The sequence below is a fragment of the Zosterops lateralis genome (assembly GCF_965231275.1).
Source record: "Zosterops lateralis genome assembly, chromosome: 6".
NCBI classification, from domain to species: Eukaryota; Metazoa; Chordata; class Aves; order Passeriformes; family Zosteropidae; genus Zosterops; species Zosterops lateralis.
The window spans coordinates 9,620,004-9,908,361 of record NC_139761.1 but is presented as its reverse complement, the minus strand read 5'-3'; the positions used below and the strand labels follow the sequence as shown (position 1 = coordinate 9,908,361).

The following is a 288,358-nucleotide window of genomic DNA, read 5'->3' as shown; positions in this document are numbered from 1 at the left end:
CATGGGAAATTTAATGAAAAGCTTGTAAGGTTCTAAGTCTATGCAAGATCATGAAAATTTCCCCAAACTGTCCAATCCATCCCATCCTTCTCCCACCTCCATTGCTACCCTCAGTGTTGCTGTAAGGGCTGCCCAGGCACAGGGGCAATGGGAACAATGCCCATTCCCTCTGCTCCCCAGGGGGGAAAACCAGCAAAGGAACATTTACATCCTTCTCCTACTCTCCCAGCACTGAAGCAGCTCACAGAGGATTACTGGGAAAGACAGATCCCACAAACCATCAAACCACCAGCTGGAAAAAGTGCAGATAATTGCAAACATGGTTTCCTTCACATCCACAGCACTGGTAAGGGGTTTTTCACCACAAGCGGATGGGATGGGATATAAATACATTTACAGCTCAGGGAAATTTGTTTCATCACTTCTGCTGCTGCAAGCCTCTCTCCAGGCTTCTGTTTTAGGGAGATTATTTCTCCCAGGTCCTAAAAAGGGAGGTTGCCCTTGCCCAGGTAGGATTTATGTGAAGATGTGGCTGCAGAGAGAGGTCAGCTTTGGGGCAGCCTGGCATCCACCCCAAAAAGGAATCAGGGGAGAGTGGGCAGCAGGACACCAGCACTAAACAGCACAGCAGGGTTGAAGGAGGACAATCCAGCATCCACAGGGAGACACAGGATGCAGAGAGGGCTCAGCTTTCTCAGTCTGGGGCAGCTCCCAAAGCTTCTTTTCGTGCAGACAAGAACTTGGCCTCTATTTCTCCCCTAAAGCATGTTTCCACTCGTCATCACTTCTGTGTCCATGCTCCATTTGCTTGGACTAATGACATGAACTCTGTCTGAGCAGTAACCACTCACATTTACTGACCAGGGCAGGCTCAGATGGGGAGAGGATGAATCCCTGCAGATCTTGGCTTCTCACTACACACTTTGGTTCCCTTCCCCAGATAGAGTCAGGCAGCTCATCCCTCCATCTGGGCACTGCTGGGAGGATTAGTTAGCATACATGACATGGTTACCTGAGATAGCCTGGGCTGGATTCAATGGCTGAGGAGCTCCCTCTGTTTCTAATGTTTGCACAGACTTTTAAGTCAGAAGCACTAAGCACTGCACATAAATGTGTTTGCTGAGGGCCAGATGCTTACAGCAAACAGGGATTCAGCTGGGGAATGCTGCTGATGGATATGATGAGCAGCTGAGAGGAAGGGGTTGAGGCCTGTCTGTTAGCAGGAATGGCATTACATGGATAGCTTTGATTTATTTCCCCTTGCATAAGGTGCATGTGGTGGGTTTCACCCCAGGCTCCCTCTGCAGCTGTGGTTGCAGCCCCTGGGATGCTGTAGCTCAGTGCACCAGCATTTGTCCTGGTGTCTCCCCTGCAGGGACCTTCCCCAGGCTACCCAGACCTTGTCACCATCTCCATGACATTGCCTTGGGCAGTGAACCATGGGGCCCCTCTGAGGGCAGGCAGGAGAAAGGGGGAGATGATGACAAAGACAGTGGCAAGAGAAAGGAGGTGCCTGAGGGCTGTGGCAGCTTTGTACCCCAGCACCAACTCCAGTCAGGGATTGCTTCCCATAAGGCGTGGGTTAGTCAGACACTGTTGACATTTATTCCTTTTCCTGCCTGAGCTGTGTCTAAGTGCCTGCCCATATGTTGGCTCACTGGCAGTCCTGGGCACCCAGGGTGTGCTGTGCCTGTGGTCAGATGGAGAGTGGCCTCACCCCTGCAGGGAGCTGGCTCTGAGCTGCATCCTCAGGTGCTGGCTCTGCTTTCCCATCTCCCATGTCACCAGCTTTCACCACAAGCCAGCCCTGACTGTGGCATTATGCCCTACCAAGTGTCACTGGGGGACCCTACTACAGCTTCCAGACCTGGCACTAATCACATATTGGCCTCTTTGGGATGCTCAAAATGAGCAGAGCAGCTTGGCCTGTTTTCCAGAGAGCTGCTGCTCTGAGTCCCAGTCCTGCTCTCATGCTTAACTGAGAATTTGCCTTGCTCCTGTGATTGCTTCCTTTCTATCTCCCTGCTGTGCTCCCAGCATCCCTGCCTGAAGATGTAAATATCTGTAAAAAGCAATCTCTGTGCAATCATCATCTCCACCGTGTCCCACAACCCCGAATAATGCTGAGCATGGCACTGCTTTGTGGTCACTATCCAGCTGTGACTTTAAGGGGCCGAGAGGGACGCCATGCTAAAGGTCTTCCCACTCCCTTCCCAGAAAGAAAGGAAAGAGAAAAGAGAACAACTAGTCCTGATTAAAAGCCTTTTTTTTTTTTTTTTTCTTCTTTCCCAAAGCGGTCTCCGCATGCAAAGATTTGGTTCAAGGAGCATTAAAATCACTGCTGTCAGTTGAGAAAGAAGGGGCTGAAGGGAATCTGGGCCATTGGCATTGTGCGAGGGTTGCCATGGCAATCCTGCAGAAAGGCAGCTTAATAGGCTTTCTTCCCAGGAAAACTCAAAACTGCAGCTCGCAGGCTGCAAAGCGGCGCGTGCAAAAAAAAAAAAAAAAATTTTCATGAATAGCATCTCTGTGGAAAATTTTTGTTGGCTGTTTACGGCCTCCCTTCGGAAGTGGGGCGGTGGGGAAGGTGGTGGGAGATGAGCCAGCGGTGGCTGGTGACAGGAGCAGGGGACAGGGACCCGTGGGGATGCGCAGGGAGCACAAATCACTCCGCACAGCGCGGGTGTTGTGAGCGGCTCTGAAATACAGACCATGGGGATCCGCCTGGCACACCCAGAGATGCTTTAGTGAACAGGCAGGGCCAACGAGCTGCTTGCCCTGAATTCTCTGTCTCCGTTCGCTGTTATTCCCAATGCAAAGTTTTGCTGCTTCTCCGCTCTGCCCTGTAATATTTGTCATACTAAAAAATATAATGGCATCAGCTAAAATATTCATGAGTGCTAGCTGAACGCTCTGCTTTTTTCAGAGGAAGCTGCAGAGAATTCCAGTGATTCAGGGCTTACCTGAAAAGCCCTTAACTGATGTGGATTGGGGAAACATATTTTATCTTAATGGAAAGAAAGAAAGGCTGGGGATTAAAACATGAGACTGTGAGAGAGGATATCTCTGGCTCTGGCAGACCTGCATTTCATGACGTCTGGCGAGTCCCACAAATCCTTCCGTGCTTCTGTCCCTCCCTACCACCTGTAAGCTGGTAACGTTACAAGCAGTTATTTACTTTTCTGGGTACTGCAAGACTTCATTATTTTGACGTTCTTGACTGCCTGTTATATAATATATAATTTAACATAAAGAAATTACAATCAAATATGTATGCGTCCGTCTTGCTGGGGAAAATCTAAACGGCTCACCAGCCTGGCATATGGCAGGGAAGATTTTCCCTTTTCTTTGGCAGTGCTTCACGCTTTGGAGCAAAGAGAGCTGAGTATCTCTTTTGCTAAAGCCAGGAAATTCCACGTTATCACAATGTGTAGCACAGAGCTAACCCGCAAGTCTTAAAAGGTCATGAGTGAGGTTTAAGCTGCTGTACTTTTTGCTGTAGCTCTATTTTCCATTTCATCTGCAATTCCAGTGTGGATCTCTCTCAGGGCACTGATAATGAGTGCATCAGCTGAATAAAAACCTGCCCTTATTATGAAAGACAGATGTGTGGCCAGGAGGAAAAAAATTAAATCATAGTTACATTATATTTGAAAATCAGAAGAAACCATAGGAAAAATTACTTGGGATGAGTCAGGATGGGAAAACAATAGATAAGGGTCTGAATGCTTCACTCCCCACTGAGTTTGCAGCCGTCTGGCAGAATTATGCCATTTCCCCGTGTTATGTAAAGGGATTACTGCCCTCACATTAAGAGGGAGTCTGAGCTCCTAATTTTTAGATTCAAAGTCAGTCTCATGTAAAAAACAGAAATCAAAAAAGACTGAAGACTTCAGCATCTGTGACTTTTTTTGTGGGCTCACCTCAGTCACAGGGAAGTTTAGCAGCTAATTACAAAAAGGGGGGGAATGGTGTGCCTGCCTTTTACTTCTCTGTTAATGGAGACAAGTCAGATATAGGAAATCCCAAACAAGCTATAGCAGCCCTTCCTCTGTCACTAGCAGACTGCGATGCCAAAAACGTAACAACACATTAATTTGTAATGTTGGGAAAAATTATGTCTAGAGGAGCAAAGCAATGCCTCAAGGTCCCACAACCTGTGAAGATTTCTTGAACTTCTTCTTGAACTTCAACATTGAACTTCTCTCTTAACTTGATTATGTAACTTCATTAGATTATGTATTACTAAAAATTCAGAACTTGGTCTATTCGTTAACCTATGAGGTAAGGAAAAGATGGTATGAAGGCAGAGCTGCAGCTGCTTCATTGTACTCAGGTGTGCAGTGGGGAAACTCCTACAAGCTTGTTATCTCTGTTCTTCGTAGTGAATGACTACAGGACAGTGCCCTCTGTTTATCTTTTAAGCCCCTTCAGGTAGTTAATGCACAAAATGTATGGGCTGATTGATTTTTCAGGAGCCAGGCAGCACATGAATAATTTTAGCAAAGTCTTCCTTGGAGCCAAAGCTGGAGGAGAGATTATAGACCTTCAGGGACCTCGAGCAGGTCTCTAAATTGAAAGCTACAGTGAATCCAATTGAAAAAAAAAAAAAAAAAAAAAAAAAAAAAAAAAAAAAAAAGGCAATTTACATGTGATTTTAACTCATCATAAAATGAAGTTGTTTCACTGCTATTTTCGGCAAGCTTAAGCTTCAACAAGTCCTTTTCTTCTCACTTTCAGAATCACTTATTTGCATTTCTCATTTTCTCACCTTTGTTTGCCTGAAGCCCTTAATGTCAGAGGATCAAAGGATTATGTAGGTTACAGGCTGCGGGGGTGCCTGAAGCCCACACTGGGACCTTGCTTCCCTGAGCCTCCAAGGGATGCTGTGTTTGCTGCTGAGACCCCACTGCATTATCTGAATAACCGGGGCTTCCCTGCATTCACAAAACCCATTCTTACGGCAGCTACGAGCATTTAATCCACTCCGTTTTGCTCCCTGAAGATTCAACCAAAGTTTATCCAGTGCTGGCTTGTCTGAAGGCATTCAGAAATTGCCACAAAACCTCCTTTGGGGCAGCAGCTCAAGCGGCCGGGTGATTACAATGGATGAGCTCATGCTTTTCCCTGGAACAAGCGCGGCTTTGTTCAGGGCTCTGGGGATGGGAGCCATGAATGGCAGGGAATACACTGAATATCAGGGTCAGATGACGCAGGAGTAAGGAATTAAATTGTTTTCTGTGGTGAGCAGGTCAGAAAAGTTTAAAAATATGTTTTACAAATATGCTGGGCAGAAGGGGAGAATATTGTGCAAAACCCTGTTCAGCCCTGCTGTCTCCTGCGTGTGAGTAGTATTTGCCATCTGCTACAGAGCCTGATCTCTCTCCCATTGATGCCAGTTACAAAATCCTGGCTCCAAGCAGCACAACAGCGATTTTATAGTCTGCAGTGCTGTTCTGCAGTGCTAACCACGAGTCCTTTCATTTCACCCTTCAATTGCTGTCACTACAATTTTTCCTGTAGAAGTGCTAATGTGGAACCAGCACGCTACTAATAATAAACTGCTGCTGGTATTTCAAAGTCGAAAATGCTCTACTGCTGAAAAATTATCAAGGAAAAAACCAGGAAGGCATTTGAAATATTATATTTTTATCTAGATGTGTAATTCTAGGGGGGAAAAAAAAGCTCTAAATGAACTTCTTCCCAAGTGAAACCTCATGCAGAACAATACCAGAGACTCCAAACACTGTTAAATGGCTGAAATAGTTAAGAAAGGATTTATTAAAAAAAAAAAAAAAAAAAAAAAAAAAAAAAAAAAAAAAAAAAAAAAACCAAACCCTGGAGATCATTAATTCAGGTTCCTATTTTGAGATCAGCTTGATGATAGGAGATTAAGATGAAGACATGCACAAACTCAGAACAGATGCCAATATATGCTAGTTTACTACTGGAGAACAAATAGTGGAATTATTCTACTTTAGCAAATATATTAAGCTACATAATAAATATTTAGATAAAGAATCATTAGGAAAATATGTAGTTTCTGTACTTCTCTTCTTATATACTTAAGAAGATATATATATATCTTATATATATATATATATATATATATATATATATACTTATGTACTACTCTCATATATTAAAACAAAGCAGTAGCTGGATGATTAATTTTGCAGGAATAAAGAAAGGGAGTTAACCTGAAATGAATCACAGCTCATGAAGTTTATGTCATATTCTTGAATTGAAGGAATTTCCTCCATCCCAGGAACATTGTGAGTGGCATCTCTGCTTAACAGCATGCTCAGAGTGCCACCTGATGGCCAAGCCCTGCTTTGTCCTCATCCCGCTGCCTCCAAAATGTAACGGGGCCATCCCTGAGTTCATCACTGCTTCTCTGACAAGAAAAGTATTCTGTTTAATTTGCAAATGCTCCTTTGCTCTGGCAGGTGTATCCTCAGTGTTACATTCCCAGCAGTCTGATAAAGGAGACTGGTCCACTCTGGATCTGCACTTCATTTGGGGCACTCACTGGGGTCCAGTGGGCCAGGGATTGAACTGAGGTGGGGGACACCCCACAACCCAGGCAGGATGGGCCTGGGAGATCATTCACAGCTCCAGGTCACCTCTAGACAGGAAGGAGACAGCTCCAAGCTTCAGAGAACCAGAGGCCTATGGATTTCAAAAGACACCTCGAAATCCACATTTGTGGATTAAATAGAGACACCCTCAGTTAATATTTCATTCTGCCTTCTAAAATTCCCCCAGATTTGCAGTTGAGGATGAGTTCTTCTGGAATCATACACTGAGCCAGGTCACATCTACTGAGCTGCAGCCTGGATCTGATTCCTTTCTATTGACACTGGAGAGAAAACATGAGATTCTTGCCTGACCTCTGCCAAGCCAGCAAGAACAACCTCTTTCTTCCTTCAGCACTCCATATAGAAGTGAGATCTTGTCCTTGAATGCCTGGTGGAAACAGGGCCATGCTCTCACCTTCCCTTGCACTCATGTGCAGGTTTTGACAGAGGGAAGAAGAGCATTTGCTCTTCCCATTGAGGACAACAGGCATGAACTTGCTTTCTGGGGAGGGGATGTCCAGGTCCTGAACCACAGAGAGGCACAATTCCAACTGACTTCTATTAAAAAATGATCTCATTCTGTGTGATACCCAGTTTTAATGTAGAGTGACTCCACTTTACCACCTGCATGGACCAGCACCTGTCAAGTCATAATGCAGCCTGAGGTTTGACTTTCTACCAGAACAGCTGCAGAGGCTGCTGCCAGAATACAAAATAAGAATTACTGAAATATTGCTTTGTGTTCCTATGGATCTCTGGTTTAGGGAGAAACTGCAGGCAAAGCTTATACACAGTAAGCCATGGTTTTATCTTTCCCAGAAGGAAGCAAGAAAGAAGCTCATCTTTGTTTTTTAAATAACTATATTTAGTCTCTAAAACAGCGTCTCTCACTCCTCTCCTAGGGCATGATCAGATAAGATTTCAAAATAAGCATTCATTATGCTACTGTTTGCAGGAAACCCACATCAAGGACATTCTTACTTTATTTTATTCCTTGGGGGGTAAAACAGAAATGCCTCTAAAATCTCACACTACAGAAAAACAGAGGAGGCAGCATTCTTTATAACAGATGAAGATATCAATCCAAGCTGATACATAACAAAACAATATTTCACTATTACAGTAGTGGGGCACTAGAGTAGAGGAATGGAAACAGGTGGACTCTTCATCCCTGGAGAAAAATCTATTGGAAAATACCTTGTGCACCTTGATCTGAGTTCAGTCAGGCCTGTTTTGGGCAGGAGGTTGGGGGAGATGACCTCAGGGGTCCCCTGCAACTTAGATCATTCCCTATTTCTATGATGTGGACAAGGAGACACCCTCTCACTCTGACCAGCAGCCCATGAATTTAGCATTGCCTTCCTCTTCATGGGAAGGTTGCAGCCACTGAGTTTCTGATTCACCCAGCAGTCATGTCAGGCCAAGTCCTGCAGCATTATCCTTTGGGAAGCTCCTCTGGCTGAGGCTGACCAACATGCCTGTGTGTCATCCCACATTACAGTGAACTCACAGAGGTCATTACCACTGGGCAAACACAGTGTTTCAAATCCAGCTGACAAAACAAAATTTGGGGACCATATAGCACACCCTTTCCTTTTGAAAACCCCCATTAAATGTAGGCACATTTCTTACTCATCATGTTAGCTTTCTCACGAAAGCTTCCTCCAGCCCAGACATCAGAAATTATCCCCTTTTCAGCATCCAAAAAGCAAAGCTTTTTTATTAACTGCACTTGTCAGCTAATTTAGATGGGCCAAAATGCAGCTCTTGCTGGGCATGGGCACCTTTCTTCTGCTCAGATGGCTTTTGGTTTCCACTGCCTCCTAAAGTCCCTCTGAGATGGACAAAATATGAATTTCTAAGACACTCCTTCCCTCCATTCTCTTAAAGAAAGCACTCCCAAGTTTCTCTTCAGGTCAATTTTACATTTATTATCTAAGTTATATCTGCTTTGTCATTGCAGGCTGTGAACACATGGCCCTCTGAAAACAATTACTTTTTCACAGTGGATCTCTGCTGCATGTTTTGACCACTTTGGATCGGAAAATTCCTGACCTAACACCTTTTTCTGCTCAATTTTCACTTTCTAGTTGCCCGATTTTACAGCTACTCAGAGTTAACTGCTTGCACTGCAAAGCCCTTCAAGGTCTGACAACCTCAGAGACAGCCTGTGGAGGAGCACAGGGACATGCCTGAAAGGACACTCAGTGCTCCTTAGGGATGATGTTTGACCTCACAGAATTAGGTGTGATGTACAAGGAGTGAGCAAGCACTTTCACAGCATGAAACACATCCCAAAGGAGGGAAGACTGGACCTCTCCCCAGCTCTGCTGCTACTGGGGTCCCCCAGGATCAGAGTAGATCTGGGATAACCACCTGCTCCCATGACCCTATTTAAATTACTCTCACGATGCCAGATATGATTCACAGACTGTGAAAACCAGAGGGAGTGTTGCAGCACTTTGGTATGAGGAGCCTGAAGTGTCTGCCTTTAACCCCAGCAGCAGAGAATTATTCTTAACTTGTGATGTGGACAGGTATCTGCTGGGACTCAAGCTCGTGACGTGCTGCCTCATGTAGAGTTACCAATAAGGAAAATAAATAGGCTGTGTGTCATTCCCAGAGTTTAATTAAATGGGTATTGAGTAGCTCAGCTTTGCCAGTGAGCAAAAATCTTCAGGAGGTACTGGGACACATCAACCTCCAGTAATGTGTCATTGGTCACCAGCCTCCCTCACCAAGGTCACCAAAGCACTTGGCAATGCACCAGAGTTTCCTACCACCTCTGAGAAGAGCCTGACCAGCAGAGGCACCACCTGACACCTTGTTCTTCTTCAAAAATCTTGAGGTGTTAATAGGGAAAGGAAAGGAGGGGATGAGCCCATGTCCCCTGACATTTCTGTTCACATGGACACTGGCTGAGGGCTTGTGTTTGCTTCTCATCAATGCAACACTGGAAACAAACCTGCCAGCTGAAACAGTGTCCTTCATGCAGCCCAAACCCTGCAAGTACCAGCCCTGTAAGGTCTGACTTGATATCTGACTTCACTTCTTTCCATGAGCTCACACAAACAGCCACAAGCCATCTCAGAAGCCATCTCCCTCCACACCTCAAGGAGGTGACTCCCATGGAGGTGAAACAGAAATGGAGGAGATGCCTTCAGGAGCTGGTGGTGGCACAGGCAGCCTGCAGAGGCAATCCCTGGCTGCAGGAGCATTAATGCACCCACAGAACATGTTCATAAACTGTTTCAGCAAGCTCCCTGCTAATCCTCAATTTGAAACATCTGTGGAAGAGCTGATAACCTGTGCAAAGTGCACATGGGCTGAGGCATGGAAAGTTTGTGCTCCCTCTTTCAAGCATCCCAAGGGCCCCATGGAGCCTCCTGGCTACCACACCACTGAGTTCACCAGTGCCTGGGACTCAGTCCCTCCATTTGGGGCTGTTGGGACACATGTAATGCCCCATGTTGCTCAAAAGGACTCTGGAAGGAGGTGGAAATGGTGGAGGGGACAGAGGGAGGTGGATGAGGGGCCAGGGTTGCAGTGGGGTGCTGGCTTGCTTGTCTGTGAGTCTAATGGGCCTAAATACCTTGATTAGACACTGCTGAAAAGCATCTGTCATGTCTGCCACTGATTTGGCTGCTTAATTCAAGATTCCTGAACAGTTACAGGGCATTGGCTCAAAACCAGAGGAGACATTACGTTTGTTGCTTGCAGTACTAAGGAGTTCCTGCAAACTTTTTCCTTAGGGGCTTTGGAGATAGAAAGCTCTTAGGGTGGAAAACACAGTGGATAAAAAGTAAACTTAACCTCAAAGACATAAGTGTGGAGTGCCTCATGAGAAGCACAGTGCAGAAAATGCCTGCAGCACAATTCAGGAAAACACAAATTTATTGGTGCAGCTCAGGGCATGGAGGTAAACTTCTATTTTGTACAGAGCTGGTGTTTCTGAGTCCCTCTCTTGTTGCAGAGAACAGAAAAGGCCATCTACAGTGGATAACACACCCCAGGAGAGATGGGGCCTGGATGTCCCAGGTGACTGGAAGCCCCTGGAACATCCTCCATCCTCTCTGGGCTGAAGGGTCATGGAGCCACACCACATCAGCTTCCACCCATCAGTTCCTCTCCTTTTACTGTGGTTTCCTCCTCAGAAAAGAGACTGTGCCCTGTCTACGTTAATGCCTTGAGACCCTTGAGTGCAGCAGTGCAAAGGGGAACAGGAAGCTGCTTGCTGTCTGGCTGCCACTGCTGCTGTCCTCAGGAAGGCAGGCAGGGCCACCAGGCTGAGCCTTGGCTGGTTTGTTAGCAACTGAATGTGAAAAAATAAACACGTGCAGAAGACAGACACCAAATTCCTTTAATTTATTCCTCAAAAGTACATGAAAAATGTGAATGCTTTCAGATTTCAGCCATGTGGAAAAATCCAGGAAGAGCCTGTTTTTCTTCCCAGCTTTACCTGGTTGCTCATCCTCATCATTCTCCCCTGACATCTCTGCCAGATCTCCTCTTCCTCATATCCATCCCAACTACACAAACAATGCTCTGCTCTCTCTCCATTCAGCCAGTCTCCCTTACCTGGTACTCAAAGCTACAAATACTCAGCTGGCTGTATGACTACAGATGGAGCCCCAGCTTTGACAATGAAAAGAGAATTAAATCACTCAGAGAATTAAAACCCAGGGCAGAAGGACCATGACATTGCAGAGGACACTCCTGGAAACAAGTGAACCAGTGGTAATCTGCCATGCCATGGCTGCTCACTTCCAGACTGCTCTGAATATCTCACACCAGAGCTCTCAGAAGCTCCATGGCTATGCAGGGAATGTGGATTTCCCTCTTGATCCTGGAGCCACAACCACTTGGTGCCTGCAGCAGGAGCATGAGTGCAGCCCTGTCTCCTCACAGGTGGAGCTAATGTGTTAAATGACCTTCTACCATCTCATGTTGTTTGCAGACAGGCCTGTCAGGCCTGGCTGTCACTTGTCCTGCCAAGTCCCTGAGGCAGATCAGTGTTGGCAGAGAGATGGAAAATCGCTGCCTCCCTTCTTAGCTTTTATTCAGGGATGTTAAAAAAATTCTACTGGCAAAATCTGTGGAGTTAACTACAGGGGATCAATAACTGCTAGATTTTCATGTTGTTTGAGACTACTCATCACAAGAGCAACAGCTGCTTTTTGCTTCTTGAGAAAGGTCTAGAAGGAAACCATCACTCAGCTATTCAGCCAGGTGCTTCTCATCAAATGAAAAGTCATTTGCTTCACAAGGAAATGCTTCTAAATTTGGATTCACCTCATCAGGAGGGTACCAGGTACATGCAGTCTGTGCTGTGAAGAAGGTCAGAAGAAAAATCCATGCTTCAAGCATTAAATACTAGGCTAGAGAGGGTGGACACTGGTGGGGTAAAAAATTAGGGAATGCAATATCAACAAAGGTAAATGAACATTAAGCAGTGCTGTGTGCCAGTACTACTGTGACAGCAGTACACCCTCTGTGGTAAGCCCTGCACAAGCCTATTTTTATCCCTCTTCTTTGAGTCAGAAGCAGCAAACACAACACTGGCGCCGTTTCCAGACAGTAGGGCTGGTTCTTGAAAAAACATTCCTGTTAAAGCATCTGCACCTCTCATACCTACCTTCAGCATCTCCAGAGAAAGTGGGCAGTTTTCCAGCCTCCTGTGGAAGAGCAAGAGGATTTACTTTTCTCGGTGCCCTGGGCATTAGTTGCTGTGTGCAGCCAGGTTGGTGTTGCAGAGGCAAGGCTGGGGCTCTCCCAGGGCAGTGGGGATGCAGTGGAGGGCAGGGACACCTCTGTGTGTTATCTAATTTACCTCAGGTGGCCACTGTGACACAGCCTGAACTCACAGAGATGGACCAGAGACCACAGTAGGCAGAGTAGGCAGGAATGAATCAGTGCACGGATAAAGCTCTTTCTGGTGAGACATGAGAGACCTTTGGAGAAACAGTGAGAAAGTTGTTTATTGAGGAACGTGCAGGCTGGTGAAATGTGCCCACATGCCTGAAGACAAAGACCCCAAGGAAACCCTACATAGACTAGGCAGGGACAGGCTGACACATAAATACAAGCCAGCCCAGGGGAGGATGTGATTTTCAATCTAAAGGACAAAGCCAGCACAAGGACAAAAGGTTGGTTGTCACAATCTTAGGTGGGACACTGCCAGACTGTGGCTGGCAGGGAGGCCTGAGACCAGGGTGATGGGAGTATTTTGGGAGGAGGCTTGATGAGTTAAAGGAGGGGATGTGAAAGAAGTGGTGTTTGCCACAGCCAGGGTCAGCAGGCAGCAATCCCCACTGTGCCAGCCAGTGCTGTGCAGGTGTATGTGTGTTGGCTCTGCTCCTTGGAAGGGCTGCCAGCAGTGCCTGGCCAGTGCTGAGCTGAGTGCCCGGGCTGATCTCATGTGAAGGGGCTGTGCTCACCCCCAGCAGCTCTGGAGCTGTTTGCTGCTGATAGAGCCCAGGAGCTGGAAGGGTGCCCTGGGTGTGTCCCACTGCCTATCTGCCACCAAGGGCCTCCAATTGCCTTCATTTGCTTGCCCTGCTATACAAACAAGATGGACAGCAATCCTTGGAAGTGCTGCCCTTCTCCATATGATAAACCAACAGGACTGAAAGAACAAAGCCCTCAGGTCAGCACACTGTGATTCACAAGTACACACCAGTACCACACACAGCAGAAACTCAGGATCAAATTTTTGACTGAGACTTCCTGTGGCCCATTTCTGTTTTGGCCATGTGTATATTTATTTGTTGTTGTTGTTGTAGTAAGGCGAATCTCCTACTGTTTTATCATCAATATAGGGTGTTCTTGGTCAGTAAGAGCTCTCTTAGGTTGGGTCTTCAGTTCATATTGACACTGAGGTAAAAGCTCACAGTCCCAGGCAGTGTTTGTTCTGCTAAGCAGGTCATAATGCTGTTACCATCTGGCCTTTTATGCCATCTCCTGTGCATGGGTTTGCACATAAGTATTACTTCGCTGGCTGAAGAATAGAGTTTGCATTTATAAGCCAGAAACAACTGAGAGACCAAAACCAGCTAGCTAAGCACTAGTGTCAGGATATTTTCTAAAAGGAGCTCTATTAACCTAAATCTCCTTCTGCTCACTGAGTTGCTTAGTGCTTCTCCTAATATTTACATTTGTGAAGGGCCTTTAAATGACAGCATTTATGTTCATGAGTTGTATTTAAAGAATATACTCAGTCTGAAACATGCAGACACGTTCATCTTCTTCCACTTTAGTGTTTCATTTTTGGAAAATCACAATCTTTTCCTGACTGGACACATGATGAGAGCAGCTGCAGTGCCCTGTCTGAACCATTTATCAGACCCCTCTCAGCCTCACCCCTTCAGGAATTTAACACCAGTGGCTGAAGACATTTCAGCACCCTCTAAACATCTGCCAGTGCTTTCTTGGCACTGTGAGCAGACAGGTTCTCCTCTCCCTCTGCACAGGCCAGGCCACTTGAGGTGAGGAGAGGCTGAGGATTTTGCAAGACTGCATTCCAGATAACTCTGGAGAACCATGTGTTTAGGGATGAAAGTCAGACCTGGGTTCTTTAGACAAGTGAAGGAGCTGAATCTTGTTCCCTACAAATCAACATGCAATAATCTCTCTGACTTCCTGCACTGCCAAAATGCCGTGTTTGTTTTATTTGTTCTACTGGTTGTTTTGCAAAAGGGTGAAGCCAACAAAGAAGTAAAAGCCCTGCTGCTTTCAGTTAGAAAAGTGACAAGTCAGGTTGGCAATAAAAGCTCTGATGAAAGCTGAGGAACTGCTTTTCCTGTTCTGCACCCTGTGACAGTGCAGCAGCCAATAAGTACTGCAGCTTATTTTGAGAAGTGTGTCATACACTCCAGTTATAGACAGAAAACAGCAGATTAGGTTGTGCCCTGTTTCTTTCAAGACTCTCTTGAGGTTTAGGGGACCAGGCACAAGTCTAGTGCCCAAGCACAGGACCATGTCAGATAAAATGGGTAAGCAGAGAAGAAATGGAATTTCTCACACCCTGCAAGGCAGCAGCCATGCACAGCAGAGAGCAAGGATCTGGAGGGATGTACAGAAATAGAAAACTGGTGCTGTGCCTCCCCCTTCCTTCCTAAATGAAACCTATTTCCACCAAACTGCAGTGACACCTCAACCAAGGGACCATGTGGCTTCGTGCTTCAAAGCAGAGCCATTCTGGTGAGATTAAAAGGTCACAGCAAATACCAAATCAGAAGGAAAATCAAGGAGCAGCACAAGACACTTCAAGGTGTTGTCAGGGTGAGTTTTCCACCTACACGGAGGAGGAGGGATGAGATATCCTACAGCAGAGAGTGACGAGCTGCCTTGAAGAAAAGAACAATGGTCCAGGCAAACAGCAGACACTCCCAACACACCCAGCAGCTCATACAATGCCTGGAAGCATCTAAGTGCCTGTTGCAAAGAAATGAAGTGTTTTAACCCTTTGATGTGAGGGAAGGGGTTGCTTTCATCCATAGTCGGAGGCTTTTGCCTGCATGAAATCTCCACAGTTTGAGTCTCAGAAAGAGCTGGGGTTGCCTTTTTAATCCTGTGTTTCTTTACGTGGGCTGATGCCCTTTGCATCCCCAGTGGGAGGAGGGAAGGAGCTTCTTCCTACAAGATGACTTCATGTGAGGGAGAGTCTGGGATTAAGTTAAAGCTGGCAACCACGAGTGGGAATTGCAGTGCAGGTGTTTGAGCAGGAAGGTGAAAAATCTCATGGAAAGCCCTTGGAGAGACCAAAGCTGGTATTCCAATATTTGCATTCAAAAATCACATTGGAAATAGGTTCAGTGATCTGTGAACTGCTTGACCCCTGGGAAGGGTTGCTCTGCTGTCAGTTGTGGCTTATCACTGCAGTCATATCTTATCTTTGCAGTGGCTCTGTGCAGACGCACCCAGGGTTGGAGCTGTGGCAGGACACTGAAACCAGGCTGGAAACATCAGTTCACCCTGTGGCTTCAGACTGAGGCAGACACTGCAGTCATGCACAAACATCTCCCCTTCTCCCCAGGGTCACCAGTCTAATTCCTCACTGTGCTGGGTATTGAACAAATAGAAGGATATAATCACTAACCCTGGAACCAGCAACTCCAGGGCCAGATATCAACAGATTTTCCCATGCCTGTGATAATGATTGCCACCCACATCTACCTTCTTCCTTTTATATATCGCTCCCTTCCAAGCTAGAACACAGATCAGAAATACAGAGTACACAGAGAAAGCTGCTCCTTAAAACACAGCCTGGCAATCACTACTGCAAGTGATACAATGATCTGTCTGCCATAATCCAGACTATGTGGAAGAGAATGTGTCCATTGCCAAAGAGCTACACAAGCCTATAAAACCCCACAGAGAGAGTGCTCTTGATTGCATGAGCAGATGAGCATGCCAGAAAGCAGAAGGCACTCCTATTTTCAGCAGCTGAACATGTAACACTAAGGAAGGGTGTGGGAATAACAAGAAGGCTTAGCAAAATGAAAAGTTTCTAGTGAGTATGGACATCTCTTTAAGTGTCCTGTTAGAGCTGTTCTTTTTTCTTCAGAAGATGTTGGGCAACTATCTCTGGATGAGGCCTCATTTGGAGGTTTCAGATCAAACAGCTGAAATGTGCCCAGCACAGCTCTCACCCTTGCTATGGGCAGGCCAGGGGCAGGAACCAGTGCCAGGAGTCCTGCACATGATGGGTGAGATCAGACAGGTCTGGGCTCATGCAGGATCCTGTGCTGAATGTGAGTCACTTCTGTGATGCTCATGAAAGGAAGGTGTTCTTGGCTGTATTTATAGGACTGTAATAGCTGAAATATGAAAGGTGATTATGCCATGCTAATAATTGCCAATGACTCCCCAGTTGCAGTCCTGTGTCCATTTTTGGGAATAGTACTTCAAGAAATAGGCCCATGGTGAGCATATATGGGAGAGACACCTCAGCAATAGAAATGTAAACAACGTGGGGTTATTCTGTGATGGAATACTGAAGCTGTTTGGGTGCTTAGTCTATAAAAGCAACTGCTAAAAGGGGAGCTGAGGAAACAGCTATTTTCTGTGAATAATAAAGGATTAGGGTTATTTATTACTAACCATTACTTACTCTCCAGATTCATGAAGATGGAGTAAGAAGAAAAAAAAAAATCAGCACTATTTAAATCTTTAGATGAAGAGTCAAGCTGTTAGGAAAAAACTTGCTAATTATAGAAGTAAAGAGTTGGAACAGGCTGCCAGCAGAGGATGTGGATCCTCTGAGAAGGTTACACAAATATTGGTCACTCATGATCTGTTGATATTAATCCTCTCTTAATGCAAGGTTTTCATTAAATGCTCCCCTTGCATCCCTCCCAGGTTACTAATTCTTTTGTGGTCTAAGTCATTGATTCTGTGACTTAATGTCTGCCAGACTTCTGCTTCCCAGGTTCCTATGAAAAAATGTCTTCATTTGGTGGCTGTGGGCTCCTGAAAAGTGTACTCCCACACAGATAGTGAAGGCATGTTAGAGATGATCATCTAAATTTTAACACTCTGCATTCTGGGTATGGTGCAGCCTCTCCCACCCACTGGTCCCCAAAGCCAATTAGGAACAAGGAACAATAACAGCTTGAGCTCCCTGGAGGTGCTCTCAAATCAAACCCATCAATGTCAGTGAAATCTGCTGAGGCTGTGATGAAACTAGTAATGGTATACTCAGAGTAGGATTTACATTATTTGCAGGAAATTATATAAATGTGAAGACAGATACTCAGTAAGGAGTTTCAAAAGAAATAGTGAATAATTTTTAAGTATTATTACTTAGCCACATTACCATCATAGGATGGCTTCTTGTCTAAGAATTTAACAGAACCTTACAGCTACTCTGAAATGAACATTATTTCCAAAGCAGGGTAAGCTAAATAGAAATATATGACATATACTAGCACATCCTCAGAAGACTTAAGAAGGCAGATACTGAAGGACTCAAAGGTATCTCTGAGGTAATCAAGGCAACATCTCATATAGCTTCCTTCAGAAATTGTCTTTTTTCCCCATTTTCAGTCTGGCTCATTTCCATCTATTTGTATCTTTGCCCACAGCATCCATTAGCTTAAGTAATTGTTCTTTCATCTTTGACACTTAACCTATTTAGAGAGAACAACCTTATATTTTTTTTTCCTCAGTTTTCATTTTTCTAGGCTACAAAACCCAGCTCTTTTACTGCCTTCCACTAAAGCAGGCCCTTCACTCTTCTGGTCTATGTTGCATCTCTTGTGGTCATTAAGATTCCCGGAGTGGGAATGACCAAAATTGCATGTGATATCTCAAAGGGCACTTTGTGCGATGACAATAATGTTTCCCTTTCTGTAATGGAGATATTGTCTCTGGTGCATTCTAAGAACATCCTCATCTTTGTGTCCATACCACAGGGATAGCTAGAAATACTCCAGACAGCTCTCTGTGAAGTAGCATCAAAACTGAAATGGGTACTCGAAGTGACCACTCAAATTTCCACATGAAGCTCTGTACAAATTCAGTGAGTCAGGATGAATTGGCCTTGAGTTAAATATAAATATTGCATCTGCTAGTCCTCAGTCATACAGCATCATCCTATAAATCATCATCCCATACAGCATCATCCCATAGTAAGGAAGTCAGAATGCAATTGCGTCATGAACTTTGGATGTACAAGTGTGTGGCTAAATTTGTGTCATATGATCAGAAATTCCACACTTACTCAAGGTCCAGACCTTTTCCATGCTCAGGTCCTTGAGACATTCAGCTGACTTCACTCTTTGGATTTATAGGAATGCATCCTTGTGACCTGAGACCAACACCAAACTTCCTATGGTTTAACCTTATCCTGTGGTCCCCTACCTGCTCAGCAGAGTCTGTCTAAGACATTGTCACTTTTGACTGTTCTCCTTGATTATTTGGACCTGGGGCCTTGACCCCAACCCTCTGGCTGAGTTCCTGGGCTACCCTCAGACCTGTTTTAGCACCAGCCTTGTCTTGTGATCTGGACTCCTGGCAGGGCCTGGATTTTGTCTCAGGACCTGCCCTGCCCTGCTGTCATGCTGCCTCTGGAGCCCCATGCCATTCTCCATTTTGTCTCCTACCTTCCATCAGCTGAGTATATCAGCTATATTAGTATTTTTAGTCACCTTGTTGGCTGTTCTTCTACCTCCTCATGGTTTCTCATTTGTTGCTGCAACCTCTTAACATTTTCTTTTTCTGTACCAAGAATGAAGATCATAAAAGTCCTCCCAGGTGCCTTGTATTTCAAACAGCTTCTTCTCAACCACCAGGACCTGGGTCCCAGAGATCCTTAAGAGAGTAACTCATGTGGAAAACAGGTATTTTTTCAGTGTCTCCAGGTCTGACCAAGTGAGGAAAATTTATCTTTTCCAGAGAACCCTTAATGTCAGCTGTGAGATTTGCACCAGGACAGAGAAATAGCTCAGCCACCAGTGAAGTGGTGAAAACAATGCCCACAAAAGAATTAGTAACTTGGGAAGAAACTCATGCTTGGGAAGAACAAGATGGACCAGATATGATGAAATTTGCCACAAAACTGAATTAATGGTTATTAATGAAAAGACAGAGACAAATACAGCAGAAACACAATAGCTCTGTAGAAACAAAGGAGACAATAAATTGGGTTCTGCTTTGAAAACAGGGATGCTGAGAAATGTTCCAAAACACTGAGTTGAACTGAGGCTGTTCTGAGGCTTTCTGAAACAGCCACTGGCTTTACTGCATGTCAGTAATCTTTCCAGCTAGTATTCTGCAGACTCTTAGTGATCCCTGGCACTTACAGAAGCTCCCAAAAGGCAACACTGGTCAGCAAATTTAGATTAGTCACATGTATTTTTGGAGTTTATAACTTGAAGAAGGTTGAAAACCACAGTGCACAACTCATATGAATGTCCACTTGTGTATATATGCACAGTAAGATGTTTTTGAGTTTATTAGATATCTTTTTCTTTAGATTTTAATACTCTTAATAATAAAAATTTGAACATATCTATACATGAAAGCAATGTAAATCACTCTTCTACACTAGGGCCACACTTACTAAGCAGTCTCCTGTTTTAACTGATGATTTCAAAGACCTTTGCCATGGCTTGGAGTGGACTTTCCCTGAAGAACCTTTTGATCTAGTTTGGCTACTATTGCACTTGCCTAAGTAAACTCATACTTCCAGTTGGGTGAAACCACCAGCGAGAGGTTCTGATCTAAAAACCATTCACACGTAGTTCCTTCAGACAATGACACACCTACTGTTGATGCAAAACCACTCCGGCATAGCAGAAGTTGAAAATGTTTTTAATCCCCTTCTGAACTCAGAACTATCAACTGCTAGAATATGTAAATGACAAAGCAAGCTGGGCATGAAGACAATGCCATGAAGAAATACTGAAAATAGGTAATTCAGTTCTACAACTACAGTGCTAATATTAGTGGGTTTTTTTCTATTTCCTTTGAAACAATGCATCCAACAGTGTACCTGTATGGACTCCAAGTTGGAAGTTTTTGTCAGAACCAGAAAAACTGAAAAAATTGCTAAGCACTACTTATAATTTGTTTTGGATTCAGAGGATTCAGAGTTTCAAAGGAGCTCAGCCTGTTTGGGTGTACTTGCTTGGTAGCCAAGCAAATCCAGAGCTGAGAGGCAGCTCAGCTGTGGCCTATAAATATATTACAGACTACACGGTAGGGGAGAAGAAAAGCTTTTCATGAATATGCCTATGCTGGAAATTAGAAGGTTACTCAGTCCTCACAGCAATGATGCTTTGGAACAACCTTTCACTGGAGAAATGAGGCAAAGCCATTTTAAGTGGCTCCTTGATTAGCTGCAGGGATGATCCTGTGGTTGTCTGTGACAAGAAATGACAATGTTTGGGTCTGTGGATGGGCTCCTTTTCAAAACATGCCCTTACTTGTCACGGTGGGAACTTTGGATGCTGAGTGTTTTGGAAAATCTGTGTTTTACTACATGTCTGAAAGTGAGCAGAGGCCATTCATAAATATCCATTGATGATGGAGCTCTTCAGACCTCCTTTTCATGTGGTACTAACATGAAGCATCTGGAAGGTAAGAGACTTGATCACAGGCTCCAGGTTGATTTGAATAAAAGGTTACGAAGAATTTTCTTTAAAAACCTAATAAATTCAGCATAAACACACAAAAGATATCTTACTCAGACTTGCTAGTTATTATACAACCCCTTCCAATTACCAGCTCATTACAGGGTATAACCTTCATGTTCACACTGCCTTATGCAAGCCATGCTGATATTCTATGGGCTAGGAGTTGCCACGACCACACATTTCAGAGAGAATGAAGATAATTATGGTATCCCTGGAGATGGGTGGCACCCTCTTCCCCAAGGGCACTCCAAGGCTAACCCTTATCAGCTACATCGTGCCCAGGAGCAGCACTTAGGGTGACATAGGGTGGAAAACAATGTGGAACTGCAGGGTGTAGACAAGGTACAACTGCACCAAGCCAAAAGGGAGCTTTGCTTTGCTTGCTTTATTGTCATAAAACTAAATTAAGTTGGTCAAACCTGACAACTACATTAGTTTTTCATTTTGTTTTCCTCAAGCCTTTTTTGTCTCCCTGCTTCTTTGGGGTTTTGATTTGGCTTATGGACTCTTGGTGGCCATGATCATAGATTGGTGTGGGGTATGTGTTCTGGACCTTACTAAGGACGTTGCACTGCATCATGGTGTTCCCTCTCTCATGAGATGCTTTTGATTAGCTGCCTGAAATACAGGTTGCACGAGGAACTCCTGTGGCACAGAAGTTTGTCTGGCAAAACTAATTGAGGAGAAATGGCCCAATTAAGAAACTCATTGTACTTTTCCATTTCTAATGGCAAAGTCTGCAACAATTTATGTCCTGTAGGAAGAGTTTGCAGACTTAGTAAAGGTCCTCATTATTTTTTGAGCTGTCAAGCAGTGCAACTCATGCAATCATCTGTGCTTGGCTGTCCTCAGAACCAAATGCTGTGCAGAGAAAGTGTGCTGTGCAAAGCCTTCAACAAAAGCACAGCTCATTCTCAGCTTCTTCAGTTAATGACCAGTTTTTGCTGACATGTACATGCCTACCCATGTAACTGAAAGCATTGTGGACATCATTGTTTCACATAGCAAATGAGAATGATATCCAGATCAGCCCCACTGCAACTCAGCAAAAGCTTTAAACATTATTTCTCTGTTTCATCTACAACAGAAAACCTGAGAGTGTATCAGGTAGTATTCCCCTAAGAATCCACTTTCTCAATGAAAGCTCAGCAGCAGCAGAGGAACAGACATAGAGCTCACTCAAAACATCAGCTTTGAAAAACATTTGGTCATGTCTCTGCTAGCAGTTTCCTCTAGCAGGAATGTTTTCCTGGATCCTGCTATTTAAATGTCTCCTGCTGGCAGCCAGTTTAAACCCCCAGGCCTTCAACCCATGAGCTCAGTACTAATGTCCTTCCACTCCTTAAGTTCTCGGCTGAGAATTCTCCAAAGGAGAGAATACACCTAAAATAAATATAATAGTACATAAATATAATAAAATATGGTGTTTTTCCAGTTGAACCATTTCAGGAACCAAAACACACACGAAAAATATTCTTACAACAAAAATTCCCTTCTTTGACAAGTAAACAAGCAATCAAGACAAACATGTCAGCAGCTGGCTGAGCAACATCCAGAGCCATGGCCCAGACGATTTGCTGGTCTTTGAAGAATATATTTCCTTCAAATACGCTCTATTGTTAAAAGGGAAAGAAGACACAGTGAAGTGGTTACCTGTGGGAACATTCAACCTTTATAAACCCTGCTCTTATCCAGTATCTTCTGGGTAAGGCTTTTCCAGACCCTGTGTAGCACTTGGATGTGATTGTACTTTGTACAAAGATACAAAACCAAACCTTGGCAGTCTTTTCCAACCTTAATGATTTCTATGATCACTTGTGACATGATCATGGAAGTGCAGTTGAAAGCTACTGGTTTATTTTCCATACATGATTCATTTGTATTGCCTTCATCATATCCCATTAGTGAAGCAGAAAATTCCTACTTCTTTGTAGGAGTTGAGAGTTGACACCTTTCCTTCTTCCTCCTCCAGTTATTTAACTATGCAAGTTGATCTAATGACTTGCTGCTACCAAAATTCTTACCATTTGCTCCTTAGCCCATGGCTGCATCACCCACCCATTTCCTTTGCAGTAGCTCTGGCCCACATACATTTCTAAGCCAGTTTGGCTCATTAACCCCCCTCCTCCATTTTTGTTGTTTGTTTTCTCCCATTTTATTGGATTAGATCAGCTCACTGGAGCTGGATGAGCAGCAGAAACTGCACAACGCCGGCAGCTTTCTGGGCAGAAAGAGAATTCCCAATTTCCAACAGCAGCGAGCCAGTAACGTGGCTCACTGCACCTCCAAAAAACACAGAGCCAACAGAGCAATCAGGGAACCTGCCTCATGTGCACAGCCTAAAACCAGCTCCTGCTCGAGGCTCTGGAATCCACACTGCCTTTGCACGAAGAGGCTGAGGCCATCAGTTTCACCAGCTCATCTGCTCAGGCAGCATCCTCCAACAGCAAAGTGGCAGGATCTGAACACTGCCACAAGCAACACTGCAGTCATCATCCAAGTAGAACCCTGGAGGGTGCAAAGCTACTGCTGAGGAATGCAGAGAAAACCAACAGGCACCAGATTTAGCAAGTAAGAGTGGTATCCACACAAAGAACTTTATTTTAATCAATACAGCAGTGAAAAAGCAAACTTTTAAAGGAGGAGGGAAAAAAAAAAGAGAGCTTTATGTCTGCATGTTTAATAAAAATACTTGCTCTAAGACAAATGTAATTTACATTCTGATAACTCACATTCAAAAATAAATAGAGAAAGGCATCAGGGCATAACATTCAAATGAATACCCAGTAAAAGCAGTAATGTATTTGTATTAATAATCAAGAATGTAACACTGCAATATTTAATCTTGGATCTGTGAACACAAATGTCACCTCCTACATGGCAACAACTGCAGACAGACACCATTAGGAGCACAGACACTGATTTCTGTTAAATTAAAAAGGTAAGAATTGTACTTAACAAAAATCTTCTCCAAACTGGTATCACAGAAAAACCACTCTGAGTGGCAAACAACAAAAAATTAATACTGAAATAACTAAAGAAAACTATTTTTAAAAGAAATTTGGTTAACAAATAGGAATCACGATGCAGAATTACCTCTCCCCCAGAATATCCACTCAATTATTTTGCTCTAAGGTACATAACACAGCACACAGAAAAGTTACTCTATTTTAGTATAGTACTAAACTGCAGGCTTTTGCCATTTGGTCCATTTAGTTTCTGTTGATTATTTTAGCCTGCTGTATTGGAAAGAAAAGTTGTGTGTCTCTCAATCTTTGGATACAAAAAACAGAGAAATTACATTCTTCAGCATAAAAGCAAATTTTTGAGAAACCTGTGTATTTCTTTTTTGGTTAGGGTTTTTTTTTCTTTTCTTTTTTTTTTTTTTTTTTTTTTTTTGGTTAAGCACATGTATTTTATTACTTTCATTCATGCAAAAACTCTGAATTAATGTCATTCCAGATGAGGATTTAACCATAAAATTTAAATGGTCAATTTATCAGAGTACAGAACAAAGGAAAAAAAGCTTAATCTACATAATATCTTGCTACTGGACTCTACTCAGTTAGTCAAATTACACTAACCTTACACATTTGCATTCTTAGAGATGCAGGCATAATAATTCGTTCAGAAAAACTAAAAGACACATTTAAAATAGAACAGATCTGATAACTATACTTACTCATTTTTACATAAGAGGCTCAAACACTTAAAAAACTACATATATCTGCCAGAGAACACAGACACTAAATTGTTTAAACAAACTACAAGTAACCACTGCAGACTCGACAGTAATACTAAAGAAAAATTATTAATATCATTACAATATCAAATCCTTATCTTTCCTAAAAATATAAGTGCAAATCACAAGTTGCAATTCAAACATGTAGAGAGCTTGAAATGAGTAAAATAATTCAGGTGTATAACACTATTAACATCCTGTGTTAGCCACATAATGTCCCAATAGAGATTGGAATTTTAATTAGGGGATTTTTATTTTTTTTTAGTGAAGGAAGTTAAATTCAATGGGGTTGTATCTCTGAAAGAGCAGGAAGAATCCTCCAACAAACATTCTGTCATTGCCAAATTGTGCCTTAGGCACTGTACTCAATTAAGTCAATTTTGGCAAGTAGATTTGCAAAGCAATCACCTGTATAATCACAAACAAAATCTATTCACACTCCGAAGGTATGCAGCCTTCAATCAACACCTCATAGTATATTATGAACAAACATATTATTCTTGTAGCAATAGGCACAGAAGATCTGCCCAAAGTCCCCCACCTCCACACCAATGCTTTAGTTTTTGAGCAGAATACGTATTTCCCAAATTTGATACTCATTCTCAGGACTCTATAGGGCAACTGTCACCTATTGTATTATCTTAGCTTGACATATACTACAGCAGAATTAGATATATACCTGAAAAATCCAGTTTGCAAAGATTACAAAGGTACTAAGCTGCCAGTAAAGAGTTCCTATATCTACATATGACGGTGCAAGTTAGCAGTGTCATAAAGGCACTTGTCTCTCACAGACAGTACTGTCTTCTCCAATCAGTCTAAAATAGATCTTAAAAATATTTATTGTAACATCCAAAATTGTTTTTACTCCTTAAAGTGGTGCAAATCATCATCTACAGAACAATAATTCATTAGTTCATCCTGAAAGAGCTGAGTGCAAATTATCCATAATTGAATATATCTTTATATGCATCTATATTCTTTATATGTACCTATATATACTCAAATCATTTTAATGCCATGCTCTCAAAAATGCCAAAAAACATGCTATAGTAGAAATGTGATTGGCACTAGCAGCCACAAATAAAAAAGAAGGTGCATACAACAGTACAAGCAAGCTTACTTACGAAGCTACTGAAACAATTAAGTGAATGAGTTGCAAAGAAAGACATTTGCCCACAAGTCTTTCCAAGACATGCTTGAAGCCACACCTGACCATGTAGCACACACTTACATCATTAGGGACATCTTTATAGCTGGCTACCTAATTTTACAAAAATAATTCCAAAATGCACATTTCACTTCAAAGTGAACTCTGTTTCTGTTTTCGCCAAGTGTGAAAACCAGAATGCAACAGCAGAGTTTAAAAAGACACCTAAGCAGCCACTAAATAAAGTTCAGTGCAGTTTTCAAGGGTTTATGGCTGACAGTTTGAAATCCTCAAAATCCCCTTTATCTGTTTGGTATAAATGGACAGATTTTCCTCTCCAAGTCTCAGTACCTTAAAGCAATAACTTGAAAGAATTTCCACCAACAAAAGACCTGGTTTTCCAAATCAAAGGGCTCAGGTATTACAAAAATTGACATAATTGGCTTTGCCTATGTAAATGCTAATTTGCAGCTGGCATTATAGCTCCATTACCAAGAAATCTAGATGGTATGATGGATGGAATAAATCAAGTACAATCCAAAAGCCAGCAGGCTTTTTGCCCTTAGTACTTTATGTCGTAACAGCACATTAACAATACATCCAGACTGCTGTGAAGTTGCTGGATGGAGCCTCATGCCTGAATACTAATTTTCATGTCCAGTCTCCTTAAACAGTTTTGCCAGTACTGCACCATAAGGAAGTTCTGTGTCTTTGAAAAACCTGCATTCACTGAACATTGCACAAGGCTATTGAAACAAAACAAGAAAGAAAAAAAGAAAAGAAAAAAAAAAAAACAAACAAACTATTTGCTCAAGTATTAAGCTATTCCTTCAAAGAATTGCACTTCTTTGCTTATAGCAATGACCAGAATTGCTGATGGTGTACTGACAGTTGCCATGGCAAGTGGGTGACTGCGTGGGATAGCAGACATATAGCCAAGTCAACTGCTTATGCAATCTCCATGATTTCAGCAAGCACAGAACACTTTATTATGTGCTTCCAATGATCTTCATAAAGTGCCAAAGGGAAAAATGTTGTTCTGTGTCAGGCCACGGCTGTTTTAATATTCCCATTCATCTGTTTTCATGTCCAGATAGTAAAGAATATTCTGTGCAAGCTTTACTGCCTGCTTCCTGGCAGCCTTGCACCGCTGATCACCTTGTGGATCAACAGCATCCAGGGCTAGAAGTTGTTTTGTAAGAAGTTCTTCCAGTCTCATGTAATTTTTATCTGTTCTGTTCCCATCGAATGAAATCACCTCTTGCTGAATTTGAGACAAGTTTCCAAGTACAGTCCAAACTGCTTTATGAGACTGATGTTCAGCAGCAGTTTGCTCTGGATACATTTGCCTTTTTTCCAGTGCTTCCTTCAAATCAATATATGTTATAAGAGTCTGAACTTCAATTACTGCTCTTCTCCTGGCCTCTCTAATACAGGGATTTTTTCCTGGACTCACTTCATCTAGTTGGGCAATTAGTCCCTGCAGCTCTGCTTTGGATCCCAGATACAAATCAGAAGCATTCTCTGTTTTTAAAAGTAAAGAATTAACTTCCTTCATCTTCTTACGGATCTCTTCTATTTTCAGAATGGACTGATTTTGTGCCAAATCGTAAGCATGAGTAGAATTTGCTTCTTCATCCAAGTCTAGGTATTTCTGCAATTTATTGATCTCTTCTACTACTTCCTTTCTGTAATTTCTGATTTCCGTGCGACCGCAGACATCTAAAGCATCCAAATCAGCAATGAGGCCTGTGAGCACACAGGACAGATGCCTGCAGGTATCATTACTGTTCACTCCCATCAGGAGCGCAATCAGAGTTCCTCTGGCTTTGTTCACATCACACATTACAGAGTTAATTTTGGAGACAGAAGGATGTGCATCATTAGAGAGTGGCAGGGACAGCTGTTGCTTTATGCCACTCTCTATAATCTCCTGAACAGCACAGATCTTTGTCAGAGTGCGGTATCTCGCTTTGCGTAGGGAAACTTTCCCTCCAGTTTTCACCTGGGTAAGCCTCAGCACAATGTCCTGAATTCCTTCTTCGAATTCATCACTTATACAGTTTCCTCCCTTGTAAAAAGATGTGATCTCGCGTTCCACAAGTGACTGCGCCTCCTTGAACAAAGCCTCTATTTCCAGTCTGCGCGGATGGTTTGCATTTTGTTCCAGTTCCTTCAGCAGCCTCTCAGTTTCCTGGGCAGCTCGCTTTCTGGCTTGCTGAATATCCCCCTTCCCTTCGGTGTCTACAGAATCGATTTCAAAAAGCTGTTTCGTAAGGATTCTTTCCAGTTTCTTGTAATCTCTGTCAGTAGACACGCCGCTGAAGACAGCCACTTGCTGTTCAATCTCTTTGACTTCTTTCTGTATTTCATGTAACCGTTTTATGGATGGGTGTTGGTTACCCATATCCATTCCTCTTCCCTCGTCCAGCTCCAGATGAACTACGAGGAAACGAAAACAAGACTTTCTTAAGTGCTACGCAGGCACATGTTTCAACTTCTGCTTTCTGAAGCACTTCAGCCTTACAGCTATTTTCAATATCTTCACCAATACGAGTCAACCACTTACTGATATTCCACAGCCCTTTAATTTTTTACACCTTTCTCCCGGTCGGGCCGCAGGGGCGATGGTTTATTTGCCACACGCCCAGCTCTGGGCTGTTCCCCCCCTGCCTTCCTCACCTGCTCTGCGGCCGAAGCCGCCGCAGAACAAACACGGCACCCGCAGCTCGGGGGAGAACCCTGAGGGGGGCGAACAGCGGCCGAACCCGACCGCGCTCGGGCGCCACACACAACCCCGGGCCGAGCTCCTTCCCCGCACGTACCTCGCTCCCCCTCACCGCCGGCCGCCCCCTGCCCCTCCATGGCCGCCGCCTCCCGCCTCCCCCGCGGCGGGGCCCGGCGCAGCGCCGAGAGGAAACGACACCGGGGCCGCCGCCGAGGCACCTGCGGGAGGCCCGTCCCCACCGGCCCCGCAGCGAACTCGCGCGGCGCCGCCGACCCGCCTCAGTCGCTCACTCGCTCACTCACTCACCCGCCGCCCGGCGAGGACCCGCTGCCCGGCCCGGCCCGGCGCTTCGCTGCGCCACGGGCCGAGCGCCGCGAACCGCCCGAGCCCCGCCCGGCCCGGCCCGGCCGCGCAGAGGGAGGCGGAGGCCGAGGCGGGCCCGGCCCGGCCCCGACCCCGACCCGGCCCCGCCCCGCCCGCAGCGGCAGCGCCGTAAAGCGCCGGGCCATGGCGGCCGCGCGGGCGCTGCGGGCCGGGGGCTGCCGCCGCCTCCTCATCCTCTCCTCCTCTACCTCCTTCTCCACCTCCTCCGGCGGCGGCCGTGCGGCTGAGCGGACGGACAGTGCGGTAAACCCGGGCGGGGGCCGCAGATCCCGCGGGGGAGGCCTCGGTGGGCGCCCGCCCCCGCGGAGCCCCGGGCGGGGAGCGCCCCCGGTAACGCCGGTGCAGCGGGGCCGGCCCGGAGCGAACCGCGTTCCCCGCGGCCTCCGGGGTTTGATGCGTTTGTGGAGCTCCCCCGTGTTTGTTTTTGGGGAGGCGCTGAGGTCCGGGCTGTTGGTAACGCCGATCCCGGCCGGGGCAGGCACAGGCCTGTGTGGGCACATGGATGCGGGAGTAACGCCGGGCTGAGGAAAACTTAGAATCATGGAATTATAAAATACGCTGAGTTTCAAGGGACCCACAAGGATCACTGAAATCCGATTCCTGGCTTTGCACAGAGCAGCCCTAAGAATTGAGAGAGTTGTCCCGAAGCTCCTTGAGCTTGTCGCGCCTGGGGCCGTGACGCCATCCCCGGGGAGCCTCTCACCCCATCACCCTCTGGGTGAAGAGCCTTTGATATCCGGCCTCATCTTCCCTTCCTGACACAGCTTCAGCTGTTCCCTCGGGTGCTGCCATTGGTCACCAGAGGGCAGAGATCAGCGCAATAAAAAACTTGCACTCTTGCTAATTCTCTGCACGAAACGTTTTAACAGAGTATCAGTGATAGGAAAATGAAAAAAAAAAAAAAAAAAAAAAAAAAAAAAAAAAAAAATTATTTTAAAAAATACCTCATGATTTATGTCCATGGCAAAAGAGTTAGAGGTATCCTCTCTGTAGTGTATTTGTAAGTAAAAGTGAATTGTAAGTTGTTTCTGGTCACAGTAAATAAACGTGCTTTATTTCTGATCTTGCTGTGCTTGCACGCTTCAAGGTTCCAGGGAATTCCTGGCGTTTGGTAATTCACTGCAGTGCAGATAACGCTCCGTGTCTGTGTTCCAGGGCCCGAGGTTCCGTCCCCCCGCGCACTCGCGCAGTGACTGGATCGGGCCGCCGGACCCGGACTCGAACCTGCGGCCCATCATCTTCTACGCGCCCCCCGGGGAGTCGGCGCTGGAGCGGCGCCTGCGGGAGGCGCGCCAGGAGGCGCAGGCCAGCAACCAGCGCTTCTGGGCACGGCACAACCGCGCCTTCCGCCAGGTGAGCCCGGCCTCCCGCTCCTCCTCCTCCTGCTGCTGCTGCTGCTGCTCAGCGCCTGCCTGTCCACACCCCAGGGCCTGCTGTTAATGTGCTCAGTTCTGCCTGCTGTTAATAGGCACGGAGTAAATTACGCTGTTGTCATTCATTTCTTTAGATGATGCACGAAACTAAAAATCCCACCTTTTATTGCTGCCTAGTGGCATAGAGTATTTGACTTTTTCCTGCACTGAAAGTATAAAGTTGTAGCTGCCCTATGTGCAAGATCTGTCTGTGACCAGAGCAGCTGTTGAAAATTATTTCCTGGCTGGTTTTTCTCTTGTCGTAAGTGAGAGAAATTTGGTGTAATTACCAAGACTAAATGAGGTTAAATGATACGTCCCATTTCACTGGCAGCCTATCCCAGCATGGCTAAAGTGAGTTTGTCTCCTTTCCTGATTTTAGCATCTCCCAACCAATGTGGCATTTTTGGAAGAACAGTAATAGTTCAGTAATTCACCATTGTTTATGAGGTTGAACATCATATCCTCTCAAAACTTGCAAAGATCCCAGAAAAAATGAACCTTTTTTTTTAATGCCACAGAACTGTTTTTTAAGTCTGCAAAACTCACACACAAATGATTATTGTGCTTCCATCTAAATAACTTTAATTTTTTAGGCTGCATGTTTTTTTCCTATGCTCAAAATCTCAGTTATACAGTACAGCACATTTCCATAGTTTGTTTTATAAGTAGAAAGTTTGAATCCTGTCAAACAACACTGAAGTTTGGCTGTATCTTTACTCCATAAATCAGTTTTATAAGTATCAGTATGACAGTTGCATCAATTAATTGATGCATGCAGGTAGCAGGATCTAAGTGACCAGTTTAACTAATTCACTGGATTAAAAGTGTTTAGTTTCCAAGTATAACAAGTATTGCTAGTTATTTCAAAGAGTGTTGGACATTACATTGCTATGTAATTAAAAACAGTGGTTAACTTCAAGGACTGACTACATCCCATTCTAATGTGGAAAAACATGTTTTAGGAAAAAGAAGAATTTATTTATTCAAGACTGAAAGCCAAGGGTCTGGAAGTGAGAGATGAATCAGGTTAGTGGGATCTTTGTTAAAAGTTCAGGATGCATTCTGAATTCTGTTTAATGTTGAATTTTGTTAGTTTATGCTCTTTGTGTTCTGTCACAAGTAAATCTTAGGGATAGAATTTAGAAGTGTTTTCTGGAATGTGATAAAAAAAGAGATGAGGAGCTTTTCAGAGATGTGCATGTGAGGGTCAGATCATCTATTGCACTGTTCTCCCTCTGTTTACTTCCCCACAGCCAGAGGGAAAGTAATATAAGTAATAGCCCAGTAATATAATAATCATGTAGCTTAGGGAGGAAGGGAGTTTTTACTTTCACACCTCCTAACCCAGTGAGCTGGCTGAGATAAACATACAGAGCATTTGCCTCAAGTGCATGTTACGGTTGCATGGATGAATTCACAGTCTTTGGCTTCAGGTCCATGGTGTGTCCAATGATTACAATATTTTTCCTTGAGGGAGAGGAAGACATCTTCTGGGGAGATGGCAGCTGCTATCTGCCTGTCTCTGCCTGAGCACAGTTGCTGTAAAATAGTTGTCTCTCTAATTCATTGTGTGAAAATGAAAACAAAATGCCTTCATAATAAAAGTGAATTGGGCATTGTAGTATGAGGCTGAACACTTTGTTCACAGAATAATGATCTGTTTGAGTTTACTGAAGCATCTGCTCTGACGTTCTGTATGTCACAGGCCATTATTTTTCTTTTCTGTTTGTATCCTGGTGCTCAGTGTGTGTTTGAGAAGTAATTTTAATTAAGATCTATGTTGATTCAAAAACATTTCTTTTATATTGCTGTTTTGGTTTTTTGTGGGTTTTGTGGTTTTGTTTTGGTTTTTTTTCTTTCCTTTTTTTTTTCTTTTTTTCTTTTTTTTTCTTTTATACTCTAGAAGTAAAAGAGAGTGACCACAGACTTTCATTAAAAATAAATTTATATCAACTGCATGCCTTTGGTCAGCAATTCTATAATACAGCTGTGAGTGTTTGTAAAAATGAAAATATACAGGAACAGTTGGAACAAAACGTACTTTTCTATGTAATAAAGCAGTTTTGCTGATACCAAAGAAACCAGTTAACTACAGGTTAATTTGAAGGCTAGCAGCCTTCAAATGGTTTTAGAGTTATTTATCCCATAGTATGTTAATACATTATGGTATATTAGTTTTTAAAATAATGATAGATAGAACCAATCAATAATTTACATTTCTGTGATCAATCTCAAGAGCCTTAAAATGCATTTTGGAAGAGTAACAAGTTGAATATTGCAGTTCCCTCTCCCTCATCATATCCATGTTCCCTGGGGCATTGAAATTTGACTTTCATTTTAGGGACACTTTGTGCCAGAAGGTTTGTGTAGGAATTGTCTGGTAGAGTTGAGAATATTTGCTGGTTCTCAGGATTAGACATCTGTGCTGTAGCCACAGGTTTTCCTGTTCTTCCTTTCATGTTTTGGTTATGAGTGACATATTCAAAATCATTTTTTGTATTTGCTTCTTCTCAAAATAATTGCCTGCTAGACTGTTTGGAAGTCTGACATCTCAGAACATAATCTTTTTGCCTGAAGTTACTTGAAATTTATCAACAATAATAGGAAAAGAATTACATCTGAAAATACCATGTCCATTGTGAATAGTGTTCTTTTGATATTTATGGACTTGCTTTAGGGGGGAAATTAAGTTACTAAGTGCTCTTATTGGTTTAGGATTCAGCCCTGTGAGAAATTATTTTATTCAAAGGATAGATACTCCTAGATCTGTGCACATTTTCATAGGGGTTCACTGGTTCCCTAAATAGTCTAAGAGCTGATAAACTTCATCACTTTTACAAATAATAGGGGTTGAAGAACTATGCCAGCTTTGAGATGATCAGTATTTTTAATCTGCTGTGCTCTCTAGATAAGTTTTAAAAAGTTGAAAGATAAAGGCATATTAACTTGTTCAGGGTTACACAGAAAGCTTGTAGGAGCAGGGAGTTAGACCTAGCATCTGAACCCAGTGTTTTGATCCAGAGAATTGCCTTGACTTTGTTACACCAAAACCTATTTTCAGGTCACAAAGCAACACTGAATGCGGAAGAAATGGCTGACTTTTACAAGGACTTTCTAAGTAAAAATTTAAAAAAGCATTTGCAGTATAACAGGTATGTAGAAGGTATTTATGTTGGCCATTATACATTACAGTCTAAGTGAGAGGTGTAAGATCACATTTAAAATCTGAACATTTTTTCTGTATTTGGTAAAATAGCACAAACCCCTGTAATTTTGGAAATTTTTTTATGCTGGTTTTAGCATTTGACAGAAATTTGCATTATCATTTGAGTTCTGCTGCTGCTTATTGTTGTTTTAGTGGAAAGATAAGCTCAAGTCTGAGGTTTAAAGAGACAAGATCAGGCACATTTTGTTAGCTTAGGGCACGGGTCTTTTCATGCTGCTAATTGAAACTGATAAATATGCAAATAAACCACTTGAAAGTTCTGTATAACAGATTCTAGCTGACTTTTAAATAAGGACAAGTAAATGTGAATTATCTCAAAGGAAAATCTTTTAATGGGAGTAATATTTAATAATCTTTGGTCTATTATTTTGCAAGTGTCTAGTGAAAAAGTGATCAGCTTTTGAGTTTGGCGAGGCATAAATTGATCACCTGACTCGTCCTGGGTAGAATCTCAGCTACAGTTTGGTAAACCCACATCCAACTCCTCACAGCATCTCCTGCATTGTTTCAGTGTTATTGTGTGTACAACAGCTCAATAAAATGGATTAGGGATCTTAAAAGGGTGAAAAATGACTTACAAACACACATTCCACTGCAAGTAGCTGTGCACACTTGAAAAAGAGCTAGAAATGAGGGAAGAATGGGAAGGTGGAGAAAGACAGCACTTAATCCAGGAATAGTGACCACTGAATGTGAAAGCACAACTGCAGGTCCCTCCCTGTACTGGATTGGGAGATTGTTGGGCTCAAAAGTATCAAGTGTGACTGGGTTCCTAATGGCAAAATGCTAGTGAGAATTCTGCCATCACTGTAACTGATCTGTAACAAATAGTGGCTTAAGTTTCTTTGTGTCTGTCATGCAAAACCATAAAAGACCACCCTGTAAGAACAATTTAACAAATATTTAAATATGCACATCTTATCTTGCCCATGGAGGGGCAGGGGGGAACCTCACCATGATCCAAAGTAACAGCATGAAAAGATGCAAAGTAAGAAATTGTTTTTAGTGAAAGGATTGTCAATACATTGCCTATAACTGATAAGTGGGAATGCAAGTAGTTCATCTTAGAACTGGTTACCAGTTGCCATTATGGCAGTGACCTTAGGATACTGTCCCATCTTCAGGGTAAGATAATTCAGGCTTTGTGCTTAAACATGACCTTCCTTGCTGCTGACTTGTAAAATCAGATTGTGTCAGCTGCATTGTGTAGTTTCAAAGTGGAACTGCACAAAACAGCAGAGCTTTTTACAGGCACTCTGATTTTGAGGGGTCATATTTATAAAAATCTGTTTATGCATTTAGCTGTATGTTCTTTTGCAGTATTGCCAGCTGGCCTGAAAACTGGCAGCTGAAGTGTTGCAACTTCTAAAATGTAGTTAAAATTGAAGCAATGACTGTGCATAGATGCTTTGAATATTTAGTTGAGGGTACTTAAACTGGAAATACAATTTAGTTTTGAAAAAAAAAATTAAAGAAGTATATAGGAAATTAAATGTGAAAGGGGAAAAGAAACAGTTGCAATGTTAGCATGATATTTTTATTTAACATGACATTTGAAGGGGTAGCTCAGTGCTGCCTGTCAGTGTGAATTTGGCCGCTGTCCTCACTGAGAGGTTGGTATCTCATGCTTATGTTAGATCTGTGACTGCAAGGTTTGCCCCAGACATCTCAAGAGAAGACCTAAATTCCCAGTGTTCTAGTTCAAGAATTCTACTTGCTATCCTATTGCTTCTTGTGAGCATTTTACAACATGGGAGTGAGATCCTTGTTAGAAACTAGAAAAAATTTTGACATTATTTTAATTTGTAACAGGGGCAAGAACTTGAAGCAAGTTTTCAGAGGTTAAAAAGGGCTGATGCAGACCATACTGTGAATAATTTGAATTGGTTCCAGAAGCCATGCATGAGTCACAAAAATTAAGTTATTTAAAGATATAAAAACTAACTTTGACAATATTAAAGGCATTATCTTTAAAAGATATTGCAGTAGAAAGATAATGTGGGTAAAGAAAATGGGTTATACAATTAGCCTTTGAAGTGTGATTTTATTTTTTTTTTCTACCCTTGTATGAGACCAACTTTGCCTTTTTCAACACAGGCATCTTCATCCACACACAAACAAATCTTAGCTGAAGCTCAGCACTGGTAGGAAGTTAGTCCAGATAGCTTGGTGATCAGCTTTACTTCTGATACATGAGACATAGTTTTACTATTTTATCTCACCTGATTTCAAATACAGGAGCAAGCCTGTAATCCACATGTGATCTGTTCATGAATGTGGATATACACATAGAATTTTTCATAGGTTATTTAACTCTTATTAGGCAGGAAAAGCGTTACCACAAAGAACAGAAAATGCAGGTCATCACTGAAATGTCATTTGTCAATGCCAAAGGATATTTTAATATAATTGTCTATCTTTTTCCTGTTCTTGGTCTGTGTGCTGATGATTTTCTTGGCTTTGGAATCCTAGAGATTGGTATAAACGTAATTTTAGGATCACATTCCTCATGGGACAAGTAGCACTGGTGAGAGCTCTGAGGTGGCTTCGTTGGAGGAAGAAAAATGTAGAACAGTAATCACAGCTTCATGAAGAATGCAACATTATATGCTATAAACTTATGGTTTATAATAATGTTCAAAATCAGAATGGTTGATGCAATAATTACTTGAATTTGTTTGTTAAAACTATGTAAATAAAAGTCAACACTGCTTAATTTATAAGCAGTATGTAGATTTTCTTTACTCTTTATTTCAAGAATATCTAAAATATTTCTCCACCAAAATACAACCTAAAAAACTGTTCTTTGTTCATGTCAGATGGAATTGGTAATGACTGTCCTGTTTCTACTATAGAGTTATGGCTGGTAAATAATGTGAGATTCAGTGTGCTCTACCTGAACTCTGGTCTCAATGATGTCTCCACTAACTATATTAGTATAAAAGGACAAAAATGCCTCATTTTGCAGCAATTGCCTGTCTGGGGCAGTAGCTATCCATAAGTAATACAAAATGTGTGAAGGAACACGTTTGATTTGTAAGTATATATACAATCATTTTAGAATAATCCTCTCTTCAGTGTGATTATTTGCTATTTTTAATAAAGATTTAAGTATGATTTCATATAAAGTGCTAATGCAATAGGATCTTCTTAGGTTTTTGTTTAATTAAGAGAAATGGGACAAGAGCTCCTCTGATCCATGATTGTTAAATGTTTTAGTTGCTGAGCAATTTAACAAATGTGCTGCCCATCATTTAATCTTGGTGGAAGACAAAACTGGTAACTCCTGTATGGAGAACAACATTACTACAAGTATGCACTGCTTTCCTGAGGTTGTTTCTGTGGCCTCCAGGTAGGTAACATCAATTGGAAGAAGCTTGGTTCAAGTGAAGTCCTAAAATGTTATGCCATGTATTTTTAATTTAAAAGAAGTCTGACTCCTCACTGTCTTCTCTCTGTCCATATATACAGTTAAATTATTTTTTTATCCAGTACCTACTAAGAGGGTTCTGTTAGAAAGAATGTATGGTGTCAGATGAAGTGTTTTCCTAAAGCTGTGCTATAGGGAAGGTTCTGCTTTTGGAAACATGATCTCAGTAGCCATTGACCTGTTTATCATATTTAAACATGACATGATTTATTCAGAGACTTTTTCAACTGGAGCAAAAAGGGCTTTGTCCCCATCAGCTTAATAATTTCTTTGCAAAATGAAATAAATGTTACTGATACAGCAACAGATCACAGCGTTTCATACAACTGTGGTATTATATTGGGGCTGAAGTGGCAACTGAATAGTGATTTTAAGTGTTTTTAGTAAGTGAAAACAATCATTAATGATATTTGCTGAGATAATAACAAATACTTTGAAAATATTTGTGAATATTACACTGCATCAGTACTGTAAAGCGTATATATTTATTTAAAAATTATAAAATGCCATGTTTAGGAAAATAAATTTTTGAAATAGACTGCTGTGGGTGTGTAATATAATTCTTCAGAGCTTTACAGTAAATCATACATTACAGTATGTAAGCTTTGACCACAATGTGAATGCACACTTTAATAGGTAGTTCTAATATAAAACAATAATTGGATAATACAAGAAAATATCCCAGAGCCCCAGTGGACTGGTGGTTAATGGCCATATGTTCTCACAGCCTGTGTATAACATCCCTAAGGTAGTTTCAGATATGCTTTAAATGGGTAGAGGTCAATCAAAAGCATTTTCATTTTCTGAGCTGCTCACTTCCATTAACACAGACATTTTTGTGTCTGCCTGCTGAACCAGATCAGGAAATTGATTCGCTACTCAAACTAATCCAAGGAAAAAACTGTTCGATGTCAGACGAGTTAATGTGCCTCATCATGCAGATACGTGTTGTTTGGCATGGGGGAGCTGTGGGAATTCAAATGGAAGCTTTGGATTGTGCTTCTGTAAATTCACAGTTAAAACTGTTTTCTGAACATGTAATTTTAGTGTTGGTCCCCCAAAACCAATATCAGCATACAATGGATCATGCCAGGATTAAGCTGTGAGCTGCTTTGTCTTTTAAACACCCCCAGGGACAGTGACTCAACCACCTCCCTAAACAGCCTGTTCGGCTGCCTGACAACCCTTCTGGTGAAGAAATTTTTCCTAATATCTCATCTAAACTTCCCCTGGCACAACTTGCAGCCGTTTCCTCTCATCCTGTTGCTTGTGACTTGGGAGAAGAGACCGACTCTCAGCTCTCTACAACTTCCTTTGGGGTGGTTGTAGAGAGCAGTAACACTCCAGCACCTTCCTGGACTGAGAGGCCCAGAACTGGACACAGCACCTGGGGTGTGGCCTTACAGGGTTGAGGGGAATGAATGGTCACTGTCCTGGTTCTGCTCACCACACTATTCCTGACAGAGGCCAAGATGCCACTGGCCTTGCCCACCTGGGCACACTCTTGCCTCATGTTCAGACACTATTGATGAAACTTCTGCTTGTCCTTGTTGACCCTCACACCACTGGCCTTGGCCCATCAATCCAGCCTGTCCAGAGCCCTCCTGCCCTCCAGCAGATCATACTCCTGCCCAGCTTGGTGTCTTCTGCAGACTGAGGGTGTCCTCAATTCCCTCATCCTGGTCATTGATAAAGATATTAAACAGAACTGGCCCCAACTCTGCTCCCTAGGGAACGCTACTCATGACTAATGGATGCTAAATGGATGCAGCACCGTTCACCAGCCATCCAGACGGTTTTCAACAGTGAAGAGTGCACCTGTCCAAGCCATGAGCAGCCAGTTTCTCCAGCAAAATACTGTGGAAAATAATGTTAAAGCTTTACTGAAGTTAGAAGGCAACATCCACAGCCTTTCCCTCATCCTCTCCACAGGTCATCTTGTCAGAGAAGGAGATGGGGTCAGTCAAGCAGGACCTTCCATGAGATCATTCTGAGGCACTTCTGTGGTTTCTAACACATCAATATCCCTTATGTCACTGCTGCCACATGGATTTCCATCTCCTGTCTCCATTGAGACAGCAGATGAAAGGACCTCCCCAGCACACCATCCCTCAGACACTGGCATGTTGCCCCCAGGCTATCTCCAGGCCTGGTTTTATCTTTTTCCCCCTTCAAATTCATTAGGATTCTGTGTGGAGCGCTGAGCGCCTTCATCTAAAGCCTATTGAGGGAGTGAGGTATTTATCTGTTAGGTAAGTGTTGAGGTCTGATTTAAAATATCTAATAGAACCACTATGAAAAGATGTTATTAAAATAATCCATCTGAAATTTTGAATCTCATTACTAAAACCCACATGCATTTACTGAGATAATTACATTTTCTGAACAGCCAAAAGCTGTATCATTTTCACCAGTGTTGCATTACTTTTGTTGGTTTTTTTCCTTGACTCAGAGCAATTGCAATAACACCAGCTGCTTTTAGATATTATTGATCATAAAACCTTTATACATCAAAGGAAAGCCAAGGAGATGCCAAAGACTACTAAAAATAATTTTTTTATGTATACAAAAGCCTGCTACAGTAACTGAAGCTAATGAAATAGATCAAAGAGTGACTTTTCTGTGCACATTTTCTGAGTATAGGAAAAAATACAGGGGAGTGTTCTTATCATTTAAGTACTTAGCTAATCCTGTCAGAAGGAACAGTATTTCATATTCAGTAGTGTCAGCATATACCTTTTTAGTCTCTCTCATGCACTCAGTAAGTCCACAATAAAGCAATAGTATTTTGGTAATATTCGAATAGTTTTAGTTTGCATTGACTTGGGGTGGTTTTGTTTTGAAAATTGGTTTGGAGTTTTGCTATTCACTGAATTTCTCTATTGGAGCAATCATTTCGATAGAATATGAGAGGAGTAAGAGGAAGTGTCAAATGGGAATTAAGCTGCAGACTGACTAAAGGCTGGGTTAAAGTGATTGCAGCATCTTTACATATGATTAATAAAGACCTGTACTTCTTAAAAAAAGAAGAGCTGTTCTCAATTTCAGTATGATATTTAAAAGCAATGATAGCAGCTAAGGAGGAGACAGTTTCTATGTTTAACTGAACATCTATGTTTAACTGAACATTCTTAGGGATAATATTAAAATCTAGTTCAACCTCAGATCCACTATTTACAAACTAACCCTTCCTGGCCCCATTTCAAGTGGACTGCCCTGCTTGCAATTTTTAGCTTCCACTGTCACTAAGCAAGATTGGTACCCTACAGGGTAATCAGATTTAGCCAAACAAGAACTTAATTTACATCCTGTGCAGAGCCCACAGGCCAATCTTTTGCATAAAGACTGGAAGATTGAAATGTTTTCATGAAAGGATAATATATGCCTGGAACTGTAATATGCACGAATAACATTTTCATACTAAAAATTATCGCTGTAAACTGATTCACAGAATAATAAACCCATAATTGAATGTTCAAGTTCATTTCTCAAAAAAATATTAGTAAGGGAAACACACTCACTTTATTTCTTAACAGTTTATGTCTTCAGAAGAGTTTATAAGTGCATAGAATGTAATCATCTTGAAGTACATACTCATTAGTATTCATAATTATATAAATCACTTCTCTGTTCCTTGGCTTTGCATTCATTAATGGATTAAGATTTACCCAAGTATTGTGAGATCTGCTTGACTAATACTTTCAAGCAGCAGATGCTGTGGAAGTGCAAGAGTAGTACATTTGGCTAGAAATAGTAAAGGCAAAAAAATACATGATCCTTTTTCAAGTGTGATCTTACTCAGAAGTGTTATTGTGTAGTGACTTACTTACAGTCAGAATCAGTTTTAGAAGCTCTGAAGACATGGTCCATTTTATACATTGGTTTGTGTTTGTGGCTTGTGGTTCAACCCAAATACCCATTAAATTGAGTTTCTCATATTTTGCAGGGAAAGGCACAGTGATTTTGCTTGCTGGTGTACGCAGGTTCTCATCCTTAGGATGGTCCCAGGTGTGTTGTGACCAGGGCCTGAGACAGCAGGAGGCAGCAGAAATGTCTTTATTCATCTCCTGAGGTTGCCAGGAGGCAATTAGCACCAGCCTAAGCCCAGAGAAGCCCTGAAGCTACTGTGATGGACCATGTCTGGCATGAGTTTCCAGCAGCCCCCTGCCAGTCAAGGTTTTCTGGCATTCAGCAGTGCTCTGTTCACACCGCTGCCTCCAAAGAGCCCACTGATATGATTCAGCTGCAGACTTGGCTGTGATACTTCCATCAGCTGAGCCAAAACACATTAACAGGCAAAACACAAGTTTCAGAATCATAAGAAATTCAGGTCACTATTCATATCTCATTGTAAAAGAACTTCCTGTTGACATATTGTAAGAAATCCTTGCCATGGAAAAATTCTCATATGATGATCGGGGTGTAGCATACATTGGCTGTTTTTAAAGGGTTCCAGAAAAGCTACAGACTTTAATTTTCTGGAATGACTTGAATAATTAAAAGTCTAAATTCTTGGGAGAGAGCAGAGGGGGTATGTGTTGTTTTGCAAAACAGACTTTGTAGTCAAGGCTATTTAAGAAGACAAAATCCATGAATTTCAAATTTCAAAAGAGCCTGACTGCCTTGATTGCTTTCCAAGTGATTGTATTATCCTGGCGTGTCATATAGAAAATAGCTGGTATGACACAGCATAAATATTGTGCAACAAACCAAGTCTAGTCAGTTCTGACCTTAGCAGCTCTGATAAATAATTAGGAGAATACAGTTCTTTGTTCAAAATTGTATAAGAATGGAAGACAAAATGGAAACTAAATTCCAATGAATATGTAAAAAAAAAAGTCTTCTGAATTTATCAATCTTCTTTTCACATTTACCAAAATAGCATTTCACTTTTACTGTCATGTCTGGAAAACCTCCAGCTTCCTCAGGCCTCATGAAAAATTCCACCATGGATAACAGAACAAAATACTAAGCTGACATATGAGTAAATAGCCACAGGTGCCAATTTGTGCTAAGGAAGAATTCCAGCTCACTTCAAAGAAAAAGAATCAGTTCTGCCATAGGATATTATAGAGCAACTTGAATTGACAAGAGATGCTCAAAATTAATTCATTTGCTGCCTCTCCCCTGGTGCTGCTTCTGCTGCGGGGAAAAAAAAGGGAAAAAAGGAAATTCAACCTGAGGGCTTGCTGGGCATGTCTAAGTTACCGTGGTATCTCAGCCATAAATCTGAGTACCACTGGACTGAGTTTAACAGGCTGGTGCTGGGACAGTGTGGCTGAAGAGCTGCCACTGTGCAGAGCACTTTTCCATCTCAGGAAGATTTTTCTCAGGCTTTTAAATCATGAGGTTCACAGTTTCTCTAAAAGCAGCACAGCTGCTTATTACTTACTGACTTGAGTCTATAATTTATAGATATTATCAAACAGCCACTTAGCACTCAATGTTCAGTTTCATATGTAATTAGCAATGTCATTTCAGCTTTTAGTGCTACTGTATGTTTCCATGTAAATTAGAAAAACAATGTCACTTGTTTACAATATGAACTTTGGTTTTGGGCACTACCCAACAGAATTCATAACAAAAATACAAAAAGATAGAAAAGAAGTGAAATTAATGAAAAAGATGGTAACACAGCATTCCAGCTTCCTTTGGCTGGAAAATGAGTGGGATGGGAAATGACAAACGTGCAAACCATGTTTAAAGGAATTTAGAGTGCTTTCTGCATTGGTGCACAATAAACCTGGCAGCACTATTTTACAGTTATGTAGTTAATTACAAGGATGTGGGGCACGTTAAACTGCTGCCCACAACGGAACCATTTACAGGGTGGATTTCTGGTCAGTGTTATACACTGGGGAAGGAAGATAGTGTTATTCATCAGCCGAATCTGTGTGAGTCATGGCAGCTTTCAAACATATGGTGATGGTGTACTTTGTGGCCCTTCAGCATGTAATATGAAGTGTAACTCTGTGTAGGCAGTACATTTCACTTTCATGGGTAATTTATATTTATCAGTTGTTCCCAGCTTCCTCTTAGTGTTTACTGAGGCATATGTCAGTTCCTGTTTACAGCTACATTATCTTCAATAGGTAGACTTTGATAGAAAACTGTGCTATATATGTCTTTGAAACAATTTCAATACATTCAACAATTTCAATATATTTCAATTTCAGCTTTCATTAAAAATAATTATTTTAGATATTAAGGAATAATCTTATCTTAAAATACACAGATTCAAAATCTAAAGTACTACATATGGCATGTTTCAGGAATTCCCCAGAACTTTCCCAGGAAGCTGTAGTTAATTGGTGTGGCAGAGTGAACTGCTCTCTGTTATCAAAACATCTCAAACAGTCCAGGTGTTTTAGGTGATAATGGTGTCATAGAGAACCATGGCAGTATGGATTTTTTCCTTCAAAGAAATTACTACAAGCTCTACTCTGTGAATTTTCCTATGCCCAGCTGGCCACCAAAGTCAAAGGCCAAGGAGTCCTGCTTTAAATTTCTATTTATAATTGTCCTCTTGATGCCTTAAGTTTTAGCTTTCATATTTTCCAGATTCTGTACTGCATTAGTATGTAACTCTGAACTTCATATAAAGTGTTAGCAAGTTCTCTTCACAATTTAGTTAGACAAAACAATCTTTTTCCAGCCCAAGAACCAAGGACACCATTGCAGCTTCAGGCCCAAAAAGTACAAACAGCAGGTAAATGAGGAGAGCAATCTGGGAGGATGGGACTGCATAACCTGAAGCTGTAATAGGACAAGTAACCCCAATATGTAAATGAACCAAAACTTATAAAAGTGTGAAAACATCATCTGTCATCCATCTTGGGTGTAGCCTCAGCCAGGCTCTTGTAGTGCCCAAGCTGTGTCTTTTGAAGGCCTTTTTAATAAATACCTACTTTATTCATTTAACACTGTCTAGCCTCTGTTCTAGCTATCCTCTCAAGGCATCACTCTAAAGTAAAATTGTAGCCTCAGAATATCTGTAATGACCTACATACCAATGAGGTAACTGCCTTCTTAGCCAGTTGCTGCATAAATTACCTAAATTACCTAAATTGAATCCAGTCTTTTTGGCACGAGGAAAACCTTCAGAACACAATGTGATTCAGCGGTGTCTGCCAAACTTGTCAAACTAATAGCATCCCCTCACTGTTTTTTTTTATACCTATACTGGTCAATAAAAAAATATACTCAGATGTAGGAGGAATTGCTTTCTTCAAAAATAGACACCTACAACGCTACTTTCTAAGGCCTCCTTTCACATCCCCTAAATATAGGGGGTACACTAAATGTGGGTAGGCTAGGTTAGAGATGGGTCCCATGGAGGTCTTGGGCAGAACTATCACAAGAAAGGCAGGTCCTTGAGGTTGTCCAAATCATACAGGGAGCAGGGAGTAGTATAGGGGTGAGAAGGGGCAAAGTTAGTTTAAAGTGTTTCTCTCAAACTCTTCCCATCTGGGCTCAGTCTCAGTTCTAGAGCTTTTGGAGGCTGTCCACAGATTGAGTTCTTAAGAATCTTTGCTCTCAGGTAAGTGACAGAAAAGCCTGTGGAGATAAGACACACGATCCATCCTGTAGGAGTGAATTACACAATCATCTCACCAATGTTTTAAGTGCAAGCCTTGATACCCATGATGTACAGATCTTGCTTTCTTCTGCGTCACTGTGAAGATACAGAAGAAATGAAGAATGTGTCCATGGAATGTCTTTGAACTCAATACTTTTAAGTGGATTTATCTGTGAACAAGTAGGAAAATGTCTTGTTAAAACAGATTAAAAAATATAGATATCCAATAGGAAATATAGGAATTACAGCATCTGAAAGTTAAGCAAAAGCTTCAAGGTACATACTTGCTGTAGGAAGAAGGAGGCAGCAAGGCAAGAGGACTCATATACAAACCCCTGGGAATAAGATCATCTGTCCTTATCCTGCATCTGCTCTGTTTCCCAGGAGACAGGATGAGGAACAAAATATCCAGCACAGGCAGTTCTGTTTGCTATTGATTTTTAGAGTGACTCTGCCCTTCTCAGCCCCACGTCCTGTCTACCATCCATCTAGCCACAGGCACATTCAGAGAAGCCATTTTCTGTACAGACATAATTGGTCATTGGCACAGAAACGACAGAAACTATTGTCACACAGCAGAAGCATTTCCATTTCCCTTTCCCTTGGGGCAAACTCTATTACCATGAAGTCCCCAGTCCAGTGCAGCTGGGTACTGCCCCTGAAATACCCTCTTAACCAAGACAAACGCCAACAATGAAAAGTGGATGTAAAATGGCCTCTCGTAAAAAAAAAAAAAAAAAAAAAAAAAAAAAAAAAAAAAAAAGAGAAATTCCAATTTCCAATCCACCTTGGATGCCAAGTGAATTTGGTATAATTCCATATAGAGCATTAGCTAAGGCAGAGGGAAAAGCATTTAACAGAAGAAAGGGGTATAAAATTTTAGCAATTACTGTGCCATGTGCAGAAAAGTAATACATCAAGGGAAAGGGAGGGTACTGATAAATCTGACTTGGGAACAAGCACTTCAGCTAGTGACCATGGCACAAACAGTTGCAGCTCTTTAGGCTCAAGAAAGATGAAGCAAATAGGAGCAGAGAAGGGCAAATTGAATAATCAGGGAGATGTAGAATCTCTTTTAAAGAGATTAAGAGTCCAGTTTGTTTAGCCAAGCAAATTAATGGTCATGCAGGGAGAGAAGGGTCTGCAGAATCTGCTACACAGGGTTAGCGGAGGAAGAACCAGCCAACAGAGTTACACAGGGAAGAATCTTTTTTTTCTACAATAATTTAATTAAACGTATAAAAGAGAAGTGTTACCTGTGAGAACTTCCTTAGAAATGCAAACATGGAGAGAAATGGGGCCAATTACTAGCCAGGGAAAAGAGCCAGGAAAAAAATAACACAATTTGGCACAATATCTGTATGTATGTATTACCCTTGAGATTGCACAGTGGAGGAGTGATGTTCTTGGGCAGGAAGGGCAAGATGTCTGCTTGGTTTTCAATGACTTTGATAATTACATTTAGAAAAAGACCAGATTATAGGTGGTTATCTGTAATGGCTTTTAGACTTTGGAGATTTAGTTGTCTTTCTTTCATCAGTAGGTGCAAATTTCTACTTGGAAAAGGTCACATAAAGGCACCCACTGGCATTAGCATTTCCTGTTATTTGCTTACATATAAGCTTTGATAAAAGGCAGCATCTGAAAAATCACAGCTTCCTTCTTCTCTAAATGTATGGAGGAACATCAGATCTCCTATATCTGTTGTGAGGAAGCACCAGTTTTCCTGGTGCTGAGGCAAGTTTATATTCTAGTCTGTGCCTCTGCCTGATGTTGATAGAAAAAAAAATTAGTGCTTTACCTACATTTTCAAAGATTCACTTCTCAAAATAAGAAAAATCTCATACTGCTCAATGAAATTATCCCAGATTTACACTGGTGTGTGACTGAAATTACAGTCACAGCCCTCACAGGTTGGTTGTTTTGGTTTGGTTTGTTTGTTTTTAGGAAAAAGCATTTTTTCATAATGAAACTCTGGAGAATTTAATGAGAAAAGGTTATATAAAAGTCTCCTTTGCCAAGGATCCTACAATGACTACTGAAATTACCAAGGAAAGAATCTCACCTAATCTAATTGCAAGTAATCTGGCAGCCAAACGGGATGAATTAGCAGATCTCTAAAGGGATGCTGACAAATCATAGAGGTAATAAAGAGCTAGAGTTCTAAGAAAGGGAAGAGGATAATGGAAACAGTAAGAAAGCAGGCACTTAGAAATCAGTAAAGGTGATCCTTTCCCCCCCACACACTTTTACCTACGTGTTCCTGGGTTTGAAAGAAGACATATGATTTTGTGTTTGTTGTATTTGTGGAATAAAATATTTTCCTATCAATACTAGGCCTTATCCCAGTATAAAGGTAAAAAAAAAAAGGAGCTGAGTAAAAGTTGGGAAATAAGGATATAGGAGAGTGAACAGGAAGTACTGTACCACAGACTGAACGTTATTATTCCAGTAGTGGCCAGGGCTGATATTCCATCAACAGCATGTTTTTTATTTCCTCTGGAGGATCTAATACACTTCTGCAATGGTTCAGTGGCTGAGGTAGGTGAATACAGAAATAAATGTAACTTCCTGTGACTCATATGCAGTGATTAATAATCCTCATAACCTTGAATAAGCAACTGAAACCCAGGAGAGAATAAACTCACTGAGAAGTGAAAGTATGGAGGAAGGAAAGGATGAACATAAATCGAATGTTATCTTACTTTATGCATATGCACTAAAAGTCATGCAGAGTGAACACAGAGAAGAGAGTATTTCCAAACTAGAAAGGTGTTGGTAGTCAACCATCAGCTGACTATGGAACATAGAAACAAGTGAAGAAGAAAGTTGCTTCATCTTTCAATGCAATGAGAGGTATGACAGAAGGCAGAACAGAAATTGCTGGTGGAGCATAGTGAGTATGCAGTGGTGTAAACATTCCCTCGTAGAGGTGGCAACCTATTCCTTGAATGTAAGGAGTAAAAATACAAATCTAAGTATCATCACAAGCTCTTCTCCGTGAATCCTTAACCTGTTCAGAATTTTGATGTTTAGAGTAGGATCTTGGAGAATAGTGACAGTGTCTGTAAATTCATATATCAGAGTATTAGAACTTGTCAAAGGGTGGAATCCTTATCTCCTCGATCACTTACTACTTTGAAGATAACAACAGAAATTGAGATATATAAATATAGCTATGTTGCTGAAATTGTCTAGTATTTTTTCTATGTTCACATTAATATTGATATGCAAATCCTCTAGCTTTCCAGTGGTTATTTTAATGGTATTACCTGAGGTTTAGAAGTCTGTTTTTCATAACAGAACTGTTTTAAAGCTAATTGAATGTGCTGCTTAAACCTTTCATTCTGTATGTTACGTTTTTTAGCAGCAGCACAGCTCTGTAATAACTGAGAGATGAAAAAACACCTTGTTAACAAAATGCCCAGTGTAAGTATCCTGCTCTATTTTAAAAAATATAATAGAAATTAACTGTTAAGACTTGAATTAACACTGCACACTTTATTTCCTTGTTATTTCTCTGTGGAGAGAAAACAGCAGGGAAAAGCAAACTGGCTTTCATTTGTTACAGCTTCCTAGAAATCCTTGTGACTGTGAAAAAAGAGAATTCACTTGCATGTAAATAAAGCATATTGACTTGGGAAGCAGGATCACGATCAGTGTTTATTTTACTTAGAATTAATGCCTTGCCTGACAGTGGGTTCCCAATGGTAAGTTCAGGCATTTGACAATGAGTCAAGCAAAGCAAAACACAGTCCTTTTACCCCAAAGTGCCGGAACTCCCTGATAAAAAGGTAGCTCTGCATGAAGTAGTTGCACATATGAACAAAAGAGATGGGCTGAAATGTGCCTGGGACTGTGTGCTTGACACTTCTGAGTCTTGAGCACTGTTTTTTATGTGTCCTCTTTTCCATAAAAGACGTTCTTGTAGGAAATACAAACCAAAAACATACACAACTGTCAAGTGGTTGTGATGAAAAGCCCAACAGTTTGCTGAATCTGGCCTTTCAATATTTATTATTGCCAGGGTGCTTTTAAACAGCACTTTAGCAGCAGTTGAAATTATTCCAATGTAGTACTTTATTGTGGCCCATATTTCTAAAATGAAGTTGTAGATTTTATAGACTGTAAGATTAGATTGAAAAAAAATCTCTTTTGGTAGGAAGATCCTCTAAGACAGAAGGATATTTTTTTTTAGTACAATGGTGTGCTGGTGGCATTTGGCCAGCATCAACCCATCACAAGTGGTAAAATAAAATGACCCACAGTCCTTAAATGAAGTGACCCTGAATTTCTTTAGAGACTTGTCCCATTTGTGGATGTCAGTTAAGCTGACCTCAGTTTGCTGTGAGTATTTCTCACACTGCTGCACTTCTGAAACTGAAGAGCTTTGTGCTGCATCAGTTGAACTGTTTGCTTTTTGCTCTCCCACTGTGAATTACAAACCTCCTACTCTCTTCTGGGAGAAAAGGGAAATTGGTATATTGAGACTAAAGAACCCAGCATTGTAAATAATGTGTTTTGGAGTTTTGTTTTGGTACGCACAGAGATGTCTGCAGAAAATCATGGTGACCTTGGCGATAAAGGATCACAGAAGTCATCGTCCTTGGAGGTGTTTAAGCAAAGACTGGACTTGGTATTTAGTGCCCAGGTCTAGTTGACATAGTGGTGTTCACTCATAGGTTGGACTTGATGATCTCAGAGGCCTTTTCCAACCTAACTGATTCTATGATTTCGTAATATACTAGAGACAGCATGTCTCGATAATTTGATCCAAAAATCAGGGCATGCAGCATAACCAGTTCCTTAAGAGAAAATGGAAATGTGGGCAGTGAATAGTTCTTACTGCTAGATGAACCTGGATAATTCTCATGTAGATGAGACAGGAAAAACAAGATCCAAACAGATATTTCAGGTCAGACAGTAGCTTCAGGAAAAATCACGTTCACCAAGTCTCTCCTATCTTCTGCTGTGTGCCATAAACACAGAGAGGAGTAACACTGCACTTTAGTTCCATTGAGTTAATCAACCTTCCTGCAGGAAGGAGCTTATAGTGTGTGCTGTTTATGTGGGAAATTGCCAGGATGCAAATACTTGATTAGCCAGCATATTATGAATCAGGGTCATAGCTGGAGTAGTTGCTTTGTTCAGGGATGCTCACATCCCTGGTGTAAGCAGCTAATTGCAGGAAATCTTTTAAAGCAAATGTGTGATAGGAAGAAAGCAATGAATATTGTTTATTCAAAAGGCAGGAGTGGTTCCTTTGAATCAGTTCTCTTGCATAATTATGTAATTAGGGCATGTTCTATTTTTAATTAAATCTCTTGCATATTCATGAGAATACTCTGAACCTGTGAACCAATTGGCATAACTCTCTAAAATGTAGTTTGTATAAAGGAATGCCCTTCAATATTTTTCCCTGTTTGTTTTACTGTGCAAACACGTATTTCACATTGTTATAGTTGGGTTGTATTGCCTGTCAAAATTAAAATGTGGTTAATTAAACCATTAATATAAGATTGCCAGAGAAAAGTTTTAAATGGAGATGAAGAATGCAAGAAACTGCTGCTCAGAAATACTGTATCAAAATTGGATTTTGCTGGACAGCTGGATCTGTGTAAGATATCAATCAGTGAGTGGAATTCAGTAAGTATACTTTATTTCCCTCAGCTTTTCAAACCCAGCAGTGATTCTCTGTATTTGCAGTCTGCTGCTATCCATGTTCCCCTAACTTTGCTTTGTTTCTTGTGGGCTTCTGTGACTCTTCCTGTTCTTCTGCCTCTTTGACAACAGCATTAGCTTTGATTCTTCTGACTTCCTGCTTATTCTTAGGAGTCTTGCTTGACTCTTGTTCTCACATCTGCTATTCTGTAGACTTGCTCAGCATTCTATGTGAGGGCAAACATATGTAAGCTCTGCTTTCCTTGAATATTTTAAACATTACAACTTACATGAGGCTGCATATTTTGATTAACCACTATACCTCTATATTCTTCTATTAGGTTATGATTCATACCCTGTATGTACTGCAGGGATTACATAGTCATTGCAGGTCCCCTCCAACTGAGCAATGCTATGCTATTCTATTCCATGTGGAGCTCAGGTGATAATGCATCACGATGTAACTCTTTCATAAAGTTAGGTTGGCACTAATCCCTGATGGTTTGCAATGTACATTTTACTGCTTTGCTATATTTAGTGTTTCAGTGGTTTTTGTGTTTTGTTTTTTTTTTTTTGGGGGGGGGGGTTGGGTTTTATTTTGGTGATGTTTTGGTTTGGGTTTTTGTTGTTGCTGTTGTTGGGATTTTTGTTTGCTTGTTTGGTGGTGTTTTTGGTTTTTTTTTTTTTTTTTTAAGACCTCAGTTCCTTCCATCTTTCCTTTCTGGGCTTAACTTCTACCTAGTGGAACACGACATGAAGAAAATATTGTGGCTGTTCCTTCCTCTCTAGTGGGAGTGGGAATGAAGTTGGAAGTTGCAAAGAAATAGTTCTTGTGACAAGTGTCACAGAGTTCTCATGGAAGTCTTACTTTTCATGTGTAAACCTGTGCAAGAGCAGGGATCTTTCACTTACTTCCATGCAAAACAAAAAGGCATTGAAATACATTAGCTCCACACTTGGAGCTCTGTGTGGGGGCCCAACCTCCAGCCCAGAACTCATCCTTCAGCCCATTTCTCTGTGTGACTTGTTCCATGAGCTGCTGCACAGTGCAGAGACTGTCATCCACATTTCATAGTCATGGCTGGAAGAGTGCTTCAAGATTATCCAGTCCAACATCCACCCAGCACTGCTCCTGCAGCCTCACAACCCTGGACCACATTGCCCAGTGCTGCGTCCAGACGCCTCCTGAACACCTCCGGGGGGTGGTGGCTCCACCATCTCTCTGGGCAACCTATTCCAGTGCCTGGCACCCAAGCAGTGACATCGTTTTTTGGTCTAATATCCAATCTGAATCTCCCCAGTCCCACTGGAGGACATTTCCTCTTGTCCTTCTCACTGCAAGCACGGTAGGAGACCAGCTCCCACCTCACTACGCCCTCCTGACATGAAGTTGTAGAGAGAGATGAGGTTTCTCCTGAAAATTTCATCCTCTTCTTGAAACTAAACCAACTCAGGTCCCTCAGCCATTCCTCGTAAGACATGTTTTCTAGAGTTTTCACGGGGCTTGCTGCCCTTTGCCGGACACACTCCAGCACCTCAATGTCCTTTCTTAAAGGGAGTGGAAGCTTTTCCCAGCGGTGTTTAACTGAGACGAAGGCATCAGTTTCACGAGTCCTGCAGTCGCCACAACCCTGAACTTCTGTCCGCTACAGCGGGTCAAACCAGCGCCAGGAGCATCAGCATCGGTACCTCCTGGGGAGCAAAACCACCCCAAGTGTCACCGAGGGCGACCTGAGGATCTGCTCTCCACTGACACCCACTTGAGGCAGACGAGGCAAATTCCAGCAGGGGTTACCGTGCACCTGAACCCCGCCCGCCCTCAGCGCGGCCCGGCCCGGCTCCCGGCGGGGATGACGCCATGGGGGGGGCGGGGGGCGAGCAGGGCGCGCGGGCGCTTGTGGGAGAGGGGGGGGCGCCGCCATGTCAGGCGGGGCGGGCGGGGAGGAGGGAGGGAGGGGAGCGCGGGGCGGGACAGGGGCGGCGGCCGCAGCCGCAGCAGCAGCACCAGCAGCCGGGGGGGTGGTGGCGGCTGCCGGCAGCTGTCAGCGCCCGCTCCGCCGGCGCCCACCCCCGCGGCCCTGCCGGCGCCTTGCGGGGTGCGCCGCGGTGCTGATTCGGTTCTTCCCTCCCTCTCTCCGGTCCTCTCTCCCCCTCCCCAAAAAACTCCCCTTTTCCTTCCTCCCTTTCGCCCGCCCATCTCTGACATCCTCCTCCGGCCGCCTCCCCGCCCCGGGCTGCGCGGCCCCCGCCGCCCCAGCGAGCGCTGCGCACATCGCCCGAGCTGCAGCACCGAGCGGTGAGCGGGGCGGGGGGAGCCGCCGGGCCGGGCCGGGCCGGGACCCGGGGCTGTGTGCTGGGGTGCGGGGGGTGTTCAGTCCCTCTCCCTTTTCATCCGCCGCCGCGCAAACAACAAAAGGCGGCGCGGGCCGCCCGGTGCCCCCGCAGTGCCGCCGCTGACAGCCGGCCCCGTCCTTGCCCGCGCCCAGGGCGGGGCGGGTTTGTGGCCGGGCTGTGCTCGGGCGTTTTGTCAGTTGCGCTCGGCGCTGGGCTGCGGGCAGGGGGTACGTGCCTGGGGATGGGGATCGGCTGGGCTTTGTCCCCGTTTCCTCGGCCGGCTCCGCTGGGTGCTGCGGCGGGCGCCGCCCTGGGAGGGAGCGGGCAGGGCGGGCGGGAGGCTCCGGCCTGCGGCTCCGGGCGTGCGGTGCTTTGTCTGCGCCCCCCCGCCCCGGGCCGGGCCCCGCCAAGGAACTGCGGGAGGGCGAGGCCGGGACAGCTCGTCGTCGGGCTTTGTACATAGTGACCGGATTTATGCATTGTAGGTCACCTGCCGTGCTGTAGTCGAGTCCTAGACTTATTCCTTGCCCGGATTTCTGCATCTCCAAAATAAGGGAAGAATTGGTTAGAAAAGCGTTGGTTATTCTAGTAAAAAATACGTAATAGATTTAATTGATGACTAACTCTTATCTTTAGAGAAGAGGTTGATGAGAAAGATACTTTTAAAACCTTACTCAGTTTGCTTTCATCTTTCTGATATTTCTAATATAACGAGATGCCAGATTTGTAGATCTGCATAGCAGTTATATGTAATCAGAAGAAGGAAACTTATTGACACTTCATTGAATTCTGTGTTCTGGGCATGTTGAAGCACATTTTAATGGCCAAGGCGGCATCACCTCGTGTAATACTCTTGTGTGGCTTTTTGAAGGTAGCTTAGTCAATGATGGTGGTCTTACTCTTCATTTTTCTGGTCATGTTAGTGATTTCTGTTAATGGATATGATGTAAAAGTAGCATCAGCACTCAAAATACTGGTCATGAAGTCAGAATCCAGACTCGGAATACAAAACCAGTTAGGAAAAACTGAAAGTCTGTTTTTATAGTTTGCTTTGAACAGCAAAATTGTGAGCCGGTATCATTCATATAGAATGGTTTCATGTTTATACATAAAAATACAAGAAACTAAAACAGTTAAAATAATTTTTAGCTGTTCTGTGCTTGGCGCAAGGTTTAACGACAATTACTCTGCAAAGTAATTGTCTCTTTCACTTCCACTTTTGCATTTGCTCATCACTTAAATAGGAAACTGATGCACAAAAAGTGTCCACTGAATAAAGAGGAAGAGGAACTTTCAAGATTTTAGACAGCTTAGCATTTGGATTTAAAAAAATGCCCAACAAAACTGAAAGCAACACCTTTTAGAATGCACAATTGATTTAAAACTCTTTTGAGAAACAGCTTTATTTTAATTGAGTATGAATTCCAAAGCTTCAGCGAAACATGATAGACCGTGTTACAACCCAGGGTTACAGATACAATTGGAAGTTACAGATTCAGCTTTTACTGGCAGCGGAGAGAAAGCTGATCCATCTGGTGAGGCTGTGCAGAGGACTTTGTAAGTCATTTGCACAATTATTTTTGTGACCACATGGTTTAGGAGGATCTTTTCCATGAAATTAGACCAGCTATGGAGAACTCTGGCTGTTCCATTTAGGTAGGCATTTCACATAATGCAGAAGCTTGTGGGTAAAAGCAGGGAATTTGAATTGTGTGTTTCTGAAATTTGCTCATCAATGCAGTATCACTTCTGCATCATGTTGCAGTTAAAGTTTGGCAACCTTCATGTTTCTGAAGGATGGTGATGGAGCTGGACAGTTCCAGTAAACAGAAATTCTAACAGCAGTTTGAGTATAGATTCCCTTTACTTGCTACCATATATAACTAAACAAGAGAATAAAGTTACCCCCCCAAAGTTACCCCCTGTGAAATAACCTCATGAATTGTTTGTTAAGTTCCTAATATACAGTCAGTAATGCCTTATTAATGGAAAAGGATTCTTTTAAAAGGTCTGTGTTTGGCAATAGAAGAATCACATACATAATTTGTAATTAAATATGCAGGAGTCCCAAACACAGTCTGAATTTTTTTGACATAGAACAAAATACTCTGTACAGACATTTAAGGCATGTAAGAACAATTGCTGCTTCCTGTGTTTATGGAGAACTTGCCATGCTAATGTCAGACACCTCTCACTCATGTACTGCTCATACAGTACACATATCTCTCTCTGTATCTTTTTGTGTATGCAGCACACCTACATATGTCTCTTATTTAATTGGGAGTTTGGGGAAATACTGCAGCCTTATCTTTAGTTCTGAGTCTGTTTAATGCAGCTTCTGTTTCTCTTGAAATGTGGGCTCATGCACTTACTCTTTCATCTCTTCTTCTGTTTGACTTCTTTGGCAAACATGCAATTGGATTTACGCTGGGATTAATAGCATCTCTCCACCTGCATAGCTCATGATTATTTTAAAACTCAATTCAGGGTACAAATACTTGTAAAATAAAGTTTTTATAAGAGGAGTGAAAATACAGAAATCTGGGTAAATTCATAAATAAGCAAAGTGTACTTTGGTATTCAGTGTTGAAGAGCAGAGTAGCAGGTAGTGATGGGGACAAGCATGGTGGGTCTAGTTAAAGTAACATCCTTTGTAGTCAGTGTGCCTCCAGGGTGTTCAGTATGACACAACTGCTGTAAAAATGGGCCAATTCCATCATCATCTCAATAAAGTGGGTAACCGCAGGGTTTCTGTTAATTCAGCCTTCATAATATTTCATGTTTCCAAAGTATTTCTAATTGTTTTACAAGAACACAGTATTTACCTTGACCAAAGTTTAGAAAAAACATTTCTTTTCGATGTTAACTCTGATTTTCCTTCAAGCAAAAGCCTGATGAACACAATGTCTAAGATATACTTATTGTACTCAAGTGTCTGTCAGAGACACCTTGTTCACTCTAAAAAGAATCCTATTTGACTTCCAAATAGAACTGGTTGTAGTAGTTATCCTGACTCAGAGTCGGCTTCAGGTGTTTTTGAGGTAATAAAGTCTTCCCAGTATTTTATTTAGTGCAACATTTTCCTTACTGAAAGAAGGATGTAGAAGAAAATGTGGCTCCTTTGAAAAGTTACTAAATAAATGCCTGACCAGAAAAAGGTGCCCTTTTTCTGACTTGGATTTGCTGAGATATTTGTTGTCGTCATCTTCCGGGATTTAAATTGGGCACTTCATTGCGAGGATTAGAGCCAGAATTGCAGATGCTTTCAGTGATACAGGAATTACTTCCAGAGGGTTTTATGTGAGGTGTTTTGTAGTCATCAGGCATGAGATAGACACTGTACATGGGGCTTTTTTGTGCTACACAATTAACATACCCAATAATAAGAGGCCATACTGAAAGGCCATCCAGTACCCATAATATATCTGGGAATGTGAACAAAGAATGAACACTAAAGCACAGTTAACATTAGAGATGCTAGTTTCTTTAAATGTGTAGGCACTCTCTGATAGTTGATTCAATCAGCTAAGGAAACAGATGCAAGTAATAGTATCTGTGTATTGATTTAATCACAGTTTGTTTCTTTGAATCCAGCTTATCTTCCCAGGATGCTGCTATTTAACTGCAGTCAGAAACAATCTTTTTTACTCTGGAAGCTGTATTTTGGCATTGGCATGTATGTAGAATTAAAATGAAATTAGTTTGTCAAATAATTATTGTTGGTCATGTTTCTTGATCAAAATAAAGAAGCAGAGGATCATGCCATCTTATATTTCTAATATGCTTTCCCTCTGTTGTCTGCTTAAATGGATATATTTTGTACATGGTTTCTCAATATCAAGTCTTCCTTACAAGTGAAAGCAGTAAAATATCTTTTGTAGGGTAGACTTAAAAGTCAGGAGTTTCATATTTTGATTATTTTGTAAATACCCACCATAAACCAAACCCATCCTGTTTAGATTTTCTTTCTGGTATTGTGTCAGAAACATAGCTGACTTCATTAAATTTTTAAGTGCTAGAACAAAGGATGTCACCAATCTAGTGGGTAGTACTGGCTCCTTATGTACCTGTAGGGTTGAGGTGGTGGCTGATTATATTACATTTACTATGTGATGTACCCCAGCAAACTATTTGAAAAGTTAACACTGCACTTATTAATGTTCAGAAGCTCAAGAAATGTCTGACACAAACAAACTTTTTGATACTACTTAAAAAGTTATATCTACAAGTCGGTATTTTTAAACCACAATACATACATTTTTCAGGGTTACCAAATAAGTTATTATCTTCATTCTTATCTGTATTTGTATGTAGTAGTAAAGTAGTTTATATTTACAAGAAATTAAGATTACTGGCAGTGTGCTATGATTAGAACTTGCATGCTGTTCCACAGTGCAGAGGGTGGTGGTTTTCAGCTTTGTGAATGGCAGTAACTGCATTCCTGCAGCATATCTCGAGTTGGCTCCTTCCCGCTGACAGTGGCTGATTGATTTGCAAACCATGTCATACAGATTATGGAGTGGCAGGGCGGAGCAGGGTGTGTGTTGGTGTGGTTCTGCTGCTTTATTTTGGTTTTCTGAATAGAATATTGTTTTAAGATTAAGTACTTTTATGGGATGTTCCTTTATCAAGCAATGTCAGCCTGAATAATGTGGGAAAGCCTCAGCTCTTTCTCTTCTGGCTTGAGCAGCTTCCATTTCAGAGAGGCTGCTCTTACTCTGTCATCCCTCCTGTCTTTGCCATGAGTGGATTTTAGTATACCCCCATCTTTACTGTTTCATTTCTTCATGTGCTTAAACTGGATGTTCCACCCTGCTCTCCCCCAGCTCCCAATCACATTTAGTGTGTGTTTAAAGGGAGAAGGGTTGATGAAAGAAGTGGATTTATCTCTCCCTGACAGTGGCAGAGTATAGTCAGGTTAATGTAACTAGTGGGATGGTGATCTGTGAGGACAGGGGGAGGTTATAGCTTTGAACTAGGAGGGGGACTACAACCTCCTATAATGTTTTTGTTGACAGAATAGGAATATATAATTGATCTCTGAGGATGCAGATGAAATGTTTTTCCATTTCAGTGCTGATTTATGTGGTTCCATGGTCCTGCTGCTTGTTCCCTGTCTGTGTTCTATCAGCACAGCTTGCCGCATGGCAGCCTGGGGAAAGTGTATTTTGGTTGTGTTTATGGCCTGAACCTTTTGTCTGTCTCCTCACCTCTGACGGAAAAAATAATCCAGTAAAAGGCACATATTTGTATTTTGATTTATTATGGACAGGGATGTGAAAGAAATGGATGCCTGGGTGAGGAGCATCACCAGGTTATCATGTCTAGCCATAGCCTTGGTGAGTGAAAGAATGCTCATGGTCTGGTGTTTGCAGGAAGCCAGGCCAGAAGATTTAGTGGCTGTTTCTGTCTCTAAATTCCTCTGAACATAGAAGGCAATAATGTGTGGAAAACAAAAGAAAGTGCTATTGTTTATATTTACCATTTCCTCGGATGTAGTGCCCAATTCAGTATAGTAGCATTCAGAATAATGAATATTACTGCATTGAAAGAGAGTGGGGTGCAGAAGTCATGATGGTGTTTAGCAGTGTGTTATCTATCTTACTTGTTAGTCACCTAGAGCTCTTGCTAGAGGTACAAGGGAATGAATCCTCAGAAAGACATGTTAATTCTGAGCAATGATGTGTTTTGGGAAGATTAGGTGTGTGAATGTGAGGATTGTGCCTGTGGTAAGGCAGAATTGTTTTAACGGGTGAGAGAGGGTGTAATAAAACTGCTTCATAAGATTCTGGTCTGGGAGCATTCTGGAACACACAACACTGGTTCTTGGTTGGCACTCCCAGGAGCTTAAGAAATCATACAGAGATGATATGTAATGTGTTGTTATGGTAGCCAGATGGCCTAATTTTTAAATAATTTGTTATCCATTCTATACCTTTTGAAAAGACAAGAGGCACCACAAGGTAACTTCGTCTCAGTCTCTCAGTAATTAGTTGTTATTTAACTACATCACCTTTCCATTGTTTAGAAAGCAGATAAATGCAGATTAATGAATCAATTACTTTGCTTTTAAGTACTTTTTATTCAGTTAGTATCAGTTTCTCTCCCAGGAGTTTTAAGTAAAAATCATATCCTGCACACTGATTTTAGCACACACTTAAAATATTGGTGTTGGAATACATTGTTGAATTAAATTCTTTGGTTTGGAGTTTGTGCTGAATGCAGGTGGAGAGAAAAGATGCACAGCCCATTTCTGAAAGCAGCAGTTGGTGGGGTTTGAATTACAGTGACTGCTTGTACTTTATGTGGCCATTGAATCTTGTTCCACACCCATTTGTTATGATAACAAATCGCTTGAAAATATGCTTGTGCTGACTTCCATTTTTTATTTTCCCTTTTTGTCTTGCAGCCTGTAGTCTGGCTGCTCATGGAGCAAAGCTTGCAAGCTCATGATGCCGTGCTTTTAATTAATGGCATGGTTGTTTTAGGAGGCCACTGTTCTGCCATCCTCGGGAGGGGAATGCTTTCAAAACAGGTTATCCAAGCCAGATGGTTTAAAAATAATATTCAAATGAAACTTTTAGTTTCTGTGTTTGTTTTCCGGTTAGTATGTGCTCTTGTTCTGTGTCAGTCCACCAGAAGAGCGGTGTCCTGCAGCAGGATGGTGGGAACTGTCACACGAGTGGTGTGACCAGAGCAAGGATTTCAGGGGTCCCAAAGGGACAGTCTGTGCCCAGCACTAGCTAAGATAAATCAGGAATGTGAAAGATCACTGGGGAGGGGGTTGGCACTATGGTTTGGTCCTCAGGTGTGAATGCACTGGAGGTTAAGGTGCCTTTGTGAAGCCTGCTCTACTGTTCAGCCCCTCCTGACTGACCCAAGAGAGTTCAGAATAAGGTCTCCATATTATGGAGTACTTAACAAGGAAATTACTCCCAACCTTGCAACTAAGCCAGCTTTCTGCAGCTGTAGGTAAGAAACAGTGAGTGATATGCAGTTGTTTTTCTAGATGGTTGTATCATTTGCTGTGCTTTCTATGAACTTAAATATGTAAGGTATAAGAAAAAATTATTCTCATAACTGGTAGTTGCCATTGAAACCATTGATTTTGATGTAATATTGAATGGGTTAGCATTAATTTTTTTCTCAATATTAAGGATTATGCCTGAAGAGTTTAATTGTTTAAATTGTTTAATCAACTCTTTGTTGATTAAACTTTTTCTGTAGTCTTTTTGCAAGAACTGGGTTATTGGTTTACATTTCTTTATTGGAAGGATAAGCTGGAGGAAGATATTTTCCCTAAAGCTTGAGGGAAGACTGCCCAGTTTGTGCATCTTAATGTAAACTATTAAATAGCTTCAAAACTCAATATAAGGATTTGCTAAACTTAAAGGCTGCTACATGCTGAAACAATGTTAGTGAATGTTCCTTTTATGTCTGCAGAAGAAATTGCTCTTTTTTCTTTTTTCAGTCCAGAGAACCCTTTTCTTCAATGTCATCAGGCATGTAAGAGCTTTGGTAGTCAGTACTCACAGTAAATTGTCAGCAGAGTTTCCCACATAGGTCCAATGATATGAGGCGAGCTGTGGCCTTCTCTGCCCTTCCTGAATGCATTTTCTAGATGTTTATGGGTATGCTATAAAAAGTAGATTTGGTTAAGATAATAGATCTGATGTTAGTAAGTGGAAGCTGATAAGAGTTTTTAATGTATTTTGGAAGTCTGATTTGATGGGAACATTACTGTGCTTCTACCTAAGTGCTATTTAGAGATTAGATAAATAGATAACATAAATGGATGCTTACTTTGATTAGTCAATAAAGCAGTTCTTGTACAAAAAAAAACAATGCAAAGTGAAAGAAGTAGAGTCAAGCTGAAAAAATGTTTTGTCTACACTATTGACAGCTACAAATTGCAAGACAGGTAGCTTTTGATGATGCTGTATTTCCTCTTATTACTCTATATACCCTAACCCTGTTCCAGTCTCAAAGTCTCTTACACAGAAAGAACCAGCCTTATCAAGACATTTATCAAAATTCATTGAAGACCTGGTTGCACAAGGTGGCCAGTCCAGGAACAGCCAAGTGCCATTTTCACACAGAAATCAACGTAGATTCTTGGAATACTGAGGGGAAAAACTGTGGAATTTGATAGTGATGATGGATCTGTTATTCCAACTTTCTTGACAGTATTTATTTAAAAATACAGTCAAAATTTCTTTTCAATCCACTTAAAAGTAGATAATTCATGAGGCATGTCTTTGTAACTACAAAATACTAAATTACAATACAATTTCTGAACAATTAGGCTAGATGTATCTTTGATTCTTGTGACAAGACTTTTTAATTATTAAGGGTAATTATAACTACTTTTTAAGTCTTTACACCTCTGCCTTCTGATGCATTTAAGTAAGTTTATTTTGTCTTTATGTAACTGCTCTTAATACAGTCATGATCATTTTGTTAAAGTGATCCAGTGAGGTGGCTTTGTTGCTGTATGAAGAAGGCAAATCTCCTATGGCCTTAACTGATGTGTCAGTGTTTTAGGGAAGGCAGAAAGCTCTCCTTTCTCAAGATCCATTGGTGGCTGCTTGGAAGTGTTTGTTAGTGCTCACAGAAGCTAAGGAGGTTCTTGCTTTGATGGAGACCAAGAGACGCTGCTTGTGTTGACACAACAGTGGTACAGAAGGGAGACAACTCCCTTGCTCCAAGGGGTAGGAGACTTGGAGATTTGCAGTCTGTCTGCCTTCAGAGATTCCATGGACAAAACTAAAATTTAAAAAAAAATCAGCATTAGATTTGGTCCAACACTGTCAAACAGCAGAAGAGGGTTGTGTTCAGTTTTGTTAATCTGGAAAAGAGTGGGGTTTGGATCTTGCCACAGGGCTGTTTCAGATTTTGAGTAAGAAAGTTATGGACTAGCCAGCATGTAACAGATGATAGCAGCCTCAATTAACAAATAGTTTTATAAGCTGTACCTTCTTGAAAGTCTGGCTTTTAGTGTAGCTCCTCTGGACTCCTGACTGGGACTGTGGAACTGCCTTACACACACACACACGCCTGTCAGATTTCTTTTGCACTTGCTTTAGCTTTGACAAAGAGTAATCTTTCATGTGGTTGCATAGAAGGGTCTTAATATCTATCCTGTTTCATTTGAAATTTGAGATATTAGAAGGGCTTGGGAATCTATACAGAGAATGAATTTTTCTCTTACATGCTTATAATACATCCAGACCAATTGTAGTATCTAACACTTCTCAGGGAATCTACAGTGATTTTAGGATATGCTGCTAATCTGTGTTTCAGTCACAATATTTTTAGGCCTTTGCAAAGGTAAAATAAAGTTGGTGAGATATGCAAGAAAGAGGATACTTTCCCTTGATTCCTTTCACACAAATAATTGAATGTGTAGGGGGCAGTCACATCCTCTGAGGGTCTCAGCCTGCTGCAGTATGTGAACAGGAAGAGCAAGATGGGATCTGGCCTGCAGCATTATGGAATTCCAGATATGCTTGAGTCTAAAAGAGATTTTGGAATTAGATGGGCAGGTCATCTGGTTTGTCTGCAGTTAAAAGGATACAGATCTGCTGTATCATGATAATTGAAATGCTTGCTACTAGCCAGTGTTTATTCAGTGCAGTACGGTCAAGGGATTGACACCATAATCTTTTCTTTAAGAGGAGGAATAATCCGTGTAGTTAAAGAATGCTTTTATGTCACTGACTACTTCTATATTGTATACAGATTTTTAACTCAGCTATTTCAGCAGGAAGTAATAATTTTCATGAAAATAGTTTGCTTGCTACAGAAGAAAGGCTGAGGGCTGCAATAACTTGCAAGGCATTTTTCCCTGTTGTCTATGAAATGTGCAAAAGTATTTTTTTCAAAATAGCATTAAATTTGTTACCTTTAAGAATCCAGGTATGATTGTTAACAAAGTGTTCATTAGAGTTGAGGTAGCATGCTACAGAAATCTAAATCAAAGAACTCTGCAGCAGAGCAAATCTTCATAGCTTGTACTTCCTCAGCAGTGCAAATCATCTTAGCTTGTGCTTTCTCAAAGAGAATTGTCATCATCACCCTTGCTAAGGGCTTTATAGGAGCTATTTTTGCTATCATCTCTTTTTTTTTAGCAAATATGGTTTGTTAGTCTGCATTTCTCCATAACAGTTTCTTCGTCTTCCAAAGAATCTCAGGATTTCCCCTGAAAGGCATGGTTTTTAATTCTTTTAATAGCAGGCCCCAACATTAAAAGAATGCCAAGATTTATTAAGGTGGATGTACAGTGGCTGCGTTCTTCAGCTAAACAAGTACATAATCCTCTTCACTTAAACATAGTTTAATGCAGTGCATGGGCTTATTGGTAGCCCTTGGGGTTTCCTAGAGGCTGGCAGGGTGTTTTTCAGAGGTGGATGCTGCTGTGATGCAGGGGTACAACGTGAGGCCACACAGCCTCTTCCCACTGCTGCCATGTGGAGAGTAGGCTGCTCCTGGCAGTCGTAAGAGAAAAGCAGCAGCCTTGCTGGAGATGGGGAAATTTCTGCCAGTATTCAAGGGGTTTTTTTTGTGTTTTACTCCTTTTAGTCAATCTGTCCTTTGCTTATTATTTGTTTATTATTAATGTCCTGTGCATTTCTTCAGAAACCTCTGGGCTTGCCTTTAGAAATGCCAAAACTTTAAGTGTTTTTCTAGTTTACTTACCAACACAGACATTTTTTGATGTTAAGGCTGTAGGTCAAATTACAAGTGTGATTCTGAGCTCTTCTTGGGATATGTGCCCTTGACATTAAAGGACTACAAATGTCCTTTTACAGTATTTACCTAGCATACTTTCACTTTAAACCAGGTGGTAGGGCAGGCTTCTACATGCAGGGCTAGCTCTGAATTGAAGGCTGGCAGGAGCAGCACAGTAAGGTCTTTTTAAAATTCAGATGCTTACTGGCTGAAAATCAGTTAAAAAAGTGACTCCCCTTGCAGAGGGGGAGTTTCTCTCTACCTTAATATTGCTTGCCTAGGTCATATGCAACTCCATCCTCTTACCTGCTTCTGGTCAGCGATTTACAGCCCCCAGTGTGTGCTGCTAATTGGCCTCACCGGGTTATTTTTAAGGCAGCTCGAGTACCTGTGTGGTACATGCTGAAGGTGCTTCCTGAGCTCCTGCGTTTGGAAACCCAAGGCAGTGCAGAGGTGCAGCAGCGTTCTGTTTATAGAACTGGGTCAGCGAGTGTGCCTTAAGCCTGACCTCCACCAGGACACTGTTTGCAGGTGCAGTTCTAGATTTTCTATTCTACGTGGATTCAAATATAGCTGATGAGAAGAGTGATGGACTAGCACTGGCAGCAAAGCTGCAGTCCTGAATATGTCAAGAGGGAAAAGCTACTTTCCTCTGGGAGTTTAGAGATCACGTAATGGAACAAAATTCCTGAGTATAAGGGATCATTTTAAGTAAAAGGGAGGCAAATCAGACAAAAAGGGAAAGATTATAAATATTCCTTATGGGAATATGACTTGTGACAGCAGAAATAGTCTCACAGGTAAAGAGAAATTTAACATCTTAAATTTGAAAAAAAAAAAACAAACAGGTAATCATTGTTCTTTCAAACTTGGAGATTCTGACTGAAAACCATAACAGCAATATAGTCCAAACTGAGTGTTTGTTATCTGAGCGCTTTTACCAACACCTTTCTCAGCATCTGAAAGGCATCCGTGAATGATTCATCCTCGTCGTTTCTGCAGTCGCTTAGCTGCCTGCAGGAGGGGTGCGGCTAATGCAGTGTTTGACACACTACTCCGTCCTTCCCAAACTATTTCTCATCTCTTGCCTTTGTTGCTCGGTTTCTTTTTTGTGCTTGGAGCAGCCTGTAATGTTTCGAGGATTGTTTGAGAAGGCACTTTTCCACATTATGAAGATTAGCAGTTAAAGCAGCTCCGAGTATTTGAAGATGGTGCCTTCCATGATGTAACGAGACGTGTTCTTGTTCTGAGCAGGGAATTAATGGCTTGTAATTTGCAGCTCATACAAAATTGATACAAGCACATGGCAGATGTAGAATGTTGAGCCTTGCCATATAATTAAGGAGGAAGTAAGAGTGAAATTAGGGTTAAAAGCCTTGAATAGGCTGATTATTGTTAGGGAACAGTGAAGTGATAAGTCCCTATTAGAGATACAAAAAGCTCAAATAAGTGTAACTTTCCACCATAACTTTGTGGAATTTGCAGTGCATGTAGGTGACAGAGCCCCTAGGTATGGCTTGAGCCAGTCTTGTAGCAGCTTTTATTGTTGGGAAGATGATTTTTTTTAATATGCAAACACATTATTATTTCATTTTCAGTTATGTTGCCTATTAGCTGTAAATTCAGAGAAAAAGTTTAGGGAGAATTTGGCTTGACAAAGCAGTTTAGACTTGGGGGGTTTTATAATTTATTTATTTAAAATTGTATTTTGCAACAATAGTGATCAGATGCTAAAGGCATTAAGAATTTATCTTCCAAGCTTTTAGTACTTGAAACCCATTAAATAATAAAAATATCAATACAGAGAGGGGAAGTCCTTAGGGATTCATAACAAGGAAGAAAAATTAGAATGGTTTTATTTATTTGTTTTTAGGATCCATGCTAATCTTTAATCAAGGAAAAAAAATCTCGTGGGTTTTTTAGAATAAAGTTCTTCCTTGATAAATTTTCTTATGTAAGGAGGGATTCATATATTTTTTGGCACAAGAATATTTTGAAGTGATCTGCAGGAAAACGACTCTTCTTTAAAAGCAGCTGAGTAGGAAAAGCTCTTTAAAAAGCTCTTTAAAAGATCTTTAAATATGAGCTGGAGAGCTTATGTAGCTGACTGTGATATGTGTATGTCTGTGGGAGAATTTAGGCACAAATGTGTGATGTCAGCATTACTGGTGTAGTTGGTTTGCACGTTTTATGAATAACAAAATACTTAAAGTGATTAAAGATAACAGCCATTTAAGTTGTTTGTATATGATGAGATTATCCCAGTGGTTACAGGACCGAAGGGCTTGGCTTTGCTCTCTGTGCTGTCTTTGGTTTGACTCTTGCCATTCTCAGTCTGTTTCTTTGTTTTGAGCTCATGTTACAAAGTGTTGTGGAAACCTCTATAGTAGAAGATGTTGCCGGGCTTTTTATGTTGATCTGTCAAAGTTAACTAACTTCTGTGTGTTTTCACACAGTGACTTGATTTTTCTAAAAGTTGGAAAACATTAAGTGACTTTTTTATTTCAGCACAGTCAATATTATCACAAAGAAGCAGGATAATATTCAAGATCTAAACAGACACATAATTAATATAATAGGTAAATTTCTTAAGTCAGTTAATTCAGTTTGTAACTCTAGCTGCATTGCAAATTCTTCTCCCTCATCCAAAATTCTGTTTTATAAACCTTTGTACATCTTAATTCTTTGCTTTGTTTTTAGTTGTACACTGAGCTAAAAACTAGTATTTGAATCTAGAATTCCTGCCCAGGTAAAATTTGCAGTGCAGTGGATTGCAGGAAAAACTTACAGGAGCTTAAACAGCGTTTGCTTTTGCCTACACTCTTTTTTCTGTACAGGAAGAAAGAGTTAACATTTTTTGAGAAGTGACAATAGAAGAGCTGGGTAGGTTTTGTCTCCTTTCCTCTGTATACATCCTGCATACGAACTTCATTTGTTTGCTTCCTGTGTGGCATTTGCTGCCTCAGGATATTCAAATCTAATTTACAGAATGACAGAATATGCTGAGTTGGAAGAAAGTCACAGGGATCATTGAATCCAAGTCTTTGCCCTTTACAAAACCATCCCCAATTATGATTATGTATTCAAATATGGCCTTGTTTGTTGAATAGACAATGATCTTTTGTTAAATAAATTTTTTAAAAAAAATACGGAAATAGCACCACACCTTCACTTACTACCCTTAAAGGCTATCAGATATTTATTCATTAATTTCACTCCTACAAAGAGTCAGATTTGATAACAGGACAAATTATATGTTGTTATCGTCCTGTTTTCTGATTTATTCTCCCAAGCACAGTCTATAAAACTCTGAACACCAACAGACACCCCACAAAACTTATCCCAAAAGATTTATTTCTTTGCTGTCAGTGGGAGAGACTGGGGTTCTAACAGTGTTCACTAGAGGAGGCGTGAGAATTCCTCTCCCAGGCTGCAAGGACCTTCAGGTCAGTCCATGTCTTGATGCAGCTTTTGCCTTGGCTCCAGCTCCTTGTGCTGGTAGTGCAGAGGCAGTGGAAGCTTTTAGCTACATTTGGGTTGGAATGAGGCAGCTAAAAAATCTGACACACTGGTTTGAGACAGAAGGAATGTATTTGTAAAGCAGGGCTGCTGCTGGGATGGTTTTAGCATCTTTCAACCTGCTTTTCCTCTCTTCAAAACTGCTGTGCTGGCTTAGCCATCCTTAGTTGCAGCTTTAGTGTATTCAGCCATAGCTGTTAATTTATGGTGTTAATTTATCTGTGTTCATCACTTAGAATTAACTGTGTTTCTACTGAGGTGTTTAAAATGTGTAATTTTTTTAAAGACAGCATCTTTGCATGCAATACATGTATGTATGCAAAAATCACTTTTCATTTTTGCTGTAAAATGACAGAATATTGAGACATGCAGAAGGAATTGCTGCTATCCCTGTTTGCATAAGATACTCAAATAGTAATTTCATTAGATGTCACTGCTGGTTTTACCTCCTAATAATCAAATATTCAGTTCTGTGCATTCAGGATGGAAATTGTTAATTGAAGCTGTGAAAGTATGCTAAGGGTAATTAGGGCTGATTTGTGTGCTGAAGTTAGCATAATCCATAACAATTTCTTATATGACTATGAAGAAGCATTTATTAACAAATTTGGTCCACATTAAATTGCAGTTCATTTTCTACACAACTTCAGTGAGTCTGTACTTTAAAATTGTCTTTTAAAGCATTCTGGGTCGTAGTTCTCAGGTTGTAAATGGGAAATGTGCAAATATTCTCCTCATCAGATCTTCATGGGTTAATTTCTCATGCCATGCTAGATTAGTTGCTTTTATATATTCCATTGATATATTTGTGAATATGAAGTTACTATATTAAATCTGGGTAAAACCAAGTTTGTGCTTCCCCAAAATCTGTGTTTTCAGACAATAGGTTATTACAAAAAAACCTATTGTTATCTACAGCTTTTGTTTGGTAACAAATGGCTGTGCCTTTTAGATATTGTATTGCAGGAGATCATGACAGAGAGTCTTATTTGAGTACATATAAACAGAAAGAGCAGCCTTTTATTTTTAATATGCAAAAGCATAAGAGCACATACTTTGGCTGTTGTCATGGTGTGTATATATACATGTTCTTACAGCAGTTTTAGTTCAAGACTTAAGTGAGTTTAATTTTTTTTTCTTCCTCCTAAAATTGGACTTGCTTCTGTAGTACGAAGTTTTAATACAGTTTTAATTAATGTCAAATGTTAGTTTATCAGTGCTTACCCAGGTGTCTTCACAGAGATGGGATAATTTATTGCTTTTGAAAAATCTTTCCTATTTTATTCTAATTCATAGTTGCTGGTTCACTGAAATATTTAAATATCTGAGGTATAGAGGAGTAATTTCTCAAGTCTTTATTTTCATTATAGAACGTTTTTCTGGTGACATTTAAAAAGGATGAAATGGTTTGTGTGTCTTCGCTTTGCATTTTTACATTGCTAAGCTTATCACTTCAGTAACAGCATGTGTGAGAACTAGAGTATGTGAGTTTCTAACTTTTTTGGGTCTTCATTTGCATTTGGTAGAGGTGTTGACAAACATCCAGAAATTTGCTATTTTTAGTGTAATGCCTTAGATACTGATAAAATAGCACAGTGAAATGTTTCTTGCTGTAAGGGTTGTACTATACAAACTATTTTTTCCAGCATGAGGCGGGTGTTGCATCTTCATCAAAACAGCTGCATCTAGACCTGTAGGCAATTGATTGTGTTAAATGTGGAGTTAAAATAATGAATTAAAGTTATCCTAGGGGGTAGCTGTGATGTTCAAAATACATAGTGATGAGAGCTTTTGTAGTCTTTGGGAAAGGACGAAGCTGATGTTTCCTTTTACAGGAAAAATATGACTTTTCTTGTGATTGATGAACTCTTTCAGAAGGCTGCATGATACTTCTCAAATTCTTCAAGCTCTATTTTGTGGGGTTTTTTTAGAGAGCTACAGATCAGTGGCATCTGCAAATAGCTATATTTATTATAGTATGTATTTTACACACCAGCTACTTTGCTACTTTGCTTTTGCACAAAGCAGAGTCCTGGAGATGCAGCCCTGTTCTTCAGCAATTGCTACAAATTCTAATGCTACATCACAGTCTGTGTTTCTTTATGTGTTGTTTTTTGGTTTATCAGTGAGTGTTAATATTAAATCTGGAAATGGAAACTGGAAAACTTGAAACTGTTCAAACTCAGGACATGAAACATTGTAAAAGTTGTGCACAGATATGATTGCATTCTGCATGTACATTTCAGACTTTATTCACCCATAGAGTTATATGCTTATTTTATTTTTCCTTTTGTATTAACTAGCACACTCTTCCATTTCAGAATGTATGAAAACATGTCCACAATGGTGTATTTAAAGGAAGAGAAGTTGGAGAAGCTTTCTCAAGATGAAATCATTGCCAAAACTAAGCAAGTGATTAATGGACTAGAGGCACTGAAGAATGAACACAATTCAATTTTACAGAGCTTACTTGAAACACTGAAGTGTTTGAAGAAAGATGATGAAACTAATCTGGTGGAAGAAAAATCAAACATGATTCGAAAGTCACTGGAAATGCTGGAGCTTGGCCTTAGTGAAGCACAGGTAAAGTTGTGGTAAATATTAAGCATTTCAGACATTTCTCTGCTGATCTTAGTAATATGCTGGGACGTTTATATTTTTCTTGGATATTAAGGACAGAAGGTGCTGTAATTAATAGAGGTAGTTACTGTCCATTGTGCTGTGTTACAGAACTAATTATGCATTCAGTGTTAAAGCCCTGAAACTCATGTCTGGGCTCCACTTGATGTCAGTGAGACACTAACGTTTTCTGTTTAGACTTTTCCACATCAGGCGTTAGGCAGGTAATGTTCAAGCAGCTCAAGAACTGAACAGTGGCATTTGAACTCTAAATGATGGCATAGGAAGGTCTCAAACACATCTAATAAATGAATTTGCTCCAGCCTTTGAGCTTTGGTGTAGCCTTTAATTCATGTTTATATCCCTTTGAATCAGATTTTTTATAGTAGCATATGATGCTCTTAGAGCTTAAGAATCTCTAATGTTTCCTGAATGTTTTACTAAACCAAAATTGAAACTAAAAGCTTTTTAAAGTTTAAGACCTGAGTACAGATTCTGAGCAGCTTTGACTGGTGCATTAAAGTGAGGACTCTGAGCTAATTTTTATGGACTGTTAGTCAATGAAGAAACCATCTGAAGATGAGTGAAAAGTTTCATGTTTATTGGGTTGTCAGGACTATATTTACAGTACAATTTCATGATATTTTGTACTAAGTAAAAAACCTAAAATGATGTAATATGACAGTCCTCACTGTAAAATGGCAGAGTGTTTGCATGTGAGTTGAAAATGCCAATGAGTTAGTTCTACATTAATAGGCTTTCTGTTGGTTTATAACTGTGCTCAGACTTCCCTTCTGGATTGAGCTATTATTGTGTGGTGATCTGGAAGTTGTGTGCATTGGATCATGGTGAATGGAGAGTGAGAGAATGAAATGTGGGTTATCAGAGAGGGGAATGCAGAAGCCCTGGACAGACTGTCAGGCCTTAGTTATATACTGTACACACTTTGATGCCTTGTATAGGAGGAAAGTGCTGGAAGATACATGGAGTAAAATTGCAATAGTTGAGTTCCTTTAATGGTTGTAGAAGATGTGCAAGTGAAAGAGTAACTTCTGTGTAGTATTAGGACTCTGAAAAGCTAGTTCTGATTCTTGGCTCTTATCAGGAGCCTCAGATGCAGATGTCCCTGCCTTGTTTGCCTCACATGGTACTTTGTGAACTGTGGTGGTGAGGAGCCAAAAAGTCTGCATTTGCTGCCTTTGTTAGGAAGCCAATTCCACTTCAGACTGCTGCTCTCAGACCTGATAAGGTTACTCTTCCTGAATGCTTTGAGTTGTAACAATGTAGTATGTTTTAAATTATGTTTTAAATTTCAGATACGGAAATAGATGGTTTTTGTGGCATGCATGTAGGTCTGGTGATGTGTTATTTCCATGAAAATTAAACTAACTTTGCTGAAGAAGTAACCAGACTTTTCTTTCAGATAATTGTAGTGAGTAAGACTACAAAATATTATTGTTTGCCATTGTAGCTTGTTCAGTGTTTGAATATGTTGACCCTATTATCACAATTTTCCTAAATATGCTTTATCATTATATAAATGCCACTGTGGGAATTGACCAAGTAATTAAAAATATTAGAACAAATTTTAATGTGTAAATAGATAAGTGCGGAGGTCTGGAGTTTTGGACTGGTGTTAGGAAATTATACCTGGAGTTTTCCTTCCTTTTATAGGAAAAATCAGTTTCTAAAGGCTTAATGAGTATTTTGACACCTGAAATTTCAGCTAAGGAGACCATCTGTTTCACATGAAATACTTAGTTTAAAACCACTTAACTTTGTTTTTTAAAAAACCATGAAACTGAGGAAATGAAATACTAGTAACTTGGGTATGTCTACCTGATCTAAAAGATTTGTACTCTCACCAGTGGTCCATTCTTGCAAGGTGTGTATCCTGGGACTGCTGCCAGCTGTTCTACATGTGTCAGTGGGAGATTGCATAAACAGGGAAGGGAGAGTATCTTCTGCTGGTAGTGTTTGGCTTTCACTTAATAAGCACCTTTTTCATTTCACTTTGCTCAGCAAAAATACCCCAGTCCAAGTTAAGCTGCTTTTATGAGTGTTCTATTTTTTGTCTTTAATGTGACTGTGTTTGCAAGTCTGCACACTCAAGCTTATGATTAGTAATATAAAGTGCATCTCTAAATTGTGTGTTCAGTTACACGTTCAGATCTCAGTCAAATAAGTGTCCCTTTGAAGTATTACCATTGTGCTGAGGTGTTCATCTTTAGGAGCTGTAAGCATGTGTACAAATCCTTTTTTTGTCTGGAAGGTGCTAAATTAGAGCTCTGTGTTAGTTTTTAGGTTATTTTTGTGATCCTGCAAGCTTGAAAGTATTACTGCTCCATTTTATGTTAGTGGAACAAAGATTTCCAGTTCAGTAATCTAGTTCAAATTTTTCATGTATTTTGAGATTATATTTAATGTTCAGGGAATTCTGGAACAATTTTAACTTCTGATAGCATCATGGAAAACAATTATTTAGTAAAGAGTTCCTCTAGGTTGGGACCCCAGTGAGGGAAGAATATGGACCTGTTGGAGCAAGGCCAGAGGAGGTGCATGATGACAGTCAAGGGGCTGGAGCATCCCTGCTCTGGAGACTGGCTGAGAGAGCTGGAGAAGAGAAGGCTGCAGGGAGACTTTTTAGAGCCCCTTACAGGCATGGAAGGGGTTACAAGAGAGCTGGAGAGGAACTTTTCACAGATCATGTAGTGACAGGACAAGGCAGAATGGCTTCAAACTGAAAGAAAGTTGGTTTAAATTGGATTTATGGAGAAATTCTTCCGTATGAGGGTGGTGAAGTAGTGGAACAGGTGTCCTGAGCCTGGAAGTGTTCAAGGCCAGGTTGGATGGGGCTTTGAGCAAGGTGGAAGGGGTCTGGAAAGAGGATCTTAGAAAGACCCTTCCAACCCAAATCATTCTGTGATTCTAAATGGTAAAAAGGTTTAGAGGAAAAGTGAGAACCATATCTAAAAAGAAGAGAAATGGGAATGTTTACCAAATTTCACAGCTGACATAGGTTTAAATAATGAAAACGTTGTATGTTATGAACAGAACTGCATTCTAGGGGAAGCATCTCGTGTGACACATTCTGCTTTTCAGGTAATGATGGCCTTGTCAAATCACTTAAATGCAGTGGAGTCAGAGAAGCAGAAATTGCGGGCTCAGGTTCGCCGGCTATGCCAGGAGAATCAGTGGCTCCGGGATGAACTTGCCAATACTCAGCAGAAACTGCAGAAAAGTGAGCAGTCTGTGGCTCAGCTGGAGGAAGAAAAGAAACATCTAGAATTCATGAATCAATTAAAAAAATACGACGACGATATTTCACCATCAGTAAGTTCCTGCCTAGTGAAACACTAAAAGCACCTTACGTTTACATGTGTTGTAAATCTGCCTATTTTACAAGAAATAACACAGATACATTTTATTTGCCCCTAACATATATTTGTCATTAAAATGCTACCTTGTTACTAGTGTCACATAGTTTGCAGAATGATTCTGAGAGCTCATTCTTATTTTAAGAGAGTATATATTTCACTGTGTGTAGATAATAAAATATATACTCTTGTGAGGAACAAAATTGATGAATACTCATTTAGTATCACGTAAGCTTAAAAATGTGAAGAACTGGACCAAAGCAAAAAATCTCACTTCAATAAACTCAGCAGTTAAAATAAATGAGAAATCTAAGCTGCGAGACATTTTAAATACCTAGAGGACTTGTCTTATTTTGACTGCAGGAAAAATACTTAGTTTTTGTCTTGTGAAATCAGTGTATAACTTTTATATCTTGTGCTGAGAATTTACACAAAGATAAGATGTTATTGAATCACCTTTCAGGACCATCTGCCAGACACTGTGGTCATCTGCATGTATTCAAGTCTGTTGTATTATGTATTCTTTGATTCAGAGAGAAAATGGGCACAACTTTAATTTACAGAAGGAACTTACTACTTAAAAAGACTTCTGATTTATTTGCCCTTCATTTTATTATTTTATTTTGCTTCCTTAGGTTAGGTGGCACTGTAGAGAAGGATCTCATTTTGTGTGTTCAAACCTCAGTGGTGTCTTGGAAAGTGCAGTTTTTCATAACTAATTGTTTCAGCAATTTTAATGGTTGAAAATGGGTGTGATTTAGTCATGCTTAACTGTCTGCTCAGCTACTCCTTATTATACATGGTGAGAGTTATTTTGGTCAGATGCACCTGGAATTTTTCATAGTTGTTCCATGACTTGGTATTTGTAGATGAGTTTGCCAGTGAAGCCTGTTCAGAAAAGGGTCAGTGGAGGGAATATTGGGGGTTTTGATGTGCTATATTGTTGGACTGTAATCTGCAGGTGGATTAAATAGCTCCATTATTTGAAGTTGAATTAACAAATAGAGTCCAAATAAGCCAAGCATCTTTATAGTTTTACTAACCATATGTACAGTCTCTGTTTCTAGCCTTTGAAATAGTTCTATAGACTCAGTATGAGGTAAGAATCAAAATTAAAATTATCAACTTCCCATGTGAGATGCAGTCCCATCAGTTTGCTGGTTTTACAGTGCCCTTGTTCTGCCATCACTGAATTTGAATGCCAGCAGCAGTTGGCTTTTTCTCATCTGTGGAAAAAGGTGTTGAATGGAGACCCAGAAAAATAAGAGTGTGTTCTGCCTCTTGGTTTTCTCCTTACTGAGCTCATAATTTCTGAGAAATACAAGTATTTATATTGTGTAGGCTCAACATTTAGGAAACAGGACTAAGGGATAATCTGTCTCTTCATTTCACATTTGAAATGATCTTTGGATGCTTAAAATTAATTTACACGATGGGTTCTGCAGAAATTAATATGGTTCCAGATGGAGACTATTGGAAATGAACTTCCTTTCAAGTGTTCTTGTTTTGTTTGGTTTAGTTTTTTGATTTTTGAACTTTACACATTATAATTACAAAATCTTATTGTTTGAACAGAAGTTGAGTGCTCAGGAATTGAGGCCTCCTTATTCCTCTCCCTTGCCCAACTATAACTGTGTTTATGACTATAAAAGGTACCATGGACAATTCCGTACTGAGTAGAGCTTACTCTTCATGAGACCTAATGCCTCTGTGAGAATGGCAAATGTATTCTTGTGTGCTTAAATTGAGACTGAAATCTAGGAGACCTCATTTCTATTCCTGGCCCTTTTGAAGGTGTCCTGTATTGTTTTGGGACAGAGTGTGTAAATACATTAAAATGCAGGACCTTTCTAAAACTTCAGTGGGAAATGTTATTCTTGTCAATTCTGAATGTGGGGTTTTCTTTTAACATTGCTGATTAACTGGAGTGTCCTCTTATGCCTGAGATTTAATTTGTTGGGTTCGGGGTTGTTCTATAGGAGGATAAAGATACGGATTCCACCAAAGAGCCTTTGGATGATCTATTTCCCAATGATGAAGATGACCAAGGACAAGGAAGTAAGTGTATTTCAGGTTACACTGTTGGTGTGTTTCTGCAGTGCAGAATATAAAGATGCTCTTTACAAAAATGTGTCCATGCTTGGGCACCACTGGGACACAGCTGGAGTGGTGAATGCCTCAGCTAGAATAAGGAATCCAATCATTGATATACATTCTGTAAATTGGAATGTATAGAACTGGGGCTTAGGTTTTTAAAAAGAGTTTACCAGCTACTGTAAAGCTCTTCAGACTGATTTAAATTCAGAATTTGTCCTGTTTTCCTTTGGGGCCTCAGAATGGTTGGTTGCAAGTGACCGAGGCAGATTCTAATCAGATGGTGAATTCTCTTAATGACCTTTTTAATGATCTGATTTGAGATTCTTGTGGCAGCTTTCAGTATGAAATCTTCTTCATATAGTCTTTTGTCCTTTGCTAAGGTTTCTGCATTAGTTTTAATACTATTTGTGGAATAAATACTTACTGTTTGTCTTCAGGTGAGCAGAGCTGAGGCATTTGCAGTGCAACTTTGATGTAGATGTTTGGTAGTGTGATTGAAAAAAGCTCTTGGTAGATAAGCTCTGCTTAGTGGAATGTGTTTTTTTGTATGTGTGTAAACACAGAATATATGGATGTTGTGGAGTCAGTGCAGTGTGCTGGGAGCAGAATGGTTCTTACCAGACAAATGACTTGAGGGAAAATGTCTGAAGGCACCCATCTTTGCAATCAGCAGTTTCAAATTTTCTTTATGGTCATACAAGGTACACTGCATTCTTGTCAGTATAATAAAGGTGTCCATAGCCAGCACTGAAGGGAAGGCTTGTAGAGTGTACAGTAGGTCAGTGTTGATCTTGAACTCCTTCCTAACTCATCCTTGCTTCCCTAGAATTTTCTAGTAGGAAGATTGAGAGGCAAAGCTCCCTTACTTGGCTTTACAAAAGGCAAAGTTGACATGTCAGTGATTTCTCTGAGCTTCCAAAAAAAAAAAGCTGAAATGCTTCCAAGCTGAAATGCTTCAGTGCTGTGGCAGGCAGTGGCTCTGAGTAGAGGCTTGGGCTTGTGTGATTCCACTAACATAAAAATGCTCCCACTTTCTGTGAGAGTGGTTTTTGCTTAATAGAAAGGAGGGAATAAAGTCAGGCTCTTGGCTGGAGCCCTTATCTTGTGCCTTCTCTAGAATTTAATGAAAATGAATAAGAGGGGATATTCTAAATGCCAGAAAATGGTGAGGTGGAGAGAAAAGGGGTCATACATTTTGGGGAGAAGTGGAAGAGTGAGGATTTCAACAACCAAAGGTTAGGAGCTACTGGAAAATAAGTGGCAAAGCTTGAGAGTTAGCGAGTAAAACTTAAAGGTTGACATTGACTCAGGGCATTTTGTCCTGCAGCTGTTATTTCTGGCATCCAAAGTGTTTCTGTCCTTTATGTGCTAACCTTAAGTGCTCTTTGGCAAAGCAAGGGAAACAAAAGGGAAACAAAAAAAATTGTATGTTTAGAGAAGAAGAATAAAGGAAAAAGCTTTTCTGCTGGTATTCAGATTATGTATGTTAGTGTTCCTTTCATATGAAAACAGCCATATTTGTCAGTGCAAAATTATGATATAATCTTGAGAATGTTAATGGTTTGCTGAGATGAAATAGTTTCCTGCTTTCTTCATTACTTTATTACATTTGGCCCTTTGAGCTACTAGAAATGTAAAAATAATAGTAACACAATACTGGACAGGATATGAAGAATCAGTCATATTTCTACTGTCACTGTTCAAGGCAGCCCGACTGCTGTGAAGTCTGTTCTGATGCTAATTCTGTGTATTGAAAAAATAAAATTCAGTGAGTCTCACTTTGTGCCACAGAGCACTCCTGTGAGATGATTTATTTACAGTCATCTTTTATACAAGTTGAAATTTTATGGCTTTCTTTCAGTTCAACAGCAGCATAGCAGTGCAGCAGCTGCTGCCCAGCAAGGTGGCTATGAAATTCCAGCAAGATTACGGACCCTACATAATCTTGTTATCCAGTATGCTTCCCAAGGTAGATACGAGGTTGCTGTGCCTCTCTGTAAACAAGCTCTTGAAGATCTGGAGAAGACTTCAGGTCATGACCATCCTGACGTTGCCACTATGTTGAACATACTTGCTTTGGTGTACAGGTTTGTATACTGACATAGATAAATACCAGTGAAATAAATACTTAGTATTTGGCTACAATCTTTTAACTAGAAGATTCAGACTAGAATTTTTTCCCTGTTCTATTTTTCTTTTAAAATTATTATTAAAACCCTCAAGAGGTTCCTAAAATGTTTGTATGTCTCCGTATACTTAAAAATCAAAGAAGACGCTGGATTTTGCCTATACCTTTGCTTTGGGAATGAAGTTGGTTTTGATTTCTTTTTTGTCTACTGAGGGGGCATGTCTTAAATATCCACTTCGAGGTAATCTAGAGGTAGAAATTGGACATCAGTGTAGAAATAGTACATGCTCAGTACAGTCCTCAACTAGGAAACTATTTACAGTTACAGGCTCCAGGGTTCTACTTCCTAATTTATGAATATATTCTCAATTATTCTTCTTTTGTAGTAGCATTATTAGGTCAATAGTGAACTCAGCTTAATTTTTATGATTCTTCATTCCTGAATCTCCAGTGTTAATTACATCTCTTTACAATTCAGAGACCAGAACAAATACAAAGATGCAGCAAATCTCCTGAATGATGCCTTGGCCATCCGTGAAAAGACTTTGGGCAAAGATCATCCAGCGGTTTGTATACATGAGATTATCCTAGTTTTAGTTTGGTTTTCACTGAACTTTTTTTCAACTAATTCTAATATCAAACTCAACAGAGAAGGTTTTAGGGCTTGGCTTGTCTTTAAACAGTACAGGTAGGAGGCCACATTATATTCAGTGCTATTTCACCATAAATAATTCGCCCATACTTGATTTTGGATTGCCTGGATTTTCTATGAGAAATCAGTTTGTGAAGAAAAATTTTAATTTGTTTACTCAAATAACTTTATTATACTTGGATTGAAGGGGCACTTCTGATATGATTTCCTGCTACCTGTAAATGAAATAAATCAAGCTTTTGCAAAATTCATATGATACTTTTGTGGCCTCTGGGATGCAGGGCAGCTCAAAGTATAGATGTATAGAGAGGTGCCTTTGTAAGAGAAGAACATGTGAAGATGTGCAGTAAATGACATATCCACAAAGGAAGCAAAATTATTTCATGATTTAGGTTTTTCTTTCCTCTCTTGAAATTTGCATTTAATAATAATTATTTCTTCACTTGTAAATTTCAAGAGGTCTATCCTGTGCATGGAAAATTTGATAACACCAATGCCTTGCAGATGTGCTTATTTGTCAAGCATTTGTATCAGCAGATTTTAGTGTATTTAATGTTTCTCTGCTGTTGACAGGTGGCGGCAACTCTTAACAATCTTGCAGTACTTTATGGTAAACGGGGAAAGTACAAAGAAGCAGAACCATTGTGTAAGCGAGCTCTGGAGATCAGAGAAAAGGTATGAGTGACAAATACAGAGCCTCTGAAGTGACTTTGTGGCGGAGAAAGCAAAGTTAAACGCTTACTTTTTTATGCTTCAGTTGAGTAGATCTTCCAGATAAAGCCCAGAGTTAACAATGCCTAGCAGTTAGGAGTGTCTGAAATTCAGAACAGTAGGAAATTCCAGTAGTGCCACGGAATTGCTGGAGCACTCTGGGTGTGTGCTAAATTCTGTATTTTCTGAGAAACCTTATTTACCTTTTCCCTTCCCATTTCATAGCTAAATAGTCTTTGATTTGACAAGAGCATTGGAATTAAAAAATGAAACTTAGCTAAAATTTTTAAGTTGGTTATTCTTTATGTGGTATTTATTTTAGTCCATGAGACTGCATCTTCAGGTTTATATAATACTCTCCACATAATATTGTTTTACTGCTTACTTTGTTTCTCTTATGGATTGTTCTGCATCATTCTCAGTTTGCGATAGAACTGAGTAATTTTCATATCTTTGAAATGCAGCTTTTGCTTTTGTCATCCTTACGTTGAGTTGAGGAGGAATAAAACTAACAGGATGTTTCAAAATGATTCCTAAACTCTGATGTGATGATTAGAAAACATTTTAATACAGTGTATTTCATTCCCAGGTCCTAGGGAAAGATCACCCTGATGTTGCCAAGCAATTAAACAACTTGGCTTTGCTATGCCAGAACCAGGGTAAATACGAGGAGGTTGAATATTACTATCAGAGGGCACTTGAAATCTACCAAACTAAGCTGGGACCAGACGATCCAAATGTTGCAAAAACAAAGAACAATCTGGTAAGCCTTTCCCGAAGTAGACCTGAGACAAAATTTCTTATTAATTGAAATGCAATTTTATCCACAATGTATTGTATTTCTTATTTATAAAGGTAAATAAAGCAGTGTGCTGATACCTTTTGGGGGTTATTTTGTTTTTAGGCATCCTGCTATCTAAAACAAGGCAAGTTCAAGCAAGCAGAAACTTTATACAAAGAGATCCTTACTCGCGCCCATGAACGGGAGTTTGGCTCTGTAGATGGTAAGAAACTGAGTCCCTAGATTTGAATTTATGTTTTATTTTTGTAGTTGTGAAATAAAGTTTGCAATAAATCAATAGTGTCCTGATTAAAATTGTTTTCTGCTTTAGGTGGACTTAAAAGGTGAGCTGATAGATATGTTGGAAGTACATTCACCATAAGAGAGTTTTTAGATACAGCAGCAAACAATTCATAAACATGAGGTAGACTTAGTGGGTTCATGTTTTATGGATTTTTTTTTTCTTGCATAATTTATCTTACACCCCACTAAACCCAATTCTGATGTTTTTATAGAGGCAGAAAAATGTACATCACTTCCCAGTCACAGGAAAAAAATCAATGCAGGATTTTTAGTAGCATAAATAAAGACATTGTTAATGCAAGCCCATTAACACATTTAAAGAATGGGGAAAATACTTTTAAATTGGGAATTACACTGTACATTGAAGTCATGAGCATTTTATAGACTAAAAATCCTAGTAAAGAATTTTCATTGCATTCCATGACAGTAGCATATTCACCACTTAGTAGATGTCAAAGTATTTGCTAGGATAAAAGAAATAAATTCATGTTTTCTAGCACAGAACTAGATGCATGACAAATGGGTGGCAGTATATACTGACTTCAAAGCTTCTCAGAAGTAACTGTTCCTAAGTTAAGATAAGAAAAGGAGACAGAATTGTAAAAATGTAAAAGAAATGCATGTTTTATTTATCTGCTGCTTGTAGTATGGACAGTAAGGTTTTTTTTCAGCAATAGTAGAATTCTGTGGTTCACTGCTTCATTTCTGAGTGGTGAAAATCAAACAATCAATACCTTGTAGTTTTTTTCTTCTATCAAATACTTTCTTGTTTCACCAGATGAAAATAAGCCTATCTGGATGCATGCAGAAGAGAGGGAAGAATGCAAAGTAAGACCATTGCCATAAAACTTTTTTGGAGCTTATACTTGTTTAAGTTGCAAATCAGATTTTTTTTTTCAACTATACCTTTGTTCTAGGGAAAGCAAAAAGATGGCACATCTTTTGGAGAATATGGTGGCTGGTACAAAGCTTGCAAAGTCGACAGGTGAGTAATTTCTTTACAGGACAAACAACTCATTAATACTCAGTGTCTCAGATTAAGGCATTTTTAAAAATGAAATCAAAGCAACTCCTTGCTTAGGACTATATAAAAAAAGTATTAAAAATTCCAGGCCCAAGACTGGTTGTCAGGAATACAGCAACAGTTCTCAAGTCCTGAGGCTGCTTTTATTCGAGGCTGGTTAGATCCAGTAAGTGATGTAAAATTGCACCACTTGTGTTCTTGGCAGTCCTTCAGGTGGCAGCACAGGTCATCTTTCCTTCTATACCACTGCTTGGCATGGCTGCCCTCCCTGCCCCTGCACGGCCTCTGGAGAGGGCCAGGAATGAGACTGCAAATAACTGCACCTTGAGTTACCCAGCTGGCACAAGGAAACAAAGCTAAACTGCCACAACTAAGCATTATTTGAGTTTCTCAATCTTCAAGGATATAGTTGGGTGAATGACCATGTATACTTTGAAGTGAAATAAGAGAAGCAAGGATTTCAACTTGGATTATATTGGTGAATTTTTTTTTGTTTGTTTGCTCTAATTTTGTTCCTTTAATGCAACCTTTTTAACATGTAAGGGTTGCAGTGTATGAAAAAACCTGCAACTAGTACTGATAGTCAGTGAGGGTTTTTTGTTTACTGAGTATTTGAGTGCTCATGTTTAACAAGCATCAGAGCCTTTGTACTGTTGAAATCTCTCTTTTTCTTCCATCCTGAGTTCTGTGTGCAGTACATTTGGTTGGTTTGTTTTTCATGTACTTGTTCATTCTAATGCATGAGAAAATCTTTTCTCTGTTGTTACTGGAGCAAAACTTCACTCAAAAATAGTGTGACTGAGCTAATTTTGTGCCATTTGAACAAAAATGTCTTGTTGGAGTGAGACTTGTTAATGAAACGGACAAATTTTTTTGTTGTTGTTTGTGGTTTGAATGCATAAAAGCTGCAAATAGGTGTTAGGTAAAAGCTGATTAAACAAACTGTTAATTACTTTTGTGACTAACACATACTACAGTAATGGTCTTTCTATGCATGAATAAGCATATTTTTTGGAAGCTGCACAATTATTCAGTTGGATACACTCATCTAGAGCTGAATTTTCACCTTGAGGTGCAGCTGAGGAGCACAGGGTCAGCATGCCAGTTTCAGGGATGTTGGCTAGTCACAGGGTGAGACATTGATACGCTTTGAAAGGGGTCAGCAGGTTATTGTGTATAGGTGAAGTACAGCCTAGTGTATTCCAAGTGTGAATAACTTAGTACAAAAATACGATAAACACTGTATAAATTTAAGCTTTTATTAGTGAATTGAGAAGAGTTTACTGTGTGAATATGTATTTTACATAGAGTTATTTTTCTTTTCTTTCAATAGTCCAACAGTAACAACTACTTTAAAGAACCTTGGGGCACTTTACAGACGACAGGGCAAATTTGAAGCTGCTGAAACATTAGAAGAGGCAGCAATGAGATCTCGTAAACAGGCAAGTATGAAAGTTCACCTTAATGATGTTTCTGCATTGTTGTCATGCAGAGTTTCAACTTCATGTATGCAGAATATAGAAACTTTCGGTGCCTGATCACCCTCTACTTTCTGACTGAACTGTTGATAACCTGATACATCTTCACACTTGCAGTTTGGTTAATTGTTAGGGCAGTGGCACCATGTACTGGGGACACAATTCAAACTGGGGATGAAATTATGTGGAAAATGAAAGAGCAGAAAACATTGTGTTGGCCAGCAGTCCTCAGTTGGCTGCTCATCCTGGGAAACAGACTGTAGCTGGGGCGAAATGAGGAGATTCTGCTGGAAATCTCCTTTGCCAGTTGTGCTGTTCTATTTTTAATAAGGAGCTGTCAGACTTAAAAATGTTCAGTTTCTGCATACAACTGACTAACTAACAGAAACCTTTTTGTTACTTTTGTAAACCAGTGTGACAGATATTACAGTTTCAGTGGAGTCTTTCTTTTCATGTGCTCTCTTTGTGCTCTCAGATTACTGTTCAAGTAAACCTTTCTCCCTTCTCTTAGAAGGCAGAACAGAATTTGGGTTTGTTGGGGGTTTATTTGCTTCGTTTTTTCTTTCCCTTTTGAATGGTTTACTACTATGTCTTTTATATAAGTGTCTAAGACTGGACAAGAAAACATGGGTTGCCAGTTGGTGTCAAAATGGAAAGCAAAGTAAGAAAATACAAGTAAATAAACAACATGAAAGCTCAATTTTAATTTCATTTTTTATATGAGAATAAATAAGACTTATATTTTTCTAGAATCTTGCTGCTGATTCTGTTTTTAAGGATGCTTCCGAATTTCACTGTACATCATGTACCACCTATACCATTAATCCATATTAAAGGCAGTATACACACCCCTAGATTTAGATGTGTAGGAGTCAATACTGTGTTACAGCAGCATTTAACACTAACTTTTTATTCTGGGTCGTTCAAGTAATGCTCTTCACTTGGGGAAACTAGAATCCAGCTGCTCTGGATCAATTCACTTTGACCCATGAACACTTCTTGTTCCCATGTAACTTGTTCCCAGTTACATGGGAGCAAGAACCTCCATGCCATTAAAACAACTTCCATTCTTATTCATGCACTTATAAGAACTTTGGCATCCTTTTCACTTTCTGCATTGTGGTTGACTTTATGGATTTGCCACACACATCCCTGCTGCATTTGCTGCTAGTGCTGTACTGTAGAAGATGCAGAATATTTTGTAAAGTATAAGGCATTCATCTGGGATCTCTTCCTATCAGCAAATACTGGTTATGATGTGGAGTAGATTTATTATAAAGAAGAGGAAATTGAAAATAAGTATGATGTGAGTTTTGGTTTTTTCTAGTTCCTGTGTTAAAAGATTTTGTCTTTAGTGGAGGGTTTTCATAGAAGGTACTTTAGAACTTTTAAGATATTTAAAGGATTATTTGATAGTTGATAGGCATGCTTTAAAACAAAGTAAACATACTGACCATATATTTAGTATGTTCATTACAAGTTTGTATTCCATGTCATTTCTTTCTGAAGAAAAATTTTATTAATGCCAAGTGTTCTACGTCAGTATTTTTAAATAACACAACCTGTTTCTGACATATTAGATATTTAGACATATCTCCAAAGGCAGGTGAAAACTGCACCATGTGATGGGTGGAAAACTTGAGAATTACATTGATGGTTCATGATCTATAAATTGCTTAAATATTTAGCTGGTTGCCAGATTGCTTTGGGTAAGTGACACAAACACCACGAGGCTTAGATAAGTTGTAAGAAAGGAAGAAAAGAAAGGCAAGTCAGTGAATTCTCAAACTCCAAACTATCCTCTTCATGCTGTCTTGATCCTTGCTATTTAGAAAGGGCAACTCAGCTCCTCTCTGAAAGCAGAACTGGACTGATGGAATCATGGTTTGGTTTTAACTTCTTGCTTGGCGCAGTTGTCGTGTGTGAGTTGCAGATTAACAGAGCTTGTAACAAGATAAAGCCTATTCCCATTCTATCAAATTCTCAGGGTCTTGACAATGTTCACAAACAGAGAGTGGCCGAGGTGCTGAATGACCCTGAGAGCATGGAGAAGCGGCGGAGCAGAGAGAGCCTCAACGTGGATGTGGTAAAGTACGAGAGTGGCCCTGATGGCGGCGAGGAAGTGAGTATGAGCGTAGAGTGGAACGGGGTAAGTACAGTACACAGTTGGAGAGAATAGCCTAGGAAACCCTCACCTAACAACCAGGCCTGTCCACTCACCAGCCTGCTGTGCGTTCAGGAGTTGATCTGCCTTGTAGTTTGTAATTTTGCAGAATCAATTAAGAAATGAAAAATAACATTTTGTCCATTGTAATGCTAAAAATGTTGTAATATTTTAAAATTTTAAGACATCTTACTGTTGCTGTCATGAATGGTGACGTTTCTGCAAGAATCCCAAGCAGTTGTATTGAAGGCTAAGTTGTGTAATGCTGATTGAGTGTCCTGGTTGTGGTCTGGTGTACAATTGCTTGTCAGTGGTTTGTTTTTACTGGTAGAAATATTCTGGCAATTAACTCACTTTTGCTTTTTTCCTTTTGGTGCTATATTTGCTTCTAATTTAAATGTTTATTTAAAAATGCTCCATCAGTTGGAATCACAAAGGACATTTGCTATGAAAATAGACTGAGTGTTAGCAGTTTCAGAGTAAATTAAAATGACCAGTCTAACACTAAAATAATTCTAATCTCCTCCTTACCCAGCTTGCTGGAGAAAGGAACACAGCTTTTCAAGCTGCTATACAATCCATTTTAAGAGGCAGTGCCATCACATAACAATGTGATGGTGACTTCATGACTTTCCCATATTAAAATTTGTCTGGAGCCAGGGCTTTTTCCTATTTGTTTCCCATATATTGGCTTCACTGTGTTACACTGATTGTCATAAAGTAAAAACATTTATATTTTATATATATGTATATATAAAATACGTGGTTACATGTGCATTTTTCTAACCATTGTTTTCCTTTAATGTGAAGGACAATGCAAGCTTTTGGTTATTACCTGGCTTATGTAGTTTGCTTCTGTCACCAGCTTTCCCATGCTTTATCCCATTGCTGGCAATGGGATACATATTGCACTCTAAACTAACTCCTAGCTGCAGTTCTGCTGAAAATACTCTCTTAGATTATAAAAGTGGTGTTGCTTTTGCTCTGTGGGAGGGGAAGTAGCCTACTTTGCAATACTGAGTGTTCTGAAGCTTCGTTTCTCTTACAATAGCAATCTTTTTCTCCCCATCTTTTTGTAAGCCACATGAGACAAAGCTTAGTGTTCCAAACAAACCTTGAGAAAACATGCAGTGCTTTAATCTTCAAGCAGAATGTACTTTCCATCTTTGCTTTTGTCTCTTTATTACTGTTTTCTTGGCATTGGTGTTCTCAGTGCCAAGACAGTCAATCAGCATCTATTGTGAATTAATACTGCATTATTAATAAAGCCAAAGTCAGGTTGAATAACTCTCTTTTTAATTCTCATTTTGCCCATTCAGCATTAGAACTGTGTACTGTACTCCTCCCTTAATTTTCACTATAACTTTGCATGAGTGTATGTTCTAAATGGATTAAACTTTTTTCTGTATTGACATCAATGCATGCAGGGTTTGAATGGAAAGGGCCTTCTGGGGAAAAGCAATAGACAGTATTTCTAGGTCAATATTTGAATAAAACTCAGTGATAAAATTTGCTGGTCTGAAAAATTAAATTTTGACATCTCAGGGTAAGCAAACTTCATTTTTAGTGTGCTCAAGTGGCATTGCTTCATTCTCATCTTTGTTATTTCTTTTTTCCCCCTCTTAAGAGAAGGTATTTTGTATTACATGTTCTACACGAAGTGGGCAACTCTCTCTTCCTCCCCCCTGCAAGTGTTTCTATCTCAGTGATGTTCTTCCCTCTTCTTTATATTGTGTAGTTTTTTTTACCCTTGTGTGTTCCCTCCAGACAAAATAACTCTGATTCATAAGTGTAGTAGAATCTTTCATTTGTGTCTGCAGAGCCTGAAGAGAGGCCTGTCTTTTTCATTTAAATTCTTCTGAAGTGGTCAAGCTGACTCTGTCAGAGAGAATAGGTGGAGTATGCAAATGGACAAACTAAACAAAAAAATTATGACAGAAGATGCAATTAAGGGCCTTCCATATATAATGTAATCCATATTAAGCATTGTAGGCTTTGATGTAATGTCTTACACTCTTACAAAAGAACAGAAACATCTATTGAAGTAAATCTTCCACTGACTATTAAAACAGACACATTTAAGTGAGTTGTTATAGCGCATCTTCACGTCACTTGTAAAGTTCATGAGTTAAAGTGAACAGAAGATACTTTAAAATGCAAGGAAATACTTGGTCTTAAAAATGTAGGGTGGGAAGGCCAAGATTTGGATCCCTTACTATACTTTTATATAAAAAATAACAGTGAGTACCTTGTAAATGGCATTTTTGTAAACTGATCTCACAGCCTGCTGCAGGACAGATGAAAATCTTTGTGCTACATATTATAACCTTTTTAGTGTGAGGAATTGTCTTGTCATACTCTAAGCCATATGCTTCAGAGAGACAGGCTTTTGGGCATGTAAGTCCACTTCCAGGTGTGAAGGGAAAACTATGGATTTCACTACCATAAATGAGAGTTACTCTTGTTTAAGTAAATGCCAGAGGGACCTTGCAGCAGTAGTACAGGAGATGGTGATGGTGGGGAGGTGTAAGCAGCAGTAATAAGGTGATTCTCATTCTGAATGACATAAAAATTGGCAATTAAACTTTGCCATAAAAACAGCTTGTGACTTTGTTTTTTGTTTACTCTGGTCTCAGGAATGGGGTATTTTTCATCCTGAGCTCATGTTTTGTTAATCAAGTTGTTAGTGTTTAACTTAGGAGTTTGATATTTTTGTTTTAGATTTGAAGTACCCAAAAGCTTGTCTGCTTATTCCTAATGTTCTAGGTTAGGTTTACTGTATAGAGTTATACTCTATACCTACCAAATTTGTCTTGCCTTTGGATCATTTTCACTACTCCAGTATTGCTGATTGCAGACCACAGGAATAATTAGCCTTTTCACTGATCTAATACTTCTAGCTGGAATTTAAATTTCAGTTTATTCAATCCTGCAAAGTTGAAGTCTGTCTTTAAGTGTGAACAACATATGCAATTTAGTTTGAAACATAAATACTCCGTTAGATTTAGAGCTTCTAATCACTTGGTAGCAAGGCATTTTGCCATTTCCAAGGATAATTTTAATTCCTGTCCATTCCAGTTGTTATAGGTAAAGGCTCTCAAGACAGATATCATGAACCTATCCATAATGGTCTCTGTACTTGCACAAAGAATGAAAAGTGTGCAAGTTGAACCACAGTTCATTTTAAAGGTGCATTGTTTCAGCTGCATTACTATATTAGGGACAGTAGAGAAAATTCCACTTGGATTATATATATAGACACAGATGTGTTCTAAAAATACTTGTGAAAGTGAATTGACTCAGACCAGTTGGATTCTGGTTCATTAAGGGAATGAAGAGAATTTTGTCTGGAGGTTAGATTAAGACCTCTTTCTTCTTGGACTTTTGTTTCAAGGAAAATTCCTGACAGAAGTTAAAGCTGAAATGAATGCACTTGGCTATAGCCTTCCTTTTTTTTTTTTTTTTTTTTTTTTCTCTTTTATTTTGGTCCTCTTTTTTTGTGTTAACGTAAGCTGAAAAAAAATTCTTTTTTTTTTTAATGAAATGTAATAGCCAAACTATTTCTTGTTAAAGGTGTTTTGTATTTTATACAAATTCTAACTTGAATGCTCAGCATCAGTCATGCTCATTTGTCAGTCCCATCTCAGTGATGTAGGTGAAACTGCATAAAGATGTTGGTTCTGGTAATTGCAAGGGCCTGCACTTTTGTACCTAAGGGCTGTCCAAATAGTTACTCTGGAAAAAAAAAAGTTTTGAACATGACCTAGAAATACTGTAAACTAACTGTTCAAAATTGAAAACTGTTGAATTTTTCCCAACAGTTTCATTCAGTTTTTCTCTCTCCATTTCTGACAGGCCTAGATGCCTTTTGTGATTCTTATACTGTCTCCTGCATGACGGGCGTGCACCATCTTCAAGCTTTAACTTCTCTCTTCAGTACTGACTGCTGTGTTTTAGCAAACCCCTTAAGATTCTTGTCAGAGCTACACTTCCCTGTAAACTGGCCATTCCTTCAGTGCTGGTGTCGTTTTTGGTTTTCTATTTCTGTACCTGTGTAGCTTTGCCAGATATGTATCTAGTCATACCAAATGTTATTACAACCATTTGCTGTGTAATACATTAGTAAAAAAACCAAACAAGTAACAATGACCTTTATAAGTAGCTGTTCACTATGGAATAAAGGTAGTTAAAAGTATCACACAAGGTATTATTGAAATGGCATGATGGTGATCTTTACAGGAGAAAAACCAAACCCGTAAAAGTAAAGCATGTTCTCCAAGTGCTTTAAAATGTATTTAGAGACCTATTATATGGTTAACATCAATATGGAACTCTGGATGTCTTCACTTAAGATTATTCTAAAGTAGCATTGCTGTTTAGTCTTTGTGTGAGATTTTGGCAATTATGCTTTTCTCTACTAATCTTGGTGTTCAGTGATTTGTGTATTTGTCTTTCTAACTTCTAATAAACTCACTCCAACTCAGGTGTCTGTCTTTGCTTAGTAGTGCTTTTTTCTTTCTCAACTCTTCTTTCATAATCACGTAGGTTTTCTGTGGAGTAGGAAGTGGTCACTTCTAATCTTACTAAACTGTTGGGGTTCTGTAAAACATATAAAAATAGAATCGTGGTCACTCTTGCGAGTTTCTTTGGGTCAGCACAGCAGTGTAAAACATGAATGCAATATATGACAAATTAATTTCATCGTGGTTTTTGTTTTCTGTGGTAAAAGTTAAAAAAGAAGCACAGGAATTTGACCAGATGTATTTCTGATCAGAAATATTCTTGTTTAGGGATTTTAGGGTTAATTAAACATGTTTGCAAGTAATGTAGACATTCAGAAAAAATGAAACATGTTTTTCTTAGACTGATGGAATGCTTTTGCTTGGGGCTTGTACTCTGTTAACCATGATGCGTTAATATGAAATGGTGATGGTGAATTGTTGGACTACTGTGGTTTTATTAATGATGAATTGTGGCTTGGGCATGTCTTCACGTTTAGAAATCTTTCTTACACTTTGGAAGGAACCCTTTTGCTTTGGTAAAATTGTAGTTATATGGTATTACATGTTTAGATAAATGTATATAGTGTAAGTATATATTAATAGCAATTAAAAAGTAATAATTCATCACTGAAATGTTTTTGAGCCAGGCTTGGGGGAGGGCAGCAGGCTCTTGCAGTTTCACATGTATTCAATTTCTTTCAGGATGGCACTGGATCCCTAAAGCGCAGTGGTTCCTTTAGCAAGCTCCGAGCTTCCCTTAGACGCAGCAGTGAGAAGCTGGTTAGGAAGCTGAAGGGAGGAAATTCCCGGGACAGTGAACCAAAGAACCCAGGGTAATTCATTATCTCTTCTTAGCTGTGCTGGTGTCCCTTGGTCTGTGCCCCACTGTAGCCTAGGGTAGTTCCTAGGACAGTGTTCCCTTCCCTGCTTAGCTAACTGCATATCATACACAGCTGTGTCTTAAAGAAAAATAAAATAGGAAATAACTTCTTTAACAACTTCAGTTGTAAGTTCTGTAACATCTGAGGATTTATATTTGCTTGTAAGAATTAACTCTATTTAGAAAATACTTTTTTCCTTTAGCTGCTTTGCCTACTTGAAGTTTAGAAAAGCTTCATAGAGTTATTGACAAATGTTAGTTACCTGCAAAACTATTCTTTTCACACAGCAGTAGAGAATAATAAATGTTACTGATTTTTATAGTAAAAGCCTGAGCACACTAAACCTGCAACTAACATTCTTGATAAAGCTTAGTATCTTGATATATTCTTGATAAAGCTTTAGATATTGCTGTGAGCATAAAGAGAATTACTAATTGGAGCCCCTTTTGGTTTCTATTTTTGGGCAACTCAGATGTCAGAGAGCAGAGGAGAATGTTGAAAAGCTTGAGCCTAGTTGTACATCTTACTAACATTTTGGCCCCAGTGAAGTCTGGTAGAAATCCACATTTACTGAGTCTGACTGCTCACTCTTCCCATCTTACCCATATGATGATAGATTTAAATGTATGTAATACTTCTAATAAATCCATAAAATCATTCATCACTTATTGGCTGCTGCAGAGAAGCTAAAATATTAAAATGCACCCACTGCTTTTCATAGTGGCACTTCTGGGTGTTCCCCTCACCCCCAACATAATTGTAGTCAATTTTACAGGGCTTTTTGCCCTTGCTGTGAAAAACAAGAACTCATTTAGTTCAGGAAACCAGCTGTGTGAACTTGTGCTTTAAAACAGTCATATTGGAGAACTTGGAGTAGCTTCTGATGGAGCAACTGAATCTGAGAAATGTGGTAGGTGATGATGATGATGGTATTGAGACAGTGACCTGGAGGCAGGGTCTCACTGTGTTTCTGGAAGTGAAGTTTTGTCTTACTGTTTTTATGGCTATAAAACATGAAGTACAGCAGCAGTACATGTAAAATTAGCTTCCTTGCATACCTGTTTCAAATTCAGCCTGATCTGAATGTTAGAGTTATTACTTAAAATTTCACTGCCAGATACTTGATGTTGAAGGCACTGAATAGAATTGAAGGTCAAAATTCCTTTGCATTTATTGATCTATCATTAAGAATTACCTCTGAGATAAGAGGTTGGGAATAAACTGTGGAAAGCACAAGATTAGAAGAAGGAAATGTGTAAATGTAAAATGCTTTAGGGAAAACAAAGGAGTCAAAACAGAATAAAAGGGAGATCTCCTTCTTTTTCTTCAGTATTAGCAGTTTTATACGTTGCTTTTCTGTTTCTATTCAGTTCTGTCCAGAGTTTATACATCACAGTTCAGGTATATTGTTGTATTAATAGATACATTTATCCATAGCTATTTTTGCATTTTCTCCTTATTTTTGTGAGATGTGGAAAGGCTTTCAGTTTTACAAAAGCCTGGAGGTTTATTCCTTATTCTCTGTAGTATTTATAGCTAACTCTTTCTGCAAGTAAAGTAACTCCATGTTTATAGGTGTAAAAAATGATGCTACATGTAACTGCAGATGTTTGGCGTTGCAGTGCCTGTGAGAACTCACCTGCCTTGTTACTGTCTGCACTGGAGTTGTGTTACCTGACCAGAGTCCTCTACCCACATTACCGTGGGTTACACTGTCGGGTCTTTAGCTCCAGATGAGATTTCCTCAGATTAAGGCATTAATGTGAAACAAAATTGAAAGCAAAGCAATATCTTGCTTGCTTTCCCTTTCTGACAAAATCGTCTTGGTTTTAGATGCCATCATAGTTCTCAAGGAATAGTTTATTCTTAAAACTTGCAATAAGTGTATTACATTGACAGGCTTTTATGTAGATAGGCACTTTCAGTGTATAGGACAATAAATACTGTAATTTCTGTTCTAGTAATAAATAGAGTTTTTAAATCCTGATTTATATTAGCTGGTTTTAATAACAAATGCAGAGATTTCTGTTATTAAACACCAGCTTTGTAGGTCATAAAGTACAGCTTACATATTGATATTCCAAGAAATTATTTTGATTTCATTTTATGAAGAAACTTTAGTGAATATAATTTTTTTTCTTTGCGTGTTACAAAAGGCATATTCAGTTGTTGCCATGCAGACCTTTGAGTTTTAATGTGTTTGATAGCTGAGTATTTTAATAGAGGCATAGCACACATATAAATCTTCCTTGCTGTGAAGGCAGCCACTTTAGGTAGAACACTTCTGTGCCTCCCTCTTTAACAGTGCATTCCCTGCCTGTGCCTCTAGGAAGGCGTTACTTTGAACTTGATTTACACCTCTTGATTATAGTCTGCTTCTCTAAATAGGAATTGACAGTGCTGAGCACTGAGGGAGAAATACTTGAATAACAATACACTCACAGGATGAAGGAAGGACTCAGTGTCCATGTTGTTGCTTCATACAGAAGGTTGAAGAGAATGAAATGGAAAACTCATCAGGGAAATTGTTTCTTTACAATCCTGCAAATGCCTTTTTGACAAATAACAAGTATCTTAAACGTGGTCTTTGGAACATGCAATACCTGAAGGCAAAGTATCAGTTCTTTATCATATTTCAGAATTCAGTTCTGTGATAATGTAACTTTGATTAATTTGTGTTCTTTATTTTTTCACTTCAAAAATACTGATCATACAGCAGAACAGTTAAGATTTCTAATATAAAAGGGAAAAAACAAGCTTTCATTACTGCTATTATTTATGCACTGAAAAAATACCTGCATGTTCTTTGTGGAGTCATGTTTGTAACATAGAGGGAACTAAAAGTGCATTTGCCAGACTAAAGTTCTTTAAAATGTTGATTTAAACAAACCCAAATAAATAAAAGACCAACCCACAAACAAAGTAGTATCTCAGGTATGAATAATTTATTTTTAATTGGCACTTTAGCAAGAACCTAAAATATGCATGTGAACTTTTACTGGTGGATTTTTTGTTTCCCTGGAAAGTTTTCCGTAAACCTTTATGCTCTTTTGGAGAGTTTTCTGTAACATTTTGTTTGTTTTACAGATTAACTTCCTTTGACTTCCATATATAACCCCTGTTGTACCTGTTTCCTTGAATAAATGAGAGGTGTACACCATGCATGAGTCCTCTCTTTGTTGTTGCTAACACTCATGTCAAATATTTTAAATTGTGTGCTTCTGGCTTGGCTTTGGAAACACCCAGATTTAGTGCTGGGGAGAACCAGCCAGGTTGTGTTGTGTGGCAGCTGTTGCCCCTTGTTTTGGTTCATTGTCCTGCTAAGCTTTTGCTTTACCAAAGCATTTAAAACTTGTGCTTTGACTGTTAGCAGTGTTGCTTCAGTAGAAAGAAAATCTGGGTCATATCTAACATGATCTGTATGGATAAATCTTTCCATGTTACTGGAAGGCATTGGAAAGTTTGCTTTAGCCAGTTGTCCCAAGCTGCAGGTAGCACTGCAGGGTATGGGCCTGTTGTCTTGTGACCAGTTCATCAAATATGTATTCAAAGCCCTCCTTTAGTTCTGAAATAGTTAAAAAGCTCATGAAAAATCAGAGCAAATGCAGAACATTCTGAGGAATGGACAGGCACTGGTGTAAAGGACATCAGACACTCCATGATAGGAATCTTAGGGCTGATCTTGGATTTCATGATGCACACTTGAAAATATTTTTTGTTAAATTTTGTGTATATTTGAGAAATGCAGGTAAATTATTAATCCTCATTTCAAACAGCAGCTGATACTGCAGTTAATGCAATGATATTGTTATTGTCAGTAGCTCCTGGGTAGGTGATGAATTTTTTCCCCTTTTCCATTGCTTTCCATACCATATTCCAGGGTGCTTGTTACCACTGCTTGGAGTGTTGTAAAGCCAAAAGCACAACCAAAGCTAACAGCAGCAACCATCTTAGCTCCTTTCACTTTGAAATACTTAAAACATTTTAAAATGCTTTAAAAATCTATTCTGAAGACTTAACTAAATGAGGCAGAAAGTACCAAACTAACTATTGTTGTAGCTTTTTCAAGGTAAATACTGCCTACACAACAAACTCGTGTTTCAGATGTTTTTTCCTAAACTGTTTGAATGTTCTGATGCTTTTGTAAGAAGCTACACAAAGTTGAACCTGATAATTAATTAAAACTCAGTGTAAGTCACTGTATTAATTTGATGCCCTTTAAAAATTGAGATTTTGAGTTATATCAGTTGCCTGAAATGTTTAAGCTCCGAGGAGCTTGCAATTTTGGGGTTTTATATGTAATTAGAAGTGAGTACAAACATATTTGAACTTCCTTTAGTTGTTACCTTAAAGGCTGTCCCTCAGATCAGTTTTGGGACACTGTTCCCACTCCCTTCACTGTGCATTGCTCGTTTTTGTACTTGTGTTTTTAGAGCTGTAGTTTTCAGCCTTTCTGATCAGTTTATCCTTGCATGTTCACTGTCCTGGTTGCAGCATGAAGCGTGCCAGTTCTCTGAATGTTCTTAACATGGGTGGCAAGGCTACTGAAGATCATTTTCAAGTAAGAAGCCCTACAATACTCTTACAAAAATAAATACTGTTAGTAGGGTTTGGGATAAAGAGTGTGATAAATAATAAACCAACAACCTCACAGTGATTGTAAGATCCTAGTTCCATAAGGTGTTTGAAGGCTGTGCTTAAGGCATCATTCTCTAACACTTTAATGAATTATGATTAATTTTAAGAAAGGGTTCAAGTCCAGCCAGGAAAGAGCATTGGCTTTTATGATATCAAGCAGTCTCTGGCTTTAGATTTTTATTACAGTGGCTATAAAGCTTATGGAATGTTACATTCTTGTAAAAGCAACTTAAAAATGCAAGAACTGTTAAAGCCCAATGTTTTTTTACTTCAGTCCCTTTATTGCAAAGAGCCCTGTGATTGTAATTGCTGTACGTTTCTGAGGTGGCACAGGAGCAGTCTCAAAAGTTTGTCTGATCTCTGTTGTGCTTCTGCTAATATAAAACCTTATTTTGCTTAACTGTTCATGGTGTGCCCAAGTGCTACTCCTCGTTGCCTGTTTTTACCTAACAAATCACTGTTTAAATTGTCAAATGAGTGAGCATTGCTCTTCTAAACACTGCTGTGTGTTTTACTAACACAGTAACTGCCACTAATTTTACGAAGATAAAATTGCTTCTCTACTAACAAAATGTAGGTGAGGATCTTCATCACCGTGTGTTCTAAAGTAGCACAAAAGCCCCAGCTGTGGCTCTTGTTCTCCCCAGTGGTGTAAAGGTGTTGTAACTGTATGATACCTAACAAATGCACTGCAGAGTTCTCTGTGGTTGGAGGTGTAAGCAAAACTTTGCTCAGGGTGAGATTCAGCCAAAACAAATCCAGGGTAAAGCACAATTCTCTGCAGCAGCAGTGCCAAGGGTGTCAAAGAGCTGTGTCTTGGGTGCCCCTGACTGGATGGATCCTCAGTGTGTGTTTAATTGCTGTGACTTCCAGAGGAGGGGCTTTTTGTTGGTTTGTACAATGCAATAGTAAAATCAGTTCTTTTTTTTCTTCTGAACCTTTGCGGTTCCTCCTCTATAGGGACCCTTAGCAATTCCCATAAATGGGCTCTTGCATTTCTGGGAAGGCTTGGGTTGGACTGTAAGGGTGTGTGAACTTTACAAAACTAGAGCTAGTTAAAAATTGGGGAAAAAGGTGTTTATTGGACTCAGGAGAGCATCCCCCTATCCAGCAAGAACAGTTCTCAGTGGTTTGTTGTGTTTGTTCCCATTTGTTAAAACCAGTACTTTTGTTTGTTTGCTGAAACTATCTGGACATCTGCTTAATTTGTTTGTTTTTTCCCCCCTCACACAGGAACGAAATAATTGTCTGACAGACTCGCGAGCTCTGAGTGTCAGTCATTCTGATCTGGCGCACTGAGATTTGGGACAGAAGCTAGCTAATATTCCTGTGGGAATAAAGAAGCACTGAGACCTTCAAAGCTTTGGTTCCTCATCCTTGTGTATAGGAACACCTAGTTTGTTGATGTTGTTTTTTTTTTCCAATGGACTGCTGTTTTTACTTTTTAAATAGGGACAATTTTAAACACAGCATTAGTGTGTGTTTTCTTCTAAGGGAAAACTATAGATAGGTATTGCTCATTGCACTGCTTCCGTTCATGCTACTTACATAAATTTCTTTAATAGATTGACTATTATAGCAGCCAAAAAAAAAAAAAAGTAAAAATACAAACACATTCAAAGCATACCAAAATGCAACAGTGTTGGAAAATGCAAGCAAAATTAAATGTGTGACAGTAAATGCATACAGTGCTGGAATGGGAAGTGGATAAATTTATGTGCATTACTGTAGAAATTCCAGTTGAACATTCTGTAGTGGTGGGGTTTGCCCTTGCACCACTGATTCTTGTAATGGTAGAAGCCTTGGCTAGCTAAACAGCACTTAGACATGACTGACTTAACCACTAGACTGAGCTATTAAATCTTACAGAAGTGATGGCTGGAGGTAAGTCACCTTTAGGTGGAATTAATAGCAACACCTGTGACCATAACTTTTGATAATGTAAGTCTTAGGGCACAATAATCAACGGACATAGGATGGTTTGTGTACATCAGGAAAAATGGAAAAAAAACTTTAATTTGTGTGATTGAAGAATACTTAAGTTTTGGACTGTAACTGTCCCAGAGCAGCTGCTGCTGCTCTCAGGGAAACATCGAGCCTCAGGTTGACTTTCTCGCTTGTCCACTGGAATTCACAATCCCATTCTCTGTTTGCTGAAAGTGCCCAACGTTTCCTTATGCTGATCCCAAATCCTGCCTTTCTCCACACCAGCTGGTGACAGCAGAAGCAGGCACTGCACGCCAGGATGTCACACTGTGGGGTGGCTGCTCTGCAAGGACCACTCAGTGCTAAGGGCCCTCGTGGAAGCACTTGATGGCTGTAAGTGGCAAGTGACCTGTGTGACCACATATCCATGTTAAATCCACTTAGGTTAATATATATATGCTGTCTGTATACAGGACTGCTGCTGGAACGAAGTATGTATGTTTTATGGATTTTATAGATGTTAGGATTTCCTTTTGCTTTTCTGTAAAGCTTGTAATTTTGTTCGTCTTTTGTAAAAATTCCTATTCGTGTGAAGTTGGATGAGAAAGTAAAAAAGAACAAGCAGTGTGTGTATAAATGTATTTGTGGTCATAGTTGTGAGTTGGAGAATGTCGAACAAAATTAACTTTGGGAAAAGCTGGAAAATTCATTCAAGTTCAGCACCAACTGAAGGAGGTTAAAGTATAGGAACATACACAAGTTTTAGTATTTGAACAGGCTGTGAAAAGTCATTAGAATTAGTACTTAGTAGGAGTTTTTGACTGGGTTTGCACCTGGTTTTAAGTTGGTTACAGTAACTGATGCAGAAGTTGTCTGTGTAATGCACTTAACAATGTTTACCAGGAGGTACCCTCTGAGCATCTCTGCAAAGGAAGCTGCGTGTGGTGCACCTGCTTTAGAGACAGTGTAGGAATGGTGAGAGACAATGCTGCTAATAATTACGTAGAAGTTTTAGCACATAGTGCAATTCATTAATGAACTCGAGCAGGAACAGGTTGTTGCTCAGTTATCCTAACAGTAGATACTCATATAATGTTGACTCTTGAGTTTTAATCTTTTTATTAAGAGCTTTTTATATTAAAAAAAATGTAATATATATACTTCCCCCCCTCCCAAAGCATGTTCTGTGCCCTCACAGTGAACTGGGCTCTCTGCACAAAGGCAGACTGAGCTGGCTTTGCTAAAAGAACCGTGTCAGGCTGCCAGGCCAGGGGTGCCCATGTCCAGCCCCCATCCCACCTGGAGTCTGGCTTCCAAAAAAAACCCTACAGAACTATTCAGAGACAAAACTGTTTGGGTAATAATTACTTAAACTAAAGGATGTGATCCCCACATTCATCCTTCAACTTTGAAGCAAAATTATTTTTTTGCAACCTCACAAACCCCCAACCCTGTGTAAATAAGCAATAAATTATGTAACCATGCCAAATGACAATGTACAGTAAGTTTCAAAGTGCAAGACTGGTATGTTGATGGTGAGAGAACTTTCTTGGTCAAGATCTTGCTGGTGTTGGCATTACTAATACTGTGCTTTTAAATGTTTTAATTCTTTATATATTATTTTAAAGTGTGATGGAAGGTTAAGTTGTTGAGCTAATGCATATTAAACAACTCTTATATTTAAAAGGTTCATTTTTTCTTTCTGACAAAAAACAAATTTCAAGACTTCTTTAATTCATAAATCCCTGAGAATAGTAGCCAAGTCCTTACTTTTAGGAGCCAATGAGCTGTTAGCAGTTTCAGAACTTCTAAAAAAACAAAACCCAAATTAAAGTCAACATTCCCTGGTTTGAATCATGGATGAGTTAATGTCAGGATACGGTTTGTGTACATTTATATTTTAGATGGGTTTCTCAGTTCACTTTTACACAATATTTTCTTTCTGGATTTCCTTTTGTAAGGTTCCAGTTATAGCTAAGAGTCTGCATAAAGAATATATCCAGAATATCCAACTGTATAATTCTGGGATGTCTTCAGCACCAAACTAAATCAACAGCTCTGATGAAACAGAAAACTGGAAAAGACCTTCAAAACTGACAGACAGCTTGTTAGGAAAACTGCAGCCTTGGTAGTGCACTTATGTTTTGTCCTTGACTAAAATTTTAAGGGTGAACTTGAAAAAATAAATGTAATGAGGACTCCATGTTAGGCCTCAGACTCTCCTGCAAACAGTGGTGAGTCTGGGTGTACAGCAGGATGTGGGATGAATTGTACATGGAATTGTTACTGATAGATAGAAAGGTAAGGTGCCTGTTGCCCTTCTGTCTCTGGCCGTGTGCTAGATTGGCAATATTTGGGCTGCAGTTTAGATCTTACTAAATAGTCTAGTAAAATGTAATTGTTCCATGATTTGCTCCTCTTCTGGAGGAGTAACTGACCTGTTGCTGTGGTGTGTCTGCACTTACACAATGCAAAAAGAGTCAGTTATCTACAGTTTGTACTTTTTCTTACAGTAAACCTTCATCCCCCAAGCACTCCTGAATCATAGGAAATTAAAATGGTTTTGAGTTTGAGAAGTGTTTGTACTTAAATTGCATCATTTGAATCCAGAGATTTTGAAAATGGTGTGGTTCTGTTGTAAATATCTAGTAGAAGGTGTGTGCAGTGCTGCATTGACAGTGTGTTTACAGTAGTTGATGAGTTTAAGTTACTTTGGTTTTTGTGATGTAGGTCACGTGTTGTGTCTGAAGGCTGCTGAGAGAGAGTGGCATTTTTGGTCCTGTTAGTCTGTACTGAGAGAATAAATGTTAACAGATGTGATGCTGAGAAGTTTAGTTTCATTGTCATCGATTTACAGAAGAACATGGGGTGTGTGTGCAAATATTTAGAATCTATGAATATCTCAAATATCTACATTGGATTATTTTTTCCCCTAAAACCATTCACGGTTGTGCCAGTACACTGAATAGTTAAGGTCGGTTGTTAAAAAACTTGAAACAACAATGCAAGAAGCCAGACAAGTGTGGGGGGTCTGGTAGAAGTCCAAAGGCCCAAGTTGGGAGGGTGCTTGTGCTCACAGTGAGGTTGCAACACTTCCTTGGTTACATCTGCTTGTAAATGAGAAATACTTAGGGAACTATAGTTTCTCAAGTGTATTTAACATTTCTTTTCAAAGTGTAGAAGTTTATTTAAGTAGTCTTGCAGGATAAAGACTTAATACATTCTAGACTGTAAATCTTCTTTGTAAAAAATTACATTTTTTTTCCTTGTATAGAATACAAATCTCAGTTGTGAAACCCAAAGATGAATAAAGCTCTATAAAGGGAAGGTTCTTAAATTGCATTTATTAAAACTTAAGCACATTTCAACACTTTTGACACAAGGCACAGGTGCTGTGTCGGGTTCCTGTGAGGGTTTGCAGCCCCAAAGCTGCACTTGGGTCAGATGGACATTCTGGGCTGTGCCTGGGGGTGGGACTGAGGGACAGGCAGGAACTTGGAGTGTTGGCTGTGAGCCTCAGAAGGGCTCAACTGGATTTGAGATTTCAGGGTTTGCGTGTGCTCAGGAGCCAGGAGACAAACTGTAATGTACTCTGACTCAGCTAGAGAGAAAGAACCAACAAACCAACAGGGTAATAACAGAACATTTGAGCAGAAAAACGTTATTTTTCATTGTTTATAAAAGGATTTTTTACCAGGTAAACTGGAACTTTGATTACAGACCCATCTGTGACTTTTAACACTTTGGGGCCGTTTCTGCAAGCAGTCAAGTAACAAAAAAGAGTGATTAAAGTATTACAGACTGAACCTTCAGTGGTTTCACACTGTTCTGGACATAGCTCACAGCAAGGTAAACTCCTGTATTTGATGAGGCTCTTCTGTAAACGAATATCCAGGTAGGGTTTGATGACTCCCATTAATCAGCTACATCTCTCTGTGGCTGCTTTTCCCAGTCAGCACAATAGGATGAACATTGTCTTGGCTGCAGTTCCAGCCCAGATACACAGGCTAGGAATAGAAGAGAACTGAAGTGTTACCTGTGCTGCTTTAGTTGATCTTTATTGAAGTTGTTTGGGCAGAGGCACAAAGGGTAATGGTTTGAAGGAGGTGGCCCTGCCTAGGAGTGGTGACATTCTCACCTTTTCTTAGAGTATTCAAAGGCTTCTAAGCTTCATGGTTGGATTTTATTAAAAAACACTGTGCAGTTATTTCCAAATACAGAGAATTAAGACATTTTAGAAAAATTACTTAGACACAACTTGTGCTATTTGCACAAGGGCCCCTGGGACATCTGAAGAGGTTGCAGAAGGCACTGAAAGCAACTCATCCTTTCTGCTTGCTTAGAGTCTCCTTCCTTCAGCTTCAAGCTGTGCCTATTCTCCTCTGGAACTTCCTGAGGCAGTCACACGTGGTCTCTTTTCCTTCAGTCACACTCAATTGTCCCTTGAGAAACCTTCTGCCATAGTTCCAGCTGAGGCAGTTTACCGCTAGACAAAAGTTTCCCTTTCAGCTACCCCAGCTGCGTGCTTCCACATGAAAAGATGGATGAATGTCCTGAAGGAGCATGACTGGGGAAAGGCAGAGGAGGCAGCTGTTTCACAAACACAGGGTTCTTTGGCCAAAAGACAGACCTGAGCAATGTCACTCCACAGAAACACATAGAGTTCTTGTCTGGGCCAGCAGCAGGAGGGGAAACGTTAGAGCTGGATGAGTGTGATACAAGTGAGCATCACTCACTGATGGGAGCAGGCACCCACAGAACAGAGGCCTTTGGACACTGTAACTTCACCTGGCTTGCTTTCACATGGAACAGAGCAATGGAGAAATTCAGCCATAGGTAGAGTGGATGTCATGGCAGTGGTCAGAGGACAGCAGAAAAATGTGACAAATAGCACAAAGACAGGAAGAAAACCCACGTGAAGCCCCAACTGAACAACAAAAATCACGTGAGAAGAGCAATCGCATCTGAATGGATGAAAAGAGCTGAAGGTGCCCTTCAGGACCACAGCTGAGCTGAGAGCCCAGCAGCAGGGACACAGGACATGAGAGGCAGCAGTCCAGAAGCCCATGAAGAGTGCTGATCCAGCAAAACACAGAGCAGAGCAGGGCAGAGCATCAGGAAGAATGCAGAGACCTTGCCCTGAGGCTACAGCAATGGGCAAAGAGAGCAAGGGGATGGGGGATGTGGTTTGCTGTCCTTCAAATGAAAGAGGCTAAATAAAGAGGCTTTTGCTATGAAGGGAAGGGACTGGAAAGCAGGAAAAGAGTGGAAATGAACCATGAGGAAAAAAATTAAGAGTGCTATGAAACCGGATATATTCATCTAGTACAAAGGCAGTGCAATTTTAATTCTTATAATAAGATGTTGAAATAATCCCATAAAAAGATATTTGATTTTCTTTAAAATCTTAAATGGTTTTAAAATAGGACTGCTGCTTTGTGACAAAGAATGGCTATCCTTAATTGGCAGCATGAGACCCAGAACCACCAGCAAGCAACATAAATGGGTTGAATTTCAAGTCCTGTTGGGTTTGGAAACAGAGGATATAAAACTACAGTAAATGCTGTTTCTAGATGAGCATACTGTTTAAATTAGACATCAGATCTCCCCCATCATGGGGATTGCAACATCTCACTGCACTGTGCAGCTTCCACCTGTCCACAGCTTTCCCTCTCCTTCAAAACCTTCAGGACACTTGTCTCACAAATTGAATATCCAAGTGTAAAAAGATCATCTTTCACAATGCAGACAAGGCTAAATGTACCCATTCCATTGTTCATATACTTGACCATCAATTTCTCTCATCTAGGAAAAATTGCATTTCACCGGTAATTCTTCCTGAAGCAAAGTTCTGGTACATTCTTGGAACAAGACACTTTACTATGTAAAAGAGTTATTTTATTCCTTTTACACCTTCCAACTGTACTGTATAGTAGCAAAAGGATGGAGGGAGATGAGGAGCAAAAATGACACTTAAAGTCCTCATGCTTCCAGCGCAGTGTGGTGCCGCTCCAGGTGAGTGTCCGGGCAGGGAGACCCGGCTGACCATCAGCCTCATCAGCAGCTGGTTGGACCAGGTTATTCCAAGTGCTGGAGTGACTCTGCTACCCTCTACCCTATAAAGAAAGTATTACACATCTCTGCATGCATGGATTTCAAATGAAATACCTTCGGTGGTAACAAAACTGCTCTAGAAGACATAATTTACATGTTTCTCTAACTTATATTGAATACTATAGGTCTTTGAAGACAGAGGTGACAGGATTTACTCACAAAACTTAGGTTCCCCCTGTGGCAAGGAAACGGCTGGAGAAGTGTTTCTATACAGAACATCTGTCATTCTTTCAGCTACAGCCAGGGGGAATACCTACCTCCCTTTGCACAGGCCTCTCTTGCAACAGGAAAACCACAAAAGAAAAATGGTTGAACTTTTAATATCTGAAGTGTGTAACTGTTGGCCTTGGACTCCATTTGCAGGTATATTTAGAAATGTTGGGTAAACAGAACACTGTGTACATATGAGTTTCAACCCAATGTTTAAAACATTTTTTTCCCCAGGAAAAGGTGCAATTTCTCCAGTTAAAGAACTACAAGATAACCAGGCCAAAAATTATAATTGAGCCTTATCCTTGTTCTTTGTCAGTTTCAGAATCTGAAGGATGCAGTGAACTTCTCACAAACACCCATTTATGTAGCATCCAGCTTATGCAGTAAATCAAGGTTATAGTTAGGATTAAAACAACAAATACATACATTTAAATCCTGTTAATAGTTTGGTGTCAAAAGTTATTATTTTGGTTTTTTTCTTAGCTCACTACCAAAGCCAACTGTTAGTGTTTGGTTGCTATATTTTTTAAGCAGACTGAATGTGCACTCAGTTATATCAGAGACAAGACAAGATGCAAAAATACTCTTGTGTAAGCAGATACTCAAGCCATTAACTCCAGGGAATTTTTCCTGCTAACTTGTGATTAGGGATTATGATGTAAGTGAATATGACATTTCTTTCCCTTCACAGCATGAGTTAGTGCTGATCTCCAGGAAATCCAGCATTGCTGGGTAAATGCCCCACTGCTCCTCACATGACCTCGTAGCTTACCCTGGGGTGACAGAACAGAGTGGTTCAGTGCTGCTGTGTTTGATGACACTGTCACTGTGTGGGTGACTCACCTGCAGCTGCACTGAGCAGCTTCCGACTCGCTCACTGCGTCCGTCACCTGAAGCACAAAAACAAGGTTTGCAGCTGACCTGGGCTTCTGGGTTTGTGTTTAGCAAGCAGGAGGGCAGGGAAGGGAACCAAGGCAAGAAAATCCAAGTTACCAGAGCATATATTAAGCCAAGTTAGAAAACACTCTTTCAAGGCAAACTAAAACGGATTTGGGAATGACAAGTTGAGTGTACAGTGTCAGAACTACTTAGCAAGCTACAGCTTACATTAAACTAGTTCTAGATGTTTTATTTGTTAAAAAAACTCCAAACCACAAACTCCCTACACTCACAAAACTGTTCCAGTGCTGTAGCTGGAGGTAAAAAGTACAAAAGCCCAGATGTCCCAAAAGTGCCCTGTTCCCAATGAGTTCACTGCCTCTGAAGTTTCTCAGTGGCCTGGCTGCACATTGACTTACTCCTTTCCAAGGCCACATGTGTGAATACTTTGGAGTGTGAATACTACACCTCTGGCATTCAGATGTTCCTTCAGTTTGTGAGCGGACTAAGAGCAGTGTCTTGCCTTATTTTCTCAAATGAATACTCTGTGTAACCAGCATCACTGTGGCCTTGTTTTGGTCCAGCTCAAGTCAGTGCAGCCACTTTAGTGCCTCAGTAATCTCAGCAGTTACACAAAAATGTTGAGTTCCACAGAGATGCAGCAAAGTCCCTGGTGCTTCACTGTCTCCTGGAATATAACTCTGCCTGCAGAACTCCCAGAGCAATCCTGCTGACAATGGCATTTGATGCCAGTGATAAGAAAGAACTATGTTATTTTGCTTTGATGCTCCGTGCAGTTGCTATACATACCTATTTCTGTTAGCTTTAGTGGACACCTTTTGAGAACAGCCTATAAAAGCTTAAATAATAAACTTTGAGTAGTTAACATTTACTAAAGTACATCAGTTAAACGAAGCTTCAGTTTCCATCAGCGATTAATAGTCAGCTGACGGTGGTAAATACAACACCATGAAATCTGCATTTACACAGATTGCTCCATCACCCGCCAGCCATTTATTAAGCAGTCCCTGTAGAGTAAGAAGCAATTTGCTGCCATACCTGGTTAATGCACATGATGGGAGTCCTGTACCTGGTGCTCAGGCTGTGGAGCTGTGCCCCAAAGGTCTGCAGGTAGCGAGCCTTGAGAGCGGCCTGGGCGGCGCCGAACTCGCAGCGGAACAGGGCGGCGATGGAGTCGATGACCACGAGCCGCACCATGCCCCGAGCCAGCAGCAGGGACAGCCTCCTGGTGATGCACTGCTGGAAGGTGTCCTGCCACACACACAGGGACAGTGACACAGGGCAGAGAACCCTGCTGGGACACCAAGAGTGTCTGCACTGCAGCACCAGCTCAAGGAGTTTCAAATCGTGCAGGCAGCTGGTGGATCTCTGAGTCTCACCAGTAACCACATCTGGTGGTTCTACTGAGGGGAAAACTGAAGAGAAAAAACTGCAACCTGAATTTACCTGCAGGTCTGATACTGATACTTTAAAATCTCAGGGGTGTAGTACTACACTCCTAAACTGTTCCTGTTTTCATAGAGTAATATAATGTTAAGAGGTTGGGAGGGACCTTAAAAATCATCCAATCCCAATCCCCCTGCCATGGGCAGGGACACCTCCCAGCAGACCAGGTTGCTCAGAGCCACATCCAGCCTGGCCTTAAACACTGCCAGGGATGGGGCAGCCACAGTTTCTCTGAGCAACCTGTGCCAGTATCTCAGCACCCTCACAGTAAAGAATTTCTTTCCAATATCTGAATTTCCCCTCTTTCAATCTGTACCCTTGTCCTGTCTACATTTCCTGACAGAGAGCCCCTCTCCACCTTCCCTGCAGCCCCTTCAGACACTGGAAGGTTCCTATGAGGTCCCCATGCAACCTTTTCTTCTCTAGGCTGAACAGCCTACCTGGGGAAGGAGTGGTTCTCACTGAAACACTCAGGACACAAGATTATCATTAAATGTTCCAAACCAGTTACAGACTGTGCTGCTCTTCCATTAATGACCCCTTAACAGTAAAATGCTGCCTCAAATCCATATTCACTAAGAATCTTAGAAATATTCTTTGTGCTACTACTTACCAGATCTGCTGCCTGCTCAACAAAAATACTGTTTCCAAATCTGATCTTCTGTATTATTTCAGCTGGAACATCTGCACGCAGCTTATGCTGCTGATCTATGAGCTGCTGCAAACGTTTGCTTGGGAACACATCTTCTGTACAAATGTAGACAGCTCCTGCAGCCAAGGAAACACCTGTGGTTACAACAGGGCCCTTACAGAGTTTTCTTAAAAGCACACAAATTATATCAGACATTCTGCATTTAAAAGCTACACATAAAGACCTGGAAATTCACGTTTGTTTGGTTATTTTGCAACCATGCTGAATCAGTGATGAACAAAACCCCCACTCCTGTGACTTCCCTGCAGTTGCCTGGTCCTTTTTCAGCACCAGCTGGGACAACTGGATTTTGTACTCTCCACTGGGTGACACTCACTGTGCACAGCTGTGGAGCACCTGATCAGCTGCCCTTGGGGATCAGAGGTATCACAGTTTATCCAACCCACAAACAGAGCGACACTGCATAGTTTGCCTGGTTTGGTCAGAAATCCAAAACACAGCACTATGAATTTCATGCTAAAAAAATTCTGTGCTAACTTGTGTTAAGACAACAGTTCCTAATTAAAACATTCTGGCCTTCTCAGATGGCATTCTTATTTAAGCTCACTGCCTTTTGCACAATGTTGCTTTAATGCTGAAAGACAGGGATTTCTCTATCATGAATTCTGGGCTCACAGAGAAATCATCTGCTTTCTGAAAAACAGACCTGCCTTAAGCAGGATGTCACTAGTCCTCTCCTTTGTTTACTTAAAAAGGATGGAATGTCCATTTCTTCAGATTTCATAGTCACTGGGGTTCTTCCAGATGCAGATTTGCGTTTCTAGAGATTGATGCTCCATTGATTAAATAATTGTATTTTGATCCAGAATTATTGCAAAACAGTCACAAAGTCCAACAAAACCCAATCAGAAATCAGCAATTTCATCAAATTTGTTATTCAGGCCAATAAATATGTTATGCTGGTTGTTGACAAAAAAAAAGAATACCACAAAAAAAAAATCAACCAAACAGGAATAAAACCCACTAAAACCCCTCAACCTCAAAAAGAACAAATTTTGATTCCTATGATCATAATCTGTCATGCACCAAACCAGTTTGTTACCAAGAATCAGTAACAAACATAATTTTCTAATTCAGAATTCTAACATGGATATTAATTTGTCCCATTATATTCATATATTACTTATGAATATGGGCATATAAAATAAATTCAGCCAACACACAACTGAACCCAACTGACATTCCTAGAACAGCAGAAAGATATCCTGGAGGCAAAGGAGACCTTTGTTTACTTTCAGGATTTCTTTGCTGCCAACCTCCTTGCACTGAGAATTACAAACAAGACTTGCACTAAATTTAATGAAGTAACTGTTCAAAGAAATGTATTTCAACATCACCACTTACGAGAAGGGAAGTTTCTAAGCAGTAAAAAAATACAATGCACCATCATTTTAAATCAGTAGCAAAACCTTCCACTGGTAGTGCAGAGTTCTGTGACAGTTTCTAAAGTTTTCCTGTTCTTCTCAAGTTTCCTAAAGGATAAAACTTCTCACATTTAACCAAAGCTTTCATTGCTGTATTTCCCACAGGAGGCTCAACACGAGAGTGCCAACAGGGTGTTGGGCACCTTCTTCTGTACCTCTGTTCCTTGATTTCAACAAAAACAGGGAGAAGTGCTGGAGCACGGATAAAAATGTATTTGTATTCAAACTACATGCAGCAGTTAGCAGCAGCACACAAAAGAACAGAACAAAATATAATTGTTTCTGCTCTGATTAATGACATCATGTAATGTAAGCCACAGGCTACTCACAGCCCTCTAAGCAAGATCTTAATTTGTACAGTCCATGATCTTTCCACATGGGTGGATATAGTTCAAGAAATTAGTAAGTTTCCCCACAAGGAGCCACTGAGCTGCCAGATAAAGCCAGTGCTGTGTGGAAGGGACAGCAAAGTCACAGGCAAAACACACCTAAGGCAGACTACCAGAATTCTCAGAAGTGACACAGGTTTCCTCCCTTTCTACAGCAGCACAGTATAAAAAAAAAAAAAAAAAAAAAAAAAAGGAGGTAGATTAATGTGATAGAAGGGTAAAAAAAAACCATACTCAAATCAGAGAATAAACCTATATACTTTGGTAAACCCAGGAAAATCACAGGTACAAAACAATGTTACCTTTCTTCAATTACATTTCCATCAATTTTACTCTGTAAATCAATACAATTATTGTTATCAAAACAAATAATCTTTGAAATTTGAAATCCTCAGCTAGGGAATATGTACCATATACCCAGATGTTTGTAGAAAGTTACCTGCTGAGGTGGTTACCTGAGGGGTCAGTGAGCTCTCATTACAGCAACACTTCTCTTACATTGTTTGAGAGTGTGTTTAGTTTAACCCAGAGTGGCAGGCAGGCAAACAACAGCCAACAGTGATTTTGAATTAAGTTATTTTGTGCTGCAGGACGTGCACAGCAAGCTTTTCTCTCTGTAAAGACACATTACCCACTAACTGACTTCCTACTGAAGTTAGACATGCACTGAACATGTGCACCTGCTTTAATGAGGTTCCTAAAGACAGGATATTCCCCCAAATGGGAAATGAGTCCACGTTTAGAGTTCAGCACTTACCAGACTCTAATCCACCATACTTGTAAGGATACTGCACACACAGGCACAGCTGTAAACTGATCTGAGTCTTCCCAGCAGAACTTTCCCCTGCAAGCTCCGTGATTCCCACTAAAGGAATGCCACCTTTCAACAGGTTGTCTAGCACTGAACATCCCAGGCTCAGCTTCTGGTGCTGGGAGGTGAAATGATCTTTGTCTTGGTAGAGTTGAAGTGCTGCAGGGTTTGGGAGTGTTTTTTAATGATTAAAAAGGAAAAAAAAAGAGGAAAAGGTAGTTTTATTTATTATTTTTCCAAACACAATGATACAAAATAGATGCTGTATACAAGGTTTATACCCACAAGGGATGCTTTCTTTGTTGATGGAGAATTTCCCTAATTTAGCCTGGTCTTCCCCACCTCTCTCCCCCCATCAGACCTACTGCTGAATGTCTGTACAAAGATTGATAATTTAAACTGAGTTCTTTCCTCCTCCGAAACTCTTTTTTTCCTGTCTCTGCCTCTAAGGTGTCCCTGAGGAAAGTTACACTCTGAGAGAGTTTTGACAGCAAAGATTCAAGCACAGCAATTATGGAAATACAAAACTATAGCAGAGTATAAAACAGCACAGCAGCATCTGGTCAAAGCTTGAAGACACATGCAATCACAAGAAAATAGATTTTAAGTACAGAGTTGTCATTAAGAATTTGTACAGGAGGAGCTATTAGGTCCTGCTTTTTTGGAATGAGGTGTTTATGACAAATTAGTTTATGAAGCTTTTAATATATGATATAAATTTTTCAAGTAGTCTTAGTCCAAAAGGAGAATAGTGAGAGAGAGGAAGAGAGTGTGAAAGAAAAAGGAAAAATTTTGTTCCTGTATTTAAGTGCTTCAGACTGGAGAAATATTTTGTCCTGTTTCAAGCAGGCTCCTTTCAGAAAAATGACACCATTCACTTCCATTTACCCCAGGGGAGCTGTCCTTCGGATAGTAAAATAATTCACTCCAGCATAATTAAAACACTTCCATTCTCATTCTAAACCCACATTACTGTGTCATTGAGGAGCCAGATCTGTACTTTCTCCCAGTGACAGTTACTTTGAGTTTTATCTAGAAGACTTTATGCCCTGACTGCATTACCTGTGCACATGCTGTTCCTCCTCAGTGTGTGAGAGACTGTTCTCAGCAGGCACTGGATGTCTGCACTGGAGAGCTTCATCAATCTCTGCAAGTCTGCTCCAGAGAGGTTTAAAACCTCTTTTACTGATTTTATGTCAGCTGAAATTAGAGGAGGGGTTTTTTTTAATACTTTTGGCTGTCTTACACAGCAAAGTTTTCCCAATTTCTAATTCTCATTTACTTGAGGTTTATCTGTGCTGCATTTTTACATGGTGGGCAGGCAACACTCACTTTGAATGCACCAACACAAGCTGTAAAATTGTTTGGAAAATTATTATTGAAGCATGGGCAAAACCCAACACTTCTACTTACTCAAAAAACTCCTTTATTAAATACTTAATTACAGTTCTAAAATGTTAGTGTCTATCTGCCTGCTTATACCCACAAACACACAATTATGTCAAGGATCTGTGGTGACAGATCTGTTAATGAGACACTGGCAAATTAATTACCTTTTTTCAGGGCAGCAATTGTTTTAGGGTTCAAGTCAAACTGGTCCCAATCCATCTCCTGACACAGCACAGCAACGAGCAGCACATCCCGTAATTATCTGTGAGTAAAGTGGCTTTTATCACAGACACAGGCAAGAAAAAAAAAAAGGCATAAATCAGTGTCAAAAAAAATTCCAGGACTTTTTAAAAATTATTATTATTTTTAACAATATATTTATCAGTTTTCTTAGAGAAGTAACAATTATTCTGGTATATTATTATTACTATTACTACTACTACTACTACTATTATTATTAGTGGTGGTGGTAGTAATAGTATTTTATATATTGATATTATATACATATATATACACACACACATATATATAAATCAAATATATATATATATATAATGGGAAAAGTGTGGCCAGCAGGCTGAGGGAGCTGATCCTCCCCCTCTACTCAGCCCTAGTGAGGTCACATCTGGGGTGTTGTGTTTCAGTTCTGAGTTCCACAAGTACAAGAAAGACCAGGAGCTACTGGAAAGGGCCCAGCAGAGGCCACAAGGGTGATGAGGGGTCTGGAGCATCCCCCTGATGAGGAGAGTCTGGAGAAGAGAAGACAGAGAGGGGATCTCATCAATGCACATCCAGATCTCAAAGGTGGTGCCAAGAGGATGGTGCCAAACTCTCTTCAGTTTCACCTCAAGATGAAGAAGAACTCTTCTACAGAGGGTGGCAGAGCACTGGAACAGCTGCCCAGGGAGGTCATGGAGTTTCCCTCTCTGGAGACATCCCAAACCCAGCTGGGCTCATTCCTGTGTCACCGGCTCCAGGTGACCCTGCCTGGGCAGGGGCTTGGGCTGGGGGATCTCCAGAGCTCCTTTCCAACCCTGACTGTTCTGTAATCCAGCCCTTCTCTGATGGCTGTTGACATATATTCTATTAAAGAGTTCAACCAGTAATGCTGCAGTTAAGAACTGCTGGTAGTTTTAATTGCCCGTAGTTCTGCAAAGTGCTTTTGCTCTGGGCTGCAGCTCACAATGGACCTGGACAGTCATGGGTTTCCACCCTGTCTGTCTTCACATGAGGCTTCCATTTTCAAATTTAAAAAAAAAAAAAAAAAAAAAAAAAAAAAAAAAAAAAAAAAAAAGCCTCAAACACAAGCAATTTGGGATGACCCAGGTTTATTCACGCCTTGCATAGTCAAATTTATGAGCTGAAAGCAAGTTTAATATTAAATTGTTAAAATATGTTTGTTTCTTACAGCGACATTAAACAGCTCTTTCAATACTTTGATCCAAAACTCAGCAGTTTAGCACCACGGCTGCCTAGAAGAGCACTGTGAGGTTCTTAGCATTATCCTCGAAAACTTTATGAAGGATTGCAGTAGACACCCGGGAGTTATATAAGAATACATGACTTCATTAATTCCTTTATCAACACGGGGGGGACGACAGATTGTGATGGGTGCTAATCACAGAATAAATCCCACTTAAAACAACGTTCTGAGAAGGTTTAGAAGCCTTACTAAAGCCTTACTTTTACTTCAGGAACTTACTGAAATCACTCATGATTAACGACGGCCCCGGACCGAAGGGCCCCAAACCATCGCGCGCTCTCCGCTCGCAGGAAGCCGCTCCAGGGATGAGGCACAGGGGAGGGCGAAGCCCCGGGAGCGGGTCACGGGGCAGCCAGGGGCACCGGCCGGGAGGAGCGAGGGGTGGACACACAGACACCCGGACACACGGACAGTCGGACACACAGAGCGCGGCGCCGCCACAGGGCCCTCACCCCGTCACGAATCCCCCGCCGCCTGCGCAGCCAATCAGCGAGCAGCCTGCCCGCCGCAGGCCAATCAAAGCTCCCCTCAGCGACTGCCCCGGCGGGACAGCCAATGGCGGGGCGGTGCTCGCCGCGGGGGCGGGGCGCCGCTCCTTCCCCTCCCGCTGGGCCGGCCGGGAGCGGCGGGGCTGAGGAGGGTCAGAGTTCCGGGCGGGGCATTGCGGCAGCGACCGTGGGTTCTCTGAGGGGCCGCCCCTCGTGTCAGCAACTGTCCGCGCCTATTCGCGCCTGTCCGCGCCTCGGTGTGGCGCTTCCTGGAACTCGGGGACGCGGCTGTGACACCCGTGCCCTTCGCTTCCGGGTTGCGGGGCACGAAGGAGGCGGGAATAGCACTCTAAGGGACATGGGATTGGCTGGCGAGCTCTGATCGAGTGGGCGGGGTCCGGCGAATCGCCTATTCCCATTGGTTGTGTGCCGTGCCCTTCGCGCAGCGCCGCGCGGCCATTGGGCAGGGGCGGTGCCCGTCCCGCGGCGGCGGCGGCGCGCGGGGGAAGATGTCGGGCGGCGACGCGAAGAAGCTGGTGCGGTCCCCGAGTGGGCTGCGCATGGTGCCCGAGCACCGCGCCGCCCGCAGCCCCTTCGGCCTCGACGAGCCGCCCTGGGTGCCCGACAAGGAGGTACCGCCGGGGGCAGGGGCGCCGCGCCCCCCTTTCCCCCCCTTTCCCCTCGGTTTTTTATCCCCCTCAGGTTACTGGGTTAAAGGACGCGGGGCCGGGGCTGTCACTCGTCCCTCAGGGCTGTGAGGCCCCGCCGCGGAAATCTGCGGGCGATTCGGTGATTGGGAGTGTAGCGAGCCCTGCAGCGTGGCTTTAAATGCTTGTAAAGGTGGTTCTGGGGGTCGTGTAGGTCTAAAAGTAATTGCATAAATTATTAAAGCAGTGAGGGTGAGTTGGAACGGCCCTTCTGGCTCCTGGTGTTAAACACTCACTGAACAACTCAGTCTGTTTTCAGTCAACTTTGCCTTTACGTGCTTATCAAATAACGTGACGGTGATATTTTTAATTTCGTATGATGAGGGTTATTTGTTGCCGGTCGCTGCAGCCAGATGCACACACAACATAGAATCCATTGTTGATTTATTTATTTATTGCCGGCCTTGGGCGGTGTGGACACACGCCAGTGCATTTAAATGTGACCGGAATGAAGATTTAGGTTTTAGATGAGGCGATGTGAATTTAAGCTGTTCTGTGGCAGATCCGGACGTGCTTGGTGGGAACACCGAGTCCTCCCTGGGTTGGCAGTGAAGAATAACATTTTTTTTTTCCTGGCATCTCTTGAGACAGAAAGTTCTGAGTAAAATAATAACAATAATTCTGGAGACTCGTTCTGCCAGCACAGTTTGTGCAGCTCAGGCCGATCTCTGTTGCTGTAAAGGGTGGGAGTGGTAACTCACTTGAAGGTTTGCCCAAAACAACTTTTTTTTTTTTTTTTTTTTTTTTTTTTTTTTTTTTTTTTTTTTTTTTTTTTTTTATTTTTTTTTAAAGTGAGTATTCCGCTCGTTCTGAGTAGGCGATCTGCTGCAGCATCTAGTGGGAATGTTCTGTATATTTTAGATACATCAGCCTGATGTGTGTTGTTAGTTTGAATATTATATTACAGATCTATTGTAGGTATTCTCTTTAAAATTCAGCTTTTCCCCTGTAGTCTGCTGGTCTCTAGGCTGAGGCTGTTGAATTGTGGCTGAATGTGCTCAGTGGTATTTGCTATTTGAGAGGAAGTGTGATAGAGGTAAATATTTAAAATGCATTTGTTAATGCAAGATTAAAAATATAAATTGTTATTTTGTGGCTAGTTATTTTACTGGATTTCTGGAAGTACTTTAGAGTTCTGACAGCCCTTTGTTAAACAATTGCCAAATATGTTGCAAACTTTTTCCTTAAATAAAGCAGGTGTGTGATACACAGGGAAGCCAGTAAATTCCATATTTTTGTTAAGAACAATTAAATTTAAAGAGACAGAGTTACCTGGGCAATGAATTAGTTGAGAATGCTTATACTTGTTACCATGTCAGACATAATTAAAACTGAAGTGTCTCTGTCCAAGACAAGCCCTTGAGTGCTCTTAGCAAATGCTGATCTGGCTTTTCAAATCCATTGGCTTTTGCTGTGCAGCCAGTACTGCTCACAAATCCAGGAGCTTTATTTTTCTTTTGCAAGAGGAGTCAGCTGGCTTATTTTTTTTTAAATTAAGGCCACCTAATAATTATGGCAGTAGGTAGTTTTGTGCAACTTATACAGCACTGAAATATAATTCATTTTTTAATTTTTTATGTCACAAGATTATACAGTCTTAAAACACCAGTTACTATGAGGAATTTGAAATGCAAGGCTGAAGGAGGACTATTGAAAACTTTACTTTTGGTGATCTTATTTGTAATACAGGTAATGAGTTGAGGGGGATTTGTGAAAGTCTGTGCTGAGCATCATTACACTCGAGACAGGGCTCAAAATGTTGGTCTCTGCATGTGCCTTGCCTGACTCAGAATTTCTTTGTTGATCACCAGCAGAGCTTAATTGATGATTTTTCTGTTAAGGAAACCTTGGACTAGAAATTGAGTGAAGTGTGTCAGTTTGCCTGCAGAGGTGGCCAAACCTCGTGGTCTCCAGCTGTGTGCCAGATGTTTCCGTGGCTGAGGAACACCGTGTGCTGCAGAGGAGCTGACAGATGTGCTGGGAGGGTTCCCTGGGCTGCAGGATGGGACTGAGCTTTCCTTAGCTGGCTCCTCTTTGCCTCAGGCCCTCGGAGGGGACTCCTGGCAAAATCCCGCCCCAGGCAGTGTCAGAGAGCACCGGGAGCTCTGTCTGCCCCGTGTTTGCATCCTGCCTTTCCCCCTCTGGCCTCAGCTGCTTTGGCCAGGTGTGTTCCCGCTGGGGTTTCCTGAACTTTCTCCTTTGCAAAGGTTTGCTGTGTTAAGGAGCTCAGCCAGGTGTTCCTGTGCATCACTGTTTGAATCACTCTTATTATTTATGCAAATAAAGGATGTAACTAAATGTAACCATAGATTCCTGTCCATCAATGGGATTCTCACCTCTGGATCTGTAGGATTATAGAAATAATTTATCACACTTGAGCAAACCCATGAGAAGTTTGCAGTGAACCAGCTCTTTGTATTTTTAAATTAGTGCCAAGATCCAGCAGCTGTTGGAAGTTCTTCCATTTTCCTCTTGCTAGACGAAGCAATCTGATACTGGTATTGGTGGTTGACTGCACATGAAACGAGTGTACTTGTGACATGAATTCTTATTTCATTTCTTGCTTCACATCTTTTTTGTTTGAAGACAGGAGAAGTAACTTGGACATTGTGCTTCCTTCTCTGTGATAAAACCCGTCCAAGCAATAAAGCTTAATTCACTACTTGTCACTCTCTAATTATGTCAGTGTACGGATGAATAGGAAGAATTCACCTTTCAAGATGTTCTCAGTAAATATCTTGTCCCAGGCAAAGCAAAAGTTGACATTATGCAAATGGTTCACTTGGTTCTGGCTACTTAAAGCAGAAATACCTTGAAGGAACAGTGTCTTAAGCTTGGTTGTGTCAGAACATTTTCCTAGGAAAATCCCATTTTGCAATGCCAGCTACCATGTGTAACTTGACTTGTGATTTATTTAGGACTGTTCTTTAGGGCTATCATCATGGGTCTGGAGTTCAGAATTTTTTTTCTATAGTTTATGTTAAATAATAGGATGAATAATTTTGTTCCTTCCTAAAAAACACTTTCGTGTTCAGCATAGCATTCTGCATGAAATCTGTGTAGGACAATATTTAGAAGACTTTGGGTTTGATTTTATTTTTTTCCTCTCTAGCTTGTGACTTGTGCTTTCTGCATTTTGGCAAAAACCAATTAAAAAAACCCCAAAACCCCCTAAACTCCAACCCCCCTAAAAACCCAGTCCAGGCCAACTAAAAAAAACCTGCACCACTACCAAAACCCAACCAGAAAACTCCCAAATATTTTCATTAAGAAAATGAATTAGAACCCAGGTAAATTCAAGGCATACCAAAATTATTGCCAGATCCAGCTCCCAGGCAAGCTATTAAACTACATGTCAAAAATTAAAACATCAAGGTAGAGTAGAACATGAGCTGTAGAGTTCTACTTGTTACAGAGGTGAGACCTGATGTGTGCTGAAATTGCTTCATGCTGAACGTTATCTATCAGTGAGTGTTGAAATAACCTTTTCTGCAACCATTGTGAAAAAATGTGTTTGGATGCCTTAGTTCAGTGTTATTTAAAACAATTCAGGAGCACTTCTAGTGCTCTTTTGTGTGGGATTTAGAAACAGCTTGTTGTAACAAATTCTGCGAGCAGGTGATTACATTCCACTACAGTGGCTGCCATTACTGTCTAATGTGTTAAACGTCTGTTTAGACAGCAGAGCCTTTCATGTAAACTATTGCCAATTAGTAACCAGCTTACACTTCAAAAGGACGTGAAATATTTCTGGAGAATTTTTAATTTAGCTGCTGTAATGTTTTCTTGGCTTCTGACACTGATTAAGTATCTGCTGGAGCAAAAGTCCCTTAATAGAAGCTGTTGTAACCTGAGGGGGTTTATGGAAGAAAAAGGGTTAAGTATTGAAATATATTAATTAAAGGCAAAGGATGATTAGCAAATAGCACCTGCTCAGCTTAGGGCATGTATTTAAGAGGACATTCTGCTGTAATCTGAGATAGTCTGGTTTGAGGAGTTTCAGTTTCTAGAGTTATAAAAGTACAGAATCTAACCATGTTCTCCTGACTGAGCTGTCAGTCATAATTTTGCATTAATATGTGCAAGTAAATACAGCAAGAATTGCCTTGTAAGCCTCAGACACTGGGGTTTGATATGGTGGATAAAAATATGTGAAGTTTTGTTGAAACTCCAGTGCCCTAAGGGCTGGGTATCAGCCCTTTGGTAGGTGATTTTTTTATACAGAAAATTTTGGTTGTCCAGCAGTCACTGACCACTTCTGGTTGTTAACACAGTCAAAGCTGTCACCCCTTCAACTCTATTTATTTGCATGGGAGAAACTCCTTCAATTTTTTTTCTGTCATTTTTTTGAAAGGAGTGTGTGGGTGTAAGTTTGTTAAAGGAGAGAGATATTTCAGGAAGTGACTTTTTGTAGCTGGAATAAACATTAGGTCTTGGTGGCTTGGAAGAAAACCAAGTATCTCTTAGCATGTTTCAAGAATGTGTGAGTATTGAGAGCATTAAACTGTGTAAACAATGTTTTGGCTAGTCAGCAGAGCAGCGTAGTAGAGTAGAGTGAGGACAACTTCCAGAAAAACAGTTGACTCTGGACTGTAGGACTGTCTGGATAGCCAGACATTATCAAGACTGATAAGTAATTCTGAGATGTAGTTTTGCCTGCTGGCAGGATAAACTATTCATTAGGGGAAAGTTTGGCAGCTTTATTTTTTTTTTTTTTTTTTTTTTTTTTTTTTTTTGTCTTGCAAATGGAGATGATATTATTTTGCTACATCAGGATTAAATTAAGGCTATCCATGATGAAAAGATAAAGGATGGAAATTTGTTGGAGGTGTTTATTTATGGGGGATAATATAAAGCTCATTCTTCGTATATGGTGGTAGAATTAAAGGTTTAAAAAAATTGTAGACTAATCTTAATTTGTACTGTTTTCTAGTGCCCAAGATGTATGCAGTGTGATACAAAATTCGACTTCATAACTAGAAAGGTAAGACAAATCAATGAATTATGAAGCAGTAAGTGTTGCAAAATACTAAAATGGACATCTTTTGAAAAGTAAACCAGGATTCATCTTGAGTTTGGGAGAGAGAAATTCTAATTAAAGTAGAAAGTGTAAACTACATAATTAGGCTCACTGAATGAAGAGAAAACACTAAATTATGTTTAATAATGGTAAGAGGTCACCGTGGAATGCAGACTGGTGTGCAGAATATGACATGGAGAATTCTGCAAACACCTTCCCAAAGAAGGCCAGCAGTGATTTTAGGAGGGAATATCATTCCTTTGTATAATTACACTGACACTTTGTTAGTACAGGCTTATGAAAGTGAAGAAAGATGTGAAAGTGTGACTTGTTCATGTTTTTTAATTTAATTGTTTGGAGGGAGAGGGAAGGCGAATTTTTAAACCAGACATACTCATATGTTATACCAGATGACCAGCTGCTGGTTTCCCCTTGTGTTAGCTGTGGGAAGCAATGGGAGGTAGCCCTGGGAAATAGTACTCCAAAGAATTTTGCAAAACATTTGGAAGGAAAGCCTAACACTGACCAGAACTGCAGTGTTATCAGTTCCTTGTGTCAGACTTTGCTTTGAGCCACAGGTTAGTTCCTGCTTGCCTGGGAGTACTTGTTCTGTCATGAAAACTTGCATCAGGAAGATCTGCTGGCACTGTCACACCCTGGCAGTGATCTGGAGCACAGGCCACTGTTGCAGATTTAGGGGCTGTGAAACACCCTGCAATACTCATTCTGGTTTTGCAACATCCCTGGGTTTGTGCTGTGCTGCCTGATACTTCTGATAAAAGGAAGAGCTGTAGGTTCAAAGTATGAAGATTCTTATGTTTTTTCTTTGGGAGAAACCTGAGAATAAATTTTAAAAGAGAAGAATAGTATTTTCAGTTGAAGAAGAATAGAAACTTCAGTTGAAGTTCTCCTAGATCTTTTCTCAGAAATGGGAAGGGACCTGGAAACTACTCTTCTCATGAGTTTTTATTGACAGGGAGGTGGAGGATTTACTGGATGCCAGAGGAGCCCTTTCCTGTCTTTTCTGTCTCAGAAGCATCTTTACAGAGTGCCAGCAAAGGCTTAGAGTGCTGCTGTTCATGCCACACTCAGTCCTTTGTGTCCAACCTTCAGAGATTCCTGTCTGCCACTGTAGCAGTCAGTTTCCTCTGCCTGTCCCTCAGCTTGTTTCACACCTTATCAAATCATGCCCTGCCAGTTTCCTTCATAAATAAATGACTGTTCTCTCGTGCTCAGCACCACTGCCGAAGGTGTGGGAAGTGTTTCTGTGACAAGTGCTGCAGTAAAAAAGTGCCTCTGCCCCGCATGTGCTTCGTGGACCCCGTGCGCCAGTGCGCTGAGTGCGCCCTGGTCTCGCAGAAGGAGACGGAGTTCTACGACAAACAGCTCAAAGTGCTCATGAATGGTAAGCACTGCATGCCCAGAGGTGCTGCTTCTGCCTCATCTGTATTTGTTCAAATTCTGATGAGCAGCAAGAGCGATGCCTCTCGTCTGGCAAGCGGCGGTTTTGTCTCCTCTTTGTCGCGCCTCTTGTTTTTCGGTTAATAATTCTGTGCTGCTGGTTTGTTTAGGGAGAGGTCAGGCTTCTTAGTCAATGTTTACACCTCTCAGTTTGTGCTTCTTGGTCTTTACAAAGAGGGATTTAACTAAAGACAGATTTTTAATACCTGTGAGAACAGATGTGTGTGCAGTTGGCGTTTTCCTTGAAATAATGCATCTTTTAGTCACATTCCTGTTACATTAAATAAGGATGAAAAATACCTTAGAGAATATTTTAATATTTTCGAACAAGATACAGCGCTTGTTTCAAGCTTCATCTGAGAGCTTTGATCTTGCCTGTGGCCTACAGCTGTGGTTGATGGCAGTTCATCATCAGTACTCAATTTTCCATAGGTTTAAACCTTCACACAGTACTGTAATTCATGTTCCAATTAAGAAAGCTGAAATTTCAGTTTTTAAAATATTCTGTGATCCTTCAGTGCCTTTTGATGATTTCTCAGCATGATGCCAGTGTGCATAATGGGTTAGCCAAGCTCCACATGTGATGGGCATGGATGTTCCTGAGGAGATCCTGCGTTCAGAAGGGAGTGTGCTCATCCTGTAGCACATAAATCATTCTTCACTCTGCCTTGCCATGAGGGCGTAAACAAGTTTTTAAATTACATCTTTTAAACTGAAGACTTTTTTTTTAAAGCTTGTCCCGTTTGCCTTCATGTTCTGAAGTTGTTCCTGACGTGCTGTAGAGCCGCAGGTTGTGGTCAGAGAGACTGTGATGGTGCCTGTGATGTCCTTGTGCTGTAATGTCCTTCTGCAGCCTTGGTGCTGCTGTTGCTGTGTCATTTCAGCAGCACAGGGTCTGTGCTGGGGCTCAGTGAGCCTGGGTGAACTGGGAAGTAATGAGGTGAAACTCCAGGCCTGCATGGTTCAGGTTATGGAGATGGATTGCAGACCATTTGGCGGGGCTGGATGTTATTTTCTTCATTTCCCAGGCCAGCAGTGTTGGGATTGGGTAATACAGGGAGCATGAGGCATGGAGGAAATAAAGGGGTCGGGTGTGTAAGGCTGCCTGGAGTTGTGAGTCACTTCTCCAGTGTAGCAACAGTGACTTTCCCCATGCCAAAGCAGTTTTGAGGGGGAAGAAACACAACATGAAGGCTGAAGTTCATTGACCTCACAGTAAGATTGAGCCAGCCTTCAGTAATGAAAAAGAGATGTCTTTACAGTTTCTTAAGGGTAGAACAGAAGGTCACATCCTGCTATTAAATTGTTGTTTTTTAATACAGAAACAATCATTTGTGTTACAGTGACCACAGAGGGTCTTTAATTGCCTGTCTTTGCCACCTCCAAATCTCTTCTCATTTTTAAAAGATTCCTGTTGGATATCATCTGCATTTCTACACATGGGAGAAATTGCATAGCAGGTGTGAAAGGTCCTGTAAGTCAGAACATGATAATTAGAGATCAGCTTTTTATACTTGAGTGTTTTGCTGATGTTAATTAACATTTCAGTTATTATCTTATTTCACTCAATTCAGTGTATTAGTAAAAGTTCAGTTAGCTATTAGTAAAAGTTAGCTATTCTTTCTGATACTTGAATGTTGCTTCTTGAATTCTGTATTAAAGTACTAAAACATTTCTTTCCAGGTGCTACATTCTTTGTAACTCTGGGAACATCTGATAAATCTGAGCTCATGGTTTGTCGACTTTCCAACAACCAGAGGTGAGAAAGATTGATAGAAATGGCACTTGTAAACTATAGCATTGTTGTACTTACAGCTCTATTATTACATAATAACCTAAAAAAATGTAAGAGTAACATGCCCTGAGGGATATTGGGAGAGGGTAATCAGATTGAAAGGACAGATCTAACAATACTGCAATGTTTGTTTGAATTTACTAACAGCATGGATCAGAATGCCTTGGAAGGGTGTAATTTCAATGAAAAGTAACATTTTCTGGTTGATTTCTATCCCTCTCACCCCAAAGAACACATAAAGAATGTCACTGAGAGATTGTAGAAAAAAGTGTCACTGAGAGATTGTAGAAAAAAAAATTGAAAAAACCCTTTTTCTTCTATTATGTAGGTACCTGGTTTTGGATGGAGACAGCCATTATGAAATTGAAATTGTACAGATTTCAACTGTTCAGATACTTACAGAGGGATTTACTCCTGGAGGTAAATTTTTCTTTTTAATATAAATGAACAATTAAGGAAAAAAAAAAGTGAAGCTGCACTTACTGAGCTAGACAGTGCACTCAGTGTGTAACTGTGTTGGTTACAGCTGCTCTCAGAATAGATCTCAGTCCCATGTGGCTGCTGGAATTTGAGGGAACAAGATTGAGAAGTTCCCCATCAGCCTTGATGTGGGAGAACCTCTCAATAAACCTGAGCAAGGGTTGTCATCTTCTGTTCTCTTGGGTGTATACAAATGTTTACTGATTTAAGAGCTCATAGAAGGGAATTGTTAGTCTTTGGCAGCTGACATTTCAGAATCCTGCTGGGATTTTGCCTTGACTGGTACAAACCCTGTTAACAGAATGAAATAGGGGAGGGGGAGTAAATAATGAAACTACGATTTCTTAATTTCATTCAAGATGAAGGGGTGGCCAAATGGAACTGGTAACATCTAAATTGGAGTGCAGCCACTTACTGCCCCATCTCTTACCAGATTTTAGAGTATTTCAGGATGAACCTGAATAAGATTTGACTGAAATGAGAACAAACAAGGTCAGGAATTTCAATAATTGTTCTTTATCAACACTTCTGTCACTGCTGGGTTTTTCTAATTGCACAACCCATCTGTGCATTATTCAGTCAGTACAGCATGTTAACTCCAATAAACTTACCTTGGTATTCAAATCACCCAGGTGTATTGCTGAGTCACTTAATGCTCTTTTAATCCCTTGTTCACTACTCTTCTGACTGCTTTATCTCTTTTCTGCCTGCCTTCCTTCTTGATGGTAGAAAAAGATATTCACACTTACACCAGCCTTCTGGAGAGCCCGCCTGTTACTGAAGGTATCTGCAGTGCCTTTCAGCATGACTCACCCAAGCATGTCATGACCCCCTCACCTCTTTCTTCTTTGCAGTGCTGATTATTTGCTTGATCCATAATTGCTGTTCAACTTGAGTTATTTTCAAGTCTGACATGTATCTGTTCCTTCCCATGTGTCTGTTTAATAAACCAAGAGTGAATGTTTTGTAACACTCTGGAGGAGAACTAAGGCACTCAGGCCTGGTTTAGACCAAAGTGCTGCTGTCCATGCTGGGAGAAGGGAAGATGAGAGATGGTATCTGCAGTAGTACACAGTGTTAGAGATCACCTGCTTCAGCAGGTTGCTGAATTTGGCATACTAGAAATGAATATACTCCCTGTGTGCTGTCTGGAAAGGCTTTGCAGTGAAACTGGTAATTAATGGCTTGTTTTTACACAACTTTAAAAGGGAGGCCTCTTTGTTTTGCAAGCTGTGTTCTGTCTTAGTAATGCCAGACATGGGCAAACTGGTCAAGGCTGTAGGGGTGTGATTTCCACTGGTTTATCTTTCAGGGTCTTATATATAGATCCTTAATCCATTATTCTGACTAGTAGGTGCAGAGAAGCAGTTGATGAAGTTGAATTTCCATTTATCCTAGGAGAGTAGAAAATAGCTCTTTTATAAACCCTGCTATGGGCTTCTGATTGAGTTAGGTGCATTAACAGCACTAACTAGATTGAGTTTGGCTTTGATTGTGATTTGTTTTGGCTCCTCAGATATTGCAGTAACAGCCTCCAGGAGCCCTTTTGGGCAGACACATTTTTAAAAAGAGCTTTGTAAGAAGTGTCCTGTGTATGCTGGTGCTGTTCCTAGGGCTTAGTTTATGCTCCACTGCTGCAGGAAGTAATGACAGTAATGTGTCATTCTAAAAGTTCTTATTTAATGTCTGTATTTTTGCTTTGGTTTATCTTCATCTCTGCAGCCTAAGAGAGACACAAACACCTCACTTACTGCACTGTTGTCAGAGTGGCATCTCTGGTAGCAGTTTCCTTTAGGAAGTCAATAATGTTGCCAGCTGTTCGCCTTATGAAAGCATCATCAGGGTTGGAGGGACTGCTCTCTGCTGTGCCAGACTCCATCCAGCAGGACCCTGCTTTGCCATCAGTCTAATCAGACCCTAAGCCTACAGACTGCAGGCTTCTGTATGAAACTGTGGTATCAGTGTCTTAACATGGTGATAATAAATCATGAGGGTGTTCCAGGTGTGTGGCTTTACCTGATGGCTGATGCAGGTTCTGCCTTGGTGCTTGGCAGAGAGAATGAAACCATGTGAGGCTGCAGCTTCCACTGCACTATGAGCTGTGCTCATGAGCTCCTCACATCCTGCAGCTGCTTGTGCTCTGAACTGAGCAATGAGCATGTTGCTCCAAACATGCTCACGAGATGGAAAACGTTATTTAGTTGATAAAAGCTGCTGCTGTTCCAGATGTTACTTCTCTTTTTAGGAGGCAACACTCGTGCCATAGGGATGATCCTGCAGTACAAGGTACCAGGGTCGGAGGAGGTGACACAGATGAAGTTTACTGCTGGTGAAGACTTCAGCTGTAACAAGAAGCTGTCAGCAGCCTGGCTGGCAGCCATGCATAAGGTAAGTAAAGCAGCCAGAACTTAGGGCTGAAGAAAATCATCACATGGGGTGTTTAGCAGCACCACAGAGAGCATTCAGCCTCAGGAGTATTTCTATTATTTTTTTATTAAGGACTTCAGGGCGTTGTTGCTTAGAAAACAGACGCTATAGCCAGGTGCAATGAACATGACTTTAGCTTTCTGCTGAAGAGTTTATGCACTTTGAAGGGTTTCCCAAGATCTTATATATATTATTAGATGAAAAGAACTAAGATTTTGGCTTTAGACTTCCTTGGATTTTGTTACTGGCTGAAGAATGTGCACTCTGAAATACTCTTTTGAACCTAAGTTCAGCTGATTATTTTTACTACTTTACGAAGGTTCAAAGAAGTTGTTGATTTTTGGAAATAGAAGACTTTAATCTTTTGGTGTGAGGCCCTGCATGGGTAGTGAAACTGAAGATTCATATTTCCTAAGTCAGAGTTAGGGGGGAAAAAACCCAAAGCCACATTCAAATCAGTCAACTGTAATTTATAATGTGTATGGGTAGGTTTGTGGCTCTTTGCTGCTTTATTGCCATTTTAGAACTGCCCAGGTGCCCCTACCCCAGCTATTACTCTTCTGTGCTCAGAAGTTCTATCACCATGCAAGTGCATTTAGCACTTCCTGAATGCTGATACATGCCTCAGATGGAGGAAAATAGAGGAAGAATTTAAAGCCCTGGCTTTAAAGTAAGTTTTTGGAGAGGTAGGAAGCAGGTAAGGTGTCTGCAAGTGAAACTTCAATTAACAGTGACATTTTCTCTTTCTTTTAGGCAACAAAACTTCTCTACGAGTCTCGGGACCAGTGAGAACTGCAGAAGTGGCCTCCTGAGGGCACACACAGACACACCAGCCTCCACAGACCTGCCTCTCACTTTGTGCTGATTTGACAGCTGGAAATATTTGCTGTTCTTGAGTCTCTCTCATTCCAGTGTGGTTCATTATGTAAGAACTGGCAAATGCAATGTGAGTATTTTTTTGAACCATGAGTATTCACGGTAGTGTGCAATATGTATACAGTTAATGCTTTAAACAGCCTCACCTTTTAAGACTTTGTATATTTTGTTAAGCCTTTACTGGCACTTAATATGAAAGTGACCTGCACTACAGCTAATGTACAGCACAACTTTTATAGTAACCATTATATATACTGTTTGCTACAGGAAGCAAACAAATGTGTATGTCTCTTCTGCAGAGAATAGCTTTTGGATATAGATCTCAGGTTTTTCCCTCTATCCAAATGTTTAAAATCAATGTACAAAAAAAAATCTGCCTTAGATATGATTTTATAGAAATCACGTGGGTTTTTTAAACATTTCATTTTAAACATCTAAATATTTCACCAAATACCATGAAATTTGACTTATATGAACTTGACCTTGAAACTTCACTTCTGTAATAAGCTTCCAGAATAATTTTTAGTTTTGTATTTTCTTTTTTGGTAACTAGCTTTTGTTAATCTAACTGTAATGCTACCTGAAATTGTATACAATTTAATGTACAAATACGAATAAATTAATTCACTTATTTAAAAAAAGAGGTGCTGTTTAATTTTGTAATATACAACTTCTTTAGTAATGGCCACCATGATACCTGAACTCTGAAATTTTTCTCTTTTTTAAAAGAAAACATTAATTTTAGTTCTAAGGCAATTTGTCCCATTTGGAATACTGGGATACTGGTGTGCAAGCACATCTTCGGTGAAGCTGAAGGAGGAAAAGGAGGAAAGGTGAGTTGACAGCTTTAACCTTGGCAAGCTGCAGTTAGTGTTTTCATGCAGCCTCTGACCAAAGCCACATCTGCTGTTGAGACCTTTATAAAGAGAGTGGAGAGAACACAGCCATGCCTTAGCAGTACTTTATTGTGCACATTTACATGTTCTCTGAATTAGTGTATCATAGGCTCTTGAAATCATCACATTCATGTAGCAAATTCTTCAACAATAATACCCTTTCACTTTTCACCACAATATATACAGTTAATGCTGACCTGTGGTAAAAGCAAGTTACAGCACTGCAGAAATGGATATATAAATTATACACAGAACTTGTACATGAAGAGTTAATCAAATTGCATACTGTTAAGTGTGAGAAAATTACAAGAAATATGGCTAAAACTTATAATGGGAAATTCAAAATATACTTTTGGTATATAAAATCATGTACAATTAAAATTCCAGTGAAGTGCCTGTTTGTGGGGTTTTTCTTTTTTGCTTGAAACTACCATGTAATGGAACAGGTTATTGCATAACTTGCCTTGGCAGCAGTTGTAGGCTGCCAAGAACCACAGAAACTATCCTCAAATAAGCTATTGCCTTTCTTAAATCCTTCTCTAAACCTTGTTTCTTTCTTCTCCTCGACTTGGCATCTACACAACCCTCTTTCTACTTCTATCCAGTCCTTCATATTTTCTTCTAGACTGACTCAGGCAGACTTCAGGTGACACAGTATAACCTTTACCAGACTCTTACCCTTTTCAACTATTGCACTTTCATCCCTGCAAACATACAAATCCCTTAAGCTGCTGCAACTTCAGTACTAACTGTTGTGTCCAGGCTGGACGAGCTCGGGGGGTTAGTAGGGGAACCTTTACATTCGTAGAGGTAACACCAGTGCTGTAGGCTGAATAAGAAGAAAATAAAACACCAAGTGAAATATTGTGTAGGGACTTTGAGAAGTGTACAAATACTGTTGGTTTTGTTAGTTCTCTAGCTTGATTCTAAATGCAAATAATGCAAGATGCTAGACTAGGTAAAGCTTTTCGTTGGGGTTGTCCAGACTAGGATTTAAGTGTTCAGCATGTCGCCACCTAAAATCCCAGCCTTCACCAAGCTTTGGTAACTACTTAATTATGCATGTAACAGGTGAAGATCTCATGTCCTAGAACCCAAAGAGCTGATGAGTAATGAGAACTCAACATTCACTGGTATGGAACAGAAATACCCCAAATGCTGACAGGGGACAGTTGCTGTGGGGGGTGGGTTGGAGCAAACCGGACAGCGCATCTGCACTCCGCAAATGACACCTCTGAACACGGGACACAAGGAAGCTCCTACCACGGAACTCTGACTGGAAACACTGCGGCAGACGAGAGTTGGCACAACACTGTCGGTGGTGGAGGCGTGGCTGTCCTCCTCAGTGCTGGGTCACACAGAAACGGTCCTCACTTACAAACTGCAGGTCTCGGAAATCGTGGATGCTGTCCATTTAATGAGAGAAAGCACCATTAAAACTAAGTATCATAGTTTTATATCTCTGTGTGAAATGATCAAAAATGATGGCTCCAGTGTATGTTCTAAGTTTCCAGTTACCAGCGTGGTACTGCACTGTCGTACAACTGAATTCAAGCAAGGGTTCGCTGTCGAGGTTTTATTCGTGGATATAACTAAAAAAACAGAACAACAGTATTAGGCTTTGCATGGTTAATACCAACTTAAATAATTTATAACTAAGGGGTACTTATTAGGCAGAACTGGGTGATGAAGTGTTTTAGGGGGTGAGTTTTTTGTAAGCTTGGGGGTGTTAGGCAAGTCCTGAAAACAAGAAGCTGGAGGAAAAGGGCTGATTTACTCCTGCCAATGGCAGCAACATGGCTGCTCTGAAAATGACATGGTGCATTTAGCTCAAGATCCAGAACGGACAAAGGATGCTTTTACATAAGTACAAAAATTCCCTGTTGAGCACTCCAGAGAGGTTATTTCCTGCTCTGTAAGGTTCTCCTATGCATTTTGTCCTCAGTAGCTCTCTACTTAGTCACCTTACATTCCTGGCCTCCCCTGACAGAGTTCCATCTGCCTGAGCAGCATAAATGATGTGCCCACATTTGTCATCATCAAGGCTCTTTCCTGTTTTAAACTCACACACACCTATGTTCTTATCTTGTGCCAGGTATTAAAAACCTTCCCAAAGAACTTTCTGAACCAACGTTTCAAGCTGCCTAATAGAGCCATCATGCTTTCCATAAGGGCTCTATATTTTAGCCAAGAGGGGGAGAAAATCTTATTAAAACACAAACTATATTAAATATACTAACTTGCTCAATGACAAGCAGCACCAATCTCCTAACAGCAGCCTATCCTATTTGTTTACAATGGCACAGAGGCCAGAGAGAATAAGGATAATCTGCTTTACACCACTTCATAGTGCTGTGGATGGTGCACAGAGGGATTCTGACTGAAGATCCATCTTCTGTTCCCTACTTCAGCTGCATGTGAAAAATAGAAGGGAGAGGGTGACAGAACTTACCCCAAGGAGGTTTTTAGGCACATAGCCTTCCTTGTCATTGAGACGGGCCCACCACCACTCCGTTTCATTGTCGTCCTTGCGCCTCAGGATAGTGATGGCATCGCCCTCGTGGAATGACAGCTCGTCATTGTTCTGGGCTTCATAGTCCCACAGAGCATACACCACCCCTTTATTCATCACTCCCAGCTTCTCCTGCACTCCTGTTAACAACACCAGATGGTAAAATAGCCTCTTTTTTCCTCTCAGATTTTTACTATTGACACGGTGGCCCAAATATTAATCTCCTGTTAATAACATTTCATTTCATCCTGTTAATAACATTTCCGTGATGAAATGCTGTCAGAAATTTAACTGCATAATAAAACAAAATCTTACAGAATAGTTTAGAGAATGAGTTTTTTCTCTTTTATTATACATGCAGTTGAAACTGCTTCCCCCAGCAGGCCTTGGACAGGGACAATTGGGGCTTTCAGAACTCACACAATGTCAGATCTGACAGAGCTTTAATGAAGCTTAAATCCTCTGATGGAAATTAAAAATTTGCTCCACTGAAGTGCTTTTCTTTCAAAATGTATTTTAATAACTAAGCACCTTCCATAAGTTAATTATTCATAAAGTATATTTCTTTGTGTGATCTGCTAGAAATTTGTGCATCTGGAAGTTAGGAGCCTCTCTGTCAAAATACTTGACAACTCACTATTAGGGTCAAAACTTCCCTGTAGAAGCATTCCTTGAAATTAAGCCAAATTAAAACTTTAAAAATCTTAACATTTGAAGGAGTCTGTGAAGTAATTCAAAACCCAGAAGGACTAATACCAACATCACAGTGAAAAGGTGATTCTGGTTTTAGCACTTCGAAAGCACAGGGACATGATGGGCTATATCATCCAGTCTGGGGCCTAAGCAGATGTTCCAAACAGATAAGAGGGACAAATCAGGATGAATCTTAGAAAAGAGTTGGTGTCACAGCTTACCATACAAAAATTGGGAACACTGAATATAACCTTCTTCCATCTCCTCACACTTGTCTGCAGCAGTTTCTATATCACTTATAGTTGAGGCAAAAATAGCTGCCCCAGATTCAACCAGTAGTTTACAGAGATGAACACTATTGCAAGAAGCTGCACAATGCAAGGGTGTCCTGAAATAAAGCAAAAAAAAATGTACATGTAAAAAAAGAAGCTTCTATGAATCCTAATTTTAATCTTGCCATGTAGAGCCTGTCTGGTTTAAAAGGAATTTCTTCTTTATAGTATGTTTATGCATTGTCTAAAACCTGTCAAGCAGCAAGGGTGGATTTCAGGATTTACCTGACTCCAGTAAAGCCAAGCATTATGAACCGGCTGATAGCAAAACTAATAATTTTCATAGCTTACAAAACTGTTGGGTGTAAAAGAGTCTTTTCCAATACAAGGAAACCTGAAAGGTAAAACAAAGGTGAGGGTTCACATTCCTCCTCAAAGACTTCAGGAATGCTACAGCTACCCATAAAGTGAGATTCTTCAAGAACATCAACATCTGTAGTGGGATCTATGATAAACTTAAGCAAATAAACTTTTGCCATTTGTTATTTATAGTTTAATTATTTCAGCATCTGAACAAGAAATGCAACTCTACCACTAATTATCACAAACTATAATCTAATTTATGGTTTAAGTGTGCTTGCTCAGGAGCTGAACACGCTGTAACCTTGCATTTGAGTTCATCTCCACCTACAGCTTGGAGAGTACTCATTTGCTGGGGATAAAACAGAAGGAAATTGTTTTTAAAACAGCTCTCAACTAAATTTTCAATGTGCATCTAAATGGTGCTTCTCCCAGACAGCAGGTTAAAAATCTTGACACTTACCACCCATCACTATCTGCTGCATTTACATTTACACCAAAATCAAGTAGGAACTTCACAATGTGGTGATGACCAGCACACACTGCATTATGCAAAGGTGTAATGCCTTCATCATTTGGTTTACTGGGATCATCAACCTGTTGAAAACATAAAACAGTTCAGCACCTTCTTTTTCCTGAATACTGGATAAGGTTGCCATTGTTTAAATGCTTACCTCATATATGATTCGTTGTACCAGATCAAATTCACCCTCCAAAGAAGCGTCTAGGAGGAGAGCCAAGGGATTGAACTTCACTCTCAAACCATGGCCTGTTCTTTCTGAGTTGGGTTTCTTCAAGTTGGTTCGTTTTGTCTGAGTAGAGATGAAGGTTGGAAGGCATCATTTCAGGTTGTAGAAGTAGAAAAACGATTAATTTATGAATCTCTCTTCCTTAAATGATATTTAGAACTATGCAATCATTTCTGTTTGAAAGTCTCTAAATAAAAGGCTTGATACATGACTACATTTTATGCAGTTAAAAAATGAAAAAGCAAGCCAATATAATTTCAAAGCTTCTAATTAAAGATAATGAGTACAAGGAATGGAGTACTTAAGTCAGTGTTTTAACCATCATCATCTTAATTGTATCTAATAGAAGCTCTGCATATTACCAGCGGATTATCTGAGACACTGTGCAAACTTTTGCTTAGCCTGGAAAGCACCACACAATTAAGCCAGAGTCTGTACTTAGAGGAATCAATGCCTTGAATTAGCAGGAGTCTCTGTTGAAGGTCAGGCCTGGCAAGTTGGGAGTTTTGTTGGAGGAACAAAAAATACAGAACATGAAGCTATTTTATGTGATATTCTAGCAGGTGTTATCAGAAGCAGCATTTTCAAGATCTGAAGCACATTTAAATGTGTTTTGAGAATATTCTGAATCTCTTACATGTGTCCTTGTCACTTTCTAGGGGAAAAATAATCTATTATTAACTATAGCTTTTATAGAATGCTTTTAGTCTCTAGCTCTGCAGGATCTGTTTTCACTTACGGTCCTAAATAGGATTATGGCTATTTCAGTTTGGAAAATAAACCCTTCACATTATTAATAATATTAGCTGCTAGCATATCCAATTTTCCCAGAAGTATCCTGGCCCTTAGGCTCATGGAAAATCATACAAAGCCCTGTGCACACTGCAGTTGAATTCTCAGAGGAATGCAAGGTTCCTACCTGAATCTAAAAGTGAAGATGGACCTTGGTTTCAGAGTGAGTGATATTACAACAATAAAGAATAAAATCCATTTTTTTCTGTATTTTTCAGTTCTCCAAATGTGGTAGACTTTGGTAATGGCAAGTATTTAAAAGATTCTAGTGCAACTGGAAGATGGACTTCAGAAGCAATTCAAAGTATGTGACAAGCCCATAGAAGAACATTTCTGTTATCAGGAGCCAGCTGTGCTGCTACTGGAGTTAGCCTTGGTCCATCTCCTCTGAGAGGGCAAAAGGAGTGTAGTTTCTCCAGAACAGCTATTTCAGCTTGCCTGCAAATTAAAAAGCTTCCCACTGACATAACTATTTGTATGAAACTAAGGGTAAGCTATCTCTGAAAGATTAGACAAATTAAAAAAAAAAAATGGAATCTCTAATTCCAGAATTAGTTCTACAACAAGAACCTCCAAAAAGCTGAAAAATACATATACAACCTCCCGTTACCTGTTTGCATATTTTCCTTATTAAGCAGTTAGAGTAGTAAAGAAATGAATCCATCAGAATTCTCCCTGGAACTCCCTCTGGTTTTCTTTCCTTTTAATATCATGAGACTTTAAGTGCAAAGACACTGCTGAGCACAAGCTTACCATATTCTAGTTATGCTTAAGCACAAAGCTAATTCTGTAGCTCACAAAGTTGTTCTTTTGCTTTGTAACTTACTGCAGGAAGTGGAGGAGGAAGAGCAGGTGGCAAAGGAGCTTCATCTTCTGCTGGAGAACTGACCTCTGGCGTGGGACTGGGTGACTGCTCAGTAGAAGGAACTATAGCAAGATTGTTGTTGTTGTCTTCAGTTGTCTCAGATGTTTGATTTGTGGTTTCAGTGCTTATCAGCTCCTCAGTAGCAGGAGAAGGTAACTCATTATCATTGGCATCTGATGAAGGGGGTGGTTCATCAGGGACAGGAACTGTAGGTTGCACGGGGATCGGTTCTTCAATATTGCCATTGGTGCTGGCGTTCCCGTTATCAACGTCAGCTAAGTTGCCTATGAAGTCCTGTGGATTGCTTGGCTGATAGAAAGGAGCACCTTCTATCCCTCCAGCCAGGGTGTTAAAGCGCTGATACAATAATTTTTGTATATTGGGTCCACTGGGGCCCTCTGGCTCGGTGATGGAGCTGCGTTTCTTTAACGGCCTCGGAGCGTTGGCCAGTTTCCTCCTCAGAGCCTCGAGGTCAGCATCGCTCTGATACCGGAGGGGCGAGTGCACAATAGGGGTCAGCTTAGTGGGACTGAGAGGACGGGGAATGTTTTCCACATTGCTGTTTTCACTGGGTGGTGGAGCATTTTCCAGCTCTTGATCTTTTTCAGTGACCTCGGTCTGAGGCTGAGATTGTGGCTGTGAGGGAGACTGGGCAGGCAAAGAGCCGTGAAGGAATGGCAAGGGTGAGGGAGACGTTGAACCGGACTGTAATACAGGCTTTCCATAAACTGAAGGAAAGGAAGATGGAAAACAGTGAAGAGCTGTTCTTAAATTGCATAATAAAATATTTATAAGTAAACTATTGCTACTTGTTTGACACTAATACAGAAACAACAAAAAAATTGTTCTGGGGACTATTAAGCAGAAATAAATACCTGTTGGTGATGCTGATGCTTCTTATAATTACAAGCTACAAGTAGCATCTGGAATGTTTTTTCTCTTCCATTAGAAAACAGAGGAGAAAAACTCTCTTATCTAGACACTGTTTTTCAACTTATTTATAAAGTATTGGTAAAGTATCCACGCTATATTGTTCCAATTGCATCTTGTTTTAAAAGAAAAGGAAAATCAATGCATACTTATTGATAACCTCAAAACTATATTGAATGATTTTGCTGCTATGCTGCATACACAAAAATTTCCTCACAGATTTAGACAAGTTTTCCAAACTGATATGGGAAGTCAGCCAAGCCAAACAAGTAGATCTTAATGTATTTCAAAGAAAAAACAAAGAAAATATATTCTACCTGCTTTTACCGACTTATTTAAAGTATTGTACACAGCTTGTTGGTAATTCTTTGGTGGTGTCGCTTGCTGAAGATACACTGAGTAGATGGAACTGGAGTTCACTGTCTGTGGCCCTTTTCTGGGAGACTGAGGTCTGGATCCTTTATCAGCAAGAAAAGGTCTGATTGCCACAGTCAAAGGCAGTTCTGGCCTGCCCTCTCCTCCTGGGAACAAGGGAGGGCCAGAGGGTTGATATGTGGGGCTGGGAGGGACAGAAATTCTCTGCTGGATCTGCTGTGAAGAGCTGGGCTGGTGCACATTGCTGGGCGGCGGGAGCGGAACCGGCCTTTGCCGATTTGCTATACTGGTGCCAGGTCTGGGCAGGCTGCCATCCTTCCTTCTTTCTAGAGAGTTTGTAGAACCTGTTCCTAAGGGAACTGGGCTTGGATAGGTCCCATAGTTCTGAGGCAACTGCTTGCTTACACCAGGAACTGTTGGTGGCACCTTCCCCAGGTCAAGACCCTGTGTAAGAACAATAAATAATATATATCATTTAATTAAATAAAGTACTTCTGAGCAAGAACATCCCTCTTTCAACATACCATACAAGCAATCTTGTGGGACAACAAAGGAGTCAACATAAACAATTTGTGTACCTCTATCGCTAGATATGATTCTACCTGAGTTTATTGGAGGATCTCATCATACCTCAGACAAAGGCCACTGTTTAAAGGCACCTTCATCTGTAACACATTCGTATCAATTCAAAACTATTTGCATACATGCAAAGCCTGAATAACTTGTTCTAGGTTCCAGATCTCAGTGTCTAGTTGATAACACAGTTGACACCAAGTCCTTATTCTTTAGGGATTATAGTGTTGAAGAATTCATAAAGTACTAGCACAACAGTGCAGACAGATATCACTAGTGGACTCACTTAAGGATAGATTTAATTATTTTTTGAGATTTTTTATGAGAAAAAGAGTACATTGAAAAAGCTGTAATCTATACAAAGGAAAAAGACTAACAAGATATGAATTAGAAAAACATGAAGGAGGGGGAGAGGATTTGGAGAAGCCAAGAGGGGAGATTAGATATGTAAAAGAATAGGAAGGAATACGAAGTACTGAACTTGAAACAAACCCCAACATTTTAATGTGATAAAACCAGAAACAAATGGAAGAAATACAAAGGTAATTTTCATTATGACTTTTAAAATAAACAGCAGCAGGGAAACAGAATGTTTATCTACTTGAAGTGAGTTCAGCTATGAAAGTCAAAGGTTCACAGTTTCAGCAAAGCAGATCTATAAATATGTCACAGATGAAACCCACCAGCTTATCAGTACTTCCTAATACTGAAGTTGGCAAAGGCTGGCTGGATATCGTCCCTTGTTTTAAAGCAGTATCCATGCTCGACTCTTTCCAGTCTGTGTTGGAGATCTGAGGGGGTTTTACCACAGGGGCTGAGCTCTGTTTAAGTATCGGCCAATTTCCATCATTAGCTTGAAAACAGACAAAAATACTAGATTTAAGATAATCCATACTAGCATTGCAAATAAGCAAAACAACATGTGAAATAAAACAATTTAGATTACAGTGGGATTAGTTTTATTGTAGAAGTAAGAAATTATTAATATTTGATTCAGAAATCAATACTGAAAGCCAAATCACTGCATAGAATGTGCTGTTCACTACCCTGTAACACTGAAATTGCATTGAAAATTTCTATAGAAAAAATGTGATTAAAATTTTGGCTTGAGTGTTGCATATTCTGCTATTAGAAGGCAAGCAAATTCAGAGTAGCAAATCATACAGAAACACTTCATCAACACAATTCTTTGGGTACTATCCAGAGGTACTGTCAAATTACACTAAATGTTAAGTCTATGTAAGCCCTGAGTGGACTTACTCCAAATTTAAACTATGGTTACCAGATTCATTCACCCATAACAGGATATAAAAACTCCTTTCAACAGCAGGGTGGAACAAAAGCATACATTCCTTTGCTGGAAGTGGTGGTTAACTCACCTTTTGTTTTTCCTCAACATACTCACCCGATTAGAATTGTCCCAGAGATAAAATATTAAATAAATTTATGAAGTCAGCTGACAACTTTAACTCAGTGTCAAGGCACAAGTCATGGGCTTTTATCTTCATCATATGCAAAAAATCATGCATAGCTGCACGTAAGCTAAGGCAACAAATCCTTAATGAAATCCTAGGTGCATTGATGTTACTTTATTAACTGTGTGAGACTATTTAGTTTCAGTTCACTAAGTAAGTAAAAGAGTTTAAGTAGCCTAAGAATTAGATACGGGATATGGTTTATAGTAACTAAATAGATCCAATGTTAGATCCTAAGGATTTGATTTGCCTTTACAAGATTAAATTTCAGGAATCTCTTCCTGTAAGGAGACTGGAGATCATTCCTCCATCCATATGGCTTGTAATTGTTGTAGTAGAGCACTTAAATCAGTGATGGTGATGTGTAACACGTAATTGACTTTACTACAGGATAGCACCTAAATGGAGAGGGATTTGGCATGTGTGGAGATTCAATGAGATTTCTGGACCTTGCAGTAATACAATATCAAATGAAAATCAGGAATGTAGAGGCCAAGTTTTGTATTTCAGTTCTAACCCTCTAGAAAATAGAATCAGCAGGGCTATTTCTAGAATTCTCTGTCTAGTATAGTAGATAGTCTCAAAATAAGCTGCATAGGAGCATTCTAATGACACTGAATTTTCCATCACCACTCTATTTGCTATCCACGAGCTTTACTGTCTTTGTTGAGTATCTCTCAAAACAGGATTAACACTTGCATATTTTTACACAGACAATGCAGTATATAGTCCAGAAATCACTTTTCACACTTGCAAACTGTCAGGAAATAAAGCAATGAAGCCCAGCTTTAATATTGGCATTATCCAAGAGCTGAAAATGTTACGGGTTTTGTTTGTTACTGCTTCTAATCATCTGGTTATCAAGAGATTAAAGAGAGCAAGGAGGTGTCTAAGCACTTAGTCTCTACATAATGGCAATTTTCCCAACTATGCACTGAATTAATGCTTACTGTACAAAATACACAAGACATTCTGTACCTCCACTAAAGTTACAGTTCAGTAAAACCTTTGCTTGGAAGATCAGTGAAAGGTGTTACAACTGATTCATGCTAAACATGAAAGCATCTGGATTTGTAAATTTAGTTATGAGGAAAGCACTTACAGAAACAGCAAAAGACATGACAAGTTTAAACATCTTACCTGCAAATTCAACACTTTTCTATTAGAAAGACAGATGCACAAAAACTTATCATAATCAGCATGTTTATCCCCAAGCTCTGAGGTAACAGACTGGAAGTAAATTCAGACTCTCTCTCTGACCTATACTGTGAGGGGAGTAGTCAGTGGCCCAAGTTGTTCAGAGAAGTTGTGGATGTCCCACCCCTGAAGGGGATCCCCATCCCTGTTCAAGGCCAGGCTGGATGAGGCTTTGAGCAACCTGGTCTAGGGGGATCTGATGCCAACATCCTCCTGACAAGGCCACCCCAGCTCCTGCTCTCAGCCACCCCCTCAGCCACCTGGCTCCATCTTCCCCTCCAAATGCACCCTCTTGCCTGTGCCTATAAATGTAACACCCAGTGTATCTCAGCTCTCACCAGGCCATTGTGCATTTACATGAATAGGACAGTGACACACAGACACAAAAAAAGTTTTGTGCATTTTCTCTGACTTCACCTAAAATTTTTGTAGGTCTGGATCCAGGATATTTACTATAGCAACTGAAGCATGCTCCAAGTTCAATGGAAGGCAGCAAGACTGGGTATTGACTTGGACAGAGTGAGCTTTTATCCCAACTCTGGGGTCAGTGCAACATGGAAACTTCAAGTTTCCCACAAAGTAACTCAAACTAAGCCTGTATTTTATACATCTATCCAATCTAAAATATACTAAAACATGCTTTAGCGATTGCCAGAAATTTCTAACATTTAGAAAAAACTTTGAGGTTCTTCAGAGAAGAAAATTTACCCCTGGTACACTACTCCACTACTCCTGGGATGAATTTGCTGCAAACCTGTTTCCTTCAAAGATGAAAAGCAACTTCTCAACCAATTTACATTTCAACAGCATCCTCTACATGCCAGACCACAACACGAGTTCTAAAGATGCTGTTTAATATGCATCTGTGTGCAAGAGCTCAGATGACCATATTAAAAACTGAGTTCTTAGCTAGCTAGAGATCTTCTACGGACTCACAGTGCTGGGTGTCAAACAGAGTAGGTGCCAGGCGGATGACATTGTGAACAGCAGACTGAAGAGAAGTGGGAGGTGACAGAATAGGATCCACTATTATGTCTAAATCAGAAACCTTCCAGGTGTCTGGAGATTTTTTCACACACCCACAGTCTGTCTCTACCGGACGCACCAAGGCAGATCCAGTTACACAGAAAAAGAAAGAAAAAAAAGTGGTGGAAAAATTATAACAATGACAATGGAGAACATTAGAACAGGAACACTCAGATAATGAGAAATAAAAGCATGACAGTTGAAATAAATTCTCAATTTCTTTTCTTCCTGGGAGTATATATGCTTGTCCTTACATAAATCTATTTTACAGAACTTCATTCAAAATAATAAATACAAAGTCAGTCTTAAGGCAGAATAATTACTTTTATAATATTAGAAGTCCCGAGGTAGGTTCTAGAAGTGGGTATATATATTTTGGGAGATTGATATTACGAAATTGTGGTTTTTAGTTGGTAAACTTAAAAGTTAGGAACTGTCCTTTTCCATATGTTGAAGAAGGATCCACAAATCTGAAAACAAAATCTGTTGTAAATCTGTACCTTAACCCCACAATTAAGTCATTCCATGTTCTTGAGACTTTTCCATAAAACCACAGTGATGGAGTTTGTAAAGATTTTGAATACTTTTAGCTGACTAAAAGTATTGCTAAATCACTATTATCCAAGGCAAAGACTGGAGTATTTTTTTAAAATTCTGTTTGGCCAGTTTTACTTCCTGACCTTGGGGTTTTGGGGGGCAGGGGGGGCATTCTTTCCTACAGAGAGGTTCAGATTGTCATCTCTCCATCTCTTCCTCCCAATCTGGAAAGCATGATGCAAATTTTGCTGGAATATTCAGTTTCAAGTACTTGAATGTATGTGAGTATTGCAGCAGCTTTGGTCTTCCTAGTCATGCCTTATCCCCTTTTTGATCTCTCCTAGGAGACCAGGTAAAATAAGTCCTATGGTTAGATCAGTGGGATTGTGCATTTTTATTTGTATTATGTATATTTTCCTAGTTTATAATTTCTTAAGAATTCTGATTTTTCTAAGGTATGAGCAGACAGATGAGATTTGCTAGAATTGAGAACTTAAGGCACATATATGAACTGCTTCCTTCAGTCTCTAACACAAATTAAATAATAATTCTATTTTATATTGTAGATGGAATTATAAATGATGGGAGACATGGGAGCCAATTTCAAACACAAAGTTCTGGAGAGTTCTGGAGGGGCAGCTTCTTCACTAAATAGGCCAGAAACAAGTAAACAGCATCAATGTTATGGTTATTCCATTTCAGAAATTCTTCAAGGACCACAAATTCCTGCATCTCAGATGGAGCAAAAATCTGTCATAGTTTTATTCTATTTTACTATTTAGTCTCCTTCTGAGAAATATTATTATTAACTCACTAGCTTTGTTTTACTTGACAAAAAGCAACATACTGTAAATAGTTATTTATAAAGCAGTTTTCAACAAAGTTGATTTCATTATTATATGCAAACACACAAACTAATTGAAAAAGCTATTAAAGACACAACACAGAATCTGTGAAGAAAACAAGCTCCTTTTAGGGATGTACCAGTAATTTTTGAAAAAACATTTCGTAAGAAAAATTCATGGAAAGAAGCAAAAATGCCACAGATCAAATGACAGATGTCCAATTCACAGAACAGTATTAACACATCTGAAACTTGCCTCCTCCCCTACACCAATTATGCTGACACTGGGTCTCCTAAGATTACTCCTTTTCTTTATTGCCCCTTTTCAAACCCTGTGCATTAATAAACATCACACAAGTACTTACCAGATTTTGATCTTCCATGTGTTGAGTTAGGAGCAATGGTGAGAGACTGTGGCTTAACTGGATCTACTGGTACAGCATAAGTGCCAGCACTTGGAACTTGGATGTAAGGTCCTACTGCTGCCACCCTTCCTGAGGCACTCAGGGATGACTGGGGCGATGAAGTTCCATTAATACGATTCAACTGGAAATGATCAGACAAATTGAAACGTGAATGTCCATTTCATCTAGACCTTGCCCCATGAACAGGGTGGTCTAAACTTAATTATCTAGAACCATGCACTGTGGCTAGGACACCTTAATAATTAAGTTATCATACTCTATGCTTCTACAAAAAGAGAAAAAAAAGGTAGTAGAAAGCACAAATTTTATTCCTTAAAATCAATGCCTCAAAAATAAAATTTCTTAGTCACAGCACATACATCTCTTGTAGATGCCTTTATTTATGTAATACCTCTTTCACTGTGCCTTTCTCAAGCGAATGGTCTAAAACAAGTTCTTAGATGATCAAATATGTTTGTGTTAGGTTTTTTCAAAGCAATACCTCCATCTAGGAAATACCAGAATTCATCTCTTAAAATCTTTTTGAAGCTCCAGACAACTATCAAGCCTAACTTTATCAAATTGTTGATATTTTTTATCTATTTTCCATACTGGAAGATAAGTATTTTTAAAAGCCCAATTTTTAATGCATTCATGCTTTTAAACACGTAGCACAGAGTCATACTTTCCTTCCTAAAAATAGAAACTTTTCTGAGTTTTAATATAGTATTGTCTGTGCCATAAAGAAAGATGAAAGGAAACATATTCTGTCTTACACTTTTTGGATATCTATGAGAAACCTTAAGATAGTAGTAAGAGACTTGCTACTTTTATCATAGATAGCTGCATTACTTGAGTGGGGAAAAGTGAGAGTCTATGTAGTTTTTACAGGCCCTTGATAAACTGAAGTGTGGCCCTTTTAACAGTTTATCTTACAGGAATGTTTTCTTTTTGACGTGCCTCAACTTTTTTCTTGTACAGTCGTTCGCGCAGCTCGTTGATTCGCTTGTCCATCATGGCCACCTCCATATTGCGTTTGTTTAGGAGCTCTTTCTGCTGCTGGAGCTTGGAGTTCTGCTCCTGGTTAAGCCTGTTACGGATCTTCAAAACAAAAACAAAAAAATCCCACTTGTTAGGACAGTTCTCATTCTGTCTCTTGGCAAGTTGTTTTTTTATGCAGTGTTAAAAAAAAACCAAAGGAATTTGGATCGACAGTTTGATCTGTCTCTAATTTACGCTTACACACATCCTGTCAAGAAAATAGTGAAAAAATATCCAAAAAGAACTAGTGGATGCCTATTAAATACATACAGACTGCATCCCATTTATAGAAAATGGACTGAGGAATTAGGCAGAAAGACATTTCAGAAAATTCTACTGTGAAGAACTAAATCACAGAAAACGTTTGTTTAAAGTTATGCTTACCCAAGACAGTTTGTCTATCACAAAAACTAAGTGATACAAAACTTGTAACAGAAATTGTACTATTGATTCTGTTTCCAGTTCCACATGAGACTTGGTGATGTCTGGAAGAGGGGGGTAACTGAATTGCTAGTGCAGGGACTGGGCACAGAAATTCCTCTCTGCACAAGGATTAAACTGAAACCTTCACAGCAGTTTTCCAGTAGATTATGAGTTTATGGTTTAAATCAACCATGACACTCTTTATAATTATTTCTCTTGCTTTGCTATTGCCATTTTTTCACACCTTCAATAACTCAGACATTGTCTCAGTGTTCTGATTTCCATGCTAATGTGACAAGCAGAAACACCTGAGGCAAATTTAAGTCTTGACAAACACATATGGGATTGTTGTGAAGCACAAAAAAGAAATCTTCACCTATTGAGCATCTTTGCACTTAGAAATACTCAAAGGCAGATATGCCTTGTATAAATGGGGAAGGGGAAAAGAGAAGAAAAGGACACTTATTCCTAATGCATAAAACCAGGATTGATTAATTTCTATGCTGTATTTTCTCATCTAAATAAACTAGACTAATTTTGAGATTTAAATTAATTTTAAAATATTAAACATGTTAGAGCTGTTACCTTGGTTACAATAATGCACATAAGTAAATTTTAAAAAGCCCTCAAAATTCTGATACATTAGCACACACTTTGACAAAATTTCAGTGTAAACTGGATACTTAAATACTCCTGTGAGAACTACACTCTAGATATAACAATCTTCTTGCAGGAGATATACAATATTGATGCAGGGAATACTGTGTGAATATACTGCAACTGTGTTGCACTATCTAGTACAGGGAATATAGTGCAGCTTGCATTTTTGATCACTCCATTAAAATGTGTTATTTAATTCCTATGTATTTTGTTTATTCACACCAGACAATATAGCTATATTTTTACAATATACTTTTAAAATTACAGTCATGTCTCCAAGTTAAGATGACATCTAAGTGAGCTTGCTATACCCAGATCAGTGCAAGATATAAAAGTACCAAAATTAGTTTCACAAAAATTTTTTGAGAGAGATTAAAACAAATAATAAATTATGTGGACTTTCAGTATTAGGGGCTGAGAAATGCCCTTTAAAACACTTGCACACTTTGTATCATTACATGTACAACAAAACGAAATAGTCTTTAAAGCTAATGAAGTTCGTTCTGAAAAAAGGTTGTATGCCAACTACAACCTCACACATTTAAGAGCATTCCAACACACTGCTTTTATGAGGTGTAACAAAACCAAATTGGTACTCACAAGAGCAGTAATAAAACTTTTAAAATCTACAGTTGTAATTCAAATAGCATCTTTCTGTTCACTTACCTGTAGCTCTTGATACAACTTTTTTAATTCTACTGCTGCAGGCCCTGTCATTTGTCCATTGTAAGACTGAAACCCATTCAGCTTCCCTTTCCTTAAGTCCTCCAGTTGCTGAGTGAGTTGATCCACTTTTAACACTGCAGCCTGCAGCTCCTGCTGCTTTTCCTGGAACATGGCACTTATATGCTCAATTTCAGTTGCTAAAATTAACAAGATAAAAATAACAAAAAACGATTAAATAAAGCAGAAATTGTTAATTTTTTAATTCTACAAGTACTAATAAACACACCACACTGGCTTTACAAAATACATATAAAATATTTGTATTGCAAATTTGCTAACAGTCATAATATCTTCTGATAGTTAGAGAACAGACTTACTCTGACTTTATGTTTGACTATGTAAAACTAACAAAAGGTTCTGTCGTATACAAATTTCATGGAAACACAGAACCTCCATAAAACAAAAAATATTTGAAAACCTGCTCCAATGCTACACTGACTTACAATACAGCATTATTTGCTAGTGATGCAGTGTACAGTAAATTAAATCAATTAAGAATTCCACATACACAAATTGCCGTTCATCATCTTGCTGTAGTCCACTTGCCCTCTCATGGCACGGATTTTTTTCAGCTTTGTCTCTTGGGTTTCAACACGTTCTTTAAGTTTTTGAAGCTTTTCACTCTCAGAAACAGACTGCTGCTGGCGACGTTCTTGCTGCTTCAGGTAACGCAAACGTTGTTCCTGACAAGAGGGGATTTTAAACAAGAGATATCTGTCACCCATTTATTTTAAAAAACACAACACATCAACTTAGAAAACCCTATCATTTTGACCAGGTTTTCTACTCCCACAAACCAGAAAACATGGTATTTTCTTGAAATATGTAGCAATCCTAGAAAAAAAACCTCTTGAACATCAAGTTGAAAATCTGTTTTAGAGCAGATTCAAGATTCATTTTTTAGACTAAAAAATACCATATTTACATAGATATGTGAATACAGCCCTAGCCTGAATGCTCATTCAAATACATCTGTGATGCTTCCTCCGGCATTTGTTTTCTGCCACTATTAACAGTTTTCTTGCTTTTGGCAAAATAAATTTCCAGTGCCATTACCCAGCTTCCCAAAGATGACAAAGTATGTCCAACAGACTATTTTAAACAAGATGACCTGCTGTAAGAAAATGTTCCACTAAATAATAGTTCTTCTGCTGGGCACACTAGGGAAAATATTTTTTTTTTTAGTATTATTTCCATCAAGAATAGTAGGTTGATTCCTAGTTACTCCAAGCATCAAAGGCATGCTGCATAATACTTCAAACAACATCAACAACGTCAAAATCATTAAGCCCCCTCCCAACTCTGCAAACATACTTAGGGTCTTCTGTCTCTGAGACTTAGAAATGCAATACATAAATTTTTAAGGATTTGGCATATTCTCATCTCACACCACTGTTACTGTACTGGAGTGAATAAGCCACTAAGATGAGCATGGGAGTTGAGCCTGTTCTACCACAGATCATGAAGGGGGCCACAACAGAGAGATAAACAAACCCTAACAATATTTTTTATAAAGACACATGACATAGGTTGTTTTAGCAGTATTTATGCCAAAAGACTGTGCACTGCCCAAGCAAAGATTATTCTCGACAAATGATGTATTTCTCAAGCAATTTCTTGATCTTAACTGAAATTACTTAGTGTGTTTTTTTCTATCCACGAAACTTATGCTTGCATATATTGAAAAAAATTGGTCTGTATATAATTATTACCTTAGCAACCAACATTTGCTGTTGATTTTCAATCTGTTGCTGTTGTCGGGCAGCCATATCTTGCAGTTCAGAAAGAGTGAGCTCAACACGTGGGTTCCCAACCTGCAGAACAGAAAATGTTCCATGAATGTGTCCATGTGTATCAGGGCATTCTGACCAAACAACCTAAACCCAAACTCCTCAGAGGAAGGCCAAGGGCCCCTCCCAAATCCTCAGAGAAAGATGAACAATGGGCACCTGTGAAAAACTAAGGAATATCAGAGCAGAAAGGAGGGACACAGACCACAGGGGCAGAAAAAGAAAAAAGCAGATAGAGATGAGAACACTAAGAGACAAAACAGGAAGAGAAAAAAAGAGTCCTTATCCTACATTTAACTCCTCTTGGTTCAGATGTTTGGTAGCACTGGCACACAGCCCTGGTAAGGCACACATGATAACACACAAGCAAGCAGCTATTTTAGGCAGCAGGGGAATCTGAAGCTGCTTTCCTTTCCTAATATTTTCAGCATAACTGCCTCGGCAGCTTAAACTGCTGGTTCACGTTATTTACCTAGAACAGGACAAGACCACATGAGAACCCTTAGATAAAGGGTAACTAAGCTCATATTCAAAGATGGTGAAAATTCTGATATATTTGGACCATTTAGGGTAAGGATCAGTGAAAAACAGTCTGTACGAGTGAAGAGAAGTAAAGCTGATCCCCTTCAGATAAGTAAGTCACTATTACTTTGAAAGAAATGCAGAGTATTAGCAGGGCTTTCTCCCTCCTTTTGCATTTTGAAACTAATACAAGCTACAAAATTAGGATAGAGACACAAATGGTGAAAATTCTTAAAAATTCATACCATGTGTGTGACTAAATCTCATGTGTTTTAAAAAATGAGCACATTGTTTCAGTATATCCATAATTCTATCAACAAATATGATTTACATTTATGCACTAAATTACTTCAATCATTCCTTTTGTATGCAATCACAAGAAAGAGAGTGCAATGTATCAAGAAAAATTCCAGAAGCTGACATTGCTACTCAGAAAACCAAAACTCATAACCTTAGAATTGCAGGGTTTAACCACAACTTCATAATTTCCACAGAAAGAAAACACCAGTATTTGAAAAATTATGCTGCAAACTTCAAAATAGCCCAACATCTGTTTCAAAGTATTTACACGTAATTCAGTTAATTTATTAGATCAATGTAAAGGCTGGACTACTGCACTCTAATAATCCAGTAAACAATGTAATTTTTTCACCAAATTACATGACCACACTACTAGGAAACCAAATAAAAACTACATCACTTGCTACCCCCAATAGAGTCAATACTGGCGAAAAAGATAATTAAATATTTTGGATATATTGATAAATAATACTGTTTCAAATGCTTATAAAATGGAATGAGGTTTGAACATTTTACTGACATACAGAAAAAAACCCACCCCAAACAGAAATAACCTCCCAGTGCCCAAAATCTATCTCACATCAGATTATGGATCTAATCACACCTGATCCCATAGGAAAACTGATTCAGCTGCTCTGCTTTTCTGGACCCACCCTACTGATGCCCAGTGATGCCTGCAGTACTTGTACTTAACTCTCAGAAACAGCTTTTTGACACCACCTTATCTCAGCCACTTTGAACGGCTTTTTTCATATTTCAACATCAAACTCCTACATAAGTATCAGTCTCCAACCAATGGACAATACAGAACTGCTTCTTTAAGCTTCATTTAGGAAAGGAAAATACTATTTGTCTTTAGAGTAACTGAACTATATTTTTTTCTACCTGAATTAATATTTCATGTTGCTGCATATAATTCTTCAAGTGAGACACACACTTCAAGGTCAATCATTAAAATGAGCCAGATTTGGATCACTAACTTTCAAAGCTGCTACATCCTGGACACATGATACAGACATGACAGCTAAAATGTTTATCTAGATAAAGTTATGGTCCCTGTTTGAACATTTCCCACTGACTAAGTGATGAAGTGAAATCATAATGCTTACTGGAAATGACAACTGAAATTCCTCTTACTTAGAGAAGTAGTTAAAAGAGGTGAAGTCCACTCAAGATACTAATTTTCTATTTCAACACATGGAAAAAATAGAACTTACTAGTGTGTACTTTTTTTATTGGCATGACTTATGCAGAGAAGAGAACTTCCCAATATTTTTTCAGGTCAAGTAACTTGTACGCACTTGTGCCACCGAGAGAGACATTTTATTATTAATTACTGACTGAAAGGCACTAATTGGCTAAGAAAGTAAAGAAGCTTCTCCAAGTGCCATTCACAAACCAAAATGGGCTTGAGACAAGAAAACAAAACAGAAAACCAGATGCTGCTCCCAAAACACATTCAGGCTCTGCTGACTTCAGCTGGCATAACCAATTGCCAGAAAAAAAATAAACTTCTACATTTGCAGGCAGTTCTTACAAGGGGCTCAGAATGGCATGAAGGCTTCCCTCTGGATCACTGATTTTAGAAGTTAAAAGGGGACTGTGTGTGAATTAATAGTATTTTCTCAATACATATATGTGCTTTTTCAGAAACGTGCAACTTGCATCAGACGATGCATAGTTTTCCCAAAGCTTCCTTTCTGCTTTAATTGCCAGTTGAAGTTAAAAACATTGATAGCTCCTGTATTTCCAGCAGAAATTTTGAGTATAATACTGTCCAAGAAACATAGAGATGTTTTATTCTACTAAGTAATCTTGTTAAAATATATCCAGACTCAAAAAGTGGTATCTGTATAAGAATTGTGAGCATTTAAAAGTAAAAATACCATTTCATCACATGAAAATTAAAGATTTTCTAAATGGAAAATGTAATCTGGAATGCACAATAACCATAAGAAACTGCTTTGTAAAAGCATCAGAAACTAACAAAACTCCCCCAACCCAGTCTAATCAAAGAGCTCAGAAGTTTTACTGCTCTAAACAGGCATATTTGGAAGTCTCTCTCATAATGCCTGGCATAAGTACTGTATTATTTTGTATCATGTAAAATATAGAAGATTAATTATAAGATTAATGCAAATATTAGCATCTCCTTGAAGAAGCTATTAACTACTGCAAAATGCTTCATTTAGAAAGTCTAATGTCTAAAAACCTTTTATAAATGGCAAAACACAAGAACATGGGAAACAGTGCTAATTAACCATTTAAATATAAACACCCTATGAGAAATCTTTTAATGTTCACCTCACTGAATACCAATAAGTATCCCTTTCACTTCAAGAGCTACACTATACTTAGGGAAAAAAATAACAACCAGCTGAAGAAACACAGCCTTGAACCTGTAACTTCACTCGCTGTTTTCTCCTTTTCATCCACATGGCAGAAGCAGTAAACAGAGCAAGCAGAAGTCCTCTTCAACATCAAATCAATTATTTTCAGATAGACCGTTGCTGGTTTCAGGTCTGCAAATCAGCACAGCTTCATTTTTGAAACAGCATGAAAAGCACTGAATCCTTCTCTTGTCGAAAATCAATTAGTTTAGAGCACTTCATATTAGTTGAGTCTGCTTGTAATAATCTATATGTAAACACCACCACAGAAAAAAAAAGTCTCTCAGTCCTTCTCCAAAACCTCAGGCTATGCCAGGCAAAGACAGTGCTGTGTTTTCAGCTCTTTAATGAGGTCGTTGGTTTCTCAGATTCTTAAGTTTGTGCTGTTCCTACTAGTTATTCATAATTCCATCCACGAAGTCAAGACACTCACCTCTCATAACAAACACGAGCCTATCACATTTAAGGTCCAGACCTCCTCCTTTCTCCTGCAGCAAGGGAACCAGACCTCCTACAGAACTGACTCCTGAAGGAGGAACTAAAAAGCCACTACAAATACCTACTCCTCCAGATTCCACAGATTCATTTGCTACATAGTGATACATCAAAGCAGACAGTTTTGCTGAATTGTAAATTTCTTTTCTTTGATTCACAGCAGCATTTACACAGGGATGAACTCCTAAATGAAATGCCATAGAGCAAACACTGCATTATTAAGCACTGAGGAAGTATGATGTATGTCTCACACAGGCAACAATAATTTACACCTATATTCACCAATTTCTTAATATTGACCAGGATCTTAAAAAAATTATATTTATGTTATTTAACTTGCACTTTAAAAGGGTGTGATGAAAGATAGATTTGTAATGAACTCGAGTTTCGGCTTCTGACATCACCCTCCTGCTACAAGCTAATATTTTACCATTTGATGATTAATATTTCTGAGACAGGTGAGATGAATAGTACAGTAGTAATTAAACAGTTTAGGAACCAGTTTACGAGCAGCCTCAAAACAAATCATACCTTAGGCATTTAATTAAGGAAACAAACCTCCTTTAATATTTATTTCTACATATTAGTCTTGTCACTCTGAAAATTTATTTTCTTATTCCTCCTTCCTTTCTACACTGTTTAATATCACAAACTCCTCAGTCTACATACTTCTGGGCTATTATGAATGGCTTCTTCACTGGCAACTCACAATGGTAAATGAAAAATTGCACCTGAACGCAAAATATTTCTTTGACAAGCAGGATGTACTGTAGTCAAAGGATGGAAGCAATAAGGGCAAATTCCAGTGGTTTTTTTGCCTTCACTCCCAACAGAAAACTCTCTTTTAAGAGGAATCTAATTATGTCAATATTAAAATAAAAACCCCATGAGACCAACCTTTTGAATAGATTTTTTTTTTAAAGATGATAATTGGGATGTGGTCTGATTTTATGGGTTTTTTTTGCTTCCATGCTTAACCCATGAAGACACTTATTTTTGATAATTTTCTAAATTTGCACTAGTAAAATAGTTACTTTGAAAATAATAATGAAACATACACTAAATCCACATCTGAGACTGTTAAGATTTCAAAAGAGCTTTAAAAGAAAAACCAAATATTCAAAAGCTTTACAGGCCACCATAAGGACTGGTGGTCTCATGCTTTGGTTCAGCAACACTCAGCCACTCAAACAGCCAGTGTAATGCATAATATAACCAACTAATTGAAAAAGAAAAGCAGAGTAGTACAAGAACTTACTAATCATTTCCTGCATACTATCTCTTCGGATCTTTTTCTAGGTTTGCAAGAACCACCATGTCATTAACTTCCCTTATCTATTTCTTCCTTCTTTTTAGTTCACACCCATCTCCCACACAAATCTTCTGAAGTTCCCTTCCCAAAATCCTGCACGAGGAACCCCAGGTTCAAGTAACTCAAGCTTCCTGAAACTGACCAAGTGCCACCTTCTCCTGTGCATATCCTTGCACACTCAATCAAGTATTATGAACTCTCACATATTTTCTAGTCTTCTTCCTATCATTCACCTCCATCATCTCTATCCTTTCTCTCTCATTTAGTACCTCTCTTCTTGTACTTTGTTCCACCACTCTGTTCCTCTCTTGTCAGTCAGAAATTAATCTGAGGTTAAACCACTAATTGCCAAGGTGTCAGTGTCACTTAAAATGTGAACAATCAGCACACAGAGTTTAAAAAGTCTGTGCCTTAGCTTCTACTGTGGAGCCCAAAAGAGCTGGTTCTGGCTTTGGCCATCAAAATGGCAACCCAGAAAACTTTTGCTTCTATCACACTACTTTCAACCATCTATTAATTTATTAAAAAGTCAATACAGTGCAGCTACTGAAGACAAGGCAGCAGATATCCCACCTGCAGCGCAGCTCCACTGTTTATTCTTTATATATGTTGCCACTCTAAAACTGTTGTAGAGATAAGGAAGATTTTGGCCAAATAACCTTTATAGTAAAAAAAAAAAAACCCAAACAACAACAACCCAGAACAAACAAAACCTCAAAACAAAGAAAAACAGCAACAATCAACCAACTAACCACCCACCCAAAAACCCCACAGAAAATAAAAAACCAAACAGCCCAAAACAAAACAAAAAACCCAACCCAAAACCAAAAGGGCAATCCTTCTCTGAAGTCCTACATACCTTCCTCCTTGTTATAGTAAAGGTAACCATATCTTCAAGGAGAGAAAATGTGAAAGAAACATTCTTTACCCAAATGGGGACAACACCAGCATATCAAAGGCTGAGGGGGTGGGGACACACACTCATCACCAAGCCAAAACCACAGTACTATCAGAGGCAGAAACTGCAAGAAAGAGAAAAATTCCAAGAAGCAACAACTTTGAGCTTTCAAGAATTTATGTCCCCCATGTGGGCTTCATTAAGGAGATATACAATTTTGCCATGGCAAAAAGGAAACTTCTTCACCACCCTAATAAGAGACAGAGGCAAGAAATATGCTGCAAGTTTCTCCTGAGAGGGCTTAAAATGGCTACATGGAAATGCAGAGTTAATACTTGGGTTTTACTGCACACAGTGAAAGACTCAGCTTTCCATAATCCACAGCAAGTTCAGGTTGCTCTTACTTCCCAGGGCACAGGAGGGAATACAAAACAACTCTCCAGACTAGGGATTTACCTTTGCAGAGCTGTCAAACCCCAGAAATCTACAGAGCTACATGACAAACAGAACTGGCAGATCTGGAACTAGGTATATGAGCATGTGGGCAAAAAGGGAATGAAGTGTACTACATAAATGAGCATTTCCCCAGAAAGAAGCAGAATGACAACTATAAAATGAAAAGTGTTAGGTTGGAGTGCTCTCCAGCCAATGAATTCCAGACTGGGATCAGCACCATGACAATTTTCAGCCTCCTCAAACCAGGGAGTTGTCACCACTGTGGGCCATCCCTGCATTTCCTCCCCTGTGTAGCATTTACAGCAAAAGAACAGCAGCTCTGGCTGAAGAACTCCAAACTTCTAGAGCAGGAAAGAAAGGAACAGCTTGCTTTGCTTGCTGAATCTACCAAAAGACTTTCTAATTCTCCAGTGCCAACTTGGACATGAGCAGAAGCCCAGATGTGTTCCACCTTTGCCTTAAGCCTCATTCAAAAGAACAAAGTTTGGGGGATGCTCTGAAAAGCCCATTTAGTAACAAAGCTTTAAAGTTGCTGGTGAGAATATCCAAGACACAACTTGAGCACCCATCCTTGAAACAACAGTAGTGATGAAGAAAACAGATGGAAGATATCTGAGTTTATTATGTCACTCCTGCATCAGATAGGTCCTATATGAAAAATATGTGTCTCCTTGTGCTCTCTGAGGTCTATAGGAGGAGATGGAGCATCTGCTGAAAATGAGCAATTCAGACCTCTGTACATTTCTGAAATATATTCATCCTATATATCATCAAATTCAAGGATTTTAATAGATTTTTGACCACATTTTCCATAAAACCTGATCATAGCGACACGCACAGCAAATAACTTGAAAATCCTTTGTCTAAACTCATGTGTAATGCTATCAAAAGACAAAAGAAAGTATCTGTTTTTATTTAATCTAAAATTGAGTTTTTGCTGATCTCGACACGGATGACATTATTTCCAGTTGAGTGGCTTTATCCACAGCTCAGCCTTGCATTTTTTTTTTAATTGGGTCAGAAACATGCCGATAGCAGAAATCCATTTTAAAGAATCCAATGACAATAGCACGTGCCTTTTTTTAGCTTAATGGAAATGAACAAGCTAATTAAACCCAGAAAAGATACCCAGAATATTGGGAATTAAAGAAAAATCTACCTAGTGTGTGCTAGCTCATGATAATAAAAAAATCCTGCAATTAACAAACAGAATTGAGTAATTTCACCCCAAAATGCTATTATAAAATATTATTGTATCATGCAAATACATACACTAACAATTTCTTACGATGAAGTTGCTTCGACTGCATCACAGTTTGCTGAAAAATGTCACATTATCTAGAGTTGATAAGAATCTTAACATCTCTCAATCTATACTATCTTGTTAGTAATTCCTCCAATTTGCTGATGCTTGTGAGTCACTCCACAATAAAATGTTTAAAGTCTACTCAGTATAAGCTACAGACTCCAGATTTCCTGTTTTCCCATATTACTTTCTTAGTGAAGCTGCTGTCTATTTTAAGCAGAATAGCTAAGAAAAGGCAGAACTTAACAAAAATGAAAACAATGTTAGAATAGATTTTCAAAATTAGAAATGGATTTAAGCATATATTGAACATCTGCTACATCTGAAATAGACTGCTTATAAATTATTTCTAGGAAAGTAGCATCTGAAACTTGTTTATTTAAAGCATTACATTCTTCCTTCTTCTTGCAGCTACTTTTAAACAGCCACAGAAATCTTAAGCATGTTTATATTAATTTTAGTGTTGGCTAAAATACCCAGTAGCTGATTTTAATTAAAGCATCAACCTCATACTCCTTTAAAAATAAATCATCTTAAAAGATTACATATTCCTGTTAAAACATCAATTGTGCACAAAATCTCAAACCTTTTTGCAACACCAATCCTTTTACTCATAGTGATTCTGAGTCATAGACAAGTTACATGGCAAATACACTGTCTAGATCCTTTAGAAATGGTCTTGGAATTACATTTTTCTGGGTCTTTTCTAAAAGCAACAGCTTATTCTGATAGGATTGCTAAGGATGCTTAAGATGCAGTCATTGTTAGTCTGAACAATATGTTTAGCACCAATTCTGTGCTTATTCTGCCCTTAACTGTTTCAATATAAAGTTTTTCTGTGATGTAATACTGTTCATATGAGAACAGTATAACAGAACATTTCTAAAACACAAAAGCACTGAAAATAACAGTAACAGAAACATGTGTTGTGACCTTAGCATACAACTTGTACTTCTCATAAACCCAAACTCTCACAAACAAAAGCTGACCATGACATTTTGAGGTAATGAGCTTTTGATAACGTCTTAAAATGTAAGAAAGATAGCAAATGCATGTACAAAAATCTGATAAAGGATTTTAATTCAGAGATAAGGTGTTACAAAACCCGAGCTGGTCTGCATTCCTGTCGTGTGACAACTAAACCGACAATCATTTAAATTAAAGCGTGAAAGCTACACAGCACTTAAATAACATGCCCACCAAAGTGCAAAATGAACAAATTTTGAAAAGTTAAGTCATTACCTGTTCACTATTGTCCCATCTAATTGCAAGAGAGCACATCTTTATTTCGCAGCACTGCCCGTGAGCTGTAAACATTTCCGATGCTTCAACACGCTTCAGCTCCATCTTTCTGCTATTTTCTGTCTACACTACTGGTTTAACAGTTTGTTGTGAACAAGCCAAAACAACAACCCTGCACATCTTACGAGTCCCTGCATGGCTTTTTTTTGGTTCAGTGCAATCAATAGTAGGTAGGACGCCTTTTAATCTTATTCCATATGGGACACAGGTTTCTCCAAACTCTTTATCGATATGAAAAGCTGTCTCTCTGCATTCATCAGCAATCAGCTAACGGAAAAGGCTAGTGGATTTTGCCAGCAGTAAAAGATCTAATCACGGCAAGATCAAGCCAGCTGTCAACTATAATCAGCTTGATTCATTGCACTTTTCATATTCAATGGAAAATGTTGAGCAATACACAGTTCTTTCACAGTTATCATGTTAAACTGAAAATGTAATACTATAGACAATTTAGCTTTAAAAACACATGGATGATTTGTTCCTTTGTATTTTTGTAGTATCACCAATGCTGGGCCAAAACTGAATACCAAAACGGTCACAAAAATCATTGATTTACTGTTTACAGTGTTTACAGTGACAGCAAAGCATACCACCTGGAACTTAACAAAGAGTTTCTTTATTAACAGAGACTAAGATAAAAGGCAAACAGTAGAGTCAGTATAGATACCACAATCTTATGCAAATAATCTTTCCAGTGTTTGCTGTTTGCTTTTCCCTGCATAATTCAGCTTTTTCTTAAATCTTGCATGCAACAAGATGAATATATGAGCCAGCAATAAAGCTAAAGCTTTATTGTAAATCAATACTCTGCAAGCTAGAGAAGACTGGAACAAGCCCAAACCTTGACCTGAGGATTTTTAAATATTAAACATTACAGAAAACACTAAACCCCAGTAACAACTTCTAATGTATCTACATATCAGGATACTGTATGAGATAAAACCCCAAAACATTAAAAGCTGTAATTTACCCTGTCAAACTCACGAATGGCATGCAAGTTCACCGTCTCTTCCTTCTTTCAAGAAAGTAATTCAAGCATGATTCAGTGCACAAGACATCCAGCCAAATGGGTCTCCATAAGAACACTGAAGAACTCTATGCCCAAGCACAATACAGTGACTATTCCAGCTGAATAAAGAACAGGCTTATTTTTAGCAAGCAACTAAAGGTATGAGCTGTAGAGTAAGATCATCCACTAGGAATACGAGAAGAAGAACAAGTTTAACTCCCTTGCTCCTAAATTAGCCAGAGGGACTTTCATTTTTCTCGGCTTTGATCCGAGGTAGACTGCAGGGGGAACAAACTTAACAACAATTACGTCTGGAGGCAGCTGCAGAAACAACAGAGAAACTGAAAGGTTCCCTCGCCTGGGAAAAACATGCAGGTGGGAAATAGGTATGCCTGGTGTCCAGAGGCGAGATGGACAGGAAACTAAATGAACAAGTCAGTGAACATGGAAAGGTGTGTCAGAGAAAGGAGGCCACAGCAGCACTGCATGAGAAACACCACAGACACCATGGAAAAGATGAGAGAAAATACTGATCTGCAAACGACACAGCTACATAAAAGACAGAACACTAAATGTGGACTGAAAATGAATAGCTGGCCTTGCATGGACCAGCAGAGTCTCCTGCTCTGAAATGAAAGCTATTCAGAGACAGAGCAACAGTCCAAACCCTCAAACTTTCATATTTAAGCTCTCAGAGCCATGCAGTGAATTTCATAACCAGTCTTCTATAAAGATCTACAGAAATAAAGGAAAAGGACAAGTCCCAATTTCCTTAAAATAATCAGATACTAAAATATTTGGTCTAACTAAAAATGATACTAATGTGACTGCAAAAGCATACAGCTGTGACAAAGGGCATTGAAGTGCACAGTGCAGGTGTAAGGGCTGCACAGCAACACTAGAGAAAAATAAGTCTTTAAGTAGCATTTACTTTGAGTTAATATGTATGTTATACATGAGCTGAAACATTCATTCTAAATTGTTCTAACTTTATATAAGAGCCAAGCAGCTGAGGATCTGTGTGTGCAGTGCAGTGACAACTGGAAGCAATTCTTCACATGCTTCATTTATTTAGAACTCCAGGGAAAAGAGTGAATTGTATTGCTCCATGTCCACAACACAAACAGAGAAAAATAAATATTTATAATAAATAGTTAGAGATTAAACAACCATACAGACATCTTCTCCTCCCCCTCCCATGGATATCTGCAACTAGGTATCGCTGTAAAACTGCAAAGCCATGAGTGAGGAAAAGCAAGACCTGTAAAGACAGGAACTAGAGGTAGAGATTCAGCGAGGGGTGCAGTTTAGGTATTTTCTCCTCTGCAAAATGGGAACACATCTGTTGGTTATTATGAACTAGAAAACCACATTCAGTTCCCATAACTTGTTGAAAAGAACTGTCTTTGATGCCCAGAGGAGCAGCAGAACTACAAAAACTGTACACAGCAAATAAGTGTGTGTAAATGTCTGTATAACACAAGTCTGTGTACTGTGACTCTCATATCCATGGCCATCTAGATAGATGTCTGGTATCTAGAATGACAGAGATTAACAATTACATAACTACATGGAGAAGACAGAGAAAACAGTCCTTCCACAATGTTCCAAGTGGGTTCCAAGAATGCTCCCTGGTCCCAGCTAGACAAATAACCCTTAGATTCCTCAAACCAAACTAAGTCAGATGTTAAAAGTGAGTCTTAGCCATAAACTAATGCTAACATAATTAAAATTGTAACAGGAAAATAATCACAGAGCAAGTGCAATGAAACTTATGAAATTATTCATAAAATCTAGACTTACAGTAACTTTGTCTGTTATGGACTGAAATATATTTGAGATTGCACAGGACAAGTCAAAACACAGTTTATATGACATTCCAAATCCAAGAAAGATGTGATTCTGCCCAAAATGTTTAAAAAAGGGCCTCAGAGGGAAGTATGAGGTTAAGAGCATTTGAATTCCCTACATTTGCACAGAAATTCTCGATATGGGACCACACAATACTTAGTTTTGTAGAGATGTTACTCTACATAACTATCCTTTCCTGAGGTGTGAAAAGACTCAGATTTCTAGTCCAGCGAGAATTCAAAAGCTATTTGTATGCATTAAAATTAGCTTTAGACTGTATTTTTTTTTCCTGCTTTCTAATTTAATTTTTCCCCTAAATCCATTAGTTGGATTAGTTTTTTTCTATTTTTTTAAGAGCTACATACTGCCAGCTGTCTGGAAAATGCTCCAGACAGACTTGAAGAACTCTATCAGTTAGTGGAGAATCCAAACTCTATTAACTCTGACCTAGGAACTGAACTAGGAATTTGACGGTGCAAAAGGCAGCTATGGGGGCAGCAAGGCTCCCCTCTCTGACAGATAAACAGTTTACAGAATCTATACCTTATACAAGGGAACATCTCTGGCAGCAGGAGTAGCAGACAAGTTTTTGTCTCTTTTAACAAAAGTAACAAAGAAAGTTGCATCAGAAAATGAGGAAAATTTGAATCTGGTTTAATTACCCTTTTATTAGAAGGTCAAAAGGTTCCAGGAAGCTTACATGAATATTTCTTCAGAAAAAAAATACTTTTCTGTAAACTGTTAGAATTGTTTGTGCCTAAATTGTTTAAAATCGTCCTATAATGGAATTATTTGCTTTGACTTTGCTATGAGACCCCTGAATCTGAATTTCAAGAGTGACATAGTTTTCTGTTCATTTTAAACAAATTTGATTAAAATCTGTATTATGTGAATGGCAGCCCCTTCCAAGCACACTGTTAAATGTTATAAACAGAGTGCTTAATACTTACAAGCTTATATTAAATTGAATTTGCAGCTCAGCTTTGAAGAACAACTTCTATCCAGACTAAGCTCTTTATCCTTCAATAGTTCAAATGAGAAACTTCAAGCAAGTACATAAAATGTATTTCTCATCTGAGTTTATTACTTCTGTTAAAAATGTGGCTTGTTTGCCTTTTTCCTCACAATTAGATTTTGTTATATCTTCACCTGACAGGTTAAGGAAACTTTTATTATTTTGTATGTGCAATACTACTTGTAAATGCCTCCCCCAACAAAATGTGCATTAGATGTTTAATGCTTTTTTTTCTGGTCACTCTCGTGGCATCTCACAGGGATGAAATGGTTACAACTAATGAACAATATACAATTCTATTCAGGGATTTTGGCACCACTTGTGAATCTACCTAATCTCTAAGCACAAAATAGGACAAGTCATACCACAGGCACTCAAAAGCAGTGTAGCTTTACTGCTGTCATGATGGGGTAGAGTACAGAGACTACATCAGAGGGTATCCACCCTTCATCAGCAACTATACATTCTGAAATTAAATCAGTACTACAAAAAACTGCTTTATGTACACATGTAGGTAGAAGTTTTAATGCATCTGTTAATGCAATTTCCCTAAGAATTCCCTCAGTAAAAGAATCTCCTAATACTAAAACAGCTGGACTACATGCTCTAATGTTTGCTAAAAGCCTGATTTGAGACACTTTAACAGAAATAGTGAGCATGAGTTCTGTTATTTAATCAGCACAACTTTTAACACACAACTTCATCTACTGGTCACAACTTCAATACTAAGAAAATTTGCAGGAGTGTCTCTGGTTTGGGATGATGGTCAAGTTTTTTTTTCCTCTACACAAATTTCCTTTATACTAATGTTAACACAAATTCTGTTGTGAGATAAAAAGAGGTTGCACTTTGTATTTCTTCACAAAGGCTTCAGTCAACATCCATTAAGAAAAAGGCTTGATATAGTTCTCTCTAAATCCGGGAATCAAGTTTAGAAACAGCAAAAAGAAGTTTAAAAAATCAGCACTAGACACCACAAACTGAGATTTTATGCTCCCCGAGTAAATTATTATATATAAAAATAATTTATATTTAAATTATACTATTATTTATGTATAAGCAACTACAGCAAATGAGTATTTCTTCATATACAAACTGTTTTCATTACGCTAGTCTACTTTTATTCAATCTAATACCTTTGACTTCTGTCATGCTCCTGTACCACACCCTTTCTTCCCCCCTGAGCTACATCTGTTTTCCTGTTTTCTCATCTCCAAGAAATTTCGGGGTTATCTGATTACCTTTTCATCTGGACAACTCTCATGATCCAGTCAGTGCTCCTTCAAGGAGAGCACATCTGATCCACATCTCTCGAGGACCGGCAGCTCAACCCGGACGGGGCTCCCCAGTCCCTCTCCTGTCTGCCACTGACCCCCAGTGGTTTCACCTATATTTGCTCTGCCTCACAGTCCACAGACTGCTGCTGCTACTGTGGAATGATGCTTCTTGGATCATGCTAGGATATACGGAAGAAAACAAGAGCCAGCATTTGGATGACCACTGTTTCACGGCCACCAATCACAGAATCAAAGAATGATTTAGGTAGAAAGGAGCCTCTGGAAGTCATCTGGTTCAATAAGTCCTGATTGGAGCAGTTTAGACTGCTCAGGACTTTATTCAGCTAGATCAAAATTCCACAGACTCTGAACAGTCCGTTCCAATGTCTGTTACTCTCAATGATAAAACATTTCCCCCCTTATTTATTTAGAATTCCCCTTGTTACAACTTGTGTTCAGATCCAATTGGCTCAGTTACACAAACTAAAGAAAGAGGAGGAAGAGGCAGCTGTTCTCAGAGAAGAGAATCCCTCCCGAGACACTGTCCAATCTCCCTGGCAAAAGGAAATGTTTAGTTACGTAAGTCTGATCTTCACGTATCTGTACCTTTGTGTACTGGCAGAAAGAGATCAAGTCCTGACTACAGCATAATTCCACTTCTAAGAAAGAAAGTTGTAAACAAAAAGCAAACCCCAAAAGGTCACCTCTGGAATAAGAGCACTTGTCAATTCACAAAACCTCACACAGTTTTTCCTTAAGACTTTGTTATGCAGAATGCAAAGCTCCCAGATGACTATTTACAGGTAAGTTGTTTTTTTTTTTACAACAACCACGTTTCGCTGCTGGAAGAGACTTAGCCTATTCTATTTTTAACTTGAAAGATAATCTAATGAAATTTAAGCATTTACATAATGTGATTTTAAGCTAACCATTATTTAAATAATTGCTGATCAAGGACATATAGCTCCAAAGAACAACAAAGAAAAATCTTACTGCATATGACAAAATGCCAATTAATAGAATCATCTAAATTTCACTGGATAGATTGCCCATATTTTTTTTCCAAGACTATTGGTTCAATCAGTACAACTAACATTAATCCTAAAGTTTTCTATGCATGCCACACTTGCAGCTCTACCCAATATTAAGCAAAAAAATCAACTATTTCATCCTTAAAGCAGTACATGTAATAAAAATATACCTGAATGCAGAGTATTTGATAAGAGATGAGCTGTCTTCAATGTTCCATTGGTTTGTGTTGATTTTAGGGCCAGTCTAACATTCAGCATGCCAGCAACAATGAATAAGCCTAATGCATTACGTAAGTGTAAGCTGATTAAATCCTTGATCCTGAAGCCACCTCTTTTTCCCCCCTCCCCCTCTGATTTAAAAGTTAGCACAATTGAAAATCTTAGTTTTATACACTCCCAAAATTTAATTTGTACCATTTTTAGTATAAAGCCCACTACAATTTTACATTACTATAACGCCTTCAGGTTTTAGTCTTTCTTCTCTTTTCATAAATGGGGTATTTAATACATTTTATTTCCTAAACCTGGTAAACTCCTTTTTTAAAGTGATCAGTTCCCCAACAAATTTTGATTTTGTGGCCAGCTTTTGGCATTAAAAAAAAAGAAAAATAAGTGTCCTGAATAGAATGAACATAGAGATGTTATTCAAGTTATCACATCTGAGCTTTACCCATAAAAACTCATAGCAAATTTAATTCAATACAGAGCCATGCCATCATAAAGCTTAGCCCTGCCAAGAAGTGGGACTGTAAGGTATTCTTCATATGTCAGTCCTAACTTCCAAATATACTGTATCTCAAATGTAGTATCTGAGCTACAACCCATATGGAGGAATAGATCAGGGGAGGTCATGAAAGGGTTATGTTCCCCAAGCACTTTACAGCACCATGATCTCACTACATTGTCAATATGACAATGGCAGGAGGATAAACTGATCCATGCAGCAGAGGGTATCAGCCAGTGCTCTCTACAGAAAAGGAACGTAGAAAGCAATACGTGATTAACTGTTTTGAATAGGGGAAAAAAATTCCTTCCCCTAGGTCCACATGCCATACATAAAACAAGCTGCAAAGAGCTGCAAACTGACTGAACAATTCTGTTGCTACATGGGAATGTGTGAGGATTGACTGACACAGACTCTGTTATGCCAGCAAAGCAAAGCCAGTTTATGACAATTTACCAGTATCTATAAGTCACTATGTTTGTACAAAATTTTCCACTCGGACCCCTTTGTCCTGGTCCTTTTTAGAAACACAATCTTCTGATTATTGTTTTTATCCTAGTAATGTCTTTTGCTAATTTTTTTACCAGCAAAGTCCTTGTTGCATCTTCCCCTGTCAGAGCAGCCAGTGTTCAAGGGTCAGAGTGACCAGACACAATGTCTTCACCTCTGTTCTTGCCTTGAGTTTCTCTCTCCCTTGGCTTTCACTGTACCAGTGCCACAAAGTGTCCAATGCTACCAGTTCAGGCTCTCTAGCTGTCTGATCTCCAACAGGAGTGTATGTGAATTTAAGATGTTAATTATCCAGCAATATACAAGCATAGAAGTGTTGAATCTGCACAACTGCTTTTAAGATTCTCAGCTTGAAAAAACTGATTTGTTTTATTTTAAACCTCAAGTATTATTTTACTCTGAGAAAGAACCATATACACACTTGTAAAGTGACAGTGCTTCATTGAGACAATATAACTACGGATAGGCGAGATGAAATGTTTTTATTGAAATTTTAAAATGCTTAAAAATAGCTAACTACAGCTGGAGTGTTTTGGTAAAGGCAGCAGAATGGTCCTGAACAAACAAGAACAGACTATGCTTTGCAGAATCTTCATTAGTGTTGAAGATGAGACAACAGAGAAGAAAGTAGGGAGAGTTTCAGCTCAGGAGTAGAAGGCTTTTAAGGCAGTTAATTTTGAAAGAGATACACTATGTTTTATATATAAAAGAGAGAATGTTCAAGCCAGGAATCACAGGTTGCCTATGGCATGTCATTTGTATTTTAAATTAGAAACCTAGTAATGTATTAGTTAAAAAAACTTCATGTGTAGAAATGAATCAAGTGCATAAAACCAGTATGAAGTGATGGCTCTGAGGGGTATGCAAGCTCTTCTACCAGCATCTGAAAACATCCCTTAGATAGATACATCCTCATATTTCAACATGTAATGGTACGTCATGAATCAGTACCAGTGAGATAAATCAAAGAAAAGATATGTGGACAGGCAATATAAGTGTGAAAAAATAATGTAGCTTGTTTTCACTTAACACAGAATGAATAGAACAGATTAGAACACGAATTAGTAAGACTCTGTGGATTCTCACATCATGTAATTTATTTCTAGACAGAAAATTCAGGGTAGTTGATGAAAAAGACACATTGTCCCACTCACTTCCTAACAAAATCAAAACAAAACCAACATCAATATATTTTTCCCAGTTCCCATCGTAGCACACCTTGAAAAGTAATAATTCTTAAAACACAAAGTATTTGAGTGGTATTGATGCAAACCTTTAAGATTTATTACATACCCCATTCTCTGTTCGTTTCTCCACAGGTATATTTATGCCATTTCTTTGACTCTGGGCTTGACGTCCACCTAAAAGTAAATCATCACTCTTAGTGCAAAGCTCAATTTTCAATAGAAACGTGTTTTACTCTCCAGTCTGTCCTCAAATGTTCTGGGAATTCTGTTCAAGAATTTGTACCAAACTTTTATCTGTGAATTTTTATTCTGCTAGTTCCAACTCTTTCTGACTCAAGTTACTTTTTGTAAGCAGTGAATAAAGCAGAAATGAAGCTTTTACTTCACAGAATTCCTCAGTTAAAAGTACAGACATGCAGCTCTATTTTCCTGACTTCTCTTTAGGCAAAGATGTCATGAAGGACAATGTACTCAAGTTTTATAATCTGGGCCCATGAGAAGCAGTAGCTTCAACTGCATACAATATAAATTAATATAGCAAAGGAAGCTTTTTCTAATGTCTAACTTATAAGTAACTTTAATTTAGAAATCCATCCATAGCCCAGTGATGAATTAAAAAGCCCTGCATGCATGGTTCAGAAGCAATGCTTTCCTTGTACATTGAAATTATTTGGCTTTAAATGTATCTTAAATTTCTTAGCATACTTAATATTTGTATTGCCCAAATGATAACAGATTGATTTACAAAGTACCTAATTAATACAAAATTCCCTCACACATTTTTAGGTCTGCTACTTCTGCCTTCAGAAGAAGTAGGAACCACTTAAAAGAAGCCTCAGCTGAAAGCAGTAAGGACTCAGCAAAGACTCAAAATCCAGTTGTTAAAAGTAGTCAGATTAGTTGAATGAGTCAGGATAATCTGGGCATGCAAACACACCTCACCAAGACACCTTTCCTGCCCTTCAGACAGTCTGACTGCCATTAAGTCTACAATGTGCAGCCTCAAAACTCTTCTCATAGATTAAGTACAGTCTACACCAGTAAGTTCAGAAAATTTAAACACTGCTATTTTTTATTCCAGTCTTTTAAGAAACCTCGCTTCACAGGGCACTGTTTCACAGAAACACTTCCCCTACAGAACCAAGCAGACCAGCAATTTTTCAAGATGCAATTATCCTGACTATTAAATAAACCTACATGAAGTACTGAGAAAGCAAAGGCACTGAAATTTCTGCAGTGATGTCTGTAAAATAGACTCAAGTTTTTAAAGGAGGCAAAGGAGTTTACCAAGTCTTTCTTTCTCTGTGCAACTGAAAGAACAGGAACTCCAAAAGAACCATTCTACCCTTTCAAAATGTAGGGACTTTTTCTCAGTAAGGAAAAACTACATCAAGTCTCAAATATCCACCAACTTTTTTGGATCCAAATTAAGCAGAATACAAACAGATCTTGGTATTACTCAACAGGCTGGTAGAAATTATTCTAAAGAAGAAAACTGGAGAATAAGTATAAAGGTGCTCCTGAGGAAGGTTCAAAATGGTTTTAGTACAAGGAAGCTGTATTACATGTAACCAATGAAGTTCACTGAACGAACTGAAAACCAAACTCAGTTCAGAAACCTTTTAAATCTGCTTCAGTGACAACACTAAAGGATAAATGTACTTACTCTGTTCATTGCTTTCAGCTGGTGACTCTTCATGACGAAGAAAAAATTTCACCTCTTCCCTGCGGGGCCCCCACTTCTGCAGGTGGTCATACATCATGTGATCAAAGGGTATGGGGCGCTCTAGAGGTACAAAACAAAAAAACCTCATCACAACTCCTTAAAATCAAGCAAGGTTATACAAAACTCTTATTAATGGTCAGAATGTCCTTTCTGGTAGCAATTCAGTCTATCCAAATGTATTTTGTCTTACATGAAGTCTAAGAAAGAGGCACCAAGTGGGTGTATGGTATTAAAAGCTGGCCTGTTACTGTAACACAGCTCACTGCTCCTCAGCACCACAGAATCAGCTTTGCAAATCCACACCAGTGTTTAAGGAACTCTAATTTAGAAAATAGCAACTTTCTCCCCTAACAACAAAAATGGGCAATTTGTTCTGTTATTAAAATGATTCATTCAATTTGAACCTTTGGGTTTTCACGCGGACAAAAAGCCTTATCATTATATTGACATTTCATCTCCTAAGAACTTGAGCAGGTACTCCCACTCTAATACACTTTTCCAGACACTAACTTAAGAGTATATGTGGAATTACTGGCAACTCTTTGAACAAATAAAGACTAAGTTTTATGCAACAGTCAGTCTCTCTTTGTTTTTCCCCCAAGAAAACATTTGCATAGAGTAATTATCTCTTCTAAATTGATCAAATATATTGTTAGTAAGAGGCTGCACACTATATATTTATTATTTCAAAATGAAAATACATTTAAGAAGACAAGTTTTCACTGCTTCCATAATTACGCTTGCATTTATTACCAGATGTTTTTATTCAGATAATAAAATCCCCGTTTTAAGATCTAATACTAGCTAAGGTACCAAAATACATCTTCTAACCAGAATAAAATTATATTATATATTATACTTTGTTGTTAAAAGCAAAATGTTTTTGGCCTCCAAAACCCAAACCACACTGTCTTCTACTGGGAAAAGCACCACTAAGTTTGTCAGCCATTTCATACTTCACTCATTTGACATGAGAAGAAAAAATGATTCATGTATAAGAGAAATCTTAGGAAAACCAAATCACAAATATACCTTTATTGAAATTGACCTAAATTTATATACATTATGAACTACACAGATGTATAGATCTTGATACTCTTGGGATACTTAACTGCAGTACATAAAAAACCCAAACACATTTTAATCAATTGTTTCACAATGCATTTAATACAATAAGCTTTTGTCAAAATATGCCATGTCAAATAGGTATGTGATTAATACCCTTTAGCCACAGTTAGATCTAGCTGCTTTCAGTGGGGAAGGGTTATTTAAACCACAAGCTAATCATATTCATCAGGGAGCTGGTTACTTATCGTTCTTTAAAACAAAAAAAAGCAACACAAAAGAAAAAAAAAACTAAGCACAACTGCCCCCCTCAAAACCCAGCCCCCCCAAACCAAAACAACAAGTGGATTTTAAAAATAGATTATTTGCTTCACTTTTTCCTATTCCTCACCTAAAGTGGTCTCCTAGAAACATTGTCAATAATGTTGCAACATACAAGAATAAGGTCAGCGGCTTAGTACTACTCAGTTCTTGAAAAGGAATTTCAAAAGCATGATTTTCAGGTTTTTCAACTCCTAAAGCAAAGTAAGGTTTTAAGTGCTTTGAAGCATATCCACTAAAATTGCAGCATGAGTCTTCTAAAGATCACTGAATGTAAAAATATTTAAGTGGTTTAGTTCAGAGACTTTAGAACACAAGATATGAATCTTTAGGAATTTCTCCCAAACAGAAAAATTGCTAGGCAAACCCAACTATAACAAGGCTGGGCTAATTATGGAATGGTGAGGAGTAGTTGCAGCTTCACTCCTGGTTGAGCTGGTCTCCCATTAAAAGTAAGGCCCTGATCCCAGGAGCTAGTCAAAGTAAGAGGTGTCATTTACATAATGCATCTTCAATAATTAAAACTAATATTTTTCAGACAATGACAATGGAAAAAATGGCAAAGACAGTTTCTGCTAGTTTAGGAGTTCTTTCACAAAACCAGTTTGGGATGTTATCCTAAAGTAGATAGAAAACAGGTCTAAGTAGTTACAGCATCATCAACATCACTGAGGCAAGAAGAAAGATGGAGCAGCACTAATCACCCTGTGCAACCTGGCTACATGAAACAAATTCGGGAAACAAAGAGAAAGAAGAAATGGACATCAACACTTAACACAAGATATGATGAGAATTGAAATCCCCATTCCTTTCTACAGTTTAAATAATTTAAATCTGTAAGAAGTGCAAGAAGAAAGCATGATTTTATATTTGTAGTATAATAGTACAAGAGATATTTTCTGAAAACCTCTGTTCTTTAAGAACCAAAATCAAATCAAAGAGAAATGCTACAGTTAAATTTCTCCTGTTATAGCCTCAGAAATATTTGTCAGTAACTTGTTTATCAAAATTATCTCAAAGTTTAATTTTTTTAAAAAATTAAAATAGGAGAGAGCCCTCAGAGTGAAGAAAACATTAAATAGAATGGGTGTAGAGCAATAATAAAGTAATAATAATTCCTATACTTCAGCAACGTATCAAAAATTATCTAGACAACATTTGTTTTCATGAATAACAAAGCAGAAAACCATGATAAATGCATACATCCATACTTACCTGAAAAAATTGCCTTAGATTTTAAGTTGGATTAAGATTCGAAGACATTTTTGAGAAATGAGCTATACTTCTTTCCTTTTTCTTAAAAGTTTTGAGGATGGGCTAGTTTTAAGTATTCCAAAACAAGGCAAGAGAGTGTGAAAGAAATAGTTTCCTACTCTGAGAATTCTGTGTACTTCTGCAAACCTGAGCAGGGAAAAAATCATTCCAGATATCACTAGCAAACTCCCCTATAGAGAAAATCCATTACTTCTTATTCTGGTTTCATGTAGGGGAGGCATAAATGTGTTTATTTCACATAGCAGGATCCTTCAAGTCAGGATAAAAACAGATTTTGAAGACTGAAACTTACTTTTAATTAGTGGATTTGTAGCTCCACCAGAAGAATTTTGCAACTCTTTTCTGAAACACTGGTACAATATTTCTTTCACAGTCTCTTGCCTCCTATGTTACCACCACACTGAGAAATACCAGCTATGACCAGTTGCTGAAGGGCATTTCAGGTGTAAATGAACTGAATAATTCAGTACTGGGTGAATTTAAAGGTTGAAATCAGCTCTCTCTTGAAACATACTACAAGTTCCTGGCATCATACCTGTCTTTGACCCTCCTTACTGACTGTTATTCGCAATAACAGGGGAATGAGGAAGAACATTATGGTTTTGTCTCCTGTTGCAGCATGAGAAATCCTTGCAAAAAGATGAAACTTCAAACTGACAAAGCACAAGGTGGTACAAAGTATACTGATATATCAGGCACAAATGCTATTGACTTTTTCAACTACTACTCATCTCAAGAAATTGGAAAGGAGAGGGAACAGAGAATGAAATAACAAAATCAAATATGAATAAATGAAATGCTTAGGCTATGCAGCTCTGAGAAGAATCAGTTTCTTCACTCTAATGCAAACAACATTTAAACTATTTTACGAACCTTGTTAAGCCCTCAACCATTTCCTTGCCACACAAAAGTAAAGAGATAAAAGCTACAATAATAAATAAACCAATATGTTTTCCAACAGCTAAGCTATTGTAATCTTCCTCTGCACTGTAGAAATCTTACATAATTTGTGGATTTTAGTAACATTTTTCTGGAAGAAAATTGTCTCTCATCCTCTAAAAATAAAATCAAGTGTTTATCATCTACTTGTACATACATATTCAAAACAGGAAGACTATTAAAAGAGAAAGTATTTTGTTAGAGCAATACAGCTTAGAAAAGCTTTTGGGCAATGCAAACTTTAGTACCTGATGATAAGATTACAGTCCACAAGCCCCAACGCTTTGAATTTGAATAGATATGCATTATTCAGCTGGGCTCCCTAAAAGAAGCTGTGGCTACACCTGGAGCAGGAGAGTTAAGCACATTTCACAAGAGGCCAGGTAGACTCCCTTATGGAGGGAGGAGTAATTTGTCATTTGTACCACACGGAGAGACTGCCAGGAAAACAGATCACTTATGGTGAGTGACTAAATCTAACCTGTTTTTTTCAGCCTATGATTTGCTGTATTAACTCTTGTTTTGAATTTTACTTTCCAAAATGTCCTATGAAAGAACACTTGCAGATCTCTTGAGGATAAGGGTGAGAGATCAGAGACAGTGTAATAGAAGAGATAAAATATGCTTTTACACCGGCACAACATGCAGCAGTTTTACTGCAAATTGCCTAACACTTCCCACTCAGAACCATAGTTTAAGGTTTGTTGTTGTAACTGTCACATTTAACTCTTCAGACTCTTGTTTTCTACATCAGATCTCCACTCCAGGCAAAATTATTTTTAAAAATCTCAGTGGAAAGACCTCAATTTAGCTCTCAGAAGAAGCAGAAGGAAGACTTATCATGTACATGCCCACGTCATTCCACTGGGAAATCTATGTACCCTAGACTTTGGGTCAAGGAGTTGAGGTCACAGATTTTGTAACAGCATCCTACATTTAAGAACAATGAAATAAACATTTGTGCTGAAAGTCCTGTCAGAGAGCCTTAAAACCAGTGTGCAGCATATCATTTTTGCTGACACTACAGATCTGTTTAAAAGACCCAGAAACTTAAGTGAGTGTTTTACTTTTTCTTTCATTCTCTCCAGTATTTTTTATTCTGCACTTTCAGTTGAATAGATCTATACAGTTACCACCTTGGAAATTCAGCAAGTAAAGCTACCTCTGTGAAAGAACCTTCATATGAGTTTTACCAGAAGCTCAGAGCTAACAACAGGTAGAAGCTCTGGGCAGGTCTCTGCTCCTTCACTTAAGTGTCTGTATGTAGATCTCCACTTCAGAAAACTGGGGGAGCTCCAGTGCTGACAATTAACAGAAAACAACCAGCTGAAATCAGTCATCATCTCGTTAATTTCACAGTAATATCCAAATCTCCACTGACTGTAATGGAATCAAAGAAAGATAATTCTCAGGGTAGATACCCAAAATTTAGCCTTAGTTTCTCCACTGCAACTTCATGAATAAACTCTATTTCCCACTTTATAGAAGCTTGTAGCTTTTGATATGTAACACTTTGAGAAATAAAGTATTACCCACAGATAAAATATTTTCTCAATCTTAAAAGTTATCCCAGAAAACCTGTGCTTCTAAGGTCCAAGGTTTGCAAGGTTTAAGTGTTCCAGGAAGATGCTGTGGATGACTTTTCCAGCTTCCAGCCAACCTTTAAAGCTAGCTGACAACATTCTTTCCTACATTTTTTAAAAAGTACACCTTTGAAGTATTGTGAAAACAAAAGAATTAATAATACCACATATGGAACTTACACTTACACAAGGGATTGGAAAAAAACTAGGAATATTTCAGTGTCATTGAAGTCTGCAAATCCATTTTAGAAATCTGTGATGCACTTGGCATCAGACTCCATAACCTAAACTGCTAATTTGAAGAAGTTTTAACCTTTCTTCAAGTTCTATCCTTAAAGATAGTATTTCTAACTAATTCTAACTAAGTGTATATTGAGTAAGTGCGTACAATTCTTAACCTTTCCCCTGTTCACTCTTGCTCAAAGTAAACTCTGAGTTTCCACTCATGTAGGAAATAACTTCAGGTACCTTTTTCTTTTACAAAGTCTCAAAACAGTTTAGAAAAAGATGAGGCATAGTTTTCCTAGGAGGAAAATATTCTGGACTGCCAATATGTACAAGTTCCAAAGGCATCTGAATAATGCCTGTTGTGTCTGTCTGGCAAAACAGGCCGCAATCAAAATAAAACACCTCTATACAGAATTTAAGAATTCAGTATCAAGTTATGATCTCATCAGTCTTTATACAGAATAAACTACATTAGCAGGGGTCACTTCCATAACTAAGAGATTAAGAATAAGGGACTGGAACGAGATGATCTGTAAGGCCCCTCCCAACCCAAACCCTTCCATGGTCCTATTCTATGATTCCATTAACATGTTTGTCATCTCCACCCATCCACCAATTCTACTTACATTCCTACACTGATAAACAATAACCCGGAAGTTTGTACTATATGCAACTACAAGAATCCATTTAAAAACAGAATCCACCGTGCATGGATTTTGACACATTCCTGGAAAAAACTGCCTGCCTCATTATTCTGTAAAATAATACTTGCAACACAAATAGGATATGGATACTACTACCCACTCCAAGGCTGTCAAATCTTTGAGAGGAGATATTCATGAATAGGCGAGAGATACTATGTCCCATTCTGGCACAACGCTACGTGCAGAGCATCTGCTCTTCATGATACAGAAGGAAAAAAAAAATCTATACTCTTTCTTAAATTTCAGCCTGCGTTCACATGCTAACAGTGAAGAAATAGGACTGCAAAGAATGCAGGTAGTAATCTGTACCCACTGACTGTAAAAAAAATAACGAGATTCCCTATTGTCATTCAAATACCCTCCATCCTATTAGAAACGGAACACTAACAGACCTTACACACGCATTTTATGGAACACTTCATGCTGAGGAAGAAAACAGAATAGAAAAAAGAGTCAAGAATTACACGACTTTCTGCAGTTATTTGAATTACCATCCTTTGTGTCGAAGTCTACTAGACTAGAAGAAAAAAAAAAGTACAATATGTACTTCAAATAATTAGTATTGAGAAGTCACTCTTCTTTTTACAATTGGTGCACATATTAAAATCCATTTCCAGTGAACATTTTACTTACCATTTCCACGCCATACTTCAGCCAGATGGCAGCTTCCTTCTCCAGGCTCTTTGCAGAACTCCACGACATCGCGGCAGGTTGTTTCTGGTGTAATTGGAACTTCTGTCAGAATCTGTTCATTGTTGCTCAGAAACACAGTTAATATCATCTGAAAGAAATAAAAAGAAAAGTAGCAGAATATTGAAAAAAAAATAAAAGGGAGAAAAAATACAATTATGGGTAATTTTTTTCCCCTCTGTAAATGGAAATGTATGCCTAGGATTGGTTACCACTTTCCAAAGTAGTTTTCAGTCTTCTGTAACTTTGACAGAGATTAGTCCTTTGTGGGTTTTTTGGGGTTTTTTTTTTGACAGTACATTAAATTGACAGGTTTTTTTAATGAAAGCTTGAGTTGAAATGCTTTAGTTCTGTCTGAAAATAAGGTTGGGAAGAAAGGAACACGTTTCAGCTGTGTTAGATTCTTGAAAACATAGCATTTAAGTGTTGAAAAAAAATGCACACTTTGGCAAAGTAAACAGAAGCATCAGGAGGTACGCAAAGACAAGTATTCCTAAAATGCACTAAATACACTGAAAGATAACTGACCCTAAGCTCCTGATTAAAATTAAATGAATAATTTTATACATTCTCTCTGTACCTTAATTCCCATCTGTAGTCAACACTCTTCTATAAACAGTGGATTGAAAAGAAAAGAACACCATGTTTTAGAAGGCGAAAAATACCATAACAGTAAGTGTCCCTAAAGAACGTGATAAAATTAGTAACTTTGCCTGCAATGAAAGTTCTCTCAGATCTTTCCCATAAATAAAATGTGGCATCACATACTGAACCTAATAACAGCTCTTCATTAAATGAGCACTCTCCCAGTAAATAAAAGTTGTGCTTCAATTTGCATAGGCAACTCTTAAAAACATTCATAATACTTTTATCTGTGGGACACATCCATCAGCCAGACTGGAGACTGACATTAATAACAGCTAGATACTGAGTGAGAGCAGTCTGTCTACTTTAGAAATAGACACAGGACAAATTCCAAGAAAGCCCAGGCTTCAAGCTCTCAGTCTCGTCAGTCCTCCAGGCTATTTCAGTCCAGGTTTCTACTCTCCCTCAGCCTGCCAAGTTTGCATGCTGTGTCCTGAAGTTTTCAAGTACCTACACTTCAACACAAGAAGCAGTCAACCAGAACTGAAAATATACCAGAATTCACCCCCGAGTTTTTCCAACAGCAGCATAAAGGAAGCCATGGTAAAAGCTATAACACAAGCTGGAGGAAGCTCCAGGATGCAGCCAACAGATAATAATGAAAATAACTGTAATCACCTACTGTAAACAGTTCAAAACATTATTGCTCCCCAACAGAAGATTCACACAGTCTCAATATTCAGTGACTGTGGTAATATAACAAGCAGCTGATGTTGAATCTACTAGTGGAATTTGACCTCGTATTTAAGAAGAAAGAGTCACATACATGAACGTAAACCAACAGGCTTAGAAGAAACCTTCAGAGGTCATCTAAAGCAGTCTCTTGGCCTCAGGCAGGATAAACTACACCTGCATTATTCTGCAGAGATGCTTGTCTAACCTGTTCTGAAAAGCCTTTCATGATGGAAATTCCACCACTTCCCTAAGCCATCCAGCCTAGAAATCCAGGATTCCTGTTGCAAGAGGAAGTTTCTTAAAGTCTAGTTAAAATTTTCCTTACCACCATTTAAACCCTCTAGTTCTTCTAGCCACAGGGGAAATAGAAAACACATTTTTCCTCTTTTTTTCCCCTGTGAGTTAAATTTAAAGAATGTGCAATATGTAAGGAAATTAAGTAATTTAAATTAAACAACACCAGTTTAACCAAGTTACTAGTGCCAGTATGCCAAACAGTTTCCCCATAGCACTTGATAGAAGTTTCAGAGCAGAACACAAACTTCTGAAATTTTTTGAGGATACCAAGAGACCCTGATTCACTGCCTCACAATCGTTTGTGCAGAAGGCCTGTTTTCTTGGTATGAAAGGATATATAGAACGCAACATCATGTGATTTTACACAGTTTCCAGGTTTTGATTTCCTCATTGCTGTAAAAGTAACACTGGCCCAGAAACTTGTTTCATGTCTTCAAGATTATGTATCTGCTTCTGCAGACAGACTGAAAGACAAAGAAAAGCCTTGTAGGTGTGAGTTATCCTATTTATCTCAGTCACTTCTCCATAAATTCCAATCTCAAGCACTACATAAACTCACAGTCCCTTTGGCAACACCAGGACAAAGTTTCCTGTACCTCAATCACACCACTTGACTCCCTCAGCTCAGAGGGCATCAGTATTGCCTTCTGTAAACTGGGTGTCACAGTTTCAGTCCAAGGAAAGGTATCTCACCAATGAGGAAGAAAGGTGCTGCAGCCACCTATGGGCTTAACACTCCTCAAAGAAACTTAAAACAGGTTGTCTGAGTAATACTAAAACACTGTGCTGCAAAACAAATATCCTGAAACATACACAAGAAGACTAAATACTGAACATTACTAATATATGGCAATATTAATTAGATTTTCAAGTCAGTGTCATCCCTGTCCCTGTTTGTGGTGGGAATGGGTAAGATTCAGAGGTATTACATGGTGATAAAATACAAGTAAGTATTGATAGAGCCTGGAAATTTGCTGCTGAGGAAGGCAAGCAAAATATGCATACAAAATACCTGAGTATACCCACTGAAGTAAACCAGTTACATGAAAAAAATCATTCTTAGCCAAAGATTAGGACATAAGAGAACTGATAAATTCTTTGATTTCTCATTTTAAATTGATTTCTAAATAGGAGCAGCTGAATAAAACCCATCTTGTAAAATTGTGATCATAACCATTGTAGCATTTCTTTGATCATCTCTCAATTCAGAGTCTTTAGTGAACACAAAGTCACACAACAGGATCAACACTAATACTCATGAGCAAATCACCTCAGGGATTCTAAATCATGTCTTTTTTCTGTAATAAACATCAGCTCCAAACCTTACACTTCTTCCTTCTCACCACACATGTGAGATTACCTGTTAGTCCCCCCTATGGCTCCTGCTACCAAACCAATGGTTTGATTACAACTTCCACAAATTCTCCTTTCTTTTCACTCTGTTGTTTGTTTTTTTTTAACCTTCATGCAAACTCTAGTGTATCCCATCACATTTCAGGTCTCTTCCATGCCAAATGAACTACAGCAAACCTCCCAAGCTGGCTTCAAAACTACTGGAATCTCATTTCTCAGCTGACAGATGACCTCCTACTAGGAATTGGAATGAGTATTCTACCCGAATTTTCTCTGTCCAACAGATCCCTGTCTGATACTTGCACACATTCCTCTTAGCATGGTTTCTCCCCTTCATCCATTCCCTCTTCAAAACATACTTCCTGTATTATTTAAAGGACACATTTTATCATCCCTGCTGTTTCTCAAGAAGGTAGAAACAGGGATAAATCTACAAGAACATTTTCCTCGCTTATTATATCACCTCTTTCTACTGTTGAATAATGTCACCTACAAAAATTTCAATAGGCATCACTCACAGAGATGACAGTTTTATCTATCTAGACCTGATCTCCTGCTAAGGAAACTGAAATGTTGGCAATTTTCAATTGACTCTTATGAATGCCTAGCTGTCAATTCAATACAAGGCTGTAACGCAGTTCTTAGCCATGTTTCTCCAGTGATTCCCTAGATTTCATTCATCATAACACACAGGTACTCAACCACCCTTAGCTGAGTATAGACATCTTTGACACAAACCATTTTCTCAATCTTCTGTCTCAGATCTATCTCTACTTTTCCTGTACCATATGTAAAACAGAGAAAGGTGATTTTTCAATAAAGTGGTCCAGCTAATGCTCTCAGTTTGCAAACTTGCAAAAAACATTTTCCAACTTTACACTGATGTGCCTTTTTCACTCATGACAACTGTCACAACAAAAATCACCCTTCATGCCTACAGCCTTGACCCAGTTCCCTTTCTGTGTCAGTCCTGATAAGCACAATTTTTTTTTTCACCTTCACTTTCAATGTTTTTTCTTATCACTTTTCATTCTCTATCAAGAAATTTACGTCACATTGGCCCTTTACACTTGTTTCTACTCTCCATGTGCTTAACATTTATAGGTGGTTTTATGGTTTTATGGTTTCTTCTGTGTCATTCCCTGTGGGATTGTTACCTCCCTGGTCAGCCTCCAGAGTTCCAACAGTTCACCACGCCTTATGTGCGCCCACAAAAGCAACCTCATTATTTTCTTGGAGATCCTCCTCTGCTCTTCTGGCTAAAAGAACATATCAGACACAAGTCTAGGTCATTAATACACTGGAAAGTGCTGCCAAGGAGGTGATAAATATTGTTGTGTCTCCTTAAACTTCTGTAACCATCCAGTTGATTGCTCTCTTCATCCCTAACCAAGATTCCAAGAGCTGTGCAACAGAGACATTCAACTTCTCTACCACAGCAGAGACCCCACTAGTCACAGCTAAACACCTCACACACAACTATACAGAAACAAATTATCTTGCAAATGGGTCTGATGATCTTTCTTCTAAATGAGCTTGGTCCAGCTGTCCTAGAATGCACCTTGACCTCAGTACTTGTGTTTTGCTGTTTAAGTTACACTCCCCTGGTACAGTGTGCAATTACTGTATGACTGGGATAAAACTAGACCACCACCCCAAAACCAGCTGGTGGAGTATGTTGATTCTTAGTTAAGATATGGTCTAGAAAGCCAAAATTTCAACTGTGGAACAGTCTTTGCCTCACCATTTTTTCTACAACCTTACTAAAAAAACCCCAACATTTTTTTCATCTTCAGCCAGCAAATTAAAAAAGTATAGAGTTAAGTAATTCCTCTTTAATAATTTTTGTGGAGAGAAGAACTATGTATCTCTCAACTATTACCTCATGCTATCAAGATCTGAAACACTGCAGCTTGAGAAGAAATAAATTGTACATCCACACCTCTGTTGCCTTATGCCCAAGCTAATTTACTAAGGCAGCTGATAATATTTATTGTAAAAAAACAAAGTCCATATAAGTAGGCATTTCCTTATATCCTACTCACACCAAATTGAGGTATTTAAGCTCTCAGAAAGGAAACCAGACAGGTACTATTTCAGGACACGCTGAAGCATTAGAATCAAAAACAAGTTTAAGATTATTTCCTTACAGTAATATTGATGTATTCTACTACAAAAAAAGGAAGTGAGTTCTGTGGATGAAGATGGTGAACTATTCAGTTGGGTTTTTATTTTCTGTATAATCATTTTTTAACTAAACCCTGTGTTTCCAAACAAAACTAGAGTTCCTGACAAAAACTGATCTGAAGGTCATTACTTTCCCTGCATGTAATTTTATGTCCATACTTAAAAAAGAAAGACACATATAGGAAAGTTTAGAAACAAGATCACTCCAGCAGAGAACCAAAGGTTCAAAAAAAACCACCCCTGCATCCCAAGAAAATGAAAACAATGAATTTTTCTTTTTGTGCTATCCATTACTCTTCTTACCCAAATTTAGAATGCCTACATGATATTAAAGATAGAGCAGACAATAGAGAATTTTTTAAAAAAAACTTCTGCCAATTTAAGAATTATCAAACATATGACCGCAATTTAAAAACATACTGGATATTTAATATGGCTGAAGTCACACACTACTGTTTAGTCATATCAGACTCTCCCTTTGCCTGTTTTTGGTCTTTAAACCAACCTAGAAATTTCATCATGTAAATGAACAAGAAAAAACCCTTCTCTTCTAACAGATCACCGAACAGACATTTCAAACACAAGGCTGACACAATGAACTTAAAGTACAAAACAATTTCTGATAGAAATGCCAACTTCAATCCTTCTGTTTCACAGGAACTGGAAGGCATTATCTTCTCACCATGAATTTTCCCCAACAAAGAGTTCCAAAACATTCATTCATGATCTTGCAATGCTTTGCCATTTCAGAGCTTTTAGCGGTGCCTACAACTCCAAAATGAGAACAATCACCAAAGACAAGACTAGTTCAAAGTGAATCACTCTAGAAAAGTAGAGACCTCAGCAGCATCTGCCAAGAATTTTAACAACTTTTGTCCCTAATTTTGCTAACTTGGGAGTTCCAGGAGTTTGCTATATTGAAGGTGCTACTACAATAGAGTTTTAACTGGAAATTCCAAACCCATATCTTGCTGAAATGTCATAGTCCCATCAATCGAATATGAACTTTGAGTAAGACTAAAGATTTCAGCTACTAGAAAAATTATAGAATGAGGGGCAAGCAAAATGTGAAAATGTAAAAAATCATCCCTTTGGTGATGAAGTATATTAATATGCAGAACTTTGGATGTAGAATGATCAGAAAAAGTTAGAAGTTATCAATTATCTCATGCAGGTTTGCTTGCCTAAAATTCATGCTATTATATAAAACTTCCATCAGCTATGGCTGTAGAAATTGTAGTTGTACATTTCAAGCATTAAAGCAGAATTTTAATTTTTGTTGCAGTAGGAACACAGCCCCTTTTTTATGATTACAGACTTAATTAGGTAAAACTTTAGGCAATTACGTTAAAAAGCCCACAGACTATGAAATTATAACCACAAAGCTGTTTGAAGGCATTTAAAGATCCTTTCTTGACTCAAGTCACAAGTATTTCTTTACACATTCGAGATTTCAGAAGAAACAAATCCCAAACAAATATCTGATGTTACTATGTGCAAACCCCAGAGAAACAGTACTAAGATAAAACAATTTCACTCCCCTGTATTAACAAGAAACACTTAAAATCCATCTAATCAACAAGTTTTCCACAAGCATGCTTTTTCCAATAATTATTTATCTTCAGAATGAAGCTGTTATTTTTTTTAAAAAATCTGTTGAAGAATTTCTTGCAGTATGCTTATGAGTCTTAATTCAAATTAAAGCATCGGGACATACAGAAAATTTATTATCAATTACTGTGGTTTTCAGCAGAAGATTTCTTTCCTGTAACATCTTCTTGCTCCCATTCCCCATATATGGGCTGAGAAATTACTGCAATCAATTTCCATATTTCTAAACAGCTTTCCTCACATCCTACTCACACTCAAGCTGTATAAACTCTGAGTTTAGGACAAAATTTAAAGCCCAGTGATGATTTGACTGTATTAGTAAAATGCATAAAAGCAGTGCAACCAACAGACTTCAGTTTGCACAGAATACAAAAATGAGCAAAATTTTCTGCCAAAATGTAGACTTGTGAAACCAATCGTTTCTTACTACATTTTCAATTTTGAAGCAAACGGCCTCCATATGGCCTGCAAAATAATCCACAAAACTGGGAGTGAATCTCAGATGCTAAAAATGTGAAGTATTCAGCTATAGGCTACTAACAAACATTAAAACCTTAAATTTTACTATTGGTAAACTTAAGCATTCATGAGGTTACTCAAAAATCTGAACAAGGCTATATTATTTATAGTCAACATTTTGATTTTGATCAAACATGAAAATTTCATGTTGCCTAAATGTACTTCAATATACTTATCTCACAGAAGCTTTTTTTTTTTCATCAGCTCATCAGCTAGTTACATTAACTTGCTATTTTGCAATCACTGAAAAAAGAAGATCTTGATCCATGTTGAGACCCACCTCCACCATGCTCTGCACTTGATGCCTACCCACAGAAAGCACAACCAAGAACTTGTCAGGTAACAGCCATACATAAAATCACTTCTCTTGCTGAAGCACAGGAATCATTTTAATTAAGTATTTAACCCCTCTTATAGAAATGTAGAAGTATAGTTTCAAAAGAAAATCTTATAAAAATGTAGGGAAATCGTGCTTAAGGCCTACATGTTGTGAAGGCTTAAAGAACTAAGAGAACCCCAGAGATTTCCTCTCTCAGGACTTCCAGGATTGTTGCCTTTGCTCCCCTTCATGAGCTGTCATATGTGACAGCAGGTGTTCCACAGTACTCAGGCTATTTCAGAAACCTACACCTACCTGGTATTTATTTGCTGAGGGAAAACTTAGGACATTTTCTTTTCTTTGACAGAAAAAGAGCTACAGCATCACTGTAGATGTGGAATCTGAAGCCCCTCACTCCTGCAGTGGCAGGTTTCAGCAGTGCAGGGAAATAAGGCAGCATTTTTGCTAAAGGAAGGAAACAGCAACTACCATCAGCAAGACAGATTCACAAACTGCTAAATGAAAGGTAGGCAGCAGTTAACTGAAAGACTTCCAGAGCTCTAGAAAAACAATACCTAATGAAAACAATAGCAACTAAGAGTTCAATTGTACAAACAATGAAAACAACCCAGAGACTACAGGCTGTGAGAACCAAGATACCAACAGGGCTGAAAAAACAACTGACCTAACAAATGTTAAGTTTCTAGAATCTGCCTAGGACTGAAGAGTGACATAATTTAGACATTGTAACCTTTTATCAGATTTTAGATGACATTTTGCTATATAAGAAGTCAGAGTCAACCCATGGGAGTGAAGCACTGCCAGATCTCCAGACATTATCTTTAGGGAAGCTGTTTGTTATTTGTAAAAACATTGTAATGCCTTGTTTTAGATTCAGACAGTTCTGCTAAAATCAAGCAGGAGATGAGATTTAGATAAAACTTAAAAGGTGGGCAGTAAACTTGTGGCTACAGCAGGGAAAAACGAGCATAGCTTAAAAGGGACAAACAAAAAAATCCCCAAAGAGATTGCATTACATGTAAAACTGCTATTTTAGAAGAACATCTGTCCAAGTGCAATATTTATCATCATCAGCTAAAGCAACAAAGCCTGAAGTTAGAGAAATCTATAAAACATGCCTCTTGTGATGTTTCTAGTGGAAAATATAATTTGGCACTTGCTACAGAATGAGTTCAACATCCCTCCATCATATTATCTTTTGGCTTGATTCCTAAATTGCTACATCTGGAGAAACAGCAAGAGATCTTGTTGTTGCTCCTTGACGCAAATAATTCTACCAAAGGCCTGTGAAAACACCGGTTACCACGTAAGAGACTTTGGAACACGGGGATAATTCTAGGTACACTGACGAGTTCTTGCTGAGCACATTTCTCCATCGGGCAACACAGATTAAAAAAGGAGAGACTTTTATTCTTCCCAAAAGAAGGCTCTGAAATTTTTCTTTCTTTCACTGTTTAAAAGACAGTGGGCCATATGCTCTCTTTCAGGATATTCACAATTATATTATTAAAAGGTGGAAGCTGGAGACTCTTCTTGAAAGACTTTCTGCTCTAATCAGTTGATGCTTCATGACATCATGACAACTCAATACATAAGTTCTCACGTTGCAAATTAGCATTATATGATTTCTTTTAAGATTGCTGTAAATTGGTCTTACCACCTATCAAACAAGAGCAGAAGACTGATCATCAAATCAAGCAGCTCTGAAGAAGTTCCAGAGGTTTTTTTGATGCTTGCTGTCTTCATTAAGAATACTCTTCTTTGTCTTCTGAAATATTTTTCTGTGAATGTTCAAATGACAAACCTCATCTAGTACTACCTGCCTAATTTCAATGAGATTTCTTTAAAGTACCTTGAAACAAACCAGTAAAAATCAGATGTCAAAATTTTGTGCTCATTAATGAAAAAGTAAAAAAAAAGAAGTTTTTAAAAAAACCTAATCTATTTAGGAAACTAGCAAATATCAACTTCCAAAATCCTTTGTTATAGCTGGGCTAAGACCTATAAATATGAGAATTCTGTAAATAATGGATTCTTACTAAACTCAGAAAACTGCAGCAGTGACTGCATTGCAAATGCAGAAAACACTGCTAACTCACAGGAAACCAGAAGGTTGGAGGACAGCAAGACTCCGGATAAAAACAAGGCTGCACCGGTGCAGTGATTTTCCAATTATCCATAAACTCCACCAGCTCTACTCAATAAAATGTGGACATGATGCTCACAGTTCTACTGTTCTTCACTTCATCGGGTCAGGGTCCTCCAAACCAATCAGTTCAAAGTTATGTGGGGACCCCCAGTACAAGGTCAAGTGTGGCCCCACAGCACCCAGGGAAAAGGAGGGACTGTGACACTACAACTGCATCTCACTGTACAACACGCCACTCATCCATTAGTTCTAATGTTCAGAGGTCTAAATCTTTCACATCTGGCAGGGTAACCAGTATGCCACACTTCAAATGCATCACAAGCTTGCTAAAACAGTCCTAAAGTATAAACTGCCCATTCCATTTCATCAACTGATGAGATACGAATAACATGTTAAAAATACTCCTAAATATTTTATTCTTCAAATCATTAAGGAAGACATGGCTGAAGAACAACACAACTGTAGTGCTGTAAAATTCATAGTACACGCGGGTGAACTGGCAATAAATTAAAACCAAAACTAAATTAATTCAAGATGACTCAGCTTCAGAGATCCTTTTATTACATAATAATCTCAGCTTTCCAGTCAGAGGGGGGGGGGAAAAAAAAAGTTGTGCTCACTAAAATGAAAAGTTTAAAAAAAAAATAAACCACCCAACCAAAGAACCACACACAAATGTAAACAGACAAAAAAAAAGTCACTCGCAAATCCAAACTAGAAAGAACCATACACACACAAAACCCCCTGAACCTCAAACTCTACAAAAAAGGACACCCTCTACAAAGAGAACCAGATGACAGATAAAGACAAAAAATTTTGTGTTTTACTTTTATTAGGTGGGGATATGGAGCAAAGTCCCATTCAAGCTTTTTCATATATTGACATTAGCAACACTGCAATTTACTTGGAAAGGAAGCTCAGTCTGACAACACCAGCAAAGCTGACGAGCAGAGCTCAGTGTGAGGGTTGGAGTCAATTTTCCTAAAAGAAAACAATCTTCAAAGTCCACATGCAACAGAAGTGTCCCATTGAATTTGTAGCATAGAACTGAATGTTCTCAAATTATTAAAAATATTTTGGCCAAGGTTAAGGACAGGGAGGAGCTGATGTTTCTACAGTCTTGTGTTCGACCTTGTCAACAGCTACAGCAAAGTCATCCAAAATCCACTGAATTCCAGAAAAGCCTGACCTACCTACTGCATTGAAAAATCACGTCATTGAAAAAGCATAGGATACAAAGACAGGCATTTGTATCTTTTCTTTTACAAACCTTTAAACAAAATATGAATAAAACACCCGATCAAACAAAAAAAATCTAAACCACAAACCAAAGCAAAACCAACCAACACGGTGTTTTTACTAAAGATCACACTTTTTGTGAAATATTAAAGGTGATTTGCAGCACCAAAGCACCAAACATAATTTTATCATATTACAAACAAGGAACAATTTCTACAAAATCTATAGCAATACAACCATATGTAGTGCTGCAAATAGAACCAGCACTATTCATTCTTCTTTATTTTCAATAGAATGAATGCAGAAGGTACTACCATAACTTTCTTCCACTTAGAGGAAGTCTTAACAAAATACTGATTGTTTAGTGCATTGGTTTCAGGGAATATCAGCCATTCAAACGTAGATGTAAAGATATTACCTGGCTTGGTAAAAAATACTAAGTGAAAAGTGAATACATCCTTGGGGATTCAACAGGCAAGCCAGCAGAATTTTCCTCCCATGAGAGTGGAAGAACTCTTTCCAAAACATTTCTTTAGTTTTAAGGTGGCAAATTTAAAAATTAAAAGCTATTGGTTTGTACTCAGAAATTCACTTTGGTTGAATCCAAAACTGCTACTAATAATAAATCAAGCTATGCAAGGTAAAATTAAAAATTTCAGGCATTTTATATACAAAAGAAATTCATATAAGGCAATAATCCCTGATCTTCAAGTAAAAATCTCACATACACACACACACACTAATTCATTATAAAGATACACTGTTTGGTTTTACAAAAAGAAATCCAAAATCACTTAAGATTACAGCAAATAAACAAAACCTAATGTTGTCCCACCTTCTTTTTTATAATTCTGTCCTTGGTCCACTGTTTAGAGGTACGTCCAGTCTTTTTCGGTAGCCAAGATTTCCTTTTTGATGTTTTTACAATATTCTGAAGAATCATCCTTAAAATATTCTTCATACGGACAGTTGTGAATAGCAGCAAATATAAAAATATTGTGTAAAGCTAAAACCTAATAACAGTTTCTGTGCAAGAACTACAGTGAAAAACTACTTAAATGGAATATTTTTGGTCTACTGGCACATGAATTAAGGCAGTAATGACGAGCAGTGATAAGATGTTCTAAAGAAACAAGACAGGCCACAGTTGTGACAGGAACAAGATAGGCTAGATCAAGTTTCACCTAATTAGGCAAGGTTGCAGTAGGGGAGTTCTGCTATCCTCTCATTGTGCAACAGTAGTCTTTGTTACTATTATAATGATGATAAACAGTAAGTATTTATCTTAAATAAATTCACATGTAAGGCTCTGACTGTCTCAAAAGACACAAGTGATTTTCCTGTTGAAGGAGGCAAGGGCAGGAGAAGTCCTAAGAGCAAATGATCCCAGCAATTGTCAAACAACATTTCCATTACACATTTTCTTAAATCAAAAAATGTTTTAAATCGAACAAACAGCTTAAAAACAACACCACCATATATTTATGTCTAAAAATATTATAGTTCAAGCACTACCCCATTCTTGGCAAAGTGTGTCTTTTTGCTGGACATAATTCAAGCAGCAGAGAATATGAACTGTAAACTATGTTCCTGACTGTCTCGTCATGTCAAGGGACAGCAAATGTTTATCATCTTTCCTGTCAGCACTATAGAGGACTGGGCACTGGGAACAGGCAGAGCAATGGCACCAGCAGTGCATTCAGTCCTTACTCTACAACTGCAGGAAGAAACCATAATTCTCCAGTCTGATCCATTTCCTTCCTAGAGCAAATGGAGAGAGGAGGGACCCAAGGGTAAAAACAAAACAAAAACAAACCCAAGCAAACCGACCCACACCAGGAAAGATCAGCAGAACCAGATAACCCATCTCAGAGCTTTGAGCTACACTCTGTGTAGCACCTTACACATGAACTGCAAGAACAGAGAAGTATGGAGCTCTCAACTTTGCCTGTGAGCCGCAGCATTTTTATTTTACCCTTCCCTACCAGCAGCTGCAGAGCAGACAAAGCTAATGAGATACTTTAAATAAAGTGCTTCAACATTCAGAATCTGTACTGTCCTCCCATAATGCATTTTGTCACTAACAAAAACATTCTGATCCTATGCAGTATTCTTCCTTCCTGCTCAGCAAACATGTATCATGTTGAGAGATTAATTGAGAATATCACTGGTAGAATGGTGTCAGATGTTTAAAACTATGCAACTAAAAAAAAAAATTAACCTGTTAGCAACTAAGAACATTTTAAATAAATGAGAAACTCAAGGTTATTTCTTAAAAGGGAAGGGTTGTTTTGCTTTAGGAAGGATGGAAAAAATCTAATCTGGTTGTTCTCCAAAACCAGATTGTATCTTGATCTGCCAGAAAAACAAACTATCACATGAATAAATATTTGAGAGGAAAAGCTGGGCCTGTTTTAACACATATTATGCCACTCTTTCAACCATGGTTATGTCTGAATTCTTCTAAACTGCCCCCCCAAACTTATAAGAGCCTTACTTAGGAAGGCAAGACAGACATACAGCCCATCAGTATATGGGAGGGTCAAAAACCAAAGCCTGTCACCTCTATTGGATAATTGGGTTCTTTCAAAAGAATAATAGGAACTAAAATAAACATGTGTCACTAAATCTCCCTTTCATCCTGTCATCCCTCCTGAAATAACTGAAAACATCTCTGTGTAATTTATTAAATCAGGTAAATAACAAGACCAACACAAACACGGGGTAGCCCCTTATGTTCTGTGAAAGTATCATCTCCACACTGAGTACCTGATCCAGTGCAGGCATTTGGCTGCTTTAGAACTGTCAGATAGGTAAATACAAATCTAGGGTACATGTAGAGAGACAAGAATACCAGTCCCTGGTTGCTTAATGTATGAGCCTCAAAATCCTAAACTAAAGAAAGAAGGGGATTTTCCTCACTAAAATTTCAAAAAGTTTTGAATATTCTAAAGGAAGGAGGTAAGATACATGCACTATTTCACTGACATAAGTTGTTCTCCTGCATTAAATGCAAAAAAAATCCCATGTAAGATTCAAGAAGTCTTGCCCTGTATGACAAAACTCGTATATAGCAAAGCTATACACCTGCAGATTATGTAAATCACTCAGTAGGAAAGTAATTGCAGCTTGTGATCCCACTAAAGTACTTTAATATGAAGACACATGATCCCTGAAAACTACATGGAATGATGTAGGAAAAAAGGATATAAAGGAAAATTCAAAAGTCTAATTCTTTAAAATGTATACAACTTTACATCAAATGTCTACACAAAATGGAAAACTACTTAAAGCTAGACATGAAAACTGATAGGTGTGAGCAGCTAAGAATATTCAGAGAAGTAATGAACAAATAAGAAGAAGAGAGTTCAGAAGGAATGTAACACCATACTGCATGCAGGGTAGCAATAACTTTAAATTAAAGCTTATTTGTTTTAATAGCTTTGTTTCACTTTGCCAGCCTATTTTACTCTTTCACTACTGTCACTTCTCTCCTCTTGCTATATAACCCATAATATAAATGCCAAATGTGCAAATGTACAATTTATTTAGACATGTTTAACTACAAATACGCATGATAGAGGCTCTCTAAGCTAAGCTTTTCCATATTTGTGGAAAATTAGTCTAAACAGACACCTTAACATTATGCCCAGATGAAAATTAACTTCTTATAATTTGCATCCAAGATTTAAAAAACCCAAACACACTTGGGTTTTTTCCTATATACTCTTTCTGTTTCTACAGTAGGATCAATCAAAAACCCATGGATCATACTGGGAAAAGTAAAACAAGCAAACAGAAAAACAAAACCCCATCAACATTAACAACAAAAATCAATATTTTCACAGATGATTATAAATTAATAACACTTAATGAGACAGGTATCTAGGTTTACATATCACTTCCACTTCAGTAAACTGACAACCAAGTTTATGCATTTGTTAAACCTATTGCACTGAGGCAAAAACAAGATGTTCCATTACATTAACAACTGTACACTCAGTAACCTACACAGAGAATAAGTTTTGGGGAGCGTGTTTCCTTTTTCCCATATGAGGCTGGAGGAGTGTATGGAAGGGATTTTACAATCTGCTCTCCAAAAGATGTTAGAAACACAGTGGCACCCCTAAGCCCACAGGAAACAAGGCTCTTTATTCCAGTAGGACTACAAACACTAATATATAAAAACATACAGATCTACATGAAAACAGTCACATACTGCACTACTTAACAAGAAGAATCACTGAAAGACTTTGGTACCCACTTTAGGTGGGGGAGAGGAAGACAAATTCTGACACATCAGAACACGCATCCCTGAGCACTGGAAGAAAAGAGGCTGTTGAAACCTCGGTGCTTGAAAAATTTCTACATCATTTGAGAGATAATAAGAAAAAGCTGACCAAAAGCTTTTTCCTGCTAGGAAAAGATAAGTGCAACTACATGCACGCTCCAGATCAAGCTTACTTGTAATTTTGTGTCAAAGCTCCTCAGTTCTTCAGAACTCAGGGAGGAACTGAGCAGTATTTGGTAGATTCAGATGGCTGGGGGAAGGGAGCAGCAGCAAATGGGGGTAATCCAGTAATGCCTTGAAGACTCAAATCACAAAGATTTTTTAGGTTGAATGTTATAAAACACCCAGAAACACAAAAATACCATATTAGAAACACTGTACAGTAAATCTTCTGATTTAGTGTGTCTTTTATGTCCCTTAAACTGCTCTTTCAGGTTATAATTTTGAACCATAAACACATAAATTCCTCTATCAAAATATTCCAAAGGTTGGTACCTATGAAACTGGATCCAATTCAGAAGTACTTTATGTTTAGCTAAAATACTTGATAAATAAATTAAATTATTCCAATGTAAGTATTGAATTGGATTTCAAAATCACACTGGGGTAAACAGAACAGTTTATAATTCCTAATTTAAGTTGATTTAAACTTCCTTCACCACTTTACCTCCTATCACTTTTACAAAAACAAATATTATTGCTCTCCACCATCTGGGGCGGGGGGGAAAGGTAAAAATAAAGTACTGCAGTCAGGAATTTGGCAGGAAGAGAGCACTGCAAACAAGACTAGAAATTTATTTGTTTGAGTGTAAAGCTTGGATATGTATAGCACCTTCCCATATCCAACAAGCCCTTGCTGAAGTGTTAATAAATAAGAAAAAAATGACAGCTACACTGTACTATTTATTAATATACCAAAAAAACTATGCAGAAAAAGGACTGAAAATATTTCCAAGTGGCATGGGCTAGAATAGGCTCAAATCCATGTGATATGGTTTTAAAATAATTGCATTGATCCTGACATGATTTAGAAGTGTAAAGGAGGTCAACCATCACAGATCTTTTTTCCACAATCAGAAGTACGTGATTCAGACTTGCAGCTAAAATTGACTGAAACTTAAATGACTTGAGACAATAAAACGATACATTAGGAAATTAAGCATCAGGCATGCTGAGACATTCAGAGCTGCATGCAGAGATGAAGCTGCACACAGAGAAGAATTTCATAGTTTATTTTTACAAGACGCAGTTTCAAGAGCTCAGCCATCTCCCAAAGCATACCTACAGTCCAACTGCTTGGTGCCTGAATTGTAATTAACCCGTTCACTAGCCTGAAAAATCATTCAAAATTTCAATTCCAAGGACTTGCATTTTAAATACATAGCAGTAAACTCTAACCACTTCTGTGTGGATAGATCCGAATAGCAACTTTAACATTAAGAACCTGGTTTGACTACTCTGACGTACAGATTTGAGTAAGTTAGGTATCTAACATACCCATGTAGTATAAAAATTATCTTGTAGAATTTCTAAGCAACGGCTTCATGGATGCTTTCTCAGATCCCAAAGAAGTTAGTTACACTGTCAGTGGGTAACAGTTTCAGTCAAATAACCACTGGTTGAACTGTTCAAAACTTGTTAGGGATTCTAGTTTCCTATGCTGCCCATACCATTACATGGTTTACACTCTGGCTATCACATTATTCTCTCTAGAAAACACTAACAGCCTGCCAACCATTTTACAGACATCAATTTTACCATAACAAAGTGAAAGTATCCTATCCTTATATTTTATCTTTTCAAAGGAAGCGATTGAGATATCAGTAACATTTATTAAAGACATACTATGACAATGTTTGGGATTTAAGTAATTTGAAAACCCCTGTGCTTAGGTCAAATAAATTCAGGACAGATTTTGACCACCACCTTGATTAAGATTTCAACAAATAGTCAGATAGGCTTTGTGAAGCATGTTTGTTTATAAAGTAGACATGGGGGGAGGAGGAAGAGGTAAGAAAAAAAAAAAAAAAAAAAGTAGAATTATGTTGAAAGTACCATTACTATGCTGAAATTATCACCTGCAGAGCAGCAGTAAGAATACCACCAACAGGTGCAGCACTGTCTTGAAACATAAATTAGACAAATTGCATTAGGAAACAGGATTAGAAAATGATTTTCTCATGCAAAAATGCATTCAATATATATCTTCTCAACTTACACTATACCTGTTACTATAAACTAAGACTTTACCCAGCTTCTGAGAGAAACTAAGAAAAAAAATTTACAGGTAAGCCTGTACTTAATGGCTGTGGTAAACCTTGCCAGTCTCAAACCACTCTGTTTCTTTCACTTTAAACAGAGAGAAACGCAGGCAAGACTTTTCTCCACACGTTAATGCAGCTCTGTCTACTTTTTTCATCTAATACATCAACAATCCTCAGCTATTCACCTTAGTAGGTGTGGACAGGCACATTCCGGATTTAAGGAGAACAAGGTTTACTGGTTTCCCAGTGTCCAACTGGCTCCCAAGAGATTAGAGCAAAGAGTTAATTCAAATGCTAGTCAATGCACTTTGCTTATGAGCATGGGATTTAGGACTGGAGAGACTCTCCTAGATTAGCCTAGCAGAGACCTTAGAAATTCATTGTTTACTTGTTCTGACTTCAGACAGCAGGGAAGTTACACTTTGCCATTTTGGACATAGAGCTAGATGCTTTTGGTATGAATCCATCTCCCCATCCATATTCATTCACCACCATGGAGTTGTTTCAAGCTACAAGATCCAAAGCTAAACTGATAAAACTGATTACATCCTTCCTGCAATCGACACACTTCTGTCCTTTCTTGTGCTGGTTCCAGTGCTTATCTGACCCTGCACAGAGTCAGTTTCAGTGTGCTCAGCTGGCAGAGAAGTATCCTGGCAGGGAAAAGAAAAAAAGAAACAAAGGAATGAAAAAAAAAAGTAAAGGCAAACAACTTCCTGCTGAGTTTGCAAACAGCTCAGCACAGAAACAGATAAATACCAGAGAGAGCCAATACAAGAGAGGGGCAGCAGGGATGCAGGACCTCAGCAACCCCTGCAGTTACATCCATTTCACCTACACAAAACTGAAGCTTCAGCTTCCTCCTCATTTCTCAATTTATAAACAGAAGTTTAATCATGTGAACACTGAAATCCTTTTGTCAAACTTAGACATAAGGATACACGGGTTAAATACAGTGTTTGCAACATATGCAAGTTTAGATGAGATTGCTTCCTGCTGAAGTTAGAATTCTTTAAATAAAGTATTTTATAGCTACAGACTCTTCATACATAAATAGAATTCTGCTGCTAAGCAAAGCAGTGAACTGGAAACTAAAACAAAAATCTTAATTGTACTTCCACTACCAAAGAACTAGACCAGAATACACTATGAATCTAGAGAATAAGGAAATAATGGTCAGAAATCAGAAGAAATTCACTACTGCAAAGTGAAGGGTGGGAAATGATGACAGACTAGCAACTTCAATTTAAGTTTTATTGGTTTTCCATTTCTTTTTGTGTCCCAACTTTCTATTTGTTTCTCAAGATTTCCTCAAAGACCACATACTTTACCAAAAAAACCAATATCCCTTACTTTTTCCCATTTCAGAGAAAATGTAAAGTGTTATTTGGTATGCAATAAAGATGTGGAGACTGGTGAAACCATAACTTATCTCTGAAGTAACAATGTTACTGCACTGCAGAGACTTCAGTTTCACCTCACTGCTCTGCACACCTGTTCAAAATACATCGCCTGGGGTAGAGCTCCACAATAAACTAAACTGAATAAACAAAAATACTTGAAGAGAGAGATTCCACTTGCCCACTCCATTCTCTGTTATCAATCTTAGCCAAGCAGTCTGCTCCCTCCTGCACTGTCATGGATGAGACAACAGTCAATGCAACGCACACACTTCCATGTTTACACACATGTACATAAATCTCTTCAATGTCCTTTGGCTGCAGCTATTTTTACATTTATATGGGTTTACTGGGACAAGCAGTGCAGTCCATTCACAGCCAATGGTGGGAATGAGCAGCAAGGAAGAGGAAGCAGCCTCTTCCAGAGCTGCAGGAAATGGTTAACCCAGCTCATCCCTATTGTGAAACCTCAGCCCCGAAAGGAATTCAGCTGCTCCAACATCCTACTGCACCACAGTGATAAACCTGCTCTCCAGTGCAGCACATGGACTTGCTTCCAAGCATGAGCTCAGAAAAATAACAGGGCGACCTAAAATCCAGGTAAAGTGACTGAAATTTGAAGTTCAAAACAGTTTTTGAACATTTCCTCCACTAAGCAGTTCATATTCTTGCTGGTCCTTTGAGCTATTGCAGAATTTATGCTTTGTCCTCCAGGTACCATTGTTGCCTTTGACACACAAATCTGCCTCTGAAGGATGGTGTCTATTATTGCACAATATAATTCTATTATTGTCTGTCATAAAAAAATTGCTTCCAGAACCTCAAAACATTGAGCACACTCCACTGATAAATTGCCTAACACATTCAAGATTATTACATGCTTTCAAGTTTAATAGATGATAATGGCAGATTTCCCAACTCCCAGAAAAATGTACCAGCCTGAAGTGTTAAAATTCATATCTTAGAATATTTGTTTACTTAAAAATCTTACCACAATTTAAGAACAAATGAGACACCAGATTTGAGGCTGATGGAAAAACTATTCATAAATGCAGAAAGACTTCAAAGATATTTTGGATCACCTAATAATATAATTCTTCAATTTAAGAAAAAAAATATTTAAATCTCCCTTTGCTGGGGTCTGATATGAACCCAGGAAGGAACCCCCTATATCCCAGGCTAGCATGTTCATTTAGGAGGTTAAGTATTTTGAGCTATCTTGTGCTAGTAATTAATGTATGGTAATACTAAGCTTTTAATTTAGACAAACACATAAGACTTGTAAATTCCAACAGTGAGTCATGAGGGAAAGGGAGCAAGACGCCTTCCCCCCACTCCCCTAATCAGGCAATAATTTGTTTCCTTCTTCAAACTCTATTCTCAGCAATGATTTTTTTATTTTTAAAGATGCCTATGGTTTATAAAGACAAAAAAAAAATTATCTAACCCCCGAGGACATTTAAAAAGATAATAAACATGAGCACTGATTTTAATATCAAGCATTAGACTTCAATATCTTTACAAAAAAAGCACTGCCTTTTTTCTGTCTACGGGCCACTCTTGGCATAATGGGGGCTGCTCCACAACTGTATGCATCTAAATATAAATATGTGAATAAGCAAGTTTTTTTAAATAATGCATTTCATGTGAAACTTGGATTTGTTAGATAAATCAATCTGGTGGAATGGAATTTTGTTGACAAACAAATAATTATTTTCTCCGAAGTCTGCAATGGACAACAAACCCATCCATGTTAACACATGAGAGAGCATTCTTTCCCTCAAAATTCTCATACATTTCAACAAACCCACACATAGCTAATAAATATATTTAAATATTCTATTATCTGACTAGCATGTGTGTAGTATTTTTTGTTGACATGGTGAAGCTGATGAACTTATTTTTACCACAGAATAGGCCATATTCTGTCAACCTAAAAAAATAGTGACATGATCCAAAAAAACATGAAATGGCCTTTAAGCTTTGTTGCAATAAATAACTCCATTAATAATGGCTGATAAACATGCAAATTATTCTCTACAGTCAGTTCAGATTTATTCAGCAAACAAGGATATCAGTATTACTGAGCACTATACAGTTCTGAATTAATCACAATACAGTTTATCTCCATATCACTGAAAATTGCTCATATTAATATAATTAAAATTCATAATATTGATTTAGGTGTATTAAAGTGACACATCCTCCTCTACAATGCATAATTATATCAGTAGCAACCTTCCTATGGAAAGAGAACAGGGGACACTGATTGAAGAATATTTTGATTTTAAATTATAAGCAATCTAATAAACAATGCCCACTTTGGACTTCTGGGGAAATGTTTTAGACTGAACACAGGACAAGTGTATATTCATTTTAAAACAAACAAAAACCAAAAAAAAAAAACCCAAAAAGCCCACCAAAACCCCTACTTTTTCTTAATTCACCAGCTTAATTGAAAAAACTCCTGCAGATACCCCATCTTGTCTTTTTATTTTACCAGTCATATTATTCATCTTCATAGGTCAGGAGCTCACATACAAATTCTCTAGTCTAACATAAAATACACATTAGTCATGTGCATCTTCAGAGAAGACTTGCAGTGTCCCAGAAAATTAACTAGAAAAAAGAAATTAAACCACTAAACACTCTAAACTTTTTACTCTCTCTTCTGTGAAGACAACCATCACAACTACCTGATCATACACAGGCAGTTGTGTCCAGCAGCTCCAAGCCTCACACAAACTCCTCTAAGGTTCCTCCTGGATGGGTTCAAAAATGTGAATGACAGGCTGGAACCTCACTAATATTCATGAGTTAAAGGCAAAACCAGAAAAGCTCTGCTAGGAGAACATGCAATACCAACTCTTCCTCCTAAAAGATTCAATTCATCACATTTTCTTACATAGTGCCCACTATCACCTGTCTTATCACTTTATTGGTGGAACATGGACTCTACACACTCCTTTACTGTGTGTTACCTCACATGCTATGAGAGAATTATACCCAAAATTAAGGCAAAAAAAAGGAAAGTGTTACACGTTTCTCCAATGTATCAGTTCCTTATTGCATTGTATTTCTTTGTAAGTGGGAAAACAGTGTTCCTCATAAGTGACTTTTTTCTTGTGTGCACCCCTGTCCCCAAGGAAAATGCTAATACTTGACAGAAGAGGTAATTCTGGAACCATCCAAGGAAAAAAAGCATCAACTGCATTATTTAAGGAAAAGTTTCTAACACTCTTTCAAACACAAACTCTAAAGTATCACCAAAAAAAAAGCCTTTCTACTGGGGTAAATAGACAAAAATATACATAACTCTTCCTCCAATCAGGTTATAGATTATGTGGCTGAAAAAGGAACTATATTCACAATAATTCTGCAAATAAATATAACTGTGGTTGTTTTAACCCAAAAGATTTCCTCTTTGAGAGGATACCACATAGTTCTAGGTTTGCACACTTTATCCAAGAAGGCAAGAAACACTAACCTTTACTTTTCAGTGAAAAAATATCCCTCTATTCAAGGCATATTCATAAAAACACTTAGCAGAGGTGATATTCAGTGTAGCATCATAAGCTCATCATACACATAGTCTTTATTGCTTGAAGGCCATGAAAGGGTTTATGATTGATGTGTCTTGTCAGCAAAGCAAAGGTGAAAAAAAATCCAGGTGAGAAAACTGTAGTCTAAATCATTAATTCTTCTTCAAGCCCAACTGTGTTCAGGACCAAGAATAGCTATTCTGTATTTTTCAGAACCAGAGTCAGCAATATGAAAAAGGATAATGAATAAAATCCTTGTAAGAAAAGGATGCTGAAGAACAGAGTGGGAAGTATCCCACTCACAAAAGAAACTGTAATTGATAAAAAACCTTGGAGAAGTAACACTGTTCCCCATGTGAGGGGAGAAAAAAAAAAAAAAAAAACCACAACAAACACCAGAGGAGAAAAACAGGGACTTCAAATACTACTTCACTCTTAAAAATGATTGTACAAATGCCAAAAAAATTACCAATGCAGAACTGGCCCAAATCAATTACTTCAAGTCCAATAAATGTGAATCTCATGAAACTACAAGTTTGTTAACATTTACTTTTAATTTGTTGACAGCAAACTATGGTGATGAACTGTTGTAACAAGTAGGTAAAGTCTTGCAGTATTAAAATCTCTCCTCTTGTTATTTCATGTTTTTGCTAATTATATAAAAAACCCAAAGCCCAAAATACCCACAAGGAAAAACCCAACTGGTTTAGGGGGAGAAAAAGACTTCCATATAAAGTCAAAGAATTCTCTAAGGTAAAAAGTTAGATCACTAACTTTTCCATTCTCAGAATATAAAAAATTGAGTAAAAAACCTAAAACACTTGGTCTGGTTCTACAGCCATATGTTTACATTATTTAGATATTATATGTTGATGAGTCCAGTAAATGGAGTTGGGTTTTTTCATCCTTGGTAGTCCAGTTGGGATGAAAAACTCAAAGCACTATCATGAGTCTATTTAAATATACATATTTATTTAAATTTACATATTCCTTACAGATAGAATGTTCATAACAGCATCCAAAATGTCTTTAGAAAAGCAAAACATTTATTATTTTAGGACTTGGACTCGGTAAGGTCTAATCTACAACATTATTACCCCTGTAGCAAGGTAATTTGTTTTATTAAAATTCATCTGCCATTTAAAAATGCTTTGAAGTGCATTTCAAAAACACAGTAAAAAGTCTGAACCTTCAACCACCTTCCAATAAACACAAACAACTACCACATTTGAACAGGCAAGAAGGCAACACAAGACACTGGCAGAAACACTCAAATAGGTAAAAAGAAACTTTCTAAGAAGTCAATCCCTGCACCACCCAAGTTATGACGTTAACCTGAAACCCACACGTGGGTCAGGAATGGGAAACAAATACATTTGTTCTGACTTAGCACGTCATTGGCATGCTGGGTTTTCAACAGGAATTTCATGAATGTAAAGCAAAACCAAGGGTGAGAAGGAAGATGAAGCTGTCACCTTGTTTTTGTTTCTACAAGCTAACATCCATACGCTCATGGCACAAGCCTGTAACTCTGTGAACTTTGTTGCTGGTTTCTAATGTGCCCAGTGCGCTGCAATTCTCATCAGTATCAATACAGTATTTTGGCACCCAGCAGCTGGAAGTTAATGTGCACATGATATTAAAAGGCTTATCACAATACCTGGCTTTTAAACACTCAATCTGAAATTTTACACCCAGTTTGAGCTATTTATTTCCTCCTCTCAGTCACAAAACAAATTTAGAGCAATAAAATCTTGTAAAAGGTGTCTTCAACGTTGTCACAGAGAAACATTCTGCTGCAGTGCTTCGGCTGCAAACACTGCAGAGGAACTGTAAATAAAAAGCTAATTTCTACTGGAAACAGAGAAAACATGGGAGATAGTCCCTTACATTGGAGTGTCTCATAAAGCCACATTTGAGATCAAACAGAGTTTGAAAGGAATCAACAAAGGGAATGTGACTGTTTATCCCTCCGTCCCAGAGGATCCTGTCACAGAACGAACAGTCATCAGGAACAACTCTCCTCTGGCCACCGCATCAGCCCACAGCCACAGGGAGGGAGCGGGGGGCAGGAAACGGACAGGGATTCTGTCACAGGAGACAATCAAGGTTGTTTGCGGGAAAATGAAAGGGTTTGCCTTCGATAAATAAGCCACGATTTTCACAAAAGCGGTGACAGGAACCGAGCAGGGAGCCGGGCTGACCCGGCGCTGCCGCCCGCGCTGGCCTGACCCGGCGGGAGGCCCGGACCGCCTGCCCCGGGACGCTTCGGGCGGCGAGGGCCGGGGCTGCGGGTGTAAAACCCCGGACCGAGCAGACACACCCCCCGCACACCCACTCACCCAAACACAGCGCACCCCCCGCCTCACGGCGGGCCTCAGCTGCCGGCAGCGACCCGGGGGCGACCCCCGCCCTCCAGCGCGGAGCGTGAGGCGCCGCTCGCCTCAGCCCGGGGGTGGCGGCCCCCGACCTGTCACGGCCGGTGCGGAGGGCGGGGGCGGGTCGTGCTCCCCCACAGCCGGGGACCGGCGGCCCCACCCCCGGCGCGGAGCCCGCAGCCCTCCCTGTCCCGGCCGGCCCGGGGATGACGGCGGTGCCGCGCTCTCTCCCCGCCGCCGGCAGCCCCGCAGGAAAAGGCGAGGCGTCCCAGCGCCCGGCAGCGCGGCGCCAGGCCGGGCGGCCACGACGGGAACTCTCCCCGTTCTCACTCACCGGCATCATCTCCGCAGCCTTTCCCGCGCCGGGCCCGCCGAGCTGTGCCGGGCCTCTCCTGCCGCCGCCGCTCAGCGCTGTGGAGGACGCGGCGCTCGCCCTGGCGGCGGTGACAGGTGCCTCCCGCGCGCCTCGCTCCGCGCTGCGGGCGGAAGGAAGAGGCGAAGGCGGCGACGGCGGCCGGGCTCCCAACCCCCTTCCTCCTCCTCCTTCTCCTCCTCCTCCCGGAGCGCGGCCGCCTCTCCCGCCTCCCTCCCCGGGCGCTTCCTGCTCTGCTCCGCTCCGCCCGCGCCGCCCCGCCACGGGTTAACCCGCCGCCTCCTCCTCCTGTGCCGGGGCGGGGCCGCACGTGACCGGGGCCGGGCCGGGAATGCGGGATCGGGATCGGGACCCGCGCCCGCCTCCCGTTCCCCGTTCCCCGCCGGGACCCTCCTCTCGCTCCCGCAGCGCCGTGCTCGGCGTGAGGCTCTCCGCGCCGCCTCTCCCCCGCCCGGCCTCCTCCTCCTCCTCCTCCCGGCGCTCTGCCCCCGGGCCGGCCCCGCCTCCTCTGGGCGGGCGGCCCATTGCCCCCGGGCCGGGCGGTGGAGGAAGGGGCCGCGGCCGCGGGCGCTCTGTGCCCCCGGAATGCGGGGAATGCGGGGCCCGGCCCCAGGGCTGTAGCCGCCCGGGCCCGCTGGGGGTGCGGGGGAGCCGGGCGGTGACACCCAGTGACACTCGGTGGTCTCCCGTGCCGCTGAGCTGAGGTGGCTTCCCGACAGCTGGTCCTGCTCTAAGGAAACACACCTTGGATAGCGTCATGTCATGTCACCTTCCTTCCCCCGTCCCTTCCTTGTATCTGCCTGATGTACCAAACTCCGCTTAGCAGCAGGAGGGGAAGGTATTTCTGTCCTGATGTCAGATCCATGAGATCTGGTCTCGTGTTTGAAAGTGAGGTTCAGTTTCCTTCATTTTCTAGTCTCTCGTTCTGTAGAGGTACAACTGCAAAATGAAAGTTAACAGCTTGGAAGAAGCCAAGCTCATCTAGAAGTCAAAACATCACCATATGTTAGTACCGCAACACATGCAATGTAGACAAATTTCATATTGCTGTGAGTCTTAAATCCTAATCTACAGCATACATGGACCTACCCAGTGCTCCAACTGTTCCTGAAAATGGCTGGTTTCCAGTCTTTGTTACTTTATTTGCAGAACACCGTGACAGATCTCAGCTAGGAGTGGAAAAAAAATGTTAACTTGGCAAGATTTTGAGGAGCTTAGATAATGTTTGTGTAAGTCTTTGAGGGTAAGTGGTAATAGCATAATAATCTCAATGTATGAGCCTGTATGGTAAGTATATCCTATTCATGTAAGATTCTGTAACAGATAATGGTGTAAATTTTTTAAATATATACATGCTTAAGATTTCACTGTGTATCCTTCTCTGTGCATTTGCAGGCTCTGGTGTTAGGTTTGTGACAGGTCAAAGCCTCTGCCCTCTTTAACCAAAATAGTCCTACAAGGAAAACCTATTAGCATCACAAGATAGTACTTTGCCAGTTTAAGGTTATTGTGCAAGTACCTGTTGGAGCACTACGTGCTGGCAACCACACTGATATCATCCTCAGGTTCTTGTAGACTGTGATTCCACCTCACACACGGAGCTTTGGAAATAGGTTAGATTATGGTACTTCAAACACCATAGAGAACTCCAAGATCTACTCAGGAGAGTATTAACCCTGCAACTAGGCTGACCTGAATAAAACAAGGTCTCAAATGCTCAGTCATCTATCTTAAACAAAAAAAAAAAGGGGGGGGGGGGGGGGGGGGGTAGTGATTTATCTTTATCAAATTCATATTGAACTTTAATCAACAAAATAATAGGAGTGAATAGAAATTTACTTGTCCTCTTACTACTTACAGTAATTCTAATTTTAACAAACTAGAAATTTTAAAATTCTAACACTGAGAGATTTGTGCACTTTTTGTCATACTTGTTCTATAAAGATTAGTCTTTCTCATTAGCCAGGTTAATTTTTATTCCCAGCAATTTTTAAACAGGGGTCTATACATTTTTTTTTTCATGTATATTTGATAGCTGACATTTCCCTGCATTCCCCAGTGAATAATAACAAAAAATAAAATAGTGTAAATATTATCCCACTATTACTTTTTCACTGTGACAGTAGGAGTGCCTACAAAATGAAAAGTGGGAGAATATGATGTAGACAATTGCTGGGGATGCAGACACTCCTCCATGCAACTCCTCTATTGGAACAGTGGCCTGTAGTATAAAAGTTTGTCATTGTGTTTCTTTTGGCAGATGAAGGTTCAGCAACCAGACAGACTGGATACTGAAGGCTAGGAGGAAATGTCTTCAAAAGGTAGAGTATGTACTTTATATGCAAGTCTGCTCCTACTCCTATTTCTGCTTCCTTTGAAAACATCCCTTGTCTCAACTCTTCCCATCTCAATTTTTCTATAGAAATGCAGAAAGAAAAAAATATTTACCAGTATTTACCAAGTATATAATACTTTAAATTCTACCTGCAGCATGGGAAGTTATTTAACACTTCTTCCACCGAAAAATCTTTTTGGGAACCACTCTCTTAGCAGTCAAGAGACAAAGAAGCCTTTATAAAATTTTCTGATTCCAACTTAAAATCAGAAATCTGTTTACAGTGAACAGAATAATGGTCATTCATAAAAATGTAGATTTTTTTTTCCCCCCATTGCCCACACATTTCATACCAAATGACTGGTCCAGTTTTGTAGAAATTATAGTGCTTGGGCCAAGGGGCCAGTGATATCTACAACTCAAGTTGCCTTTCTTGGATAACTGAGGTTGCATGAAAGCACCCAGGATTTGGGGAATGCCTAAGAAGATAAGGGAAAAGAATTTGGTTATGGAAGCAGATAAAGCCAGGGGTACTAAACTCAAATTATTTGATTCCAAATCCGCTTCCTTTGTGAAAGGTGTTGTAATTTTGTTAACCCCTTTCTAAAGGAACGGGTTTGTGCTTATTTGTTGGTGTAAGTATTAAAACATAGTATACAATATCTTTTATTCCTCTCTTGGTTCTTAAAAAACCTCAGCAATTTGATTTAACTTTACAAATTGAAACCACTGTAGCTTAACACTCATTTATTCAACTTACAATACATTAAAAAATGAAGAATTAATGCTTATTGATTATGGTGTGGTGAGTTTGTGAGATGTGCAGGAGTTGTATTTACCTAGAAACTGAAATTTGATTGAAATGCATAAACTGTAATTTAGTGTTTTGTTAAAACAATTGGAATTTATGGGTACACAGAAAAAAATGACCAAGACATGGTGTGTATTTAACCTAGGTTTATTGGACAAAAGGGTTTTAACTGCTGTTAATAAATTGTCAGGCCCATTATTTTATCATTATTATTCTTAGGACAAGCAGAGATTCCCACAGATACAGGTGGCTGACTAATGAAATTTTAAGGAGCACTCCTGCTAAAATTCTGAATCCTGCTTGTGTTTTCTAAGTATCTTCTAGTGAGATTTTCAAATGTAGATGTTTTTAAATTTTTAAAAACTAGTATGTCTGAATCTCTCCTACTTATTTTCTATGCATAGACAAAAGGAGGAAAATGAGTTTTCCTACCTTCTGAGATCCAAGTGTTCTCCAGTTTTGCATTCCCTTGTTAAGATGCTTTTCCAGAGCATAGGAAAATGTTTTCACACTTTGGAGGTGTCACAGGAAAATAATTTTGAATTAATGTAACACTTTTTTCATGTGGTATTGTTTTAAATAACAGATACTGCTATTTATAGCCAGCAGCAGTGTCAGAGGTCAAACATTTAGGGTGGGATCCAACTTTACTAATGTAGGAGTTAGGTGTGTCGTTTCAATCAGTCATTGAGGCTGTTTCCAGAGATAAATCAGGCCAGGGAGGGAGGGGGGAGAGGCAGTTCTCCAGGTAATCCATTCATGTCGAGATACTCATCCCGCTATCTAAATCTCTTGGTCTTTGAAGGTGCCTATCTCTGTATTGATTTAGGATGGAGCCTGGATGACTAGTTCTGATTGGGGAGCAAACTTCTGATGGCTCCAGTTCAGATGGGTTCCCTCACAACTGGCAGAATAAAATCTCTAAAAGCAGGTATGGGTAGGAGCACTGGGGTTTTTTGCATGTACTTAAAGAAAATGATGTCTCTTTGCTAAATGAGTAAGTGGATTAGTTTATTACAGAATACAACTTTCCTTTCAAAAATTGTATTTTGCATTTGCTGTAGTGCAGGAGGAACTGGCTCTGAGTAGGTAAGCAATTTAAGAAGCTGAGTGACAGAAGTACTATTAACTTGCCAAGCAGTTCATGGGGTGGCTACAGGGCAGTGCTTTGTAACAGATGGTACAAACAAAAAGACTGAATGTTTCATAGGGAGTTTCACAGCAGGAGCCTAAAATCTTTAGTGAAATACAGTGTAAAGTAAGACTGTATATGTAAAGGAAAGGTATATGAGTTACTGTGGCCTTAAGTAGCCTTTCATTCCAGAGTCACTGATTTCCTAAGGATGCAGCAATGAATGTTCGTACTGAACAATAGTCATATGCTGCCATGCTTGAATTCACATACAGCCAAGGCATTTCAAACCCCACCAAACCTGTTCAGAGATAAATAAACTACAAATAATAACCTAAAGGAAACACTTTGATGTCTGTTTGGTATACAGTACTTCAGACACGTGAATGGGAGAAAGATCCTTCTTCATCACTGCCTTGTAATATTCTCAAGTAATGTATGCTGGACTAGGTGACTCATGATCTGAAGTTTCCATAGCCCAGCACTCTGTGCATCATTCTGAGAAGTGTGACAATTAAAGCAGGAGTGAAGCATTATGTGTGTGTAGCACAGCTGTGTGCAGTTCCTGGGATTTGGGTGTCTGGCATGTCATGTGTTCCAGCCCTGCTGGTGGATTAGAGGTAATTTCTTTAAACAATAACAGAAATTGTACACTTAATCCAATACACATGACACAAAAGCATGTACTTAGTGGAAAATGCTGTGGTCTCATTGGGAAAGACCACAATGTTGCTATCCACTCATAAAATTATTGCACTAAAAGGTATTGGTTTATATTGTAGCTACAGAAGATAGAGTCCAGTAAGAAGACATGCCATCACCTTTATAGATGGAAAATCTTATTCTGCTCCCCTGTAATTTATAAGAATGAAGCCATTAACCATATGCAAACAGCTGGAGAAAACAAAAAAGACTTTAATGTCCTGGGAGATGTTTTCTCTGCTTGTACTTTTAGGCTTTATAGCCATTTGGGGTCTCAGGATGTTTCTTTATAAAAATCCTTTTTCTTGAAATTTTCAATATGCCCATGATGAGTGCAAATATCTGAGATGAGCCAGATGATGGGTTATTAGTTGAAATATTAATTAGAGACAGTCAATCCTTCACTCTTTCCTCCTCCTTTATTTATATGCTACTGTTTTTTGGGTGTACCACTTGGTTAATGTGAGGGCAAAATTATGGGCCGTGTTTTAAGATTGAGTCCAGCTTTTTAATTTGTTACTGTAAGACGAAAATTGTTCTCACTGCTCACGTATCTCTTCCATGACTTAGTTAAATACTTAAGTGTTTGTTACAGTTTCTGTATGAAGGGATTTCAAATACTTCCAGCTGAAAGGCTAATGCAGAATTCTGTGATTCATTAGTTTTTTCCCTCATGCTGCAAAAATTTTGGGTTGCTAGTCTTCAGCTTTTCTATTAACCACATCATTCCTTTGTTTTAGATGGCCAACTACTTATTTAATATAATTGAAACCAATCTCCTTTCTTTCTGCTGTATCAGATGCAGGTTTGTTTTCATATTAGATTTGTATTACTGCAATATACAAACCCAAGAATTCCTAATTTGAAATGTGCATCTTCTACTAGAAATTGTCCTTTTCTTAGTTACCTTTCTTGAGGTAAATAGATCTGGTCAGAACAAACAAGAAGGGGGTATCATGTAATGAAGCTCCTGCTCCCTGCTGTTGAACATGGTAATGGGTAAACTTGAAGGATTGCAGCTTGGATGGGGAGACTGGGAAAGTTCTCTGCTCAGTTCTGAAGCCTGAGATATACTGAAAGGTATTTTCTAGCAATTACTGACGAAGTGATGTGCAAAGGAGGCTTAGAGAGGAGAACATGTGTCTGAGCTGAAGAATGCTTATGTAGAGTAGGAGAAAAAAAATCATAAACCAAATTAAATGTGTATCTTAAAAAAACCCAACTTATCTCTTTATACTTAGTATTTAAACAACTACATTATTAAGACTACACTACTGGAAATAACATTCTTTAGCTTTTTTCTGTCTATATCTCTACTATATTTCTACTTATCACAGATTTTACAGATTAGAATACACAAGGTAAGTCTCTGAAAATATAGTAGAGATTATTAAATATGTTAAATAGAACACCATTGTAGATGTAAAATAGGTTCTGCTTTAACATAGGGAAAACATTTTCTATGGAAAACATGTTTGCACTCTCATATATATATCTATATAGATAGAGATACATATATAGATATGTGTATATATATATAAACACCACCTTAAATTACCACTTTTCGATTACTAAAACTTGTCAGAGCATGGCTGTCTTCTATACAGGTATACACAATTTATTGTGAATCTGAGTTTTTAAGTCACAATGTTTTAGTAGTGCATTTTAATAGAAGAGCATCTGCACTCAGGTAATCTGACCAGCAGATATAATCTAACATTTGCCATGATGATTTTTGCATGTTATGAAAATAATGGATTTGTGCCTTACTGATGCTTAAGGTTCATCCCTTCTGTTCCTGTAAATATTCCTTTTCCACGTAAAACAACAATGTTCTAGTCCAGGGAACATTAATGAGACAAGTTGATTCTGTCTCCAAATGTCCTGTTTTGTAATCTTGCAGGAATACATTTCTGATTTTTTTTTTTTTTTTTTTTTTTTTTTACTACTGTGATCCTACAACAAAGTTTACTACAATTCTTAGCTGCATAAACAGAAGAACGTCAACAGTAGGAGCAGATGAATTGTGTAGGGCATTGATGGAACCTTATTGAAAATGATTCAGTGAAAAGCTCTAGAAATAGTGACAGTAGAAAATGTATCACTGGTATGTGTTTAGAATCTATTTTAGGTTGACTTATTCAAAGAAGATACCATAATATGCAGCTGAACCTGAGAATATTTAGAAGGCTGGAAAGGAGTGTGTTCATCACGGAGGAGTACACCCAATAATAACCTACTTGCTGGGGGATGATTAGATGCTACTTTAAAGGTTTGTCTACTGCTTATGTCTCAAATTCAAAACCAGTATTTCTATTCTGTAAATGGACAAGCTACAACACAAGGTACTGGAATCTTTTTTCTATTTCTTCTATTTCTTATGGGAAACATTTTTATCTTGCCTTCTGCCTTTCTTCCTTCTAGAAAAGTCTGAGTACATATTTAATGTACTAGCCTTAATTTAAAAAGAGGTGAGATTGTTAGCATTAAGAATAATACATAATTTGAAAGCAAAGTAAAAATATTTTTGCAGTATTCCTTTTCTAGTTGCATTACTCCGAAAGAATGACTTAAATCAAAGTATGCTGAACAGTATTATGTCTTGGTGTTTACTTGAACCAAGAGTCAGGTCCTTTGTTAAAATTGGTATGACTCAAATTCTTAGCTTGCTGAAAGAAATGCAGAATTTAAAATTTAGCTAATTATTTTAAAGAAGTCTCTAGAAATCCTAACTGAGACCAAAAGAATTCTCCTTTCAAGGTGTATGCGATATGTGGAATACAACATCAGGAGTGTAAGAAGAGAATTGTAATGTCAGGTTTAATTAAATTTAAACAAGGCTAGTTCTCTGTACAACTGCACTAAATTAAGAGGTATACCTGAAGCATCATCAGTAAGGAGTCAATAATAGTGCTGAAAAAAGCATAGCTTGAGACATATATATATATATATATATATATATATATATATGTACAATATAAACAATAGAGTTAACTATGGAAGTGGAAATGCTTTTGGTTAGACCTCCCACAATAGGGTATCCCTCCCTGTATTCTTGGTCCTCTATCAAATGTCTGTTCACATTCTAGTCCACTTTATTCATCCCTCCTTTTTCCTCCCATAATACTCTGCTTCTTTTCAGTTCAGTTGTTGCCATTTTGCTTGTTTACATAGCATTCCATAAGAAATACCTCACAACAATTTCTACTTCATACCTAAAGAATTCCCCCTTAATTGCAGCAGTTCTTAATATTATCAAAAGCATGCTAAACACAACAGGTTAAAACAAGAAATGAAGACTACAACTAATACTGCAGAAAAAATCTGTGTAGGCAGCAGTCACCACAGATGGGATTCATTCAGTATACAGCTCTTAGTTCTACCACCCACATAATCCCCATTATCATTTTCTACCAAGTACACTTCATTAGCTCTGAAGAAATCTCTATTGTCTCTCCCAGCAGATCACTGAAGGTTCTGTCATGATATGGATATAAAAGTTAAAGGTCATATCAATTAAAAACCACTTCTTTACGATCCTTTAGAAGGTCATAATAATCAAGCATGTATTAATTTGATGACAACCAATAATATAATTTGATGAACCACTACCAATTTTATCCTTTATAAGTAAAAGTATTCTTCCTGGTAGTACTGAGCACTAGGATATCATCATCTAGTGGTTCTCCCTGTTCCCTATTTGTGTGTTCATTTGTCGCAATTAATTAAGTGATAATATAATCTCAAGAAAGCGATGTGCTGTCCCAGAGGAAGGAAGCAAGGCTCTGCCTTTGCTGAAGCACAAACTGTCATTCCTGGTTTCTATACAGGGTGGAGTTGTGCATTCTTTTTATTGCTCCGACTGTTGACGCTGATGACAGTCCTTCCAGGAGAGACAGTGCTTTGATCATGTGTGGAGCTGTGGATGAGGAGGAAACTTGCATTGCCTTGTTGTGAGGGACACAATGACTTAGGGAACTTGGCTGAGTAGATGATTTCTCTTTCTTCTGCCCTTTTCCTGCACCCCCCCAACTGTTGTGCTATAATCTAGTTATAAAGCAGCTTTGCTGTAAATGGAATCAGATGGGTCCAAATTAAAATGAAGAAAAAACCCCAAGTGCTTGTTTTGTTATTTTAGAGGAGGAAAACCCCATAAAATTATGCAAAATCACCTGATCTGATTCACAAATAGCTGTATCAGCACAACTCTGAGGAGCAAGGCGCTGCATTGTAAGGGTGCAAACTCTACAAGCTGGTGTAGCTGCCAGAGTGCTCATACTGCTAAACCACAACCAAAGACAGAATTTAATTAAAATGTCTAAATCATCCAGTCTTGTGGTGGTCAGTTCATTTTGAGTTAAGAGAGAGTAATTGTTCCCAAGTACTTTGCCTGCAGCAGTGGAGTAGATGACACGAGACTGTCTTGTTTATGAGTTTTTAATAAATTACCTATTCATCCATGTGGCTTTATGTTCTTAAAAATATTAGCTGCTAAGTGTTAGTTGCTAAAGGTCATGGAATTACAGTTTGAAGAGTTTGCTGTTCAAGCACTATCTTGTCACTTCTTGTTCCTCCATTTAATGAATTGTTAACTAACATCTTTAATGCCTCGGGGAATCTCCATCTTACTATTCTTTCCTTCCCAGTAACTTCATGGATTTCTGTGAATGAAACAATAGATGTTTCACACACTGATTTCCTCCCTTTCAGTTTAGCCAGCTGGTGGTGATGTCACACACAACCACCTGTGTCTAACAAGCACCTGATACTGTTCCTTCCTTCGGGACTGGAAGTACAAGACACATGTACATACCAGCTCTGTATTGGCATTTGTACCACAAACACTGGATTGCTATCATGATTCAGATAAACAGGAGACTTGTTCAGCTGTTTTAGTTACTTTGGACCATTTCCTGCAGCTTTACTCATCCTCCCAATTAACATGAATACACATTTGGGTTTTTTCCAAGTTAGCCATTAAGGAGGTTAAGTAGGTTGGGCCTTGTGACTAATGTTTCCTTGGCTCTGACTGTATTTTGCTGCTCCCCTAGAGTATTCTATCATACTTTATTAGCATGCAGGAGAAACTCTGAGATTCCTAATTGTAGAACAGCACTTGAAATGTTCTAGAAATCCCCAAGCTCCAAAATGAGAAATCTCAGTTGTAAGTAAAACCCAGCATGGAGGGGTAAATACCAAAGACTTGTACTGTAAAAAGACATTTTACATTAACATTGTCATTATTATTAGTTTCCTACTGCTGAGCTTTCATGTTCTGTATTGATTAAAAAAAAGTTACCAGTGCCACAAGAAAACTTAGTCAAGAGGATGCTGCAAATAAATAATTGTATGAGGTTCTTCAACCCCTAAAGATGTTTGTTGTTCCACTAACACAGTAAAGGTAGTAAACAGGTTTTGTCACTGCTGATGCCTCATCACAGCAACAAATTAAGAATGCAGTTGCTTAACTATTTTACTGCATAAAGTTTAAATGTAAACCTGTTTTAGAAATGTCAGCAATATAAAGAGGCAGCAGCTAAAGGAAAGCAAGATGATCCATCAATGTGCAGTAAGCATATCCCTCACCAGTGTTTAGCTGTGAATCATGATGAATCTTATATCCATGGATTAAAGTCCTGATCTTACACAGTCATTTGCATAGCAGATGGGTTTGTTCAGGGGCTGAGTATTGTCTGTTTAGACACTTACCTAGAACAAGATAATATTTTTGTTTTAAGTTAGCTTTAGAAATCACCTTAACTAAATTACTAAAACAGAAGAAAGGCACATATTCTAAAATAAGACTATTCATTTCAAGGGTGGGTACTCCTTGAAATGTTTGTCTACCTAGGGCTAAGCTCTAGGTGTTAGTGCTGCAACGAAAATTGATTACTCTTTCCACACCTGACTGTAAATACAAAATGGCTCTTACAATGCCTTAGTTTGCTTTCCACTATTGTGTTTATACATTACTTCAGCACAGAGAAGCAGGAAGCATAGAGATAGTACTACAGGTGTTACATGTTATGGGTGTGTTGATTTCTACTTTTGAGTCAAGCCACTGACTGAATTTCCTCCTTCTGCATGCTACTCAAGTAAAAAAACAAAACATCTTTTCAACATGAACACCAGTTTTACTTCCCCTGTCTTTTGCAGATATCTGTGTTAAGGATCACAAAGGATGGAATATTCTGTAGCCTTCACAGAAATTCCTGACAGAGAAGCACCAATGGAAGAACCAGTTGCAGATGGCATTATTTCAGTAGACATTATAATTTTTCTAACCCAGACACTGCTGCCTATATGGACCTTCTTCCTCTACTAGAAAATCAAGCAAGTCAGATAGAAAAAAGTGGTAAGACTTGAAGCAGGCTAAGTTTACCTAGAAGTGCAGTTAAATGTGGTCCAAGAGCAGGTCAGCAGAAGCTCTTCTTGACTTCTAGCCCAGGAGATCAGAAGAGCCTGTTGATGTACCTCAGTGCCAGTGGTCTGGCTAAGGTGAAGCAAATCCTGCAGTGATTAATGTTTTTTTTCCTGGTCTCTTTGCCTGAGCTCTGTAATTGAAAATTGCTAAAGCAGGTCATTTGAAGTATGTGTGGTATCTTAGGAACTATAACTTAATGATCATAAATTTGCATTACAAATGCTCTTATGGCTCCTTACTTGGCATAAATTTTCAATCTGAACTGCTTATTAAGTATACCACAACTCACCCATCCTGTAATTACCACTGGCCTAATATCTGTTCATTTAAGTTCCATTTTCTTTTAGTTTTTATTCTCTATTCTCTTCTTTTGGATACTTTTGATTTTATGTAAAAAGCTAGTAGTGAGTTCTTCCGATTTCTCATTCATTTTTCTGTGCTGAGGAAACAGAAAAACGCATATAGAAATAATTAAATAAATCAGCTAAAACAGATCAAGGGAAGGTGCAACAAAGAAAACTGTGGAAAGTGGAATAAATGTCAAAAATCCATAAAGGACAGATGTCTCCTTTTCAAATTCAGTGATGCTAAACTTGCCTTCTTTAAAAAAAGCTTTCAGAGAAATAAGACTGGTGATTTTACTCTACTCAGCAGGTACAGCTATTAAGCCTAAGTATAAATTTTGAAGAAATGAAAGGCAAAAGTGTGTGGAATGTTTACCATCAGCAGGTAAGCTTACCAGGTTCCTGAGTGTTCAAATACAAAACATTTAAGCTATGGCCAGATACTGCAGTCAGTCAGGAGATTGAAAAGCAAAACTTTAATCAAGCTGAAAGATTTAAGATGTTTCAGTGAAGTAGTTAAAAAGATGTACGTAAGCATTAAGTCATTAAAATGACTTAAGCCTCTTAATCTTCTCAAAGGCAGATTTAGCTAAATTTAAACAAAACATGACATGAAGTCTAGTTTTGGTTTTACACACTATGTATCCTTGGTACAGAATTCAGAATGCACAGTTCTGAACACTAATTTTCATAAGATAGCTTATGTTCCTACAGTCTCCAAAATACACTTGCTATGGAGGCCTAACAGTGGTCCACAGCAAAAACCACTAATGACCCATCCTAATAATACAAGTATTACTTCACTTTCAGGAAAAAGGAAAACTTTGAAGCCAGTTAAATGTTTGTGCTCATACCAACTGCTGCCAGTTTGTGCTTTGATTATGCCTTTTAAATTCTGAGGTTTTTGTAAGTTCCAATGGCAAATGAAAGCCCAAGTAATATCAATTTTCTTATACAATATGGGCATGTTATTACTTATTCCTTTGTGAAACTTGTGACTAAAGGAAAAGCCTTTCAGAGTAATTCCTTAGCTCTACTGAATATGAAGTACAAAAAAATATAGTTGTGAATTATGCAGATTTCTTTTAAAAGAAATTTGTAAACTTTTTGCCTGTTATTTTCATTACAATGTACCTTTTGCTTTTAAACCTTGCAGAACTAAGAACTCTTTAAAAAATGTAAGGTTTAAAATATAATTTTTGGTACCCTTGATTACTGCACCCCAAGCTGACAAAAAGCTGAGGATTAAGTTCTCATACCTGGCATTCTATTAAATGACATTTTAAAAATAAATAGCCAAAAAAGCTACTATTAGGGGGGAAAAAAGGCAATCTAATTCTATTAAAAAGTTTAGTTATAAAGATTTGGTCCCTTTTAAAGTACTGTTGAAAAAGTTTAACGTGGTACTTAGAACTGTAGAACCTTATTCTAAAATTAGGTTAACTCTGCATTGCAGCATATATTAATTGTCCAACATCTTTAGTTACTTTTTGCTTAATGGATTTATTATTTTTCCAATTACAGCAGATGGATCAGGTACGTTTCTAGGATTCATCTCCCTTTGGTTGTATCTCGCTTCATTTGCAGGAGAGATGATGAACCACCCAATTCATAATCCAAGAAGAGAAGAGATCTTTAGTGATGGCCAGAACCAGAGGACTCTGAAACAAAGACACGATTTAGGCTGTTCAAACAGTAAAGGAAATCAATTGAGGAACGTAGTACAGGTCCTAGAACTGACAACCTTATATCTTACATCTGAGCACAAGAATTGGCTGTTCAAATGAAACAATACCCTCAGAATGTGTGCGTAAGTAAATTCAGCAAATATTAAGAATTCTCCTTTGCAAGTTTTGAAGCCCTATTACAGTCAAACACCCATTCTTCCTTGGTTTTGTTATGGTTCTTCCAGAACTGAAGTTTATTTACACTATTATTCTAAGTCGACTAGGCAGTATTTTCTCTAATTGCACATTTCAAAATGTAAATAAAGTTTGCATGTACAAATTCAACTGGGAGCAAGTGGGTTCTCTCTCATGGTGCAGAAAGTGAACTGAGATACAGCAGGTCACAAAAAAAATAAATTCCAGTGTGATGTCAGAAGAAACTCTCCCTAAGTATCTACACGCTGCTTTATAAAGATACGAAAATACAAATTCAAAACACAAGTTGATACTTTCTAGTTTCTTGACAGCTAAAATAGCAGGTACTCTTGAAATTATGCTGATTTAAATAATTCCATTAATAGTTGTTACTATTATTTGACAAAATTCTCACTCAAACAGTTAAGGTATAGAATTTCCATTTTACTCCTAAAACCCACACAAATATCATTTATGTGCAGATCCACAGGTGTTTCTAGGTTATAAAATTATCAATATAACCAAAATTACTTATTTTGAAGTAGTCTTTAAGCATTTGCTGTAACTTAGGCTCCAAATTTATCTAATGTAAAATATTCTGAACTAATTTTTACTGCACTTATTTAAAAATTACATCAAAGTATTCGATATCTAATACTTACTATTTTCTGATGATTTTTTGCCTGGGGAAAAAAAAAAGAAAAAAAAATAAGCTGAACAATGACACTTAAAATATGTATTTCCTATTTAATTTTTACAGATAAATTTTAATTATCTCATTATTAGCTTAAACAAAAACTGAAAGTGTACAACATGTACTTTCCATGGTACATTTCAGTAAACTTTATATTGGTTTTTAAAAGCTGTTTGTTTTTAATTAACCAAGACTCCATGCATTTAGAAATTATAGTCAGTCATCAAGATTTCTACTATAATTCAAAAGAAACATTTATGGAATGTTACTAATTTATGTAATATATGGATATATACACACAAAAGTGAAATGTTTGCTTTAAAAATTTCCTTTGTATTTTACATTCCCATTGTAATTGTTCCCCTAAAATACTGGGTCACAGTGATAAAAAAATAAATTCTTTGTAAGGAAGACAGTTATAAGAGATTGTACAGTCTCCATCCTTGGAAATACTCACTTAAATTATGAATAAGGTAATAAGCAACCTGATCTGTGATCTAACTGCTTCAAGCACTGGTTTGGACCAGGTGAGTTCAAGAGGTTCCTTCCAGTCTCATTAATCCTACAATATACTCTTATATAATTCCATGTATTATTTGCAAAATTATTCCCCAAAGTGCAGAAAGGGGTACAGCTATTAAAAACTATTTTCCCTTTCAAGTAAAGCTTAGCATACAGTTGCCATTTATCCATTTTTTTTTGGCCCTCAAAACTCTACACTAGGTGATCTAAGTCATTTAATTAATGTAGCATGACATGAACACAAGTTTGAAACAGTCTGTCCATTTTGAATTCTCCTTGAAATAAAAGTTTAAAACAAAAGTTAAACTTTTTTTTTTTCTTCTTGTCTACTCAACTAGTCATATTTACTTAATAGTCATTAAGTACTCATTAAGATCAACTGCTTATATTTACTTAAACTTTTAAGTGCAGTGTATCAGTTTTGGAATGTTACACATTATTTGGACAAAGCTAGGGAAACACTGAGGTAATATCACCCAGCTGTTCCCATAGCAAGGGATTCCTTTCTCTATGAACTTTGTCTACAACTTACAACACTTCATTGTTCACAACAGGCAGTAAAGGGTTTGACTTGGGATTTATTGAGCATAGCCTAAATTGACACACAGGACCTTTAAGACACCATCATCTCTAGTACCCTTCTGCTTCTGGTCCATTCAAATTTATTATTTTTACATTAGATACTCTGTTTCTTTCTCTGAGAAAGTCATCCAGTGTCACCAAGTAACACACATTCTCACGTCCAGCTCTCATTCTGAGGTGCCATCAGCCAAAAACACACTTACACAAGGTCGTGTGAGAAAACCTTTTAAAAACTATTTATTTTCAAAATCTTGAGCAAGTAAGTTACATATGCATTTTAAAAACCAACTCCTATATCACCTAATCTTCATAATGTAAACACAGTTACATTTGAGTACTTCTGTCAGTGGAACCTTCTACAATCAGCATTTAAAACATCTAAATTTTATAGCAAAGACCTGGCCCTAGGGAAGGAAGAATGTTAATTTTTCATTTGCTGGCTATCTTTGATGACTGATTCTTGTTGTGAGTATTCTCTTTATAAAAAAAGACTATAATGTGTGACTTACCCCCATATGAAATCTTGTAGTAGGCATAAGTTGTTAATGCTACACCAACCCATATTTCTTGATACACGGTAGAGAAGTAGAATTTCATGGGCCTCAATGCCTTTGGAATCATAGCCTGCACCATCTGAAATTTATAAGAAGTGTTGTCATTTTAACTTTTGCAACTGTATTCTTACCTGCTGGATTTTTAACATACATACCTATTCATCTGTCTTTATCTATACACACACACACACACTCCTGATGTGTATCAGCAGCAGTTTACAGGTTAAAAAAAAATATCCCCAAGCATGCAAAAGTAATTATTCCAAAGCAAAGAAATGAAAATTCAGAATTTATGTTACAATTTATGGGCTAACACAAAAAAAAAAAAAATTAAAATTACAGTTGATGAAAGGGTTCAAAGATGAGTCAATAGAACATTTACAGAACAGCAATAGCTAAACTCCTCTCTGCCTATCAGTGACAGCTTTTTTCCTAACGTTTCCAGATTCCCTCAGGAGGAAGTCTCACTCCAGACAAGCCAGAGAGGCTCCTTCCTTGCACTACCAATTTAGCTTCCCTCCCTCGCAGCTGTCTCTTCCAGCATGGTAATTTCTGCTCAAAATAGCAACATAAATGATGTTAAGCTAATGAATTCATGCTTTATCATGACTATTTGACTTTCAAAGTATGCCCCAAGAGCAAGAAGCCTGTCAGTGTTGGTGTTTTTCTTTTTCTTTTCCATGCAGCTTTGTAAGACAAAGAGAAAATTGTAGGTTTTAAAATAAAGCTTATCCTAACTCCCATAAATGTTAGCACTGAGATGCCCCATGTTCTCCTCTTTTGCACAGCAGTTCACCCAACTATTCATGTTCATTACAACCCAATAAACTCGCCAATACACACATATAGACAGCCTATGGCAAACCAGAGACCCAGGAAAGAAAAGCAGATTTAAACTTCTCTGAGGTAATGCCCACTTATCCCTGTTACTAAATGTAAAGTATCGTTTGGCAAGCCTCTAACAGGAGAGGGTGCAAGGGCAGCCAGTGTCAAAACTGGAAAAATCTACATGTTTCTAAAGAATGAAAGCAACTTTGAGGCAATTCATATATAATTACAGACAAACCCACATTTAAATTTGTTTATGGGCAGTCATTTCCATCATTTATTATTGTGGCAAAAGTTCCTGGAACACCTTTGTGCTTTCACCAACACTATTAATGACACACTGCATTAACGACACTGCTCACTTAAATTTCCAGGGCTTGTAGTTTCAGATGAACAGTGGACTACAAACAGTCACTCTGCTACAGCAGAATATCAAGACATAGTAACAAACAAGGAGATTGAACAGAACAGGAAAGAAATATTTCCCCGGCGCTACAAAACACAAGGAATAAGTAATGCTGTTTCCACTTATCACCGTGCTAAAGTCTGGCAGAGACCTTCCCCCAGTGGCAGACCACTCCCCAGGGCCTGCGTGGGAATGTCATCGTTGTGTTTTTTTCTGAAATCTACGCTGAACAAGGCTGTATTTGCGGTCTGCTTGACCTCCCCGCTTCCACCCGCTGCAGCCCGAGCCCGACCCGCGGCACGGCGGGTAACGGCAAAGCTCCAGCGCCGCGGGCCGCACTCCCTTTCCCCCTTCTTCCCTTCCCAGGCTGAACCAGGGCTGTCCCCACCCGAGACACCCCCGAGCGGTGCCCGCCAGGACCCGGCCGAGGCTCGGCGGGCCCGGACCCACCGTGGCAGGGGAGCGGCGAAGGTCACACTCGGGAACGGGGACCGGGATGGCTCCGGGGCCGCCGCGGGGCGCGCCGGGAAGGGACGCGCGGGGGGCGGGGACAGCAGCGCCCCCTGTGGCCCCGGAGGACCGGAGCGGCCTCGCCCCGTTCCCCTCGGAATCACGGAATGGGTCAGGCGGGAAGGGACCGCAATGGGACACCTGGAACAACCTCCCTGCTCAAGCGGGGACATCCCAGAGCACGTGGCACAGGATTGCAGCCAGACAGTTCTTTGATATCTCCAGTGAGAGAGACTCCACACCTTCTCCGGGCGAGCTGTTCCAGTGCAGGGTCACTGCACAGTGAAGTTCTTCCTCATGTCGGGTGGAACTTCTGTACATCAGTTTCTGCCCGTCGCCTCTTGTTCTGTCGCTCGGGACCACTGAGAAGAGCCTGGCTCCATCCCCTTGTCACCCTCCTTTCAGATACTTGTGGACATTGATGGGGTCCCCACTCAGTTGTCTTTTCCTGAGGCTGGACAGGACCTGCTCCCTCAGCCTTTCCTCACAAGAGAGGTGCTCCAGTCCCCCACCATTCTCTGGACCTGCTCCAGGAGCTCCACGTCTCTCTTGTACTGAGGAGCATCGAACTGGACACAAAACTCCACACTGACCTCCCCTAGGCTGAGCAGAGGGGCAGGATCACCTCCCCCGATCTCCTGGTCTCTCCTAATGTAGATCTTCCCCTCAGATCAGTCCTGCTTCCCGAGAACAGGCGCAGCAGGCGTCCCGGGCCAGGACAATGCTGGGAAGGGCCTGTCACAGTCATGTCCCTGCGGGAACAGCTTGTCCCGGAGGAGTGGGAGGCACCCACTGGGCTGTATTTATGAGGTCTGAAGCACCTACGTGCTCTGCAGGCCGTTTCCTCCAGGTTGGGAAGGACAGGGTGTCCGGAATTCCAGAGCTGTGCTCGGGCATTGTTCTGTGGGATGAGGGGGAATGGCCACCCGTGGCTGTGAAAGGAAGGCAGGGCTCAGACCTCTATTGTGTGTGTTAAAATGCTTTTAGTGAGATCACAGACTGCTTTTACTTTCCTCGTGAGTGATTTACATAATCTGCAGGTGTATAGATTTGCTACATTTGAGCTTTGTCACACAGGACAAACAAGACTCCTTGGGTCTTACATGGGCGTTTTTTGCATTTAATATAGGAGCATAATTTATGTCAAAACACTGCATGTATGCCACCTCTTTCATTTAAAACTTTAAAAACCTCTTGAAATTTTAGTGAGGAAAATCCCTTTCTTTCTTTAATTTAGGATTTTGAGGGTGATATATTAAGCAACCAGAGGCTGTGGTATCCTTATCTCTTTACACACCCCCTAGATTTGTAATTGCCTGACAGTAACAGTTCTAAAGCAGGCAAATGCCTGCACTGGGTCAGGCACTCGGTGTGGAGATGGTAAATCCTGCTAGAGAAAATAAAGGTTTACCCTGTGTTCATACTGGTCTTCAGTATTTATCTGATTTTTAAAATTACACACGGATGTTTGCAGTTATTTCAGAAGACAGGATGACAGGATGAAAGTTCAAGTGACACGTTTATCTTAGTTCCTACTCTTCTTTTGAAATTTATCCAGTAGGGATGACAGGCCTTCGACTCTCCTCTACACTTCTGGTCTGCGTCTGAATGTCCTGCCTTTCTAAGGAAGGCGTGAATACATTTTGGGGGTGGGTTTGGAGGAATTTGGAGGATTGTGTGGGCAGGGCGGGCAGAGCCCAGCTGGGAGCGCTCCCGCCGGGGGCGGGCCGGGCTTGGAGGGCGGGAAGGCGGGCACGTGTCGGGAAGGGCGGCGGCGGGGACCGCGTGCCGGGAGCGCCATCCGTCGCCATCCGCCGCCATCCGTCGCCATCCGCCGCCATCCATCCGCCGCCATCCGCCGCCATCCATCCGCCATCCGCCGCCATGCTGCGGAAACTCACCGAGGAGAGGAGTCGAGACTGGTTGACCATCGGCGGGGCCGTCGCCGCCGTCGAGCTCCTGGGCGAGGAGGAGGCGCGGGTCGGGCGCTGTGGCGCCTTCCCCCGGAGCCCCGCACGGGAACCTTTGGCGGCTGCGGGGTGAGTGCGGGGCGCGGGGCCGCTGCTCTCGATGGGCTCCCTGTCTCCTCTCTGCCGTGTGCCCGTGACTGTGCTGGGCATTCCCAGAGCCAGGGCAGCCTCCTCTGGCTCCCCTGCTCTGCTGGGCCCAGGGTGGGCACTTGTTGGATTCCAGCCCAACACCCCCCGTAGCATTTGTGGCTGATGCGTTTTTGTTGTGCATTTAATACTTAATGTTATTTTCTTATTTGCTGCCTAGGTATGTTGTCTCCATCATGACTAGATGTGTGTAGGGTTTGCTTTCTCTGAAGTGCATCAGCAGTGGTGTGCACCTGTATCTAGTTCTGTTGAAAAACTGTAGAACTGTGCTAGAAAAGACTCGGTTTATTCTGATTCAGGTGCATTAACCTAAAATTTTATCAGTAGCAAGTGATAAATGAGATTCACGGGTTCATTGCGGTCATAACCTCACAGAAGCATTTAAGTTAAGTTACCAGAGTAAAGCAAGTCAGAGGTGTATTGACATATTGTTCCTTATGCATTATTCTCAGATAGTTGAGTTTACAGGCGACTAGGAGTGTATGTGTGTTTGTACAGCAGCCAGATACATTTCATTTTCGCTGGAGTCTGGATAGTGAAATCCAAAAAATACTTTCCTCTGGATGCTGCCTGGAGTGTGGCAGTGCATTCTAATCTTGGTGTTTAGACCAGGTATGGTAGTGTATCTGTGGTTGCCATAGAGAAGTGTTTTTTATGCACTTTCATATAGTGTTTTTCAAGATGAGCTGGGCATACGCTCCAGAGTGAGTGTTTTGGGTTTTATTTTTCCCTGTGTGATGCACAGCAATAGAGATTGCTGTATTTCAGGAAGGTGTATTCCTCTTAAAAAGGGTAGATTGGCATCTGAAAAAGAATGAACTTTTTGCATAAAATCTTGCTATCAGGTAGTCTCATACTTCAGCAGAGACTGTTCAGGCTGTCAGCGTTTCTGGCTTTGCTTCAAGTGAAAGACAAAACTGCATCTCAAAATACCTATTCCTTTTTATCTTTCAGTGTAAAGGTGCTGCCATTACCAAGCTCTGAATCACTGATCAAGAGCTTCTTGAGTTTGTGCTAGGAGTTAAAATTTTCCAGAAGTGACCAGACAAAATTTTGCAGTTCTTTTAAGTTATTTCTTTGAATGTGATGCCTTAACCCAGATGTTTGTGATTTCTCAGTCTTTATTTAGGTTATAGTAACATTTCTGTAGTATTTATGAAGTGTTTGAGCAGAGATCCTGGAACCCAACTGAGTACTAAACCACAAGATCTATTTTGTGCATTTTCTGTACACAGGAGAAATGAGCAAGATTCATCAAGCCTTGTGTGACTAGGCAGAGGCAAATCTTTATTTTTGGTTGGACAGAAAGCTCTTTCCACTCACAAGTCTTAGCAGATAACGTAATTGTGAGTTTGACAGCTCTGTTAGTAGGGAAAAGATTTTTTTGTGAGTTTGATTTTTTAGTTATTTTTTCCCCACATCCAAGAGGGACAGAGGTGGTGTGCATCCTAAATGACTGTTTATATAAGCATGGACAGAATTTCTTACCAATAGCTATAAAACCTTTGAGCACAGATCATAGGTGCAGGTCTGTCCTGCCACAAAATGGAAGGAATCTTTATGAGAAGTTGTGTTTGCTTAGGTGTGTTTTGTTTCCGTGCATACTTGTGTTTCACAGCTCTGGGAATATGCTTATATTGTTGAGGGTTTTTGCAAATCTTGAAGTCTCTATAGGAGGCTGAGATTCAAGTGGTTGGATGGAAAGGAAATGCTTGTATTGTATTATTCACTGACTCCATAAGGAGTTGAGGAGCTGAAAACAAAAGAATTTCTCCTCATTTGTTGAGGCTGCTTATAGCATAATTGTCTATTGCCATCAAAACTCTTTGTTTCTTGGGAAAGTCAAAACCAAAGTTATTCAAATTCTTGAAATGCTTATTTATATTTATTTGAAGTTGGATATACAATTGGTGATGGAGACTTGTGTGCCTACTACTTTTTCTAAATTGAAATCTAAGAATGTGTAGGTTTAATACCAAATTTGTAATAACAGGAGTGTTATTGCACGCAAGTGTGTGTAGTAAGTATTACTTTACAAAAACGTTACTGAGATTGTCTAATGGGATCTAAAAGCCTTGTGTCTCCCTTAAAAAGAGATGTGGAATGTCTTTGCTTCCTTTGCCCACAATGCCTCATTTTCCAAGGCTTTAAAGATTCTTTTGTTTCCTGAACAACCTCTAGAATAGCAGTATTAGTAATTGAGATTGTTGGGGAAAGGTAGCAGAAATAGAAACTGCATTAAATGTGGCTGGAATTTCTGTCCTTAAACAGCTCATTGATTAACTTTTTGATTCCTCTTACTATGCTTAACTGAAAGAGAAGAAATTTAGACCTTTAAATCCTTCCTTGTTATCAACACAGTTGTGTTGGCATTAAGACAGGTAAAGGCTGCAGCATGTAAAAGGTGCTTATTCTCTTATTTCCTGCATTTCTTACGTGTACCTTTCATCAAGTTAGAACCTTTTTGAAGCTGACTTACTGGCTGGAAACATTGCATGCTGTTTGCTTTGCTTGACACTTGTGCAGGTGGGAGACTCTGCTGTCCTTTGGAATTACTGCCACTCACCTTTGTGTCACCAGAGTGGTTTGTGTTGGCTGCCTGCCTGTTGCAGAAATATCTGCTGGCTCAGTGCAAGGGGCAATGTAGTTTTAGAATACTTCATGCAAATTGTGTAGGGCATAAAATAAAAAATACTTCAAGAAGCGGTAGCGGAGTTCTTGGGCAGTGATCTCCCCCAGGCTAGTGGTGAGTGGCCTTCCAGCAATCTTACTCCTGTATGAGGTAGCTGAATTCTAAGGGTAGGCATAATTATAGAAAATGGCTTGTCTCATCTGGTGAGCTGAAGAACAGATTTTCTTGGCAGCATATTGCAGTAAACCTAACAGATTTCTTTAAAATATGTTTAACATTTTAAGTCTTGTTTCTTGCTCTTACACTGGTGCTTTTTCTATGCTTTTCTCTGCTTTTTAACTAGAGAGAGTTATATACTCTCAGTTTGGTCAGGAGGAAGTGCTTGTAATCCACAAAGTTACCCCACATTTCGGTATTTGAAAAAATGACCAAAGTGAGCCCTTAGAGGATGGCATTTTTTTCAGCCTTTGGATATTTTTTTTCCTGTACCTCCTGCAGTTCTTCTTTGCTTTCTCCTTCTCCGTTCTCCCCACAAGTGTGGACACTAGAACTGGATGCAGTACACTGATTAAAACATGCATATAAAAGTAGGTGAACCTTTTGGTGCATTTCCCTGGCATTCTGTAGGGACTTAACAAAGATTTGGCTATGATGCCTACCTATATTTTTAAACTATTGTGCAGTGACTGCCTTTTAGAATATGGTGTAGTTGATGGTTCCTGTTTCTGAACTTGGAAAATGCATTTGCTCATGTAAAATGAAATTGAAGTGAAGTTTATGAAGCATGGGTAAGTTGTATCTGGGGTTATCTTGTGTTTGTTTGTTTTCCCTACCCGTTTTTGGTGATTGCTAAGGTAAGTGAATCTTCAGTGTTACTGGCCTTCCATTTTCCATAAATTAAAATTTGGAAGCTGCCTTTATAGACTTCTTTTAACCTATTTTTCAGGTAGAAAGCTGTGAGGATACCATTTTAAGAAATAAACTTACATGAATTGCCGTTGCAGGAATCATGTTCATTTGACCACTTCAAATCTATCTGGAACCAGCATTAGGGATGTTAATTCTCAGAGTAATATTATAAATACTCAGTAACATTTTACATACTCAGTACCTGTAACCCTCCTTTCTGTAGGAAAGGTACTTGACATTTAAGACTTGTGAGAGTTTTATTACTGTGGAAAAACCTTTCTTTGAATCCCTTGCTGCCCTCATACAGAGATTAGATTAGAACTGCAGGAGAAGAATCTCCAACTCTTTGCTGCATCAGTAGGGAGAGTAAGTTTAGAACATCATTTTTGTTATTAATCCACAAACTGACAACTGACAAGAAGAGGACAAAGAGTTTGTAGCTCTGAGTGCAGATACAACAAGTTTGCACGTTCTTGTGAAGCTTTGTGTAGTTTATGGAAGTGGAGGGACTAGTTACTTTTGGTATTGAGCTGCAGCTTTTATTATTTTAAATCTGTTGGAATTTTTTTTTTGCTCTATTCCTCCAATGCTTTGTCCTTCAGGTGGATGTAGGAGTTCTCATTGTTTTATCTTCTGTGTATGTTTTACTTTTCTACATGAAACAGTCTCTATATTGTAAGCTTTTCAAAGGCTTTTTTTAACCATTTTAAAAACGATTCAAAAGCATTTAGTGCAGTTTGTTCATCCAATTCTGGAATGGGGGGGATACAGGTGTGGAGTATAAGATGCTTTGAAGTTGTGTTACCAGCTTGATGAAATCTGAATCTCTTCTTCAGTATGTTTGAAGAGAATACAAGAGTAAGCAGTTTTGTTTATGAAATAGTGTATTCTGTGAATTGGGCCATGTGAGTCTTGCCCATTTTTTCTGATCTGGCAGACAGATCAAAAGGAAATACGGGGAAGAAGAGGTTATGTAAAACATGTAAAAACTTGTTACAGTGATGGGCGCACAAATGGAAATGTAGCCAACTGAGTTCTGGCATATGTTTTCATTGATTTTCTGCTCTAATTGCCTGCTGTGACCGTGACTACTACGTATGTGATTAATCTTGTGAAACTTTGTGAACCCCCAGTGATAGATCATGGCGGCTGAGAAACATTAAATTTTGTTACGTGTCAATTTAGAAAGAACACCTTGTGTGTTGGAAATGATCTGTTGACTCTTTGGCTGTTCTAGAGAAGTACCCCCTGATTTGATCAAAATGTTAAAGGTTTAATGCAGGATTTGAGTTTCAGAACAGCTTTCAAATGAAAAATGGCTATTTAAAATTAAATAATTCAATAATTTTTTATAAAGAATAGAGAGCTAGTTGTTAAATGTTGTTAAATATCTAGTGGTTTTGTTTAGCTGTCCACCTTCACATACTTCAGTATGTGCAGAGTATAGTTTAGAAAAAAATACAGAAATAGTACATGCAGCATAAGTTCTGTCAGTGTTTTCATGCAACTTATTCTTGAAGTTAAGAAATAATTATTCAGCTCCAAAAGGTATTTACCAGTTTATTTAACTGTAGTTATATTAAACCATTTCTTTTACACAGTATAAAGTTCCCATAGAGCCTAAAAACTATGCAACAAACATAGATGTTTTTGTCTAACACTCTGTGGATTGATGCTGTTTCAAAATATACAAAGCAATATTTTTTTGTTGTTCAAATACTTCTAGCTCTATATGGCTAAAAATTAAAATGCTTCAGAGTTTTTTTTAGAAACATCTACATTTTTGATTAAAAGATGGCTTCAAACACAACAGCTCTAAGAAACTATAAAGATAAAAGGTGAGTTGATACTTAAGTTATTGCATACTAGCTATTACAAAGGATTTTAATTTCTGAACTTGGAATAAAAAGGGGAAATGTCACATTTCTTACTCCTATGTGTCTGTCTGGCAATTACAAGAAAGGAAAGTGGATGGCTACATAACTTCCTGAAAGCAACACAAACCAACTTAACTTGATGGGTAGTAATAGGGTAGATTCCAGATTCTGTGGGAGAAGGTGGGAAACATGCTTTGTGTGTTTTTGTCGACATAACTTGAAACCGTGGGGATTTCATCTTTGTCCGACTTGTTGGAGCTGTCACCACGAGAATTAAAATGTTCAGGGCAATTTGTATTCCATGCATCTACCAGCTGCTCTGCTTGGTTTTCTCTCTCAATGGTGGTAAGAAAATCTTTTAAAACTTGCTTGAATATGTAGACTATTTCCCAGGGTAAAACATCATTTTCTGCCAAAACTTCCCGAAATCTAGAAACAAACACAAATTGAAATCCAGTCATCAGCACTGAAAACTTGTCTCTTTCCTCTCTGGTCATTTGGGGGTGGGGGAGGAGGAAATGACTTGAATTATAGTGTCATTTTTTCCTTGCTGCCACATTTCCCCACTCACCTCCCCCAGAAGATTGTAAGAGGAAAAGAGCTCTAACAATGCACTGGATGTGCTCCAGCTATTGTGGATTGAAAGCAGTTGTGATTTGGTACACTTTTTTTTTTTTCCTTTTTTTCCTTTTTTTTTTTCCTTTGGCCCATCTGGGTAACTTGATTTAAGCTGACTTTGCCCTTAGGTATATTCTGGGCTTTAAAAGGCAAATGCACTTGTTCTGTCATTTCTGAGTCCCTAGAAAATGTACTTAAGATGCAGGCATAGGGGAATTTTTCTTCATAAAATGCATAGAGGGATTTTTTTTTTTTTTTAATTTACACTGATTTGCAAATTTTTAGGAGCTTTCTGGTATTGCAGACAGGCTGAATTTCTGCATAATAGTGCACTGCATTAGTCTTTTTATTTGATTTTCAGTTACTGGGTTGCTATTTAATTAATACTAGGGATAAGTAACAAGAAAAACGGGAAGTATCAGAAGGTCATACGAGATTTCCTTTGTTTGGATTAGACCAGGAAAATCCTGATCTAAAACTTCCTTCAAGTGCGACATATTAAAGTGAAGATGTAATTTCTAAAACAACTGTTAAAATGTGCTCCTGTTGCTCGTCACTGCTACTTTGGAAGAGCAGAACTAAATACAAAGTTTGATTAGGTAGACAAACATCTTATTTGTGATGGAGAACTCAGAGTCAGGGAAGTACGAAACAATTACCTGCTGAGAACAGTTCCTGTTTGGCAAGGCTGGATTTGTGAGCACAGAACTTCAAGCTGCCGTTGCTCAGTGGCTGGAATTGTTGCTTGAGGATTTTGGTAGTTCTTGAGCCAGTTGTAATCCATGCCAGTTTTCTGGACTTTTTGTTCGTTTTCAATCTCTTGCACTAATCTTTCACGCTCTTTCAGGTGCCATTTCAACTCCCTCAGCAGGGTTTTTGTAACTACTTCTGAACCAGGACATCTAGTGGATTTGTAGGAATCAGTTTTTGACCATTTCATCCAGCCAAAAAGTGGCATTTTTAAGCTGGGGAGAGATAAAAAAAGAATTTTGCTTGTGTCTGTCTAACTAATTAGGTTTTTTTACCTGTAGACTTCCTTCTTAGGAACTTAATGTTTGAACAAAACTTTATTAATGATCCTAAAATAGTTTGCTGTGCAAAATCACCAGGCCATAATGAAATACGACAAGCCTTGCAGCTTACAGTATTTCTTGTCTCCTTTCTGAGTTAACATAATCTGTGAAATTTGCACATTTGAAAGTCCATATCTGTAATCTAAAAAAATATTCCATATTTTATCCATATTTTATCCATAGTATAAGTGATTTAAAAAAACAAATAGGGAAGAAACCCCTAAACTCCATCATGCAAGCTAACAAAAAACCCCTCAAACCCCACAAAAAACCCAACTAAATAAGAACACTCCCTCCCAACAAAACACAAACCCCCAAACCTCCAAAATTTGAAACTTATACATATATTTAAAAATTAAATTAATTAATTAGTAGTTAAGTGCTGGAACTCTGCTTGATTTGTTTTTACAACTTATGTATCAATTTTTATTTTAAATACTTTAATTATTGTTCACATAATCTAGAAACAGAAATCTGGTAGAACAGACTTGTAAATTGCAGTTTGTAACAAATCCTGCACACACAAGCATGCAAGTTGGAATAAAATAACATAAATTACCTTTGCAGTTGTCTGTGAGCAGTGTTGCTTCGGGTGAGCTTGCTTGAAGGTCTCTTATTTTAGCATATCCCGTTTGCAGGTTGTTAGTACTGCTGGAAGAAAACAAGGGTTTTTTCTCTTTTTCCTATTTTTCTTTTTTTTTTTTTCTTCTCATTTACTCAATCTGTGCCCAGAAAAATGACTTTCTGTACTGCATATGACAGTTTTAAGTTTTTCTGCTTTTAAGGTTCTTTTTCATCCTCTGTGCTGGAGAGAAGCAGTAATCCATTTAACCTAACATGGTCTCTCAAATACTTTCTACCAAGTCCATTAAGATCTCCTACCTTTGAATTGAGTTCTGCCGATGGCAGCAATTTGAAAAAAGATAGTAACAATTTCAAATGCTTGTTGCTAAATCCATCCAAATGTATTGTTGGTAGTGAGATGAATAATGATAGTCTGAAGCAACTACCGACGTGCTTGTAGCTAAAGTTAAGGCTGTCGTATGATGTGATGCTTGGCTGTGCATAGCTGTAGGTCACAGTTTAGAGCTGTATTTTTATGCCCATAGAGTGCTAAAAATAACTATGTTGCTTTTATCATCAAACTAAACTTTCAGGCCATTGGGATGCTGCAAGACTTATCTCCCATTAGAGGGGGGATCAGGCTGTTCTGCTGTCATTTTTAAACAGCTAAGAATAGTTTTTCTCTAGTAAAGATCATCTAAAGCTTTTGTTAAGTGAGTGTTGACAGAGCAGAGTATTTGACAGTTGCTCAGGATTTTGTCGCTACATTAAATGCTTCTTCCAGATGAATTTCATCAATCTCATGGTTCTGTACATTTTCATTACTGTGCATAGCTGTTAGCATTTTTAATTAACATTTCAAATGTGTCTGAAGAAACCAGGCTGTAACACCTACAGTGTACCATGAAAGACACGTTAATCTAATTAAAGGAATAGAACGATAAGGAGATGCAAATTGAGGTCAAACTGATCTAAAAAGCCCAGAATTGTAAGTCTTACCATAGACATTGCTTCTCTCTCAGCTGGCTGTCAGCTGCCTGCTCCCTGTTTCCTTGATTTTGAGCATATCCATGTTTAAGGTTCATTCTCGGGGCTGGCACTGTGCACACTAAAGGTCGCTGAAGGAGCCATTTTCCATTCCAGTTATCCGGTCTCTTCCTATTAATCTAAACAGTAGCCATGGTATAAGAAACGCTGCCTTTCTCCTTGCCCTTGTTCTAATGATTGTCTTTGCTCCTCTTAAGTATTTCTCATTCCTACTTTTCTCCCTCCACTGGTGTGTTGAACGATTGGGAGAACAAAGGTTCTCTAAATTTGTTCTAGATGTCATACAACATAAAGGATGACGTGTATGGCTGTTATTAAAGCTGATACTACTTATACATTGGAAAAATTCAAATGTCATTATTAATCCTCTTCAGCTGGAAGGTTTTCACATTGCATTGTATGTGGTACTATGAAAAAGGAAGGGAGCTAGGTTTATGATGACAGAACTGTCCTGACAGATTTTCAGATGAAATTAAAATGCTCCTTGCCACCTCCTTTACAGCACAGTTAACATGTCACCATTTTTTTCCACTCTATCAATCTGCAAGTAAACTGCTGGACAGTGTAGAACCATTATAGTGTCTTTGCAAATTAAAAATGCATACTAGAAGGTGTGCAAAGTGATTAAATGAGAAACATATAACTTATATTTTTCAGCCTAATCTTTGGTTGCATCATTGAAGATTCAAGCCAGGATCCTGAGGATCATGGTTATCTTTCCATTGCTAGGAGAGCATTGAAGCTGAAAATTTATGTTGCTTCTAGTTTTGTATGCAGTTCAGGTGTGTGAAGAGATAGATGACTGCTCCTGTGGGGCTGGCACTGGAAACTGGACCTCAAAAGTAGAGTAGTTGTTTTATGCAGTTTCTAGCCCATGGTTAATCTTGGAAGCTTTGTTAAGAGTCAAGATTCTAACTAGCTATCTCTAAATGTACTTGTGGATCTGAAGTGCTGTGTCAGAGTGGAAATTTTGGCTTGACTTAGGCTGATAATGGGTCTGTTCCCTGAAGGCACTATGCAGTTTGTCTTTATTAGTAGCTTACTTAATTATGTCTTAGTGGTCAAGTCTGTGCATCCCCGGTCAGAACGACGAGTGTTCTCTGGTGTGTGTGGCAGAACAGCTCCTGTAGTAATGTGCTGGGTTTATTCTGTTACTTTCTTTTACCCTGAATATAAATTATACACAGTTCTATTTATTTCTTGATTTTCCAAGGTGTATTTAGGGAGTTAATAGTTCTTATTAGTCTGAGGTGAAAGGATTGTCAGTGTGGGGTTAGCACCTGTCATGTCAAAAGAATTCCTCCTAAGGTAATGTTTGGTGATCAGTGTGTTCTGGGTATGGTTTGTGCTGAAGAGCTGCAACCAAACTCAGCATTCTTGGAAGAACCCAAATTTTTGGAGTGGTTTTGTTCTGCCATGTGGGTGCCTTGGTGTGAAGGAGTGGGAGTATGGGTTCATGGCTCTAACTATTAACCTGAAAATATCTGGTACTCTAAATCTCATCTGTTTGGGGATTTCCTCTTTTGTCTCCTCCTGTTTGACATTACAAATGATGGGGAACTTGACAATTAAGATGTAACTTAGAAGTATTGCTTCTTGGTGGTGGTTTTTTTTTTGGTTTTTTTTTTGACAAAGCCAGTTTGAGAAGAAGTTGATGCTGAGGAGCAGTTTGTTCAAAACCAGCTCCATTCAACCAAACATTACACTGATGTGATCCAGGCATGATAAGTGGTGAGAATGGTTGGAGGAGAAGTTTCTTATCTTTTCTTTGGAAAAATTTATGGCATCGATACCATCTGAGATGCTATTGACTCTTGGAGTTAAAAGGGGCAAGAAGTACAGCTCTCTTTATGAATGAGACTCAGTGTGATACTGAGAAATTATTACCCTAATTCTTACTTGACCAAAAGTGCTGATAGCAGATCATAAGCATTGCTGCCTAGCTAACATTCCAACACGTTGGTGTAGTGTTGTGTGTTCCATACTTCTTTCTCAGAATCTGTTAATAATAATCATATACTGTGATTTGCTGTCATAGATTTTGTGTGAAAGGCTGGTGGTTGTTGTGGGTTAAGCCCAGTAGACACCTAAGCACCACACAGGCCCTGCTATTCCCCCTCAGTGGAATAGGGAATGAGGAATGGAACAGAAAAAAAAAATAGGGTTAAAAATAAAAGCTGTTTTAAGAAGTGGAGCAAGAGAGAAAGTGATGCAGTGGCAGCCCCACATCACCTCTCATGGGCAGCCATCACCAATGCCCAGCCCAGTTCTGAACATCAGATGGCAAACAGCTGAAACCTCACTCTTCTCCCTTTTTTGTTGCTGAACATGACACTAAACAGCGTCTCTCTGGGCTGTTTGTGTTGCCTTCCTGGTTATGCCCCCTCCCAAACCCTTGTGCACCCACCAGCCTATTTATGGGGAACAGGGGAGGATGTAGTGTAAGAAACAGAAAGGTCCTGGATGCTGTGCAAATGCTGTCCAGGAGTAACTAAACTATTTCTTTTCAGAAGTGCTGATTTGGTCACAATTTTAAAACAGTATCATAGTGCTGCTATGAAGAAAATAACCCTATTCCAGCCAGCGCAGTCACAAAAAAATGTTGCCAATGCTCCCATCATCTGAGCAGAGAGAGATTTCATAAAATAATTTATCCACAGCTAGCAGGCTGGATGGTTTTCTTTCATTTATAAATGCAGTGCCACTCTTTGGGTTTAATCAACTTTGTAGTGTATTTTTCTTTTGATTTGACAGAAAACTCTGGCCTGTTTTGGGCAGCAGACAGATGGTGAGTCTACCTCCTCTAATCACTTCAGATAGCATTTGACTACTGCTTTTGTTTTTTAACAATTAGGAGCAAAATTTGCCATGAGCCCACACAAGAGGCCTCTTGGTAAGACTTCTTGTTTGGTCTTCTGCTGTGACAGTGAATAGCAGAATTTTCTTTTAGCAGTGTTAACTGACAGAAGTTTGTGTAAGCTATCATTGCATCCTGGTGCTGAGATGAATAAAAACAGGACATGTTTGAAGCTGATTTCTTCCACTTGGACTGTCTGTAGCATTAATGTGTCTGGTGCTGATGACACTTCACTAATAGGCAGGGGAGTTACAGGCATCCATTTGAAATTGAGGCAATCCTGCTTTTAATACTAATCTTCAGGAGCATTCTTCTAAATTCAGAGCAGTCTCTTGCTTGCATTTTATTTTTCTCAGAGATTTATTTAATCTGGATTATACCAAGTTGGTAACTAAATGCAGGAAGAGAAGCTCAGCAGCAGCTCATCTCCTAGAAGAGTCCAGTTCTTTGAAGCCCAAGCAGTTCATCCCACCGACATAAAATCCCAGAGCAGGAGACAGCAAATTGGAGGATTTGGGCTGGTTTATCTTGGCATTTGTGCTTGTTGTGTTTCTTGGATTTTAACTGGGGATAAGGTGCAGAGCTATTAGGTTGGCATATGTGAAATATTTCTGAGTTGTTGAGTTTCCATAGTCTATCCAAATCCAAATATTAGCATTTGAGATTTTCAGGATTTGACAAAGTTGTTTTAGTGCTCTTCCTCCTGCCCCCCCCCCCCCTCCAGCTAGTTTAGGTTTTAAAAAAGGCAGTCTGAATTACACCTCAGGAAGAGCAGTTCAAGCCTTTTAAAATGCTTGAATGTGAAGACTTTATCACTAAATCTAGCAGATTACATTTTAGAACAGCTCTCTTACTGGGAGAAGAACATGCATCTAACTGATTCTTAGATGCTTGAAATAATATATAGTGACTTTTTGAAATCTGTATTTTAATTTTTAATATGTTACATTTATTCTGAATTGTATTAATAGTCTGTTTCTGCAGCTGAAATGTGGCTTTTGAATGACAGTACATGATTTCATTGCAGTTAGTGTATTTCTGGAGGTAGGACCAGCTTTTGTATAGAAAGCCAGCTTCCAGTTAAAAGGAAGGTAATTTTTAGTATGTCCTTCAGTAAACCCAGTGGAAGGTTATTTACTGTCATGGCAAATGTTCAGTTATGTAAAGTGTCACATTACTTTAGTTTCAGAAGAGAAGCTTTGAAACAGTCTGCTGTATATATCTTACTAAAATTGTACAGCAAAATATTGCTCTGTATGTTATGAGGCTAAGTGGTTTTTTTCAAGTGATTTCCCCCCTCCCCAAAGATCTGTAAATAGGTGAATAGTTTGTGTGCGTGACAGAAGCCATGACTTGGGGCAGTCCTTCTCTTGTGATCTGTGAAATGGGTGACACTAGTTTTATGTTCACCTTCTAGTCCCATGTGCACAGGATTTTTTTGTGTTAAATGAGGCAGAACATAAATAAGCACAAAGTACATCTATAAGAATTTTTAAAAACACAGTCCCAGGAGATGTTGATGTTTCAGTTTTGTCTCAAAGATGGACATGTCCTAGAAGTTACATGGCCTTGAATAGAAGCTTCTATCCCAAAATTAAGTGGTTAATAGAATTTTTTTTGAAGTTGGCTAAGCAAGCATCTTAATCTTTGGAATTTCATTGCATGCTTGGATATTTTCTTTATCCAGTCAGATATGTGTGTAAGCAGTTAATTTTTTTTTTTTCAGGGAATAAGACTGCATGTGTCTGTAAGTTTAATAGAGCTTTTTAAAGCATTTCTTTTAAAAGCATTGACTTATGTTCAGTGTAGGCATTGGCATTGCAGTTAATATATGTCATTGGAAAGGGCCAAGCAAATTACCTGCCATAGTTATGGTTGAAATTGGGCAATTGATTCTATTTTTGGCAGCTAAGTGTATGTGAAAATGCTTTGGTTATTATTTCAAGTGCTCAAATACAAATATTTACTTCAGTATATGTTATGATGCCTTGTTGACTTATTAGAGGTCATTCTATAGCTTGAAGAAAGACCTTTCTCTAGCTCAATTTGTTTAAAGAAAGGTATCCTCAGTGTATTTGAAAGCATTTACAATTGAATGTGTCAACAATTTTCAGCGTTAAAACCGTTTCCCATCTAGTAATTCCCCCAAAGTGGGAGCTGTATTTAATTTTATGTTGAAAATTAAATGTATGTAAATGTATGTAAAAAAATACTTTGTTTCAATCAATTACTCAAAATTAGTTTGACTGGGCATATGTACCGAGACCACTCACATTTCAGAAAAATGTTGTAAATCGCATCATATGGAATGAAGAAAGAATCCTGTTACCTCACAAGACAGTGGTAATTCTTTTCCAAGAAGAGGCAGGTACCTCTTCGCCTTGATGGAAGGGGTCCTGCTTGTCTGGCTTGAAGTCCTGTCTGCTACTCCTGACAGTTTCTGGAAATAGGTAGGTCTTGAAATGTGCACACCTACACGGGTAGATCTGAGGATGTAGCCAGAGTTACTTGTTGAGTGAAGTCACTGATAGATTGTGTTCTCAGTGCTTTGTAATTTTGTCTGCCTTTTTCCACTTTGGGTGAACAGAATGTCATGTATTTGCAAGTTCAGCCACAGAAATCTAGCTGCTTTTGAGGATGAATTATGCCCTTGATGTGAATAAGATCAAGTTCACCTACTTTTTAAAATGAGAGGCAAGGAAAAAAAAACAATCAGAATATTTAAAAGCTCCTACATTTCCTTCAGTCGGCGACTTCAAATTTCAGTAATTGTATCAGTCAGAAAAATGCTTTTTACTGCTTTTTAATTCGGTAATTTTTAATTTTGGCTGTTTTGGATGTGCAGTTGTAAAGGCTGGAATCTGGAAAGCCTAAGGAATACATGCTATAACATGGCAGGTATACCCAAGGTGGATTTGACTGTCAGGAGGAATAGAAATGGGGAAGAAATAACTGGTGTATGGGACAGGCAGATGATTCATGAGTAGAATCCAGAAAAGTCCCTTCATTTGCGTTGCTCTTTTCTAGCTTAGAATGGATTTGAATTTCTGAATCTCGTTATTCTTCTGCTGTCAGCAAATTTTGTTTAAAATCATTAGATTTCCACCTAAGAGAAATTTATTTCTGTTCATCCAGGTATATAGGATGATACCTCCCACTGATGGTGTTTTAATGATTACTTGGCAGGATTGTATCATTCTGGTGATCTAGGAGAGCTCCAAAGGGCATAATAGTAATTTCTTCTATTTTGCTTAAAAACCCCATTATTCTTTAAGCTTTTAATTTTATTAATGTGGAAAAGTACAGCATTAAAATGTCAATAAACGATATAGCAAGGCTTATTTGTTAATTTCATATTCCCATATGTAATTTTCCAGTTGCATATGATTTTCCTCAAGACTGGAGCCTGATTTGATACATCAAGTGTGCAGTGTTTATTCCTAATGACTGGCTATTAAATATCTTGTTTATTCATTGTGTAGCCTGAGGTTCATTTATTGCGTGCTGTTTTCTGAAGACAGAAGACCTAATTCTTGAAATAAAATATTCAGATGTCCAAACAAACAAGCAAAACAAACCAAACAAAAAAAAATTAATCTGTTTTCACAAATGACTGAGGTCAGGTTGTCCTCATTCTCCTCAAGCAGTACAGGCAAAGGTTGAAAGCACACACACACATTATATATATATATATATATATGTATGTATGTATACTTACACACTTCTGGGAGCCTGTTTTGAAATGCTTAAGACTCTTAAAATTCCAAGAGATGCAATTAATTAATTAATAAGTTTATTTTTTAGTTAGTTATTACTGTTCCTTATCTGTTCCTTAACTGATTTCAGCTACTACACAAATACTGATGCATCTCCTAGGCCTTAACTGCAAGCAGGGAGCACAGTCCCACCTTTCCCAGCCTTACCCCCTCAGTGAGAGTTTTCTCTTTGTGATTTGCTTGCTCTTTGCTCTGGGCTCTGTCAGTCAAGCAATATCTGCTGGTCTGTGACAGCACTGGCTGCTTGCCCTGGATATTTTTCTCCTCATGGAGAACCTAAGGAGAAATTACATTTACTGCATAACCAGGTTTCATTTTCAGAATATGAGTGTCCAGTGTACTCAGTGAAGCTGCAGGTTTATGGAAGTGAAAAAATAATTGGTTATATCAGTAAAAATCTGTGTAGTATGTGCATACAATGCTGCCCAGGTGAGATTGTGCAGTCAAGCTTCATTATGGTATTTTCAGCTACTGAATGCTTGACTTTGTTAACAAAGTTGAATTTTTATTTGTGTTTAATATACACTCAGTGGAATAACCTGTGTTGGAAGCATCCTATGTATGAAATTTTCTACATTATTTTCACAGATTCAGACTTTCTGAGGAATGTTTTAGAAGGGTTTGAGTGATGAGGCAGCTGTTGGTCATGCAGCCATTGTGCAGATGGGTGCAATCCTGCTGAACCTTGCATTAAGAAATACTTGAGGTCTGGGCAAACTTGCTGTAGCTCTGTGCCTAAAATATTATTAAAATTGGATCAGAAGCTATTTCCTAGTTTGTTGGCAGCAGTAGGTGATAAATACCTGGTGTTCTGTTCTGAACTGGGCTGAGTGAATTGTCTGTAGCAGAGCCAAGCTGGCACAGAGTTTGCCTTGGCAGAGAAGGTGAGTGCTCTGTGGCATCGAAATCTTGGGAATTTCCCTCTGTTGGAAGGAGCTGTGTGATGTAGTGCCGTGTTAAAAATCTCCTGTAGTTTTCAGTGTCACTGTTTTTGGAGTCAGCATTGCCTATTTTTTGGGTCAAGAAATAAACCACAGCACTATCCTTTCATAAAATGTAGAAACAGATTTGCTGTGCCTTAGTGAATTGCTGCATAGGTAAAGGTTTGCACAGGGCCCAGAGTTGAAGTTAATGTGCAAAACTGTAGTTTCAACCTCTAGTTTGTATTTTGTTTAAAAAAACCTAAACATAGAAGAGTTTTCAAAATAACCATACAATCATTGTTTACATGCTACTTTTATACCTCTAGTGGATTTCATACAATTTTCTTCCCACTGTTTATGTAGAAGAGATTTTCCAAATCTCATTTCATTACATTTATATCATGATTAACATTCCTTGTGTGTAACAGATTTCCATAAAATTCAATGATCAGGTGATTGGGTTAATTTTGTTCCTTGACTACCATCATTTCTTGGCTTACAGTCAAAATTTTTTTTCTTAAAAGCAGTGAGATGATTGTGTTTCCTCCTGTCTACTTCCCCTGTCTCCAGGGAATCATGCAAGAATTACATGCATTTTCCTAATTGTATGTGTCAAGAATTGAAGAAACAGGGCTATTTCATCTTTGTTCAGAGAAAATTGTAGTCTTTCATTAGAAGAGAAACTCCTAGGTATTGAAGCCTTAAAGGATTATGTTTTGGTAGCTCTGTGTTCTTGGGTCTAAACAAAAAGATGTCATGTGTCATTTTCTTTTGGCTAGTATCTAAATGCATAGACTTTTTTTCTGAAGGTTTTTCATTGAAGTAGTTCCTGCGTGATATGGAGAGCTTCCTGTATAATGTTGTTATTTCCAGAGATCCCAAAGACTTGGAGTAGGAAGCAATTATTGATTTATCTTTTCTTTCCTCTCCAGACTGCATATCTCAGAGAATGTTGGAACTGAATATGCTAAAAAATACAGAGAAACAGAGGAAGAAGAGCTGAATGTAGCTGGAAATGATCAGCTTGTCTATAAAACAGGTAAAAAAAGAAACAAAATTACTTAGTTCCTATTATAAACTCAGATATTACTGTCCCTTTTTCTCCCTGATGTCTTTACACTATCTCCCTCTCTAAACTGAATGTACTTGTTTGTTTTTTGATGTATGTGCATTAGTTTGTTATATATAAAGCATGGTATTAAAAAGTAAACTCTTTATTTTTTGGAAAACACAATGTATAATGCTGTTGCATAGATAAATGTGCATACATCTGACTTTTTATATTGATAAATGTAGGTATGTGATTAAAATAAATTTGCAAAGAAAAGATACCACTCATTAGAGTCATGCCTTTGTTCTGTTTTCCCGTTTTCTATTCCTATTTCTCTGTGTGCTTGATTGTTGCTTTGAGCTGCCTTTAGAGAGAAATTCAGTTGCACTTCTTTCCTAGGAGCTCTGGTAAAAGCACTGTGAGGCTGACTCACTTGTCAGGGCAGCTCAGCTTCAAACTCTTACTGTGCCTCCTCATTTCCAGATCTGTTAATGTAGCTGATTTCCTGAGAGAAGGTCATTTATGTTTTATCTGTTCTGCGTGTCATTATCTTAATACTTTCTGTATACCTCTGCTGGCATGCCAAAATGTGACAAATTGAGACATTTTCTAGAAATTATTGTCCTTCAATGCATCTGCAAATTCTCAGGCCTCTGGAACTCAGGCTGATGAAACCACTTGTGGGATTTCTCATCAGCTGAGATGCAGCAGGAACACTTGACCGGTTTACCATGTGCAGTGCACCCTGTCTTCTGTCCTAACCACAAAATACTGTCTCTTGTTCCCTTGAAATGAAAATTTGTAGGAGAGGAAGTATTAATAGGTGGAAATAGGGGAATAAAGAGACTGGAAGGAGCTTCCAGTGTTGTCATTCAGGAATGACATTTCCCTAATTCTTGTATGTGTGTTACTAGTAAAGGAGAGACAGCAGAAAATTGAGTAAGATTAAGTTCTGTAGATGTTTCTTTAATAATACAGTGGTTTTGATTAATGCAAGGCAATACCATAGCTCATTCAGTATCTTTTACCTGTTAAATCAGAACCTTGTATAAAATAGACTAGCAACTTTAGCAGCACTAGTGGCTGCCATGACTTTAAATGGGACTGATGCTAGCAGTGTTCTTTTTGTAAAAGATACAGGATTATAACTTAGGCTTTTTAGGAAATATTTCTGTGTAGGCATCCTGGTGCTTTATTTTATAAATACGTATTTTCTCTTGGTCTATCCTAAAATATTTGTCCTTGAAATTTTACCTTGTAATATTTACTCTTGCCTTCCAGTGGTAACTTACTGAAACAGCATCTAGTTAGCAAACAACCATAAAAAAAACCCTAAAGTATTGACACATTACATAATCTCTTATTATTGATCCAGTAGATAGTTTCCTCAATTCCTTGCTCCCCCTTCCCCCTGTTCTGGTCTCTGTCTGTCTCATTGTCTGGAGTCAGTTGCTTCAGGAGCTGTTCTGTGCAGTGTTGATGCCTGCCTGCTCTCATCAGTGCTCTGCTCCCAGCGGTGTGTGATCCAGTGGCAGACTCCGAGCAAACTGGGTAGTGACAGGACTGGAACATTCCTACGGCGTTCTGAGACTGAGCTGCCAAATCCCACCTAGATGTAGAATAAAAAAAAAGCTTCAGAAAAATCTCATTTCTTACTGCTCTTAACTTTTACTTACAGACAGATTCGGAAATACTGTGCTAGGATAGTAGAATAAAAAAGCTCAGTTAGTGAGCCGTAAGAATTGTACTGTTAACTTTATAGCTTGTAAATGTATATGTTGTTCTACATTTGAGACTGCTTTTCTCTAAGGTAGTATGGTCGTTTTTCAGATTTCAAGAGCTTTGGAGATGTATTTGTAACTATCAGCTATGTTGAGATGAAAGTGTATGTTTTCCTCAAGAACATGGGAACTGTCACAAATGATCAAGGATTTATCTAGACCAGGACCTATGAGTTGAGCTGTGTTGAATACAAATGTAGTCAAGAAATAACCTTCACAGCATGGAAATGAGAAACTGATTTTTTCTGAAGGGTCTGAATTGGTACCCCTTTTGTAGCTTCTTTCTCTCAGAGTTGCTGTTCTAACTATAGGCAATATTTTCTGTACAAATTGATAGCCTGTTTTAAATCTTGCAGTTACTGAAAGTGCTTGTGTTTGCACTGCTTGTGCCTTGTTATTTGATGAAATTCTGTTAAGTTTAAACTTAACAATGCTTTCCAGTTTCTTTGAAATTGAAAGCACAGTGCTTGTGCTTTCCAATTTCTTTGAAAGAGCATATGCTTTTATACTGAGAGGACTAACAGAAAAGCCTGATCTACTTCTGTGTTGGAGAAACAGATAATCAAGGAACTGCATTTAGAGTTCTGGCTTCTGCAGAGCATAGTAGAAATGATACTGCTGTGCAGAGGAGGTTGAAGTAATTGAATAAAAGAAGAAAATTCTTTGTCATAAGTGTTGCCAAAATGAGTAGAGCATTAGCAGTCCTTCCCTGTCCCACCAGGCTTTTTTCGATTTTGGTACTGGCTCTTCCAGGCTTCACACACTTTTGATTCAGTCATGGGGTCATGGGGTGTTGTGCAGAGGAAAACCTTCCAGAGCTGGGTGTACAGGACACTTAGCACTTTGCTCATCTTGTAGAAAATATTTTTTTTTCCAAACGTGGGAATTCTGAACTTTACAGACTAGAGCTTTGCACATCAGAAAGCTTCTAAAATCCTTAGTTCTCTCCAATGTTTTTCAGAAAGTATAAACAATTGAAAAAGGAAAAGTTTGTGCCTTCCTTGCTGATAATTTTGTAAACCTGTAGCTGAGTGTCTGTATTGGCAGGAATGACCAGCTTTTCTGAAAACCAGTTCTCATTGGGGGATTTATTACATATTAGATATGAAAAATAAAAAAGAAAAAACCCAAACAAACCCAAACATTTAAAGGTAATTACACTGTATGGTATAGAATCCATAGTTGATTGGTTGTTTAAATCAGTAAAATAACCTTTCATCAGAGTGTACATTCAAATGTTGTCTTCTGCAGCAAGTCTTCATGGTTTAGAACAACTTTCATGTTTAAAAAATAAAAGCGAAAATTTTAAGGTCTTTAAGGTGGTTGTTCAAGTTTCCCATCTCAATTTCATTTTGTTTTTTACTAAGGATCATAATAGATTTCAGATGGAATTAGCCCTCAGTTTGTTAGGGTGAGGCATTTCCATTGCTGGTTGTGTCATGTCAGTGTTGATCTCAAGTTGCCAGTTTGCTGAGGTCCAGAACTGTTCTCTCTGCAGACGGAAGTCTCAGAGCTGTCATGGTATTAGTTCCCCAAGCTAGCTCAGTAATGTTTTTTCAATTTAAGCACGGAGGACATGTCTTGAAGAGAAGAAAAACCAAACCATACAGTGTTTAGTACTTGCAGCATCTGCTAAGTGATTGTATGGCTGTCAGTTGTTAAACTCTGTGTGGTGATTGTAGCTAACATTGGATCACTATTTACTTTTGGTATCATTTTTTTCCAGACTCCTGTGCTTAGGAGAGAGTAAGATGTTGCTGTCCTAGAAATGTTACATAAAAAGCAGTATTAAAAAAAGTTATGTTTTATTAGTGAAAAAAAAAACCACACACAAAAAATTAATTACATTGTTTTTCAGCAGGTATGTGAATACTGGTGGCTATTTCTTTGCTTCTGGTTTGTTCTCTTTGTGTTTTATAAATAAAATTCTTAATTGAATTTTAGGTTAATGGTGTCTTACTAATACGCTAGGGTTTGTACTGAGTTACAGAGGGTTATTATATGAATCTTACCTTTGGATTTTTATGCCTCTCTCCTTATTTATAAGCACTATTAAAAATTGCATTCTTCTTTTAACATTTTAACTTTTCAAAATTGCTGTATCAGGTGATAGAGGTGGGAAGGTTATGTTGGTTTAGCAGGAAATCTGCTGATACTGAGATCTGTTCCCTAACAGCTTGAGGTTTCTTCCAGCCTTGGTCAAATCACACAGAGCTATGGATGTCTCAGTTGTGACATGTTTGTGCCAGAGGGAAGCCAGTCTGCCTTTGTGTGGTGTTGCTGTGGCAGAATGCTATATATAAACGAATTTTTCTGGGGAATGTATTTAGAAACTTGACCAAAAGTATTTTTAAAAGGACAGTTAATATTTTGAAGAGGTGCTGCTATCAAGTTCTGTATTTGTTTGTGTTTAGTGGTGCTAAGTAGATCCTTGTGCAGTGATCACCTTTCACTGTTGCTTTACAGAGTCCAGGTGAAAGAATTTTTCCTGTTGTAGAATGTGGCTTAAGGAGAGCTCTGGTTTTTAGTGCCTTACAAAACTCATAGGGAGCTGTCCAGCTTTTGAGGGTTTTTTGTAGTGTTAGGATAACTTAATTTGTTTTCCTTGACACCTTGAGGCAATTCAGGGGTGTGGACACTTTGAGGAATGGCACAGAGCTGTTCTGTCTGATTCTGCTTCACTGCTGTGTGAGGTTGTTAGAACTTTTCTAAAGAAAGGGAGCTGTAACTGTAGTCAGGTATTTAGGCTGTTGCCTTTATTTTAAAGTTACTATTGCCTTTGTAAAAAGAATAATAGAATTGTCTCACTACTTTATTTCTTAGAGAAATAGTGAAATGAAATAATTGTAGGGTTTTATTACCTGTATGTAATAAAACCCTACAATTTTGTCATAATACCTGGTGAAACCTGTTTGAAATGGAAAGCATTTCCATTTTTGGTTTCATTATGCCATGGGTATTTAGCTAGATTTTTTAGTTTTTACTTTAAAAATTGTTGTTTACCATTCTTGTCCAGGTTTTCCCCTTCTGCACCTCCAGACCTGTTCTTTTGTTTTCAGGATCAAACTAACTGCAGACCTCTGAGCAGAAACTTAGGCTGGCACTGAAAGATTTCTGTCCTGTATTACCCAGTGCTAATGGGGACTAACTCCTGCCTAGGTGTACTGTCAGAGTATCACACTGAAAAGTCATCAGAGTGCTTAGCAGATTTTAATGGCCAAGTGGTACAAATATAATGGTCTTCCTATCAAATTGTGGGTTATTTTGTACTGTGGATGCAGTAGACTTTAAGGGAAACAACATATGTACATCAATAAGGCATATATTTTTCTGTATTGTAAACAATTACTGGGTATACAGGTAGAATTGGCAGTTGTAAAGCAAACTGCAAAAATCCAGTTTTTTACATTAAGAGAGAAGCATAGAGAGTTGTATATATCCTTTCCACTGATGGTGGCTTACACACACAAGCAGTGTTTTGTCAGTATTGCTTCCAGTAAAACAGCAGTTGCATGAACACAGAAAATCTCTTCAATCTATTAATATTAAAAAATACTAATTCTATTAATACTTAAAGTATGCAATTCAAGTTTTAGAGAAGTTAGGTTCCCAAATACTGTTGTCATAATCTCCTGCTGGTGTTTCTCTTTGTCTGTTGAAATAAGTGACTTCTGGTTATTTTTGTGCCTAGGTACTTCATTGTCTCACTGTGAATTAAGTGATTCAACTTTTATGCCAATAAGTAAGTGCAAATATTTGGACATGCCTACAGCCAAACACAGGGAAAAGGTAATTTCAGTGTATTTCTCTCATGAAATAAATCTGAAAATAATGTTTTGTTGTGGTTTTGGGTGTTTTTTTTATTTTTTTGTTTGTTTGTTTCTTTCTGTCATTGTTGCTTTTTTAAAAGGAAACTTCCATTCCTGCTCTAAACACTGTACAAAACTTTCAGGTTTTTTACAAGACCATTGCATAAAATTTCTTAAGAGGAAAAACGTTAGTGTTACACTTTCTGTTTATAGGTATTCATATAAAATATGTACATGAGTGTGTGCCCTTATTCTTTTCTGTGGTCTTCTAATGCACTTTAGTATCCCACTTATCTACCAGTGCCTACAACCTACAAGATAATAGAAGATATGGCACAGTATTTTAGAGAGGCTTGCTTTGTGGCTTGGCAGCTGTTGACATTTCAAATCTGTTTGAAACCTGTTTTGAGTTGTTTCATAGACTTACGAGCTTTCTTGAAAAATTGTTTCAGATAGTGTCTCTGATACAAAAAAATTCAGTTGTGATTGTAGAAGGAGCAACTGGCAGTGGAAAGAGCACACAGATTCCACTATATATTTTGGATTATTGCATGAGCCAGTCTCTGCCCTGCAACATTGCTGTTACCCAGCCTCGGAAAATCAGTGCCAGCAGCCTTGCCAGGTGGATTAGCAAGAAACAATCATGGACACTGGGTGGGCTTGTAGGATACCAGGTATGAGGAAACTTCCAATTGTATTTTAAAATGCATTAAAAAGTGCTGTGTGTTCTTTCTTGATTACTTTTTAGCGTATCTAGCATACTAAAGAAATGTTGAGAATCTGCTTTTAAAGTGGAATTGCTATTTTTTATCTGTCTCCTGCTAAATGTTTGTAATTCAATCAGCTTGTAAATTTGAACAACTATAAATCCTGATGGGCCTCCAACAGAAAATATTTATCTGCATCAGAGATGTCTACATTACTAATCGCTGAAATTGTTGCAGAACTATGTTCTGTGTTGTCTTCTTTAAACTCCTTAAGTAACTTACTTTATTTGTTTGACTTTACTACATTTATTTGTCAGTTCTGTCAAAACCTTAATGCTTTTATGACCAGGTTTCTTCGTGAACAATCTCTTGTTCCTTTTTAACATGTGAAAAACTCAAACTATTTTTTCCTCTTAAATCTCTCTCCTCCTTTGGCTTTGTTTAGATCAGCTTCAAGCTCAGTTCTGTCCCTCCATTTATAAACTTGATGCCACATTCCTCTTTTGACACAGGTCCTGGTGCTTTGATCAGCTCCTTGTCAGTGCCCACCCCAAGCTGCTGTGATGGTGGTTTCATTGTTGGTTAGGGCACAGCTGCCTCTGGATGAGCTGCTCTGGTTCCTCAGGCCAGTGGGTTCACACTGGTGTTGACAGTGGGAGAGATGTCCATGGAGAATTGTCTGCTTCTGGAGTCCTTTGCTGGGAGGAATATTTGCTGGTTTCTTCTTCCTCTCTGCTTCATTCTATTTCTTGTTGTTTCTTCCTTTCTTCCACTTAGGGTAATAAGTATATGTTTGTTAGCTTTAGAGGTTTCTGTTTCTTCATAGGTCTGCAGCTACAGGTTACTTTCTACTATGCTACATGTTGGTACCATTTATGTGTGTTAGGTGTTTTCTGTTACCCTTAAATCTGATTTTGTACAGTTTTCAGGTCTGGAGGGGTTTGATTTTTCACTGAAAGTGACAGAGGTGGCAGTTGTTCACAGTGTGGGCTCTTACGTGTCAGGCTTCTGCTTCATCTGTTATCCCATATCTGCTTTCTTCCATGCCACATCATAAATATGACAGCAGTAACCAAAACACTAGTGCTATCAGCATTATTCTCATACTAAATCCTGAAAACACAGCACTGTATCAGCTACTAAGAAGAAGTTAACACTGTCCCAGCCAAAACCAAGATAGTTATTTATGTTGTTTCAAAGTCATTTATATAAAAATCCTTTGTTGTGATTTTTGATACCTTGAATTAATTCCTCGTAAGACTGCTAAATTGATTTATAAGGCCAGTGAATCTCAAAGGCTTGAAATGATACTGTGCTTCTAGACTGTCTTCAGGACAGTGGATGTGTTGTACTTGTTTCACCAGCACTTGTGTGAGCTGAGTAGAAACAGAGGGAAGTGGTGGAGTGCAATGTGTCTGCTCTAGGCTGATGTAAAGCTGCACATGAAAAGATGGTCACACCTCTGCCTGCCTGGGTGGGTTACATGTGACATAACTAAAGTTAAACAAGTATGTTAGAAATCAAAAATCTGCTTCATAGAGGGTTGTAGAACTTTTCTCTCAGGAGTCAGTTGCCTGGTCTTGATGATAACTTAAATCTCTTTCCTTTTCCTCTCCTGTAAGCAAACAACATTTTGGCAAAATGCTTTTCTTGCTCTTTATATCAGCGGAAAGGATGGTGGATGTATGTGTGTACTTTAGAAGTCTTTGAAGAATTCTCAGTCTAAAGTACCCAGCAAGGAATTTCGTAACTTCATAAAACTTCAGAGTTAAAAAAAAATTAAAATTTTTCCCAAAGAAAAATCAGTTAAATTGGTTCTGGTAAGAATACCTCTGTATGGAGACCTGTACAAGTTTGAGTAAATAATTTTGATGGGTTTACACTGTGTTTGATTTTGGAGTTCTTTCACATGCATGCTTCTGTAATTGCAATAAATATGTTTCCAGCTAGTTTGTATTTTTCTTACTGTTGTTAGTTAAGTTTAGAGAATGTTTCGACAAAGGAGACGAAGTTGCTGTATATGACAACTGGAGTTCTTCTTCAGAAAATAGTTTCTGCCAAGAGCCTGACTCAGTTCACACACATTTTCATTGATGAAGTAAGTTGATGGAAGTAAGTTTAATTTTCATATTAACAAAGTCCTCTCTTCTGTCTCTTACCATGCAAGAAAAGAGAAATACAGACATCTGCTTTTAAAGTTGTTTTATATAAATTGTCTAAGGTTGTCTAACACTTGCTGAAATAGGCTTGTTAGTGTTCTTTTGAGCAACAAGTTTAGAACTGAGGATGTGGGAAGGAGAGGGTTTTTGGTTAACTTAACTTTTAATATAGGTGCCTTGAAATGTTTTTTGAAATCCATCTTGTGGAATTCAAGAACCTGTCCATCTAGGCCTGTCAGGGGGAGGCAGCCACTTTTCACTCACTTGGATATTACAGAGTCTTTATTCTTCAAGAGTGTCCTGAAAAATACCTCATGAATGTAAATCACATGTAAGATGTTAGGATGAACGACATCTTGGGATGCAGTGATCAGAAGAGGACTTTGGGGTTTTGGGGTTGTTAGGTTGTTTTTTTTTTCAGAGTGTTTGGTTGCTTTTAGTTGTTTTTTGGGTTTCTTTTGTGTTTTGTTTTAGCTTGTATTTTTTATAAGTGCTGTTTTTAATGTTTATCCTGTTACTGGTATTGTAGCTGAGAGCTACAATATTCTTGGATATCTGAGGATCGGGGAGACAACAGTTAGTGTACCATTAGACTGTGACAGTAACAAGGCTGTCATGACTGCACCTGAAATGGTACACTGGAAACCTGGAAAAGATTGAACAAGTAGTTGCTTTTTTGTATGAAGAAAATTTAATACTTTGTTCAAACAGAAAAAGAACAAAAAACCCCCAAAGCCTAAGGAGTTGTATCAGAGGCCTTCATGGAAAAGATTTGAGGACTCCAGTGTATTAGATGTTGGAAACCATAATGTTTCCTTTAATAAGGAAAAGCAGGTTAAATGTAGTTTCAAAAGCTGAGCCCCACAGAAGGTGTATACATAGAAAGTGTTATTGTTCCTTTAGTTTTAAGATTTATGCATTTTTCCCCATCCCACCTTTTCCCTGCTACAGAGATTGTGATTTTGTGCCCACAGTCACCATTTTTAACAGAGAGAAAAACAGAATGTTCTCCATGACATTTTTAATTGCAGCTCTTATCCCTCTCAGAGAACTGCAGACATTTAGGAGCATACTTAAATAAACCAGGACCAAAAATCTTGACTTCTCACAGCAAGACCTTACCGTCAGCCTGAAAACTGCCATAGCTAAATTAGTTCTTTTAATAGGATAGCATCCAACATAAGTCTTATCTTTATATTATATTAGAATATGCTAATTAGCTTCCAGGACATGAATGTTGACTTGTGAAGGCTGGACTCCAGAAAAAGCTGCTGCACTTTAAATATTTAAACTGTAATTCAAGAAAGGGATATAGTCATCATGGATAATGTTGGGAAGAAGTATTTGCTTGTAAGGAGCAGGCAGAAGGCTCAAGTGCTAGGATATATAAAGAACTGGGTGTAAATTTAAGTTTTAGAAAGCAGTTGAGTATTTGGGTCACAGCTGGAAGCCATTGGGAATGAGGCACATCTATTTTTTGGTTTTCAGACAAACCAAAACGGTCCCTGGATCATTTGGGATCTCACCAGTACACTTGATTTACCCAGAATCAGTATCATAGACTTTATCTGTTCCTGTTGACTCTAGTAGAACCAGTTGTTAGAGCTCAAGATTGATTTTCTAGTTACTATTCTAGATTTTCTTAACTTTAGAGTGACATGATTTTTTACAAAGGCTTCTGTAGTCATCTGAAGACTCTTGTTGGGGTTTTAGAGTGTTCTTAACATGCCTAGGCTCAAAAGGTGTGTGCTTTCTTCAATGGAAATGTATTGTTATTCCAGGTTACAGAAATAAAGCATAAAATCGAGTCGGAAAGTGAGAGATTGTCAAAAAGAAGAGGATGAATTGATGAAAATTAAATTATGGATATTGTTTTCCAGGTGCATGAGCGTACAGAAGAAATTGATTTCTTGCTCTTGGTGACCCGTAAACTGTTGTATACAAATTCACAGTCTGTAAAGGTGGGTTCAAACTCAGTTTCTGCTATTTTTTCTTGTAAGAAAATGTTTGTTTTCTTTTATCTATGAAGGTCCTGTTTTAAAGAATTTGCTACAAATTACTATGTTACTACTTTTTACTAAAATGTTATTTAGTTTGCCATTCCTCATAAGTAAGCAAGCTAAGGGGCATGCTTTTCCTGGCTGCTGTAATGTGTTCTGAGAGACTTCTTTTTTTTCCCCCTCATGTTAAAATGCATTAGTTTCTAAAGCCTGCTTAAGGCTAAAAAATGCACGGTGGATATTTGACTAGAATTACATCTTGGGTATTGAGGGCAGTGCTTATCCTTGGTTAAAATGGTAGCATTAACTCCTGGAAATACTGAGCCTTTTTGTTTAAGTGGGATGATATATTTGAAGAAACAGCGAAAGACCAGAAATGCTGTAATTTCTGGGCCGAACTGGTAGTAAAATGTGGCTGAGGTTTTTCTCTGCATGCTAGGCAATTCTGCTTTGTACTAAAGCAGAGTTCACAGATATTTAGCAAGACATGTTTAGTCTTTGGGGTCTCAAAGTAATGAACTCTTGAAATGTTAGAAATTAAATACAAGTGATGGAGTTAGGCTAACTCAGTATATTTCAGCTAACTCAGTTCAGCTGCTTGGGAGTGCGGATACTTTATGAGACTGCATGTCTCTGAAGTGCTTCAGTTAATTGTTTAATTTGAATTTTTCTGTTCAAAAGAGAATCCAGGTTGGCTGGTTTTGTTGCCATTGGAAGGAATTATGTTAACTTCTGTGCAGTCCATCACATTGATCCAAACTTGGTCTTCAGGTCTTCCAAACATGCTGGCACTGAAAGTGTTCTTTTAGTTGGCATAGGACATGGCTGTGCACTTCACATCTTTCACTTTTTATCCCTTTTCATGCTGATTTAGATTTTAGAGAAGACTCTTGTCTTTAAATTCAGAGACAGTCATGTGAAACTATTCAGCCTTTTTTAGCACTTGGCTCTGCTTGCTGAGAGGAGCAATAATTTGATCAAATTGGGTTAGTGAAAAGTTTGCCCTTTATTCTGATTATCATGTTGCTTTCAATGGCAGGAATCCCTACAGACCCTGTCATCTTTTCCATTAGAAAACATTTTTCTGTTAGAGGTTCCTGACAAATTTTTCATTTTCCTCTATAGTTCCATTGCAGTGTCTTGAAATTATTACTGAAAATTTTTGTCCCCTTTTTATCGTTCCCTGCAGTTGTTTCTGCAGATGACAGTTTTTTAATATAGTACAAACCTGAGAGAGACCTATACTTGAGAGAGTGGAGGAATGTCCCTTTGAATTTTTTTATGTTGAAGAAGGGGGAACTCTTGATCTCACTTGCTGGCCTTGTGCAGAGTAGAATGGGCTATTCAGTTTGAATTTATATACTAAGCCCTGTGTCTCCTACTTCGTCCTTTTTCAGCTCCTTCTGAAAAACTGCAAAGGAAAGGAGCTTTGATGTGGCAAATTCATTTAGAAACTGTAAGGTTCTTCTCCCATCCTCCCTAGAATCATGAAACAAAAGGTTGAAAGGATCCCTGTTTAAAAGAGGAAAAAAACATTTTTAACTCTGGTAGTATGAAATGCATGTGAGCTGTTTGTTTCCTAGTTTGGAAGTTACAGACCTCAGGAGTAACAGGTAATTCAGCATTGCATCAACTACCAGGAGTTAGTTTAGGGATTCTGATGTACTGAGGACAAGATCTATCTGCTGAACTATCTAATTTAAATTATGCTGGATTTTCTGGCAGGTGGCTGCTGCTGATTATTATTTTTAGATCACGGAGCAGATACTGGATTGTTCTGAGGTTGTTCTTGCTGGGATCGGGTTGAAAGAAAACCTTGAGACTAAGAGTGGCTCTATTGGGTCAAACCAAAAAGTGCAGTTTCCATAGTAACTAGTAACAGTTCTTGGTATCACTTAGTTGGTCTTTGGACATATCCATGTTTCACAAGTGGTTTTAGACTGCTTGATCTTGAACTGTCTTCTTTGATTACCCTCTGTTTTGATGTGTTTGTCTGCTGAGTTGGTGATGTGTGCTTGTTGAATTTTTGCTTTAGGAGTACATCAAACTCTTGGTTCAGTCATGTGACCCTTCAGGCACTGTGTTAAGAATCTGTCATTTCTTTCCACTTTGGAAGGATTCCATGCAGACTAGAGTCCAGATTACAAAGATTAAAAAAAAGTCTAGAAGTCTTGCCTGTAACTGCTGATTTAGATTGGATTTTGTTTCTATAGCCTTCAGAGAAGGTGGCATTTAGCCTGTTGCCCTGGCATAGGTGAGTCACTCTCTGTTGAGCCATGTTGTGGTGAGTCACATCTGTTGAGGCAGTCCATGCTGCAGTGAGACAGATTTTCATATATATATATATATATATATATATATATATATATATACACACAAATATATATATATTTGCAGAATTATGTCCTTTCAAATTTCTCCTTTCAGGATCAGGTTGGAAAATTTCATGGTTTAGCCTGCCCTCTCCATGTGTTCTTTGTGCCTTTACATGTGCTTTAGAGCTGAGCACAGTGGTACAGTGCCCACTTCATTAGTTTACCTTCCTGTTGTTTTCTAAGGGGGATGCTTTTGTGTTTTACAGCATTTCTGGTCTAGGTGGTGAGGTCTTTATCAAGAGTACTGTGTGGTTTTGGTTGAATTTTCAGCATGTTGTCTGCCCTAGGCATTCTAGCCTGAGCCATTCTCTTACAGGTGCTTGTGTCTCTCCATGTGCTGGTTATGGTATCTTAAGCTTTTAGTTTGATTCTCTTAAATGTACGTAGCTTACATATCTGTAGTAAGCATAATTAGATCATTTAACATGAAGAGGAAGTAGAGAGTCCCATGTAGGAGAACAATTTGTGTTAAAATTAATGCTTTACACTTTCTGTACATTTGTTTTAACAGATAATACTGATGTCTGCTTCCATCAACTCCAAAGAATTAGCTGATTACTTTACACTTCCAGTTCATAATGGTTTGAATCCAGTCTGTATATTTAAGGTAGAAGGCAGACCTTTTGCAGTTGAAGAGTATTATCTTGATGATTTGAAGGACATGTTTGATTTCCAGGTATTGTAAATATAATTTAATTTCTTCGGACATAATAAGAAATTAGAATAGTCAATTGAAAACTGTGTAAAAATTACATATAGCTACTTTTATATTGCAATTCTAGGTAAGAATTAGTAGATGATGATAAAACAGTCTTCTTATGAGCAAACCAGTTTCCTTCGTGAAACAAACATTTCAACAGTGTGAGACATTTTGTTTGATAATTGCATTCAAGATGAGCAATGTAAAAGTGTGTGGAGAAAGTAACATAAATAGATTTACAGATCTCTTTGAATATAGCTGACAAAATCAGGGAATATTTCCTGAGTTGGTTCATGTTGTTGTTATGTATCAAAGGCAAAAAGTGCTATGAAATGGAGAGAAACCAAGCATTTTTGATCAGAACTTTGTTGTTATCAAGTTGGCTTCTGTATCAGCTGAGGCTTTCCTGTTTTTCTTTTCTATTTCCTGTTTTTCAATAGTGCCAGAGATGTTATGCACTAGTTTTGAACTTAGTTCTTTTGTAACCATGTAGGCCACCACAGCAGATACGTAATTTTGAGTAAAGAAAACATGTTAGAATAACAGATACTTTTCAGATCCCTGGTGAGCTGTGCTGGAGAGCTGCTTCTCTGATGCCTGACGAGGGTGGGTGCTGGCTGAAGATGTGTTTTCTTTATCAATCCAGCTTAAAAGCTGCACAGAATGTATTCTGTATGTTTTATTTTTAGAGCTCCTGACATTACAGCAAGTATCTCTGTAGACATCAGGTAATGAAGGGATGAATGTAAATATGAGTTAATCTGTTTTCTTTGGTTTTGTAATAGGGGTTTGTTTTACATTTGAAAAACAGCTGTGTAGGAATTCACTTGAGTGAACTCTTTCACTGTTACGGTGAAAGGCAAAATAAACAGGTTAAAGCAGAGTACAACAAATGCACTCAGGCCTGTATTGTGATACCCAGTCTAAGAATAACTGGGATGTGGGTGTAATTATTGGTCAGTTTTGATAATTCAGAACACTATTGGAATGTTATTACAATGAAGAAGATGGGGGAAGCACTTAGAAAGTAGCAGTAGGGGAACACACTGTTATTATTTAGCTTTCATCCATCAGTTCTGCAGAAAATAAAATAGCAAAATAAAATAGGAAGCCCAGAAGAAAATAATTGCTTCTGCTGTACACAGCTCGAGCATTGGTTATGCCTCAGCACAGGCAAGGTAAAATAAAAGGCTGTCAACCTTTGAAGTTTTAATGCAAACAAAAAAATAAACTCAGTGCTTATAGCAGTTGGGCCATCAGTGTTTATACATTAGTATGGCAGTTCAGACAGATAATGTGGAGGAGATTATGTAATACATTGGACTTTGTAAAATACTTTTGATGATGACAACAAAAAGATACCAGGAAATTAAGTAAGAAGTTTACTTCAGTCAAATTGGATTTGTCATAGCTGCACTTGGAGCTGAATGTCAACTTGCACACCTTGCACCTCAGAGATCACAGACAAAGGAACTGCTTTCAGTGCTTAGCCCTTTTTATACTTTTTTTATTTTTCCTGTGTTTTTTATTTAAAGTTTTCATCTGATTCTTTATCTTGTGTTGTCCTATCTATAGCTATTCTGTTTTTCAGCAAGATGGGGAGAGTATGTTTGTCCAATATGTTTCTTGTGACTTAGGGCAACAATAGAAGTGCATAAGTGCTCTTGATCTTCTTTTTTTTTTATATCTGTATTTACAAAGGATGAAATTGAATTCTGAAGCACTGAATCTTGGTCTTGATCTTGTTCCTTATAGTGCTGTTTGTGAAGATTTTATCTGAATACTAGTTACAGTTAAAAAATTAAAATGTGGAAGGTCTGAGATGATTTGTGTAACATCTATAATAAAATGAAAGTGGAGTGTGAGTATTAAGACAGTTAATGAGTTAATGCTGCCATATGGAGGCTGAGGCACATCTTTCATCCTGCTAAAATCTAAATCAATTAGATAACTGCCTGAGGTACAGGCTTCAGGCTTTAATTCTTGATGTTTTATTTTCACCTATAAAAGCCTGTGAAATTTACATAAAGGAACACAGCAGTTAAAAGTAAATGCAGTCACTGCTCTTTAGATAAACAGAATTTTTCTAAGTTTACTTTTGGTTTTAAAATTAATAACTGTGAAACTACATTACATAAATCTTCAATCATTTCTTAAAGCATCTCAGTCAAAATCAGTTTAGTTCTTTGTAATTGTCTTTTGGCTGTGAGGTGTGAATCTTTGTCCCTTCTCAAAAAATCTTAAAATAATTGGATGTTACGGTATAAATGTAGGATTCTTTTATGAATCCTGCAGAGCTCTTGGCTCTACTACATCGCTCATTTCTGCATGTGTTTTAAAACTGTGCTTGAAAATAAAATTTTTAGGGATAGTTTCGACTTAAATAATTTGTCAGTTGATTGATGTTGTTGTGATTTGGAAGATGAATAAAAATGCCAGTCATTATTTTTTCTTCTCTATGCCTGTTTGCAGTAAACCCTCTGCTGTGGCTAGACAGACATCTAGCTGAATCAAAGATAAAGCTTTCTACTTGAATTACTTCATTTGTAGGAAAGAATAAAAATAAGGGAGAGGGAAGGGAGAAACATTTTTCAGTGTATCACTGGCTTACCCTTGCCCAGATACTGGGTCATTTACAGGGGTACTGCTTAATTTGTGAGCATAGGCTTAGAAAAAGTAATTTATCATTCTTTTGGCATAATGGGCTTGGTAAACACATTGTTCTAGATGTTTAACAGAACCATGATTTTGTCATACCAGCAACCTCTAAGCCCCAAGGAATCATTGAAACATAGGTTTCATGAAAAATGCATGAAGGCTCTATCTACAGGCAATTTTAAAGCTAGTTGTGCAAATGCTTGCCTTTTGTTCTGGATAGTGTTAGAGATTCAAAATGCAAATTCAAGAAATGAAGCAAAGTGCAAAAATGCAACTCGTTTATGGCTTGCAAAGGTAAAAACTCCTTCCATGTCCATGGAACTGGAGTCAAGAGTCGTGATGAAAGGTAGTGAGCTGCTGTCAAAAACTGTTCTGATTATGTTGTATTACTTCAGTCAGGTCTGACTGGGGTTGAGATTTGCTGTTTGTCACATTGTTACCTTTTATTAGGGGTGATGTGGAAGCCTTGTCCTGTTAAAGAATACTAAAGGTACAATCAGTAGCAAAATTGAAAAGACAGATTTGACAGTTACTTAAGCAGGGATAATATAAAACAAAAAAATCTTACGTTTGAGCAGCCCAGAAGCGATAACTTGCTTTGATTTTTCAGATATATTGGGGCAAAAAATACTCTGAAGAAAACAATCAAGTATTTTTAAGGTTTCTCATGGGCTAATCAAGCTGAGGACTGGGGTTGCAGTAGCAAATGCTGATCTAAATTAGTGTTTCCAGATTGGTGGTAGGAGCTGTGCTTTTGTGATTGTTATAAGCTCCTTTACAATGGGAAACTGGTAGAAAAATTGCTAGTTTCATTTTAATAATTTAGATATTTAGGTTGTCTGTTATTTTAGCTCTCTGAAACACTTGGTTCTGTAAAGAGTTTGCACTAGAGTGAGGAGAAACTCTGAGAATGGAAGGTGAGCAATGATCAAAACCCATTTTCCCTACAAGAGAAAAATGTGTAATACTATAGACCTTTTTCACAGCAGGTCTAGTTCATCAAACATAAAACTGAAAAGTGATTAAGTTACTGTCTTTGCTCTGAAGACTTGATGGTTTATGTTCTTAAATACCAAAGCCTTGAGTTTATACAGAATGCTGGAAAGCAGTGTAGACAGAGTCACTATGGTTCTGTTGAGTACAACCAAAACCACAAGACCTATTAAATGCAAAAACAGTTTCAAGGAGAAAGATTTATGTGCAGGCAGGTAGACAGATCTGTGTAATAGCAGCTATGAGAAGCACTCTATAGTCCTTACACAAATTCCTCTTTGTCATCCTGTTCCATGGGTTCTAATCCCATGTGATTGACACTTCAGAATAAGGAGCTTGTCCTGCAAATGAATGGAAGGTGGCCTGGTGCTTAAGTAGATAAATATCAGAAGTATTTCTTCAGCATTAAAATTGTAGGAGGCTTGAAGAAAAATGTCTGTTTAGAAGTTAATGAGTGCATCAGATGAAGTTACTTCTGCACTGGATCAGTTTAAATTGAAATACATATATACATGTGTACATTGAAATACATATTTAACAAATTGAAATACATGTGTGAACTACAGTCTTTTAGCCAGTTACTCTGTGTTAATCTCATTACCTTCTTCTCCAAACAGCTTCGTCCTCAGAGCTTTGAGGAACCAGCAATAGAGAAGAAAATGTATCAAGTGGCAGTGTCTCTGATTCAGTCATTTGATGAGTTTGAAAAGAGGAGCAATAGGTAAGATGCAGCTCAAGATCTGGAATCAGTGGCTTTTGGGGAAATGAGGAGCTAATTAAGCAACAGCAGCAGTCCATAGTTATTAGTGGAAACTTAATTTTTGCTTGCATCTCTGCCTTTATTTTACATATTTGTTTGATTCGTACCCAGTGTTCCTAAAGAGTACTTTATGCCCTGGAGCATGAGTGACTCTTCAAGGCAGCCATGTCATATGGAAAGTACATGCTTTGCTGTATGCAGTATTTATATCAAGAATGAAACCAGAGCTATTATTTTATATTGTAACCTAAAACATACATTACTTTATGGAAAAAAAGGATAAAAACTGGGCATTAATTTTCATTGGCCTTAATGTCATGTGAAATAAGTAAATACTGGATTTTGCTGCTCTATGTTTTGTAAATTGATGTTTAGTATCTGAAAATGTAATAAAGTTGTTTCTACAATTTTTATCTAAGACTGAGTGTGTATTAAGTAACCTAATACTGATTATTTTCATAGCAGAATGAGAAAGTTTCTGTTTTGTTGTAGTTTCAAAGAAAAGAACTAAACCTAATGCTCTGGTTTCAGTGTTTATGTATTGCATTTTTCAGAAAGCATAGTTGCCAATAGTGGTTGAAATTTCATTTCTTCGGGAAGTTTAAATAATGCATGTTACAAAAAGTGTGCACTTCTTCTTGTTCTTCCAGAATAAAATAACTGTGGATAATGAAGTAGACTGAGACTGTAAAACTAATGAAGCTGTGTTTTCTTGTTAGGGAGGAAAAGAACTTGAGTAATACACTGGAACGTGGCAGTGTGCTTGTGTTTTTACCAGGTATGTCTTAATAACTTTGTTATTTGTCATCTAACGAGACTTCTTCTGGCACTTCTTCCAGGGATTTATTAAACACATACTTAAATGAGGTTCATTGGTCTCTTTGGGCATTTTTTTCTTGGAAACTTGTTTAATTGTGGCAATAATTGGAAAAGCTGTGAGTCAAAAATTAAGATGTTATGCATTTACAAAATAATAAAAATAATCCTGTAGTTAATCTACAGAAATGCAATTGCTCAGTTTTTTAGTGCAGTTATTAATTAGTGTATGCAGCTCCTAGGATTCCTTTAGAGATGTTTCCTTGTCTGCATAAAGTGTGGTCTTCTTTTAAATTGTTGTAAAAGCTCAAATTCACATTTTTCTTTACATGTACATTGCTTGGTAGTTGGCATGCTCAAAAGCACACATGATGGCATAGGGATTATTGATCAGAAAACTGACTATACATGTAGTCTTTTGTAAAGAATAAAACCTAAGTTTTCTTGCACAGAAATTATTGTAGGCTTTTGTTTTGACTGCCATTCTTATTTGAACTCATCAGCTGGATTTTAGAGGCCGTGTAACTGGCCTGCAGAGTAGTTTTCCTGACTATTATAAATCTCTTACCTGGTGGTTTCAAGTATTTACTTCATGAGCTGAACATTTGTTACTTGAAATCTTTGAAAAGATTTGGTTATGTTCAAGTGCAGAGTCACCTTGAAGTCCAGAGCCGCTGTTCCTTGGACACAGTGAAGTCTGTCCCTACCAGGACTTTCCAACTCTGTAAAATGTTTATGCATGTCATTTCCCTGCTGTGTTGAGCTTAGGAACAGGCATGCCAGGGCTAGGGGCTGGAAGCACAGCACACCAACTCAGAGATACACTGCACTTACAGAGCAGCTTTCCTTGGAGAGTGTTCCCCATTAGCTAAAAGGCATTAGAGCTGCCTTTCTTGGAATTACCTTTGCTATAAAATTAATGGGTAGAAGAAATTACTTCATTGTGTCAGTGTAAGGCCCATTCCAGTTGGTGATAATAAGATGGGGAGACCATATCTGTTGCCTTTGGCCTCTGATACTGGTGTTTGCCTGGTGTGTTTTCAGACTTCTTCAGCCCCTCTGAGGCTTCATTTCAGTCTGAAATTACTCCTTAGCATTTTCAAATCCTAAGTCTTTATCTTTCACTTTGAGATTTTGTTTGGGTTTTTTTGTGCGTGTGTGTAAGTTTTAACTGTGCTGCTATCCCTGATGGTTTATAACTGCGCGTGATATACTGATTTTTTGTTTGGTTTTATTTAAATACATTTGGTAAATTTGTAGAAACCCATGTGGTAATGCTTTCTGAATGAGCTAGTACACTCAGGTTTGTGTTTTATTTGGCAAGTGTTTCACCTTGTCTGGTTTTAAACTGGATACTCAAGACTGATCCTGAACACAGGATTAGCAAACAGCCCTTGGACTTTCTCTCATAAATGTTTTTATACAGAACTGGAGAAAAGGGGAGGCGAGCCCTCAATTTACAAGACAGCAGCTGAGACAGAGCTTTGGGTTATTTTTACACATTTAACATCCACATTTAGGATGTTGATTTGAGATGCTTGGATTTTTTGAGTGCTGAGGATTACATATCATTTTGAACATGAAAAATAACACTCCCACTGCCTTGTCAAGTTGAGTGTGCAGCAGCAGCCAGAAAGAGCAATGCTGTGCTGAGGATGCTGTTCAGTCAATTTTGCCTGCTGTCTTTGTGGAACTCAGTGATGGGGCAGAATCTGATTCCAAAAGGAGCTACAGCTGTCTCAAGTAGGATGCCATGTTTCCCCTTGTAATTGCCTGTCTTGTTCACTGCTTAATTTTTTTGGTAGTGCTGCCAAATCTGATACTTTATAGATAAGTGTTCCTCAGCTCTCCTTTGGTTCCAGAACTTGTCTCTCTGTAGGGAACAGCTGATAAAAGGTGCCATGTTAAGCTGCAATTTTCATAACATGCATGAATATGTTCCAAGTGTTCTAATTTTATCTGTTCTACTCATGTTGATCTCATTTTTTGTGTGTTCCATATTTTCTTTTGCACTTCTCCATGCCCTGCTCTCCTTATTGTCCTTGTATGTTTGCCAGACAGGGTTCCCATTTCATTCTGAGACCTTTGTCTCCTGGTGAGATCCTTGTGTTCTGTAGGTGTCATGGTCAATCAACTCTTGTAATTTCTAAAACTGGTCAGCAGGTAATGCCTGCTGTGTCTAGTCAGTAATTATTAGACTGATTAATAATTACTGTTAACAGTGATGATGCAGAGTGTGTTCTGCCAAACAGGAATCAAACTTAACTTTTAGTTGTTTTTAATCGTAAAAACAACCTTCAGGGAAGTCCATTGTTGGCTAGATTTTTGAAAATGGGGCTTTTGTGATTGAAATCTCAATAAGAAGTAAACTAATCTTTTCAGAAAGATTTATGTTTGTGGAGGTATTCGGGAAGGTAGGAAAAAATCCCTCCCTCAGTCATAAGATTTCTCCTGGCAGATGTGAAATGCATGCCCCAGAAAATGGCACATCTCACTCAAAGGTGAGATGGCTAAGACAGAAATGGCTATTTTTTTCCCTTGGTCCTGCTCTTTGAAAGAACTTGTTTTGGCTGAAATACCCAATTTTAGCCTAAACCAGACAGATATTCAGCATGTGGTGAGCATTATAAGAAACTGAAACAAGGGCTAATAATGGGATGTTGTAAAATGACCTTTAAATCTTCATTAAGTGTAAAATTAATGCCAAATGGTTCTTCAAAAATTGACTCACTCGTTTTCAGACTTATTATTACATTTGCTGTTTAATTCCTCTGCCATATTATTATATGGTGAAAAAGAGGTAATAATGACAAGCAATTTATAATTGAAATATATGTTCTTGAATTGTTCCTGATGACTAAAATGAAAAATAGACTCATGATTACTTTTTTTTTTAGGTTTAGGTGAAATAAGGTACATGCACTCATGCCTCTCAGATAAATATAAAAGGTAAGTTAGATCCCACCTATTTCAGTTCAGTTAAACCTGAATATGAGTCTTTCACCTGTATGAGTTTTAAGTGCATAATAGAGTTTAGCACAGAAGTGTAATCAACTTTAATATTCTTACATCAGTAAATATTTCACTAATATATTTTCTTTAGGTGGCAAGTGTACCCACTTCATGCATGTGCTACCCTAGAGGAACAAAGTAAAGTATTTTCAGCTACAGTTCCTGGCTACAGAAAAGTAAATATTTTTAAATCATTACTTTTTTTAAAGCATGTGAAACCTTTTGCTAAAGTAGTAATAGCAGATAATAATGTATTTAAGTATTAGTAGATATTGTAACTCAAACCATTTTATAAGAACAAAGCATTTAGTTTTTCAGTGTGTAAACTGATGGCCTTTCTTACCAAGCTGCTGTTTCAGCTGGTGTTTAGACCTCAAGAGAAGTGCATTCATCTTAAGGAAGTTACTCTTAAAGTATTGCCTGCTGCTGTTCTCGTCCTTCAGAATGGTTTGTGCTGCACCTGCACGGCAGGGGAGTGCTGCTGGTGGCACTGAATAGCAAAGGAGCCCCCCAGACTCCTTGGGAGGCTCTGACCCACTTTGTACCCCACATTTTTGCTGCTGCCTTGGTTTTCTTCATCTGCTTTTGCTAAGAGGGTATTGCTGCTAATAGTGTGATGTTTCCTTATGGCAAAGGCACAAGGAAAGATTTCCATTCTCCCTCTGTACTGTCCTAATGCTATACTACGTTATTTTGCTTTCTTGAGCTCAAAACAAGAAAATACGAGGGTTTTTTTGCTGTCCCTATGTGGTACTGCTTTTTTTACTGTGCAGAGCAGAGATGCTGTGTTGCCATTACACTTGTATTTCTTCATAGCAAGTTGGATTTTTCATGTAGAAACATTAATGCGAGTAATTTTTTGTTTATGCATTCATTTCTCATTTTTTGCTTCAAAACTCAGATTATTCTAGCTACCAATGTAGCTGAGAGCTCTGTAACAGTTCCTGATGTTAAGTATGGTAAGTTGTCTGACTCTTGTAATTCTTTATACACTGTGTTTGTAATATTTTCCCATACTTGTGCTAGATTTGGTCCCTAGGATATGTCACTGTTCAAAGCGCTGCTTCTGGAATGTTGAATTCTTTCTTTCACAACAGAGAAATCTGAATATATAAACAAATAGAGCTACTGAGTAGGAGGTTGGTTTAAACGTTTACTAAGGGGTAAATTTTAAATACAGTAACAAGCAGAGCCAGACCTCATGTCACAAGTTAAGATTTTTTTATCATATTCTGACTATGTTTTGAAATAATTGCATCAGTTTAAGCAAATTTTGATGCAGAGTTTCAAAATGCAGAAATGATTGCCTTTTAATGATTCTCATATTCAATGATGTATCTGAAAAATCTGTTAGCAGTTTGGTTAGTATTCAGAATATCTTGGGTCTGGTTATTTATAACTCTGATGTTCTTTTTATTGTTATTTAAGTTATTCAGACTTTACATTTCTGATAGTACAGATTACTCTTTGTATTTCTTTGCACTGCCATGAGGAATTTTTTTTTCTTACTTACAGTGATAGATTTCTGCTTAACTAGAATTTTGTTTTGCGATAAGGAAACTAATTACCAAAATTTGATGCTTTGCTGGGCATCTAAGACAAACTGTAGTCAAAGAAAAGGTAAGATGACCGTAGGTAGGTAACACAAAGGAATTTTGGAAGCTGATCTTCATGAACAATTCTTTTTTTGGTTTTTCTTGTATTAATAGTGAAAAGAACAGATAATTTTGGCCATTAGTATTTGATAAGTTCTTTACCATGTCAGGGTATAAAAATGGGATTAAACAGCTATGCATGAATGTGGTTTTCTTTGCTCAAGTATATTGCAGAGGAGTGTTTTGTATCTTCTTTGTTATTTAATAGCATTTTTTTGTCACAGGCCATTTTTAAGAAGGGGAGATAGGTACTGCTAGGTATTTATGAACTGCTTGTAAGTTTCAGCAGTAAAAGAAACTTTCATGTGTATATGTATCTATTAATGAGTTGAAATATCCACAGCACTGTTTCTACTTTCGACCAGTGTTCGTAGGACAAGGATAAATAAGATTCCCTATTGGCTCTTCCTGTAAGACAGTCCTGTAACTATCAAAATCATTTTAGTTTCAGTCAAAATTGTATTAAATAAATTAAAGCAGTGACATCTTTGGATCTAAAAACACTGTAATTTTAAAGTATTATGAGGTCTTTACAATTATATCTGGGTGCCAGGTGCCCAGCAAAGCTGTTCTATCACTCCCCTCTCCTCAGCTGGATGGGAAGAAAAGCTCAGGGTTTGAGATGAAGACAGGGAGATGATCACTTACCAATTACCATCACAGGCAAAACAGACTCAGCTTGGGGAGATTAGTTTAATTTCATTACCAAACAAATCAGTCTTGGGTAATAAGAAATAAAGCCAAATCTTAAACAGCTTCCTCCCGCTCCTTCCCATGCTTGGACTCGCTCCCAGTTTCTCTACCTTCTCCTCCCTAGTGGTACATGGGGGTGGAAAATGGGGATTGTGGTCAATTCATCCCACATTCTTTCTGCTGCTGCTTCTTCCTCATACTCTTGCACTGTCAGATATGGGGGAAGTTTCCAGCAACTTCTCACAGAAGCCACCACTATAGCCCCCCCTTTCAAGACCTCACTGTGAACCCCTGAACCCCAATATACAGATTTATTTCTGTTTGGTTCAGGGTTAGCATAGGACACAACAACCAGCAGAAGTAGCATTTTGTGTAGAAGGCTTGGGCTTGTTCTGCATGCGAGTTAAAAATGTGGCCTGATTCTCTAGTGGAGTATCCCACAGAGAGGAGTACCCTTTAGTTGGTTGAACTGGTGTTTGGATTTGTGAAGATAGACTTCTGAATCTTTGTTTTTTCTGTAGATAGTAGATCATAAGGATGTTTCGCTGTTTATCATTGTATCTTAAAAGTTGTGTATACTGAAGAAGATTTTCTAGCTATAGAGTCAAATAGGAAATGCCTGTTCAACTGAGAAAAGTGGCTGTTGATTTGAGGGCAGTTATGTGAAAGAGGTATTTGAGTGAAATACTTATGCAATTCTTTTGTTAGTTACTGCTCCTATGAAAGCAAATTTTTTTTGTCCTACCCTTATGTGTCCGCTGGGCCTGTCTGCTGCAAGAGAGCAGAACACTGCTCAGCCTGCAGCATCAGCTGTCATGTACTGCTCATCTGCCCAGAGGGTTTGTAGATGGATGGGTTTGGAAAAAAGTTGTGCACTTTACGAATTGGTGATTTGTTCTTTTCTGTGAAGGTCGTGCTGGCCGTGTTTCCAAAGGCTATTGTTACAGGCTCATCCGCAAGAACTTCTGGACAGACTGTATTCCAGAGAAGTCAGAACCTGAGATGCTGGTGAGGATTTTGGGTTTAGGATTAGGTCTTCTTTAATGCATTTAGTCAGAGCAGAGAAGCTTTGCTTTACTTTCTCTGGAGATGATTGGAATACTTACTAATAACTACTAGCAATGACTAGAAGTCAACTTGATGACTAATTGACAAAGATTATTCCACGTAGTTTCTTTATAGGAGATACATTATAGCAGTAAAATTGATGTGGATTAGAAACAAGCAATCTACTCAAAAGAAAAAAACACTAGTTGTAATTAATTTTAGATTTTGCTAAATTGTAAACTTACTTTTTCATGTAAAACACTTTGTCACACTTCCCATGAGAGGAGAGTAACAATAATCTTGTTTTCCCTTCAGCATTGTCCACTGGGATCTGCAGTCTTGAAATTAAAGAAGCTTGATATAGGGGAACCAAAAGCCTTGCTGGCAACAGCTCTTTCTCCACCCAGTGCAGGTGACATTGAACGTACAATGATTCAGCTGAAAGAGGTAGGCTTCCTTTTAATGTTGTTAAAATCAAGGTAAAAGGAATGTACTGCAGAAGTGGTTTTCTTTGTATTTAAGGTAGTAGTTAGTCTTGATTGGAACCTCAGATGTGAGCTGTGTCTAGAGAGTCGTTTACACCTTGGTCTGTTGATGGGTTACCATCCTTTTGAGCATAATTTCTGTAGTTACATCTTTAAAACAAGATTGTAATTTCAGCAGGGAGTAATGATACTCTTTGAGGACTAGCATCTATGGTGAGAAAGAAGAGAAATAGACAAAAAAATAACTTAAACTCTCTAAGCGACATTGTTTATGAATAAGTAATCACACTCTTAAACTGTATGACTTATGGAGGTCAGCCTGAAGATACCCTTCTCACCTGTACAAGGAGAGAGAGGGTGGTGATTTCGATTTTCAGTTATAAAGTTGATAAGGGAGAATCTTGATTGCATTAAACATTTTTCTTTTCCAAAGTGCATCAGAAATAATATTTGCATCATTTGTCGCTTGCTTTTATATTCAGAATATGTAGTAGCTTTGGTTTCAAAAGTACTACCTGTCTTTAAAACTTGTCTTAGGTTTACTTAGTCAGCTTTTACAAGTGAGTATATTTTAATTTCTATAGCTTGGAGCACTCACAACCTGTGTGCAAACAGAAGAAAATCTGCAAGATGGTGAGCTGACTTTCTTAGGGATGGTATTGACACAGTTACCAGTGGAGCTGCATCTTGGAAAATTGATAGTCCTCGGGCATGTCTTTGGTTGCTTAGAGGAATGCCTTATTATAGGTAACTGAAAGAAGGACATGTGAGAACATTTCTGTAAAACCAATGATTTGCAGGTTTTCATTGTGATTTGTTTTTGTTGTAGCTGCAGCACTGTCTTTGCGGAATTTTTTTGCAATACCTTTCAAAAAGCATGTTGATGCATACAGGTAGTACCCCAGATGTTTTATAACTTCCTAACTATATTGAGGGCAGAGGGCAAAGTTGATTGCTCAGTATTAATTTTCTGTGTCATGAGTCTGATTTTCTGTTAAAATGCCAAGCAGTGCAAACAGAAACTTTTCCAGGTAGCTGATACTGGATTCTATTAATTTGGGAACATAAATCACAGAGCTAACTCACCATCTGCTGAGCACAAGGCCTGATTCTTCAGCTTTGCCTTTCTCATGTGGCAGTGTCTATTAAAATGGTTCTTCAAATACCAAGGACAATTACTTCTTATTATCCTGCTCATACAGTGCATCTCCTTCAGCAAGGAGATGTGAATAAGAACAAGTAATTACAATAAGTGTATTGTTCATGTTTATTAAAAACGTGGAGGGTATTACTGAGCTGTGTAATACATGCAGGATTTGAAAAAATACTGTTGCTAATAGTTTTTGTTTGTACTGACAGGAAAAAAATGGTTTTTGCTGGGAACAGTAGGAGTGACTGTATTGCAATTCTGAATGCGTTTAGGGTAAGTCGTTTGTTCCAGCTTAAATTAGAGTGAAATCTGATGGACCAGGATGGAGGTTCTCACCTTTATAGGATCAGTACATCATTTTTGTTTTGCAGTTGTTAAAAACTTCACATTATTGATAGCTACCTATTGATAATTTTTTGCAGTCTTTGTCCAACTGTGTAAAGTTCCAATTACCTCTAATAGCCAAAAATAAAATGCCAGAAATGTGGTGATGTTTGTAGATGTTAACCAAGGAGAGTCTGGACTGGGAAATTGTAGTAAAGAATGAGTTTGGTGACCTTTCTCCAGACTTCTTAGCTTTGGCTTTGTGATGTTTTTGTGCAAATGCCATATTTTGGTGCTCTTGTTTGTTTGGTGGCTCAGTACCATGGACAGGGGTCACTTCCTCCAGGTAGAGGCTGAGCTGGTACAACACAGCTAAGGCTTCTGCTGGAGGAATTTGCTGTTCAGATTCCAGCAATTTATATTATGCACACTCTGGTATGTTCTGTAATGTTCTGGAGAGTCTGAAACCTTCAGCTGCTGATTTAACGTATTCATTTTTTTAAAACATGTTGCCCTTCAGTCAAAACTGACTTGTTTTTTTTTCTACTCCACTGTCAGAATTTTGTGAAGCACACATGGATATGTGTGGCATATGTATCCACTAATCCTGAGGCTCAGAAATTATGTTTTCTGAATTCCCCTTACCCTGTTGTATATTTCCCTTGTGTCACCTAGTAATTATCACCTGTTTATCTGAAGATGCTATTTCTATAAACCAGTATGTTGTCCTGGGGGACAGACGCAAACATTCAGACAGAGTTTCCAGTGAGGTATCTCTGTGTGAGTGGTGTGAAAGCTTTTTTTGAATGGCTGGGTATCAGAAAAGAACAAGCTCAGGAAAGTTTGTTTCCAAACTCCTTGGTTCAGATTAGATTCCTTCTTTCCTATCAAGGTACGGAAATGCTGTCTGGCTGTTCTTGCTTGTAATCAGTGTCCCCAGTAAGATGGAATATTGTATTATGAGGTGACTTGCTGTCAAACTAGAAATGGATTCTGTAAGCATCTGTCATAAACTGCCTAATAATGAAGTTATTTGTATTAGTATGCTGGGTATTTAAATTTCTCTTCCAGCCCTGTTTTCTGGGAAGCATTTGCATCAGAAATTGCCTGGATCAGTCAGTTCACTTCCTTTTATCCTAAAGCAAGGAGAAAAAAAAAAGGTTTTGAAACCTTTATTACAGCATCACATTAAAGCATCCAGATTGTTCTGATAATCTGCGGATGTTTGTGTGTTCTTTAACACTCCATCCATTTCCTCTCATAAAGCCAGGTGGAGATCTTGTTGTTAAAAAATTACCTTCAGAGTTGATAGGAAACAAAAAGTTTATGGTTTTAAATGTCACATTAATATTTGTTATAATTGTTACTAAAGCACTACATTTTGTGTCTGAATACTACACCGTTTTTTTCTTAGGCTTGGCAGGCCTGCAAAGAAAAAGGGAAGCTGAGAAATGCCATGGTTAGTTAAACTTTCTTTCTTCTTCTCTATTCAAAGTTAAGTGCTGGAGTATTTTATTTTCATAGTGAATATGAAAAATAAGGAGGTTTTGCTAGCAATGTTTATTTATAATAATTATGCCTTTCATACATAAATAAGCTAGGTTTTGAGAGAAGTGAGCATTTGAATCCAGTGCAGAGTTATTTGAAGACAATCCCTTATGTTAGTCCCTTTCACAGATGAATCAACAGTGGCCAGAGGGTTTGAAATCCAACCTAAAAAGGGAAATTGAGCTGTAGTTGAAAGAAATACTTCTATTTGCGCATAAATATCTATGTTTTTTAAACACACAGATTTCTGCCCTCTCAGAAAACCCTGAAAGATGGAAGATGTTTAAGTGCATCAGTCACAAAAACCATTCCCCCAGTAACTGCCTCTAGTCCTTCTTTTGTGTGTACAAGATAAAACCTTTTTTATTTCCCCTGTTCCTTCAGAGTGTAGTATGTTTTATGATCACCAGGGCAAACCATACACTTGAGTTACAAGTAGCCAGGATTGCCAGAATCTGTCTGATAAAGATGTACATTCAGAGAAAGAAGTTCTGAGTGTTTTGTAAGTGTTCTCAGATTGCCAAGAAGTCCATGGCCTCCTGGCTTGTATCAGCACTAATGTGGACCAGGACCAGGACAGTGATTTTTTTTTCCCCCTGTATTTGGCACTGGTAAGGCCATACCTTGAGTCCTGTGTAGAAAATACTGGAATTGACGTGCTGGAGCATGTCTAGAGAAGGGCAGTGGAGCTGGTGAAGGGTCTGGAGCAGAGGCCTCCAGGGTTGAGGGAGCTGGGAGTTTTTAGTCTGGAGAAAAGGGGACTCAGGGGAGACCTTATTGCTCTGCAGCTGTCTGAAAAGAGGTTATGTTGAGTTGGGGGTTGGCTCCTTCTCCCAAGTGGTAGAAGCAGGAAAAATTACACCAGGAGAGGTTTAAATTGGAATTAGGAGAAATTTCTTCACTGAAAACACTGCTTTTCAAAGACCTCCCAAGATCCTCAAGTCCAGCCGTTAACTCAGGACTTTAGTGTCCAGGAGTAAACCACATCCCCAAGTGCCACACCCATGCACCTTTTGAACTAATCCATGGATGGTGACTCCACCACTTCTCTGGGCAGTCAGTTGCAATGTTTTCAATGCAGAAATTTTTCCTGAAGTTTACTAGCAGTAGAAGAAAAAAAATTCTAACTTTCTTTTTCAGGAAGAGCTTGAGTGGGGTCGTTCTAATTGTGTTCATATAAACAAGCTCAAAGAGGTAAGATTAAATAGGTAGTTGTTTTTATAAGCAGAAGGACTTAACTTTGCTCATTCTCTGTAAATGTTAAGATCTTGGATAAACCTATTGTGTTAGGTATCTATCAATACATACAGATGTATATTTTCTTAAAATGAGGCATGAATTTAGATGAAAGGAACTTTCCTTTTGTTAGGATAAACAAAGTGGTTAAATTATAAACTGTTTAACATATTTTTAATATTTTTAAGAAACCTGCAGTATTATTTCCTAGTTTTGTAGGTTCCTCAGATCACTGGTTGTGGTGTGACTGCTGTCTGTTGTTAGGTAACGTCTGTCTTCTGGTTGGGAGGACTCTAAGCAAATACAGTTACATAGTGAGGCCTGGGCTTGAGGATTTGTGGGGCTTTGTTGCTAACACTACTGCAGCAGTTAGTGAAAACTCAGCTTCACAATGGGCTTCAAGCTTAATTTGATACATTGAGGGGAAAATAAGTCAAATTCCTGAGTAATTGTTTAGCAGAATGGCCTTGGCCATTATTTCATCAGTTCATACCTTTGGCATGAGCAATGCAGCACTTGTGTTCAAAAAGCACAGGTAATAAAAATAGAATTTGATAGTAAGCAACTATCTGGATAAGAAATAACAATGGTTTTATGACTTGAGTATGTGATAACAACAGATAAGAAAAAGAGAAAAGGAAATTTTTAAACCTGGACAGTGGAGTGATCAAGCTCGCATGGCAGCCTCTCTTGGCTCAGTTTCAGATAATGCTGGATGAGATTGTGCATGACATAATATATAAGGAGTTTGGAATGGTCACCTTCACTTAACACTTAGTAAGGTTTGGGGGCTTTTATTTGCTGCACATAAAGATCTTAATTTCATAATCCCTGGTGTGGAAGTGAGTTTGCAGAACTGAGTCAGTCAAAGGGGTTCCTTTCTGGCAATGGTTGTTCTGGTGCTGTGCTGAAACTGCCAACAGCAGAAAGGAAGGGGAAATGTAGCTACAGGAAAGTTGTGTGGACAGTGCTTTGTCCATTGCTCCAGAATCATTTGGGAGAGTGAAGGCATTCGGTGTGTAGTCAGAGGACCAGTGGTTGCTAGTGGGAGCTTCTTGGAAATGCTGAAGATGGAAAGCTTGATATGTTCTGCTGGAGGGCATAAGTTTCATCTCTCTCACAGTAATCAGAGTTGTCTTCTAAACTGAGGGTGCAGCATGGTCACTGCTGCAGTTGGATGCACAATTCCAGGTTGTTAAAAAGATTTTTACCTCCTGATTTACAAACCTAAAATTATTTAAATAGAGAATATCATATTGTAAAAGGTAATTTCAGTTCTTTTCCTAATATTTTTTCTGTATCATATATGCATGATACCCTTTTTGACTACAGAGTTGTTCTCTATAAGGAGATTTTGGGAAAACTGCTTGAGTCACAGTACTGAAAGTATTTTCCAACATAGAGGTGCTGAGCAGTATATTGGTGAAATGCCTACCACTCACCTGAAAAGGGAAGGGAATTTTCCCAATTATTTCAGGCTTTAACTAACAGATTTTATTTCAGTTTGTGACTGGGTTTCATCCACTTTAAATGTAATTTAGAGATCAAATTTCAGGTGGAAGAATTATTTCACAACTTAAAAAGGAGAGTCAGTGCATTTAACATGCACGTTAAAGCTCAGCCATCTGCTGTGGACCAGGAATATGTGTGCAAACAACGCTTCATCTTGCAGGTAATGCTTTCCTGTCATAAAAGAGGTGCTATTTACAAAAATTACAGCTGAATTTTCATATAAATTTTCATAATTTTCAATTCATAATAGTGATGAACTAGTATTACCCTCATTTTCCAAAATTCTCTGTGGGTGGTGCAATTTTGGGTAGGAAAAAGGCAGTTTTTTTGGTAGTGTATTGGCAGTGTAGAAGGATGGCTAATACTAGTTAATTGAAAATCATATTATCCCTTACTTGAGGAGTTTTATTTGAACACTGGCTTGGTCAGTTAGCAGGGAGGGGATGCAGGAAATTTTATGTTTTTCAGCTATTTTAACTTTGTCTAATTTCCAGTTAAATTACTTGGCTAATTTTGACTGGTTAGCAGTGATTTGATTTTCACAGACCTGTTTATCATTTCAGTGGCAGTTGGTTTAAATGTGTAAGCAGTGACCTTCTTGGAATTGAATTGTTAAACATTTTAAGATACAGCCTGAAAATTGAACAATTTACCTGCAGCTATTTTGTGTGAATTTGTTTAAATTCAAGCTCTTGAAACCAGAACTTACAATTACAGTTTTCAACCAAGAGAATAGAGCAAGTCGCATACAAAAGTATTAAAATGTTGTAGAATTTTTCCAGAATTTGGAACAAATTTTCACAAAAAAATTTAAGAAGTTTTAAGTTTTTAAGAATTAGTGTGAATTTGGGTTTTGTCTCCAGTTCTGGTAATTCCTGAACAGAGACAGGAAAAAATATCCATATGAAGATCTGTTGTTTCCCATCTATCTCATTTCAAGAAACTGAATATAATCTGCTGTATAATATATATAAAATATAATATTTCATAAAATATTTTCATGACTTCAGGTGGTAATAGCTGGTGCTTTCTATCCGAACTACTGTACCTTTGGAAAATGTCATGAAGAAGTTGCCATGAAAGAACTTGCTGGCAAGGATCCAAAAACCACTGTAATGGTATGTTAAGAAGGTGAATGACTTAATTAAGAATCAAGTAACAGAAATATGAAGTGTTTGAGTGGTATTTTCAAGTTCTGTTCTGACTTAGGCAAGGACAGAAATAATTACCTCCTCTGATCCTCACTTGGTAAGTCTGTCCCACCTTCCTTTCTTTAAATACAATAAACATTATGTAGGTGGACAATTTTAGAAGAATTTCTGAGAACTGCCCCTATGCATTTGATTGCTAGTCTTGCACAGACAAACATCTTTCATCAAACTAAAAAAAATATTTGGAAAAACAGAACAGGACAATCAACGGTACTTTTTACTGAGTACTTCAGTTAATGTAGTGTTGCAACTTCAGTGTTCCTTTTTCTGTAATCTCCAGCTTGTTAGTGCAAAAGAAAAGAACAGACAATTGCATAGGCTCTGAAAAACCGTTCAAAGTCTTAAAGTTGGAACTTGCTAATTAGGAGTTCAGGATTCTGTATAAAATCTAGATCTCCTATGAGATACTATTAAGAAAAAGCAAAATGGACAAGTGACTTTAGTTATATGCTAATAGTTGTGAAAGCTTACACTGGAGTTACTCCTCTATACAAGGAAGACCAGGAGATTGCTCTTTGTCATCCTTAAGAGGTGTGTTAGAGAACTTTCCAGTTGTGCACCATAGCTCAGTAATTCAATATGTGATAGTTCTGCCAGGATATCAGGAGCTGTAGGTCCTTCAGTTTCCCAGGCTATTCACATTGTACAGGATATAGTTCCCAGCTGTGGAAAAAGAATCAGAGCATTCCAGTGCTCTTCTGTTACAACCACAATCAAGAAACACTAGACAGCTTTTTGGAACAAATATCTGATTAATATATATAATTACAAATTAAATTACCTAATTTATCCACTGGTTTGAAGGAGTAAGGCATTATTAGCAGCAAAACGGTGCTTTTTATTGTCTTTTGAGATTCTTGAATGCACTATTGTATCTAGCACATTTAGAATTTGTTGGAGTTCAGACTGTACATAATTATTGCAGCTCAAGTAAAGGAGAAAGCTAGCTATTTATGTGAACTTGAAAATGCATTAAAGCAATTGAATGTATCCAAATTTAACATCTTTTTCTTAACAGCTGAAGAACATTCCTCCTTATGGATATATATACCATAAACAGTTGCAGTCACTTCTTAGACAGTGTGGGCAGGTAAAATCTATTTCCTACGATGGATCAAGGTGAGTGTAAAATAAAGTATCATCCTGCCTTATGTAACTTACGTAATTGATTTCTTTTTCATGGATGTACTGACAAATTTAGTTAATTCCATCTCTCTTTGGAATCCGTAACTTACTTCTAATGTATTGGTTAGAGTTACAAAGGGGGTTTTGAAGTCTGGTGTACATTGGTTGGAATAACATTAGATAAGCTAGCTGGGGTGGAGCCTTCTTGTTTATCTCTTCTGTTCTCTAACAGTGGGCCTTAATTGCAACTCATCTGTCTGTATTTATTTCTGTCTGTTACGCTGAATTTAGCTCATTTATACAGTCTGATGGCTTTTTTGAGCTGATAATCTGACTAATTTCAGCCTATGACCGCCCAAAGTTGATTCATGTAACCCTTCTTATTCCTTTTTCAACCTTTAATGCCTTCCTTATTCACATATTATTTTCACATCCTATTTGCATTAAATTTGGCATGTGCTGGTGACAATGTTAAAAAGCTTTCTTATCACCATCATGATAATTAAAGTTTTAAGGTACGTAAAAGCAGTAAGCAGAGCCTTTGAGGAACCTACCTTTCACTGTTTGCTGGCCTGCTAAGATAAAGACAGGAAGAAAAAAAAAATATTTTCTTTTTCTTTATTTCTTTTTTTTTCTGTAAACAGGGCTTTTGTGGAGTTCTCCCGTAATCCAAGGGAGATCTTCAGGGTTCTTCCCGAAGTGTACCTGGCAATCAAGATGTCACAGCTCAAGATTCCTTTTGAGTTGTATGTTCATTATCCAGAGGATATCACAAGACAAGTGCAAGGTGTGGGAGCTGCAGGTCTGGAATTTCTAAGGTAATTGTAAAATGTGTTTCTTTGCAGCAAAATGAGGTTTGATGGATTTGGTGAGAATTTCCTTCGGAGTGTCACCACGGAAAAAATGTTAGGTTCAAAAAAGATATAAACTTTGTTTAAGCAGAGTGTTTTTTGCAGGGTTCACAAGACCTGTGATACTTTTCAATATTTCTTTATAGTTAAAGGTATTTTGCAGTTCAAGACAATTCCAAGTGTACAGTTGTCTTCCCCCTGCCGTCCCCCCAAGGTTCTATTCCATTTTGCTTTTGGATATGAAAATATGGATGTACACAGTTATTTCTCTTCATGATAGAGACAATGTGGGGATTGCAATAATCAAAATAAACAAGAAGTAGCATTTGGGGACAAAAAAGAAAGAGAGAGGGACAGACAGAGCTTAACAAAAGAAATATATGTGGGGAAATATAAGGACATGACGTGTAGCAACATAATAGGAAATAATGATGAGAAAAGGCAATGTATTGAGTCTCTTTGGTCCACACCTGCTTTTGCTCAGAAAATCTGGCATGTTTGTTTCAGTGTTTCTGTATACTGTGATTCTGAGCTTCAGGTCATATGAATAACATGATAAAATGGCATTCTGCCTAGCTCCTGATTAGTCTGCAGCCATTTCAGCATTTTAAAATAAGAAATCTAGAATAGGAAGGCAGGAATGAGCTAAGAAGGTTAAAGTACAGGTGAGTATTTTACTTCAGTTGATTGTACTTAGCTTTTAATAAGATATTTTAGCACCTTCACTCTGCCCAAAACAGCACTTAAAATCTTTGTGAAAATTGGTTCTTGGGGAACTCAAGTCTCCTTGGCTGAAAGACTTAATTTTAAAGTTTTTATCTTTTGTCAAATAAATGAAATATTATGCATATATACATTAAAATTTCTCTATAAATATTTGCTGAATTTACATTTCTAGCTTTGTATACTCTATTTTTTAAAAAAGAAGCTTAGAAGAAAATACCATAGTGAAAAGCCTCACTATTTAACCTTAATTTTTTCAACTTTTAATAAAGTGCTGGTGGAGTTGTGTCCTGGAATGTATCTTTCTGCATTTGGTTATATTGCAGTTGAAACAGTTACTCTGTAGTAATTTGGTTCTATGTGGTCATTTTCTGTTCTAATCAAATTAATGTATTTCTAAATAAAAGTCATTAAGTACATAAATGTGCTCTGGGGATACCTTGGGAAGCAGTTGAAAGCAAAAAAACTCATCCTCTTGAGTTTTCCTTTGTGAGTGAAGTATTTAGCATCTTCATTCCATTTTAGAGTAACTGTGGACTGTCAGAAGCAGACAGTGGAGCCTGTGGAAATTTCATTTGGTGATTTACAAATGTCAAAGATGGTCCCAAGTCGTTTTCTTTCCATCAGGGTAACAGAGGTAGGAATGTTCTGTATCTGAAGTAGGTCATAGCTAATAATTAGTACCTAGATAGCTTAGCAAAGATTAGTATCTGACAAGCTCATGGTAAAAAAATGGGTACTGATAATGTTTTTAGTGCAGAGTGTCCATAAGAAACGTGGCGAATATTCTTGGTCTCATTTTTAGTAGTTCTTTGTTAAACAGTACTCGCATGTTTGCACTTGACAAAATTTGTGGGATTTGCTTCAGTAAATGTTAGCTGGAAGTAGACATAAATGTAAAGAGGATTAATGGAAGAAGTAAAATACTTGTGTAAACGATGAAAATGAAAATTAGAAGGTATTTGGGCCATTTATCTGGTTAATAATGGCAGGTTTTCCTCAGAAAATGTACATATGGGAAATGAGTTGAATTAATGGTAGTATATGGTCATTCAGAAAAATATCTCATGCCTAGAAATGTATTAGGGGAATTCTGTGTGTATACAAGTTGTTTCTGAAATCTGAAATTTTTAAATCTTGTTTTATCTATCATCTTCATTAGTTGAGTAATAGCAATATATATGCTGCTGAAATAAGAATAATAAAAACATTCAAACCACTGAGCTAGCGGAAATGATAAGATAAAGTATTAAAACAGCTCTTGTTAGTAGTGGCATATTTTACAAGTGGAGAAAAGAATATTTTCCTCCTTTAAAAAGGAGGGAAATATTTCATATTCCTCCTTTTATAGCTTTATATAAAAAGAATATCTATATTCTTAAATAAACAATATTTCTCCTCCTTTCCTCCAGCTAAATCTCTTGGATGAAAAATGTTAATGAATGTGATCAGACCCATTGCAATCACTTGGCTGTCTATGCGACTTCTGTTTTAATATCTGAGCTTTAATAAGTGTAAATAAAGATGTTTTTCTATTAGAAGCATTCAGTAAAAAGTCTGAAATGGTTATATGAGTTTAGACATTTGAATAAGATGACTTACTTTATTTAATTGCCTTTATATAGGTGTATGTTCTCACCAGTTTCCTAAAGTATAGCTTGTCATAACAGTGACAGTGCTGATGTCCTGGCACATGTAGCTGACTGGTATTTTGTTACTAAAAAAAAAAAAAAAAATGCACCAAATCTGTGTAGCTGTCAACTATCTACCTTTTATTTTCTGTATGTTAACTTGGTTTAGGAAAATGGAAGCAGTCTTTTCCTAATTTCCTGTATTTTAGTAATGCTTATATTGGAATCTGTTTAGATGAAAAGTGTGTTGCAGTAGCACAGAAAACAAACGTTTTCAAAAAAATACTGAATTATGAGACAGAAATGCTTCACGACATTGTTGCAGAGTGTGTGAACTGTTGTGTCAGAAGTAGGAGTGTTTTCATGTATTTGCTCAGATGTGGTTTGTATTTGATGTAGAGGAATAATACAAAATCTCTCATTATCTAATTTTTATACTTGCAGGTAGTAGAGGTTGGACACTTCTGGGGTTACAGGACAGATGAAAAGAATACAGCCGTCCTCCAGGCTCTGAGTGCTGAAATTGACTATCAGAACCTGAAGGATTTAGCAGTGCCTCCCCGTGTAGATGTGCTTTGTCTGGCACCGTTCACTTATCTGGGAAAGAAAGGATACTACAGAGCTCATGTTCTGTACATTCATGGGGATCTCGCTGAGGTAATGTGCTGTGTCGTATTGAATTGGTAGCGTGTAATTGGGCTAACAATCTTGGAGCTTTGCTTCCTGTTTCTTTAGTTTATTTTTTCTACAAATCAGTCTGGCCAGAGTAGATGAATTTGTTTCTTTTCCAGAACATAGGAATTCTTAATAATAAATTGAGAAGCTCCTGCAGAATGAAGTAAAATAAAGACTAAAACCTCCAGTGAGGTTTAGTGAATCTGAAAACATGGCTTTTTTTTGGAATGGTGTTTATGCTGCTGTGTTCTGTATCATTGGCAGATTCATCTGAATATTTTGGCTTTTTGTGCTGAGATGAGTAATGGAGATCAGTGCAACAGTTCAAGATTGGTATTGATTTTTGGGCCAATACTTGTCAGCAGTTTTAGGACAGACTTTTTAATTTTTTTAAGATTGGCCTTTGAATTTCTTTTATTTCTTAACCTGTCTGGGTGTCACCACTGTAGAGTTAATACTGAATATTGTCATGGTTTAAAGACATGGAAAATGAGTAAATAGTAGTGCTAATCTCACCACTTTTTCATTTGAATTTCTAAGCAGTCACTGAATACATGTTCACATTTGCTTAGGTAAAAGCAGTTGTTGGTAATATTGCTTACTGAAGAAGTAAGGTTACACAGGTCTGAGTGTGGGGAGAATTTAAAGACTTTCAGAGAAACTTGCCTTTTTCTAGATTTAGTGGATTATTTGCATTACAAGTGGATATTTAGGCCAAGGGATCAGATAATAGATGTGATAAAATTTGACATTTTCTTTTTGGCATGGCTTCATTTGCATGCTTTCTAGACTTTGCATTTGCTTCCATCTGACTTGACAAGATTTGTGTTTTACTGTAATTTTTAAAATCAAGTCGTGACTTTTCTTGCCACTAAAAGTAGCACTTTTAATGTTGTGGACTCTTTGCACATACTCTTGATTCTTTTTCCAGGTTTTTTTTGTGGATTATGGCAATAGATCAGAAGTGCCTTTAAATAAATTAAAAGAGATTCCAAGCTGTCTTCAGGGGCTTCCTTTCCAGGTAGGAGTGATGCTGTTGGCAGCAGCTTGCTAGATATTCTTATGTCTGGCCTGACAGACAGGAGTGAACTTAAGTCAGGATGCTTTTCAGACTAATACTTAAATAATACGTATTTTGCTGATGGAAGTACTTACAAATCACCACTAATAGGCAAGTGTTTTCCAGATGTGTGTGTATTGACAGAGCAGAAATTCTTGTGTGTAACTGAACTATGTTGTATTTAATTTTCGAGAAGTTCTAATTTTATAAAGCTGTCATTTTTTTTCATGCTGCTTTGCTATTCTCTGAACTGCTGGCTTTCCTGGGACCTTTTCAGACAGAATTCCCTTGATGATTAAATAGAAGTATTATAGATCTAGTGATCTTTTGACACAAATTAGAGGAATTTTATAGCTAGTTTTTCGGATTTTTTTTTCTCTTGAGCTATATTTACAAATAAAATAACTATCCTTCAATTGTAATTCAGTTTTTTTCAGTGCTCATTCAGTTACTTTTAAGCTAATAGAAACAGTTGTATCATACGAATTGTATTCTCTGAAGCATTTAATGATGAAAATGAGAAATGGACCAGTAAAAATAAGATCAGATCTTGATGGAGCTAATTTTGTTTGGTTTTCTTTAGTAATTGATGTGAAAAAATAATTTTGGCAAGAAGCATTCTTTTTTTTGTATTTTCTACACACATACTGAATAGAAATGTATTTCTGCTTGATCTTTTAATGACTAGCTAGAAAAAACCCAGGGTTTCTGCTGTAACTTCATTCAAAGACATAATTATAGATGGTGATTGTGGACATGAGAAATTAATTACTCTTGCCTGCCAGGGACAGAAGAACTATAGGGGTCTTACCAAGTTTTCTTTTACCTTAGTTGAAAACAATTGTAGGCTGTAAAGTTTTTTTCCAGAGAAGGCATCTCTGTACTCCTAAGATTTCATTGTGAATAGTGAATTACTACCAAATTATCCTTTCAGTGCTGTTTGCTCTGATTCCTTAGCAACTATTGAAGTGATATGAGCTGTCATGTGTTGGCAGTGATGGAGTAGGAATTCTGCCAGTAGCCTTATAGCAGCCCTAGGAGTTACCATAACCCACCACAATAATTGTGAAATACTTTATAGTTATTAATTCAGACAGTTTGTTGAGAAAGTGAAACATTTCCTTGCTGATTCTCTAGTCAGGCGAGCGCTCTTTCCGATGTTTCCATTCCAGGCTCTGGAGTTCAAGATCTGCAGGATGTGTCCCTCTGCCAGGTCTCTGGTGCATGGGGAGCGCTGGAGCTGCAGTGCCAGCCAGAGATTTGCCTCTCTGGTCAGTGGCTGCACTCTGCTGGTGGAGGTTTATTCCCTGGTGCACGGGGTGCTGCACGTGGACGTTTTCCGTCACTCGGGCCGCAAGGGCCTGGTCAACGTTCGGGATGTGCTCGTGGAGGAGTGCCACGCTCAGCTGGCAGAGGAGTCATACAAGTCACAGGTATGTACTGGCTGAGCTGCTGCTGCTGCTTTTCGTGCTCTAATTTATTTCAGTTCTGGCTGTCCTGAGAATCTGAGCTGCAGCTTGACTAGTGGCAAGGTTAATACTTGAGCAGGGCAGTGTATTTTTGTGTGTGCATAATTCATTTTGAGCTGTTGGCCGAAAGCATTGCTGCTTTGAGACCCCTTCTGGAAGAGATGCTTCCTGGGAAATTATTTCCTCAGTTGAACTGCTCCACTCTAACTTGAAACTCTGAAAAACTGTAACTGCTTCATAGTTGTAACTCTCTTCCATTTTAATATTTTATATAACCTGAAAGGTCATCAGAACATTGGTTTTTTTTGGTTTTTTTTTTTTTTTGTCTTTGTATGTGAGTATTTGTTTTTGTACGACCTTCTTTGTAAAATTTTTGAAGAAATAATTGTTCAAGGCTTTTAACTCTTCCGTTATTGTGTAGCAAAGCCATGATTTGCTCAAGGAGTCGTTTTTGAACAAAGCAAAGGAAGAAGAGAAAATGCCTGTATCTGCAAGACAGGAAGAAAAGCAACTCATTGAAAGATTGTTGAACTGTTTCTCTGAAGAGAAATCTGATGCACCAACCCATAAGGTAACTTGAGTGGTGGTTTTGGCCTGTCATCACACGACCCTGCTTCTCACATTGTTAGAATGGGGATGGGGACTGAAAGTACCATAAATAACTTTATCAAATAAATAGCTCTATTTGATGCTTTCTACCAGCAGAAAGTCAAATAGACTTTCTGTTGGTAGAAAGCCATAGTGTGACCACTGTTTCAGACTGGTCTGCTGCAGCTTTGAACAGAGTTTTGAAGTACAGCCTGAGAGCTGTGATCCTGCTCTTCTAAGACATCTAAGGCAGCACTTTGAACTCATGCAGAACAGAGATAAAATGGAACAGCTGAGTGCAGTGTTTCCATACATGGGAGTCTTCATTTTACAAGCCACAGCAAAAAAACAAGTTAACAACCCTATCAGTTTTTCAGAAAATAATAAAAACAATAATGAAAATATGGTTTTTACCATACACAGTGTTTCATTCTTCATCAGCTAGTGATAGGTCAGTAGCTGGGATAGGCAAAGCAGTGAGCACTCCACAAACTGATGGTAATGATGCTTTTCCTCTGCCAGTGCCAAACTCAGAAATGTGTTTTGAGGTATTTACTCACTACTAAGTTGTAATATAAAACAGGAAAATGTGTGTTCTGTTCTGCATTGTGATTACAAGTTAGGCCTCATCTGCATTCTGATTATTTTCCCATTTCAGGCCTGACAAAATTTCAGGCTTTGAAGCACCTCATAAGCTCCATTTATGCACAGGAGTAATCCTGTTTAACTGCCCACTTTATAAAGTGAGATAGTTTCAAGATTAAAGACTTCATCACGTAAATAAAATTGCCTGATTTTCTTAAATCATCTATGAAGTCTGAACTTCTATTTTTTTTAGCCAGAGGAAAGTAATGAATCTGCAGCACCTGTGAAAACTGATAATTTTAGTTAAGGTGCCTCAACAAGCAAAATTTGCTTTAGATAAGTGAAATGAAAATGCTATCTTACCGATTTAGCAACTCAGTGTTCCTCAGTACATGCTGAAATGTGTTTGGCTTTACTTTATAATGTATTTAGATTTGAAGAAATCCAGGTGCTGGCTAACTAGGATGTGATTTGTCTGTCTCTCCCTTTTTTTGAAGGTAACAGCTGTTGGTCCATTTACTCCTTACCAGCTGAAATGCTACAGTCTGACCAAAATATCCCAATTCAGGTATGAGAAGACTTTTATTGTGAGGTATAGTCATGTTCTTACCCGTTAGTTTCAATAAATAGGCTAAAACCACCTAGTTACTCTTACACATCTTTTCTGAATTTTTATTCATTGAAAATACTGAAGGAGTCAAGCCTGAATTCCATTAACACACACATTATAGCTATTTAAAATCTTAGAGTAGTTTTAAGGTGCATTATTGTCTCACAGAGAGATTATTTATTAACTGTCATTTAAATCTGCTAACAGTAAACAGCTATTTCGAATTTCTGTTGTGAATTTAAACTGGTTTTTTTATTTACATATTTTTATGCGTTTTGGAATTTCTTATTGTTGAAAATGTTTCTTCCCCAGAAGTGTTTTCATACATAAGGACAGCATAAACTCCATTGTTGTCCATGATGATGCAGAAGATCCCTTTCAGCAGCTCTTGATTGCCACTGATGTATCAGTCACTGGAACTGGTAATGACTAAAGAAAATGTTTACATGGTTTCTCTAGACTTGTGGTTTTATATGAGTAGTTTTGTGATTAAATATGTCACTGTAGTTCTGTGTTACATCTTTTTGAGGTTTCATTTTCATTAAATGCTCTTTTGAACTATTTGAGTTTTTTTTCTGTTGATACCAGGATGTGTGGTTTTAAGGGAAACATCTTTGATGCCTCCTATTGATGGCCTGCTTGCACTTCTCAGTATGCTGTTTGCTCCTGTAATAGAACTCAGGTATTTGTGCATTTTAAAGTGGTGGTTCTTTTATTATTTTTATTAGGATTCTTACAATTTTTGACAGGTATTATTTTTATTTGCTTTCAGCATTTTATATATTCTCTTCCTGGTATTTTTTTAATGAGTATTAGTATAGTATATAGGTAAAATAACTTGTTCATGTACTTTCTAATTGGTGCTGCAGAGTCTCCTCTCATGTCCTTAAGACATTTCAGCTCCTGACAGTTGTGCTGGAAGCCTGAGAAAGTGGAATGTAAACTGGAAGTGTAAATCTACATGAGGAGAGGAAGTGGGATAATTTTTTGTAAACCTGAGCTCTGGCAGTGGCATTACTGTTGTGTTTTCTTGAATTTCTGGTGTTTGTAGACACTCATTTCAAAATAGTGAAGCTTGCTTTCCTTTATTTTGCTTATGTATGGTTTTTTGGGAAGTTTTATGACTATATGTTTTTATAACCAGAACTTCAGCTTTGTTTCATCATTGTGTATTTTAAAAATCAGTGTGATTGAGTGTGAATGCCTCTCAGTTGTTTTAGCTTCTTTCAAACATATGTCTTGCTTTGCAAGGCTTAGACAAATTCATAAGAGTTTAGTTTCTTCGTCTCTTGGTGAGACTCTTTTCTTTTCATGTAGAGTTGATAAAAGTGGGAAGCATTTTACTGGTGCTTTGTGTGGTTTGGGGTGGAGTGAGACATCTGGGGCTCCACTGCTTCCAGAAAACGATATGGAGGTGACATTTGATGTGCATTTTGGACTGGAAGACATAACAGAGGTAAAACTTGCATAAGAATTTTCACTACAATAGGAATTCAGTAGAATTCCTCAGATGCTCAGTGCATCTGAGCTTGTTAACTCTTACTGTTAATAGAAAAGCTTATTTGGACTGTGGGGTTTGGGTTTTTTGTAGTTTTGTTTGTTCGTTGGGTTTTTCTTTGGTTTTGTTTGTTTGGTTTTTTTAATGTACTGCCTTTTCATAATCTTGGATTTTTATCAGGAGGAGTTGCCCCCTGCCTACACTTGGAACAAATAAGATACTATAGAATGTTACACACATTTCAAAGTATAATCATCAGTTTTGCACTAACCAGAAGTCAATAGTTACTAGTTTTGTTCTTAGGGTTGTCGTGGCTTTTACTGACAAGCAGAGCCCTGCTGCCTTGCAGGCTTCAGCTTCATTTTACAGCTCTGATAAATCATCTGTATTGAGCTACATCTCAGAGCAGATCAGCCAAATAAACAATAAAGCCCCTACATTCCTCATTACTGCCTTTTACAGCTCAGAGAGTGAGGTCTGTCAGAGGGAAGCATGTACATAACCTGTGCAGTGCAGGGCAGTGGCTGTGTTTGACACGTGCCTGGGACAGTGAAGGACATGCCCTGGTTAGGTCTGTGTGCACAGCAGGTGCTTGGGCTGGTTCCTGCCTGGAGCTTTTCCAAGGACACAGTGGACATGCTGGTGCACATATCTGTGCGCTGTTATTTTCTGAAAGCACTGGTTTGGTGTGATGGCTGTCTTCATGATTCCTTAGCCAGTGTGCTAACACCAAACTGTTGTAGATGTGAAAAATTATGGACAGAGAGAGAGAATGCTTAAAACTTTCACAGAAAGAATTCTGCGTTGGAAAAGTCCAGGCAAGTGGTAGCCTGTACGTTTTATGGCATATCTGAGTAACCTTAAAAACTGTGATACCAGGTGGCTGAAATATTAACATCACTGACCACCAGAGGTGCAACTGCTGGAAGAACCATTAGTGAAGCTTCAGATGTTTTGACTTACGCAAATAATATTCCAGTTGAACTTCAGTGATGTGCATGCCATGACCACCTTCATGTCAGTGTAATATGATACAGACCTTTTGCTGGTTTAAAGTGCTTTATATTCTGTAACTGGTGTTTTACAGATAAACAGTCTGAGGGCAGCCATGAATAAGCTGCTCTGTGAGCAGGCAGTGCATTCTGGACAGGAGCAAGTGGCACAGCTGCAGGAGAATATTCGTCAGAAGCTTCTATGGTAATAATTTTGTAGAAATAAGATCTTCTGATTCACAGTCTCAGCAAAAATGAGTGATTGCTTGAAGCATGGCTCAGATTAGGCTTTGGAAAAATAATATACGCTTTCATTTAATGATGCATTTCATTTACTTTGGTTATTTATAAAGCAGTATACTAAACAACCTTAGACTTCTTGTGGAAGCACTGGTTCTTCAAGGAAGCCCAATCACTTAGGAGTCATTAAACCTAGACTGTAAAACCTGTTCTGCAGGATATGAGCTCTTAATGTATCCCTGTTTTCTGCACCCAGGACAAAGCTAATGGAGTCCTATGGCATAACAGTGCAGAAAGATTTAGAATTCTTTCTTCCTGTACATGAAATTTGAATCATGTGTGCTGCCTTTCTTGCCTCAGCAGACCTGTGCAGAATAGGTGTTGGCCAAGTGAAAAGTCCCAGGCAAATTTAGGAGCTGAAGTAAGGCCACCTGCCTTTTTTCCCAGCAAGCCTTCCTTCTCTTAAGTGAGGCAGTGGTTCTGAAAAGACCATTGTGATTCAGTGCAGCCAGCCTAGAGAATTTTACAGCTTGTAGTTTGGGAGAAGGAGTGCAATGAACTATCCCAGAACAGACTCCTTCTGTCTCTCCTTGCTGAGCATAATGTGTTTGTACACTCAGCATGAATTTTAGTGCTGTCTGTATCATCAGGAGAATTTTCTCATCCTGCTCTGGCTCTTGACTAAACCATCTTAGAAGGAGCTCTGGTCCAGAGTCTGTAACATAATTTTTACCAGCCTCATCTCTAAGAAATATGACCTTTTTTTGCCAATAGAGCTTTGCTGATGTAATTGCATGATGTCAGAGTTAGGCAGTTCATTGTGCTGATGAAGATCCGGGTTACCCGGGGTAACCCTGGGTTATCAGAATGATTATCAGAGCAGCTGATTTTTCAGGTGTTCCTTGGTTTTGAAAGTACCTGCTCTCCTATCTGTGGAGAAAAGCCTATTAAATTGCCTTAAGTTAAAAACAAACACTCATACTTCCTATTTCCAAAACTCCAAATAAAATTTGGGTGCATTCCGTAGTAATTTAACAAGTCAGCATTACCTTTTGAGGCCCTAGAAATTAAATTAAAAGAGCACAAGCAATAGAGAAGTCAAGATAGGCAGAAAGAGGCAGAGCCACAACCCCTGTCTGGAGGTGACTGTGACAGTAACAGCTCATGCTGGGACATCAACACTCACATGCTAAACTGAAGGCACTAAAATGTCACTGCTGTTTGTTCAGACGTGTGGATACTTGCTACAGTTTGGGCACCTATTTTGGGCTGATTGTTCAGACATCTCCAGCCAGCAGGGAGGGGAAGGGTCAGACCTTGGCACAGGTCCTGAGCACTGATGTGTTCCCAGCTCAGTCAGCGCCGACTGCCTGACTCGGTCACTCTCGTCAGCCCCAGGCCTTTCTGTCTTCAGGATTTTATACCTTTCTGTGGTAGCCTTTTCTCTCCTGGAAGTTTTGTACGTTTATTGGTTGGCTTCCAACCGTCCTACAGATATTTTTATTTAAAATTCTATTTTATATTATTTTTGTTTGTTTTTATTTGAAGGAATTAACAGTCTGATTATTGTAATGATTTCTTCTTTTCCCTTGTGTAAAATCTTCCTTGGTTTTGCATATTTTTTTTCCAGTTGTACTTTCTGTGTTTTGGAAAAAACATTTATTAATTCAAATATGTAGGTAGAAATTTAGCCTGAGCAGTCTTTCATAACTGTTTTCCATTTTTCAAAAGCTAATTGTATTTACAAAATGTCATCACTACTTAAGACTAAAATCAGTTTTTGAAAAACACATCTAGACAGAATTAATTAATGTCTACTACTGTTGTACTTTGCACAGCTTGAGGAAATAACTGGAGCAGACAGACAATCTATAGTAATTGAGTTGTCATGCAAAACAAAATACCCTAAAAATAGCTGTATTTTACATTCTAGTGAGTAAGCATACATAAAATGCAAGGAATAAATTACAGTTGCAAATTTTAGTGCTTTGTAAAAAAAGAATCTCATTATTTTCTTTAGAAGAAAATACATTCTGATATATGATACATCCCCATGAAAATTTGTATTTTGACTTACTCCACTGCATGGGTAAAGTACAGACAAATGAACAAATCAGACTAGATTAAGAGGGAAATTTAAGATTTCCTTCAGCACAGACACCTTGTAAATACCTGGTTGTATCTCATATTAAAGATCCTTTGTCTTTATAATTAACCAAATACAAGTGTATTTCTTAAGGCTGTATTTATGTAATTTCAGTTTAATCTGCAAATCAAAGCCTCGAGACATAATCGGTCCTACCTGGTATGAGAAGCCATATGCATGGAATCAGGTAAGGGTATAAATATTGAAGGTTTGGGGGTGTTTTGTTTTGTTGTTTGGGGGGGGGGGGGGGTGTTATTTGGTTTGGGTTTGGGTTTTGGGGGGGGGGGGGGGTTGTTTTTTTTTTTTAAGGAGCTTGAGTACTCCAGTACAGTTAGTTAAGAGTGGGTTCAAAGGGAGAATTTCTGTGGTTATTGAATTTGAAAATACCGAAAGCACTGTAGGGTTAAATTTAAAGCACAAGAACTTTTATTTATGTAATCACGTATGACTGTTGATGCCCTATTTTTGTAGTCTGTTTAGTTGTTTGAGGGTGTGGTTTTTAATTTTGTGTATATAAATATTTAGTGTTTGCAAACAGAACTCTCTGTTGTTTTAAGCTGAGAGAGATTGTAAAGGCAGCTTCACGTTTGTTGGAAGTTAAAATTTCCTTTCTGTTAAGCAGCTGTAGCTACATTTTCCTGGATGCAATACATTTTAGTTTTGTTTTGGGTTGCTGTGGTTTGAGGTGGCTTTTCCTTTCTAGGCAGATAGAAAAGTTGCTTGTTTTAAAACAAATGTGGTGGGATCAGGCAAGAGGGCAGTTTTTTCAAGACCTGGGAGGGTTTCATAAAAAAACTCTCTCAGCTTCCTACTCTGTTAGAAATCTTACCTTTCTTTCTGTAAGGGCCTCTGCAGGCCACTAGATTTCCTGAAGAGCAAGTAGAGTTAATTAAAAAGGAGGTGAGGATTTAGTGAGTACAGAAGTGTAAGTGCTACACACACCCCGCAGTGCCCTTCCCGTCATGCAGCCCATAAAGGAGGGGTTTGGGTCACCCTTGAAAAGAGGGACAACAGAGGACAAACACCAAGGGCACTTATTTCTAAAAGGCATTTTTTAGTGTGTGTTGTGATATACTGCCTTAGGCCAAAGTGTTTCTATTTTCATATTTCAAATTCAGTTATCTTTGGATTTAGGAATATAATATACTCACTTCTGCTGGTGTTTATCACAAGCTAATGTGTAGGCCTTGGATCAGGATTTTCCCCACTATGTCTGAAGAATCCCAGGACATCTTAGATCATAAAATACTGCCTGTAATGCTTTGGAATTGATTGTGGAATAGTGTTCTGAAATCATGGCAAACCATGAGAATAAAGCATTTTGTAGCCCTGGCTCTTTTGCTGCACTGTGTGGCATGGAACTGAAATTCCTGTATGATTTAAAACTCAGAAGTCTTCAAGACTTTTTCTTAGCTGTGGTATATAGGAAAACACTAAGAATGCATTCTGACTTTCATCTTGCTTCTTTTGACTAGGTGGATTCTGAGCGTATTATTGACGAGTCTGAAAAGCAGCAGGCAAGAGGAAATTCTGTTTATCAGCTCCATAAGCTTGTTCTGTTGAATGATTAAGTATTTCTAGAAGTCTTTCAGAGGATGAGGTACTACTAGTCTAAAAATTACTTCTGTCTTGTATGCGTGCTTTGCAAGACTGTTCCTTCAGATGAGTACGAGTGTACTAAAATACAGTTTGGAAAATGTTCCTGTGTTTCTGAAAAAGCTGCAGTTTGTTGGCCTAGAATAGACAAGTTCAGTCATAAAAGAAACTGATGTAAATCAGGAGGCAATTTTCATTTTAATAATACTTCTGAACAGGTTTATCACAAGGTATGTGAAAGATGAACCAACTCTAGGCTTAGTTGTTCATTTTTTGTTTAAAAACTCATAAATTTATGAGCATGGCTTTCTTTTGTCTGTAATTGCAAGTTGCATTTTCCTGTTCTCTTTTTTATTAGTTTTTTAAAAAAGTATTCAACAAAGAGGGTTGGGGTTTTCCTTAACTAAGAAATAGAAGCCAGAAGATATTGATGATCTAAATTACATTCTGATGCAAACTATATCTTCATATACTGGATACAATTTTTTTGTTGATTTTTTGTGCAGCAAAACATAACATGATTTATTTTCCTGTACGGCAGAAGAATGCTTTTGAATTACTGATTCATGGCACTTTATTTCATCCTTTTTGCTTATTTTTACCTGGGAGATCTTCAGCCCTAAAAATGAGCCCAGTGGTTTCAGAATAAAATGCAGAAATTAAAAAAAAATGTTTCTGTACCTTCCTTTGTGCAGTCATGCTTAATAAAAGGTAAATTTAGTTACTAAAGGTATGTGATTGCATTCATGAAATACATCAATAGAGAAACAATATATGGAAGAGTATTCATTTTTACTGTTCACTCAGTGATTTGAAGGTCATTTAATATCCAGTCATCCTCTGAAGGACAGAGAATCAGTGGTCATCATAAAGAAATGGTAGATTTTTTGAAAAATAAGGGGATGCTTAAAATAAATTATTTTAAGTTATATAAATAGAGGGATTACTATGTAAAAGGCAATTTCAGTGGTTTGTTAGAGCATTACTTTCTTAGACCCAATTTAGTGATCCTTGGGAATTAGAATAGTTAATGATAGAGGTCTAACAGAAAAATAGCGTCTCAAGTGGCTTAGATAAGAGCGTTTCTCAGCCAAGTGTTGTACACCAATTAAGTGTTCTTGTTAGACACCTTCGGGGGCAAGTGGAACAGGCAGGATTTCAAATCTCACTTTTGTCTATCAATGATGGGAGTTCCCATAGGAAAGGAGACTTGGCAATGCACAAAGGCGTGAGAAAAATAAAGGAATTCATTCCACATAAGCAACAAACAATTCTTTTTTATGTTTTATATATATATATATATATATTTTATTATAATTATTTTTTTATTTTTAAACACTTTCTTCCATTAAAGATCTGTGTGTGTGACTGTGCTGCCACCAGGTGGGGGCTGTTGTGAAACAGGACGGAACAGCCCTGAAGGAAACTGAGCATCCTTCAAGTCAGCCTTGCTGGGTGATGTTGTTTATTTGCAGATGAATATGTACAGTGCTAACATTTAAAAAGGAGCTGTTTGTATTTTATTGTTTGAGTTAGGGTTCAGCAGCATTGCAAAGTCACTTGAACGAGTTTGAGGTAAGTAGCTTCAGGATTTCCCTCTCAAATGGTAATAGTATGTCACACTGGAGAAACAAGTATTGTAAAGTAGCAATTGTGTGGCTGTGAACCTGATCCCACTCAACTTTGTAGCTTTTGGGGGCTACTTAAGGAAAAAAGAACCATGACTACCTGTCAAGATTCACTTTATGTCCAGATATTCATCAACACTGAGCAGAATATGAGACTTCCCTTACCATAATTAAATGATTTATGTACTTTTTCATTGAGCTTAAGGTGGAAATGTTTGAATCTATCAATGGTCAGATTAATGCTCTTAAATGCCTCCACTAGTAATGATAAAGTGAGAAACTAATCTGATAGGTGCTTCTAGAATCTGAAACAATGTACATTGACTATTATTCATAATTTCCCCCATAACTACAATGACACCTGGTAGCAGTTTTAAGTCAAAAGAAGATTTTTTGACATTCAGTGCAATTAATTTTGGAATTTACTGCCACGGGCTCTGATGGAAATCAAATATATAAATAAACAGAAAAATTAACTGGAACTGCAGGGAAGGCAGATCCTTCAATAGCTGTTAAAATTTGAGGAACTGAACTCTCCCTACCTTACTGAATTCCAGAACCTCAGAAAATGTACTGAAAGCATGTCTCTTTTTATGCTTGCCCAAGTGTTTCCTTATGACAGGTATATAGATGGAAAATACTGTTTACAAACCCTTTTACAGAGAAGTCACCTGTGGTTCCTTAACTGATTCTTGATAGTGCTGCAGAGCACTTGCTTTGTTCTTTCAGGACAATCACATTGTCCGGATGAACAGCAAAAGGGAAAAGGATGTAACAGTTCCATTCAGTTCCTTTCCCAAAAAGGTATGTGTAGGGATTAGGGTACTTTGAACCCAACTGAGTCCTGCTGAGCCTGTGGCCACTTGCACCATGTGCTCTTCTGCATGGATTGCGAGTGGGAAAATCAAGGTGAAGAGTCAATGTGATGTGGTCCATTTCCAGGGAAAAAAGGACTGTCCTTTGTTAGCTGTGTGGAATTTTAGGAGCTACAGGTGAGGGCATGTAGATCCTGGAGAAGCTTTGACCTTTCCTTGAAAAGTTGTGCTATTGTTGAACTACTTATTCTGAAAGCTTGTCCAAGGATTTTACAGTGCGAAGAGAAAATTGAGTTACCAGAGAAAGGAAGGCCAGAGATGAAATTTGAGTAATGAAGGGATGGTGACTTTATAGGGTATAATGAGTGCAGTCCCAACAGGTTAAATTTAATGTCCATCTACTTGGGTGTGATAGAAGAAGACCTTATGAATTAGGATAAATTACAGAATCATGGTTTAAGCCAGGATACAGGTGTTGGCATAGACTGCAGGAGTTACACTGACCTTGGAAAGTTGTTAGCATGTTTTTCACAGACCAGAGTAACACAGAGCAGGGTTTGTCTACCTCTTAGAAAGGGATAGAACTGAACAGAGAAATAAAAACCTACCATCAGTGTGTAGTTTGATTTGGAGTTTCTTTCTGTAGAACCTTAAGAAAAGCAGATGAAACTCCAAAGAGGTTAATAAATGAAAGAAACCTAAGGCAAAGATGGTATGTCTGAGGTATATATTAGTCCTGTGAAAGAGTGTTGAGGAGAGAGGCAAGCTCTGAGCTGATCTGGTGAATCTGTAGGAAGATAAATTGCTCTTTTCTTAGTCACTGAGCTACATGGGTAGATGTGTTTGTCATCCCTGTCTGATGCTCCTGTATTTAGCTTTTACTCAAGCTGTAGGAGTGTCTGTCTAATCTGCCAGATCTATGACTTCAATGCCTTGGGGAACAGAAGTGGCTGTTCCCTCTGCTGAGAGAGCTCTTCTATCCTGGAAGACAAGGACAGGACCTTCCTAGAGATCTCTTCCTTCAAGGGAAGGGATTCACCCCTTTACATCACTGTGAGTGATGAGGAAATCCTGGCAGATGTTTCATGGCACGGGGATGAGTTTGTGGATGTTTATGGATCCCAGGGCAAGGGGCCAGAGGGCTGAGCTTGGGTGCTGGTGCTCAGTGAGGGGTGCTGATACTCACTGCTCATTTTGCCATCACTGGTGAAAGGGCAGTGGATTGAGGTGAGCTGGGCAGCAGTGAGCTGCACGCACCATGAGCCTTCCTGAGGGGTCATGGCCTTCACTCCTTCACCCCAGCAATTCCCTCCCTCACAGGGAGCCACCCTGGGGGAAGAGAGATGTGGGGTTGCCATTGTGGTTCAGGAGAAGGAGAGAGGGGAAGAGTGTGGTTGAAATGCTGGTATTGATTGCCTTCTGTGCTCCAAAAAGTGCAGAGGCTGCTTTTGGCTCTGAAAAACTGCAGTCAAAACTTCTTCACTCAAGGTGAGATGAATTGATGACTTTTTCATATCATGCTTATGAAACTTGTCTTTTCTCTGGGCCTGTCAGAGTGATGAGCCCCAGGTGCTCCTCAAACACACCAGTGTAATGGTTTTCTTTTCCCCTCCTGTATTTGTTCTTCATGCCATGTGGAGAACCATGGGGGGGTTTTAAATATTTCACTTCTCTCATTTTGTTTTCTTTGTAAACAGATCATACAGCACCCCAGGGTGCCTTTCTCCATGTGCTTGAAGAAGGAAGGGTACAGCTGTTGGCAGTATTTCAACATTTACAAAGCTGTTTGTTCTCTTTTTGGTCTGTTAATAGGAAAAATCTAGAGTGCATAATCAGGAAATTACCAGGACCGATACCCCATATGTATCTCTGGGGTATTTTTTGTCTATCTTTATTAAGGGCCAAAAGGCCACATTTAAAAGACAAGAAAGTAGGTAAGATTTTATTAAAATTCTTGATACAGACAATACCTTCCACAGCACGTATTTCAAGAAATCACAGAACATAGCTGCAGGGGGTTCCTCTCTAGTTGAAGATGTTAGTTCTGTCTTGAACTAGTTTTGTTTGGTCTTGACAGCAGTTTTGCAAACAACCTCCTCCTGCCGAGCTGCCAGGTAAGATGGGAATTGAATAGACAGACTTTACATTTGATGATTTTACATGTTCTCTGAGGAATAGATACTGCTTGAATTTTATTTATAAAGGAGAAGAAGGTAGAAAATACACTGGGAAAAACACAAAGTGATTGCTGCTGATGGCAGTTCCTAAAATTAGAATAGTTTCTGAAGCAAATACATTTGTAGTGATGCTCCATAGGATGTCAGTGCTGCAGGATGAGGAATCTACAGAGGGAAGCACAGTCCATGATAACTTGGGAGCTTCTAGAGGACACGGGAGTGCTTCTGGAAGGAATATTTCACACTTCCCAAATGGATGCCTTCAGCTGAAAGACAGGAACAGCAGCAGAACAATCCATCTAGAGATGGATGTGTGGTAACAGTTTTGTAAAACATCACAGCACAGGCTGGAATCAGAATGGAGAGGCCTTCTTTCTGGAAGAGTATGCTTCCTTTGTGCTTATGTGTGAGAAAGCATTCCCTGATGTTATTATCTTTATTTTCATATTAAAATGCAAATTTTTGTCTTAATTTTACTGCTGCCAGTTTTCAAGTTACCCTTTTTCAATTTAGAGAAACTGAGATAGTTCTTACTTTATTTCCTCTGTTTCTCTGCTATAACAATGTAGTCTCATGTGATTGTTTGACAACTATAAATCCAGTTGCATTTAATTTAGATCTTCTAAAGCAGTTTCATACAGCTCCTGTATTCATAGCATGCTAAGTATTGACCTACAGTCAACTTCATTTGGCTCCTTTTTGATAAAAGCTTCCCCAGGTCAGGATCATTTCAATAACTAGTTTTAATATAATCTGAAGTAGTTTTTGTCTGAAGTAAATGAAACAGCTACCACAAATTTTTCTAAAACATGGGGAAATGATGATTTAGGGCCACATTATCTGCTCCAAGAAGCAGTTAAATGTCTATTGTTTGCAATAAAATATTTTTATTATATGATTTTTTCTTTACAGTCTCTCTAAACACAAGAAGCATTATGTGTGCAATCCCATCATATGCATTACTGCTTGATGCATGTAATAGTAGAAGACTTGGCCAGAATAGCTGAGTATTTGAGGTATTGGACATGGTCTTCAGTTCTTTTTTTCTTTTTTATTTAGTGCTGGAGATTAAAAGGAGATATATTGTGTATTTTAGCTTTTTGTAGGTTAGTGATTTATGGGACTGGAATAAAAAGGAACCTCTTTGGGCTGGAGAGGCTGTTGGCACTAGCAGGCATTTACAGAAAAATGACCTTTGATTTGTTTGGTTTTCTCATAGATGTTGCAAGAATTTTATAGGCTGATGGAAATTTGTCTAGGACTACACTACAGAGGTAGAAGAGAACTTGAAATTAGCAATTCTGCTTTTATTGCAGTTCATAGGAAGGATCTTATTCCCTTGAATAATAGCAAAGAAGCCACATTTGACAATGCACCCCTTCTGTTTCAGAGAATTTCTGAGATACATGATGGTTGAAAAATTACTTGCCAAACAAGAAGATCTTAGAGCAGCAAAGCAGCTTTCTGTCTCCCTGCCCACTCCCAGTTCTTAACAACATGGTGTGATGGCTGTCATATTGTTCTAATAATCGTTATTGTAACTTGAGCTCAGCCAGTACATGGCATTATTTAGGTTGGTGTTTTGACTGAGTTCGAATAGAAGGCAAAATTGATGAGCAAGGAAACTCATGAACCAGCATAATGAACACCACATAGGGAAAAATAAAAAGTGTAATTAAGACAGCTATGAATAGAAGAAAAGGAACACTGCCTCCCAGTCTGTTCCTTGGAAATTATTTCCCCAGAGCAGGGAGGAACATCAGCAGGGTGAGATCACTGTGCCCAAGGGCACAGCAGGCAGGCGTTGTTGGAGTGATGAGTGAAGCATGAACTAAACAGGGTGTAGAACCAAGGAAACAAGCCAGAGGCTACAGGTGGTGGTGTTTTGTTGTTGTTGTTGTTGTTGTTGTTGTTGTTGTTTGTTTTGGGGTTTTTTTTTGCAGGAGGGGTGGGGGGTGGTGGTGAATAAAAGACAATCCCAAAAATCATCCAGGTGGGGTCAGCAGAATTGGAGCAGTGATGTAGACCTCAGTGGATGGAAACACTCTGTGGAGAGCAGTGTCTTCTCCAAACCACCTCAGTGCAGGTACGTTTGGTAGTGCAGCTTGGCCAACAGACTGCTAGAAAAACTCCAAGATGGTGTTCAAAATCTATTACAAGTTTCACACATGCAGACCTTCATCTTGTGCCAGAAGTACCTGCAGGTGGACTGCAGCTTTCTGTCCTCCGCCTTCACTTCCTGTTGATAGGCTGGTGTGTGGTTCACAGCAGTCTTGTGTCCTCCCTGAAGCTGATCACAGCATGTGCTTTATTAACTCAAACTCCTGGCACTTGTTCCCTTTTCACACTTGTATGTCAGGATGGGTTTTATAAGTTTTGTTTCATTTCCTAAAGCCTTAAAAAGCATTCCAAGTTTATCTTGCCTGCAGTCTCTGCGTGGCACGAGGCTCATGCCGCACTTCAGTACTCGTGCACCCTGCCTGCCTTTTTCCAATGGTATTTTCCCTCCTGATGCCAAATCAGTTCTCTTACTTTGCCTAAGGCCATTTTCTGCCTGCTCTTGCCAGTGCCTACAGCCTGGTGCCAGACTGTGCTTCTGAGCACCAGGTGCAGGATCTGTTGCCAGCTCACACCCCAGAGGTGAAGGAGAGGTAACTGCGGAAATTTCTCCTTGCTGAGTCACTTCACTGCTGCTCTTGGCTTGCCAGGTCTGGAGTGGCACGTTTTGTGTTGTGTCATCTGCAGTGACACCTTTTGTGTCATCTCAGGCACGTTTTGTGTCATGGGTGGTTTTTCCAGAGCTACGATTCCAAGGCTGAAATGGGGTTATTTTTCGGTCAAATGATCACAAGCCCCCCCCAGCCAACACAGTGAGCTTTGAGGTGTGATTTCCCTATTCCCAGAATGATCATCAGGGCTGCACAGAGCACAACCCTCACTTTTCTGGCAAAACTAAAACATAGCAAGGATTAACAATCTGAAGCATGAAGAAAAGCAGGGCTGGTCAGCCTCTCTTGCAAAGTGGTCCATCTCCTGATTCTGCTACTATTTAATGTTTTTTCAGGATTTGTCTCAGCATTTGCACTGGTGTTTTAGTGACTGAGTGTTTATGAGACTTGACACCTATGTCAGAAATGCAGTTCCAGTGGATTCACCACCTTTTAACACAGAAATACCTCCATGCCATCTCAGCGGACCCTCAGTTGGACAGAAAAGTTCTGGTCCCATCCATCCCTCAGAGAAAAGGGAGTTCAACTTGTGCAGCCCAGTGTAAAAGTTTAACAGGATCTCTGCTTCCCATCCTCATGTCTCTTGTCACTGTAATCCATGCCTCGTGGGGCTGCAGGCTGAGAACTTACGGCACAGCATGAACTCTGACCTGGGTATTCTCTGTTAGCAGATCAAACACAGAACAACTAAAAAAAAACCTAAAATCAAACAAAACCCTAAGTGCTTTCTTAGGTCATGGTCAACTACTCTTGTGAATGCTGGATGTACACCATGCCTCTCAGGAAGTGATTGTTATTATATTATTATTAACCACTGATAACTAACTTGTTTCAACTAGATAACTGAATTCAGTAAAAAGATTAAGCTTTCCTCTGAGGTATATTA

General features: G+C 38.9%; 8 protein-coding genes and 1 long non-coding RNA gene across 19 annotated transcripts; 5 read left to right on the top strand and 4 right to left on the bottom strand.

Annotated features, from left to right (window-relative positions):
• Positions 1-24,060: 24,060 nt before the first annotated feature.
• Positions 24,061-28,737, bottom strand: BAG5 (BAG cochaperone 5). The gene is made up of 2 exons (XM_083863273.1): positions 28,646-28,737; positions 24,061-28,053 (listed from the first exon to the last, which is right to left on the bottom strand). Exon 2 carries the CDS (start codon positions 28,022-28,024, stop codon positions 26,672-26,674), a length of 1,353 nt encoding a protein of 450 aa, XP_083719399.1. The 5' UTR covers positions 28,025-28,053; positions 28,646-28,737; the 3' UTR covers positions 24,061-26,671.
• An 88-nt stretch (positions 28,738-28,825) lies between these two features.
• COA8 (cytochrome c oxidase assembly factor 8) lies at positions 28,826-36,097 on the top strand. The gene is made up of 5 exons (XM_083863275.1): positions 28,826-28,966; positions 29,879-30,076; positions 31,101-31,164; positions 33,200-33,290; positions 35,837-36,097. The coding sequence occupies exons 1-5, from the start codon at positions 28,847-28,849 to the stop codon at positions 35,940-35,942; spliced, it is 579 nt and encodes a 192-aa protein (XP_083719401.1). The 5' UTR covers positions 28,826-28,846; the 3' UTR covers positions 35,943-36,097.
• Positions 36,098-52,240: 16,143 nt separating this feature from the next.
• Positions 52,241-95,584, top strand: KLC1 (kinesin light chain 1). Of its 5 annotated transcripts, none has more exons than XM_083863267.1 (16): positions 52,241-52,330; positions 68,940-69,201; positions 72,340-72,570; positions 74,594-74,672; positions 76,573-76,798; positions 77,318-77,405; positions 78,065-78,166; positions 78,792-78,965; positions 79,107-79,206; positions 80,065-80,114; positions 80,204-80,271; positions 81,644-81,752; positions 83,800-83,937; positions 89,157-89,287; positions 93,830-93,896; positions 95,207-95,584. In XM_083863267.1, the coding sequence occupies exons 2-16, from the start codon at positions 68,941-68,943 to the stop codon at positions 95,270-95,272; spliced, it is 1,890 nt and encodes a 629-aa protein (XP_083719393.1). In that variant the 5' UTR covers positions 52,241-52,330; position 68,940; the 3' UTR covers positions 95,273-95,584. The 5 variants fall into 5 exon arrangements, with proteins under 5 accessions (XP_083719393.1, XP_083719394.1, XP_083719392.1 ...); XM_083863268.1 differs by having other exon boundaries at positions 83,776-83,910; XM_083863266.1 differs by having other exon boundaries at positions 83,776-83,937.
• A 6,208-nt stretch (positions 95,585-101,792) lies between these two features.
• XRCC3 (X-ray repair cross complementing 3) lies at positions 101,793-111,063 on the bottom strand (the record flags this gene model as incomplete). The annotated part of the gene is made up of 8 exons (XM_083864239.1): positions 111,000-111,063; positions 109,462-109,574; positions 108,971-109,108; positions 107,855-108,067; positions 105,186-105,340; positions 104,165-104,377; positions 103,070-103,116; positions 101,793-102,015 (listed from the first exon to the last, which is right to left on the bottom strand). Exons 2-8 carry the CDS (start codon positions 109,514-109,516, stop codon positions 101,793-101,795), a joined length of 1,044 nt encoding a protein of 347 aa, XP_083720365.1. The 5' UTR covers positions 109,517-109,574; positions 111,000-111,063.
• A 690-nt stretch (positions 111,064-111,753) lies between these two features.
• Positions 111,754-124,677, top strand: ZFYVE21 (zinc finger FYVE-type containing 21). The gene is made up of 7 exons (XM_083863274.1): positions 111,754-111,900; positions 116,909-116,959; positions 118,232-118,400; positions 120,140-120,215; positions 120,580-120,671; positions 122,977-123,119; positions 123,912-124,677. The coding sequence occupies exons 1-7, from the start codon at positions 111,778-111,780 to the stop codon at positions 123,945-123,947; spliced, it is 690 nt and encodes a 229-aa protein (XP_083719400.1). The 5' UTR covers positions 111,754-111,777; the 3' UTR covers positions 123,948-124,677.
• Positions 124,678-124,981: 304 nt separating this feature from the next.
• Positions 124,982-194,617, bottom strand: PPP1R13B (protein phosphatase 1 regulatory subunit 13B). 6 transcript variants are annotated; one of them, XM_083863260.1, is made up of 18 exons: positions 194,515-194,617; positions 169,234-169,381; positions 162,426-162,545; positions 160,866-160,933; positions 143,097-143,198; positions 141,893-142,067; positions 141,325-141,521; positions 139,471-139,635; positions 138,496-138,676; positions 136,660-136,815; positions 133,735-133,904; positions 132,421-132,922; positions 131,135-131,901; positions 129,442-129,579; positions 129,231-129,364; positions 128,357-128,523; positions 127,383-127,582; positions 124,982-126,522 (listed from the first exon to the last, which is right to left on the bottom strand). In XM_083863260.1, the coding sequence occupies exons 1-18, from the start codon at positions 194,521-194,523 to the stop codon at positions 126,481-126,483; spliced, it is 3,441 nt and encodes a 1,146-aa protein (XP_083719386.1). In that variant the 5' UTR covers positions 194,524-194,617; the 3' UTR covers positions 124,982-126,480. The 6 variants fall into 6 exon arrangements, with proteins under 6 accessions (XP_083719386.1, XP_083719387.1, XP_083719388.1 ...); XM_083863261.1 differs by lacking the exon at positions 136,660-136,815; XM_083863262.1 differs by lacking the exon at positions 136,660-136,815 and having other exon boundaries at positions 139,495-139,635.
• Positions 194,618-195,174: 557 nt separating this feature from the next.
• Positions 195,175-207,383, top strand: LOC310910283. Of its 2 annotated transcripts, none has more exons than XR_014590273.1 (5): positions 195,175-195,391; positions 196,814-196,874; positions 201,653-201,805; positions 205,690-205,888; positions 206,609-207,383. It is a non-coding gene; the product is annotated as an uncharacterized lncRNA (long non-coding RNA). The 2 variants fall into 2 exon arrangements; XR_014590274.1 differs by having other exon boundaries at positions 195,175-195,441.
• A 6,572-nt stretch (positions 207,384-213,955) lies between these two features.
• Positions 213,956-280,771, top strand: TDRD9 (tudor domain containing 9). The gene is made up of 36 exons (XM_083862773.1): positions 213,956-214,298; positions 231,585-231,691; positions 237,176-237,273; positions 237,746-237,967; positions 239,976-240,098; positions 242,040-242,120; positions 245,046-245,210; positions 249,503-249,606; positions 250,365-250,423; positions 253,359-253,410; positions 253,565-253,649; positions 254,375-254,432; positions 254,989-255,093; positions 256,732-256,829; positions 257,184-257,315; positions 257,938-258,100; positions 258,183-258,246; positions 258,713-258,776; positions 260,242-260,286; positions 261,516-261,569; positions 263,167-263,283; positions 264,134-264,241; positions 265,353-265,453; positions 266,104-266,277; positions 267,559-267,670; positions 269,109-269,321; positions 270,271-270,360; positions 271,572-271,832; positions 272,290-272,439; positions 273,539-273,609; positions 273,964-274,073; positions 274,240-274,333; positions 274,969-275,107; positions 276,237-276,346; positions 278,642-278,714; positions 280,003-280,771. Exons 1-36 carry the CDS (start codon positions 214,144-214,146, stop codon positions 280,096-280,098), a joined length of 4,053 nt encoding a protein of 1,350 aa, XP_083718899.1. The 5' UTR covers positions 213,956-214,143; the 3' UTR covers positions 280,099-280,771.
• RD3L (RD3 like) lies at positions 219,926-221,370 on the bottom strand (the record flags this gene model as incomplete). Its single annotated transcript, XM_083862774.1, has 2 exons — positions 219,926-220,223; positions 221,072-221,370. 2 exons carry the CDS (start codon positions 221,368-221,370, stop codon positions 219,926-219,928), a joined length of 597 nt encoding a protein of 198 aa, XP_083718900.1.
• Positions 280,772-288,358: the final 7,587 nt, after the last annotated feature.

What these genes read in the sequence shown, in the direction of transcription:
- KLC1 (XM_083863266.1), top strand. Translation starts at nt 68,941, where the DNA reads ATGTATGAAAACATGTCCACAATGGTGTATTTAAAGGAAGAGAAGTTG. An exon ending in CTCTGGAGATCAGAGAAAAG is followed by an intron (nt 78,167 to 78,791) that starts GTATGAGTGACA and finishes TTTCATTCCCAG; the next exon opens with GTCCTAGGGAAAGATCACCC. An exon ending in CAAAAACAAAGAACAATCTG is followed by an intron (nt 78,966 to 79,106) that starts GTAAGCCTTTCC and finishes TTTTGTTTTTAG; the next exon opens with GCATCCTGCTATCTAAAACA.
- BAG5 (XM_083863273.1), bottom strand. Translation starts at nt 28,024, where the DNA reads ATGGATATGGGTAACCAACACCCATCCATAAAACGGTTACATGAAATA.
- ZFYVE21 (XM_083863274.1), top strand. Translation starts at nt 111,778, where the DNA reads ATGTCGGGCGGCGACGCGAAGAAGCTGGTGCGGTCCCCGAGTGGGCTG. An exon ending in CCTGGGTGCCCGACAAGGAG is followed by an intron (nt 111,901 to 116,908) that starts GTACCGCCGGGG and finishes ACTGTTTTCTAG; the next exon opens with TGCCCAAGATGTATGCAGTG. An exon ending in TCGACTTCATAACTAGAAAG is followed by an intron (nt 116,960 to 118,231) that starts GTAAGACAAATC and finishes TCTCGTGCTCAG; the next exon opens with CACCACTGCCGAAGGTGTGG.
- TDRD9 (XM_083862773.1), top strand. Translation starts at nt 214,144, where the DNA reads ATGCTGCGGAAACTCACCGAGGAGAGGAGTCGAGACTGGTTGACCATC. An exon ending in TGTGCTTGTGTTTTTACCAG is followed by an intron (nt 250,424 to 253,358) that starts GTATGTCTTAAT and finishes TTTTTTTTTTAG; the next exon opens with GTTTAGGTGAAATAAGGTAC. An exon ending in CTCTCAGATAAATATAAAAG is followed by an intron (nt 253,411 to 253,564) that starts GTAAGTTAGATC and finishes TATTTTCTTTAG; the next exon opens with GTGGCAAGTGTACCCACTTC.
- PPP1R13B (XM_083863260.1), bottom strand. An exon ending in AGTTGTATCAAGAGCTACAG is followed by an intron (nt 139,636 to 141,324) that starts GTAAGTGAACAG and finishes TTTGTTTTGAAG; the next exon opens with ATCCGTAACAGGCTTAACCA. An exon ending in GCAGCAGATAGTGATGGGTG is followed by an intron (nt 128,524 to 129,230) that starts GTAAGTGTCAAG and finishes GCTTTATTTCAG; the next exon opens with GACACCCTTGCATTGTGCAG.
- COA8 (XM_083863275.1), top strand. Translation starts at nt 28,847, where the DNA reads ATGGCGGCCGCGCGGGCGCTGCGGGCCGGGGGCTGCCGCCGCCTCCTC. An exon ending in ACAACCGCGCCTTCCGCCAG is followed by an intron (nt 30,077 to 31,100) that starts GTGAGCCCGGCC and finishes AACATGTTTTAG; the next exon opens with GAAAAAGAAGAATTTATTTA. An exon ending in AAGCATTTGCAGTATAACAG is followed by an intron (nt 33,291 to 35,836) that starts GTATGTAGAAGG and finishes TTGGAATCCTAG; the next exon opens with AGATTGGTATAAACGTAATT.